The 225,398-nt window shown below is 49.7% G+C and overlaps 7 protein-coding genes, 3 long non-coding RNA genes and 1 other non-coding gene across 19 annotated transcripts; 5 read left to right on the top strand and 6 right to left on the bottom strand.

Annotated features, from left to right (window-relative positions):
• Positions 1-15,623: 15,623 nt before the first annotated feature.
• Trnaa-cgc (transfer RNA alanine (anticodon CGC)) lies at positions 15,624-15,697 on the top strand. The gene has a single exon. It is a non-coding gene; the product is annotated as a tRNA-Ala (tRNA).
• A 10,620-nt stretch (positions 15,698-26,317) lies between these two features.
• On the bottom strand, positions 26,318-30,814 carry LOC144367052 (uncharacterized). The gene is made up of 2 exons (XR_013426260.1): positions 30,507-30,814; positions 26,318-27,118 (listed from the first exon to the last, which is right to left on the bottom strand). It is a non-coding gene; the product is annotated as an uncharacterized LOC144367052 (long non-coding RNA).
• Positions 30,815-49,678: 18,864 nt separating this feature from the next.
• Positions 49,679-59,867, top strand: Zfand2a (zinc finger AN1-type containing 2A). The gene is made up of 7 exons (XM_005339834.5): positions 49,679-49,933; positions 51,240-51,325; positions 52,072-52,166; positions 54,624-54,755; positions 57,613-57,740; positions 58,467-58,529; positions 58,791-59,867. The coding sequence occupies exons 2-7, from the start codon at positions 51,271-51,273 to the stop codon at positions 58,804-58,806; spliced, it is 489 nt and encodes a 162-aa protein (XP_005339891.1). The 5' UTR covers positions 49,679-49,933; positions 51,240-51,270; the 3' UTR covers positions 58,807-59,867.
• An 18,741-nt stretch (positions 59,868-78,608) lies between these two features.
• LOC120887522 (uncharacterized) lies at positions 78,609-80,672 on the bottom strand. The gene is made up of 2 exons (XR_005730804.2): positions 80,586-80,672; positions 78,609-78,779 (listed from the first exon to the last, which is right to left on the bottom strand). It is a non-coding gene; the product is annotated as an uncharacterized LOC120887522 (long non-coding RNA).
• A 122-nt stretch (positions 80,673-80,794) lies between these two features.
• Chlsn (cholesin) lies at positions 80,795-198,896 on the top strand. Of its 7 annotated transcripts, none has more exons than XM_040278297.2 (6): positions 80,795-80,882; positions 88,855-88,984; positions 189,073-189,156; positions 192,920-193,113; positions 196,666-196,747; positions 198,188-198,896. In XM_040278297.2, exons 2-6 carry the CDS (start codon positions 88,856-88,858, stop codon positions 198,365-198,367), a joined length of 669 nt encoding a protein of 222 aa, XP_040134231.1. In that variant the 5' UTR covers positions 80,795-80,882; position 88,855; the 3' UTR covers positions 198,368-198,896. The 7 variants fall into 7 exon arrangements, with proteins under 7 accessions (XP_040134231.1, XP_077879683.1, XP_077879685.1 ...); XM_078023557.1 differs by having other exon boundaries at positions 80,795-80,902; XM_078023558.1 differs by having other exon boundaries at positions 80,799-80,892.
• Positions 119,488-124,391, bottom strand: Gper1 (G protein-coupled estrogen receptor 1). The gene is made up of 2 exons (XM_005339831.5): positions 123,880-124,391; positions 119,488-121,820 (listed from the first exon to the last, which is right to left on the bottom strand). The coding sequence occupies exon 2, from the start codon at positions 121,448-121,450 to the stop codon at positions 120,323-120,325; it is 1,128 nt and encodes a 375-aa protein (XP_005339888.1). The 5' UTR covers positions 121,451-121,820; positions 123,880-124,391; the 3' UTR covers positions 119,488-120,322.
• LOC120887583 (uncharacterized) lies at positions 130,426-141,031 on the bottom strand. The gene is made up of 2 exons (XM_040278298.2): positions 140,619-141,031; positions 130,426-132,522 (listed from the first exon to the last, which is right to left on the bottom strand). Exon 2 carries the CDS (start codon positions 132,500-132,502, stop codon positions 131,531-131,533), a length of 972 nt encoding a protein of 323 aa, XP_040134232.1. The 5' UTR covers positions 132,503-132,522; positions 140,619-141,031; the 3' UTR covers positions 130,426-131,530.
• On the bottom strand, positions 154,800-170,446 carry Gpr146 (G protein-coupled receptor 146). 3 transcript variants are annotated; one of them, XM_005339832.4, is made up of 3 exons: positions 170,288-170,446; positions 159,769-159,849; positions 154,800-157,443 (listed from the first exon to the last, which is right to left on the bottom strand). In XM_005339832.4, exon 3 carries the CDS (start codon positions 157,416-157,418, stop codon positions 156,414-156,416), a length of 1,005 nt encoding a protein of 334 aa, XP_005339889.1. In that variant the 5' UTR covers positions 157,419-157,443; positions 159,769-159,849; positions 170,288-170,446; the 3' UTR covers positions 154,800-156,413. The 3 variants fall into 3 exon arrangements, with proteins under 3 accessions (XP_005339889.1, XP_021575489.1, XP_077879682.1); XM_021719814.3 differs by lacking the exon at positions 170,288-170,446 and adding an exon at positions 160,133-162,308; XM_078023556.1 differs by lacking the exon at positions 159,769-159,849 and having other exon boundaries at positions 170,288-170,407.
• On the top strand, positions 180,648-185,348 carry LOC144367415 (uncharacterized). The gene is made up of 2 exons (XR_013426773.1): positions 180,648-184,024; positions 184,638-185,348. It is a non-coding gene; the product is annotated as an uncharacterized LOC144367415 (long non-coding RNA).
• Positions 198,897-198,922: 26 nt separating the features above from the next.
• Positions 198,923-209,833, bottom strand: Cyp2w1 (cytochrome P450 family 2 subfamily W member 1). The gene is made up of 8 exons (XM_040278289.2): positions 209,624-209,833; positions 208,127-208,289; positions 207,497-207,870; positions 206,087-206,254; positions 205,751-205,889; positions 205,485-205,669; positions 205,030-205,171; positions 198,923-204,877 (listed from the first exon to the last, which is right to left on the bottom strand). Exons 1-8 carry the CDS (start codon positions 209,795-209,797, stop codon positions 204,690-204,692), a joined length of 1,533 nt encoding a protein of 510 aa, XP_040134223.2. The 5' UTR covers positions 209,798-209,833; the 3' UTR covers positions 198,923-204,689.
• Positions 209,834-215,622: 5,789 nt separating this feature from the next.
• Cox19 (cytochrome c oxidase assembly factor COX19) lies at positions 215,623-223,072 on the top strand. The gene is made up of 4 exons (XM_078023563.1): positions 215,623-215,781; positions 217,341-217,456; positions 222,271-222,393; positions 222,619-223,072. The coding sequence occupies exons 1-3, from the start codon at positions 215,700-215,702 to the stop codon at positions 222,349-222,351; spliced, it is 279 nt and encodes a 92-aa protein (XP_077879689.1). The 5' UTR covers positions 215,623-215,699; the 3' UTR covers positions 222,352-222,393; positions 222,619-223,072.
• The last annotated feature ends 2,326 nt before the right edge of the window (positions 223,073-225,398 follow it).

Genomic DNA, 225,398 nt, shown 5'->3' with positions numbered 1-225,398 from the left:
ATGTGACACACACACACTCTGGTCACAGCAAAGCTTCACACAAGAGCCCTGCCTAGGCCGTCCTGGCTCCTGGCAGTGCCAGCACAGGGCTGCACAAGTTCCTGTTAAACCATCATTTCTATTAGTTGAAGTTAACAGGCATAATCTTGTTTCCAGATATTTATCCACGTTCGGAGGGCTGTAGTTACATGTTTGAAGTTAGGGGGGAAAAGTGAAAGATCTAAGCAGCCATTCTAAAAATACATTAACAGTTTCCAAAATCTATATCGCTGCTTAATTAAATATGTTATCCTGTTTATAGGATCTGTGGCTAATTATTTAGAGTCATTTAATCTACTCAATTTGCACGTTAATTAAACAGCATCGGTTTGCAGCGCGGCCGGGCAGGCTGGGAGGGAGGCAGCGCCGCCTGGCGGGGATCCCGCTCCGATGCGCGCGGGCTGCGGTCCCGCTGACCCGGCCTCTGATCGGGCGAGTGTCCACGAACCGCGGACCTAGGGTGATTCAAAGGTGGTCGGTCCTGGCTGGTGGAGACTGATGGCGTTGGGCCGCGAGAGGGGCTGCGTTGCCACGAGGAAACCTTCCCAGGCTATCCTGCAGAGAAATTTGGGGTCGCCTGGTCCAGCAGATCAGAATTCGACTGTTAATTTGTGGGCAGGGGGATCCATCCATCCACTTATGCATCCATCCATTCACCCACGCGGTGAATGGATCCACCCACCCATGCATCCATCCACTGATCCATCCATCCTCCCCAGGCTCAGGGAGACAGTGGCGCAGAGCAAGTGGAGAATTGGGGCGCAGGTCCGGGACTGGGGAGGGCCGCGATGGCGGGTGCTGCAGGCGTGCTCCCCAGCAGCGAGCCGCCGCGTCCAGCCCTGCTCCCCGGCCTGGGGCGAGGGGCCCACGGCTGGGCCTGGTTAACTGGAAAATGATGAAGCCGCGCCCCGCCCCCGCACTCGCGGCCTAATTGTTTTCGCTGCCTGTCCCATCTGTCCCTCTCCGCCCGTGTGTGTTTTGGCTTTTGTTTGGCTGCCCTGTGCTCACACCCTCTTTCAAAGACCACTTCTGTCGCCCTTCACCGATCTCTTCTGCCCCATTAACCCATCGGCACGAGGCCCGGGCAACAAAGGCCCGGGGGTCGGGCCGGCGCGCGAGCGCCCCTCATTGTCCGAGCAGACTCCGCTGCGTGGTCCCGCGGCCCGACGGGGCGGGAAGGAGCCGGCTGGACGCGGACCGGGGCGGCCCTCGCGGCCGAGCATTCTGCCTGCGAAGGCGGCCCTTGGCAGGGGCCAGCACGGCAGCTGCAGCCGGGAAAACTAATCCGCTCGGCCTCCCGCTTTGTCCCTCCCTGGACGTGGCACCAGCGCGCAGAAAGCAGGCTGTGGGAGGAGAAAGGCAGCCCACCTCGAGGCCTGTAAACAAAGACCAATAACCTGCGACTCAGCCGGTCTGCCTTGTCTCCTCACGTTCCTCCCGGGAAATGCTGACCAGGGGGAGCGTTCTTACTCTGGTGGGGGCGCTGGCTGGCATCAGGCCAGGAGCCCCGGGGCAAGGAGAAGTGTCCACCAAGAGCTCCCAGCAGCCAGGATGCTCCCCACCCACCACCATGGGGAAGGCTGAGGCAACCCCAGTGCTCCTTGGGGCCGCTGCTTCTGGGGTCCGGGAGAAGCACTGGAACCGGCTAAGGCCGAAGGACCCCAGGTCTTAAGCGTGTGCTGCTGCTGGGGTCTCTGCAATGTGGAGGGTTTCTCTTCCTTCTGCAGGAGCATCATTCTCCCAGAGCTCCCTGTTCTGATCAGTGAGGCCAGAGGAAAGGGGACCATAGCAGGAAGGCTATCCCATATGTAGCCAGAAGGTCACCTTTCTCTAACTGTGGGGCTGAGGACTGCAAAGAGGGACAGAAATACGGTCCAGTCATGTTGAGCCGCACATGCACGTTGACAAGCTGAGTGGTCTTGAAAGGGCTCAAGAGGAGCCCTCTTTTTTCACCTAGACTCTACCCATTTTTATTTTTCCTCCTGGCACTCTGCAGAGCCATCCTGGAAGACACTGGGTCTGCACCCCTTGTGTGAAGGATGGGGAAGCCGCCAGTCCAGGCTGAGTGAAAAGTTTCCACTTTCTACTTTGCCTGATAATCTCATTTTTAAAAGTCATCAAGTATTTTAAATTAAGAGATTGCATGACGAGGGGGAAGCCCTGCAGAGTAATAGTGGCCAAATGATATTGGTATGTTGTGTGCATGCACAAATATGTAACAACAGATCCCAATGTGAGGCACAACTATAATACACCAGCTTTTTTAAAAAGAGAAAGAGTGATTGCAAGAACAAGAAAAGACAAATTAAGAGTGTTTAAGTTCTCCTCCCACTAGTGTTCCCAAGCAGGAACATTCAATGCATGCCTGGTTCCCTCCCTCCCATGTCCCCATGTTGGTGTCGGTGAACCTCAGGTCTAACTCTGGAGAGTTTCACCATTTCCTGCTGCTGACCATGAAAGCAGGACCCAATATTCTTTGGGGAGGGTCTAATGGGTTCCTAAGCGCATAGGGGAAAATGGGGGTACTCCTTTGACTTCATCCTTTTGAATGAGGCCCAGTTCACATTTCAATATTGCTCCTGCAGGATTTTTATAAGACAGTTTTACAACTTATTGGAAGTCTACATCCTTTGTCTGCTTGAGATCTACCTTAAAATATTGACCCCAGGCTGGACCTTGGAGATCTTTGGCCTCAGGATCTTGGACAAGTGTTTAGGCAGAAGCAATACAGGAATGTGAACTTCAAGTGCAACCAGCAGGACTCATGGCCACTTCAGTGAGTCCTCCACTGCAGGCCAAAGACACAGTCTCAAGAGTCCTAATAAGACCAGCAACAGGAAGCCCTGGTAATTTTAAAATAACAACTTTATTGAGACATTGTTGACACCATCAAATTCATCCTTTTGAAGTGTGCACAATGTGGTGATTCTTTTTTAGCACATCCCAGACTTGTGCAACTGTTACCACTCTCCACTTCCGGAACATTTTCTTCACCCCTAAAAGAAACCTGGTACCCATTAGCAGTCACTCCCCATTCCTATCCCCTCCCCCCCAGCCCCTGGCAACCACTAATCCACTTTCCGTCTCCATGGATTAGGCAAGGATAATTTTGCAAAAAAGAGATTCTACCAGTCTGGAAAGGAGTATATAAATGAGGAATGGGGCGGGGGTGGGGTGGAGGATGAGGGTAAAAACACTTTCTCCTGCGGATCAGCACGCTCCTTATGGAACACGGAGGGAAGATACCATTTGAGGGCCAGAAGGGAAGAGGCTTCGAGGAAAAGCGCAATGTCCATTTACCCTCGGCCAGGGCCATATGTTTTCGCCATCAGCATTCTTTCTTTTCCCCAGAGTGTACAGACATGCCCTTAAAATCGCCTCTGGCCCCTTCTATTGGCACCGTGGCTCCCGGCAAGGCAGAAACCACAACTGTCCTTTCTGTTCAGTACCTCTGGTTTAGATCAAAACTTCCAGGGCTGGCTTGGCACTGGTGGCTCTTGGAAGGTCCCTCATGTCCACTTCGATGTCCCTTCTCTCCAATCTTGAGGAGCCAATTTGGTCATCTGATGGCTTTGTTTGTTTTGATACTTTGCTTAGAATGATTTGGTTTTTAATGCATTTAAGAGGTTGCTGGAACATAATTCCTTTATATATAATTCCTCAGCTCAGAAAATACCATTTTCTTTTCCCTGACCAGCAAAAAAAAAAAAAAAAAAAATCTAAAGTTAGCTTATTTCAACACCAAATTTTGTCTTCCCCTTGTCCTTTACAAGCCCAAACTTCAGCAATCACAGCATCAGGCTTCTAATGAGTATTTTCTTGATTTATAGCCGAAATGAGCAGTTATCTGCTAATAACCTCTGAGTCTGAAATTAGAAGGGATAGAGAAAATAAACCAAATTGCAAAGATCAGCTCTGTTAAATAAAGTCATTGTGCAAAGACATATAACAACATTTTCATGCATCAGATCAACGACACAATGGGCTCGTCATCGGAGGTCGTAATTATTTAATACTACTTAGCAGCCTCGGAGCGCTTGCCCTATGAACGTTTAATGGACATTTGTTAATTAATTCTCAGCAGAGCCCTTCCAAATGCTTAGATGCAGAGAAACTGAGGCAGGGGTGAAGGGTGTCGGAATGCAAGAGCTACATAAGAAACGCCTGTCCCCTTGATGACTGAGGCCACCTCTCATCAGTCCCCTCCCGCTTGGGGACTTTGGGCATCCAGGGGCTGCTAAATTGCTCTGAAGCAATTCATAAACAAAGGCATTGTTAAAGGAATTATGTTCCTGCAGCCTTCGACTGTGCTACCCGGCCAGAGGCCAGTTATGTTCCACCTGCCAGGAGAGAAACAAGACATTTAAGACAGCCCAAAGTAACTTCATGTTAAAGAACACGAGCAGGATGTGTCCCACTGTGGCAGGAGCACAGAGTGGGCAGCAAGCTCCCAGGAGAAATCACATACTTGTTGGAGTCAGAGCCTCTATTGGATGACCACCGAGGCTACTGTGGCCACAGGCTTCTTAGGGCACCTGGCCACCCCAGCCACCAGGGATGCCTCCAAGCCCCCACAGGAGCCTGGCAGCCTGCTTGTGGCTTCTTGTTGTTCTCATTCCGAGGCACAAGCAACTGGACTGGAGGAGTAGAGCAGGGGTGGGGTAGGGGGGTGCTGGGAAATAGGACCTCCTTGTGCCCTTCAGCTTTGCCACCCAGATTGTCAGCCCAGACAGCAGAGGGGAAGAGGTGGCCCTAGAAGTCCTCTTCTGGCCCATTTCCAGAACCCCTTCACTACTGGAGGGGTGGGCATGGCTGCCCAATGCTGGGACATACCACTAAGAGCATCCAGAACGGGTCACACACAAGGCTGGGGAACCCACTTAATTCCTGAGACCATGGGGAATAGGAAGAAGGTTCCCTGCAGGACCAAGAGGTCAGAGCCAGCCAGAGCTCCACCAGTTTAACCATCCGGGTGTCCAGAGAAGAAGCCCTCGAAGGCCCCCAGAGAAGTGATTTCAGGATCCAGGGGTGCAGTGTGTTCCTGAGTGGTGGCTGACCTGTGCCTCCTCACAAGGCTGTGTCCCTGCTGAAAAGCCCTCCTGCACTTACATCAAGGGAGCCACCTATAAAAGTGGGTAGGGAGCATGGCCCCTGGCTTGTTCCCATGTGGATATTGGCCCAAGGCAGCAGCCCAGAGCAGGCCAGCCCTCCTCTTACTGTGAGGAACTTCATCGACCATTAATTTATTATTTTGTTCTGTCCATGTAGGACACCCTGAAACAGACTGATGGGAGAAGAAGCTTCCAGTACAGTTCTCAGTGATGGAGAGAAAGAATTTTCATGGGCATTGGTGTTTTGCCCAGTGGCATTGCTGTCTCCTCTCCCGTGTCATAGTCAGCACAACAGTGTCCCACAGGGCTCTGGAAAGCCAACAGGACAACAGCAGCCCACATCTGGAGGCCCGTCCCTGGTACCTAGGCCTTTCCTCCTTGGAGGAGAATGTCCTTCCGTGCTCCCTGTTCCCCAGATCTGCAGCAGCACACCACATACATAATACTGTTTACTTCATATTTCACTTTAAAATCTGCTTTAAATAGAATCCCTTTTTAATTGAGTCTCATCCTAATACAAAATCTCTGAGATCACAGGTCTGATGTGCTTGCTGTATTTTCTAATGAATTTTGAAATAAATACAATCACCAAATAAAAAAATGCTGTGTTGGGGGTGGAGCTCCGTGGTAAAGCACTTGCCTGGCATGTGTGAGGCCCTGGGTTCCATCCCAGCACCACCAAAAATAAATAAATAAATAAATAAAATAAGTTAAGTTAAAATTTTAAAAATGCTGGCTTGAGCCAGGTGCAATGGTGCACACCTGTAATCCTAGCAGCTTTGGAGGCTGAAACAGGAGAATCGCTAGTTCAAAGCCAGCCTCAGCAATTTAGGGAGGCCCTAGCAACTTAGTGAGACCCAGTCTCTAAATTAAATATTAAAAAGGGCTGGGGATGTGGATCCATGGTTATGTGCCCTGGGTTCAATTCCTGGTACAAAAAAAAAAAAAATTCTGGCTTTTGTGCAGGATGTTGACTGTGCCTGCACTATTAGTACATGGTCCCATGCCTAGGAAAGCCGAGGCCAGATGGTTTGCAGCCAGAACCGCTTTTTGCGCAGGGGAGCAGGGCCTGCAAGGAGGAGCACAGGCCAGTCCTCAGTGTGGAGCCATCCAATCTGTCTGAGCCCAGTGCTCTCCTCTCTAGGAGAGGCCAGCTGGCTGTGAGAATAGCGTGCAGGCTGGGGAGAACAGGTCTAAAGGAAGGGACCGGTGGTTTCCATCCAATTATTGGGCTTCTCTAGGGCTTCAAGATTCCTTCAGTTCAGAAGCAGGCAGAACACCTTGAGCTGTGAGAACACCTTGCACAAAGGGACAAATTCTGTGGGATTCCACCTGGGAGGTCCCTAGAGGAGCAGATTCCTAGCATGGTGGGTGCCAGGGGTTGGGGAGGGATGGGAAGTCAGTGTTTCAGTTTGGGGAGATGAGAAAGTTCTGGAGGCGGTGGGTGGTGATGATTGCACAGTACTGTGACTGTGCTTCGTGCCACCAAGCTGTGCACTTCAACATGGTTGAGATGGTGGATTTCCTGTGACATGAATCTTACCATAATTAAGAAAGACACATTATAAGAGGGATGCACAGACTGGCTGTGGGGACCCTGGGGATTCAGGTCACTAAGGTTTCCACTTGGTTGGAATTTTCCATAGTAATTTTTTTTTTTTTTTTGGTACCAGGGATTGAACTCAGGGGCACTCGGCCACTGAGCCCCATCCCCAGCCCTATTTTGAATTTTATTCAGAGACAGGATCTCCCTGAGTTGCTTAGAGCCTTGCTTTGGCTGAGGCTGGCTTTGAACTTGCGACCCTCCTGCATCAGCCTCCCCGGCTGTGGGGATGACAGGAGAGCACAACCCAGCCTGGCTCCATAATAATTTTTTAAAGATTTCTCACACACGGGCAGCTGATATTCACTCTCTGCAGAAGAGGGAGAGTGACCATCAGTGGAGGATCTCCATGGTGCAGTTCAGGGTGGAGCAGCCCTGGGAAGAGGAGACTGCTGACAGTCCCCCAGGGTCCACACTGTTCCTTGTGTCCTCAGGGCTGTGATCTCAGCCAGCTGTCCTTCCCCTGTGCCCCCCACAAACCCCAGGAGGCTGAAGAAGCAGGTGGTCAGGGTGGGGGCGTGTGGGGATGTGGGATGTCCGTGCACAGGGCTCCTGCGTTCCTCAGCCTGACCGCAGGGAGTCAGGACAGGACCTTGGTGGTGGTTCCTACTCCCAGGGCTCCCTCTGGAGGCAACAATGGCCTTCAGATCACAGCCCCCACTTCAGTTCCCTACATTCCCAGCAGAACTTCTGATAAAGTTTTAAGTTCTTTTCAATCCTATGTTTGGCATTTAGGGAAGAAAGCCGCCTACATTAAAAACCACTAGAAATGTCTTTCTCTTCTCTATTACTTCCATTTACCGCTTCCCTCACCTTCTTAAAGACTGTGATTTGCAGAATTTGGTGGTGAGGGCCTGTCATCCCAGTGGCTTGGGAGGCTGAGGTAGGAGGATCACAAATTCGAGGCAGCCTCAGCAATTTAGCAAGGTCCTAGGCAACTGAGTGAGATCATGTCTCAAAATAAAAATTTTTTTAAAAGGCTGAGGATGTGGCTCAGTGCCTCTGGATTTAATGCCCAGTACCAAAAAAAAAAAAAAAAGAGAGAGAGAGAGAGAGATTTTCTGCCAGAGGCCGTGGAGAACATCTACACTGAGTAGATCTTGGTGGAACTTTGAGCCCTGACATGAGAAGGTTTTTGGAAGCCCAACAAGGGTGTGCATGGAAGAGTCCATGTCACAAGAAAGGTCTGCATCTACTTGACATATCTCACATGGGGCATCTTCCCACCCCAGGAGCAGCTCATCAGCCCTGGAGAGGGTGGGTGTGACACCCAGCCCCAGGCAAGTGGCTTTCGATGTTCTTTCCAGGATTAGTGCTTCCTTTGTCCCCCAGGGTTCTGTCACAGTCTTGGAAAGAAAATCCAATCAGAGAAATCCCATTTAGGCCACTCAGAGAGTAGATGCTGACGACCACTCTGCCTGTGCTGGGAAACAGGTGGCCCTTCAGTGTCCATGAAATCCTCTCCCTGGCCTCTGGGAATATTTTATGTTTCTGACACTTGGCAATGATGGTTGTCTGCAAAGCTTTCTTTCTTTCTTTCTTTTTTTCTTTGCAGCACCTAAAAATATCCGAATAATTAAGCTGGTGCAGTGGCACGCGCCTGTAATCCCAGTGGCTTGGGAGGCTGAGGCAGGAGGATCGCTGGTTCAAAGCCAGCCTCAGCAAAAGCAAGACACTAAGCAACTCAGTGAGACCCTGTCTCTAAATAAAATGCAAAATAGCGCTGGGGATGTGGCTCAGTGGTTGAGTGCTCCTGAGTTCAATCCCCAGTACTCTCCGCCCCCCACCAAAAAGAAAAAAAAAAAGAGTAATTAAAAATAATCCACTAAACTAATATTATAGGTTCAAGAAAATTTTTGATGCGAAGCACGAACAGGAGAAATGCACTAGGAGGCTAGCCTCTCACCTGGAGGCTGGAGAAGCTGAGCAGAGACTGTGTCCCTTTGTTCGAGCTCCGTGGTCCCTGCCCTCCGTTGTTTTATTAATTTTTTTTATCTACAATTCTAAACTTCTTTTGCATTTATTAGAACAATAGGGAAGCTTATTGAGGTTGTATTTTTATTAAAATTTCTATTAACTTTTGCTATCAGTGCAGTTGTGGATTAATTAATTTTTACTACTTTTCTAAAGCAAAAAAATATTAGAGCTGATCCCAAATTACTTCAAACCTGAAACAAGCCAAGTCAGAAAAGAGCAGTTTGGCAAGAGTGACTCAGATTTCGAGCAAGTTTTTGATTAGAGGGGAGGAAGTTGTCAGGGTCGGACCTTGGGAGAGGAGAAAATTTTTCCATCCATCTAGAATGTTCTGTGACATTCTGCGGGGAAAATTCTATACTTGCTAATTCTCATAAATGAATACATATGGAGTTAAACTTTAGATTTAGTTTTTTTTTGGGGGGGGGCAGGGTGTATATAGTTCTATGAGATTTTAAATCGAGGTAAAATTCCCATAATATCACATTTCCTGTTGATGGCATTATTCCGTCCATGATCTTTTGCGTCTGGATACCCTAGAAGGACAGTATTAATGACCCTGATGTTTGTTTGTTTTGGTACCGGGGATTGAGCCCAGGGGCACTTAACCACTGAGCCACATCCCAGACAGTTTTTATATTTTATTTTGAGATGGTGTCTCGCTAAGTTGCTTAGGGTCTCAATAAGTTGCAGAGGCTGACTTTGAACTTTCGATCCTCCTGCCACAGCCTCCCGAGTGGCTGAGATCACAGGAATGTGCCACCACACCTGGCATGACCTGGTTTTTGCAAAGGAAGAGGGAGCTGGTGGTGGGAGTGGGAGTGGGACCTAAGTTGGCCTTCCTTCCTTCAAACCCATTAACCAGAGGGGGAGACAAGCACTGTCCCCAGGAGGGAGAACAGAGTCAACCACAGTGTCTTTCCCTCTAGGAGACAGGGCTCAGAGACACAAACAGGCTTCCCCTTCAATTTTTCATCCTCGTTGGGGAATTCCCCATTGGAAGGGTGATCCTGGTCCAAGCCAGATTTCCTGAATACGGCTGGTTGTCTTGGGCTGTGTGCCCACCCTGGCTTCTTGCTGTAGTTTGTAGCTGACCCTGCAGCCCATCACCTGACTTTTTTTTTTTTTGTACCAGCAACTGAACCCAGGGGTGCTTAACCACTGAGCTCCATCCCAGCCTGTTTTTGTATTTTATTTAGTGACAGAGTCTTGCTGAGTTGCTTAGGGCCTCGCTAAGTTGCTAAAGCTGATTTCGAACTCGAGATCCTCCTGCCTCAGCCTCCTGAGCGGCTGGGATTACAGGCATGAGCCACTGCATCCGGCTTATCACCTGACTCTTCCCTTCAAAGATGACGCTGGGGGGGGGGTGAATCTGCATCAGAGCCTAGGCCCCTCTGGAGCCAGGAAGATGGCCCTGTGACTGTGTCCAGGGCCTGTGTGGGTCGGGCACACAACTGCACACATGATTTTGAGAAAGGATTTCACTTCCTTCTTGAAAAAAAGCTCCCCCAAGAGGAATTGAAATAAAGATAACCAGGCACGAGTCATCTGAGCAAGTCAGGGCCTGCAAGAACAGGGAAAGCACCACACTGACCAGCCCAGTCCTGAGCATGGTCAGGAGGTGGGGAGAGAGAGAGAGAGAGAGAGAGAGAGAGAGAGAGAGAGAGAGAGAGAGAGAAAGCCTAGGGTACAAAGGAAACCCGGCATTGACCCTCCGCTCCAGCTCAGCCTCACAGGCCTCCTTCCCGCTAGGCAGAGCAGCTCCTGAGAGGAGTGTGGCCCTCCGCACAGGCACATCTGGCGCCCAGGTGTGTGGGTTCTGCCTGGCAGCCGGCCAGCAGGGAGGAGACCCTCTCCTGGCTTCCGCTGACCTCCCTGCGCTCAGCCCTACCCACGAACAATCTGCAGCTATTGTCCCAGGAGATGGAGCAAACTGGCAAAGCCACTCACAGGAGTGTTTGTTCCCTGCCCTTTCTCCACCTACCCTCCTTTGCTGGGGTCTGGGAGACCCACTGGCCAGCAGAAAGGGACAGGGGGGCCTCCGCGTTGACATCCCCTACCTGCATCTGAACAAAGGACGTATCTGGGGTCCCCAGAGGTGGTGCCCAATAGAAGGGGCAGCTTCTTGGGAATTTGTGAAGGCACTTTGGGAGCCTTCCCCTGCTGCCCAGTGGAGACCCTGCCTCCTGGAGCCTCAGGCTGGGACCTGCTCACGGTGCTGCTGGCCACTGTCACAGCCATGACGACATCCTGCCCTCTGAATCCTCAGAGGGTAAATCTGTTCCCGGCCACTGGGACCGAGTGGTGCAGTTCAGAAAAGGCTCTCGCATACCTACCGCCTTTGTATTTTCTTTCTCATTCGAGAGAAAGCCACCCCGAGAAGCTTCGTGGCTAGTTCACTAATGGCAGAGTCCAGACCTCAGCCCGCCTTGGAAAGAGCTGCTCCTGGGGGCGGAGGTAAGCTGGAGCCCGTGACCACCAGGAAGCCCCGGGCAATGATTTGTCTGTCAAAGCTCGGGAGCATAATGCAGTTATCCAAATAAGTGCTGGCTCATAGGCACGGCACCAAAAATAAATTAGGACGGGCCCAGAAGAAACAGACTGGCTGCCAACTGAAAATACAGGTGGCCTCCAAGGGCCTCTGTAAATGGGTCCTGTTTGTTTTCAGGAGGGTCTCAAAGGGAGGCTTTTTTTTTTTTTTTTGGAGTAGAATTCTGGGTGTTTGTTCCTGATATTTCTTGAAAACAAATTAAAACAACGAGTGACCGCTGTGCCCCTGCAGGGAGCCGGTGGCCGCAGGGATTGTGCTTTCAGAACCGGGAAGGGAAGAAGAGAGGGAGACCAGGGGATTCCCAGGGACTCCTGTGTGGGACCACCATGGGACAGGCAGAGAGAGAGAGGGGACAGGGAAGTGGATGAAGACCTGATCATGGGGCCACCTGGGAAGGCCGAGACCCACACACCAACGAGAGGGGCAGAGGCCAGGCCAGCAGAGCGCAGGGCTGAGCAGAACCGGCCCAGGGAGGACGCCCTTAAATTCAGGAGAGGTAAGTCCCAGGCAGGGTTCATAAAGAGCAGCCCACCGCGAAAATCAGAAGTTATCACAAGCAGGGCCGTGACCTTGCCAGCTGCCAGAGAGGAAATAGCTTCAACCTCCAACCTTGGAACTTTCTGGAATTTTTTTTTCTGTCTTTTTTTTTTTTTTCAATCTGCAGAACCCACGGATATGGAGGGCCAACTGTATCAACATGGAACCTCTTACGCCCCGCTGAGCTATCTGAAGGTGAAATAAATATTGGACAGACCCTTCTCAACAGGAACATTTACCCAGACTGATGGCGAACAACCCGTAAGAACATTCCAGAAGAGATGCAAGATGCATGAAATGCTGGTGAGAATTAGAGAAATAATAAAAAAGAAAAAGCTAAGTGTGGGTAAACTTCAATAAGCACTGACTAAACAAATGCTATGTCCTTTTCCAGCTAAAACCAAATTCTGTTGGGCATGGGGGCCACATGCCTATATATTCCCAGGAGCTCCAGAGGCTTGGGCAGAAGGATCATGAGTTCGAAACCAGCCTCAGAAATTTAGCGAGGCCCTAAGCAACTCAGTGAGACCTGACTTTAAATAAAATACAAAGAAAGGCTGGGGATGTGTCTCAGTGGCTAAGCGCTCCTGAGTCCAATTCCTAGTACCAAAATAAATAAATATTAACATTGTAAATAAATAAATACAACCAAGTTCTGTGATTATCAGGTACAACAGGTTTCCCAAATGTCAGATGTCATCACCCACTGCCACTGCAGAACCCAGGCCACTTCTTGCTTGTGTTTCTTTAAACATTTGGCTTCATTCTATTATTTTATTTATGTATTTATGTATGTATTTTGTACCCCAGGGTCTAGACTCTACCACTGAACCAAACCCAAATCATTATTATTATTATCATTACTATTTTGGGGTATGGGGATTGAACTCAGGGGCACTCGGCCACTGAGCCACATCCCCAGCCCTTTTGCGCATTTTATTTAGAGACAGGGTCTCACTGAGTTGCTTAGCACCTTGCTTTTGCTGAGGCTGGCTTTGAACTCACAATCCTCCTGCCTCAGCCTCCAGAGCTGCTGGGATTACAGGCGTGAAGCACTGTGCCCAAACAAATCATTATTTTATTTTTTTTCTAGGATTGGCGATTAAAACCAGGCATGATTTTTCACTAATCTACATCCCCAGCCCTTTTTATTTTTTTTTATTTTGACACAAGGTCTTGCTAAGTTGCTGAGGCTGACCTCGAACTTTTGATCCTTCTGCCTCAGCCTCCCCATAAATCATCATTTAAAAAAAATACTTATTCTTAAGTTTTAGGTGGACACAATATCTTTATTTTACATTTATGTGGTGCTGAGGATCGAACCCAGTGCCTCGTGCATGCTAGGTGAGCACGCTTCCACTGAGCCACAACCGCAGCCCCTAAATCATCATTTTAAATGAGCACAGGCAACCAGAACCCTCAGGCCCCACCCAGCCTGGCTGATCACAGTCAGGACTCAGGAGCTCCTGATGACAGGGACTGATTTTTAGAGCTTTGCCAAGGTCAATGCCAAACCTGTCACACAGCCCAGAAATACATCCTGTCCCGGACCACAAGCAGTAACTTTCTCTGTGGAACATGAGTTAGAATGGACTGCATTGTTCTCTGATATCCTTCACCACCCAAGCACACACGTACACACGCATGCACACACCTACACAACACACACACACACACACACACACACACACACACACACACACACACACACGTGCTCGGTTCTGGCTTAGCCCAGCGGCTGCCAAGCAGGGTTATGTTGATGTACAGTTTCTGTCCAGGGCCTCGGCCCAACCGGCCCTGTCAGTCAAGGCCAGGGAAAGTCAACACACCCCTCTCCCCAGGGCCTTGGGCCAACCTGATGCTATTTACCTCATGTTTACATTTATGATTTGGAAGGTCAGAGAAAATTACTTGACAAGTCTGAACTTTGTTTTTTGTTTTTTGGGGGGTTTTTTTGTACCAAGGATTGAACCATGGTGCTTAACCTCTGAGCCACATCCCCAGTACATTTTAGTTTTTATTTTGAGTCAGGGTCTCACCAAGTTGCTAAGGACCTCAGTAATTTGCTGAGGCTGACCTCGAACTTGTGATCCTTCTGCCTCAGCCTCCCGAGCTGCTAGGATTGCAGGTGTGCACCACCATGCCCAGTCAACAAGTCTGAATATGAAGGAAATTTTTTTAACATCCAGTCAGCCTAAATCGCTATCAGATTCTTATCCCCTACTCTTCCCTCCGACGTTATCATCGGAGTTCCTGAGCATGGCTAAACTCTGAGTCTGGCAGGTTCTTCACACATCCGCTCTTTGCTACTGTAACTTCCACACATTCCGTGACCCTCTCAGCCCCTGTGGGTGTCAAGAATACACCTTCCAACCTTGGAGAGAATATATTGCTGCCCCCTTTCGGCTAAAAGCGATTCCACTTCTTTTTGTGGTACAATCCCCTTTGCACAAATATGTCTGATGTGAATTTTCACATATTAATTAACCGCATTCACTGGTCTGTCAAGACAACACTCAGGAAATGAAGGCCGCTTTCCTTTGATCACCGCCTGGTATAAACTCTCTACTGTTCCAGAAATTCATGTTAATGTCGTTCTATCCCTTTTTTTTTTTTTTCCAGTGATGAAAATAAGAACACCGAGGCCCTCCATTGTAACTGTATTCTGCGCAATGCTAGTGTGGCATTCTGCGGGGAGGAGGGGAGAGAGAAAGAATTCCTTAGCTTCCAGAAGCCAGAGAGTGCTGCCAAGCTGCCCCAGAGCACACACCACTGGAGTGAGAAGGGCCGGCAGAGTCTGATGGGATCAGGGTTGTTGAAAGAGTCTGCAAGGAGCCAGACGCAGTGGCGAATGATGTCATCTCAGTGGCTCAGGAGGCTGAGGCAGGAGGATCACGAGTTCAAAGCCAGCCTCACTCAGCAACTTAGCGAGGCCTTAAGCAACTCCGTGAGACCTTGTCTCTAAATAAAAATATTAAGAGGGCTGAGGATGTGGCTCAGGGGGTAAGCACCCGGGGGTTCAATCCCCAGTTCCAGAAAAAAAAAAAAAAAAGAGCTTTTGAGGAGAATCCTCGAGGCAGACCAAACTGCCAGCCACAGACAGGAATGAATGTGGACCGGCCTCACACCTCTGCTCCTCAAGCCTCCCTCTTTCACTCTTGTACCTGTAGAGATGCACCTGGACAGGGAGTTGCATAGCCATTCCCAGAAAAGAGACCCCCAACATCTATTGTAGACGCAAATGCTGCTCACAGCTCTGCAGAGAAGCGCTCCTGGTCTTTGTTTAAATGACGTTGAAGAATGATCATGAAAAGCAGCAAAACAAAACTTCTCTGAAGAGCGCCGTTCTCCTTGCGCGGGTGCCCCTGTGCGGCTGGAGTTGTGAAGCTCCCCAGAGCGGGAGATTGGCAGGTTGGGAGCCCTGCCCGACGGCCCCACTTCGCATCTTTACCTTAATTGCTTCCCTGAGCATATGTATCTGGAGCACTGTATCAACAACAACCCAAAACAACAGGAGGGAGACGCACTTTTTACAGGGAATTCTGTGGCAAGTGGGAAACTCGCCAGCCACACTCCAGAAGCTGCGCCCAGCCTTCCCCAGGGCTCGAGGCCAAGTAGAAGCCTGGGAATGGGTGGGCTGGGGCCCCCGGTGCTCTGCTGCAAGTCAGGGAGCTGCCACCCACTCACCTCTATGAGGGGGAGGACACACGGTACAGTGTGTGGGGCCAGGGGGCTTCATCTGAGCTGCATTCATCTGAGGACAGTCTTAGTAAATGAGGAATTTAGAGGAAAATAAATCTTTTGTGGCTGGGGATGTAGCTCAGCTGGTAGAGTGCTTGCCTCGCATGCACAAGGCCCTGGGTTCAATCCCCAGCACCACAATAAATAAATAAATCCTTTGACCCTAACCTCACTTTATAAACACTACTTTTCTTTTTTTGGGGGTGGGGGGGATCTCGGGATGGAACTCGGGGATGCTTAACCATGGAGCCACATCTCCAGCCCTTTTTTGTATTTTATTTAGAGACAGGGTCTCACTGAGATGCTTAGTGCCTCACTTTTGCTGAGGTTGGCTTGGAACTTTCAACCCTCCTGCCTCAGCCTCCAGAGCCACTAGAATCACAGGAATGCACCACTGGTGCCCAGCTAAAAATGCTACTTTCTTTCATAAGAAATCATGATGTTACATGAGTCTACACAGTCTGTAGGGGGTGGCCTCCGTGGCAGATGCCTTGTACATGGCTCCCACGTAAGGCGTGAGCTGCTGTTACTCCATAAATATTTATGGGTAACTGTAATCCTCCCTCATTACAAGGATTTCTGTGCTCACTTTACAACGGTGTTGATGCTCTGTTAGGTTAGAAGTCATATCTCCTATGTGTGTTCCTGACCCTCAAGAAAACCTGCTACTGTCCCCCTTTTTGTGGATGAAGAGCAGAGTTACATTGGGGGGGGCTGTGGAAATGGTAGGCCCAACCAGTCTCACTGCCTGACCTGCAATCTGGTACCCATTAAAAGTATCTGGGGGACCTTTGTTTGTTGGTGAGATTTTCCCAAGAAAGTTTGAGATTCCTGGCTCTACCCCAATTGGCCCCAAATCTAGGATGGTGGGTTCAACTGAGCTGTTATATAGTCTCCCTCCACCTTGAAAGGAATTAATGCATGCACTTGAATTTTAGCCATTTTTTCTTAAACATCATTCGTGTACATTCTCTTCTTTGCTAGCTGCGAGTCTTTGCTATATTTTTCTTTTATTGATTTGAGAATCGCTGGTTTAATGGTTAATTTAATGACTATTGACTGCTTAGGGGAAACAGGTTGGTGCTTCCGATCACGTGAAACTTACATTTTAGGGGGAGACAGAAAGTAAAAATAGTCACTTAGAATAGGGAGTCCTGGTTCAAAAAGGAAAGTGCAGATCTCAGATGTGGGGTGGTAAGAGCAGGACCGGCTGGGGAGTGATCTTTGCTCTGACGTGTCTGTGCCACAAGGAAGCATCCCCAGGAGACGTGCTTGGCAGGACACCACCTGGCAGCAGATGTGGGAGAGAGGAAGGAAGGAAGAGTTCTGTCCCTGAAGTGCACACGAGAAACTGTGTGTGTGACTTTTTGCCCCATCCCCACCCTGCAATGCCTCCTCCATGTATTCCTCAGCCCCAGGAGGAAGCAGCCTTGGGAGAAGAGGGATCCGGGGAAACATCAACCAAAGCCCTCTGGAGCACGTGGAGAGGGGAACTTGACCCACTGCTGGGCCTGGAGCCACTTCTACAATTGAAAAAGGTGCTGTGGGCTGCAGGTCAGGTCACGGTCCTTCTGGATGGTTCTGGATTGGCTCAGTAGGCACCATGGACAAGATGCCCTGGGCAAGTGCCCCGGTGACTTCGAGCCTGGTGGAGTACTTGTGAAGAGCTGATAAAATGAAGCATTTGGGGCTCAGGAGCCAGGCAGCAGGGAGCACGGAGAAGACATAGGAACCATTGTTATTAGCTAAGCATCAGCTCCCCAACCAGACACACCTCTCCCCAAAAATGTACCGACATACAGAGCACCCCCTAGGCCCAGCACTTTTATCCAAGAGGATGCAGGTGGGCACAGTGGCCCACACAGCGGCTTGGGAGGCTGAAGGAGGAGGATTGCAAGTTCAAAGCCAGACTCCGCAATTTAGCAAGGCCCTGGGCAACTCAGTGAGACTCTGTCTCTAAATAAAATACAAAAAGGGCTGGGAGGTGGCTCAGTGGTTAAGCACTTCTGGGTTCAATCCCCAGTAGCCTCCCCAAAAAAATTGCAATCAAATGTGTCCTGAGATGGAACCAGGAACTTCAGGCTGCCATGAGACCTGAGAAGCCCAGCCACCCAGGGCCTCGCAGGGAGAGCCCCCTATCCTCTGGACAGAGAGGAACAACTGCTGCCCAGCACATCTGCTCATTCAACAAATGCTTCCAGGGTTCTATTTGCTTTTATCACATTCTCTATGTTTCCTAAACCCAGATTACTGGAAATAACTACATAACCACATAAAGGTCTTCTCAGTGATCTCATTCATATATATATATATATATATATATATATATTTTTTTTTTTTTACGGCCAATCTGGTTGCTGAAATAAATTTCTAAATCATATGATCATGACATGATTTCTAAATTCAAAACCCCCTGCCGACCCGCACAGGATTGCTGGTCCTCCCTGGCACAGCCGCACACGGGGTGCAGCAGGATTGCTCCGGAGGTGAAGCGCGCCTGGAGCGCTGAGAGCATCCGACTGCTGGGTGCCGCTCTGCAGAGCAGAGGCCAACGGCTAGCAAACAGTGCCACCCCATGGCACCCAGCTCCGAACTATTCGCATGCAGGCTCTGCAAAGTCCGAGCATCCTGGGAGAGTCAGAGCAAAGGAGTCCTCTGGATCTTGCAGACAGTGGAGCCCAGGGTACAGAGCTGCTGCTCTGAGTGACAAACCAAGCCAGACAGCATGGGCCTGAGGAGACCAACACACTCCTGGATGCTTCGGGCCCAAGACCTCAGCCCAGCCTTGGCAGATGGGAGTGGGCAGCTGTGTCACCCATGAGGCAGGGACACAGTCGAGTCAGGATTCAAGTTCAAGTGTGTCTGACACCAGAGGCCACTTCTGACACCAGGGAACAGAGAGGACCCTTGGATAGTGAGAGGCAAATGGGAAGGGCCACTGAACACAGAGAGAACACCACCTTGGACTGTGCTGTGTGTCTGGAGGGTGTCAGGGATTGGTGACTCGTGCGTGGCTCACTGGAGTCTGATGCGGGCTTTGCCCTAGGCGCTGGCTGTCCTGGCCACTGGAAGGAACCTGGCTTCCCTTGGCCCAAGGGGAGCTGGGCTCCCGCGGGTGACACTGGGTTGCTCCGGGTTGCCTCACCCCTGTGCCAACAATTCCCTGCCTGAAACTCCCTCGTCTACCGCGCCCAGGTCGGTCCTGTTTTTCTGTTTAGACTCTGACCGGCATAAAGCCACTAGCAAGTTTCCAACGGGCAAATGATGTCATCGTATTTCTGTTTTTGAAGGAAATAGCCCTGGCTGCTATGCCGAAGGATTTTACTAGGGTAAAGGTAGAAGCAGGACGTTCAATCAGAAAGCTTCTATATGGTCCTCGAGACAGAGGGGTGTCCTGGACAGAGGGGCTGTGGTGACACAGAGCAGACCGACTTGGGGGACATTGGGAAGCAGCGATGGGTGGAATGAGGTGCTAGAGAGGAAAATGGAGGAGTCGGCCCCTGGGTGCTGGCCAGAGCAGCTGGGCAAAGGAGGAGGAGCCACTTTCAAGAGGGGAGAAGCAGGAACTTGGCTTTGGAGACGTCTATTCCTGAATGTCCAGGACTGCAGAGCTACTGATGCTCAAAGCAGGGGGAAGCAGGAGGCATCCTTTCCAATTTTGTCTGGGACTCAAACAGATCCCTTCTGAAAGACCCTTCTGAGTTTTTATGGGGACAATCTGTTCTTTTCAGAACGCTGGCCTCGAAGCCACCACCGTGGGAACAAGGCCGAGATGTGCGTTCACGGTCGGCCAGTTGACTCTCAGGTTTGTTCAGGTGGCAGAGACTTTGGAAGCCACAGTCATCTTGTTGAACGCTTAGCACTACCGTGGGTGTATTTTATTCTCTTATGAATAAATTATCCCAGGAACAATTTGCATATGGTTCTCCGCCCTTGGAAAACATAGCAGTTGAAGAAGAAAACACATGTGGCCAGACAGAGAGGAATTTCCTAAACCTATCTGCGAAGTCCAACGTGCAGGCTGAGATGTGTGAGGCACGACTGGGATGGTGGGCAGAGCTGGGTGGGTGGGGGACTGACACTGAATGTCCTCACATTCTCACCACAATCACCGAAAACACTGTAGAGGAAAAAACCTAGCCGATACCCCGCCCCTGCTGATCTGTGCAAGCTTGTTTTCTCTGGAAATCTTTCTCCTGCCTTGTTTGGGAGCACCTTGGTCCCCTGGGCACCAGGTTCCTCCTGGATCACCGAGAGCCACCATCTATTTGGACACCACCAAGGACAGGCAAAGGGCAGTGGGTGATAGCACAGGCAACCTCTTCCCTGGGAGAAACTCTGACCTTCTTCTAGACCAAAGAGGGAGAAGTCCCTGCCTGTGGCTTAGGAGGTGTGTCCTGATGACTCCCAGGGTGACCCGGAGGCACTGCTGCTCAGATTTCTATTCAAAGCAATTTATTCACAGGCATCAGTGTGATATGGCTGAAGAGGTCCCCGCCAAGCCTCTGGGTGCTTCCATCAGGGCCCTTCCCAAATGCTTGGCCAAGGCTCCTCAATGGCTCAGGGGGCTTCTCCTAGAAGTTGTGAGAATCCATAAAAGCACTCCTTGCAACAGTGTTATCTGGTAAATAGGTGCATTAAGAAACTGTCCAGAAATAACTTTTTTTTTTTTTTTTTTTTGGTACCAGTGATTGAGCTCAGGAGCATTTTACTGCCGAGTCCATGAGTCGCTTCCTCAACCCTTTTTAGTTTTCATTTTGAGACAGGTTCTCCATAAGTTACTTAGAGCCTCCCTGAGTTGCTGAGGCTGGCCTTGAATTTGCAATCCTCCTGCCTCAGCCTCCCAAATTGTTGGGATTACACACCCAGCCAGAAATAACTTTTTGAGGCCCCTGTGGTCATTCTTCTTCTTGCAAAAGAGAAGTTTTATGCCCCAGTTTCACCACAAGAAATCAAGTCATGCAGGGCGGTGACATTACCCCACTGACAGGTCTTATGATGTGCCTGGGAAGCAATTAAGTTTCTTGATCCATTTTCCTCCAGAATGCTGTGCTCATTGACAAAAAATATAGCAATACCCTCCAGAAGAGCAGGATTCTGAAACCAGCTGTCGGAAAATCCATTAGGAGTAACAGTTCATCAGGGTTGGCGTAGCCACACGCAATAGTGCTAAGAAATTTTATTTTTTTCAACTAGGCCGTGGAGAAGTATTTGTATAATATTATGTGGAAAATGGGAATCAAAACAGAATGTTGCACTCATTACATATTTTTTTGTTGTTGTTGTTGGTTTGTTTGGTTTGGTTTGGTTCCGAGGATTGAACCCAGGGGCACTTTACCACTGAGTTACATCCTCAGCCCTTTTGACTTTATTTTTATTTTGAGACAGGGTCTTGCCAAGTTGCTTAGGGCTTTGCTAAGTTGCCGATACTGACCTCAAACATGATCCTCTTGCCTCCAGAGTTGCTGGCACACGTGGTTTTTATAAAGGCAAAGAAATACTCCAAGGTGCTAACTGTGGGTTTCTTCAGACTGGAGACCATGAGCACTTTTTATTATTTATTTTATTTTTTTTTTAATTCTTCCTTCTGTGAATCTGCACCTTCTGCTCGATCTGCAATTGGCACCTTGGGGTCATGAGCCAGGGCTCTGTCAAAACTCCCCCTCCCCCAAGCACACATGCATGTGCTCGCAGAAGGGACGTTCTAGCCAAGATACCAAACCAGGAGACAGAAGACACTGCTGAGACCTAGCTTGGCCATGTTTTTTTGGATGACAAGTGCCTCATGGGTGATGTCCCATCCCTCATTTGTCAACAAAAGGCCTGAAGCTCAGAGGAGCCAGAACATTGGCTCCTTTGCTGAAGGTGAAAGTTCCAAGTGGACAGAGCCCTCGGATGTACCTACAGGATCCAGGCCACTTCCCGGGGGGCTGTATTGAGTCCAGCCAGGTCCCCGGGATACAATCATGGGCAAGGACAAGCCCTGCACTCGTGGAGCTGAGTTGTGGGAAAGACAGACAATGATCCCAGCAACACAAGAGCCAAAGCTGAACACGCCCCGCCAGTGGCCTGGGGTCTCAGAAGCAGAGCCCAGTCGCAGACTCTCACCAGCCCTCCCTCGGGAGGACACAGCTCTCACCTGCGCTAACGCAGCAGCAAATGCAAACCCATCAAATGAAAGGCCCAAGACAACTTAGCAATAGCGAAGCTGTTGGTGCTGCAAAGGGCTCCCCCGGCGGGCCCTGCCATCCCAGCGGAACTGACTGCACAACTGGTGCCCAGGAGGCACATTCTCAGCTCTTGAGTCAGCTCCAGTACCTGGACCTGGGGACAGCTGTGTAGAGGCGCCCAGCACCCAACCGTCCACCAAGAGCAGAGCCCAGAGGGTCTCGGCCTCCAACCTACCTGGGATGGTCAGTCAATGTGGGCGCCCGAGGCAGCTGGCCTTGGAAGAGATGATTTTTTTTTCCTGCTTTTAAAGACATAAGCCCACAGGGTGCGGAGGCTGAGGCCAGCCTCAGCAATTGAGTGAGGTCCTAAGCAACTGAGTGAGACCGCTTTTAATTTAAAGGGCTGGGGAGACGGCTCAGTGGCTAAATGCTCCTGGGTGCCATCCTTGGTACCTAAATAAATAAATAAACTTAATTAAATAAGTAAATTTAATTAAAAATGAAAAGTTAGACCATCGTGGAGAATTAAAGAGCCATACTTAATCCTAAATAGCCATCCACCCAGACCCCAGGCACCCAGCCCTTGGTTCCCCAACAGCAGCGTCTTGAAAGAAAATAGCCCCGCACAGCCTGACGAAGACACTGGAACCGTCCCCCGGTCTCATTCAGATCCCTCTTGCTTCATGCCTGTTTGGATGTGTGACAAGCCTATAGATTGTGGCACATGCGTCCTCACACTCTCACCTGTGTGAACAGAGACTCGGTCTCTGAAAGGAACCCCTGCCCGGACCCCAACTCCCTAACCCCAGCCCACACTCATCAGTTCTCTTGCTATTACTTTGTCATTTCAAGAATGTGGCACAAATGGGATCACATGATGCGCAACCCCTTAGGACTAGCTCCTTTCCACCCGGCGATTCTCTGGGGATTCATCCAAGTTGTTGTGTATCAACTGTTCCTCTTTATTGCTCAACAGTGTGTGGTCTCATGAGACTTTAAGAGAAGAGAGTGTCGGGCCGCGGTGGCGCACGCCTGTCATCCCAGTGGCTCGGGAGGCTGAGGCAGGAGGATCGCGAGTTCAAAGCCAGCCTCAGCAACCATGAGACGCTAAGCAACTCAGTGAGACCCTGTCTCTAAATAAAATACAAAATAGGGCTGGGGATGGGGCTCAGAGGTCAAGTGCCCCTGAGTTCGATCCCTGGTACGCACCCCCCACCAAAAAAGGTAACTTGTCACTTTTCAGATGAAGGGAGGATTTCCCCTGCAGAAATCCATATAGCACACAAACGAAAACAAACTCTTGCGTATCTCTAGCTCTTAAAAATCCTATAGGATTATACGCTTTTTTTGTGTCTTTCTTGAGAAACGAACTTAATCCTGAGCATGCAAAACTTTGGCAAAACTTATCACCTTTTATTTTATTGCAATTAAATAATCTCCCCCAATACACTAAAAGTTATAGAAGTCGTCTTTATTATTTCTCTTTAAAGTTATTTATGCGCAGGATGTAACTTACATCTTATTTCTATTTTATTTTCTTTTCCCCTTGGCTAAAAGGCTGCCCGTTCGTCTCTTATATTGGCTTGTTTTTTTATTGTGCTACCGCTGTAATATATAGTCTTTATTTTATGAGTTTACACCTTGTATTAAATTATGTTCATATAAGACTTGCAAGAAAAATAGCTTTTCAGCTTACTTGGGAATTTGAGAGACTTAATTTTGGAAGCTTGATTCTCAAGAAGGAAATCAATCTGAAAGTACGGTGTCAGAGAAAGACAGCTGTTTGTGAGGGTGCTCACATCTGTCCTGGGGACCCCCTTTTTTTCTGTGACAGTTAAGGACACAAGAAGACACTTTTCAGGAGACATAGTTGCCAGGGGCAGAGACCCAGGGAAGGGCTATTGCTGTAGGGACCCTCTGGAGGGACGGGTACCCCCATGGCCAGCTGTCGGGTCTGTGTCATGCTCTAGGCAGATTCACTCCTAGTCTTGATGCTGCCCCGCCCCCACCTGGGGACGTGAGTTCAGATTCTGATGACCAGCTCTGCCCCACTCTGGATGCAGGACAAGGCTCAGTCTCTTCCCCATCTGTGGGGCCCCTGCCCATGGCCTCCAGCTCACAGGCTGGCGGGTGACTCAAGCTGGTCAGTGTGCCAGGGGTTCGGGGAGGATGGGGAGAGTCAAGGCCATAGGGGGTCCATGCAGAAAATTCCCTTTGGTCAGGCTGAAGGGTCCATGCCACGGCAGGTCACCTGTAAACATCACCACAGTGAGAGGGTTGGTCATCTCAGGTGCCTAGCAGGCACGGACACTGAGCCGGAAGAGAGCTACATACCGTAAATGACAGCTCCTGAGGCCCATGTCCCTCGACTGCTGTTCAACAACCAGAATGCAAGGTCCGGAGAGCAGGAGGTCTGTGGCTCACTCCTGGACCCTAGGACAGGCCTTCTCTGTCATGCATTCTCCATTCACACTGCTGACTGAGTGGATAGTGTTGCACGGAATAGTACCATGCAACCCCGAAACAGCACTCTGGGTATATGCTTGAGAGAAGTGTGCACAAAGGTCCACCAGATGGGGGTTTTCAGAGCCTGGTATTCCTAACAGATGGGAGTACTCAGAGCGCAGTATTCCAAATAGTCAAGAGTGCTCAGAGCACAGTTCTCTAAACAGACAGGAGTGCTCAGAGCACAGTACTCTAAACAGACAGGAGTGCTCAGAGCACAGTACTCTAAACAGACATGAGTGCTCAGAGCATAGTATTCCAAACAGACAGGAGTGCTCAGAGCATGGTTTTCCAAATAGTCACAAGTGGAAGTAACCTGGTGCCATCAACATCAGGGACAGGTGAGCTGTGAAGAGTACACACGTGAAATACTGCTTCAGGATGAAAAAGTAAGTGTGTGGCACAGCCACAAGGTGACCCTCAAAGCAAGAAAGCAAGACATTGAGCAGAGGGACTCAGACACATCAAAGTTCACACCGGAGAAGTTCAGAAGCCCAGGGCAGGCTGTGCAAATTTATGGTGACAGAAGCCAGGAGTGTGGTTCTCATGGTAAGTGACATCACTAGACTGGGACCTGGAAAAGCCTACTGGGGTCCTGCAAATGCTCCACATGACACGGGATGGGACCTCACAGGTGCACACATGCATCAAAATTCCCTAAGCTGTATGTGTAGGATTTGTGTACTTCACTGTATATAATAAGCCTAAATTTCAAAAAGTCCTGTGTTTTAGGGGCCTAACACAGGGTAATTTCTAGAGCCATGAAGACATACTTTTCTGTGTGTGTGTGTGTGTGTGTGTGTGTGTGTGTGTGTGTGTGTGTGCGCGCGCGCGCGAGCACACGAGCTCCAGGGATTGAACCCAGGGCCTTGCGCATGTTAAGTAAACACTCCACCACTGAGCTATAGCCCTGACTCTTTAAAATTTCATTTTGAGACAGAGTCTTGCTAAATTATCCAATCTGGCCTCAAACTTGCGATCCTTCTGCCTCAGCCTCCCCAGCAGCTGGGATTGCAGGTGTGCACCGCTGGTCCTTGCAGTAAACATTTTCTTTATCCTACAAAAGAAGTAGGAACCTCCCAAAACTCTTCCTTAGCATTTCCTTAGACGTTCTTGTTTGATGGGGTCTTGGGGTGAGGGCCCGAGTGTCGGCTCACAGCCTGTGAGCAGTGACTGGGCCATTCCTTATCTGCTTCTTCACAGGTGGGCAGTGGGCGTGGACTGCAGAGGCATCAGGCACCGTAGGCTCCTGCAGGGCTGTCCCAGAGGACCTGACTCAGTGCCCAGACCCCTGCTGATGTGCAGGGGCAGTGGTGGCCCATGGGGAAGCCTGGCTTACAGGGCATGCCAGGCAGAAGCCGATGCTCAGCACCCCCAGGGAGAACCCACGCTGGAGAAGTACTTTTGAGGCTAAAAGGAAGGCAATTGGAAAAATTGCACACAATAGAGCTTCCTGAAAAGAGAATGGCAGCATGCCCGGGGAACTTCCTTATTTCCATAAGCAGTGGACACAGTGAATCACACTCTATGTCACAATGCTACATATGGGCTAGATCAAAGAGCCAGAGGTTGAGCAGAACATGCATTGATCAGATAGAGACTGAGCTTCACAGGCATCACACCCTATGTTTGCTGGCTTTACTGAAGTAGTCTGTATTAAAGCTACTTCTAGTCCCTTGACTGATGCATGGATAGCAAACATGGTCCATCCACACAAAGGAATATTGTTCAGCCATAAAAAGCAACAAAGCACTGGCATATGCTGCAACATGGACTGACCTTGGAAACATCATATTTTGCAAAAGTGGAAGGTCACAGGAGGCCATGTATAGTATGAATCTATTTAGTGAAATGTGCAGAATTATAAAAAAGAAAAAAAAATGGAGACAGAAAGTAGTTGCCGGAGTGGCAGAGGGTGAGGGGCATAGTTGCTGACTGGGTGCAGGGTCTCCTTCTAGGGAGATGAAAATGTTTGAAACCAGGTAGAGGTAAGAGTTGAATAGCGTTGTGAATGAACTAAATACCACAAGATGGTTTTATTTTGTTGGTACTCAGGATTGAACCTAGGGACACATAACCACCAAGCCACATGTCCAGCCCTTTTTATTTTATTTTTTTATTTTGAGACAGAGTCTTGGTAAGTTGTTTAGGGCCTTCCTAAATTGTTTAGGCTGGTCTCGAACTTGTGATCCTCCTGCCTCAGCCTCTCCATCCACTGGGATTACAGGTGTGCACCACTGCACTCAATTGAACAGTGGACCTTCCAATGGTGAATTTTATGTTATGTGAATTCCATCTCCATTGAAAAATCTGTTTTATAAAGATCTTTACCGTGTTCACTCATCCATTCATGATGTCCTGAATTCACTCATCCTTCCATCAAGGCTTAGTTTTCAGTGCCAGGCACATGTCAGGAACTGATCCACAGAGGAATCGAGAGCCATGTGGTTCGTGTTCTGGAAAAGTCTACATTCAGCATGGGGGTCTCAATGGGTCCAGGTCTCTAATATAGATGCTTAGGTCCCTGTGCAGGGATCTGAGTCAGGAGGCTGAGACCGGCTCAGCGTCTGGATTTTTAAAACACTCACAGTCATTCTGGTGACCAGCTAGGACCAGCCCTTGAGTAAGTGTTCGAGCCAACCTCAAGCTCATCAGAGACTTGCAGATGAAGGCAAGTCCCTGAACTTTCTGGGTGGGAACCCGCAGAGCACAATTTGGTTTCCCTGCCCACCTGAGCTCTGGTCTGTCCATTTAAATTGGTGTATTGTTGGCCTCTGGCCACTAGGTGGCAGGAGTAAAATGGGTTTGACTTGCCGTTGCGTGGACCAATAGAGAACTCGCTCCATTTTCCTGTGCTTCCAGGGCAGATGCAGATGGAAAATCCAGCCTTAGAAAGAGAAAAGGACTGATGAAGTCTCTGGGGGGAATTTGCAGTTTAGTCCCTAGGATTCATTCAGGAAGCCTGGCGCCCGCCCCCCCCCCCCCCCCCCCCCGTGTGCCAGAAACATTTCTGAAACAGTTTGTGTGCTGGGAGCCTTGGATTCTGGACAAGTTCATACAGGAGGCGGAGCCTGAGCAGAGATGGACAGGATGGTGTGCAGGACCAAAAGGGAGAGCTGCTCCCCGGGCCTGGCCTGCACAGTTGTGTTCTGACAGGCAGGAAAGTGATTTATTTCCCAACTTAAGCAAACTTGCTCAGGTTGGTAGGAGACCCGTCTCAAATTCTTTTTTTTTTTTTTTTTGGTGCTGGGGATTGAACTAGGGGTGCTTAACCATGAGCCACATCCCCAACCCTTTTAAATATTTTATTTAGAGACAGGGTCTCGCTGAGTTCCTTTGGGCCTCACTAAGTTGCTGGAGCTGGCTTTTGAACTCAGGATCCTCCTGCCTCAGCCTCCTGAGCGCTGGGGATTACAGGCGTGCACCACAGTGCCCCATAGTCTCAAATTCTTATAAGAAACACGCTCAACTGTCCAAACTTAAAGAATGGACTAAGAGAGACTACGTAAGGTAGAGCAAAAAATGAGGCTTTGCTGACCATCTCGCAAGATTTATGCATCTGGGGGAGTGGATATCCATCAGCATTTTATACCCTGGAGTTCAAGGTCCCTCCCCAGTTTCTCATGGAGTGCACAATCTTCCAATGTTGCCTTCGTTTTACTGTCTCCTATTGGGTTATTGAAAGAAATATGCCTTTAGTTGCCCCACCTCCCTTTGTTCTCTTGGGCTGGGAGGGTCTCTTTGGGACTGAGTGCACTTTGCACATGTGAAGTTGATCTCTGTTGGTTAGGCCACCTGTCCCCCCACCATCTGTTTTATAAAGATCTTTACCGTGTTCACTCACCCATTCATCTTGCAAGATTCATCTTGACCTGTTTGTCAAGGGGTTGTGAATTTTTCCCACTCTGGTATTACCTGCTTGGAATGTTCTACTCTGCTCTCTCTTCCTGCTGCTTTTCCCAAGTAATTATACCTTGAAGGCTAGATACTATATTCTAAAAGTGGACCACTGGGCTTTCTTTCTCCCTCTCTGACCAGACTCTCTGAGTGCAGTTTCACGCTTTAGTCAAATGCATTCATTCATTCTGGAGATACTTATGATTCATAGTAGCATTTTTCATATCAGCCAAAACACACACACACACACACACACACACACACACACCACACACACACACACACACACACACACACACAAAACCCAATGTCCATCATGGATGAAGGGATAAATAAAATGTGTCACACACACATCAAGGAATACTATTCAGCAGGAAAAAGAAATGGAGCACCACAGGTGCACACAGAAGAACCTTGAAAATGTCACCAAGTGAAAGAAGCCAGTCATAAAAGATCATGTACATGTATGAATCTGTAGAGACAAAAGCAGATTAGTGCTTATCTAGGGTGAGGACACTCAGCTGGGATGACTGCTAATGGGTAGGGTGTTTTTTTATTTTGCTTTAGTACTGGGGATTGAACCCAGGGGTGCATAACCACTGAGCCACATCCCCAGCCCTATTTCTTATTTTATTTAGAGAAAGGGTCTCACTGAGTTGCTTAGTGCCCCGCTGAGGCTGAGGCTGTCTTTGAATTTGCCATCCTCCCATCTCAGCCTCCTGAGCCACTGGGACTATGGGCATGCCCCACTGTGCCTGGCTCCCAGCCATTTTTTGTATTTTTGTTTTTAGAGACAGGGTCTCACTGAGTTGCTTAGGGCTTTGCTAAGTTGCTGAGGCTGGCTTTGAACTCGTTATCCTCCTGCCTTGGCCTTCTGAGCAGGAGGTGCTCAGGGGTGCACCACCACACCTGGGCCATGGTGTTTCTTTTTGCAGTAATAAAAATGTTGTAGAATCAGATAGTGGTGACAGTCACATGACTTGTGAGTGGGCTAAAAACCACTGAACTATACACTTGCAGTATGTGAACTACCTATCAATAAAGCTGTTATGAACAAATATCTATTGGCATCTCCACGTGTGTGTTCATAGGCAGTGGATTTAGCTAGCTGTAAGCAAGACAATAATCCTAGTCCCACAGTCTAGTGGGACCCAGATTCAGTAAAGAAAGAGATGTAAGGGGAAGAGGTAGAGCATTCAACTGTGAGAACTATTGGAGATAAAAACAGAGACAAAGATTATTGATTCCAGGCTGGCCGTCTGAGGAGGGCTGGCCTCCCTGAGGAGACAGCTGGAAGGCTGGGAGGGGTGGCCAGACGGAGGACCCCTGCAAGGACAGGCTTCCAGGTGGAGGCCATGACACACACACAGGTAAAGGCGGGTGCTCAGTCGAGGAGCACAGTCCGCCTTGAAAGTGGTGTCATCTCTGACTCTAGCTGTGCCTTGCTGGTGTACAGAAAGGCAACCCACTGGCTCCAGTGTGCAATCGTGTAGGAAAGGCACCTGGCTTGCATGGTGACCTTGGGTCCTGCAACCTTGCTGCAAGCTCTTTTTAGTTCCAAGAGGTTTTTCTCCCCCCAGGGTGGGGGTCGTGAATTCTTTGAGATTTTGTTTCCTAATCTGAGTACATTTTTTTTCCCCTTTTCCTATCTTATTGCATTGGCCTAGGAGTGGTAAGCGGCCCATCATCCTCTTCTTGTTCCTGATCACGGTGCCCCAGCCCTCCAATCCTAACAGCTGGAAGCTGACTGATGCTCACTGGAGACCGGGACTCCTATTGGATGGAGTGGGGAGGATACTTGCTGACTCTGCCCTGACTCTCTGACCAAGGGACATGACCACCTGCTGAGTGTTTGATTCCTCCAACCCAGAGCCTTATTAACTATCCCCACTCACCCCAGGCCCACAATCCTGCCTCCTTCCACCTCACCCCTGCCTGTGGGGGATCTTCATGAACTCTCCACAGAGGCTACCATCAAGCACACATGGCCTGGTCCATGTAGTGACACTCACCAGTCGTCCCACCCAAGGACCTCCCTAGACCAGATGCTCCTGAGGGCTTATGGTTTATAAGGGATCTGCAAAATTGGCCGTCCTTCATGGATGGAAGCCCTTACTCTCCAGTTAAAGGAAAGGCAGGGAGGGTCATTTTATCCATGTAGGAGCCTCTGACACTGCCCAGAGTTCCTGTTTGACTCAGTATTCACTTGGCACATGCTAACCTGTGGCCACACCTCTCCCTGTGCAAGAGAGAGCGTGGCATGGGAGTGACCAGTGAATCATCCTCACTTTGGTACCAGTGTTTTGCGGAGGGTGCTGTGAGAAGACACGGTGCTCTGGGAATAGACATTTCTTCCCACATCTTTCTCCACTTCTTACCTGCAGGATAAATCTCTCCAGAGAACATTCTGGAATTCTTCACCGATGTCGGCCACACAAAGCATGCTCGTTGTCCGTCATAGATATAATATCTTTGGAAATCTCCACCCAGCACGACTTACGGGCCTGTTTCTTCTCATAAATCTAGGCTGCCTGTCTCAGATCACATTCTGCTTTTCAAGCAATTTTACAGCTAAATCCTCCCACATCATTTGTGATAGTTGCTTCACAAAGACATTAAGCTAACTGTGATCTTTACGGAATTATGCGGCATTTATCACTTTCCTGTTTTTAGAATCCTTATCCTCTTCTAGTGGAGTTCTAAAAATATCAGTTAAGCCACCAACTAATTTCTAATCCTTTGCCTCTGTTACTATTGACAGATGGGCAGTTCATCTCTTAGCCTTTGTCCTTGCCTGATTAAGCAATTATTATCTTTTCCTGACAATTTGGCTGTTGACAGTGTGACCGTGTCTGGCTGGAACTCCAGGCCAAAAGGGATTCTTGCCTAACAGGCCGGAGACCCGCCCAGCCATCAAAAGCCCTGAGGTATCTGCATTTTCCAACCCTCTCTTGTTCTCTCTTTGCAAAGAAACCAACAAAAAGTAAAATATAGAATATTATTAAATTCTCCATCAATCAGTGCATGGTGTGGTGCAAAGTTGCGCCTCCCAATTTTGCGACTGGCTGAGGAAGTGGACACGCTGGTACAGTGCTCAGAACCCCCGCAAGATAGAGGCACTCACCATGCTTCCTGATGCGTCCCTCTGCCTTGGTCACAGGGTGCCTCATCACCTGAGGTTACACCCTTTCTCCCAGAAGCCTGTCAGGATGCAACACCCAGCCCCTTGGCCTAACTTTCGCAAAGGGACATACTGTCCTCGGGGCTCCTGGTCTGCATGCTGATGCAATCAGATTGCACTCCACTGTCCCCACTGCCCAGACCTGCTTCCCACAAGGCCTTGTCACAAACACACACCTCAAAAAGCCCCGTGCCTGCAACTCTCCATCTCAGGGAACCAGTGACAACAGTTGGTACCAAGCATGGCCCCGGGAAGTGAACTCCTGAATGAGGCCTTGGAGCGGGGTCATCTGCCATCTGGCCGTGATAATAGACTGAGCTCCGCTGACCCCAGCACGTGTATGAAACAATTGTTAAAGCTTCTAATGCTCCCTGCTTCGGTGCTGAGCATGGAGCTACGGTCATCAGTATGGTCAACCTCTAGACAAACAGGTCAGTGGAACAAAAGCGAGAGCCCAGAATAGACCCGCACGAACGCAATCAACTGATCTTTGACAAAGGAGCAAAGGCAATTTAAGGCAGGGGCGGAGAACCGTCTTTACAACAAATGATGCACATAGGCCAGGAATAAATCTAAACACAAAGCTTCCACCTTTCACAAGAAACGGGACCTATGAGAGAAAAGATGGGTACTTTCAAAGGACCTCAGACACCAGAGAAGATACACAGATGGCAAATAGCAGAGGAAAAGAAGCTTGGCACCATGTGTCACTAAGGCATTGGGAGTCAGAACACAGAGATGCTACGGGGTGATTATTAGAATGAATGGAATCCAGCTGGGCACGGTGGCACAGGCCTGTAATCCCAGCGACCCGGGAGGCTGACGCAGGAGGATAGCAAGCTGGAGACCAACCGAGCGAGCCCGAGGCAACTCAGAGAGACCTTCTTTCAAAATATAAAATAAAAAGGTCTGAGGATGTGGCTCAGTGGTAGAGTGCCCCTGGGTTCGATCCCCAGTAAACGCCCCCCACACATACACACACATAAGAATGACTGGAATCCTGAACAATGCCAGAAACTGGTGAGGATGTGATTCCACGGGACTCTGGTGCTGGTGGAGATGCAGGCTATGCAGCCACTCCGGAGAATGGTTGAGTGGTTTCTTATAGAACTAAGCACAGGCTCACAGTGGGATCTGGCAGTGGAACCCCTAGGCACTTACTCAGAATGAGTTGAAAACATAGGAGGCTGGGCCTGCAGCTCAGTGGTAAAGTGTTGCCTATCATGTGTGAGGCCCTGAGTTCAATCCCCAGCAGAGAAGGAGGAAGAGGAGGGGGTGGAAGAGAAGGAGAGGGAGGAGGAAGAGGAGGAGGAGGAGGAGAAAAGAAGAATGAGAGAGAGAGAGAGAGAGAGAGAGAGAGAGAGAGAGAGAGAGAGAGAGAGAGAGAAGAAATCATTTGACAAACATGGAATTAACTAGGACATTCTTCAGTAGCATGATGAATGGAAGTACACTGTGCCACATTCAGACAATGTGATATTATCCAAAAATTAAAATAAATGAGCAGGGGCTGGGGATATATAGCTCAGTTGTTAGAGTGCTTGCCTCACGTGCACAAGACCCTGGGTTCAATCCCCAGCACTATCAAAACAACCTACCTTTAGGGGCTGGGGCTGGGGCTCAGTGGCAGAGCACTTGCCTAGCATGTGTGAGGCACTAGGTTTGATCCTTAGCATCACATAAAAATGAAACAAATAAAATAAAGGCATCTGTCCATCTACAACTACAAAACAAAAATTTAAAAATAAATGAGCTATCCAGCCATGAAAAGACGTGTAGAAATCTTATGTGCACCTGGGTAATGTAGTAAATGCCTGTAGTCCTAGCTCCTCAGGTGGCTGAGGCAGGAGCATTGCTTGAACCCAGGAGTTTGAGGCCAGTCTGGGCAATGTGGCCAGACTCCATCTCAAAAACAAATCCACAAACAGAAAAGAAGAAAGAGAAATCCTCAATGCACATTTCTCAGTGCAAGAAGCAAATCTGAAAATGGTACATAGGATGGATGATTCCAACCACATGACATAGGAAAAGGTAAAACTATGGAGAAGATGGAAAGATCAGTGGTTGGGGATCCTGGGGAGATGATGGCCAGCGTCCCATTAAGGGGTCCTTCTTCCTGCCCAGGATCATCCAAACCACCCTAAAACATACAATCTCAAATAATTAGTAAATAACAAAGCACAAATACTCAGAAATATATTTACAGAAGGCAAAGCTCCTGATAGCTCTAGTTCACATGGGTTCTGGAGCTTGACAAAGACAAAATGGCTCTGGGGGTTTATTTAAGGCGGTACATCGAAGGCAGGGATAAGGTTTCAAGGGCAGAGTCTTGCTTTGCGAGTCTTGCAGTCAGCAGGTTGATTGACATCTTGGCAGGTCACACCCATCTCAGGTGCTCTGTGGGCCACGACAGAGCCGGATAGAGATTCACGTTGTCCTTGGGCAATTGACCAGAGGAAATGTCCACTGGCCATTCCCAGACACCAGATATCTCTATCCACGAGGCTTCCATGGGCGGTGACCCCCAGGCAGCCCACGGACAGCTCCTGACAGTTGAGGGGTGGGCAGAGAGATGAAAGCTGAAGTGCAAAGGATTTTGAGGGAAGTGAGATCATTCTACACGATACTGCAGTGCTAGATAGGTGACGTCACGCACATGTCACAGCCCACTTAAAGGGACGAGAGTGAGCCTCAACATGAACAGTGGAAGGCAGGACCACTGTATCACCACTGTAACCACACCACCCCACCCCCAGACAGGATGGAACAAGAGGAGGGGGGAACCGCTCTGTGTTATCTGCTTAAGCCTTCAGTCAACCCTAAATTGTTCTGGAAAATAAAATCTATTCATTTTGAAAAGCATCTTTAATGATGGCAAACTGGGCCGGGGTGGAGTTCTAGTAGAAGGAATCCTATCAGCAGTAGAAGGAATCCTATCAGCTAACACAATGTCTCTAGCTCTAGAGAGCCGGGGGAAATCCTAGTCACAAAGACCCTGGAACTGGGCGTGGCTGTTGCTGGGCTCTGTGGATGCATGGGAAGAAGATAATGAAGGTCAACCAATGATCAATTTAAGAGGAGGTGCGAACACCATAGAATTTCTCTGGCTGCCCAGGAAGAGACTCAATTTCTTGTGACTGAAGGGCAGCAAGAACACAGGGTCAGGCCCAGGACTTAATGATAAAGACAGAGGAGCCCAGAAAAGGTTGAATTCTCAGCCTCAGCTGGTCTCCTGTGCCAAGGTCAGGGCCCTGACTGGGAAGGAGTGGGACTTTAAAACTTGAGTTGGAGACAGCTAGGTTAATGCACACAAAAAAATCTTTGGACCCCAGGCCCATGGATATTCTGGGAATCCAGAAGCAATCTGCTCCTCCCTTCTCACTATCTGGTCAATAACTAGGCTCAAATCACAACCTAACCGCAGTCAAGGAAGGGCTGGGCTGGCTAGGGAAGAGAAAGATCATCCCCCGAGGGAGCTGGGAGACCTAGCCAAGTTATGGCACCAGGATCTGGGGCCCAGAGCACGCTGCACTAAAAGCAGAATAGCAAACGAGCCAGGCGTGGTGGTAATCCCAGGAGCTTGGGAGGCTGAGGGGGATTGAAAGTTGGAGGCCAGCCTCAGCAACTCAGGGAAGCCCTAAGCAACTTATCAAAACCCTGTCTTACAATTAAAAGGGCTGAGGATGTAGTTCAGTGGTAAAGCACCCCTGGGTTCAATTCCTCGTACAAAATAAAATAAAGATAACTGTCACGAGAACCCATGGTTCCTGGACCTTTCCTACAGCAAAATGCTCCCCCTCAGGCCACCCTGCATCAAGGAAAGGAGATTTTTCCAGACATTTCAAGCACTGTTGGACATAGAGTCCAGGTCTGCGCTCATATCTGGGGATCAAAAGCCTCATCAAAGCCTCACTCTGTCCAGTGGATTGTGTGGTTTCAACCAGTGGCCATTTTCTTAAATATGTAATCGGGGACAGGTTTGGTGCTTGGGAGAAGCTTGATGCTGGTTCCTTGCTGTGTAGGGCACTACCATGGTGGAAAAGGCCATGAAGTAGCCTTTGAAACTGCAGCACCTGCCTCCACCATCCTGGTTCCAAGAGAACAACAAACCCTTCCCTGGGAGATCAGCGGCGATTGCTGCTACCCTTAAGGATCTCAAGTACAAGGACGTAGGGGTGGTCCCCATCGTACCCTTATTGAAATAATTTGTTCTGGCTCCACAGAAGCAAGACCAATTGGAAATATGATAGTGAACAGGGCAGACCTAGCCAGATAGAAGCTCTGACGCAGATGCTCTTCTCTAGAGCAGATTCTTGCAGCTCAGGTACACAGTGCTGGCCCATCAAGTTGCCAGAACGTTCCTCTCCACCCCTTTCTGCAAGGTGCTCAGAGCTGTTCACAGTCACAGGGGAGGAAGACAGGTGCATTCAGAGTTTTACTGCAAGGTGGTGTTCACTTCCCCAGTTTTTAAACAAAATATTTATATTTTTAGTTGTAGGTGGACACAATAACCTTTATTTTATTTTTATGTGGTGCTGAAGATTGAACCCAGGGCCTCGTGCATGCTAGGTGAGCACTCTAACACTGAGCCACAAGCCCAGCCCCCCACTTCCCCACTTGTAAAATAGGGAGGAACCAGGAACATCTGGACATTGTTGCAGAACATCACACTGGTCCACTGTATCGAAGACACACTGTTGCTAGGAACAGAAAAGCAAGATGTGGCAAGTACATCGAAGGCTCTGCTGAAATACATGCTCTCCAGAGGGTGGGAGAGGAACCCTGTGAAGATTCAGAGACCCACCATGCTGGAGAGACTTTTGGGGATTGTTTGGTCTTGGGCACCTCAGGGTCCAGAGGCAGCACATATTGTTCTTGGGAGCAATGCTTATTTCCATGTACTTAGTGACACCAAAGGCTGCCATCTTTGAGTGGGGCCACGGCAGGACGGTCTGCACAGATGCAGGTTGTGGTGCCTGCAGCCATCACAGTTGAGTGGCAGCCTTCAGAACTGGTCTTCAGGGAAAAGACCTTCTATAGACAACAGCCCCTTATATTCACAACAGCCCCCTTGGAAGAATCATTGTAGATGCCCAGGATTCTAGAACGAGATCCGTCTGGCCCCACCCCCTGGACATCCGAGCAGAGAACCTCCCAACAGCTCTGGGAATGCTAATTGGCCCTGGCAAAGACAAGACAGAGGAGTGTCTGGCCACAGGACACGAAGTGACCATGCAGCTTACAGTTTCCTTCATGAGTGGATTCCTGCTGGACCCATTCCAGCAGGTGATGGGTCAGGTGGCTCCACAGTCACCCATCCCAAGGTGGAGAGGCTGCATCTGGGACAGCGTCCAGCAGGCTGTCGTGGTGGGTACCTGCTACCTGGGGACACCAGCACCTCTCCCAGTCACGTTACCAGCATGTGTCACTGCCTGATAGTGCCTACCACAGAGGACACCCAAAGTGACCAGGAAGCTGGGATGCTGCCCACTCCAGAGCTGGCACAATGAGCAGCACTGACATGGAGCAAGAGCGAGGCTGTGTGGGACCAAGAGGCAGAGTTAAGCAAGCCACCGCTGCTGCCCCAGGTCCAGCCTCCTGCAGCAAGACCAGCGCCGAGTCCCCAGCTCAGCATCCATCCCTCTCGGAAGGACCAATGACTGAAGGACCTCTGGAGAGATCCTCCTGACGGAGTCAACATGTACTAGGAGCGACTCTGCTTTCCTGCTGGAAAAGAAGCTGGCACCTCTGTTGGAGGGACATGGCAGCAGCTTTGAGCCTTAGACCAGAGTCCTGTGTGACCCCTCTTTAGAGGAGAAGCTTTCTTTACGACCAAGGGGTGGCAGTGGGCTGGGGACATGTTATGGAAGGCACTGGCCAGCAGGAACAGGGGACTAGCTCCTTAGAGACACAAGCTTGTCTTGGCCCTGGCAGAGAGAGAGATGGGACATAGGACCATCTGATCTTGGGACATAAAGAAAGAAGCTTGTAGCTGGTACTCTGGGAAACTGAGGGAATTTGGCATGCCCTAGGCTTGAGTCAGTGACGACTGAGTGGTAGATATTATTGAATAACTCTGTTCAAACTCTCGGGGCAAAAGGATACCATATCACTAGACTGGTCAGCGGCCCATAAGTCCTGGAATATCCAAGACTAACCAAGCACAGTAATAGAAGTGAGGCTGTTTTAAGAAGAGTTTTGCTAAATAGAAGAAGTGGTGATCTTCTAGACGCAGCAGGACTATACGTGGGTGTCAAGGGATGCTGGAAGTTCAGGGTGGCTAACTAGAGTCAATGGGGGTAGTTGTGACCTCCCAGAACCACTTGGGTCCTTCCTGCTCTGCATCAGGGGATTCTTCCTTAAAGCACTAGTGAGTCTGTAATCAGAACTCCAGCCTGCCCCATGCTAGTGTGTGGGAGAGCGGCATGCCTGCTGAGGTGTCCAGAAATGCTGCATTTCGTTGTAGTTCAGTTTTCAGGAAGCACAGGGGCAGATGGGAAAACAGGAGAGAGCAATCAGTGAGGACTTGGGCTCGGATTCACATGCATCCATTTCTCTTTTACTCTATCTATCTATCCATCCATCCAGGAGCACTCTACCACTGAGTTACATCCCCAGTCCTTTTTATTTTTTATTAAGGCAGGGTCTTCCTAAGTTGCCCAGGCTGGCCTTGAACCTGTGATCCTCTTGCCCTGCCTCCTGAGCACCTGGGATTACAGGTGAACCCACTGCTCCCGACTCTGCGTAGCTGTGGGTGGTATGTTGAGTGCAGATCAGTCAGTTTCCTAGGGCAGGCTAACATGGTCTGGGCTGTTGGCTCTAGTTCTGGGGCAGAATGTCTCTATCCATCAGATTCAAACTCACCCTGTCGTGTGTGAACAAGCTGCTTGCCAACCAAGGCTGTTCAGGCACTAATTTCTGGCCGGAGCCTGGAAGTGAGGCAGGAGACTCAGGCTGTGGGGTCAGGAAAATCTGAGAGGGGAGTTCGTGGATCATGCTGCCCAGCACATCCTCCAAGCCTTCACTGGGGCAGATGGAGCTTCCATTTACTCTCCGACCAAGATGGCCTGCAACTGGCTACCTAGAGGGGGAATTGTAAGCTGAGTGCAGGGCCCCTCCAGGCCACTGGGTCTGGCCACTGAGCAGGGGCCAGTCTCCAGGCCTGATTCTGATGTGACCTCTCCCAGCCTTTGTTGCTGTCATCCTCCCTGAGGATGATCACCTCAGGGACAGGAGCAGGTGCAACACCAGGCAAACCTCACTTTTCTTTCCATCGCCTCTCCTGACTTCAAAGCTTATTTTTCTGTTTGCACCAGAATTCATTTCCTTTTTCACAGCGATTGAGAATTTAAAAGGTAGTAGCTTTAAATGGCGTGTTCCATTCCTGAACCTCACAGAGGAAAGTCTCCTGTTCATCTAAAAGGAGCAACACGCTGCCTCCAAAAGGATGCTTAAAATATTAGTGGCACAAAATCTAGTAATAGAACATTAGTGCTTAAGAAAGCTCTTATTTGGAAGGTCGAGGCATTTCTGTACAAAAACAAGCAATTATGATCTCATACCCTCATGTTCACGACAGCATCCACAACAGCCTAGACATGCAAGCAACCATGTATCCACCAAGGATGAGTGAGTAAACAAAATATGACCTATGTACAATGGAGTATTACTCAACCTTCAAAAAGAATGAAATCTATGGGTGCAGTGGTGCACGCCTGTAATCCCAGGGACTCAGGAGACTGAGGCAGGAGGATCGTGAATTTAAAGGCAGCCTTAGCAATTTAGTAAGGCCCTAAGCAACTCAGTTAGACTCTGTCTCAAAATAAAATATAACAAAGAGCTGGGGATGTGGCTCAGTGGTAAAGCGCCCCTGAGTTCAATCCCTGTTACCAAAAACTAAAGAAAAGAAAAAGAAAAAAAAAAGGAAGGAAATCTTGTCACATCATAAAATATGAATGAAAACCTCAAAGACAGTATGCTAAGTGAAATAAACAAGTCACAAAGAAACAAACGCAGCATGATTTCACTCATGTGAGGTGTCTCGTTAGTTCACAACTTTGAGAAACAGAGCAGATTGGTCTTTATCAGGGGCTGGTGGGAGGGGCAATGTGGAGTCACTTAATGGAGCCAGAGTTTTAGTTTTGCAAGATTAAAAAGGTCAAAGAATCCTGTTGTCCAACATATCATTAACACCTTGAGCTGTTGTTTTTAAAAAATTTTTTGTTTTTTGTTTTCTTGGCACTGGGAATTAAACCCCGATAAGCTTTTATAACTAAGCCACATCACCAGCCCTTTTTATTTTTTATTTTGAGACAGGGTATCACTAAGTTGCTTAAGGCCTCACTAAGTTGCTGAGGCTGGCTTTGAACTTGCAATCTTCCTACCTCAGCCTCCTGAGTCACTGGGATCACAGGCATGAGCCTATATAAATTTCATGGCTTATCAAGTGACCAACAGTTGTACACGGAGTTGCTTTCCTGACATGGTATTATTATTATTATTATTATTTTTTACATTCTCAATAATGCTCTAGGAGTCAGAGAGTTTCACTCCTCCCACCCCCAGCTAATCAGTCTCATGACTTGGCACCACACATAAACACACATATAGTCGTCCTCTTTAGCCAGAGTTTCCATTTCCAAAGTTCTACTCACCTGAGGTCCACAGAAGTCCAAAAATATTGAATGGAAAATTCCAGAAATAAAAAAATTCACAAGTGTTAAGCGTTGCATACTGACTCCCCAGCAAATAAAAATAAATAAATAAAAAACAAGAACAAAAACAAAATGGCATCATGTTTGGGGTAGCATGGTGAATTCTCTTCCTGTCCACTCCATCCTGCCCAGGACGTGACCTTCGTCTAGCACATCTGTACACCGCCGCCCCCCCCCACAGCAGTCGCTGCGTAGCCATCTTAGTTTATTTACTGCATGGTATATTATGATGCTTGTGTTGGAAATTACCCTAATTTTACTTATTAAAACCTAACAGTCATGATGCTGGTAATTCAATAAGTCAAAGAGAAATCATAAAGTGCTTCCTTTAAGTGAAATGGTGAGCTGGGCACTGTGGCACACACATGTAATCCCAGAGACTCCAGAGGCTGAGGTAGGAGCATCACAAGTTCAAGGCCATCCTGGGCAATTTAGCAAAATCCTGTCTCAAAAAAAGGGGCTGGGGGCTGGGAAGGTATCTCAGTGGTAGAGCATCCCTGGGTTCAATCCCCAGGATCAGAAGAAGAAGAAGAAGAAAGAAAAGAAGATGAATATATATTTTTCTGAGAAGCAAACATTGGTCACATCTTTTCTAAGTACAGAAAGGACATATTAGCCAACAAATTTATTGTGGACAGCCATGTTTCAATATAAGCTATTGAGAGATGGTGAGCACATTTGCCTGTTATTGCAGCATATTGTTATAATTGTTCTATCTTATTATTTGCTATTACTGGTATCTCTTCTGGTGCCTCATTTATGAATTAAGCTTTATCACATACACGGGGGGGGGGGGGGAAACATGTTTAGGGTTGGCATTACCCCTGGTTTCAGGCATCCGCTGGGGGTCCTGGAACATATCCCTAAGGGTAAGGGGACTCCTGACCTCCATGTGCTCAGTCATAGAACAAATTGGCCTTTCCACTGGGTGACAAGTTAGGGCAGAGTGCGGTGACATTCTTCACCAAGTTTGCATTAGCTCAATCCAGCTAAAACCAGTACTTTCTAATGACAGTAGTCTGGTCTCCAGGGCTTATTTATGCCCCCCCCGGGGGAGCTGAGTAACTGCCAATTATTACTGAAGCAGAGTAGGTAAAGAACTTAAGCGTGTTTTATGCCTTTACCCTGAAGGAGGACATCAGGCAAATGGGAAGGGATGGGCCCCGGTGAGCAGGACGTTCAATCTCAAGGTGTTGTGTACCCAGCTCACGAAGGCTGAATCCCGCCAACGCCGGTCCCTGGCTTCACAGGGTTAGGAAGGCGCAGCGCTGTCACAGGGCTCTGCTCCCAAAGCGACGGAGGCATAATTACTCATTTACCTTTTTCGTGCCTGTTTTTATTGAGCTCCATTCTCCTCGTTCCTGGATCTGTTTACATCTTGTAAAAGCTACATTGCTGGGTTCTTTCCGCACCTACTTAGTCGTCCTGCCATCCTCTGTCCTCATCCCTCCTTGGACTTAACAGGAATGGATCTCCATCCCAGGGGTTCTAATGACTGTGCTGAGCCAACTGATGGGAGGCGCTTGGCATGCCGTGCCAACCACGAAGGATGTGCTACCCAGGCAGCACTGCGCTATTGAGCTCTCTGGGTTCCCAGAGAGAAGACAGGAGTTAAGCATGGCGAGGGAGGGCCCAGGGCAGGCAAGAGGTCTGACAGGACGGCTGCTGAGCAGGATGGGGGGTGTGTTGAGTCACATGAATCCAAGTGACCTCATCACCCGACCTCGTGACCTGGATCTGCTAACAGGCCCTTAGACAGAGGAACTCTGGATGGAGAAAAGGACGAAGAACTGGATGCAGTCCAACTCTCCATTGCTGACAGTGACAGCCCTCATATGTTTCAGGCCTCTCCAGGGGTGGCTGCACACAGAGGGCAGCAGTCATGTCACCCTGTCAAACTCCATGCTTGTGGTGCTCTGTTGCTTCACACTCACAGCCTGTGGGCAAAGGTTTTCAGCAGGTCCTGGGCTGCCCTCTCTGGAGGAGCATAAAAGGCCTAGAGATATTGGATGGGAAGGGCTTGGCTCTCATGGAAGCCCAGGAAGGACTGGGCACAGCCCACGTGGTTTCCAGGCCCTTGGTCCACTTGCTCATCTAAAGGAAGCGGCACAGGTGCTGGGCATGGTGATGCATGCCTGCGGTCCCTGCTGGCTACTCAGGAGGCTGAGGCAGGAGGATTGCTTGAGCCCAAGAGTTCAAGTGCCCCTAGGCAGCACAGAGAGACCCATCTCAAAAACAAAACAAAACAAAAGTAGTACAGGATGACAGATTCTGTTATTCTTCAGCTAAACTCAGAGCCCTTAGGACCAAATTCCTAACTGAATCCTAGGGAGACGGGAAAGCACCTCTTTGTGACACCCCTCCCTGCCACAGTTGGTTTGATCTCATGCTTCAGCAGCAAGATTGCCAGCGGCTGCTAAAAGTGGACCAGTGTCCTGTGAGTGCCACTGTGCTCACAGGACAGAGTCTTTTCACTGATCTGCTGGACATCCAGGTGGACCCTGGCGCGTGGAAGACATAGCACTGGCCTCCCTAAGCAAGGGTGTCTTCTGCCTGACAGAGTCCAAGTGCTGGCCAGCTGAGCGCTTGCCAAGAGCTACAGAGGAATTAGAGAAGCTGCTGTCAAGCACTGGGCTTTGCCTCTGCTCGGCCAGCAGTGGACAGCTGAGGAGGGGGGAGGAGCTGGGGGAGGAGAGCAGAGCAACTAAAAGGAGTCTGTTGCTCCTTTCTGCCTGTGACCCAGACACCCACTGGCACTGGCCAGGGCCTGCTAATTTATTGCCACAATTAGCGTCTGCTTTTGTAGTTACAGTCATTGGCAGAGAGGACACGAGAGTCCTTTCCAAAGCCCAGTCAAGGGAGCCACCATGCTGTGGGATGAGGGCTGGCAGGGGCTGCTGCCTAGGAGGTCTGCACCTGCCTCCTGCTGCCCTCCCTTTTGGGCACAAGCTCACTCCTCCCCTTCCAGCAGAACTCTCTAGATCTAACCATAGTGCTTTTGGAACAGCCAAACCAACCTGGTTCTGGCTGGCCTGGGGTTTGACTCTCGGCAGCGGAAAGAGGATTCGTGGGCCAGAGAGAACACGGTGTGTGTAAGCAATCCTGAGATGAATGAGTCACTCAGAGAAACCCGAGGATGGGACCCTTCATTTGAAAGTCAGACTCTAGAAAAAACTGTTGGGCATTTCATTTCCCTCAAAGACTAATGCTAGTGCTCACAGCAGGGGTGCTGACCAGCCAACCTTGGCCGGCTCACTGCAGAGTCTGGAAATCTTTGGAGGACCCCCATCCTCTCTATGTTGCTGACTACTCATCCTGCCCCACACACTTCCTGGGAGCAGCTTCCCCAGCTACACCAGAAACATGTCTTCCTTCCTGCAGATCTCTTCTGTCAGCTGTCTCCCAAACCCTCCCACCTGAGCTAGGCACTGCTTTGATCTAAGCTGCCTTATTTATTTTTCTTCAACATACATGTTCTCATTCTCCAGGCCTCTTAGAAGCTATGATCCTTTGCTCCCCCCACTCAGCCCAGCATTCAGCAAAGTGCCTTGCTTGAAGCAGGTATTCCCCAAGACTTGCAAACCTCATGGAACTGCCTCCCAGAGCCCAGAGGGCAAGGTGCACCTGAAGACTGTGGAGTGAGCGCCACCATTAGGTGTGGCAGCCAGAGGTAATAAGTCCTTCTCCTCTGGGCGGGAGGCATGAGAATCGATTCTCTCTCAATTTCAAACTAATATTGGTGGAGAAAAGAAACGATGTTGCAACCCTAGCCAATATGCATAGATTAAAATAATGAACACTCCTAGCAGCCAACCAGTGGGAGTTATTCCACGAAAACTCTGCTGCTGCATCAGAATGGAGCTACCGGGGCCCAGGGCTTCAATATTTAATGTAGACATTGGAAGGGTAGCAGAGGGGCCTGGCCGGGAACACACATGGAGTCACTGGGAAATGGGATGAATATTACTTATTCAGAACCCACCCGGGATCCAAAACAAAGTTGGGAACAAACTGAGGACTTCACATTGTGATTCTTTATCCCATGTCCTCAGGGAGGGGCGCTTGGAATCCTGAAGCCGGGACCAGCAGAGCTCAGAAGAGAAACGCATTGGAAACCAAGAATGACATTTTTTGTTTTGTTTTGTTTGGGTTCAGGGCTGGGGATGCAACCCAGGGACTTGCACATACTAGGCAAGCACTAGACCACTGAGCTACACCCCAGCCCTTTTAAATTCTTTATTTTGAGACAAGGTCTCACTAAATTTTGAAGCTGGCTTTGAACTTGTGATCCTTCTCCTCCAAGCAGCTGGGATTTCAGGCTTGCACCCCCATGCCCAGCTAAGAATGATATTTTTGATGTGTCAATGTTGTAAATCATATAGTGTGAGTATAATCAGTTGGTGGAAAAGGGCTAATTGCTTCCCAAGCCATGGCAAGAGTATCTGCCTGTCACTTACAAAGGCAAAAGGGGTGGCCACAAATATCCCAAGTTGGTCCAAAATGAGTTTCTATTTCTCCCAATAAATGCAGCACAGAGATTTAAATTTAAAACAAAGTGTCATTTCCTACCTTCCCATTTCAAGTAATCATCCACACATCAACCACACGGATCACACTCTGCATGTCAACAGTTCTGTGAACCAAGAGGTTTGCAGCCGCCTCACTGGGGTTTAAAGTTTCAGGTGAATGCTGACAGCTCACAGCGTGCTTTCATGTCTACTTAGAAAAGTATGAAAGAAAATCAGGAAGAATCCAATCTCATGCCCATTATGCCATTTGTCGCCCTGGCTGCTCTACTCTAAGACAACAGCTGGGTGTGTTTTCAACCACAGGCCTTAAAAATAAGTAAAAATGATGTTTTCTCACAGACAAAGGCCACTACACTGTTCACCTGTTCACATCAAAATCATCTGAGATTGACAGAAGGCGAGACCTCACTTCCTCTGATGACAGAATCTTTGAAAATTAAGAATCCAACAGAGGTGCCACACTGCTAACTAGACTGGATTTTTTGGATTTTCTAGTTTTTCCACTCAGGTGCCTTTACTGCCAAGCTCCTAGATAGCCCTACATGTCCCCTGCTTGTCCTCAATTGTCACTGACCCCTGAGATATACCAGACACAGCTCAGTCTGCAAGGGACCAAGTGTCTTTTCTGGAGGCCTCTGACTCTGACCACCTATGGGGCCAGAGGTTCTCTTGGGCAGAGAGCATTTGGATCTGTCTCATAGATCAGGGAGCCAGGTGCACATGGAAAGCGTGTGATACCTGAGGGTAAAGGAAATCCACACACAGTCTCAACTGCTTGGAGTCAATAAAGGAATTCTTCCAAGGGAGGTTAAAAAACTCCTTGTGAAGGTTAGTGTCTTTACCACATTCTCAATGCCGGATCATTTTTCTCTTTTTTCATTCTGTGTTTGCATTTTAAGTTACAAGCAGAAATCTGTACGGACAATCATTCGCAACAGACAGACACAGATCCTGCATTGCTGGGAACCCGAGAGGCATTAAACAAAGGGTTTTCTAAGACAGGTCTTTTCTGACAATATTTAGAAAGATATTGAAGTAGAAGTCCTTGCACTGGCTTATTATCAAAAGATGGAGTGAGCACGTGTCATGTGACCCAGATCCTGCCATAAAAGGGGTCCCATATGCTGGATAACATCACAGCACAAAATTAAGAGATGGAAGAAGAGTATGCTAGGTCATCTCTGTTCTGTTCAGCTGCTTCCCACTCGCTTGGGAACCTGGGCAGTTTATTTTTTATTCCACGGGGCTTACTTACAAACATATCATGAGGCAAATCATACTCTGCATCTCCTGTAGTTTATCTTATAATTACTTTCTGGAATTAAAAACTCTAGCTGTCTTTGTGTTTATGAAATATTTATGCTCTGCATCACATGTCTGGGGCAATCCAGAGTTTGATTTCTGTTGGCAGTTTTTATTCCAAGTATCACGTCCCCCTTAGTGACTGTCAGATTCACTGCGCTGGAGCCCAGGACTGTAGCGGAGGAACGCATCCAGCAGAAAACCAAGGACTTCTACAGCCCACTCGCCCAGCAGGAAGCAAGACTCTGTTCATTAGGAAGCAAGTGCTTCAGGAAGGATTCCAGGAGGAACATGGAGCTGAGCAGTTTATGGTCTCCCTACCTTCATTATGAGCTATAATCTGCAAGCACATAGGCAGTCACTCAGAATTTAAAGTGACATACTGCTTCATTTTGAGGCTGCCTGAGACACTTCTGGTTTTATTGTTCTCCCCCAAGTCCTTATGGTAAAGCCCTGATGCCACCTATTTTTGCCACTTAAAGTACATCAGCATCATATACACTTATTGTCCTCAGGGGCCTTATAGTCTAATTCCAAGAAAGTGTCACCAAGACAGAGCAGATGCCATGACCCAGAATGAAAGGAACACATTCCACCATTTACCCCTCCTTCAGCCTAATCTGACCTTGACTGCTACACTATGTGGTTAATCATTTTTCGTGTTCAACAAGTATTGCCAGTCCTCCCCTTCTGGGCACACACTAGGACCAGGACCATGTGCCATTGGCCATTGAGCTGTGAGTAGAAGCTCCCCGAGCAGCGTTTCCACCATCCCAGGCACTGGAGGGAGGCACGAGCAGAGTTGAGCAAGAACAGAGCGTGGGCATTTCCAGCCAAGGAATCTTTGATGCTGGGATCACACAGAGTAACCCAGCCCGTCCCGGGCACTACAGCACTAAGGAAATGACTTTCCCTGAAGTCATAAAAACCTTCTGGCCAAACGTCTTAAAGGGTTTTCAGTTCTCCTCTCTCATGATTAGCAGAGTATTGCCCACTTTGGTCACTTACCTGCTGGTCCCCCCCTGGACAGTCACTCGCCTCCTTTCCTCCTCTCTTAGGATTCTCTTCTGTCTCCTCTTCCTCCCACCCTCCCCTGCAGGCGTCCTCAGGCTCAGTTCTGACTGTCTTAATCTCTTTCTGGAGACTTCATCTGTTGTTTTGGTTTTAAAGATTATTCCAATTCTAGTTCTGTGTCTTTCCTATTCTTACAACTTAAATCCAACATGGCCTTAGACAGACCTACATCATCTTGTTAACATGGCCCGCGATCACCCCCCTAGCCTTGCCAGTTCTGTTCTCCAAGCTTGAAGCTAGGTTTCCCCCGTTTTCTGTCCCGCATGCCCCACAGACGAGAAGTTCTGCTGACTTGTTTCCTAACTGCTCCCTGAACCCCTGCCCCACCTTCCACCTCCACCTCACTGGTTCCCTCAGCAACATGGACTACATTAACAGTCAGCTCCTCCAAACCTGCCCCCAAACATCCTGCAATTCACTCTGATTTCTCTCCCTAAACATCAGTCTTATAGACCAAGTTATTGAACAATCTGTCTCCAAAACCAATCAATCAAATGAGCTCAGACTTCTCTGCTTCACATTCTAGGTCTCAACTTTATCTAGGTATCTTGATCTCAAAATTTGCACTTTATTTTTTAATCTTTTTATCTCTCCATCCCTGAACTGCCAACTCACTACTGATATAGACAACTATATTTTGTTATTCTAGCATTCCTGTCCCTCTTCCTCCCTTCCCCCATCTGCAGCTCCCTCCTTCATCTGTCAGTGGCACTATACTTCAGAGCACTACCTCCTCGCTGTATTATGTGATTCTGGCAGGGCCAACATCAGTGTCCACATCAAATGCACTGAAGAGTACTGTGACATTACATCCTTTCTCAGGAGAGTCCCAGTTTATGTCTATTGTTCCACCCAAAGCATCAATGGCATCCAATTTTCATTCTTGAAGTGTTTGAGATAGACTCCTGAGTAGTCACCCCAAACATGACTCAAGAAAACCATAAAAGAGTCCCTTGTGGACTTGACACAGACTTTGGGGTAGACGCTCAGAGGCAAGGATACCAAAGGACCTCACTGAAGTTCTTGGATCCAAGTGCATCTGAAATTTAGGAGCCAGTAAAGCTGAAATAACCTTTCTTCACTACACATTAAGAATCCTTCTGACTGCAAATACTAGAAACCACCACCCTGGATGCCTTGGACAACATGAACATGTTTATCTCCTGTTAAAGAGGCAACCACCGTTGTTTAGCACTCAACAATGTCATCAGCAACCTAGGTCCTTCCTTCCTGCTCTGCCACATTAGCAACTTGATTTGGCTCTAGCTTAGTCAGCCCTCAGATCAGCAAGAGAGTGAGAAACTGTTGTGAGAAACCAGCTTATACCTCAAGGCCTGTCCTAAGGAAAGGTGCGTGACCCTTGTCCTGGGAAAAACCCACAGAGCACTCCTAACACATAACCATCCTGCTGAGTTGTTTATCTGCAAATAACAGGAGATCTGCAGCGCCAGGTGTCCCTGACTCAGGCTAGGTGAAGTCCCATAGCAACCCCCTAGCAAGCACCAATCAGCATGAGACAGGGAAAATACCTGGGATGCCAGATGACCTCCAGTAGTCAATGGTGGTTAACATGTTGGGAAACCATGTAGTTTAGCATGTACACCCCTCATGGCCTAAACCAATCAGTTCAAAGGAATCCCCCTCTTGTACTAACCAATCACTGCTCCTCAACTTGTTCCCACCAGTGAATGTGCTAATCAAGGTTGAGTTGTTTGATTTTCCCGAGGTATGGAATGATTTGCTGTGTGATGTTGTGACACATAGAGTATCCCCCCAAAACTTATAAAATCTCACTGAACAAAGGACCAGGACTCACTCCCTGGAACTGCTGAGTCAGAACGGTTATGAGTCCAGGCTCCAGCTTGTAATAAAGACTCTTGTGTGCTTACATCGGATTGGGCTCCTGGAGGTCTATTGGGGTCCCACGAATCTGGCATTACAAGAGCTAAAATTTTCAAGTGCCATTACAAGAGCTAAAATTTTCAAGAGAGCCATGTCCTGATGGGTATTATTTTTAAGAAGGAAATCTCTTTCCAGAAGCCTTGTGCCACAAAGACAGGACCACATGTTCCCAAGATGCTGGTCATGAGCCCACTGCTAATCAATCAACCATTTTTGTTAAATGAGATGTCCTTCAACACATACAGTGTTAACCATGGGCTCAGGGAGACATGATTCTGTATTTCCTAGGAATATTGCTGAGTCATTCCTCAGCTCTTCTGTTTGCTGGGTCTTTACAGAATGCAATTTCTAAGAAGGAACCATATCTATACATCTATACAAACACACAGATCTATGTATATACATATCTATATACCTATATATATGTGTGCATATATATATAGAGGTATTTGTCGAGGGGACAGGGTACAATGTAGGAAGCGCGGGGACATGCTGAAATCCGGACTCCAGGCGGGCCTGCGCCGTTTCCAGCTTGCTACCCCAGAATTCGGTGTCACTGCCAAGAGCATGCCTGCTGGAAACGGAGGCTTAGGCCCTCCGAAGACCTGACGCTGGGGTCCAGCGTCCTGAACCCAGCTCCCCGAGACCATCCTGGCCACCGCCCGCAACTAGGCCCCAGACCCAGCAGCGCCCGCCGCCTCACGGTGACTCAGCCACGCACCGCTAGACGCTGCGAGGCTGTTCGAGAAGGAAGGCGGAGGGCGGGGAGTGCGTGGGCCAATGGGGTTGCCCCGATGCCGCTGACGTCGTCGTAGCGTGGCGGGATTGGCTGGCCTGCGAATGACGTCGTCGGGGCGCGCCGGGAACGCCCGGACTGGGCGTCTCACGGACGCGGCAGCTGCGGATAAATGGACCTGATTGTGGGGTGCGGCGATGTTGTTCTCCGGGTGGAAGCCGATGGGCCTTGGGCACCCTGGAGTGTTTCCCGGTGTCATCCTTCTTGCTACCTTGATCCACCTGGCTGGCCACGGACAACGTCACCGTTTTTCTGTCTCCGCCATCACCTACTGGCCTCAACTGCCTTGGTCCCCAACGAGATCCAGGTACCGGGATGGGCCAGTGAGGGGTCGGGACCTGCCCGGGGTACATGGGGGGCTGGCCCGGAGCCCGAGTGGGGTTCGTAAACCAACTCTCCAGCGGTGCTTGCGTTTCCTTGTTGTCAGCCCCAGCCAGTAGGAACAAGGCTTCACTATCACAGCACAGTGATTCCCCACCTTCCAGGCATCCTCACACCAGTGCAGTGGTCAAAAATAAATCATTTTGCAAACCAGATCGGGTTCTGGTCACGAGTCTGAATAACGGCAACAAAAAATCCTGGGACACCTGGTCTGTGTTCACCGTGTCAAGCCCATCCTTAAAAGATGAGCATAATCAACACGAATCTGCCCTTGGGAACTGTAGTGGTTTGGGAAAGGGAGAGTAGAGGGCGTTTCACCTAGACAGGAGCTGGCAAGAGTGTTAGAGATAACCCTTTAGAGGATATGGCATTTTAAACAGAGGTCCCAAAGGGCTGAGCAGGGACAAGAACCTTCCAGGCACAGGACATCTTAAGAGGGGACTCCAGAAGAGTGGAGAGAGCTGATGGTAAAATCTGGAAGAATATCCTGGTAATTTGAATTCGCGGAGGGACAAGAGCTGTGAGAAGTTGGGTGGATGTAGGTCATGGAAGCATCCTGTGGACCCCTATGTAGACTTAAGTCCTCTCTCCAGTGCAGCAACTTCATTGGTTATCTACCCGTTTTTCATGGTGAGTTAAGCGCTGGCACCTCTCCCTAATCAACTCTGGGCTAGTTATGTCATTAAGGAATAAGCTTAAAGTAAAACTCAATGCATCAGGGAGAGAGAGAGAGACAAGGGACAGAGTTAAATCTTCTCTGGATAGTGTACTCAGCTAATGTGATTTAGCACCTGGTAACAGAGTTTTGTTTATGTCAACAAGTATATTCAGTAAGTGAAATTGTGACTTAAAGTCTACCAAGACTGTAATTTTCTTCGCAGTTGTGTGAATTGAACATGAGAAGCTCTTTTCAGCATGAATTGAAAGGTGGTTTAGTGAAAACCCAAAGTCTGAGGAGCTTCATAAACTAGGGTTTAAAAGGACTAAAAAGCACCCTATCTCTGCTCATGGAGTTGGTTCTGAGGCTGGTATTGGTGCTAAAACTCCAGTTTTTCTTTTGGCTGAAAGTCAACAAGAATTTGTGATACTTCAGTCTTGTGCAAGGGCCCAGGATGACTTGGACATTTAGTGCTCCCTAAGAGGATGTCTGTTTGCTTTTAGTAGCTGACGTTATAAATCCTGGAGATTAACTCAAAGCCTTCATTTCCTCTCCTAATTTCTGATTCTCTTAGGTGATTGACTGCATTTTTAACACTTTTCATAATGGAGTTTCCTGATTTGGGGAAGCATTGTTCAGAAAAGACTTGCAAGCAACTAGGTAAGCACTTTTAAGAGCTTATTTTTTAATAGAAAATGGTATTTTGTTGGCTGTTTTGTGTGTCTTGTTTTGTTTCTTGAGATGGGGGTCTTGCTTTGTTGCCCAGACTGGCCTCATACTTGCCATCCTCTGCCTCAGTCTTGCAAATAGCTGGAATTACAGGTGTGCCCCATGGCCCCTCTTGATTACCTGATAATTCTTTATGGCCTATCAGTATTGGAACTCTAGCAAGGTGTAGGTTCTATTCAACATTATTACTGAGTACCTTCATATGCCAGCATCAAGCGGATATAAGTTTACTGCTAAAATAACTGTGATGCCCTGGATGAGGCTGCGCATGCCTGCAATTTCAGTGGCTCAGGGGGTTGAAGCAGGAAGGTCACAAGTTCAAAGCCAGCCTCAGCAACTTAGTGAGACCCCGATTTAAAATAAAACTCAAAAAAGGACTAGGGATGTGGCTCGGTGGTTAAGTATCCCTGGGTTTAATCTCTGGTACCAAAAAATAAAATAATAGTGATGCCGCTTGAAATGGGATCTCTCTTAAAAGAGCCTGATAGATCCTTAAATGTCATTTGATGTTGTTAAATGCAAAACCCTAAAGTTGTTTTCTCACATATGATAGCTTATAGATATATTTATCTCATAGGCACGAAACACTTAGTGTAGGTAAGTATTTGCTTAGTATGAGCTTTAATTATTTTGTTCTAATCCTTAGAAGTCTTTACCGTTTTGTTTATATTTTTTAGATTTTCTTCCACTAAAGTGTGATGCATGTAACCAAGACTTCTGTAAAGATCATTTTACCTATGCTGGCCATAAGTGTCCTTTTGCATTCAAGAAGGTAATTCGTCACACTCTGTTCAGAAGGTTCTAATCTGTACTGTCTAAAGCTTCACTGTCCACTATAGCAGACACTAGCTACAGGTGGCCACTTAAGGAAAATTAAATAAAGTTTAAAATCAGTCAACTGCACCAGCCATATTTCAAGTGTTCAGTGACCACATGTGGCCTGTGACCTCTGTATTGAACAGCACAGGTAAGGAGTGTTTCCACTATAACAGAAAGTTCTGCTGGACAGTACAGCTCTAAAGTTTCTGAGATTTTATTTTGTAGGACTTTTGGAATCAAATTGTTGTGGCTGTGAACCACAGACCATAAATAAGGTTAAAATAAATGTAAGGATAGTGTTTGTCTAGGCATTGGGTAGGTTTGCAAATCAGGAGATAAATTGATTAGCAATCAACCCAGTGCCCCCTCAAGGTAGGAGGACTCGGCTTTTAAAGGAGGAAGAGGGAGAGTGAGATGAGGTGAAATAACCTGTTGTGAATAATTTCCATTTAGCCCTACTGGCTACACAAGTTGTTTGGAATAGATTTAGATAGATAGATGCTGAATCTTTTTGTGCATAAAGTTTTACTAGATTGGTTGCAAGCGGGTCATTAGTAGGTGATAAGTCTTTTGGGATAGTTGGAATGTCAGTAGGAGCCCTGTGGTTGGAAGCCATCACATCTGTCTTGAAAGCACGTTCTTCCCATATGGTGTCTTTTGTTGTGCCCGGGAGGCAGACTGCAGTGTTCTATCTGATCTTGGAGGCTGCAGGGAAACTTTCCTCCCTCTTGGCCCAGCTGCAGCTGCCTTAACTTTTATACACACAACCTCACTTTCAGAGCTCACTTTTCACCATAAAGTACGTGGTTCCTTTGATCCATTGCACCAAGAGAACACAGCTGTGTCTTTATGGGCATAGGGGCTGTTTCAGAGCTTGACGTGCAGTCTAATCAGGAAGGTGTGAAAGGTGCTTATTCATCTGGGCTCCTGTAGCCTTTTTATATTTTTAGGTGTTTCAAATAGTACATGATAGAAACTCACAGTCATCTGTGGGCTTCGGACTTCTGAGTTTGGCTTTTCAGGTGGTTTCCAGCCTGTGGTCACTTTGTTTCTGGGTGGTTAACAGTTGGTTTCAGTGAACTCTACCACTTCACCCTGGTGGCAGATGGAGTGTGGGTAACTTGGAATCACATGCTTTGAACAGGATTGGCCCCTCCGCCCCCTCTGGGTCATCAAGGCATGTGGGAGAGTGACTCACCTCCTGTGTTTACCAGGCCCTGATGACTAGACCAGCTATCCTGTTCATGTGTCAACTGGGTCTTCCCAGGTCCCCCTATGGGAGGAGTCTGCCTGACAGTCACCTGGTAATGCCAGCAGACTTGCCAACTGAGGAACACCTGAGACTTTCAGCTCCACCCACAGACTGCAAGCTCCGCAGTTTTGATTACTGCCACCTGTCTGATGTAACAGCCACCTCATTTTTCTTATGATCCATTCCCTCAACTCCTGTCCTGGTCAGGGTTTTTTGTTTTTTTGGTATTGGGGATTTAACACACGAGTGCTTTACCATTGAGCCACACATCCTCAGCTCTTTTTATTTATTTGTTAATTTTTTTGGTACTGGGGTTTGAACCCAGGGCTGCTTAACCAAGGAGTCACTTCCCCAGCCCGAAGTTGCTCAGAGCCTTGCTAAGTTGGTGAGACTGGCTTTGAACTTGTGATCCTCCTGTTTCAACCTCCTAGGCTGCTGGGATACAAGTGTGTCACCACACCCAATTGCTCTTTTTATTTATTTTTAGATGGGTTCTCACTAAATTGCTGAGGCTGGCCTCCAACTTGGGATCCTCCTGCCTTGGTCTCCTGAGTCACTGAGATTACAGACATGCACCACCATGCCTGACCTAGCTTAGGGTTTTAACCATCCTGGGCAATCAACTTCTGAATGCATCCCTCCAGAGCTCTTGGTGCCTTGGGCTTGTGGTGATTATGGGTCGAGCATCCTGCTTCAGTGTGTGTCCTCTCTGTTCTGACGAGGATATGTAAAGCCAAGTGGGAAGACTTTACAAAGGATCACAGAAGGGGTGTGCACTTGAAGTGAGCTGGAGGACCTTTTGCTTAGTGTTTTCTCCTATCATCTCTGCTCTGAAGATGTAGGGCAGGTCCTCTCACCAGGACATGCTGGACACACAGCCTTGCTGTCCTGAGACCTCATTTGATCTCCCCAGCTTCCTTCCCTGATCCTCTTACTCAGAGAGGATTCTTTCCCCAGTTGGTTGATAGTCCTTTGTTTGGATTCTACTTGTCTCCCCAGGAGGCAGCTGGCCCTCTGGCTCCAGGGCTGCCTGTTAACCTGCTGTCCAGCAGTGCCCGGTTCTCAGGAGTGGTCAGGATGCCAGTTTGTGTGCTCTGCTTGTGCTTCACCTTTTCCTTGTGTGGATCTCAGATGTCATCTCACATTCTTTATCTTTAGGATGTCAAGGTCCCTGTATGTCCACTTTGCAATGTCCCCATCCCTGTAAAAAGGGGAGAGATACCAGATGTGGTGGTGGGAGAGCACATTGACAAAGACTGTGCCTATCATCCTGGGAAGAAGAAAGAGAAGGTAAGGACAAGTTGGTCAGTCTGTGACCTGAGAATGTTGGTTTTTCCTTAGGGGGAAGATCAGTTTTCCAACTGTGAAAAATTAGTCCTCATGATTTATGTGCAAAATAAATTCCTTAGTGATAAATGATTGTTTTCTTGTGTTGTGAATGCCCTGAGTTTTGAGTTATGGAAATAGTTCCTAAACACAAGAGCTTCTAGGTTAGAGCCTTCTTCACTTACAGGAATAAACTAGAGTTTCTGATGAGGAGTTAATGAGTAGAACCACTCAGTTAATGCAATTAATGCACATTTATTTTCTAAGCTCCTAGGAGCAGGTAAAAGGTTATAAAATTCAGACATGCAGTGTTTTAATTGTTTACAGTGTTGGGGATGAAACCTAGGACTTTGCACCTGCAAGGCAAGCTTTATACACTGAGTCATGTCCCCAGCTCTAGACATTGTGTTCTTGGTTTGGTAGCATCAGTATTTTATTGAAGCTGTTTATCTGCTCCCTAGGGAAAGTGTGTGGGAATGACGGCAGCCTTGTTCCCCGGGCAGGTGTTCACGCTTAGCAGGTCCTGCTTGCTTATTTGTGCTAACTGCTTTTTCTGCTCATGACTGTTCCACCCGGACCTGTCTTGCTTGCTCTTATCTGTTATCTGTGTACTGCATTGTGTACTGAGGATGTAGCCCTTATCTGCTCTTCTCTCATTTGTGCACACATTTCCTTCTGGCTCTGTCCTCCCAGTGCAGTTGGAGATACTTGGGTGGCATCTAGGCCTCTGTTAATTGGACGACGACAGCCCTGAGAGCCCACATGCTGAGCTTTTCCCCTCCCTGACCCTCTGGGGGCCAGTTTCCACCCTCACCCAGTTTTTCCCCAGCATCTTGAAGGATCTTCTCTATGCTGGGTACAGAGTGGACCCTCCCACTGGAAACTCCATCCCCATGGTTCTGGAATGTTCTTTTGGTCTCTGGTTTCCATTCTCTCCTTTCTTCTGTCTGTATTCCTGGTACTTTGGCGCAGGAGCCCTGATAGGTTCCTCCTGTTGGATCTGTCCTTAGACTGTGCTTCCTTACCTGCCCTTTCTGCGTGTCACAGTAAGTGTTCTCAAGTGTGTGCTCTGGAGCAGGCTGCTCAGAAAGTGCAGAATGGACTCAGCCTTCACCTTGGGTCATCTTCCTGGTCCACTCCCTCAGGAAGCCCCTGAGGTCCAAGTCTTTCAGTTTTTCTTTGAGCTAATGGGATTCCCCAGCGGTGTCCCTCGAGTTGCCTGGAGGATGTGCTCATGGCCTCCAGAGTCCTAGGAGCCAAGTGGAAAGAGCAGCCCAGAGGTCTGAGTGGCACCTCAACCTACTATTGCTCTCCCCTCCTTCCCTGTCCTCCTCCCCATGCTGCACTCCCCAGGCCCCCAGCCCCTTTCAACCCTCGTCTGTGGGAGAGGTCGTGGGGTCTGCTTGTAAACAGGCCCGCAGCCACTGTGTTGTGGTCCCACTGCCCCAGTTCCTGGGGTTTTGTCCCATGAGTAGGTTTCTCTGTAGTCTCCTTCTAGCTGACAGCTGATCTTTTCTTCCTGCCAAGTCTGTCACTACTCTTCTGTGTGTGCTTTAGCTTCTAAAATCTTACATCTGTTTTCTTTTTCTTCTTTGCTCTTGTGGGTTTATCCCTTTCCAAAAACCTCTCTGTCAATTCTCTAGTATTTCAGGAAGGGCAGAACCAACCTCTGTAGGGATCCGCTCCTTCGCCAGGGAGGGGGTGAAGAGGCTGGCTTCATCAAGCCTTCTCCAGGCTGCCTGACCCCTGGACTGCAGGCCCCTCCCCAGTCTGGGCTGGCTGGCTGTGTACCTTTCCTCCCCGGGAGGCTCATTCAGGTGGTTTTCATGCACCTGCTTTCTTGGGGGCATGGCCCCACCCTGTTTTGCTGTTCTCCAAATAAGTATTTTCTTCTAGGTGTGTCTTCTAGGGAATTGGCATTTGTCTCACTTTAATCGATTTCTAGGTATAGACCCTGATTTGTAGTTAACAACTGTGTAAAACGGTACATTTCACTAAATACCTCACAATTACACGATCATAAGTAAATGTAAAGCCCTTTAGCTCTTACTGTTTTCAATTTTTAACACAAAGAAATGGAATTTGCATTCCTTTGTCTTCACACAAAACCCTGTGTATGGAAGCAGAAGCATGTTGCGCCCCGTTCCTCGCCTAGTCAGTCCCCTGTGGCTGTGCACCCACTGCAGGCCCCATCTCCACCCCACCAACGTCTCCCAAATCGGGAGAGGAGCTCCTCTCATTCCGGGCTCAGCTCAGAATTACTCCCCCCCCCCCAGTCTCCCCCGCCCATCCTGTACTGGCTCGGCTGTGCCTGCCTTTGCAGATGGGGCTTTTACAGGTGCTTGCTGCATGGCCCTCAAGCTGCCTGCCTGCCCCTCTTTACCAGAGGCTGCTCTCAGGCTGCTGGAATCCTCCCCTTCAGTTATCTTCTTAATTCACAGGCAGTCAAAAGTATCAACACTTGTCCCTCCTTTAAAAATAAACACAGTGATCAGTAGGTGTGGAGGATATAGGCATTCCACCCTGGCCCCTTGTTGGGGACAGCCTCTGCTGACCCAGTGCTTCCAAGAACAGTTGCTTGGCCTCCTTTCCTCCTTTGGTCTTTTCTTCCTAGTCTTCTGGGGACAGCTTCTGGCCATCTTCACCTGATCCCCAATTTTGCCAATTCCTTAATCTATGTTTGTCTTTCCACCTGACACTAAGGTGTCTCCCTAGGACCTGGATGTCTTCATCCACGAGGCCGAGACCTGTTTCTAGTTGAGTGCATGGTGCTGCTGGGGGCTATTGAAGCCTTGCTCACAAATGTGCTTTTCTCTCCCAGGTCTTCACGTACCGATGCTCAAAAGAAGGATGTAAAAAGAAGGAGATGCTGTCGCTGGCTTGTGCGCAGTGCCAAGGCAGCTTCTGCATCCAGCACAGACACCCGCTGGACCACAGCTGCAAAGCCAGGTGAGGAGAGGCACCTGGGCGTGACAGGAGGAAAACCAGCTTGAACCCTGGGGTGAAGTGGGGGACAAGTTGCTGAGCTGAAGCATCCATTGTACACTTGGGGGCTGTGATAAAATTGGATCCTGAGTTAAAGTAGGAAGCTAGCTACATTAGTTTCTTGTGACTTTTGTAACAAAGTACGAATACCCCGTGGCCTCAAAAATAGGAGTTTATTCTTTTCACCTGTCTAGAGGCTGGAAGGCCAAAATAGAGATGGGCAGGCGGGCTCTGGCTGAGGGCGGAGGGCTGATCTGTTCCAGGCCTCCCCCAGCTTCTCTTGATTTGCCACAGTCTCTGGTGAGCCTAGATATGGGGATGCATCACTGAGATCTCTGTCTTCCCAGGGTGTTCCCCTGTGAGCAACTGGGTCCCGTCTTCCACTTTTTGTGAGGAAGTCATGTGGACCCACTCTTTCAGCCTCTCCTGAACTTGCTCACTTTGTGAAGACCCTGTCTCTGAATGAGGTCACATTCTGAGGCCCCAGGGGTTAGGGCTTCAGCAGGTGTTTGGGGGACACTGTTCACCCCATAGTGCTAGCACCTTTCTCCACAGCAGCCTTGGGCCGCACTTGCTGTTGAATGAAAGGGGAGTGTTGTTGCTTTCCGTTGCGCTCCAGTGCTCCCCGTGTTGTCCATGCCTGAGTCTGGTGAATGAGAAGGGCTGAACACGTGTCTCACCTCTCCCTAGGTGCTCAGCAATCAGCGCTTCTGAGTCTAAGCCGTCCTCTACTTGGCTAACCCAGCGACTCAGGTCAGTATGTTTATCTTGGGTGTGGTTCTATGTCAAATAGTTGTAGTACAACTACAGCCAGCCCTGTGACCTGGCATGCTTCCCCAGGAAGGTGAACTTGAGTCCTAAGTTATAAGCACAGTCCCTTCTAGGTCACAGCAGGCCATAGCATAACTGCTTCTGGGACATCTTACTTGGGATCCAAGACTCTTTTGAAAGATCAGCCACTTTGAGGTAATTAGGAGGCAATTAAAATAGTCGGTTCTTTCTGTTCTCTTCTAGGTGGAAAACAAAATGACAACACGACAGTAACTGGTGTTGGCGCTGCACCTGAAATCATTCCATGTACAGTTAACTTTGCAGATGACTAATGTACCTGTATCTTTTTACTTCCCAGGACAAGCAGTCAAACTTTATTAAACATTTCCAATAGAGCATTTAAATTGTTTGGCAAAATAAACAATCAGAGAGATTGATGCTCCAAGGCAGGTTATGTCACCACAGCAACAAAATTTGGTGACTTCAAAAGCAAGATCTGAGTAAGCTGTATTGTATGGGCAGTGAAATGGTTCAAGATCCAGTCTTTTGAAAGTTTCCAGCATGTAAACGACAGACAGCTGACCATAGTTCTGGGTCTTGCCGGTGTGGCTTCTGTAAAGTGGTGTCTATCTGAACCTAGGAAGCAGGATGCATTATTAAGGGTCCTTGTCCAGGCTGGCCCTCAGTCCATGAGAGAATGTATCAGGGCCGGACTGGTCTTGAGGGAGGGCATGCTGTCTGCCACAGCTGACTTCTTAAACCAGATGACAGCTAGCCTGTGAGACGGCTTATTTGTACCTGGGTTTGCTGTCAACTGCAAGAAGAAAGTCATAAAATGCTAGCAGTATCTGGTGTTGAAGTGATAGAAACTTCCAGAAGCAATTTAAAACCATGATAGCAGGCAGAGGGCTTCTTTGAGTACTGGAGATTATAGGGGCTAGTTTTATGATTTTGAGGCGGAAGGAGCTAAAACTTTTAAGTTTAAGAACCGCCCAGTTCAGTTATTAGAAAACCTTGATGTATGTTGCGTATGTGAACCAATTTTGTAACTGCAGATTTGGCTGGGGGTGCAGGGTAGGGGTTTAATGCACAGTCTTGCACATGCTAAGCATGTGCTGTAGAATTAAGTCTTGTGAAATCTAAATACAAATCACTGTTGAAAACTCAATGTTCACATTAAGGTGTATCCAGATTGAGAACCAAAGCACACCAGGATTTGAAGACAATATTAAAATGTAACTGTAATTTAAAAAACATTGTTTACATGTTGAAGTGATGTCTTAGGTATGATTGATTAATAAAACATGAAGATTAATTTCATCTGTTTCTGATTTGTTTGAGGCTACTTTAAATTTAAAAACTTAGGTAGGTGGCTTGTGTTACACTGTCATTGGACAGTGCTATTCCTGAGCATCCAAACTAAAGGACAAAACATTACAGGTACAAGAACGGGGACACAGAGACAAACCCACATAAATACGGTTATGTCATACTAGACAAAGGTGCCAGAAACATTCACTGGAGAAAAGATAGCCTGTCCAACAAATGGTGCTGGCAAAACTGGAAATCCATATGTAGTAAGATGAAAGTAAACCTCTCTCTCTCACCCTCACAAAAATCAATTCAAAGTGGATCAAAGACTCGGGCACTAGAACAGAGACCCTGTGCCTAATAGAAGAAGAAGTAGGCCTGAATCTTCACCATGTCAGCCTAGGATCTGACTTCCTTAATAAGACTCCTAAAGTGCACAAGTAAAATCAAGAATTAATAAATGGGATGGATTCAAATTAAAATGCCGCTTCTCAGTAAGGAAAACAAAGTGAGGAGAGAGAGCCTACAGATTGGGAGAAAATCTTTACCACATGCACCTCCGATAAAGCATTAATCTCTAGCTTATATAAAGAACTCAAAAAACTTAACACCCAAAAAAACCAAAAAATAAAAACAAAAAAACAAATAACCAACAAGGTTAAATGGGCTAAGGTACTGAGCAGACACTTCACAGAAGAAATATGATTAATCAACAAATACATGAAAAATTGTTCAACACTCTAGCAATTAGAGAAATGCAAATCAAAACTAAGATTTCATTTCACTCCTGCCAGAATGGCAATCATCAAGAATATAGGCAATGATAAATGTTGGCGAGGATGTGGTGAAAAAGGTCATACACTGCTGGTGGGACTGCAAGTTGGTGTAACCGCTATGGAAAGCAAAATGGAGATTCCTCAGAAAATTGGGAATGGAACCACCATTTGACCCAGCTATCCCACTCCTTGGTTTATACCTAAAGGACTTAAAATCAGCATACTATAGTGACACAGCCACATCAATGTTTATAGCAGCTCAATTCACAATAGCTAGACTATGGAACCAACCTAGGTGTCCCTCAATAGATGAATTTTAAAGAAAATGTGGTGTATATGCTCAATGGAATATTACTCAGCTTTAAATAAGAATAAAATTATGGCATTTGCCAGTAAATGGTTGGAGTTGGAGAATATCATGCTAAGCAAAATAAGCCAATCCCACAAAACCAAAGGCCAAATGTTTTCTCTAATATGTGGATGCTAATTCACAATAAGGCGGGGGTCACTAGGGAAGAATAGTGTTACCTTAGATTAGGTAGAGGGAAGTGATGGGAGAGGAGGGGATGTGGGGATAGGAAAGACAGTAGAATGAAACAGACATTATTACTGTATGTATATATGTGACTACATGACCAATATGATTCTGCAACATGTACACTCAGAAAAATGGAAATTATAGCCCATCTATGTATGATATATCAAAGTGCATAAATGCATTCTACTGTCATGTATAACTAATTAAAACAAATTTTAAAAATTAAAAAACATTACAGGTACAGCATCCTATTCTAAAATCTGAAGTGCTCCAAAATTCAGAGTGTTTTGGAGGTTGAACTCAGGGGAACTCGACCACTGAGCCATATCCCCAACCCTATTTTGTATTTTATTTAGAGACAGGGTCTCACTGAGTTGCTTAGCAATTTGCCATTGCTGGGCCTGGCTTTGAACTCAAGATACTCCTCTCTCAGCCTCCCAAGCTCCTGGAATTACAGGTGTGTGCCACTGCTCCCAGCATAAATCCAGAGCTTTTTGAAGGCCAACATGACACTGCAAAAGGAATGTTCTACATGTGACCTCATATGACAGGTTACAATTGAAACAGGCACCAAAAATATTGTATAAAATTACCTTCAGGCTGGGTGTAGCTCAGTGGTAGAGCACTTGTCTAGCATGTAAGGTCCTGCACTTAATCCCCAACACCTCAGAGAAAAGTTTTAAAAATTTAGTCCTGTGTATAAAGTGTATATGAAATGTGAATGGATTTTTGTGTTTAGACTTGGGTCCCCTCCCCTAACTACCTGATTTATGTATATGCAAATATCGAAAGAGCCCAAAACATTTCTGGCCCTGTGAGTTTCAAATACGGGACACTTAACCTGTGCCAGTGTTTTATCAGGAGAGACTGTGAATTTAGTAATCTGTGGGGTTTTTCATCTTCAGGTTTGATTGGAACATTCTAGTGGGACATTGAGCTTTCTGCTGAGAAGCTCAAACTATTTCATATTTTTCCTTGACTACTATTCATAGATAACGCAGCTCAAAAGGGCTTCAGTTAGGAACATGAAAGTTTCCTGCTCCTCAGTCACACACCCTGGACCTAAGTCTTCATGTCTTATTTTGTTTTGTTTTAATATTTTTTAGTTGTTGATGTACGTTTATTTTTTATTTATTTTTATGTGGTGCTGAGGATTGAACTCAGTGCCTCACACATGCCAGGCAAGCGCTCTGCCGCTCAGTCACAACTCCAGCCCCTTCATGTCTTGTTAATCCAGAGGTTTCTGTGCATTTGCAAGAACACGTCTGTAAACATCAAGGTCGTGGCCTGCCTGAAGTGCGGCCCACTTTCTCCTCTGACTCCAGCATGGCGTCACCCTGCTGCACTAGTAGGTCTCACCCAAGCTGTGTACAGTACTCCAGGGCATTGGCTGTGTTTCCATCTCTCTGCCCATTACTGCGAGGTGCACTGTGGTCTCCTAGTTGCCACTGCTGGGCTGAAGGGGATGACCATTTTAAATTTTGATGCAACTGTCAAGTTGCTGTGCAAAAGGTCACACTTCCTCTCTGTCAATTTTCCCACACCCTCATCAACTGTGTGGTTACTGGTTTAGTTTTTCCCACTTGGGTGAAAACATGGCAATAACATAATTTTAATAAGTGTATTTTTGGTAAAGGAAGCCAGGCATCTTCCTAGTGGTTGCCCTTTGGCAGCATAGCAAGGGTTGGTTGGCACTGTTGTAGGGACAGACGAGGTAAGGCACCGAAAACAGCAGGAAACAGTTTATTTGGCTGTAGCCAGGCTCAGAGGACACAGCTTTGGCTGTAATCAATCAATCCCCTGAACCCCAAGTTCAGGTAGTTTCAGAATTTTATACCCAGTATGTAAGGGGAGGAGCTCAGAAGTTCATAGTCTGCACAAGTTCACATAAAGCAGCTTTTTTCTTTCACTATTTTGAGCAAGTTAACCCTTCAAAGATAACACCTGAGAAGAGGAGAGCTTCTTCTCCCCTTTCTTTCCTCCCGCTGCCAGCTGTTACCATGGAGCCCAATTGGGAACCTCTCTTAGAAATGTAGACATCTGGGGCTGGGGATGTGGCTCAAGCGGTAGCGCGCTCGCCTGGCATGAGTGCGGCCCGGGTTCGATCCTCAGCACCACAAACAAACGAAGATCCGCCGAGAACTAAGAAAAAATAAATAAATGTTAAAATTCTCTCTCTCTCTCTGTCCCCCTCTCTCTCTCACTCTCTCTTTAAAAAAAAAAAAAAAAAGAAAAAAGAAATGTAGACATCTCTGTGAAGCCCAGCTCAAGGCCAGAGGCCTTGTTTACACATTTCTACAAACTACTCTACTGGATAAATGTTTGTGAAAAACTAGTAAGAGGGTGTCCAGCACCTGGAGTGCTGATTTCTTCCAGGCTCGTGGCCAAGTAAAATAGGGCAACATGAAAATAGGAAGCTTATCTACATTGAACTCTTTTGTAGAGACTCTTTTGCTTATAGTCTTAAGATCAATTATGGCGAAGATTTCTGGAGAAGCTTAGTTAAGATATTTTTATTTTGGAGAAGGAGGGGCCTACAGCATGTGCCCAGGAAGAGGGGGCCCAGGTGGGTTTACTTTTGATAGAAAATGCTCAGATCAGTAGTAGAGTGTGGAGAACTGTTCTTTAGTGTTAAAGGTTTTCATGCACTTCTGAGTTAATCCTCAGCAGCTCGGTGCTAGGTCCCAGCCTGGGGGTAGGAGGGATCCACTTTCCTTAGGGTCAGGGGTGCTTCAGTGGAGTGCTTGAGGACCCCTGGGTGATGGAAGGTGGAATTGCAAAACTTGGGGTTAAGCCACATCGTGGACCTGATTCTGTACCTGCACATGGTAGCCAGTGGTTTGGCTCATGAGTGGCGCTAGGTTGGTTAGATGCCACTGGATGACCTGTGTGTGTCATTTAATAAGCTTCTCCAGAGTGGCCTGGGCACCCACAGAGCCCGTTGAGGAGCACAGTTGGGATATCCAACTGAACCAAAGCTGCACTAGTGACACAGTCCATCAGTTCATGTGGCTTGGCCAGAGTCATTGCCATATGCCCATCAGCTGCAGCCCTCCTGTAAAGATGACCTTTGAGCTGTCAACCTCCTTTTGCAGGGACAATTTTGGATCTAAAATAAAGGCAGGTGTGCAATAAGCAGGTGCATAAGCTGAATGCTTTCTCTTGTTGGTGGGACACGTTTTCAAGTGCTTCACATCTTCAATCTTAACCATCTACCTACAGCAAGCAGAAAGCAAGCGTGGGAAGTGACATCTCTCTCTGCCTCAGCTCTTTCCTCTTTCTCTAGAGCTGAGCCTTGGCATGGCATATCTAGTCTATCCCTAGGTAGGAATCAAGGCCACGTTGCCTGGTATCCAGGGTCTAGGGGACAGCCAAGATGCTGGTATACGGCTGCAGTATCAAACCTTTTCACCAGATGTCACCAAAAGGCCCTGTGAGGAATTGTGAACAATGTCACAGGAAGAACAGCCTCACAGCCCAACAGTCCTGGCTTAGCGCTGTGGGTTGGCAGTGTGGAAGGGGCATTTTAAATTAACTTTCTGAATCTGTTCTTTGCAATAAGCCCTAGACCCAACTTGGTTCTGAAATGGGTCAGTGACTGAAATATTCTTTGTTTTCAAGCTTGAGAGTCAGGATCTTTGATGTTCAGTTTTGCAAATGTCTCGAGAGTAGCAAGTGAGAGGGAAGCTAGCCTGACTCAGCTTGGCCCCTGTGCACTTTTCCTGGGTAAATATTATTTTATTTTCATTTTTTTGCTTTTTTTTTTTTGGTAGTAGGGTTTGAACTCAGGGGCACTTTACCACTGAGCTATATCCTCAGTTCTTTTTACTTTTAATTTTTGAGACAGGGCCTCACTAATTTGCTGAGGCTGTCCTTGAATTTATAATCCTCCTGCCTCAGCCTCCTGAGTTGCTGAGATTACAGGCATGGTCACCATTTCCTGAAACTTATAACCACAGTTTCTTACACAAGGGAATAAAATGAGTGAGAAAGAGCTTAGGCCCTGGCATTAGTTAAATGTTGGTTAAAGAGCTCATTTACTGTTTGCTTTTCACTTCTGTGTTCTTGTTCTTTTAATTTTTCCTGCCTATTGTCAGGATACAGGGGGTGGGGGAAGGGCTCTGCTAACATCTACTTGTAGAGGGCTCCACACACATGCCTGACCTACAATGGAGTGTTTTCTCAATGTATTAAAAGCTAAGATTGCCAAGTGTAGTAGTGCACACCTGTAATCCCAGTGAACCAGGAGGCTAAAGCAGGAGGATCACAAGTTCAAGGCCAGCCCCAGTAACTCAGTGAGGTCCTGAGCAATTTAGAGAGAAGGACTAAAAAATAAAAAGGGCTGGGGATGTGGCTCAGTGGTTGAGCACCCCTGGGCTTAATCCCCAGCACCAATCAACCAACAAAACAAAAACAACTTAAGACTTTCAGGCACTGTGGTGCACACCTGTAATCCCAGCCACTTGGGAGGCTGAGGCAGGAGGATTGCAAGCCTGGGAAACTCAGGGGTAAAGCACCCTGGGCTCAATGCCCAGGACCAAGGAAAAGAGAACTGAAAGGTTACTGTAGCAGTCTGGTGGGATGCTTGTGGGAGTCTAAGGAAAAAATAAGACGGTTTTCCTTGGTTACTGGGTGCTGGTGCTCATGCGGGGCTGCCTTGTGGAATCACCTGTGTGTGGCCATTTTCCTGTCATGGGGCAACAGCTTGCTTCCTTACCTGGCCCTGAGCTGCCTTGGCTTAACACATTCCTCCCAGAATGATACCATTATATATAAAACTGCATCTTCCATGACTGAAGAAATGATTTTGTGATAATGAATAGTAACAAGTCAAAAATTTCACAAACTCTCATTTTGAACATCATAACTACATCCATAGCCATGTTGTATGGTTTACAGTAATGGAAACAGGTGCCAGCTTCCCCTGGGTAAGTCTGAAGGAGGGCTACAAGCCCTCAGGGTGATTGTGGGAACCTGGGAGGAAATTTTATGCTTGTGAGCATTTTACCCTCTTGAAAATCAAAAGCAAAATGAGCCTTACAAAATGATCTCATCTTAAGATGATTGTTCTGTCTGCTTTGTGGGGCATAGGAGAGGTTAGAAGGGTGAAAATGGAAATGAGACCCTTATGCTATCAGAGACCAGTTAGAGGTTAGGGGGCCTGGAGGAGGCAGGTAGTAGGAGAGATGGAGATGAGCAAGCTCATTTGAGATCTTCCAGTGTTACTTCAACAGGACGTGCAGAGGGGAGGGCTGAGGACAGTGCCCAGCTCCTCCTGCAGCCACGTGCTGGGATGTTGAGTTGGAGCGTTTGTTGGATGACTGTATAGAGGAGCCCAGTGGCAGGTGGACTTATAAGTCATGAATTGAGGGGAAGAATCTAGGTTGGAGGTAGAACTCAGAAGTCGTTAGCACTGAGATCAGAAGCCAAAGAAACATGAAGTCAAGGAGAGAGGTGAGAGGAAGGGGCAGACAGGTGGCCAGAGAAGGAAACAGTAGTACTGGACCCAAGATGGAGCTCTAGGGAATATTAGCATTGAGAGAAAGGGAAAAGGAGAGCTTAGCATCCCAGATGCCGGTGACGGTGTTCAACGAAGTAAAAGCGAGCAATACTTCCTTAAGATCATTACATGTATGTACCTCCCCAAATAATCAAGGATGTGGTGAGGTGATAGGGCATAAAATCCACACTGAAACCAATAGCCTTCATTCCCATCATCAACCAGAGGATATAATGGAAGAGAAAATCCCATTGACAGCTTCAATTAAGTACTTGGGGATAAACAAGGCCAGACTTATCCTGGATTAAAAACTTTGACACACTCCAAAGACTGAAATGTGGATGCAGATGCCAACCAATGGGAAGATGGGCCTGTTCTTGGAAGAGTCAGCATCATGAAGATATCTGTTTTCTCTAAATTAATGTAGGCAAACGATCCTGGTAAGCATACCAGCAAGCTTTTTCCTGGTAACTTAATACTTAAGTGCATTTGGAAAACTAAACATGAAAGAATGCAGAGGCATACTAAGAGAAGCTCTACAAGGAATTAGCCCTCTTCGGTATCCCATCACATGACAAGGTTTAACTGAAATGGTATCCTGCTGGCCCATGAATAGACAGAAGAGAATAGAAGAGAAAATTCAAAAAACTGACTCAAGCACGTATAGAAACAGAATGTGATAAGAGTTGTATCCAAATCACTAGACAAAGATGAATTTTTTTTTAAAAATTGGTTTTGGGATAACTGGACAGCCCATTAGAAAAATGAAATTGGATCTGGGCTGCAGATCCACCTACACCGACCTGTGTGGGACCCAGGCCCAGGGTAGGTCTGAGTCTGCCACCCCCTTTCCTCAACACCTGGGAGCCCAGGTCTAACCCACTTTCGTCTTGGGACACTGTAGGCATCGCCATAGCCTCCCCCACGCAATAGCCTCTACCTTTTGACAACAGACAGGGCCTAGAAGCAGCTGCATCTTGGAGCAGGCATCCCAAAGACAGTGTAAGGCCCACCATTTCAGCCTCATCTCTGAAAGACATTGCATACATCTTGAGGCACTGCTCTCTTGAAATACGTCCACTATTGCCGCTACCACCTTTAGTTGCAGTAGCATATATCCAGGGACATCTGCAGGGTCTGGAAGCACAACATCAAGGTGAGGTACAGGTAATCTGCACAGATACTACAAGATTATAGGGTAGAAACTGTAATATCTCAGATCCACACTGCAAGAAAGGAAGACACATAGACAACATGAAAAAAACAGGGAGGAAATTACCTCAAACAAACCAGGATGCTGCAATAACAGAACCCATGGACAGCGAAGTTGATGAAATACCAGAGAAGGAGTTCAGAAAGTTCATAATTAAAAAGATCTGTGAGGGGCTTCGGCTATGGCTCAGGAGGGGTAGAGCGCTCGCCTAGCACATGTGAGGTGCTGGGTTTGATCCTCAGCACCACATTAAAAAAATAGATAAAATAAAGATATTGTATCCAACAACAATTTAAAAAAATTTTTAAATAAAAATAAAATGATCTGTGAATTAAAGAATGACCTAAATGAGCAAATATATGCAAAAATTGATCACTCCAACAAAGAGATAAGAGAGCAAATACAGTAGCAAAAGATTACTTTAAGAGAGAGAGACTCTGAAAAAAAAACAAAGCCAATCAGAAATCCTTGAAATCAAGGAAACAATAAACCAAATAAAAAACTCAATAGAAAGCATCACCAACAGACTAGATCACTTGGAAGGAAAAAACGTCAGATAATAAAGACAAAGTATACAATCTGGAAAATAAAGTTGACCACACAGTGAAGATAGTAAGAAACCATGAACAGAACATCCAAGACTTATGGGACAGCATCAAAAAAACAAATCTAAGAGTTCTTGGGATAGAGGAAGGCAGAGGTTTTCAAACCAAAGGAATTCACAATCTCTTCAATGAGATAATATCAGAAAATTTCCCAAGCATGAAGAACGAATTGGAAAACCAAATACAAGAGGCTTACAAGACACCAAATGTATAAAATTACAATAGACCTAAACCAAGTCACATTATAATGAAAATGCTCAGCATAAAGAATAAGGATAGAGGGGCTGGGATTGTGGTTCAGCAGGAGAGCACTTGCCTTGCACGTGTGAGACCCTGGGTTCAATTCTCAGCACCACATAAAAATAAATAAGGGAAATAAAAGATATTGTGTTGAACTAGACTAAGAAATAAATATTTAAAAAAGAATATGGACAGAATCTTAAAGGCTGCAAAATAGAGGAATCAGATCACATATGGGGGAGACCAATTTGTATCTCAGCAGATTTTTTTCAACCCAAACCCTCAAAGCCAGGAGATCATGGAACAACATATACCAAGCTCTGAAAATGGATGTCAACCAAGAATCTTATATCCAGCAAAATTAAGCTTTAGATTTGATAATGAAATAAAAACCTTCCATGATAAACAAAAGTTAAAAGAATTTACAACTAGAAAGCCTGCACTACAGAACATCCTCTGCAAAATATTTCATGAAGAGGAAATGAAAACAATGATGAAAATCAGCAGAGGGAGGGATTACACAAGGGAAAAACTAATCAAGGAGAAATCAAGTCAAGTTAAATACGAAAATAGACAAAAATGGCCGGAAATACAAATCATGTCTCATTAATAACCCTGAATGTTAATGGCCTAAACTCACCAATCAAAAGACATACACTAGCAGATTGGATCAAAACAACAATAAAAAAGACCCAACAATATGCTGCCTCCAAGAGACTCATCTCATAAGAAAAGACGTCCACAGACTGAAGCTGAAAATTTGGAAAAAATCATACCTCTCACATGGGCTGCGGAAGCAAATAGGAGTTTCCATCCTCATATCAAATAAAGTAGACTTCAAGCTAAAGTTAATCAATAGGGATAAAGAAGGACCCTACATATTGCCCAAGAGAACCATACACCAACAAGACATAACAATTATAAATATATATGCCCCAAACAATGGAGCATCTACGTTCATCAAACAAACTCCTCTCAAGTTCAAGAGTCAAATACACCACAACACAATAATTCTGGGTGACTTGAACACAGCTCTTTCACCACTGGATACATCTTCCAAACAAAAGCTCAAAAAAGAAACTATAGAACTCAATAATATAATCAATAACTTAGACTTAACTGACATATAGAATATTTCATCCTTCAATGAGCAAATACACATTCTTCTCAGCAGCATATGGATCTTTCTCTAAAATAGATTATATATTATGCCACAAAGCAAGTATCTCTACAAAAAAGTAGAGATACTACCCTGAATTCTATCAGATCATAATGGAATAAACTAGAAAACAATGATAAAATAAAAAATAGAAGCTACTCCAACACCTGGAGACTAAATAATATGCTACTGAATGAACAATGGGTTGCAAAAGACATCAAGGAGGAGATTTAAAAATTCTTAGAAGTAAATGAGAACACTGATACAACATATTGAAATCTTTGGGACACTATAAAAGCAGTGCTAAGAGGAAAGTTCAGTGCATTGAATTTATTCCTTAAAAGAAGAAAAAGTCAATGAATAAGTGACCTAACATTACATCTCAAAGCCCTAGAAAAAGACAAACAAACCAACACCAAAATTAGTAGAAGACAGAAAATAATTAAAATCAGAGCTGAAATCAATGAAACTGAAACAAAAGAAACAATTGAAAAAATTGACAAACCAAAAAGTTGGTTCTTCAAAAAAAATAAATAAAATTGACATGCTAACGAAGAGAAGGAAAGAGGAAACTCAAATTACTAACATATGTGATGAAAAAGGAAATATCACACCAGACACTACAGAAATACAGAAGATAATTAGAAATTATTTTGAAAACTTGTACCCCAATAAAATAGAAAATATCAAAGGCATTGAAAATTTTCTAGAATCACATGATTTGTCCAAACTGAATCAGAATGATATACACAATTTAAACAGATCAATTTCAAGTGATGAAATAGAAGACACCATCAGAAGCCTACCAACCAAGAAAAGCCCAAGACCAAATGGATACACAGCTGAATTCTACAAGACCTTTAATGAAGAACTAATACCAACACTCCTCAAATTTATTTTGTGAGATAGAAAAAAAAGGAAGCACTTCCAAATTCATTCTATGAGGCCAGTATCACCCTGATTCCAAAACCAGGCAAAGGCACACCAAAGAAAAAAAAACTTCAGACCAATATCTCTAATGAACATAGATGCAAAAATTCTCAACAAAATTCTGGCAAATCAAATACAAAAATATATCCAAAAGATAGTGCACCTTGAGCAAGTGGGATTCATCCCAGGAATGCAAGGTTGGTTCAATGTACAGAAATCAATAAACGTAATTCATCACATCAATAGACTTAAAGATAAATATCATATGATCATCTCAGTAGATGCAGAAAAAGCATTCAACAAAATACAGCACCCCTTCATGTTCAAAACACTAGAAAAACTAGGAATAACAGGAACATATCTCAACATCCTAGAAGCTATCTATGCTAGACCCCAGGCCAACATCATTCTAAATGGAGAAAAATTGAAAGCATTCCCTCTAAAAACTGGAACAAGACAGGGATGCCCTCTTTCAACCACTTCTATTTAACATAGTTCTTGAAACACTGGCCAGAGCAATTAGACGAAAGAAATCAAAGGGATATGGATAGGAAAAGAAGAACTCAAATTAGCACTATTTTCTGATGATATGATTCTATACCTAAAAGACACAAAAAATTCCACCAGAAAACTTCTAGAACTAATAAATGAATTCAGCAAAGTAGCAGGATATAAAATCAACATCCATAAATCAAAGGCATTTCTGTATATCAGGGACAAATCCTCTGAGAGGGAAATGAGGAAAACTACCCCATTTACAATAGCCTCAAAAAAAAAAAAAACCCTTGGGAATCAACAAAAGAGGTGAAAGACCTCTACAATGAAAACTATAGAACACTAAAGAAAGAAATTAAAGAAGACCTTAGAAGATGGAAAGATCTACATTGCTCTTGGATAGGCAGAATTAATATTGTCAAAATGACCACACTACCAAAGCACTGTACAGATTTAATGCAATTCCAATCAAAATCCTGATGGCATTCCTCATAGAAATAGAAAAAGAAGTCATGAAATTCATCTGGAAAAATAAGAGACCCAGAATAGCTAAAGCAATCCTTAGCAAGAAGAGTGAAATAGGTGGCATCACTATACCAGACCTTAAACTATACTACAGAACAATAGTAAACAGCATGGTATTGGCACCAAAATAGACTAGTAGACCAATGGTATAGAATAGAGGACACAGAGACTAACCCACATAGCTACAATTATCTTATATTAGACAAAGGCTCCAAAAACATACATTGAAGAAAAGATAGCCTCTTCAACAAATGGTGCTGGGAAAACTGGAAATCCATATGCAACAAAATGAGATTAAACACCTATCTCTCACCATGCACAAAACTCAACTCAAGTGGATCAAGGACCTAGGAATTAAACCAGAGACCCTGCACCTAATAGAAGAAAAAGTAGGCCCTAATCTTCATCATGTTGGATTAGGTCTTGACTTCCTTTATAAGAGTCCTATAGCAGAAGAATTAAAACCAAGAATCAATAAATGGGATGGATTAAAACTAAAAAGCTTCTTCTCCGCAAAAGAAACAATCAGTGAGGTGAATATAGAGTCTACACTTAGGAAGCAAATTTTTGCCACATGCACATCAGACAGAGCACTAATCTCTAGGATATATAAAGGACTTAAAAATTTTAACACCAAAAAAAAACCCCCAAATAACCCAATCAATAAATGGGCCAAGAAACTTAACAGACATTTTTCAGAAGATGATGTACAATCAACAAATATATGGAAAAATGTTCATCATCTCTAACAATTAGAGAAATGCAAATCAAAACTGCTCTAAGATTTTATCTCACTCCAGTCAGAATGGCAGTTTTTTTTTTTTTTTTTTTTGGTGGCTCTGGGGATTGAACCCAGGGCCTTGTGCATGTGAGGTAAGCACTCTACCAACTGAGCTATGTTCTCAGCCCCAGAATGGCAGCTATTAAGAATACAAACAACAGGGCTGAGGAGGTGGCTCAAGCGGTAACGTGCTTGCCTGGCATGCGTGGGACACTGGATTCAATCCTCAGCACCACATAAAAAATAAAGATATTGTGTCCACTGAAAACTAAAAAGTAAATATTAAAAAAAAGAATACAAACAACAATAAGTGTTAGTGAGGATGTGGAGGAAAAGGCACACTCATACATTGCTGGTGGGACTGCAAATTGGTGCAGCCAATATAGAAAGCAGTATGGAGATTCCTTGGAAATCTGGGAATGGAACCACCATTTGACCCAGCTATCCCTCTCCTTGGTCTTTACCCAAAGGACTTAAAAACAGCATACTGCAGGGACACAGCCACATCAATGTTTATAGCAGCACAATTCACAATAGCTAAATTGTGGAGCCAAACTAGATGCCCTTCAATTGATGAATGAATAATGAAAATGTGGTATATATATACACAATGGAATATTACTCAGCATTAAAAGAGAATAAAATCATGGCATTTGCAGGTAAATGGATGGAGTTGGAGAATATAACGCTAAGTGAAGTTAGCAAATCCCCAAAAAACAAATGCCAAATGTTTTTCTCTGATATAAGGAGGCTGATTCATAGTGGGGTTGGAGAGGAACACGGGTGGATTAGATGAATTCTAGATAGAGCAAAGGGGAGGGAGGGGAATGGAAGCGGCGTGGTAGCAAAGACAGTGAAATGAAATGGACATCATTACCCTAAGTACATGTATGAAGTCACAAATGATGTGTACAACCAGAGATACGAAAATTTGTGCTCTATATGTGTAATATGAATCGTAACGCATTTTACTGTCACACATAACAAGTAAGAATTTTAAAAAATTGGATCTGGGCCTTATCTCACACCCAGGAAAGGACTCAGATCAGAGACCTGAATGTGAACGGTGAATCTCAACAAGTGTTAGGCATGAGTCTCTCCATGACCTGGGTTTGGGGATGTTCTTGCAACAAGAGAAGTTTGGTAAGTTAAACTGCAGAGGTGACAAAGGACACTTGTAAGGCAGAGAACATCACACACAAAGTCGGGGGACAGTGAAAAACCAGGATGTGTCGCAGCCTACACACATATTTCTCATGTGTGAAGAACTCTAGTATTGCAGGGGAAGATCAGAAACCTGAGAGGAAGGGGAATGACAGCTAGGAATGGAAGAGTTTCAACGGTGCCTTTGTGTCTGTAAAGGGATGGTCACCTCCTCTCATCATAGGAGAGATATAAATCGTTGCCACACGGAGATGCCATTTCTCAGATTAGCAAAAATCCCAATTTGGACAATGGTCTCTTTGGGGAAGGCTGAGGGGCAGCGGTCCTCCACACATTGCTGGATGAACCTGGCGAGAACTTGGGGAACTAGGATGTATGCAGCAACCCCACTTCTAGCAATCTACCCTGAAGCCATGCCACCAATATGAAAGTACGTGAGCAGGATTATTCAGTATACAATTATTTTAGCTGCAGAATTGGAGAGGAGCTAAATGCTCACAGAACAGAGCGTGATGATGTGTACCATATCAAAGCCACACGGAGTACCATAAGCTGTCAGAAAGAATGAAGAGTCTGTGTGAGGGGGGACTTCCAGAACAAGGAAAGGAGCTTGGTGCAGAAAATGTGTAGGATGTTGCCTTTTATGTGAGAAAAAAAAGGGAGTGTAAATATTCATTTACCTGTTTATCATTGTTAGAAAAGCACAAGACAAACAAGTGAAATTGGTTACCTTTGGGTTGGGGTGGGTGGGATTGAGACACCCGGATGGGGAGGAAATGACACTTCTCTGAGTCTAACATTTTAGACAGTTGTAACTTTTGGAGTCCTGTTATTTTATAGATTCAATAAAAGTGAATCAACAAGGATGGTGGGGCGGGAGGAACACTAAATTGAAGACAGAAATGAACAGACTGGTTCTTTTTTTTTTCCCCCTTTGGTATCAGGTATTGAACCCAGTGGTGCTTAAGCCCTGAGCCACATCCCTAGCACTTTTTATATTTTATTTAGAGACAGGGTCTCGCCAAGCTGCTCAGGACCTAGCTAAGTTGATGAGGCTGGCTTTGAACCTATGATTCTCCTGCCTCAGCCTCCTGAACCACTGGGATTATAGGCATGTGCCACCACACCTGGCCAGACTAGTTCTCCCCGGCAAACATAACCACATTAAAGGGGGAGAGACAGACTTTTTCCTGTCTCTGGTGTTGGGGATCAAACCCAGGGCCTGTGCATGCTGGGAACTGTTGTACCACGGTGCTAACCCCCAACCCAGACTTTTATTACGGTAAATACATGACATAAAATGCGCCAGTTTGGGGGCTGCGGTGGTGGCTCAATGGTAGAGCAGTTGTCTAGCATGTGCGAGGTGCTGGGTTCAATCCTCAGCATCACATAAAAATAAATCAACAAAATAAAGGTATTGTGTTCAACTATAACTAAAAAAAATTAAAAATTCACTACTTTAGAAAAATGTTTCAAAACTTTCTTTTGTTCATTTGTTTTTAATGTGGTGCTAAGGATTGAACCAGGGCCTCACATGTGCTAGGCAAGTGCTCTGCCCCTAAACTATAGCCTCAGTCCAAATTCACCAGCTTTTAATATTTATTTATTTATTTTTGGTACTAGGGATTGAACCCAGGGGCCTTAACCACTGGGCCACATCCCAGCCCTTTTTAATATTTTATTTAGAGTCAGGGTCTCACTGAGTTGTTCAGGGCCTTGCTAAATTGCTGAGGCTGGCTTTGACTCACCATCCTCCAGCCTCAGCCTCCCAATCTGCTCAACATTTTAACCATCTTTTTTTTCTTTATTACATATTTTAATTTTGATCTTTGGTATACTAAACATTCAAATAGCCCTGCAAGTTTTATTACCAAAAAAAAAAAATCACCCCACCTTTGTCCTTTCACCCATTTCCTTTCCTTGGAGGCAGTTTGTACCTCTAAATAGCACAATTATTAGCTACTTCACGAATTACAGTTTTAGGCATGTCTATTAATTTTCTGCAAAGGAAATGGAAACTTGATCTCTTCCTTGCATCTCTCTTGGAAACTCTCCCCTTTCCCCGCACCTGCTCCATTTTCCCAAAGGGAAATAAGCTGTATTCACATTATTTTGGCCATAGAATTGAGCAATTGTAGCAATACCATGTTTCCTTTTCCTTTACAACATTTTTATTTTCCTTAGAACCAATACCTTTTAAAAATATTTTTGATTTTTTAGTTGTAGTTGGACATAATTCCTTTATTCCATTTATTTATTTTTAGGTGGTGCTGAGGATGGAACCCAGGGCCTTGCTAGGTGAGCGCTCTACCACTGAGCCACAACCCCAGCCCAGAACAAATACCTTTTTATTTCTGTTTTGCTTAGTTGTTTTACATTCACAACATTTTCTCTTCCAAACTCTCCAACATTAACTAAATCACCAGTTGGAGGTGCCCAAAGGATCATGTGGCTCCTCGTGGCCAAGGCACGTGCTGGGGATGTGCCTACTGAATCATGTGGCTGAAGCAGATGCAGAGGGGATGCCCCTGAGGATCACGTGGCTGAGGTGAGTGCTGTTGTTTCAAGTCCTCTCATTACAGCTGTGGTGCTGGCGACATCTGCTCCAACAGATCAGCACAGCTTTGTGATTATTGATCTGTTCCTATCAAAATAGAACAAAAAACCATTTGCACCCAAGTGGGAGGCACAGAGGATCGCGTCTGCTGCCATGTCTAGGGGCTGTGTCAACTCTCCTGCTCCCCATCACAGAGTTTAAATGATCCACGGTATAGATGACATCATGCTCAACAGATCTGGTGATGAGCAGGTGGCAAGTACTCTGGGTGCATAGGTAGGACACTCATGTCCAGGGGAGGAAGATATGAAGCCCTGAGCTCCAGGGGTTGGATGTAGGAGTGAAGTTTCAGAGATCTGGAATATCCCCCATATGTCCCAGGACCAAGTGATCACACTTCCGCCAGGATCCAGCAGGCTCTCATATGGCCCCTGGTGATGCCCACCTCCTGGTTTTCCTGCTCCTAGAGAATCCCCTCTGAGTGTAAGATGACGTCATGGACAGAATATGGCAGAAGCCATGGGAAGTCACTTCTGAGATTAGTTTGCCAAGAGGAAGTCCACGCATCTTTGTGTCCCTCTTTCTTACTGTCTCTGGACGTCTTTGTGTCCCTCTTTCTTACTGTCTCTGGACGAAGCCAACCGGCATGTCATCAACTGCCTGGTGAAGAAGCCACATAGCAAGGAATTGAGGGAGGCCAACTGCCACAGGGGTGTGACCTTTGAGGAATGACTCTTTCCAGTATTCACTTGAGTGAACTTGGGAGGGGATGGTCCCAGACAATCCTTCAGATGAAAGCACAGCCTGATAGATACCCTATTCAGCTCGTGGTACCACAAGCCAAGAGGCAGAAGCACACAGCTAAGCCATGCCCATGCTCCTGACCCAAGAGACTGAGAAATACGAGTGTTCTTTTAAGATGCTAAATTTTGGGTTCATTTGTTATGTAGAAATAAAATATAAATATGATCTTCCAACACTAAGAGTTCTGCCTTTCCTTGGACCCTTTGGATTTTTTTTGAAAGTTTTTTAGATGTATATGGACACAGTACGTTTATTTATTTATTTATTTTTATGTGGCGCTGAGAATTGAACCCAGTGCCTCGCTCATGCTAGGCAACCACTCTACTGAGCCACAGTCCCAGCCCGGACCCTTTAGATTTTGGAGGCTGCTTATCATATTTAATATGGCCACAACCCAGGTATTGAGTAATTGGAAGTCTGATTTTGAGTTTTGACTGGGTCTCCTGGTAAGAGAAGGCTCTGTAGCAGGTGGGGTTTATAGTATCAACTATCTCGAACTTGGACTGTATAACTTGGAAGATCCAAGATGCCAGAGAGGTATGTGGGGGATAAGACTGTGGAATCTTTGGCAAACCCCAATAAGAGTCACAGAACAGTCCCCTGAGTTCTGGAGTAAAGCCAAACCTTCTCCTGCAGAAGATCCCAAACCACTGAGGATGCTCCATGTGCCCCCCTACAATACTGACCACTGGACGTCACCTTAACACATGACTGGAACTATCATGATCTATGACATGATACTGCCAGATGAGTAGGTCAGCAACATAGTTTTTCTTGGCTTTCTATCGTGATGTCTTGTTGCACAGATAGCTATTTTCTATGGAGCTGGACAGAATATATAAGCAAATATAATTTGAGGCCCAAGAGACTGTCTTCTAGAATTCACCATTTCGTCCCTCAACTGTCTAGTGGCAATGATTCCTGAATCCTTCCAATGCAATTTCAACACTGAGGTGAATTTGAAGTGGAGGACCCGTGAGGTCGGTTTACTTCTAGTTCACAGTCACTCTCACCGTGTAGCTTTCCTGGCTCTCAATCTGAAGATAGGGCATTGAACTCTGGGCCTGCAGCCCACAAAACTGTCAGAATTCCTGCTCAGATATCCAGGCTTTCTGCTGTCTTTTCCAGAACCGGCTGTACCCTAAGTGAAAATTGCCCTAAATGTCAGGCCAACTGCTTTGAGATTCTTTTTTCTTTTGTTTATTAGCCTCATAATATTTTACTGCTCAATTAGCGCTCAGATGCTATAAAACAGAATTTCTTTTTTTTTTATTGATGTCCCATATGGGAATGAAACCAGAATCTTTTTTTTTCTGTGCTGTTCCACTAAGCTATATCCCTGTCCCAGAATCTTTTTTAAAAAATGGCTATATTTGGATCAGTTTTTAACTGTGCTCAGTGAAAAGCTGAAATGCATTGCCTACCCATACATTCCCAGAGCTAAATAAGCAAAAACAACTGTGTTTTCATATATTCATATTTTATTACATATTACTTGTATGGGTGAATGTTTCCTTTCGCTGGAGTAGTGCAATCACTCTTGGGAGCCAGTTGGAGCTGTTTGAAAACTGAATCTCCAACCTGCTGATTCCTGTGGTTCGGCAAGTCTGACTATGTGCCTTGTAGACACTCTCCTATATGCACACAAGGGAGACAAACCAGGTATTTATTATAATTTACTCATAAGCTAATCAGCAAAGCAAGTGACACCAGAGAGCACTAACTTGTGCTAGCACCCCAAGTCCCCTGGATTCCACATTTCTTCTGGTACATATTACATCCCTCTAAGCTCATCTTAAAAGTTGGCTGACAAGCTATCACCCTCTCCTCCCATGGCAAAAGCGTCTAGCTTATTATTTCTAAAAGCTGAAACTTGGTACACCAGGTGTCTGTCACCAGAAGAGGTGCCAGGAATTCCCAGAGGGGGTCCTAAACTTAGGATGAGTGGAGTTTTGTTTTTTTTTTTTAAATATTTAGGGCTGGGGGTGTGGCTCAAGCGGTAGCCACTTGCCTGGCATGCGTGGGGTGCTGGGTTCGATCCTCAGCACCACATAAAAATAAAATAAAGATGTTGTGTCCACCCAAAACTAAAAAATAAATATTAAAAAATTCTCTCTCAAAAAAATATTTATTTAGTTGTAGATAAACACACAGTATCTTTATTTATTTTTATGTGGTGCTGAGGATCCAACCCAGTGCCTCACATATGCAAGGCAAGCGCTTTACTACTGAGCTACAACCCCAGCCCCAAGAGTGGAGTTCTTGACATAGGTGATAGGAAAGAATTTCAGCATGCATCAAAGTCACAGATGTCACAGGAAAGCAAGGAGCTGAAACTCTAAATCCTGGTTCTTGTTTTCCTATAAAAGAAAATTTAAAATCAGACACCAAAAGTCATGCAAGATTATATTATTATTATAAGTGAAAGTAAAAGCAAAACGAGGCTTAAGCCAGAGAGCTCTCATCTCTCTCTCTCTCTCTCCCCACCCCTCTCTTCTCTTTCTCTGCATTTCACTGCTCATTGCTATAGCTACTTCCCAACTGAGATTTATTTTAAAAAGTAAAGATGCATTCAAGGGAGAATGTGGACCCTCTCAAGAGACAGAGACACTTTTGAGGTTCAAAGAAACTTGGTGAGGGGTGAGGGTGGGAAGGTAAGGATGATATCATTCTGATGATCACAAGGTGGTTTATGGTGTCTGGTCGTTCACATGGTATCATTATCCGATCAGTGGATAATGTTGATAATCCCCTAAATTATAGGTTTCTTAAAATGTTGTATCTCTTCTTTGCTTGTTCTAGTCATTATGTGAACTAATGAACAGTGTCCAAGGTAATTTTCACAACTGGGTGAATTTCCAATAACTCTTTTAAGATTTACAGATTTCCCCAAAATTTGGGAGTGACAGATCTAGAAGAAGTAATTTGGGGAGTGACGGGACTGAAAAAGTACTTGGAATTTAAGATTAAAATTATATTTCCGTGTCCTTCCTTTCACTTCTTCTTTTTTTTTTATTTTTTTTTTATTTTTATTTTTTTAGTGGAGGGTGGGCATACTGAGGATTGAACCCAGGGTGCTCTACCACTGAGCTATACTCCCAGCCCGCTTTATTTTCAGACAAAGTGTTGATAAATGACTGCAGCTGGCTTGGAACTTGCATATTCCTGCCTCCGCCTCCTAAATCGCTGGGATTACTGACCTATTCCTTTTATTTGTTCTAACCTATTTCGTATCTACTCCCTGTAGGTCTGCGTCTACCTGCACGCAGTGGAGCGGAACGCACTCCATCTGTGCGCAATGCCTAACTTGCTGCGTTTGAAGATGGTACACGGTGTCATGGCAGCATTCCCTATTCTTTGTTTTTACTTTTTAACACATGTACTTCTGCACCCGAGATTTAAGAACTCAGCAAAAATCTGGATGCCCACAGTTAGCTCACCAGCTCCAACTCTGAACAGAAAGCGGCACCCGAGAGCCTGCACGTGTCGGCAAGAGGGCGAGTTGCTATGGCAACTCGCGCTCCCGCAGCAACTAGGGCTCAGCGAGATGACGCCACCATTCCGCGCCCGGGGAGGCACCGCCCCCGTGAGGCCGCCGCTTGTCATTGGCCGGCTAGAAGACCGAGGCAGGCTTTACCCAATGGGAAGCGCCGAGTCGCTGAAGGCGGGACAGGCGTGTACCTGAGGCGCGGGGCCGGCCGGAAGCTGGCATTGGCGTTGCTGCAGGGCGCGTGCAGGTGGGCGCAGGTGGGCACAGGTAAACGCGCGGGGCTGCTTCTGGGTGCCTGTGATCTGGGCCGCGCTGGAGATCCTCTCCCCGTGCGCTGTCCTCTCCACGTGGATTTGCGGAAGGCTTGGCGGGCGGGCGCTCGCGAGCGGAGGACGCGCTGGAACTGGGCTTCAGCCTTTCTTGCCCAGTGTTTGCGGATTGGAGCTTTAAGAACCCCTGTTGAGGCTCTTCGGCGCTTCTATCATAAGCATGCATTGCATTTCCTTCTGTCATCCATCCATTCATTTTAAAAAACGTACCGTGTTCTTCGTGTGTGTCGAAACTGCTGAAACAGCAGTTAACAAAACAGACCAACCTCGATCTGGTGAACTAAGTTCTAGGGAGAAGAGAGACATGAGAAAGATCACGTACCAGGTGGTGATATGTAACCACGGAGAAAAGTTACGACAGGGAGATGGAGAGTGGAGGGGCGAAGCAGGTTAAGGAATGAGACACCTTGGTAGCTTGAAGAACGTCCAGGTAGTGGAAATGTCAGGTGCAGGGGGACCAGCAAGGAGCCCCGTGTGCCCAGGGCCAAGCGAAGAAAAGAGAAAGAAGGAGTTGTGGTGGAGGCAGTTTGATCATGTGGGACCCTGTGTTCTCAGGGAGGACTTTGGCTTGTGGTGGGAAGTTTTCAGTCAGAGGTGAGATATAATCTCAGTTAGGTGTTTAAAATCGTTCTGGATGGGAAACCAGCTGGAGGGGCAAGGGCAGAACTGAGAATTGTAGTAGGCCATGAGAGAGTAAAATTTTGGATACTTTTGAGCCAATAGGGCTTAGTGGTGGTTGGATGAGTGTGTGAGGAAGCAAGAGGAGTTGTAGGTGGCACCGAGGTTGTAGCTTCAGCTAAAATCTGGATTTCATTAGATGGTGTTTATCAAGAGGACACACACCTTGGGAAGATCGGTTTGTGGAGGATATCGGGAGCTTTGAGTATCATGGGTGAGTCTTGAGTGTGCAGGGGAGATGTTGAAGTGTATGTGTAGTTATATGAGTGAGTTGGCAGTGTAATACAGGGAGAGAGCCCAGAAGAAGCCTCCAGTTGGACAAGGCTTGAAGCCATCATCATCTAACAGGTATTTAGAGTCACATGGCTGAGCGAGATAGCAGAGAAAGTAAGGAAGCCCAGAGCCCAGAACCTTCAGAGTTCAAGATCAGGGCCATTAAGAAACAGCAAAGCGTGCTGTCTCTGCTGGAAAAGAAGAACATGCATGCCAAGAGAGGGCAGGGAGCAACTGACACATGCTGCTGAATATCAACAATGAGCCTGAGCCACATGGGTGTCATTGTGGTAAAGGAGCTGGGGAGAGGGTGCAAGAGAGGACCAGAGTTCCTGGGAAATGCAGTGTGCATTGAAGGGCCAGTGGAGAGGAGAGCGTGATAAGATAGGGGAGGTTGTAATTGGTGTAGTAGAAGGGAAGAGCTAATGATGCAGGAGAGGGGACAGTTGCTTAAAGTGCTGCCTTGACAGGCAAGGGGGAGAGGACTCAACTCACCTAAAGGGTTGGCCTAATAAGAACATGGGCATGCTGGCTGGATGGGTGATGTGGTGGGAGCTTGTGGAAGTTCCCAAAGATTTTTTCTGTGTTCTCAGTGATCAGAAACTAGGTCTACACTGAGAATAGAGAAGATGTTGGAGGTGTGAGATTAGGAGAGGCGAAGGAAGGAGTCAGTCTGGAGAGAGGTCGGTGGAGTAGGGAGGTGTTCAGTCACTGTGCAGCACTGACCATCCCCTTGAGCTTAGAGCTTCTGAATTTAAACTGAGACTGGTCAGCCTGAGTCTGTGGGCTCTCCGGCTGTGTGGAGTTGCAGGCTTAGAGTACACTGGCAGGCGGAGTAGGTCCCAGAGGTGGGGTTTTGCATGAAGAGAGAGAGCCACAAGGGAGTGTATGGGAGTGATTTACTGAGACACCATGGAAATTACATTGTGGAGGCGAGACAGATGGGTGAAGGACATTGAAATGTAGTAGGGTCGGTGGATTGCAGATCTTGGTGAGGTTGAAAGATTATTGGATTCCAGGGTGCCAGCTGGAAAGATAGGAGGTGGAATTGGTCATGGATGCTTGGCATTAGGATGGTGGTGGGCTTGTAGTGACTGCAGTAGTATAGTAGTGTTCAGATAGGGAGGCAACAGAGCAGTGTTCATGGGCAGAATAGCAGAGGCCAGGAGGCCACTAATCTAAGCAGGCAGTTTAGAGCATGGCCTAGGCATGGGTCAGAGCAGAGCCACAATCCAGGGGTGGGGGCCGCCCTTCTGTGGGCTCAGGGTGGGCCTTTGCCTGGTAGTTTGGAGGTCTCCTCTAGAACCTGTCCCGACCACATCAGATCATCACCAACTGAGATGTCTCCCGTGTCATCTGGGTCTGTGGGTGGTATTTTCAGGTTTAATAAAAGTGTGCCTGGTGTTTGCCTATAGGCTGATTTATCTCATCAGGGTCCTGTGAGATGCTTTTCCACCTGGGGACTGTAGCTTTGCCTGCTTGAGCCGTCTTGATCACTGGCAGTGTGCCTTGGCAGGCAGGTCTGGTCGTCCTGTGCTTGTTCAATCTGGCCCATCTGCTTTGTACTGGTGGAATCCTTCAATTGCTTAATTGAAGCTTTTGGGCTGTGTCTTAAAACAATTTCTTTTCTTTTGCTTTTATTGTAGAAATTACAGAAGAGCATATGAAAACAATAAACATTCTTATAATCTGAATCTATTTTAGTATATTTCCTTTTAGTTTTTTTCCCTTTGTGCACATTTGTCTATAATTTTTCTTACAAAACGAGTCATATTGTATTCCATAGATTTATATCTGATTTTCAGTTTATTGTATTATGAGCACTTACCCACGTGACGGATGTTCCTTGAGATCACAGTTGTTAATGGTTTCTTTGGAATATTCCTTTGCACGGAGGAGTCATTCATTTCCCCGGCCTGCTACTGTTGGACAATTATGGTGTTTTCAATTTTTTAATATTAGAGATAGTGTTGCCATTATCGTGTATGTACATATAAATCTCTGTCCATGATTATTTCATTAGGATGAATTCTTAGCAGTGGAATTACTGGGCCAAAGCACTTGATAAATGTTATAAAATTACCTTTTAGAAAGGATGTACTAATTTGTCCTCCTATTAGCAGGGCATGATAATGTCCTTTTTCCTATTCTCTGACCAATACTGTACAGTATAATTTAAAAACAAATCTTTTTTGAAAATAATTGATTTTTGTTTGTTTTTATTTGGTACTGGGGGTTGAACTCAGAGGTTCTCTACCACTGGACTACAGCCCCAGCCCTTTTTATTTTATTTTTTTGGTACTTTGGATTAAACCCATGGACACTCAACCACTGAGCCACATCCCCAGCCCATTTTATTTTTTATTTTGAGATAGGGTCTTGCTAACTTGCTTATGGCTCGCTAAGTTGCTGATGCTGGCCTGAAACTTGCAATCTTGCCTCAGCCTCCCGAGTCACTGGGATTACGGGCATATGCCACCACACCCAGCTAAAATCAATATTTTTTAACCTTCAAATTAGCTGTCATATATGCATGTAACTGAAGACTGACATGGTGCTAGATGACTTGTAGACTGAAATAATTTGTCTCCCCCCATTCATGCTCCTTAAAGGCAAGAACAGTTTAATCTTGCAGCTGTTTCTACTGTTTCTACTTCCGTGTTTCTAAATAATATGCTTGTGATGTGGTTATTGGCCAATTTCAGACATTCTCTATTGATTTTCTATTCTGATGGGCAGATGTGCCTGTTTCCGCATTGCATGCCAGCTGCATGGGTCACAGGAGTGAGTGGGCTGGTGTGTGTAGAGCATGTTGGGCCAGGGCCTGGCTTTGGTGAGGTCTCTTAATGCTAATTCCATAAAGTGGTAGTTAGGGTTAGCTTCCTTAATATCCTTGACCCCTCAGAATCCTCCCAACCACCAGAAGGGAAATCTTGGGTTTTCATTGATCTACAGAAATTAATTCAGGCACTGGGAATGGCAATGATCAAGGGCCATGGTGGCAGGCTACTCTGCTGTCCTGTAGCCGTGAGCTCAGCCTTGGCCACTAACAGCTCACTTAAAAGACACAAGGAGGCGTCTACTTGCATTTCCCCCCATTTATATCTTTCTTATTTTTTAAACAGTACTTGAACATTTATAATTTTTTTAGTTGTAGTTGGACATAATACCTTTATTTATTTATTTTTATGTGGTGTGAGGATCGAACCCAGTGCCTCACATGTGCTAGGTGAGCGCTCTACTGCTGAGCCGCAACCCTAGCCCCTTGAACATTGTATTTTTAAGTTTTTGGTAATTTGAGAGAGAATATAGTTTGTTTTTGTTTTTGTTTTTTTAGTGTATTCATGGGGTTGTGCAACCATCGCCAAAATCTAACTTTAGAACATTTTCCTCCTCCCAGAAGACACCCTGTCCCCACTAGCAGTCACTGCCACTTCTCTCATAGCCTGAGTAGCCACTAGCCTTTTCTGTCTCTGCTTTGCTTATCCTGAGTTCTTCATGCAGGTTGAATCGTGCAATATGTGGTCTTTCGTATCTGGCTCCTTTCGCTTAGCATCAGGTTTTAAGGTGACACATTTTGTAGGTGTATCAGTATTCACTTTTTTATGGCTGAATAATATTCCACCCTGAATACCTATAGTTTATCTACTCATCCATTTGATGGGCATTTAGGTTGTTCCCACCTTTGGCTGTTATGAGTAATATTGCTAGGAACGATAGAATACAAACTTTAATGTGGAGTTGTTTATTTCTTTTGGATATGCACCTATGACTGGAATTGCTGAGTCAAATGGTAATTGCATGTTTTTAATTTTTTGAGGAACTGCCAGACTGTTTTCCAAAGTGACTCTGTCACTTACACAAGCAGTGAATGAGAGCTTCAGTTTTTCTACATTCTTACCAATGTTTACTATTGTGTCATTTCTTTTTCTCACTCATTATTTTATGGTGCTGGGATGGAACCCAGCACCCCGCACCTGCTAGGGAACCACTCTACATTGAGCCATCGCAATCTGTCTTTTTTTTTTTTTTTTTTTTTTACTATAGGCAACTTAGTGAATGTGAAGTGGTATCTCTTTTTTTTGTTGTTGTTTTTAATATTTTTTTAGTTGTCGATGTACTTTTATTTATTTATCTATCTATCTATTTATTTATTTGTATGTGGTGCTGAGGATGGAACCCAGTGCCTCACACATACTAGGCAGGTGCTCTGCCACTGAGCACAATCTTATTTGCATTTCCTAAGTGAAGCATCTTTTCAGGTCTTCAATGTGTACTAAAAAACCTTTGGAGGGGGCTATCAGGGATTGAACTCAGGGGCACTTGGCCACTGAGCCACATACCCAGCCCTATTTTGTGTTTTTATTTAGGGCAGGGTCTTATTGAGTTGCTTAGTGCCTCGCTTTTATTGAGGCTGGCTTTGCATTTGCAATCCTCCTGCCTCAGCCTCCTGAGCCGCTGGGATTACAGGTGTGAGCCACTGTGCCCAGCTTATTTGCCTTTTATTACTGAGTTGTAAGAGTTCTTCATATATTCTGGATTCAGGTGTCTTGTGAGATGTGTGATTTACAAATGCTCTCTCTCTCCGACTGCAAGTTGTCTTTTTTACTTTCTTGCTGGCATCATTTTTGCAGCACAAAAGTTGTAAATTTTGTTGTAGTCCAATTTATGTACTTTTTTCTTTTTGCTACTTATGTTACAGAGAAACTATTGCCTCGTCTAAGTCCTAAAGATGTATTTCTATGTTTTCTTCCAAGAATTTTGTTTTAGTTCTTACATTTATGTTTTTGGTCCATTTTGAGTTTATTTTTGTGCGTGGTGTGAGGTAGGGCTTCAGAGTCATTGTTTCCTGTGTGGCTGTCTAGTTGTCACAGTCCTATTTGTTGAAGAGATCGTTCTTTGAATGCCTGGCCACCCTTGTTGAAAATCAGTTGCCCAAAAATGAAAAATATTTTCTAGAAGAAACATTCAGTGTCAGAGTTATGAGTTATCTCTTAGAACTGTTAAAGAGATCACTCTATAATATGGAAAAATCTTTTTCTTCTTTTTAGCAAATAGACTTAGTGATTAAAGTTTTTAATGATAACTTACGGAATGAATATAGATTTAACTTTTATAGTAACTGGTGTATAAATATTTGCTGAACTTCTTTCTCTAACAAGGTAATGGGCTGGCGCCATCCTTTGTGTTTTCAGTGTCCTTATGTCAACAGTCTCTCATTCTTTCAAGATATCTTATTACACAGTTAATTGAAATTTGTAGCCTCTGGCTTCAAATACTTTTTAAAGATAAGGCTTAATTAAGGAATATGGAGCCTGGAATTTTCTGACTCCAGAATAGTAATATTCTTTCAGTGTGCTGTCATCAGTGACAGACCCAAATGGGAGCGGAGATCCTTGGTGCTGGCTCCCCTTGTGTCCCAGCTCCACCTTATGCTCCCCTGGCTTACTCTCACATAGAGTGGTATTTGGCCCCCAAACTGGTCTTGGTCTCTGGGGACACACGCTACTTCTGGCCCTTTTTATTATGATCATCCTCTTTCTTTTGTGGATCTGGGGATTGAGCCCAGGGCCTTGCACAGCAAGGCCAGTGCTCTACACGGAGCTGTGCTTCCAGGCCCATCATCCTGTTTACATGGTCACCTTCCCATGACACCCACCCCTTTTGCATACCAGTTCTCAATTTTTTTTTGGGAGAGGGCGGGTATTGGAGATTGAACCCAGAGTCTCTCGACCACTGAGCCACATCCCCAGCCATATTTCATGTTTTTTATTTAGAGACAGGGTCTCACTGAGTTGCTTAGCACCTTGCTTTTGCTGAGGCTGGCTTTGAACTCGTGATCCTCCTGTCTCAGCCTCTTAAGCCTCTGGGATTACAAGCGTGCACTAGTGCCTGGCTGGTTCTCAGCATTTAACATAGTATGTATTTGGCTCCCCCATAAGAATGGGAGTTCCATGTGGGTAGGTGTTTTGGGCTGCTAGTTTCTACTTCTCCCTCCTGGAGGTAGTCTGGTTTCCACTTCAGGTCCCAGTAGCAGCCGTCGTCTTCCTGCAAGGTCCAGGGTTACTTCCTCCTTCCCCTCCGAAGCTTCCAGGCTCCGGCAACCTCAGCCATTGCTCTTGGTTCTCTCATCACATAATCCCACGGAGGGAATTGGTTTTACAGTTCATGGACTCCTGTTCTTGTACAGGAGTAACTAGCTGCTGTGCCTGAGGAAATAGACCATGAAGGCACATCTCTCCTCCCACATCCCATATTTCTTGTGTAAGTCCTTATGACTGGCCTGGTCGGAGGAGATGTCCCAGGCTCCTGGTGATCCTTGAGTCCTTCCCCCTGTGGGTAGTCAGGTGCCTGGGGTAGGGTGGGTGACTCATCCATGGCCTGTGTAGGAATATGAGTTAGTCCAGAATTGTAGAAAATAAAAATAATCCAGATTTTTAAGGGAAGCAAATTTTCAGCATTGGAAAATTGTGATCTTGTTACTAAAAAATGGTATTTCTCATAATTTTAAGAGCTTTATATTCATGTGAGGTCAGAAATATGGAATATGATGGGGCTTGGACTATAACTCAGTGGTAGAGTGCTTGCCTAGCATGTGTGAGGCACTGGGTTTCATCCTCAGCACCACATAACAAACAAATAAATAAATAAATAAATAAATAAAAGATTGCCATTAAAAAAATAGAATATGTAATGTGTGCATGATGCAGCTACGCTAAGTAAAAACACCCAGAAAATAGAAAGGAAGTGTGCCAAAATGTTAAATTGGTGATGAACTAGGAGTTTGACTTTTTTTTTTTTTTTACTTTTGTATACTATATTTCATGAAATACCTTTGTAGTCTATTAGTAGGAAAGTCTCCCCCCTTTGTTTAAAAATATTATATGGCAGAAGCCCCTTTTTCCCTATGGATTTAGCAGTGTGCTTTCTCCAAAGCAGGATGGCAAAACAGAAAAGAAAAGGTCCCGAAGTGACAGCGAAAAAGAGCAAAAAAGTAAAGAAGGCATCTGCAGAAGAGAGACCTCAGGCACTTGAAACCACAGCAGACAACGAAGAAGCCAGCCCCAAGGTAAGGCCACCCGACCTCTGTGGAGCAGAGGACAGACACACAGGCTACATATGGACACACCCAGCGCCTGCTGAGAGCAGGTACAGTGTTAGGTTGGAGCACTGTTCCTGCCTCGCTTGGGCCGCCTTCTTTGTTGGCTCCTGTGTGAGGCCCCTGTTTACAGCAACTGTGGTAGACTAGATTGGCCACACAGGGCCCAGGGAGCGATCCTTGAGTCCTTCCTGTGGGTAGTCAGGTGCCTGGGGTAGGGTGGATGACTCGTCCATAGCCTGTGTAGGAATATGAGTTAGTCCAAGAATTGTAGAAAATAAAAATAATCCAAATTTTTAAGGGAAGCAAATTTTCACTATTGGAACATTGTGAGCTTGTCACTAAAAAATGGTAATTCTCCTAATTTTAAGAGCTTTACATTCATGTGAGGTCAGAAAAATGGAATATGGGGCTGGGATTGTAACTGGGGACCTGCAGCTGGGCTGGGGATGTGCGCTCAGAGAACGGGGCTTCCCCTGCAGAAAGGGCGATTGCTCCTCACCTTGACAATAGGTGGCAGGACCTGGGGAGCTCTGTTTAAAAACATGCACTAAAAATGTTCTTACCTGGCACTAATACCAGCAGAGAGTTTGAAAATCAGCTATTAACATCACTGTTTGAATTGCATGCCATAGATTCTAAATGACTGGGGTTTTAAATACCACTCAAGACCAGGCAGGAACAATCTCCTAATGCATTTCTATTCTTCATCCCAAAATCTTGTCTACCACAAAAATATGCTTATATCTATAAATTTTGAAAAATCTAAAATTTTTGTTTCTGCTAAGTTCTGAGTATTGAAATTTTCCTTCTACATTGGGCTCTCTTTATAATTAGTAGTATGCATTGATCAAAATAGCATAACATCACAAATTTTGTCAAGTCAGTCAACGTAAAATATAGACTGGTTAGGCACGCATCACATAATCACATGGCAGGACTTTTCAGAGTTTTGCCCTTGGTTCATGTATCTTGGTGAATTTCATGTTTGAGTGAGACAGGGTTTAATGTTGTTTCTCCCCCCCTCCCCATTTCTCGTTTCTGGATATAAATAATTAAATGGGAATAGAAGTTTGTTCTAGCAGTGTTGCTTAATTCATTGAACTGAGACCATTAAGTGATTTTTTTTTGAATATTTATTTTTTTAGGTGTAGATGAACACAACACAATGCCCTTATTTTTTTTATGTGGTGCTGAGGTTCGAACCCAGGTCCCGCCTGCGCTAGGCAAGCGCTCTACCGCTGAGCCACAATCCCAGCCCTTTTTTTTTTTTTGGTATCAGGGATTGAACCCAGGGGTACTTAACCAATGAGCCATATCCACAGCCCTTTTTTATATTTTATTTAGAGACAGAGTATCACCAAGTTGCTTTGGGCCTTGCTAAGTTGCTGAGGCTGGCTTTGAACTCACTATTCTACCTCAACCTCCTGAGATGCTGGCATTACAGGTGTGCGCCACTGCATCCTGGCCTCATTGAATGATTTTTTAGGAGCATATTTTATGTCTGTGCATGTGTGTGTGTATTTATATTTTGGTGCTGGGGATTGAACTGGGGCCTCGTGCATACTGGGCACACACTCCACCACTAAGCTACACCCCCAGTCCACAAAATATATTTTAAATATCAACCATTACATGACAACTTGATTAGGCTCTTCAGTTTTTGGAAGGAAGACTTGGACCTGCCTGACTAGTACAAGGATTTGTTCCCTTTTGCAGCATGGCGCCATATTATCAGTCTGTCTTTGTGAGGTGCCCCAGAGACTCCTATTTCCTGGGGTGGTGCGCCAAGATATGATTCCGGGTGGCAGGTATCCTTTCCTTTATGAAATGAGAGAAGGATAGTAGGAAGGCAGATCCCACCTGACTCCTTAACTTACACCTGGTTTAGACATTTTGCAGTCTTCAGCAAGCCTGCATGGACACCTGGCCTGGCTGGGGTGGGGGGCGGGGGTCTTGATGTCCTCAGGGTTGGGCTGCAGCATGCATTCAGGCAGTTCCGAGCTTTTGAGAGATGTGTAAATAACATGCACAACGTGTCTGGTAGCAGCACGGACTCTGTAGGGCAGGATGGATGGGACAGGCACAGTGTGCCAGGAGTAGGTCACCACAACCTGAGTGGTGGGGACACTCCAGACCCAGGACCCCTGTCTTGACCTGGGTTCTCTTTGGCTGTGTCTTACTGACTGGGCTCCTCTACAGCAGGTGATTTAATTCCTGTTCCTCTGGCTTCCTGTCTCCTGCTGAGGTTGGTTCTTTGTGGTTTCCAGGTTCCAGGTGGAAACAGGTTTCCTGGAGCTCACTTGGGGTCCTACCTGCTACAGAGCCTTGGTCCTTCCTGATGACACTGCTCTGCTCTTTTGAGGCTCCTTCTGTTTTCTTAAAATGAGCTCCAGGCCATCACCTTAGAGGTTTTGTGTTGTAGAACTTCTGGCTGTCCTTTGTTAATGAACCTGTATGCAGGCTACTGGCCACTGGCGGACCCATAGTAGCTCAGCTTAAGGTTAAAATTCCTGCATTATCGGGGAGTGATAGACATCTTTTTGTTTAAGTCCAAATAATATTTTAAAGAATGTGATTTCTTTTCTTTGTGGTGCCGGGAATGACTCAGGGCCTTGCACATGCCAGACAATGGCTCTACACTGAGCTACATCCCCAGCTGTCATTGTTTTTTTATCATTATAAAGTATATGTTGATTAAAAGAAATTTGGAAAACAAGAAAGAAGAAAGCATTTGGGGTGTGTTTCTTGCTAGTCTGGTTTGGTTTATAACATGGAGTTACTGATAAATTTGTGTGCTGTGTTCAGTTTTCTGGCTACAGGTTTTGAGTTAGTTTCAGGTTCACCAGGAGCAGCGGGTTGTCCTGCTGGCCTTTGTTGGGGGGCTGCTGGCCTGGGAGAGGCAGTCACTGACCAGCAGAGGTCGACAGCCACACTCCCCAAGGATGCCTGTGAGCCCAAGGGCTAGTTCCTTTGCTGCGGTGGCTTCTCAGTTTGGTCTTTGTGATTCTGAGTAGGGGCTTGGAGGCTTACACCCCGAGATCCTCTTCTTGTATTTCCAGAAGTCAGTATCCCAAAAAAATGGGGACTCTCCTTAAAAATCCACATTGGTCTCTGTTGATAAAAATATTTCTTTACTCACTCTTCTTGTTCTCCTGGTAAATTATTAAAAGGAGGCATCAGACGTATATTTTAGAGAAAAAAAAATATGGAAAGCTGAACCTAACTGTTGAAGAATGGCAGGTCGTGAGGCCTGGAAAGCGCCATTGTGCATTACTGGGGAGCTGGTGGAAAAGTACTGCACTGGCCGCCTCCCTGTCCCCCAGTACTTCCAAGAGAGCCTCTGGGATCTGCGGTGGAGAAGGGAGAGGCCTCTGTTGTCCTTGAGCTGCTGTGTTGTCTCCCAGAGATGTCCATCTGGGGAGCTCCCTGGGCCCTGCGCAGCCATTTCCCACAGTTTGAGCACTCCATGCTTACGCCAGGACAGTTGAAGTGTCCCCAAGTGCTAGAAACTTCATCGCCCCTTGGGGAATGGTTTCCATGGAGCTTGAGTTCCGATTCAGGCCTGTGGGCTCAGCTCGAGGGCTGCCTGGGGCTGCATCTCTGCTGGCCCTTGGTTTGGCGTCAGGCTCCTCAGCCCCAGGCTTCCTTGCTCAGCTCACTATCTAGAGGCCCTGGCAGGCCTGCAGCACCGGAGAAGCGGGTGGTTTGTGATGTCCCTGGTCAAGAGCACAGATGCTCCAAAACACCTTGCCCCTCGTCTTGGTAGCTGAGTTCCCATGGACTGGGTGCCTGCAGCTTCCCTCTTCCTCAATTCTGCTGGGCAGTGGATTCATGGGGCTGGGGCTGGCGTACAGGACTCTGCTCTTCCTGGAGGGTGTCTTGGGGCAGTGGAGTCTCAGTTTACCTGTCTGCCGTGGAGAGCCCTTCCACTACGCCTGACCCCTGGAGTTCTCCCGCAGTTACTTTAACCCTTCCAGATCTGGTTTTCTGCTGCAATCGGCCAGTGTGTGGGGGTTGAGTTTTAGATGACTTAGGTCTTCAGAAGGATGGCTCCAAGTACCAGGCTGGGGGGCAAGCCTGCTCTGTGCACTTGAACTGGCTGAACTGGAAGGAGCCGTGGCGTGATTTGGCAGATCCTTGCCCTCCTGTCTCCCTCCCTCTTCTCCTCTTTCCTCTCCTTGTTCCCCTCCTTTCTTGCCTTTTCTCCTACCCGTATCCTTCTATCCTTCCTTTCCTCACCCCCTTCCCTCACCTCCTTTCTGATCCCTCCAGGAGAGAAGCTGGGCATTCTGTTTCTGTCCTAGACACTGAGACATCTGAAGGGGAGACAGTGTAAACAGGACTGTCGTGCCAAAGCCAACCACACGTCTGCAGGTTTAGAGGGTGGTGCCGCGGCTGCTGTAAATACACCTCTGGCTGCCAACATTTTGTAGGCGAGCTGGGAGGAGGGCTCTAGCTGAGGCCTGTCATTGATAGGTATCCTTGTGTTTGCCAAGTACTTTTCTTTGGAGATAGTCTCACTGTGCTGCCCAGTCTGGCCTTGAACTTGAGAACACCCCGGCCCCTTAGCCTGCTGTGTAACTGGGATTACAGATGTGCCACCACACCCAGTTGGTGTGAGCATGTGCAGAGGCCTTGCAGTGTTGGCTTCTCAGCAGCTCTGAGGTGACCAGGGCCAAGGTGGGGGAGTTGTGCTGGTTGGCAGAGTGGGCCACCTGCAGAGTCCACCTGCTAGCTGGTGACAGAGGAGACACACCGTTGAGCTTCCTTCCCGCCACTGATTGTCCTCACTCATGGTGGTTCAGGGTGCTAACTGGTGAAACTCCATGAATGTCACCAATGCTTCCTGGCATCTGCCTTCATACTGAGTATTGGAGACCTGAATGGGGAGAGCAGCTCAGATATGGGGTGCGTACGTCCACATCGGGAACAGCAGGCAGGAGTGCACAGTAGGGTTACTCCTGGAAGGGGTCAGTTGTGTTCTTCTTTCAGGATGTGTGTGTAGTTGGAAGCCAGTTGGCGTCCAGGTCCCGTGTGTTTCCAGGGTCTCCATTGGAACCTGCCCAGTAGACTCTAGATTGAGGCTGGCTGCGTTTAGAAGGAAAGAGCTGCTCAGTTGGGACTGCTCTGTGGCTCTTTTGTAATCTTGAACATAAGTCAGATAGAATCACCCAGGCAGTAAGCCTGCAGGTTTTTACAGAACCATCAAGATGTGGTAGTGAACTCCATGGCCTAGAGAATTTGCTCAGAGCCAAAATCCTTCACACCAATGGCATTTGGCCTCAAGGATTGTTAGTGTTCCTCGTTGCCCCCTTGGGGCGAGTAGTTGGAGTCTTTACAGACAGCTTCCTGGAGCCTGAGTTGCTTGCTTTCTTTTTTTTTTTTTTAAGAAAGAGTGAGAGAGAGTGAGGAAGAGTGAGAGAGAATTTTAATATTTCTTAGTTTTTCGGCAGACACAACATTTGTTGGTATGTGGTGCTGAGGATCGAACCCGGGCCGCACGCATGCCAGGCGAGCGCGCTACCGCTTGAGCCACATCCCCAGCCCAGCCACATCCCCAGCCCGCTGAGTTGCTTTCTTTTGGAATTCCGTCCTGCCCCCATTACTTTGTGACTACTGGATCCTAGGTTGGAATTACAAGTTGGTAGACTTGTAGGCTAAAGTGACTTACAGATGGATTAGTGATCTCACCTGGGGAACTGAGACCCAGAGAACACAGCGACCCTGAGAGCCTTAGTGGTTTCTGGAGGCCATTAGTCCAGGAGGAGGTCAGATCTCTCTGCTCAGTCACCTCATGACAGTGCCTTCTGGGTCTTGTATTTTTCTGGCTGAGTACCACTGCACTGCATGGAGTTGCAGATTTGTTTACCTCTTGACCAGATTTTGGACTGTGAGTCATTTCCAGTCCTGGCTGTTCTGAACACGTTGTGGCTATCTCTGTAAGTCCTCCTGTGTGTTCATTTCTCCCATGAATCCCAGGACTGCAGTTGCCATACCGTGTGATAAGCATGTGTGTGATTTTCTGAATCACTGCTTGTCCGGTCCACAGCCCACTTGGGCCAGGGCAAGGGGATAGGTTGCTGAGAGGCCAAAGTGCCTGAAGCCAGTGTGCAAGACATGGGAAAGCTTACAAGAGATGAGTGACTACTCCAAGAAGAGTTCAGTGGTGACAGGCTGAGCCAGTAGCACTCTGTCCCATGACTTTGCTCCAGGAAAAAGAGCCCCTCCATCCCTCCCAGTGCTGTGGGAGGACACACACCCTTTCCACAGGATTTTAAAGGTTGATTGGCAGAATCTTAATTTGCTTAGTTCCATGTGTGGCCAGTGAGCCAAGGAGCCACTACTGTGGTGCGTGCGCAGGCAAGCGCTCCTGCAGACGGTGCCGTCAGCCTGTCTTAGTTCTTAGACTTCTGGAGAAAAGACAGGGTTCTGCCTTATCCAGGAACCCTGGCCTACCCTGCCCTCCTTGTTCCTTTGACTTGGAGCAGCTCCAGGCACCAAGAGGCACTTCAGGAGCGTGGCATTCTTTTCTTGTCCCTGTCTTTAAGGATGGTGCACTACTAAGCTGGTCTCCAGAGCTCCTGTGCTCTGCTTCCCCCAGCAGCGTGTGCAGGTGCCTTGGCTCTGCATGTTTATCAGCACTTGTTATTGTTAGTATTTTAAATTTTGGCCACTGGATGAAGTCATGGGGGGAGAGAGAGAGAGAGACAGACAGACAGACACAGACAGAGAGAGAGATTGATTCTTATTTTTTATCCCCCTAGTCCTGGGGATTGAACTACTGAGCTACATCTCCAGCCCTTTTTATTCTTTTGAGAAGAGGTCTGCTGACTTGCCCAGACTGACCTTGAACTTGTGATCCTCCTGAAGCAGTTTCCTGAACCTTTCTGATTACAGGTGGGTGCCACTGCACCCGGCCTGTGTGTGTTTTTTAAAAGCAACTTCGTGAGGTATAATTGACATAGTAAACTGCACTTACTTCAAGTGTACAGTTTCTCTTTGTGGTTTTAACTTGTCCCAGGCTCAGTGGGTCCTTTAGATCATTCAGGGTACAAATCAAACACGACTAGCAAAGAAAGGGTTACTAGGAGTTACTTATTACACTGATTCACAGAGCAAGGTGGCTGCCCCATAGGCAGAATGGCAAGGAGGTCAAAGCTTAAGCATGTTTATATATATATATATATATATATATATACATGCTTTGGGGGCTAGAAATTGACATCTTCACATGCTGTGTTGCAGTCTCTCATTGTGCCTATGCCCGGAAATATGTCTAAAATTGTGTTAGGTCTCCCCGCCTGGGCATCTGTTTGAGCATGTAAATGTAGATAAATGAGTGCATTCGTTAGTGAGAGGTTGTGGTCATATCTCCTTGCCACTTTGATGCCTTAGAGGATGGACTAGTCTGGGAATGTCCTCTGCCATTCACCTCAGGCTTAGAGCAGGAGGTCCTTTTCTTTCAGTAGTCACCGACTTAAACTGAACCTGTGCTCCTGCTCCATTTTACCTGACCAACCATGATCGTCGATGAACATCTTCACTTGTTTCTACCATTTATAAATTATCTTTGGTGAAGTATCTGTTTAGTTGTCTTGGCCATTTTTGTTGGTTTTCTCATTATTGAGTTTGGGGAGTTTGTTGTATATTCTGTATACAAGGCCTCTATCAGAATTTTTGTTTTGTAAATACATTTTTTTCTCCCTCTGTAGCTGGGGTTTTCATTTTTCTCAACAGTGGCTTTTGAAGAGCAGACATTTTAAATTTTGGAAAAGTCCAGCTTGTTAATTTTTCTTTTGTGATTCATTCTTTGGTCAGCACACTATTTTGGTTGGGCACGCCCTGGAGATGTTTCCAAGTCAGTGCGTGTACATCTGCCTACTTGGTCCTGCTCACACCTAACATTGCACACTGTTCCACTGTGTGAGTGTGCCACATTTGATCATCCAGGCATCCATGGGTAGACCTTTGGGCTTCTGTCCATTTTTTTTGGTTATCAGCCCCTCTGGTGGATGTGAGTGATGTCTCTTTGTGGTTTTGATTTTCATTTCCTTGTTAATTTATAATGTTGAATATCTTTTAATGTGCTTCTTGGCCATTTGTGTATTTTTTTTTGGAGAAATATCTATTCAGATATTTGCCCATTTGCTCCCTGGGTTCTTTGTCTTTTTATTGTTCATTTGGAAGATCTTTCTTAAAGCTTCTCTTTGTTGTGAGCCTTTTTCTCTTTCTGCTTATATATATGTTGTGAATCTTTCATCCATACTGTTTACTTAATGAGATGTTTTCTAAAGGAAGTAGTCATGTATCCTTTTTGTGGTAATTCCATTTTTTAAAGTTCTGGTCACCAAGAGATTTGGTTTATAGTTCTTTTTGTGTGTGCAGCGGCGGTGGGGGCGGGGAGTACCCAGGATTGAACTCAGGGGCACGTGACCACTGAGCCTATTTTGTATTTTATTTAGAGACAGGGTCTCACTGAGTTGCTTAGGACCTCGCTAAGTTCCTGAGGCTGGCTTTGGACTCACGATCCTCCTGCCTCAGCCTCTTGAGCTGCTGGGATTATAGGCATGCGCCATCGTGCCTGGCTGAGAATTGGTTTATATTTCTGAAAATTAGGATGGAAATTATTGATGGTTTAACTCGTCAGGGGCTGTTGAAATGGACTAAATCCCTAGAATCTGAAAGGGTCTGATTTAGCAGGGAGGCTGTGGTGGTCAAGTGTGTGAGCCCCTGCCCTGGGCTCTGGCTCTCCCCCTTATTGTATTGATCTCTTTCTTTGAGTATCCACCTTCTATCTGGTGGGTCTTTGGGGTTTCCTACCTCTAGGTTTTTATAAATAGTGTTCCTAAGAACATTTGGGTTTCAGTTTTCCCTTAGATTCCTGCTTTGGTTCCTCTGGCTGTATTCCTAGGAGTATAATCTGCCAGATCATATGCAAGTTCTGCATTTAACTTTTTGAGGAACTGCCAAAGTGTTTTCCAGGCAGCTGCCTGATTTCACACTCCCCGCACCACTGAGGACGCTGGGTCACACTTCTCTGGTCCTCAGCAGCAGTGCTGTTGCCCAGCCTCATCCTAGCCTTCCTAGAAGGTATGCGGTGGGTCTCGCGTGGCTCTGATTCACATTTCCCCAGTGGCCAATGTGTTGAGCATTATTTTCATGTGCTCTTTGGTCGTTTGAAGAAATGAATATTTTCTTTGCCCATTTTAATGTTTTGATCTGTCTCTATTATGGAGTTGTGAGGGTTCTTTATAAATTCTAAAGATTCAGCCTGGCACGGCACTCTCCTGTAACTCCAGCAACTTGGGAGGCTGAGGCAGGAAAATCAGAGATTTGAGGCCTGCCTCAGCAACTTAGTGAGACCCTGTCTCAAAATAGAAGTGCCACTGGGTTACAGCTCCAGTACCTAAATAAACAAGATCCTTTTGCAGATAGAAGACCTGTAAACGTTTTCTCCTGTTCTGTGGGTTGTCTTTTCACTTTCTTGCTGATACTGTTTCAAGCACCAAAGTTTTTGATTTTCATGGCATGTAGTCTGTTTTTTTCTTTTGTTGCCTGTACTTTGATGACACATCTACAAAACGATTGCCAGGGGGCCAATGTTGCAGAGTGGAGCCGCAAATCCCAGACTTGCTGGTGTGACTCCCTTTCCTAAGCTGAGCTCCTTGGCTATTTTGGGTGTCCTTGGCCTGGGGTTGCAACTAATGCTGGACAAGCCAGATCGTATGCTGGATTTCTTGTTTTGGTTTAGTTGCATTCTGAAAGAAGCATTTATGTTGTCCTCTGGCTCTTGATGACAGGATAGAAGGGAGAAAGGTGACATTGACAGTATCTATAGGGAACACAGCACAGGTTTCTTTTGTCTGCTATTTGTACATCGAGATCAAAGACCCGTGATGGTAAAGCCTGCTCTGTAAGGAGCTGCAGTGCTGCTGTTGCCCAGAGTAGAGGACTCTGGGGGTTTGGCTTCGAGTCCCGTCCTTCCTGCCAGTTCCAGCACTGTATGTCCCCCTCTGGGGCAGTGTCTTTCTGACCAACACCTTTCTGAAACCCTCTCTGTGGCCTGAGCAACCTTTTCATTTCTCTTCTTTCTATTTTTTCACATTCTCCATGTTAGCCCCGTAGCCTGACTCTTCTCCAGTGGCAACACTTAGCAGTAGTTCACCCGGATCAAGTTAGGACATTTTAGCTTGTTCAGCAAAAGTGTGTTAAAAATTGGGCTTTTATGCTGCTAGAAATGGCGTAATTATTTGATATTGCATTAACTTATGTTTTTATATGTAATCAGTTATGCAACTGTTAATTGCTTTTCCCCCCCCAGTAGCTTTCAATTACTTGCTTAAAGAGTTCTTTTGTTTTGAAGGATGGTAAATACAGCAAGCTTGTTATTGTGGGGTGTTGGGTTGGCATTAGGGAGCTTTAGGATGACTGTTTATAGTGACACTGGCTCTGGTAACAAAACCTTTAGCAAAACTGCAGCTCTGTGAGGTTCTGCTGATGCCAAGCAGAGTTGTACTACTTTCGGTGTCACTCATTGTCTGGGTCTGCAGTCCCGTCAGTCACTGGAGAGGGATAGTCTCACAAAGTATAAGAAAACCCGGCCATGGGTTTGTTCTGACCTGGAAGGTCATTAGTGGGTTTCCCCAGTTTCTTCTTGATGCATTCAACAGCCGACAGCTTGGATTGCCACATGAAGATAAGCTAAAGCTTGATGGATATTGATGGATTTTAAGTTCCTGTAAGGCTCAGGGTGACTGCATCCGGGGCAGTTCCCCTTCTCAGTGTGTGACTGGAAAGCACTTGGTGTAAATCAACATCCAAACGTGATTAAAAATAAACTGTGCGCCCCGCCCCCCCCCCAAACACACCCCCAAGCGCTCTTCCTGAGAACCCAGCAGACATTTATGGTAAAGTCAGACACATCTTTTTGGATCTGTGCCTCAGAGGATGAGCGTTTTTGAAGAAACAAGAGACTTTAAACTATTTCTTCCAAAGCCTCAGCTTTTAACTCTTCTTGGTATGCTTTTGTGTACTACATGCAGTGTGTGTGAAAACAGAGACACTCTAGGTGTTCCATGCAGGGAGAGCCTTGCACTGGGGGTGGTGCTGGCCTGGTTGCTGGGGTTGCTGGGGGCTGCAGGGACATGGTGGGCCCTGCTTGGAGGGGCAGCTCTCCTGGCAGACATTCCACATGGGGACCTTGGGCTTGGGTCCCCTTGCCCATATTTCTGAGTCCAGCCTGCCCCTAGCAGGGCCTGGCAGTCCTCATTCTTTGTCAGCTCTGATGCTTTGTGAAGTGATCGGCTTTTCTGTCTCGGTCACATTTTTAGTGACTAGTCCTGCCCACTGAGAGTGAAGTCCAATCGGGATCTCTTATTTCTATACAGGGCCATCTAGGAAATCTTTTAGGCCCTTAGCTCTGCCACGGTGCTCAAAAGCAACCTAAATGTGCAAACGATTGGGTGGCCGTGACCATTTGGGAGTGTGTCTGCCACAGTAGGCTGTCAGGTGGGACTTGCCGTTCCCTTGTCCAGTCTTCTGGCCTACCAAAGCCAGAAACGAAGACTTTGGTGTCCAGCCTTACCCAGCCTCCACCCTCAGCCTGGGTTCCTGCCCGTGTGCAGGGGCTCTCCCTGAGGGCTCTAGCTGTCCAGGTGCCGGATCTTTTAGAGTTCTGAGTCTCTCCAGTGTGGAAAGCCAGAGGCTGCACTTTGAGGAAAGGGGGCAAGGCCCTAATGTGGGCTGGTGGCTCTGACAATCTGGCTGTGCTCCCTGGGAAGGTTGACAGAACTCTGGGCTTGTTATGGGAAGTAACGAGGGCTGTGTGTCATGGCTGTAGCAGGAAAGGTTGCCATGGGTACCACCCCAGGGAGGGCCGAGTGGGCTCAAACATGGCATCTGTGGGCAGCAGAGACATCTGCTTTCAACAGCATCACATGCACAAGGATGGGAGGTTGAGCACCAAGAACTTGGTGCCACTGTGTGTTTCCCCTACTCCCGAGATTGGACATCCCTCCATTCTCTCCCAGGAGATGGGCCAGAGTCAGATGTCCCTACCCTCTCAGCCTCCCCTTTTCTGTTCTCTTGGGGAGGCTGCTGACTGATGTGGTGGCAGTTCACTGGGTTAAGCAGACACTTACCTGGGAAAAAAATGAACCCTGCCCAGGTCCCAGAGGAACCTCGTTGAGGTCTAAAGGCTGCTGGCACTGGAGGATGAGAACTCGTGCTGGTTTGCCCTGGCAACTCAGCCTCCATGTCCCTGAGCCACCAAGAGAAGAGCAGACTAGCGGATAGTGGTGGCTGTGCCATGTGTCCTACAGCCATCTTGGAGGACTGTCCTTCTCAGGATGAGTCAGGACTGGCACTTGGGAGCAGAAGCGACAGGACTTGAGATGAGGCATCTCTGGGACAGCCCAACCTAGCTCAGGAGTAATGCACTCCCCCGTGTGTGGACAGGAGGGCTGTTTCTAGGGATGCGGGGAAGGTTCCTGTGGCCCTGGAGGTGAAGGAGGCAGCCTCTGGGCTCCTTCCTGCTTTCATTCCATCTATCCTGCGCCCTCAGGGGTGTGGCGCTCTGTCGGCACAAATAGAATCTCCAGCACGATAGAAGTGGCTGGCTCACCAGCTCCTTGTCCCAAACACCTTCCAGACACCTATGCCTGCAGAAGGAGGGGACACCACACTCCCCGGGAAGCTCCTGCCTAGTGGAGCAGGAACAGCAGCCTGTGTACAATCAATGTGGGAGCATCAGGATCGTGCTACTGGGGTTCACCTTTATCTTCCCTGAAAGAAATGCATTTTTAAAATACTTGTAGATTCGAAGTAAGTTGCAAAACAACGCATCGGGAGGTCCTTCCTGCACTTGAGGTTCCTCCAGTGATAATTAATTCCTTGTGTCATCCACCATGGTGTCAAAGCCAGGACACAGCAGTACAGTCTGCAGAGCTTACTCTGACATCTGTGTGTGCGCTTGTGCGATTGCGCAGTGGTATCACAGGTGTGAATTTCTATGACTACTACAGTCAAGATACAGAACTAGATCCCTCGAAAGCCCTTTACTCACCCACTGAGGGAAGGACATTTGGGTTAGTCTAGATTTTTGCTTTTGAGAATAGAGCTGCTATAAATATTCACGATCATGTTTTAAATTCTCTGGGGCACAAGCCCAAGGCTGTAATTGCTGGATCATTTTGTACAGGCCTGTTTAATTTTTTAAAAAACTGCCAATCTCTGTTCTAGAGCAGCTGTTCTGTTTTGCATCCCCCGTCTGAACAGAGAGGAGTTTCTCTGCCCTTGCGTGTGTCTCCGTGTTTGGGTTTTAGCCATTCTCGCCATGGTGCTCACATTTGTGAGAGGACAGCTGACTGTCCAGGGAGTCAGTGGAGGCAGAATGAGGACTCTTTGCTTTTCTCGGGTTTGGTGACACATGCTATTGGCTTTATCAATTCTAGAAACTGCTGATGGCCTGGTAGGGAGGATTTTCCTGGCTTCATGTTGAGGCCTCCTGCTTTGTTCGTGGGTGGCCTGTCCACCCTGCCTGCATGTGACATCCTGCTTCTCTCTAGAAGCTTTTCAGCGGTGGCTGTCCCGTGCATAAGGCACCATTCAGAGTGTCTGGTGGAGGTGGCCCTGGGGTCTGTTAGGCCAGCTCTCCCGCATGCTTTGACTTCTGCACATGCAGGTGTACCTCTCAGTCTCTGAGATGTGTTTTCTCAGTCTGTTGGTCAGGTCTGAAGAATTGTGGAAGACCTGGAGGCCGGACAGCTTTCCTTGCTGCCATGGAAATCTGGCGGTTCTCCTTCTGGGCCAAAGAAAACAGGATCCACTTCCCTCACCCCCAGAGTCCAGCTGCGCCACGGTGATATCTGCTCTTGAACTGCTGCTGCGGTCAGCTGAGGAGACGCTTGTGAGCGTTGCTTCCTTTTGGCCAACAGAAAATAACTCAGCAAAATGTAATTTTAGAAAGTAATGGTTGTTGTTTTTCCTGAGTTATACATGATCAATGTTAAAAAAATTAGAAAATAAAAGTGTGCAGGAGAAACCAGAAAGACTGGTTCCGCCCTGAGGTAGTGCTGTGATGAACATCCTGGAGCATGTCCTTCTCAGAATTTTTACAGTGGGCATGTGAGTGCCCAGCTTCTGGCCCAGGTAGTGCAGTGGTGAGTGTCTGGAGCATGTCCTGTTCAGCACTGTTTCAGTGGACGTATGAGAGTGCTCATTAGGCACTCCCCCACCCCAGTCCAACCCCAGGCAGCATAGAGAGAGGTTTTTCTTGTTTCCCAGAGTGACAGCAGGAAAGCGATTGTTTTCATTTGGGTTTCTTTGATTACTTCCATGAGTGGACATTTTCCATATTCATATTGGTCATTTGTTTTTCTTTTGTGAGTTGCCTATAGTTTTTTATTTATTTATTTTTTTAAAAGTTCTATTGTAAAGCTCATTCCTTCCATGTTTGAAAACATCCTTTTTATGCTCAGGGATCTAGTTGTCTGGTGCGTTTCACATGTTTGTCCAGTTGAGTTACTTTTATTCATGGCTTTTGCCCTGCCCACAGCGCCCTGTGCCTGCTCCTGGTCGATGTGCAGAGACTGCCCCCTCCCAGGAGTAGCTCACTGCAGGCCTGTCCCACGCCTGGTGGAGATGCTAGGCCTATCCCTCTTTCCCTTTTGGGAGTCAGTTGGGGGACTCAGAGAATTCTTGGCTGCCTAGGAAACCACGCCTTCCCTGTGAAGGGCCACCTCTGGCTGTTAGCCTTGGATATTGAGCCCAGCAAGGCACGCAGGCAAGGGACCCTTCCTGCTGCTTTAAGGCCCATCTGTCCTTTATAAGCCACACCCTGAATACCAGAGTCCTGTTCCATCCCTTGTAGTGGGAAGTTTCTCCTTGCTGGCCAGGCAAGCGCTCACCCCTGGGCCAGGTTCCTGTCCTCCTCCTGGTGGGGACAGCTCTGGCTCACTCTTCATGGTGCTGTGGGTTCTTAAATTTCTAGGGTCTTCGAAGGTGTTGGAGCTGGAGGCACTCCTGTGTGGGAAGTCCATCCAGTGCTGCTTCTCAGCGGAAGTCCTTCACAGGCAGAGTGTTTGGCTCAGTGCTTGAGCTTTCTTTGTTTCCTAGGATTTTTGCCTGCCCCCTTGGCCTCGTGGTGGGTTCATTTCACTGTGGACAGAGGAGCTGGGAGGGATGTCGGGCACTTGCCCTGTTGTGTTGTTTTCCTGTGACTCACTTTGCCCCATCATGCTGTGGAGCCATGTGTGCTGAGGCACATTCTCAGGCACTTGGGACTTCCCTCACAGGAAGCCACAGAGGCAAGCAGCTGCCTGGAAGACAGAGGTGACTTTGCTAGCATCTCCACCAAAAGTTGGAACTCAGTGCAAATGTGCAACTTGAATGGGATCAAGAAGCCGATTTTGATTTAGAGCCTGGTCTAAGAGAGGCCAGCAGCCTCTACTTGACTCTACTAAGGCTCTGGAGATTGCAGCATGGTGACTATGGCAGTCGCTCATACCTCTCAATTCTTACACCTGGAAACCATGCTCATTCTAGGCGAGGTTGTCATAGGATTGGTCCTGAACTGGGGGTCCAGTGTGTTCTGCTGTAATGTGTAAGAGATGAGCTAGAAACATCCTTTGTGGAAACCAACAGGCCAGGCTGCAGAGCCATATGTGTAGGCTGGATTTCTGGGGATGTTTAGGCTCATGATGGCCAGCCTGCTGGGACCAGGATCACTTGGAGAGTCGCACTTCAAGAATTTTCCACTGCAGCAAAGCACAGTCCATGGCAGGAAGAGAGCAGTCATGAAAGCCCGCAGGTAAAGTGGATGACAGAATTCACAAGGGCTGCAAGTCAGAGCATCTGAGAAACTTTAAATATGTTTAAAATACTGGGAGAACTAAAGGAAAGCCCTCAATGAGCAGTGCTTAGGTAGAATTGAAAAGGACTTAAAGTGAAATCCTGAAAGTAACGTGCGGTTACAGAAACCAAGTAGAGTATAGCAGACTAGACGTGGCTAAAGAGAGCATCAGAAGTTGGAAGGCATCTGTAAGGAAGAGATAGAGATTGTGAAAGAGAAGGTAGGAGAGATGAAAATTGGAATAAAAGATGTAACATTCAATAGGACAGATTGGAGAGAATGCAAGCAGGATAGTGTCTCAAGAAAAACTTCCTTCCTGAGATGTGGGAAGTTGATGAAAGACTGTCAAAGAAAGATCCAGTTCCAGACAGAATAAATAAAACAAAGTCACACATAGACACATAGAATGAAGGAGCAGAGCATCAAAAAGAAAGAGTGAAACTTCTAAGAGCTGCCAAGAAGGAGAGGCTGACCAGCTGGGAGGGCATGTGAGGGGGCCAGCTACCCGCGGCTCAGCAGTGATGGGTCTTGTGGACCCACCTGGGCCACCATGCTCTGGGGCAGGATGCTGCTTCCAAATAAAAGGGGTGGCAGGGGCAGGGAAGGAGGCCCGCTTCCTTAGAAAGGGGATGCCCAGTGTGGGGGCGCATTGGTTTCTATGAGGCATTTCTACCAGTCATGAAAGGTGAGGTGGTGCTTATCTGACCCCCGTGGAAATGGGTGTGGTGGGAGAAAGACCATTTCAATGATGAGAGCAGTTTCCAGACCTTTCCCGGTGTCTGGAAGTTTTGAACTACGGCTGTGTTTCTCATGTTCTTTTTCTTAGTGGAAAACTGAACCAAAGTAAAAGAAGATTAAAAAAACAAAATAAAATCTCTGCTTTTTTTCCCCATGAGAATTATATAGAGCCCATTAGGGAAATACAGAAGGCCAGGAATTGAGCACCTGGCATCGGTCTTTTACCAGTGGTGAGGTGGCAGGGAGCCTCCTGCAGGGCAGCTGCTCACCTCAGCCCCCAGGGCCTGATGCAAGGACACACAGGCTTTGGCAGAAGAAAGGTCTTCCCTTTTTGCCACTCCTGGAGTCCAAGGAAGAAGCTGCCAACAAAGTGTCATATTAGTGCATTTGTGGGGAGAGCACCTCGTTTTCATCAGATTGTTTAAGAGCTTAAAGGCCCTTCCAGGGGCTCCATCCCCTTCATTCTGAGTTTTCCAAGTGCCTTCTGGTTTATGGACAGTTGCAGCGTCAGGGAGAACAGCTGAGCTGGGTGCAGCCCCCAGCTTCCCTGGGCTGGACTGAGGGAGTAGAGCTCTGCAGAGTCCCTGGTGCCTTGTGTTCAGCTCTTGGAGAACTGTCATTTTCTTTGCTCTCTGTGGATGGCACTGTGTTTCATGACCCATGAAATGCCATGTGCCTGTGAGAGACCACTGCTGGGCTCCTTCCCTTTCCTAGCAGGCTGCTGAGTTGCCGCCAGAATGATGGTAGAATAAATGAAGTTGCAGAACCAGAGTAAACTGTCCTTTTTCTGGATGGATGTACCCTATTCTCAAGGGACATGGGCCTTCTCTACTCTGTCCTTGGCTCTTTCCCCAGCTAGTCTCTTCAAAGCCCAGGGATGGAGAGTGGTTGGAGCTCCCTCCCCAGAACTGCCCAGAACCTCCCAGCTCCCTTCTGGGCAGAGCTCACATGCACAGGTGGGGGACTGGCCCGGAGTGGGCAGTGGGGTGCACTTCTCACTCAGTTCAGTTCCAACTCGGATTCGCCTCCCAGGTGGCAGGCATCTGCTTTTCCTCCGTCTGCTCTCCCGGGCACACGTGATGGTTGGCTTTCTCTTTATTATTTGCTCCCTTGGGACAGCCACCCTTCCCCGCTGGAGAAGCTGGATGAAGGGAGGGATTACTGCTAATTTGGATCCTGCATCAGTTGACCATATGGAGCTGGGGACAGAATCTTGGGTCCCTCCCAGGAGAGGAGTCCACTCTAATTCCTGTTCTCACTGTACCCATGCCTCATAAGCCTTGTCTTTCCTGCCTCATCCTAAACCTGACCACATCAGCTCCCTCGTCTTTACACAGACCGTACTTGTTCCCCCAGCCTTCTTCCGGTGTTGCTTACAGCGGCTGAGCGCCCTTCTGTGAGCCGCAGACCGTGCACTAGGAGCTGGGAATCTCACCTCCCGCCACTCTCTGCTGCACCCACACAGCCCTGGGGCGGCCCTGCCCGCTTCCCCCACACCTGCTCTCCTTCACTTCCTGCCACATTATTCTCACTGACCATCGCTCAGTCCCAACCCCTGTGTGGTTCCTGGAGCACAGTGAACACTCCAGAATAGTTCTGGACAGACTCATTTTGGGGGTTTTGTTCTGGCCCGTGGTCTGGATGGCCCCCTGCAGCAGGCACCCCTTTGAAGTAGGAATGAGGGTCTCAGCTACTCTGACTGGAGGTGGCAGTGCCAGTCACATCCAGGGATGGTGGAACACTGTTTCAAATAAAGTACACATTGCACATGCCTGGAAGTGCTTTGCTCCTCCTGTTTACTCAAAAACAACATCAAAGTAATTTTTAAAGAAAGAGTTAGAAAGGACAGCATATCCCCAGTCTGCCTCTCAATGCTCGGCTCCTTCCCCCTTTTCCTTTTATGTAGATACATCTTCCTGACACACTTAAACTCAATATGGATTCATTTTATAGGTGTTTGTTTTTAACGTCTTTCTTTTCTTGAGGTTGGGTCTCTTTGTGTTGCCCAGGCTGACCTTGAATTTGACTCAAGTGATGCTTCCATCTTTGCCTCTGGAGTAACGCAGAACGTGCAAGGCATCGTAACCTGCTTAACCTCATTTTTAATGTAATTTTTTTAAACAAACTCGCCCCCGCTTAAAAAAATACTCTTTGTAGAAATTTAAAAAACATGAATAAGCTTAGAGAAAAAAATGTTTGGTACATGTTAGCATGTTTGTAACTTTTTCTTTCGTATTTTTATAGTGTGTCTGGCCTTCAGGTTCTACACAGGGCCTTGTCACGTGTCATGCTAATGACTGGCGAACAGATTCTTGTGGTTTTACCTTTCTATATCTAAGGCTGATCCATGATTTGAATGGCCAAAGTGCCATCAGGCCACATGGGCTAACACTCTGTCCTATGATGTCCCAAAGGACTTGTGGTTTCCTGATCCTGTGGCCACTTTGGTGGCCAGGGCTGGGGTCCTCAGCCTGGGTGTTAGGAAGCCTGTCCACATCTGGCAGAATGGACCTCACCAGGGTCTCCTGACCAATATCCATTTCCATGTTCTGCTTTTCCTCTTTTTGGCTCCTTTTTATAAAATATTTTTAGACATAGATGGACACATTTATTTATCTATTTACTGATTTATGTGGTACTGAGAATTGAACCCAGTGCCTCACACATGCTAGGCAGGCGCTCTACCACTGAGCCACCACCCCAACCCATCTTTTTGGCTCTTGATGGGGCATGCCATGTAGTCATAGCCTTGAAATTGGAGATCATAGTATAAATTTGATATTTTAACTTTAGCAGTATTTTGTTCCTGGGATTCGAGAGCTCATTTGTGATATGTACATGTTCCTTCCCAAGTAATTTTGCCCTGGGAAAAAGTGCTGTGATTCTTTTTCCTTTATTATGACTGTTGAACATTTTGCTTCCATAGATTGTACATATTAATAAAATGAAAAACGCACACGGGTGAGCTTCCCGTTTTGGTCTTGTCTTTGCTGACAGACATTGTTTTCATTTCCTGGCTGCTCAGGGGAAGCCTGAGTTTGCTGGTCTTGGTGAGGTGCGCTGACGACACATTTGTTCAGGGAAGCTCACTTCATGATAGGAGTTGTATTAGCCACTGGCTGATTAGACAGTGTGCTCAAGGACATTCTTAAGTTTGGATCTAAAATACCAGAATGGATGGATTAGGCTGCATATTTGCACAATCATTTCAAAATTATTCTTGTAATGGCATGGAAAGATTTCCCAGGGTGGAGTATTCGCAGCTGGGAAAACAGTTGTCGCTTTGAAGACATTTTCCCAGGCACAGAGCTTGCATCTCCTGCTGTTAGGAGCATGGGCAGGGTCTGGATTGACTGGCTGCTCCCGGATCCTTGCACTGGGCAGGGCAGCTTCACAGTGTCTGTGGGAGCACCCTTGTACCGACTGGGAGAAGGACGGTGCTTCCCTTTGCCCCAGTGCCATCTGAATGCCATTGAGGAGATGCAGTATCAGAATATATGTGAGCCCTTGGAGGCCATCAGCTTCTCTGGCCAATGAGCTTTCTTTTGTGTGCATCAGTATTTTTTTTTTTCAAAGGTTTATTTTATTTTTATTTTTTGAGAGAGAGAAAATTTTAATATTTATTTTTTAGTTTTTGGCGGATACACATCTTTGTTTGTATGTGGTGCTGAGGATCGAACCCGGGCCGTACGCATGCCAGGCGAGTGTGCTACCGCTTGATCCACATCCCCAGCCCTGCATCAGTATTTTTAAAGGTTGGTAAATAAGGTTCGAAGCTGAGGCTTGGCCTTGGTGCTGACAGTCAGGTTTGGCCCAGTAGTGCTGTACCTGCCTCCCCAGGCCTGTTGTGGGCCTAACAGCCCTGCCCATGCTCAGGTCAGTATAGCAGTCCCCTGAGTTAGGCCCTGTGGCCCACCTAGAAGGGTGTGAGTATAATCGGCCCAAGTGTGTTCCGCCAACCTTTGGGTGCTGTATCCATAGCTGGGGCAGATGCTAGGTGGGGTTGGTCATCAGGTGACACTGATACTCAAAACATGGTGCTTTCAGTAGGGCAGAAGTTTAACTTTAAAGTTCAGGGTCAGGGCTTCCCTGCGCCATGGCTATGCAGGGGCCTGCTCCTTCCCTCGGACTGTTCTGCCACCACCTAGAGCCCATCGGAGCCCACTCTCATGCTGTTTGCAGGTGGGGGCAATCCCCTTCACTCCTGTGTCCCTCCTGTAAAGTGGGGACAGCTGCAGGCCCGTGTCAGTATCAGGCAGATCCCATGAGGCAGAGCGTGTGGGAGGCAGAACACAGCACTTGCATACGGTGGGTCCCAGGTGAAGATGTGGTCTGAATTTCTTGCCTCTTGGGTTCCGTACCAGGAAGCCAGGCTTTGTCAGCTGTCTTACCTGCAGCTGTCTAGCAACACAGTGACCTTTGGTAGTTGGAGTGGAAGTAAAGGAGTGTTTGTGATGACAGCCTGTTCACCACAGAGACCCTAGACTACAGTGTGCCGTTCCAGCCTCCACTGCACTGATGGCGCCTGATTCTTTAAATCAGTACGGTGAGTTGTGCCTTCTGTGTGTGGCTCTTTTCATAACTGCACCTGACAGAAGTCTTTAGCACAGGGATAAAGTTCCCACACGGGCCCAATGTGACCCCTTTCCTTTGCCTGCAGTTCAGTGCTGTTCTCTTCATCCTAAGTGAGGAGAGGCTGTGTGATGGTGAACTTAAGTGGGCTAGGTTCACAGAGCACCGTGCCTGTGGACTAGGAAGGAGTTCTAGAATGAGTCTCATTGGCAGCCATGGAAGCATTGTTCCGGTGGCCTGTAGTATTTATACCTTTTTGCCTGGGAAGATGTGTCATCCAGCCCCCAGAAAGGAGGTCCCAAGTTGACCAGGACAGGCCTGTGGGTGACACATGTTGGGTGTGCGTGCAGACGTCCAGTGCTCTTGGTCCTCCCGCACAGTACTCTGATTCTGCCTGGTCGTGGCTGTGCACTCTTCCGGCCTGAACGGGCTGTGTCCTGCTCTGTGAGGTCCCTGCCTCTGAAGCCCAGCACTGCTGTCCTTGAGTGCTTCTGCATCCTCGAGCTGCTTGTTGTGTCCGGATGTGGCAGCTCCTGTCCAGGTTCCCTCTGGTGACCATGTCGCCAGCATGTCTGAAGAGGGACTGTGGGTTTGTGACTAGGGAGGGAGGTTAGAGATGTTTCCATGCATCTCTAAATTGAGTTTCCCTGCAGTGCGTATTTGGTAAGAGATCTAATATGTGGCATTTTCTTTCTTCCTGTCCCTGAACACTTCCTCCAGACAAGTGCAGCCACAAGTCCCACACTGTCAGTTTATCCAGACAAGCAGTTTGAAAAGGAGCTGTGCCGAGACTTGCACAGCCTTGTGGAACTGTGTTTCTAGGAAGATAGAACTGTGTTCAAGATGGCAAACCAGGGAAATTGCCTTCCCTGGCACAGGGCCGAGCGGGCCAGGCACAGGGCACCTCCTCCTGCTAGGAGCCTCGTAGCCGGCACAGCTTGCCCTGTAATGGTCTGCAGGGGGCGGCAGGTGGTCTCCTTGGGATAAACTAGTTGTAGAAAACTCAGTCTTGATTTGCTTTTACAGCTATGAGTTACCCATTACAGGTAGATTAAACTTAAAGGGTTTTAAGGGAAGATTATTTACCTTGGAGTGGAGGGTGAGGGGGAAGCCCACGACATTTGGGGGGCTAAGCTGCCTTGGAGGGATGTTGGTAGGAAGTCTCAGTCCCTGGGTGCCACTGTGGTAGAGGCTTCCTAGGGGACTGTGGGGGGGGCTGTAGAGTATGAGTAACACGAGAGGAGGAACCGGCCACAGGGCCAGCCACACTCTCTAAGTTGCTGAGGGCTCCTGATATCCCTAGGCATGGGCTGGTGTGGAGTTAAGGGAGGTCACCAGGAGCCTGGTCTCTTCCCCTTTTCCTTTGTTGGCAAATGACTTTTGCTGTTCACTGGTTTACACATGCCTCTCTTTCCTCAGTCAAGTTCACCTGCTTCAGGGAGGTTTTCTTCTCCAGATGGCTCTGACTTAGCAGTTGTGATTCAGCAGGGCTTTATTTATGCTGCAGACGGGTATGATATAACATAGGCTTTCCTTCTCCCCCTACTTTACTGTAAAATGCACAAATAGAAGAGTGTGTACGTGTACCACTTCCACGAAGTGCCCCCCAGGCTGAGACGGGAGGCTGTGCTGTCTCTTCCCGGCCATGTCCTTGCTTTCCCCAGGGTTTATTTCCAATGCGTGCATCCCAGAAATACATTTGGCTTTGCTTGTATTTGAGCTTTATGTGGATGGAGATGTTTTGTTTTGTTTTTTTGGTACCAGAAATTGAACTCAGGGGCACATGACCACTGAGCCACATCCCCAGCTCTATTTTGTATTTTATTTAGAGACAGGGTCTCACTAAATTGCTTAGCATCTTGCTTTTGCTGAGGCTGGCTTTGAACTCGTGATCCTTCCTGCCTCAGCCTCCCTAGCTGCTGGGATTACAGGTGTGTGCCACCCTGCCTGGCAATGTAGATGTATTATGCATTTTTTTCTTTTGTATTTTACTGCTTTGGCTACATTTTGTATTAGGCATGCTGTTGTGTCTAGCTCTGAATTGTTCATTTTTATTGGTATGTGAGTATACCATAGTTTATCTGTTTTTCTATTCATCTGAATATTTTTAATCTTTGGTAGTTATAAGCAATGTTGCGAAGAATGATCATGTATATCCTATCAGACAGGTATATGGACTCCTCTCAGGGACATACCTAGGGTGGGATCATAGTGTTAGGGCTGTGAATCTTTATCTCTACTACATAAAACAACTGAGTTATCTAACGCAGAATATAATGGCTAGAAGAACAAATGCGTAGATGGAAATCCGGATGTGTCTCAGCCAGGCCTTTCAACTCACAAAGGAAGTCAAGGGTTGTCCAGGGCTGAGCTGGTTGGAGCGCTCAACTGGGGTTGGTCTGCTTTCAGCCTCTTTATGGGTACTGGTAGGATCTGATTCCTATAAGGTTATTATACTGAGGGCTGCAGGTCCTTGCTGGCCCTTGACCAGGGTTGCCCTCAGTTCTTCCACATGGACCTCTCCTTGGGGAGCTCCCAGTTGGCAACTGACTTCATCAGAGGGGGAGAGGGGAGAATGCAAAGATAAAAGTCCCAATCTCATAAGTGATGTCCTATCCCCCTTGCCGAATTGTTTTCTAGTGGCATTTTGCCTGGGGCGGGGATAGAGGCAGGTCATTGGGAGCCTCACTGAAGCAGTCAGCACACATCCCTGTGTTCCCTGAAGCTGGTCATGCCAGTTAACACCTCAGCAGCAACAGATGAAAGTGCATGCCTTGCTGTTGCCTTGGCAACATGGGATGGCCAGGCTTTTATAATCTTATGCATGCGAGTAGCAGTCATCATGGGCGGGTTGGTGCGACTGTGTGTGTGAGCGTATGTGCCTGTACATATCTCTGAATGTGCATGTTGTGTGCACACCTGTCTGCATTTGTGCTTGTCTCTGTGGGCATGTGTGCATGCGTTTTTCTGTGTGTGTGTGTGTGTGTGCGCCTTTGTGTGTCTGGGTGCATGCATGTGTGTGTACATGTATGCTGACTGAGAAAAGTTGATAGGGCCTAGTGTCATCTGTATCTGAGCTGGTGTTCCTGCGAATGCAGTGTGTTCTGGGCGCCACAGTGAGGGTGCTGTTGTAAGCACATACTCCGGGTCCCTAGATACTCCCCTCCACTGTCCAGCTTGCTTCTGGAGGTTGTCCTGTGTTCCAGAGGTCCTTTCAGGTTGACATGCCTTTAAGATGTTGATCAGTGTGTGTTGCCCACCCAGTAGGTGATAGCTGGCCTGCCCAGCCAGAGGCTAGTCTGTGGAACTCTCTGGAAGGTGTCTGGCCTTGGGGGTTTGTTTTAGCCAGTGCAGCTTGAGCTCCTGAGGGTAGCTCAGGAGGAGGAGGAGAAGCGGGCTATGTTGGTTCTCCTCATTCCTGGAAAATGACTGCTTTTGAGTCAACAAAGAAGGACACTGTGTTCATTCCCAAGAATGTCCCATGTGAATGAGGTCCACCTCCTTCTTTTGCTGTCACTTCCCTGAGGTGATGTGATGCCCCCTGGGGATATGGCCCTTACCTCTGCTTGGTTAATGCTATGAGGAGGTGTGTGGCCCAGAAGACCAGCTGTGGCTGCCATGTATCCATTGAGCAGGTGCTTGCCGAAGGCCCCAGTGCAGGTTGTGTTGGGGATTTCACAGGAGCTTGCACTCTCCTTCCTCAGGGCGCTGAGGTTGCAGTGGGGAAGGCAGATGCTCAGGTGGGAATCGGCGCAGGAGGCTGGAGGTAGCCAGAATGTTAGGCAACATCCTGCAGGGGAGGAGGAAGGAACAGCAACTTTGCTATGAAGCCACCCACTCGATTGTATTTTCTCCCTGGAGAGGCTGCGTATCAGCCTGTGTGCTCAGCAGAGCCAGCCGCTGGGCCTGGAGCTGGGCCTGGAGCTCCAGGACCCAACAGCTGATTTTTTGCGATAAGTTTTGGATTAACTCCACCCCAGTATAAAGGCTTAGAAACACAGGCAGGCTTGGTGCACTTTTGTGTTCTGTGTCCCTTTGACTCTTAAAACCCTTATTGGCAGATGGGACCCCACCCACTTAAGCAGGGCAGCAGTCAGATGAGCTCAACACTGACGTCTTCCTACACACAGCCTGGGTGCACGAGGAAGGCGAGGCTGTGGTTGTGAGCAGACATATGCGCCTGTTTGAGTGTCAGCTCCGGACTATCCTGGGTACCCTGGTAGACTGCTCAGCTTGTGCTGCTCAGAAGTGGTACCATGGCTGGCTGGGCAGCCCTCGAGCAGCCTTGGTGGCCATCCCTCAGCTGTGGAGGGGCCTGCCTAGAACCCACTGGGCCTGGGGCCCATCCAGCTGTGCTGGGACCTTTGCCCTCACTTCTGTGTGCTACCTAGCCTTCTGCCCAGAGCTCATTCCTGGAGGACTTGCTGATTGATTGTAGGCTGGCAGCTTTCCTTTTAGGGGCCATGGTCTTTGCCTATGAGGGAGACGAACTTGGAAAACATATTTTTCTGTGACAACTCCAAGTAGAACCCAGGAGTCTGAGGACACTGTGGAGAGTGAGCGTCCTGGGACATAATGGCTGTTCTTGATGACCCTCTCCCTCCCTCTCTCTCCCCTCCCTTAGTTCCCCTGCAAGGCGGACTCGCTGGCTCCCCCACCCTCCCAATAGTCCGGAAGGCAAAGCGCATTAAATCTGTAACAGGCGGAACTTCCCCAAGCCTCTGTTGATCATTTGCAGGAAGATGGAGCCGGAAACCCCCAAGGTCCCAGTTTCTTCTGTGATCTGACCAGGGAGTAAGCACTTGTGTGTGTCCATGTGTCTGTTCGCCTTGGGTCTTTACTGTTCCCAGGGATGCTGGTCACAACTGTGATCTACAGGGTGGCAGTGCTAAAATCTAAAGCCTTGTTTTTAGATTTCTGAGCACATCACTGGTGAAAGTGTCTAAGTAATTGAAATGATATTGTTGACTCCTTTCTGTCCTTGGTCACTCCTGAAGTGTGCACCTACGGAGGCTGCGGGGCCAGTCTGTGCAGGTCCCCTAGGACAGTGCCCAGCAGGAGGGAGAACTGTGCATAGCCATTGTCTGAGATTCTGGAGAATGATTAACTACATTACATTCAGCTTTAAATTTTACCAAAGTTCTTTTTCTCTATTTTTAATTATCAAAATAGACCCCAGCTTGCCACTGTGGAAAAGAACATAAAGCTTGAATCACTAGCAGTAAGTGAGGAGAGAAAACTAGGAGTTTTACAGTAAATGCTAGCAGGCAGCTCCTGGGACTCCAGAGGGGTGCTGGGCATCTCCCTGTGTGGGGTATGAATGAGAATGAGAATGAGAAGCAATTAGGGAACATTGACTTTTGGGACATACCTTCACACCATGAACTCACCCTCTAAAGGGTCACAGCTAAAATGGACATCCACCTCCACAGCCGTGTTGGAGCACCTTCTCCGTCCTCAAGGGCAGCTCTGGGCTCCCTTGCAATCTCCTTTCCCCTCTGTGGCCCTGGCAGCCCCTTCCTGCCCCTGGATTTGCCCACTCTGGATACTTCGTATAAGAGGAATTACACAAATGTGGGCTTCTGTGTCTGGCTTCTTTCGCAGTAGGTTTTCTAGGTTTGCCCGCATTATTTTGTCCCCTGACCCCGTGATATCCCCAGAATGCTTTCCCCTCCTTGTGGTGGATCATCTCATCTAGAGTCTTCATCGAGTGTAATTGTCCCCTCTCTCTTCTCCTGACTTTAGAAGAATTGTTCACGCTTATCTCTTTTTTTAATATTTATTTTTTGTTGGACACCATACCTTTATTCCATTCATTTTTTTTATGTGGCGCTGAGGATTGAACCCAGGGGCCCACCCATGCCAGGTGAGCGTTCTACCGCAGAGCCACAGTCCCAGCCCCTCCAAGCTTATCTCTTATGACATTTTCATTTTTTGTGAATTGGCTTCTTTTCATCATTTTGGGTTTTTCTAGTATTTACTCCTGATTAGACTCAGTATGTACCCTTAGATTAGGACATTAGAGACATTTTGTCCTTCTCAGGGTGTCCCAGCTGGGCTTTTTCCTCTTGGTGATGTTCATGTTACCACTCCGTGAAGGGCTGTCCCATCTCTGCTGTGTAGTGACTTTCCCTTGCTTTAATGAGCAGTCTGTGGGAGCTCTGCAAATACCCCACTGCTCCTGGAGTGCCTCCTTTGGGGGTTCTTGGCCTGTTCCAGTCTCACAGTAAAAGCTGCAAAGGGAGGAGTCCGTCCCCCGGCCCCTCCTCTGCCCCTACCCCCCAGCAGTCCCTCCTCAATTATAGGCCATTTTTTTTCTATAACCAAAAATTCCCACATTTTTCACAAACTCTATTTATTATTATCTTTTTATATGTTGCTTATTTAAATTATGTTTGTTTGCCTGTTTATTATTAGAATGGGCTCAGGATTCTTTTTAGTAGTTTCTAATTATTATTAACTTTTTTGGGGGGTACTGGAGATTGAACCTAGGGATGCTTCACCACTGAGCCACAGCCACAACCCTTTTTTATATTTTTTTTAGAGACAAGGACTTGCTGAGTTTCTTAGGGCCTTGCTAAGTTGCTGAGGCTGGCTTTGAACTCATAACCCTTCTGTCTTAGCCTCCCAAGTCGCTGGGATTACAGGCATGCACCACTGTGCTCAACTTTTATTAAGTCTTCTTAATCCTCCTAGCTCAGATTTTTCCGGATTTGGCCAGTGGGAATCCTTTGGGCCATCTCCTATGTCCTCTGGTTATGATTTTTACATTCTCGCACCTGGAGAGTCTCACAAATGGAGATCCACCTGCTTTGCTGCATTCCCATGGGGTTCTTGAGTCCCCCTCTGCTTCCTGTGTGCTTCTGCCTCCCTTGTCCTGCGAGAACTCTGTCTTCAGGAGCATCAGCACATTTCCCCTTGTGCTCACTCACAAAGCAGCTCCACGCTGTGTGCCACGATGCAGAGAAGAGCCTATTGAGAGGCTCCCTCAGCCCTCCTCCCCACCCTTCCTCCAGGACTGAAGGTGTGCCAGGGAGGTGTAATAGATGGCATGCCACCATTTCTCACCAGGCCTGGGAGCTGGGAAGGACAAGGTCATGGTCAAGAGTTAATTGTTGCACACAAAGAAAGTGATGGACTCCTGGTCAGTGCTCATCAGGTGTTTTCCACGTGCTTATAGCTGTGGACTCTCCAGCCCGTCCCAGGGTTTAAACTACATTATTGTGCGGGAGAGTTGGGTTACCAGGAAGCAACAAAGCGATTAAAACGCCTTGATTTTATCTTGTGGTGTTCCTGCCCCAAATAATCAAGTTAGCCTCAGCTCTCAGACAGATGACTTGAGAAGGGCTGGGCGGGGTGTGCAGAACCCTGCGGGGCTTCTGACCTCTCCTCTGCCCATCACACAGACGCAGAGGAGACTTCAGGGGCACCAGGCCCAGCCTCTGGCTCTGGAGGGTCCCATTTCATTAGGGAAGCCCTCTGCCTTGTGCTCACCCTTGTAGCTATCCATCCCACTGACTCTCAGCAGTTCTGCCAGTTTCTCAGCTGGGGAAGTGTGCTTCGAGTGTTGGCACAGGAGCTGCGCTATAGCCTCATGTGGCCCTTGCCCATAGCAGACCTGCTTGAGGAGACCTGGTCATCAGGAGTCTATTTAGAGTCCCCCCGGGAGCTCTCCCTCCTGCCTTCCCTGAACTTGCTGGAGATGAAGCTGCAAAGGAGAGGGCTCAGCCTTAGGTGACGCCAGGGTGCCCAGGGCTCTCCGGCTCTGCACTTGCCACACTGAGTACTTTTGCTTTTAGCATCAGGGTTGCCGCTTGCTGCAGAGAAAGGATCATGGCTTTGGAGAGACTGAGGTTCGGTTCCTGGCTGCACCATTTCCTGTCTAAGGATTTGAGGGTCATAGATTCTCACTCTTATTCCTTGAGTCTTCCCACCCCACCCATCAGAGCTAAGAGTGAGTGTTGGGTCTCTGTGACTGTGTTTGGGGCTTCTGTGCACCAATTTTCAAGCTGGGATAAGGGGTGAATGGCTGTGGTGCCTTGCTCAGTGGTAGGCACCAGCGCTGTCTCCTTCTTGTAGTCTGGATTGGGTTTGGATTGTTACCAACACTGAGTAGAGCTGGGGAACTCAGATCACACACTCGCCTTATAAAAGCAACATCCTGTCAAGAGTTTGCAGTGCTGGTTCTTAGGCACCACTGTTAGTGGTGCCCTGTGTGCCCTGGAGGAGCGCCATGTGGGCTCAAAACATGGGGTATGAAAACGTCTCGGGACCTTGTTCCTCTAGCACAGGGACCTCACTTGTGGTGTTTGCACCCTCTGCAGGTGCCAGCTCAAGGGACGGCTTGGCCTCCTGTAGAGGTTGTCTGCCTATTGCTAGACCCCTTGATTTGTGGGGACAGTCCTGGAAGAGGTCTGCTGTGTCCTGCTCATGTGGGATTTGGAGTGCTGGAGATGCCACTGTTTGGGGTCTCAGTCTGGGACAAATAGTCTCCTCTTTGGAGGAGTGTTGCTTCCTGGTGACGAGCACAGAGAATCTAGGCCCTGCAGGCTGTTGGAGCCAGGCCTGCCGCACCCATCCATGCACAGATTGTGTCCCACAGTGTGCCAAGGGGAGTTCTCTTGGGTGCTCTGTGTGATTTTTTTTTTTTTTTAACTGGGTCACCTTTTACCTTAAATATATGTTATCAGAAATAAAAAGTAGTACCATAGTTTAAATGGTACTGACATGCAAATTATTGAGACAAAGTGGTCTTTTTCTTTGTTAACCATATTACCTTGTGTTCTTTGGGAGGCCTGAGCTCCTGAGGGGCCTCTGGATGTGGGCAGAGAATGGAGGAGAACCTGGCACAGCTTTATCTGGTGACAGAACAGGACAGGGAGTCCTCCCAGTTGGCCCCTCGAGTGCTCTGAATGCCTGCCAACCCGGGGTGCATCTCACAGCCGAGAGCCTTCTCGACACTGGACAAGTCTGCTTATGCAGATGCCTAGACAAGGCTGAGCTCTGCCTTCTGTGTTGGTAATAAGATGCACTTGGTGCCTGGAGACGATGCAGCGTGCATGTCAGACTGCAGCATCTGGACATCCCGAGAAGGCCAGGAGGTGTCCAGCTGGCAGGGTCTGGACGTTGGCCTTACGGGAGAGCTCTTCAGGTGGGACCTGAGTTTGCAAAACCGTGGGCTGTGGCTCTTTCTGAGAGCCCCCTCCCCCAGCCCTGTCTCACACTACTTTGAGAACTGCTTAGAGCATTTCAGAGAATCAACGCATAATATTTTATTGACATACACTGAACATTATCAGCAATAGTTAGATTTGTTTTTAAATATATTTTATTGGGAACTGCTAAAGTTGCCATCATCTTTGTTCTCACTATTATTTTGTAGAGACAGATTTTTCAACCATACACGCCAGAGTATTTCTCCGTGTATCCCATTAACTGCACGCAGTTCTCGTGGTCTCATCCCACATTCACATAATTGCAAGTCTGTTGTAAACAAATGCATGTCTAAACACATCTCCGAGCAGGTATTTCATTAAATGAGACCCTTTCTAGCTCCATGCAGGTCTCTCGGGTGTTAGGAGCGGGAGCCGGGGGCAGGCATGAGTGCAGCATTCCTAGAGATGAAGGATGCTCAGGTGTGTACAGGACACTTTTTTCTTTTCCCCTTTGACTCAGGGTGGACTAGTTTGCATGTGCACAGTGAGTTGCATATCTCAGACATCAGATCCAGTTTAGGTCTGTTGAGCAGATTCTGTCTCCAGACTTCCTTTTCCCCCTGGGTTTCAGGTGTGCTGTGGATTTATCTGTAACTAAGATGCTTCACCCAGAAGGCCTCCCGCCTTTTGGCTTTTGGTCAATGGCAGAATCACTTTCCACTGGGGAAATAGTACAGTAGAGAGAGCTGAGTGATAAGCTGGTTCTGGTGTCCTTGGAGGTCAGGGTCACATGACCTATGGTCGTGAGCACTGGGATGGGTGCAAGTCTGTGAGCAGGATGAAATCAGGAAGGGCTGGAGCGAGGTTCCCCAGCAACCCAGACGGGGCGACCCTCGTGAGGCACTGACCTGTGCCTCCGGCCCACCTTGCCCTGGGTGTGTACAGTCCTTGTGACTAGTGCCACAGCTGGGTCCCTGCCGGGGAGGCCTGTCACACAGCACTGCTGAACTTGACATCCGACTGCTCAGTGCTGTCCGGAATGACTGCCTTCAAGGCGGCGTGGCAGAAGCGGTTCAGAGCTGGCAGGTTTGTCTTCTGCTCCACGTACAGCCTCAGTTTGTCCCTGAAGGTCTCCCCGAGGAAACTGTAGATGAGGGGGTTCAGACAGCTGTTGGAGAAAGCTGCGAGGTTGACAATGTGGCCGGTCAGGGGGTAGGCATGGCGGAAGGACTGTTTGCAGGGAGCAGCCCCCGGCTGGGTGCGCTGCAGGAGGTGGACGCTGATGAAGACGTTTTCCGGCAGCCAGCAGATGAAGAAGACCAGGACCACGGCGAAGATCATGCGGAGCGCTTTCTGCCTCCGGGGGCGCAGGCCTCGGTGCTTGTGGGCTTTGATAAGGACACGGACGATGAGGGAGTAGCAGAGCCCGATGATGGCGAAGGGAATGATGAACCCCAGGGTGACCTCCAGCCACTGCACCTCCCTGACGTCCGCAAAGCAGAAGCAGACCTCCTCCGTGTGCTGCAGGTGGACTGCCGTGAAGGGCACCAGGGTGGCCGAGACGGAGGCCATCCAGATGAGACCGCAGCTCAGCCTGGCATGGTGCTTCGTTCGGAAGAGACTGGAGCGCATGGCTTTTGCCAGTGCGATGTACCTGTCAAAGCTCATCCAGGTGAGGAAGAAGACACTGCTGTACATGTTGATCTGCAGGAAGAGAGACATGAAGGTGCAGAGCACGGCAATGTCATAGTACTGCTCGTCCAGGTTGAATACCTCGATCAGAGAGTCGGCCACCAGGATGAGGTCTGCAGCCGCCAGGTTGATGAAGTACAGGTCGGGGATCGTCATCTTCTCACGGAAACTGATGTTCACCACCAGGATCAGAATGTTCCCCACAAAACCAATGGGAAACAGGAAGATGGTGTAAAGACAGGAGAGAAAGAGGCCAATGACATACTGCTGGTGCTCAGAGAGGTCCCCCGTCTGGTTCACCAGGGCAGTGCCTTGTAGCGGAAGAGACAGGTTGAGTTCTGGGGAGGTGCTGTTGGAGTCTGCCAGCTGTGTGGTACGTGGGTAAATCTCCATGCCAAAAGTGTGGGCTGGAGAGGTCACATCCATGTTGCCACTGTGCTGTCTTCAGCATTTGCCAGAAGGGTCACAGAAATCAGTTTGCAGCGGTGGCTCCATCTTTAGAGAGAGAGATGATTCTCTCTGCAGAGAGATGGACATTTGGGTTTGACAGCTGTAGAAAGTTGAATGCACAGGTGCAGTTGGTCTGCAGCAGAAGCCGGCTCGTGGCTAGTGGGGCGCTTGGCACTCTGGTCGGCGGAGCTGGCTCATGGCTGGAAGACGCTGTACACACTTACCATCTGGACACCAAGGAGAGGCATACAGGACAGGACAGAGCTGAGGTGTCGTAGGTCACAGAGCAGTAGAGAGAGGCCAGAACTCTAGGTTTCGTTGTCTTGGGGAGATGGTTGTCCCTGAGCTGAAGGAGAAGAAATAAATGTGGAAAACGTCCTGTCTCTTCCCCAGGGGTTCCCATGCTTGCCTGGTTTAAATTGGAGACGGGCCATGAGTCATCCCCAGATGCAGTGAGTGGGTCACAGGCAGATAGCAGGCTCATGAAGTAGTGTGGGTACTGAGTATGGGAATCTTAGGAAAACTACCATTTGTTGGGACAGGAAATAAAATTCATTTCAGCAGCTGTTGGAAGGAGAAATAACATGGGAAGGGAAAAACCCAGCTTTTTTTTTTCTTTTTCTTTTTTCCCTCTGAAAGGTAATGGACCCAGAAAACCTAGTGGAATCTGAGCAAAGTCTTTTCTCTTGCAATAAAATAGGCAAAAGAAATCCAGCTTTTTTTTTTTTTTTTTTTGTAATGCTACTACTAACTTGAGTGCCAGAAATGAAACTATTTTCTGTAATATAGAATGAAAGAGAATAAGGAATAAAAATGGTCATTGTTTAAGAAATAATGTTAGCTGGGTGTAGTCCCAGCTACTCAGACTGAGGAAGGAGAATCGCTTGAGCCCAGGAGTTTGAGGCCAGACTGTGACACAGGACACCCTGTCCCCAGGGAGGGAGGGAGGGAAGGAGGAAGGATGAAAATGTTATTCAGTTATTTGTAAAATGTTATTTAACCAATTATGTAAAGCCCAGTTTATTTTTGTAATGCTGTTTTAGCATAGAAACTGGGTAAAGACGGGGACGTGGAGGTGCCACAGGGTTTCCTGTGGCTTACTTGACTCCTGTGCCCCTGAAGTTCTCTGGAGCAACCAGGGTTTTCAGCTGGCACATTGGCAACGTCTGGAGACGCCTGGAAATGTGGAGGTGTCCCAGCTGGGGCGGGGGAGCATCTAGCTGTTGGAGGCCAGGGATGCTGCTGAGCATCCAACAGTGCACAGGACAGCCCCCTCCCCAGCAAAAGATTTCCGGCCTGAGCGTCAGTGTCTGAGGGCGAGAAGCCTGGAGTCAACTGACCTGCCTCAGGAAGATGGTTTGGGTTGTTTTTCTTTTGGAGTTTTGTTTCATTCTTTGAGGTCATTGGGCATCATTTTGAAGTGTTGCAAGACCAGACTAGAGATTTACTGACCTATCTTGTGAAAATACTGCTAAGAAAAAAGGAAAATAAGGAAGAACAGATCTCTGCCTTGGCGCAGATATGAATCTGAGGGTGTTCAATAACCGTTGCCGAGCGGGGGTTGATGGATTGCTTGTATTGGTTATTTTACATTCTTTATTCATCTTTAATAAGTAGTACCAATTTGAGCAGTGTAAATGTCACTGTTCTGAGATTCCATCTGTAATATTGAAAGCCTCTGGATTTAATTTCTTTTTAAAAACTGCCCAGGGCACTAGTTCTGTTCTTTGAATGTGGAAATTCTGGCAGGTATCAGACTGCAGTTGGAGAGGGCAGTTTAAAGGTGAGCAGAACCTTGACATAGATGCCTTCTCTTCCCTACACTATTGAGTAAACTCTAGGGAACAGGTTAAAGTAAGCCCTTTGTTTCTTTTCCATGTAAATGGAGTCTTTCATCCTTGACCAACGCTGCTATTATATAATGGTCTACAGAGAAGATACAGGAATTTGCTATGAAATTTACAGCATCCTTATTAAAGTTGGCTATGAACTGAAAATCTAAAAGTGGGTACTAAATAGTTCTGTATCGTTTTGTTTCAAGTTTTTCCTGCTTGTCCAGATCTGGGAAAACGACACTACACTTCTTCAGCTCTGTTACCCTTATCTTTACATGGGGGCATCGGCCCACCATGACTTTCTGAGTTGACAGTAGTGACCATAGTACCAAGTTACCAGGAGAGCCTCGAAACAAGGCACATCTGGCTTGGACCCCGGGCTCGCTGCGTATGGTCACGCCCAGGTGTCTCCTCTGGAGGGTGGAAGCTGGTGCTACTCCTTGGAAGGTACAGTGGTATGGACATGCCTCCTGCTGTCCCCTCACAGGACTGTGACCTCGTTTGACCCTAGCAGCTAGTGTGCAGTACCACCCAGACCCCAAAACCCACAGGCGGGGGTGCAAGTCTTACCTGAGCTGCTTGGGTTCTCTTGCATCCCTCGGGGGTTTGCTGGAGGCACACTTGGTACTTGCCTGCAGTAGTGGGATCCTGGACTTGCAAGGAATCAGTGGGAGAGAAAAAGAGAAGACCCCTCCAGGGAGGCCTGGCGGGAAGGTTCCCCAGGAAGCTCTTGAACCAGCTCCTGTGGCTGTCTGAGGCGCAGTCTGGTCCCCTTGGCACTGGGCCGGCTTTATAGGCTTCCCAGGGCTGCTCACTGGGCTCTGGCCGCTCCCTTGAAGGCCAGCATTAACCCTTTTTTTGCTGGCCTTTTTCCCCCACACTCTAACAATGAACACAGCCCCACTAAGCATGGTTTTATGGAAGTTTCCAGTGTGACTGGTTTTCTTCACCCAGTGACACCTTTTTTTCTTTCTCTCTCTTTTTTTTTTAGTTTGAAGGGATTATAATAGATATTATGATCATTTGTTGAAACAAGCAACAGTATTCTTTCTTCTTTTAGCAGCTTACTGGCTTTAAAACTAAACACTGAATTTCAAAAGTTAACATAGTAATAAGCATGTGAATAATACATAGAGAATTTATGACTTCACCAAGACATTTGTGGGAAGAAATTTAAACACAAGAAGTAGCAGGTATTTGGTAAGAAATCGGTAAAACAGGTGGCTTTCTGCTCTAATCATTGACCACCCTTCTCTCCTCTGCTGCTTGGGAGCCGTCTGGGGCATGGATGCCTGATCAGGTCTTCCCTACCATCACTCCCGCTCCCAAAGTCCTAGTGACCGAATGGCTGTGTATCTGGCTGCCATCTCTGACTTCCCACCTCCTATTGTTGGAGTTTGTCCTCAATTTTGGAGGAAGATTGGCCATGCAGCTCCAGAGCAGAGACCAGTACCAGGCACTGTCCAAGGCTCTTGGGTACCACAGGCCTGAGCTGCCCTGGCTCATAAATTACATTTTAGGTGATCTTATTTATGCTTCCTTCTTAGTGTCTTTTTATCTTTTGATTTTTTTTGGAGCTGTGAACTTGAACACTGAGTGACCTTTTATGCACTGAACAACAAGGTGGCTGTGGTTGAGGGTAAGTGGGAGCCAGCGCATCCTCCTCCCTCAGTGCTGCCACAGGCTTGGAGAGGCAGGCACCCTTGCAGGTGGGACCCTGACAGTGCCATGCACCTCCGTGAATGTGGGCCCGGCCACTTGCTGCCCCGTGAGCTTTCTCTTCTCTATAGAGCCTGTTGAAAATGCACTTCAAGGTGTTCCGTATGATGCTGACTTAAAATCTTACAGATATCTTGGGAAATGTATGCATATTTTAAAACAGAGGACCGTCTTAAAATTTTTGTGGAAAAATACTAATCCTCTGGTGAAGAACTGTAGAAATTCGGACTCTTAATATGTTAACTTTTAAAAATTTGAATGGCATGATAAAATAAAGAGCTGATTGGCTCTCCATCTTTTGACCAGCTGCAAAGTCAAGATGATTTCAACATTAAGAATGCCCACGACACCATTTTGAAAGAAACAAGTCATGAGAAAGTGCAGCTTCCTCTTGAATTAAATAAATAAAATAAAACCTAAACCTCGAAATAGCCGAGGCATGCCACTTAAAAATAGCCACTCCCTGCTCTTGCAAACCCATGGCTCAGGGCTCAGGGCTTGGCCACTTGCTGGAGTTGTAAGAGGCTTCTGGCTCCTTGTAGTCCTGAGGCTGCCACTTTGCAAGTCCTGGTGGGTTTGCTGCAGGTGGTCAAGGGCCTGACTCTGAGCTCATGCTTGAGGTGGAGAATGGGCAGCTGAATTGTGACGTAGCCATCTTGCTTGAAGCCCAGCCTCTCCATTAAAGTACAGGCACAGTCACCCAACTAACTAGTTCAGGGACAGGGCCCAGAGGGCAGGCATTTCAGTCCCAGGGCTCCTACTTGACATTTGCATGGAGAGGGGTGGGTGGGAGCTGTGGAAGTTTCTGGAAAGTCTGAAGAGCTGCTGTCATTTTTAAGTCTGACATTAGATGAGGCTTCCTGGTGCTGTCTGCACATGGTGCTCTGCGTGTGCTGTCTAGGGAGCCCTCCTTTGTATCTGGGGCTGGCTCTGGCCTCCATTTACTGATGGATAGAGCTCAGAGAAGCAGTGTGAGTGGCCTCGCAGGGAGGACAGGCCAGTGTGCCATGTCCGCCTCCTTCTTGCCTTGTGGAGTTGACGTTCTTGTGGGTTTTTCAGTTTCTGTTCATCTGGGATAGGATAGTGTGAATGGAGGGAACTTAACAGGGAATCCAATAAGGTCAGATGGCATCTAGTTAAATTTGGGAGCAGCTAATACTGGCTAATGCATAGAGAACAAACGCCAGTCAAATAAGATAGTTTCTCACTTCAGAAGCCCTCATAGGAGCCTGGACAGGGAGCAGGTGTGGAATAGTCTGGACACTTCGTGGTAACCAGGGTCCTGCTCCTTCCTATGACAATGGATATCCCTTGGGCAAGACTTAGTGGCACAGTCCGAGCAAGCCCACGTTCAGCGTTGCCGGCCCCCCACTCTTGGTTCTCCTCTCTGGCAGTGCTTGGGCCTTTGTGGTGCTAGGCTGCTGGGTGACCTAAGCCTCAGGGGTCATTCATAAGGTGGGGGCGTGTGGGGTTATTTATGGAGCTGAGTGCCTCTCCAAAACACCCTCAGCAGTTATTCATCTCCCAGCCCTCCCAGCCTTCCCAGCCGCTATCTTTCAGAGACAGTGACCTCATTAGGAACCCAGGTGTGCCCCAGGCACAGTGGCCATGCCTGTGAGAGGCTGAGATGGGGGGATCACAAATTTAAGACGTGCCTAGGAAACTTACACCCTGTCTCTAAATAAAATAAAAAAGGGCTGGGGATGTAGTTTAGCAGCAGAGTGCCCCTAGGTTCAGTCTCCAGTCCTGTAAAACACACAAACAGAACCCCAGGTGTGGGGAGTCATTTGACTGAGATGAATCCTCCCAAGATTGCTTTGCTATTCTTTTTGTTCTGTTGTGCAGTGCGGGGACACAGCCCAGGGCCCCCTGCATGTTCGGCAAGCTTTCTACCACTGAATTATGTCCTCAGAGCTTTTGATTATATTTTAAGACAGGATCTCCCTAAATGGACCAGGTTGGCCTTGAATTTGCAATCCTCCTGCTTCATCCTCCTGAATTGCTGGGATTACAGGCCTTTGCCACCGAGCCTGGCTCAGCTTTTCTACTTTGAGCACTAACTGGGGAGATAGCACCTTATTCAGAAAGGTCTGTGGGTTTGCTTGCTTGAATCTGTTTCCTGCTGAGACATCAAGCCACTTGAATGAGGAATTTTAATCCATGCTGGAAAACAGCACAGAGCTCAGAGAAATTCACCCCAGGGTGTTTCCATTCCTGCTAGGTAGATACCTCATGAAGAATATCCCTGCATTTTCTCTAAGGACCCAAACAGGGGCAGCAGCAGGAAGACCCTTGCAGGGTACTGATGACTCTTCCCACCTCAGGGGGACACAAGTACTTCTGAAGTTTAATACTCATGACATTCGGAAGCAGTGAACCAGTGCTAGTGGCCCCCATTTACCAGTCAAGGGTTTACATAGGCTATGATTTAGTGAGTGGCAGACAGGATGTAGGCTCTCCTAGTTCAGTTTTCGGCACCCTGTGCCATTTACTCCCTATCAGGAAATTCAGACTGCCCACGACATCCTGCCTCATCCTCATCCCAGGAAGACGGTGTTGGCAAGAGGCATCGTAAACCCTTAAATTACCCTCCTTTCTTCAGAATCACCCAGGTCAATGTCCTGTGGCATGGTCTGTTGAATCTAGAAACTGAGACAGGCTCGGGGGTGTGCCTTCCCCTAGACAGTCTTGGTGCCCTGGTCCTGGCCCAGTTTGGTGTATGTGGCTGTGAGATCCTGGATGCACGCTGTGGCACAGACACTGTTTTTACCATAAGGCTGTTTCCTAGAGAAAGTCAAGAGTGGCAGTCTATCTTTCAGCCTTTCCCAGCTTGAGACAGGATTTACAGTGCTCAGAGTTGTCATGGCTCAAGCCCTGCACACGCCATCTGCCCTCAGCCCTGGAGTAGGGGCCAGTCCAGACGGCGACACAGTGCTGGCGTTCTGGACAGCTGTGCTCCTCTGCATGGCTACTGGGAGTGTTCTGGGCATTTCCTCTAATTCTTTGAGAGTTATGGCAACCAGGACTGCATGTAGAAGACATGCACTTCTGTCACAGAAGTGCAGACAGATGACGTCCCCTGTGTCCTACTGCGAGAGTGCTGTCAACCTGCAGGGAGCATGCTTATGGGGCAGATTCTAGAAAGAGTGGGTGGTGAGCTGGGTACTTATTCCACCTCCACCTCCTGCAACCACTCAGCTGTGTTTTTCAGAGAGCCCCGAGAAGCCCAGGTGCCACAGCAGCTTCTCCCCAAACCCATGATTTTCTACTATGCAATCAAGATTTCATGCGTCTTGCTTTGGATGAGAGTGTACCTTCACTGCTAGAATCACACTCTGAGATGCTTTCTTGATTTTCTGTTGGCTCTAGGTCTTTGTCTTGGCCTTGGATATGGAAAGCTCTTTGTTCTCAGAATATGTCCAGACAGTTATGGGATGAGGGGCAAGTGGCCCAGTGCTGTGGCAGAAGGCCAGAGTCCCAGCAGACCAACCTGTCTCTCTAGGGCCTACCTAGGTCCTTGGGTCCTGTGGTTCCCTGTGGATAGGCCCTTGGTGTGGTCCAGGGTCCCTTGCTGCTTCTACCCTTGGGCCCCCTGCCCCTCCATCAAAGCAGAACCTCTTTAAATGTTTCAAAGTTTGGCCCCCTTATAAGGGGTTTCTTTTTCTTTTTCTTTCTTTTTTTTGTTTTTAAAGAGTAGGATTCTACTGTTTGAGAACCACCAATGCACATTTTTGCAGTTGGGTTTCTAAAATCACTCCCTTGGCTGAAATGCTTAGGAAGTTGGTGTTGCTGGGAGTTCGGGGCTTGTCCTGTGTCTCTCCTGCCTTATTCCTGGGATCAGCTATTTCTCCAGGACACTTGAGCACATGGGAGCTTTTAATTATCTCAACTGGTTCTAAACCAACAAGCCGTTGCCATCTATTCTTGCAGGACATTTATTTGTAAATTACCTTAAGAGTTTCTACTCTGATCACGAGTAAGGTGAAGGAACCTGACATGAGCCACTGTCAACTGGGTAAATTATAGAAGCAGCCTTTTTCAGACATGGGACAGCAGGCAGTGCAGCTTAGACCCCGGCCAGGCCAGGCTCCATGCTTATCCAGCTTCCTATCTGAGGCAGCCTGTGGTCAGGGGCACAGGTTGAGGATCCAAGCAGAGCAGGATGAACTGGCTAAGTTGAGGGGACAGAGACTAAGTTTCTGGAGGCTGATGGAGCAGGAATTGCAGGATACAGTACTGGAAGAGGAGGGTGTCTCATGGAGAGAAGGTCCCCCAAATCTGAATGCAGTCTGCTGGAATCTATGGCTGAGTCGTGTGTACATAGAGTAGATGCTGAAGGCCAGTCTAACAGCTGAAGCTGCAACAAGCCAGAGAACTCCAGAGCTTCCAGAGGGATGATTGATATTCTCATTTTCTCTAGCCAGAGTACAGGGCCATTTATGTGCTAGTCCATTTTCCATTACTATAATGAAACACCTGAGGTTGAGTACTTTATGAAGAAAAGAGATTAATTTAGCTCAGTTTTGGAGGCTGAAATTCCAAAGTCAGACCCCACCATTGACTAAGCCTCTGGTGATTCCCCTCAACCAGTCACATCACAATGGATGGCATCATGGTGGGAGTGTGTGCAAGGGAGGGGAGATCACATGGCAAGTCAGGAAGCCAGAGAGACCAGTAAGGGGCTGAGATAACTTTCCAACCCTCAAAGGTCCCACCCCCCAGTATCCTACACTGAGGACCGAGTCTCCAACACATGCACCCTCAGGGACACACTTAAACATAGCAGTAGAGACCCAAAGAGGGCACACCTTAGCTTTCAGGCTAAATTTGCACTGAAGACTCCCGTGGTCCTGGTTGACAAAACTAGGAAATAACTCTCAAAAGAATCGTGATCATCTGCCAGTAATAAACTGCGTACCAAAATAAACTTCAGCACTATTTAGAGAAAGACAAGATTCAAACATTCAACAAGGAGAACTCAGTGTCCAGCGTCAAATAAACAAAGAGCCAGGCATGGTGGCACATGCCTATAATCCCAGTAACTTGGGAGGCTGAGGCAGGTGGATCACAAGTTGGAGGCCAGCCTCACCAACTTGGTAAGACCCTGTCTCAAACTAAAAAATGAGGATGTGGTTCAGTGGTAGAGTGCTCCTGGGTTCCATCCCCAGTACTGCGGGGAGGGAGGGAGTGGACTATGGGAAGAGTACATTGAGCTCTGGTCCTTTCTCCTTGCCTCTTCGTCCCAGGTGGGAAAGAATGCTCTTCCCTCCTGCTTCCAGTTTTGCTTGTAACCCCCGTGAACAGGCTGCAAGCTGACCTCACTCTGGTACCCAGGCCACATTAAGGGTATCAGGAGTATAAACAAGGGAACAAAGGAGGAGAAATAGAAGGCAAGACTTAAGCACTGAGAAATTTTAATATTGTGTCCCAGAAGCTACTCAGCTGCATAAGATACAAATCCTTTTTCTTCTAAAGAAATCATGCAGATATGTAAACACTGAGAAAAAACCCCACAGACCCGCTTTTGTTCTTTGGTTCACAGACTAACATTAAATTATTCATTAAAATCAAAGGTATAGATTTCATAAAACCAGAGAGAATTCCAGCAAGAATGAAGGATGTCAACCTGAAGTAAGACAAACATCTCTGCCTTGTGTTTCTGTATTTTGTGGGTTACCAGTCCCTGTGCAGATAGCAGGTGGAACCCCTGGGACTCTCCCCTGGCCTACCAGACCCGCTGGACCTAGGCAGCCCTTAGGTTCCAAGGAGCAGGACAGCTCAACATCATGATGTAAAGCAGTTGTCCTGGTGTTTCAGCTTGAGGGGATACTCCCAGAGCTTCCGCGGTGATGGCAGTTTTAAAACTAACCTTTTTTGTTCTTGGCAAGATTTCTGTTGCTCAGACTTCCTGGCAGTGTTGAAAGCTGACCACAGCAATGATTCGGACCAGATCATAATATGACTGTAAAGTTATTTGAAAAATACTTTTATTTTTAAGATTCCCATTTTGTCTTTTGGTTGGGGTAGAGAAAGATGCCAACCAGCTGGGGTTGTGGCTCAGTGGTAGGTGCTCGCCTAGCATGCATGAGGCACTGGGTTCCATCCTCAGCACCACATAAAAAAATAAAAATAAAGATTAAAAAAAAAAAAGATGCCAACCAGTAGACAAACATTGCTTAGTCCCCATCACAGAGCACTTCAGCCAGATGGAGATGCGTCTGTGGCCAGTCTCCACGCTCACGTCACTGTGTCCTCGATGTGCAGGGTCCCTTGAGTTGTGATTGTTGGCGTGGGTCAAGAAACCATGGTGCCTCTGCATAGATGGAGTTGAATGCCAGAGTGCTCATTTTTAGTAAGCACTCTCGCAACACTTGTGTCATCCCCACTGGCTCTTCCCAGGAGGGCCTATTTCAGCAAACGGGTATTTTAAACACCAAGAAGGCTCTGCTGCTTTCCCTGTGGCTCATGCCAGAAGGCAGGATCAGGCAGCCCCTGTCCTGTTCTAGGAGACGCTGTTGTTGGTGCCTCCTCTTCTGCACCTCTGTGTGAGGTGCCCTAGGGCGTCCAGCAGCATGAGCTTGCAGGGCTTGTGGAAGACCAGGGTAAACAGGGAGTTCACACAGCTCTCCCCAGACAGGACCAGTTCTGCCAGGTTCATGAGCAGCTCATCCCGCGGGGAGCCTATGTCCCTCTGCATCTTCCGCCTGGCCCGTTGGAGGAGCACTGTGCTGGAGAAGAGTCGGCAGGCAAACATGTTCAGAGTGATGGCCAGTACCACCCAGCGTGCAGAGGCGGTGTCCCTCCGGGTGAGAGCTGTCCGCCAGGCTGGTTTAGCAGAGAGCAGGAGGAGGAGAACCAGCTTGAGAACGAGGGCAAGCCCAAAGCCCAGGCTGAACTTAACAATTTCATACTCAGGCCAGGCCGTCAGGGGGTCCGCCTGGCACAGGGTGGTTTGGTGCAGCTCTCTGGATGTACCCAGCAGGGATACCACAACCAGAGAGCTGCAGACAGCGCAGCCCCAAATGGCAGCCAGGCCTGCCAGAGGCCTCCAGGTGCCCTGGGCCCCTGTGAGCAGGTAGCTCGAGGAACCCGGCAATAGAAACAGGACAAGCATGGCCACCTGCAGGTACTGGGCATTGAAATAGCACATATTGGAGAAGAAGGAGAGGACCCCACAGTGCAGGTTGGTTGTGAGTATGTAGTCAGGCCTGCTGGCAGCATTGAGTGACAGCAGTGTCACCAGGATACTTGTGACCGTGAGGCCTGAGAGCAGCATATCCAGGGCCACCAGCTTGCCATGGTTTCGAATGAAAGTGATCAGGTTGAAGAGCCCCGTCACCAAGCTCAGAGGTACAAGCAGAGCAACATACACATGCATGCACCTGGAGATGACACTTTGTGCAGCAATGACATCTTCCACTGCTGGGGACACATGGCTTGGGTACCGAATCCAGGACATATTGTGGGAGTCCATTTGGGGGGCAGCTGTTGGACCTGTAATAGAAGCACATGCCGGACAGTCATGGGGCTGGCCTGAGAGGGGTGAGCACTTCTGAGGGGATGGCGTTCCCAGAGAGCGCCTGCCTCCAGCCTGCCAGGGAGGCCAGCTTGCTCACAAGGAAGGAGTTTGGGGTAAGTGGGTGCAGGCTTGGGGGCTCTAGCAAGCGTCCTTCATGGAGCCCACAGAGCCAGGGCCAGTGCTGTGGTGCGAAGGTAGGGAGCGAAGACCCCGCCCCTATCTTTCTGAGCACCCCTTCTGCCACCCTCTCCCCTGCCCAGAGAACCTCATCACTTGTAGGCTAAAAGGCTTCTTTGAGTGTGATCGCCTTCTCCTGGGATGAGTGACTCAGCACGTGCCCCTGTGAGCCGACTCTTGGCAGCAGTGGCTGTCTCCCCAGAGGGGTGCTCAGTCAGTGGCTTCTGGGGAGTAGAGTTTGAAGAGTGCCAATTTTGAGTGGCCCAGTGCTCCTGCTTATTTTGGTCCTGGCTCCGCATGTCCAGGGAACAGCCCAGAATGTGCTTTGCTCAGAGGCAGGACAGGCCTTGACACTTAAGAGTCTGGCTTTGGGCCCCTGAGAAATTCTGAGAAATCCAGAGAAATCCTAGCCAATTCCTACCACCATTAGGGGCCTCTTACCACTCAACACAGACACCAGGGACTCAAGGGGTGGCATGTTTTGGATGCTGTCTACCTGGGGATTGCCAGCCTCTGCCCTTTCACCCGGAGTGGCTTTATTACAGCAAGCTATAAATTCCTGGGTTTCCGGCTTTAAATAACCTCTATGAGCCCATCTTTAGTGACTGAGATTATTTGGTTTCCACACATATGTCCCCTCTCTCCTTTTAAATTTTAACTAAATAGCAGATGAGGCTGGGAGATAGCATTGCTGTTCACTGACAGGAAATTGAGAACAATAAAATTGGAAGCATAATGGGCCAGTGTGACCCAGCCAGGTTTGTTTTCTCTGAGGACGGTTGGCTTGTCTGGGTGGATTCGACCACACTTAAGCGGGTGCGTTCCTGTGTGTCCAAGCATGTCTTGCCGTGGGCCCCGGGCTAGCAGGTGCCCACATTGCAGCACAGATCACAGACACGGCTCACGGGTTGAGTGGATGTGAACGGCCTCTTTCCCCCACTATGGCCAACTAGCAGAAGAGTTTGCTGTGTGCATGGAGGTGTTCACCGCACAAGTCAGAGGATCTTTGCATACATAGATCTGTCACTGGCTTCCCACTACTGTCACTGATACCCTTCTGTACACATACACTTGTCTGTCTCATGGGTCTGGCAGCTGTATAATGTCCAGTCGATTGGACAGGAGCCTTCAGGATCTTTGAACCAAACTCGGACAGAACTCGGTGTTGCCCTCTCTGGGAAAGTATGAGGTCCACAGTGTGCTGTGTCCTGAGTTGTAACCAGTCCCCTCTCAACCCGCCATGCACCTGTGTTTCCTGGTCAGTGTCAGGACCGCCCACCCCACTGCCCCTGCTCTGTAGTCCCTCCTCCTGCAGCTCGGCTCTATCCAGGCTGAGTGCCTTCTACCTCCACAGCCTTGTAGAGTTGCCAGTCTAAACATTTGATGGCTCCTCTGGGGTCAGAATTCTAGAACGACTGTTTATCCTGCCAGGGACTCACTGGGCTTCTCATGTTGGTGGCCTAGTGACTTTGTCATGTCTTCAGATATCTCCTCTTCCTTCCTCTCCCCTTTCCTTCTCGACTCGGACCAAATGCGCTGGATTTTGACCAAGGACTTTCCTCAGGCCTGTCTTTCAGGCCATGGTATTTCTCTCTATCTATGGCTAATTGGCTACTAAAACCATCCTCCTAGTTTTAAATTTTAATTTTTGTGTTTCTTATTAGAAGAGGTTCTTTTGTGATTTTTAAAAAATGTGACATTTTTAAAACGGTTCCCATTATATTACCCCTTTCTTATAGGTATTTTCAAACTTATCTTTCAGTTTCTATCTCTGATTATCTCTGAACAGGAGCATTGAGTGTCATACTTGAACACTTATATTTAGAAATAATTTGCAAATCAGAGTGACTTGCTCTGGAGCATATCTGTTTTGGCTTCTGTGAGATGCCTGGGGGCTCCCAAGTGCTGGGGAGCACAGAGGGACTGGCTGGGCCCTGTGTGGCCATCTACTCTGGCTGTGCACAAGAGTCTTTTTTCTTTTTGAACTGACATTCAGTATGTAGCGAAGCCCGTCATCACCAGAACTGGAGCCCAGGGAAAGGCCCCTCGCTCTGTTGATGCGCCTTGCAGGTCTGAGCTTCTGGGCCGGACCTGCCTCTTTCTGCCAGACACTCTCCCACCTCAGCTACCTTGTTCATTTTAGCCACAGGAGTACCCCTGCTCCTCAGCACAGTGTGGGCTTGACTTCGTTGTGCTTTGGTGTTTGGGCACCCTGGTGGCACCTCCATTGGCCAACTTTCATCCCACAGGCCTGCAGGGGCCACGTGAGTCACCCATTCCCTGGGTGTGTGTGTGGCTCTTCAGATGGAAAGCTGGCAGTGGATTGTGATATTTTCCATCTGCCAGTGCTTAAGGACCCAAGTGGTGTGCAAATTAAGACTCACGACCAGACTGGGAGGAAGCTATTTGCAATGATCATCTCAACAGGCGAAATGGCAAGAAGGCTTCCGCACACTGACCGCAGGCCAGGAGACAGATTTGTAGTCCAGACGTCCAACCTCTGCATCTGGTCAGTGCCTTGTGGACAGTGCCATGTGGGCGGTGTTGTGGCCTGTGGATGTCACTGTCACGTGCCATCCTGGTTCATGGCAGTCAGCTCTGCTCTGATTTGTCCAGGCCCCGGTTCCCAGCCTGCTGAACAAGGGAAGGGTAGTGTCTGCACTGGCCCTGCGCCTCCTGGAGGGTGCTCTGGACCCCTAGGAGGGGCCTCAGGCAGCTGAGAGCCACTGCGGCGGTATCTTCCTGCCTTCCCCATGTGGGACCTTGGTGTTCTGGCTTCACTGCAGCATATTGTGGAGGGTCACCTTGATGCATGGGAATCTGTCTTGGCTGTGCAGTGGGCACCAGAGCACCCACTTCCAGGGCTGGGACATAGAAGGAAAGAAAGGCCACTTGAGAGCCCTCCGGGGGTAGTGCCTGATGCTGACAGCTGGGTTTGCCAAGTCCTGCTCCGGTGGTGTTTCCACCAGTGTTGGGTCTTGTGCTTTTGCTTAGAGTTCCTTGAGGACATGGTGGAATTTCTTGTGCACATGCCGTGGAGACCCTGGCGGGCCCACTTCCATCCTCCTTCCCGAGCTCTGTAGCATGGGGTCCTCCCAGTGATAGCTGAAGCTCTGCTGGGTCAAGTCCTGCTGAGGCCTGACTGGTGAGGAGTACCAGGTGCCTTCAACTCTGTCCCCAGTTCTGTGAGCACCACGCCTTCCTCCCTGTATCCTGCCTGGGTGCTTACTCCCTTGGATCCTGGTGGCCCTGGACCATGTACCCCAAGGTGGCAGGGCTGAGCTCCCCCGGGCAGCCTGAGGCACGCCCTGCCAGATATGGTGACTCCCATGTCTGCTCAGTGAGGCCACCTTGCTCTTTGACTTTTCCTTTTTGAGTGAAGACAGTAAAACAGAAACATGGGGGCATTTTTCCTGAAGCATCCACAATTCCATCCTTGCCATACAACCTCCTGGCTTCATTGTGTCCTGGGCTGCTCTTTGGCCTCGGCAGTCTCGCTCCCCTTGCTCCACCCTCACCTTCCCGCCCCCACTAAAAGGGACAAGCAAGATGGAGAGAGCAAGAGATAGTGGGGCTGTGTCTGCACACCCGGCCAGCTCAGGCTCCAGGAGTGCAGGCCCAGCTGCCCCTGCCCTCCCAGCACATGCGAGACGCGCTTCATGACTGCTGTCACTTAGACCTCAGTTTCCACAGAAGGTAGGTGCATCTGGAGTCCCTCCACTTTCCAGACTGACACATGATGGCATCGTGTGGCACCTTCAGGCCCCGCCCTCTCCCTTGTGTGATGCACATGAGGGGCCTCCATGATGTTGGGCGCCAGTGATCACTCCTTTCTGTGGCTGTGCAGCCTCAGTAGAATTAGACTGGGTCACCAGTGGCTGTCATAAGGCTGCGTTAAAAGTGCACAAATAGGTTCTTTTTTTTTTTTTAACCTTTATTTTATTTATTTAATTTTATGTGGTGCTGAGGATCAGACCAGCGCCTCGCACGTGTTAGGTGAGCACTCTACCCCTGAGCCCCAGCCCCACAAATAGGTTCTTAAGAGAGCATGTGCTTGCTTTCTTCTGGGGCCCACCTCAGGTCAGTGTGAGGTTACAGGGTCTTCCGAGGTGGCTGCGCCATCTCCCAAGGTGGCTACACCACCCCACATTCCTGCTGGAATCTATACTTTTAAAAAAGCACAGGTTTTTAATTGAGCCCCCAAAATTCCCTAGAAGGGGGACCTGTACTCCACAGCATCAAGTCTCAGGCCAAGAATCAGGGGCTCTGGAACCCTCCCTCACCCCTACAGAAGGGCTTTGGCATCCCCGGGTCCCTGGGGAGCTACTTGCACTCCCAGGCCTGTCCGTGGGTGTGCCGTGCTCCCAGCAGCGCTTGGCTGCTGTGCTCCTTGCACAGCCGTCAGGGTGTTCCTGGAGGTGAGCATGTACACCCCAGGGTTGGAAAGTAGGAGGTGAGGCCACCCCCATCCCAAGAATGGGCACTAGAGTTTCCTAAAGGGCCCATGCAGGGAAGCAGGGTACTCTTTCCTTCTACACATGTGCTCCTCCAGGGGACATCAGGGTGTCCCTTGCCTGCCTCAGGTACTGTGTTTTCTCGTGCCTCTCCATGGCATCTGTTGTAGGTGCCAGAGTTCACATCTGTTGTGAGTTCTGCCAGTTCCATCTCCACACAGTTTATTGAGTGTTTTCATGCTTCCTAGTTTATATTGTCATTATTAATGGCTAATTGTAATTGTGCTGTGACAATTAATTACTAAGCCTTTCTGCTCTGTGGACATTAAGCTCTCTCTGAACTTTTGCTCTTACTGATCCATTCCAGCCTGTACTTGCTTTTACAAATTGCTGGGAAAGGCTCACAGGTTTTTTTTCTGTGCAAAAACAGGATTAGCTAGTGAGGTCAGTAGTCTCCTGTGTGGTTCGTGGGCCCTGTATACAGGCAGCACACAATGAAATGGCCTTGGCGTTGCCTGGCCGGGGTACAGGGCCATATGAGATCTGTCTCTATGGTCCCATTGGTCTCAGATTTGAATCTTTTGGGAATTGTAGTTTTCTTGTTTTTCCTCCTACCAGCTGAGGATACTGAGGGCCTGTGAAAGTGTGTCTCTGTTATTGGAATGGTGGAGGTGGGTCAGGAGCCAGGTTCCGAGATAGAGCACAGAAAAAGCTTGAACTGCCTTTGCAGAGAGGCCCCTCTTGTGAAACTCTGCCCCTGCGCTCTGCGGACCCCACGAGCCTCCTCCTGCGGCACCTCCTCCCTCCACAGGGCTTGGCTATATTAGCGCCTTCTGGTCCAAACATTCCAGTCTCTGGTCCTCCAGCCTGGAACTGACCCCTGATGACTCACTGTGTCTGTTGCATACATGGTCTGAGGTCCTGCACAACCAGCCTCTGGCTGGCTTTGAATAGAGGTGCAGTCTCAGAGAGGGTCTTGAACTAATATCTGGGGGCCTGTGGGGGGTCAGCTGAAGGCTGCCAGTTCTTAATCCCCAGCCCCCAGGTCTGGACAAGTGGTGAAGGAAACTCGGATGGCTCCCCTCTGTCCTGCCTCCTCCACCCTCATGGTCCTGTGGCTGTGCAGTTCCAGGAATTATTTGAGCCTCTATTTTAGGTATTGGGGAAAATGACCTCATTGAAGGATAGGCATAAAAGGTTTCCATTTTCCTTTTCTTGACTCTTCCAAAGAAAACACATGTGCCTTCTGTGTCTCACACATAGACACATGCACACACACGAAACACACAGCATACACCAACATGCAGACTCCTACACATGGTGCTCACACGCTTCTAGGAGATTTGGAACTGGTCCTGTGTGCCATGGACATCCAGACTGTCAGCAGTGCCCTGGCTGATCTATCCGTCTCCTGGACAGAGGACCTGAGGGTACACAGTGCTCCTGCAGGGTGTGGCCCAGCATTACCATGGACAGACCACATTGTTGGACACCTGAGTCCCCTCCTTCAAGAAATCCTAACACACATCCCTCCTCGGCAGGGGGATGTTCAAGAATGAAGCTACAGGGAGCTCTTTGCTTTATTCAAGTCCTATTTTTCCAAACACCCTTCCTCCACGAGAAACATTCCTATACCCTGACCATCCGGGGTACAGATTAGACAGATGAGCAAGCAGGAAAGGGTGGAGAATTGGGTCTAGAGGCAACACTTGTGCCCCTTTGAAGACCTGTGGGCCCCATCTGTGCCGCATGCTGTTTTGCCGCGACTCCTCCGGGGGCAGGCATGTGAGCTCCCGGGCTCCTGTTTACTCAGACCCTGCAAGCTGGAGCTGATGTCATTTCTGTCATCGTGGATGTGTGTGGCAAGGCCACCAGGAACCCTGAGGTCAGACAGCTTAAGCTGCCCGCTTAGAGTGTTAGAACCTATGCGGGGCTCGGGGTTTGGGTAGGAGTCAGCCTGTGTGGTGGCAGGCTGGAGTGCGGCAGGGCTGTAACTGGTGAAGAAGGAGGGCCACTCTTTTAGCCAGAGAGAAGGTGTTTGGTATTATGGCCTGTCGTTGGCTTCCCGGTGGCCTCTGTGACCCTGGCCCATGTTGGCTTTATGGGATCCTGCCCCGCTGCTGAGCGGAGCACCTTGATCCAGCCCTGAGGACCCGGCTGCCCTGACCCTTTCCTTCTCTTGCTGCACAGCATGGCATCTCAGGTCCTCATGCCTTAACAGGAACTCCAAGGGAAGGCATCCCAGAAGCCTGGCCTGGATTGCAGGGCATGAGGGTGTTCACAAGAGCCTGGGCAGCCCTCCCTTTATGCGAGTTCCTGTGTCCTGAGTGCTTTCACAGGGCCATTTGTGGACCCCTCCCAGCAGCCTGCCCTCTGCTGCTCAGGTCTTCCGCCGCAGATCTGCCGGCTTCCTCTGACCGGCCGTTCACTCAGCAGGCCTCAGTGGAGCCTGCCTGAGCCAGGGATGGGAGCACCTGGAGGCACCTGGCCAGCCAGAGCCTGTAGGTAAGCCCCAGCAGAGGGACCCGGGAGGGGCAGCTGCATGAGTGTGCACTCAGCCCAGCACCCTCCAGCCCAGCACCCTACCCGGAAGTGCCCGAGGCTCTCCTTCCCATCAGCCACCTTTCAAAGAGCAGACGCTGCCGGGGTCCCAGAAAGCCAGCAGTGCCATTGCTTGTTGCCTCAGGGGTGACCAGTGGGTTTGAATGCCACGGCCATGGTCCCAGCCAGTTGACAAGCCCAGGAATGCATTATGAAGTATCACCAGAGCACCCTTGTGGAGCTCTTATGAAGTGAGATGAACCTGCACTGAGCCCTGGGGGCAGGCACGTGTGCAGGAGCCTCACACTGAACCCCTGTCTGGGCACCAAGCCCGCCGCGGGGCTGCGAACCCTGCCTCCTGGCTCCCCCAGGGGTTCCCTCCCAAGCTCTGTCTGCCACCTGCCTCTGGGTGGCTCCTGCCCCCACCGTGCCACAGCCAAAAGAATGCTCCATTTTCAGATTTCATGTGCCACGAAAACTTGATCCAGATGTGCCTCCTGTCAACTTTGAATTTCGTCAGTTCAGCCCCTTCCCAGTGAAAACCCAGCAGTAGTAATTATCTGGCAGCTTCATCAACCCTTTCTGACCCTCCGTGAACCTTTCCCCACCTCCATTTTCAGGAGGCGACTAGAGTCACTCTTGCCTTTTTCTTAATAAAGAAGTGGGCAGCCTGCTCAGTCATTCCTAGTGCCAAAGGCTAGGAAAATGGTCGTGTTCCCTTTTTTTTTTTTAATGGAATCAACCTGTAGCATAAAGACACTTCGGTTTTTAGAAAGAAACTTCCCATCTCTGTGAACTGGCTCCGGCCCCCAGCCAGCCTCGATGACCTTCCGGGTAAGTCAGAGGCGGGGGCCGGTGGACGGCATTGTGCTTCCCAGAGAAATGAACAGAGTGCTCACCTGGTCGAGGCTCCTGGCGCCCCTCGGGGACGTGAACCGAGGATGTGAATCGGAGCTCCTCAGGAGCGAGACTCCCTCTGTCTTGCTTTCCCTTCAGTTGCTCTGTGCTCACTGAGAACAGTCAGGCACAGAAACTCACAGCTTCTTAGGAAAAGAGGAATTGGCTGCGAGTCACCAAAACCACACACACTGTATTTTAAGCAGCGTATGGTTTGGCCGTGTGACCCAGAAAAAATTCAAACCAACCTATGTCAGACGCAGCTCAGTGTGGAGACAGGAGAAGTGACGTTGCACTGTGCTGTTCAGAGTTTCCAGGGCCTTCCTCTAGACACGCTGGCCCCTCAGGGACACTCCCTCCCAAAGAGTAGCAACGTTCATAACTTTAAATAGGAGCTAAAACCCCACCCAGATGGAGAAAGTGCTCAGAGCCAGCAGAGCTTCCTTCGGCCCCACCCAGATCGGGGTCTCCGCCATCTCTACTGACAGCCGGGTGACCTGGGACAGTGGATGCTTCATCCTGGATGCCAGGTGACCCAAGACCTAACTGCAGAGTTGGGGGGCCACTGGCACCCAAAACTTCACTCAGGGGCTGCATGGAAGCGGGCTGTGCCAGGACATGCGCCAGAAAGCACGTCACGGGGTGTTCCCCAGCGCCCTCTCCGCCTGGCCTTGCTGAGGAAGCTGCGGAGCTGGCAGAGAGGAATCCTGGGCAGAGGCCCCACATCTGAAGGGAGAGAGGCCTAATCACACAGAGGTGAAGAGCTTGGGCATGCTTTGGAGAGCCAGCTCCCTCCTCTGGCTTTTCCTCAGGCCGCCCTGTTGGGAATTTAAGGTACACATAGTCTTCCTGTCCTTCCCCCTTGGTGCTCCTGTCCCTCCCCTCTTTTGTTTTTGTATCAGAGATTGAACCTGGGGCACTTAACCGCAGAGCCACATCCTCAGCCCCGCCCCTTTTGTATTTTATTTAGACAGGTCTCACCAAGTTGCTGGGGGCCTCACTAAATTGCTGAGGCTGACTCTGAACTTGTAGCCCTCCTGCTCAGCCTTCCAAGCCAATGGGATTACCGCACCCAGCTCCTACCTCTCTTTGAAGGTTGTTCCATTTTAGGGGACCCTCAGGGACTATTTAGGCTGCACCCAGCTTGTTGGGGGTCACTGGCCACATCCATAGGAAACCTGCAGGATCTGCAAGAGGGCAGTGCTGCCCCAGAGCCCGGAGCTTTCCTGGTGTGCTCACTGTGGCACTGCCCCTCACTTCCCTTAGCCTCCTGAATTTGACAGGAAACCTGTCTGGACCCTTGGTCCAGGCCGATCCGTGGCCAGAGTAGTCCCTGGCTATCAGTCCTGAGGGTGATGAGTACTGGCTGCCCCAGGGACCAAAGGGTCTTTTCCAGGCACGCAGATGTGGTGCTATGGAGCTCTAGTGTTTGGAATGTTGTGAGGAGGACCTCTGCAGTGGTTCTCCTGCTGTCGCTGCAGAGGTTGTCTGCCCTTCAGGGCTGTCACCAGGCCCTCTGGCACCTACTGCCCACCTGCCGTGTGTTAGCCCTGAGGTGAAGGCAGCTTGTCCAATGGGTCACAGTGCATGTCAGCCTCTGGTAGGTACCTGGCCCCAAGCACGGGGTGGGGTGCAGACCCACCAAGAGCCACTGAGCACCCAGTTTTAGCTGAGAGTGACGACTGGTGTTTCGCATGTGACCCTACGTCTGTTTGTGTGGTCACTGCTCTAGCTTTCTTGGTGGCTTTCAATAGTTCCACAAACCCACATTCTACCCCAGCCTGCAGAATGGTCCCTGACTCCCAGCCTGTGTTCCGGCCCCTGAGTAAGTGATCCTTGGGGAATGGGCCTCTGCCCCACCCATCATGAAGGGCTCTCAGGAATGTGAGACTGCTGTGAGGATCCCTAAATGAGGGTGGCTGGGGTCTCTAGAAACAGCAAGTGCTGGGAGTCAGGGGCCAGTCATTCCTCCCGTGGGTCTCCTTACCCTGCTGGTGCCTGGGCTTCCCCACAGTGGGCTGAGCAGGGCATGGAAGTGGGGTGGGGAGCCCTGGGGTCTGGCCTGGTCACCCGCTTGCCAATGCCCTTTGGTAAACCAGCCCCCACACCTTCCTGGCCTTGGTTTCCCCTCTGTAAAGAAGGGAACAAACTCCTGTCCTGAAGCCTGCTTCTTGTCCTCTGGATGTCATACCCTGTCCCTGGCTGAAGGGATGAAATCTATGCTGTCATCCCCTCCAGGAACCCATCCTTTGGCCTGTCATGGGCAGTGCTTGGTGTCACCACTGCCAGGGACCAATGAACAGGCCCGGGCAGGAGCCCTGTGGGGACAGGCCCCGCCCCAGGTAGTGGCCACCCCTGTGGAGGCACGGCCAGCTTTGCCCCAGTGTTTGTTGTCCACAGACTTCTGTGAAGTGTGGGTTTCCCTAGAAAGGACATCCTGTCTCCCAGTTCCAGGAGCTTAGGCCCTGGGGCCTCACCCAGGCCTGGCAGAGCAGATGGGCTTTTCCTCAGGGACATTTGGCCTGTGGGAGGGCTCTGAGCTCCTGGAAGACTGAATACCACTGGCCCAGTGCACTGTCCTCACCTGGCCCATGGTGCGTAATTGGGCTGAATAAACTGGGTGTGGCCTGGCACCTGTGTTCATGCCTGGGGCTGTTAGCAGTGGGGGCGCTGGCTTGAACAGTTGCTCTGACTGGGAGTTAGGAATTCAGGATGACAGGGCCCCTGGACCGTGTGTTTGTGGCCCTTTACTCTTAGGGCCCACCACACAGGAGCCCTCGAAGCTAAGTGCAGGATCAAGGTAAGCAAAGATTGTTCTTTGGGAACACCCTTTGAGGGGGTAAAAAGACACTGCATACAGGAAATAAGCAGAAGGGCAGTAAGTGAGGGTGTGGCTTCCTTCCCTGACACCCCGAGGAGCACCGACCCTATGTCATCTGGGTGGACACTCAGCCGGCAAGGCACACTTCGTCCCCTCTTTTGCTCCTTTCCATGTTTCAGGTACTCTGTAAGAACAGACTGGTTCCTGACCTGTCCCATCTTCACATGCGGTTCCAGGAAGGCCCTCCTCCCACCCAAGGTCTTGCACATGAATGTCCGCAGCAGTACCTTTCCCACAGCCAAACGGAGTGTGCAACCACATGCCCCATCCAGGGAGTGGGTCAACCGTGTAGTCCATCCACACATAAAGGAATGACATTCACAACCCTTGAGCTGTGTGCTCAGCGAGAAGCTAGACACAAAACCAGGTGTTGTATTAGAATTCCACGGAAACCCAGGAGAGGCGCATCATGGGGATAGAAAGCTCGGGAGTGGCTACCATGGGCTGGGGCCAGTTGCATTTTGTATCACTTTGTATAATAACAATAATTGTCTTTTTATTTCTCTTGACTTTTGACATAGGCATCCTTGAATTTTTTAAAAACACAATTTAGTTATTTTTAACAAATTCATAGGATTTGCAGCCATCACCAGAATATAGAAACACCTTTATCACCTTTGAAAAGACCCTTCCTGCCCATTGCTGTCTCTTGTCCCCACCCAGCCTTTGGCCACCTCTGATGTGCTGTCAGAGCCACATGCTAGTCCTGTTCTTGGCCTCCCTTTTGATTTTCTAGTTGATCCAAGGCTCCTCCCAACCATTTTTCACCCCAAAGCTGCTGCGGTGTTGGCCATCTTCCAGCGTTTGCCATGTCCATGTCCTTGACAGAGCCCCCCTCACGGGTCTTCCCAGCTCCACCATGAATCAGGTGCATGCTCTGGTCCTTAGTGGTCAGCTGGGACTCTTGCAATGGGCAGCAGCCCCAGGCTCACCTGCCTCGGGCTGCCCCAGCTGCCATTCTCACTGAACAAATGCAGCTCTGCTGACTGTGCAGCCTGGGTCCCCCTCAGAGCCCTGGACTGGTTGCTCTTGTCCTTGCTCAGCCTTTCTAGATGTCACCCCAACAATCCTCTGAGGATTTCAGCACGACAGGAGGAGGTGAAGTTGTCCAGGGATGCCTTGCTCAGTCCCACAGCCCTTCTGGGCCACCGCCAGGGCTTTTGGCCCTTATTCCAGTCATTGCCATACCCACAGGAAATGCTGGGAGAAAAGAGGAGTGCCCTTTTGCTGGGCACTGAGTCTTAGATCCAGCCCTGACAGCCACCAGGGTGTTTTGCTTTGCAGGTGTGTGGCCATCATCCCTGACATGCTGGTCCTGGGACCCTGGGGTGGGACAGTTCATCCTAGTGGAAGCAAAGCTGCAACCTGCGGCCCCTGTGCCCATGGCCCTGGGGCCAAGCTTGCCACATGGCTTCCTCTGAGGTGGCACCTGTTGAGGCTCAGATGCCCAAGGAATGGATGGGTCCTTGGATAAATATTCTTCTGAGGGGATATCTTGGGGTCCTCCTATCTCCTCTATTGTTTGCTCAAAGTCAGTAGCTACTCCCCCATGTGGTGCTTCAGATTGGCAGCACTGCCAGAGCCACTCGCGTGGCATGCCACCCTGTTTGAAGGGTCTTTATTGCAGATGGGGAAATTGAGGTTTGAAGGCAGGGCAGCCCATCAGAGAAGGCTGAACTAGTCACCTGACGGGCTGGGCCAGCTTCCGGGCAGGAAGGAGGGACTAAGTCCTCATGGGGGCAGGTGACAAGCTTGTTGACATGGAACCTAGAGAAGGGGCTGGGTTCAGGAAAATAGCACAGTGGAAACGCCCTCGACAGGCCACTTTGAAGGGCACTGCTTTCTTCTTTTAATGGAACTGCTGCTTAGGAGAGAACCGCATACCTACAGGGTAGGAATGACCCAGAACAGAGGTGGGCCAGGGACACCCTAAGATGCTCGATGGCAAGGGTGCCAGTGCTACCATGACAGGCTGAGTGTGGCATGCACTGCATCTCTGTGGAATCGGGGCTGGCACATGAGGGGCATGCTCCTAGGGGCATCTGGAAGCTATACGGCTGCCTGTCTCGGGGCAGAAGAGTAACAGGGAATGGGGGCAGGTCCTGTTCAAAAGCATCCTTGGGTGAGTTTGTCCATCGTTATACTTAATTTATTCTGAAAGTCAAAGAAAGTGGAGTTGAAGACATTCCTGTTCTTGGACGGCAGTGTGTGTTGAGAAAACCTATAAAGGGAATTAGTCCTTCATGATGACCAGACGGGTCTTTCCTGTCCTGCCCAATTCTGGTTGGGAGGAGCAGGGTGGGCAGTCAGGGAACTCTTGTGGGTCCTGGTACAGACTGTAAGGAGACATGCTGATAGCTGCATGCCCACATTGGATGTGCTTTTTGAAAGACAAAAGGTACCAGGAAGAAACAGAAAACTTGACAAGTCCCATAACAACTCATGAGATAGAATTTGTAATTACACTTCTACGAGGAAGGGCCACCAGGCGCTCTGGCTTCATGGTGTAGTGAACCCAGGGTCTAGGGAGAAGTAACAAGGGTTTCTTCCTAATCGTGCATCACCACAGAGGTGGGACCCACTAGTCTTTCCTTGATTGGACTGCTGGAGCACCCAGGAGCAGCGCTTGACTCAAGGGTGTGAAGGGATGGCAGGAGCGCCCACGTCTGGACTGTGATTGAGTGGTGGCAGGTACTATGCTCTGGCAGCCTGTTTCCAAGCTGGGACTTGGTGTAAAATAATACAGGCCTGCCATGGCCAGGCCCTACCTCTGCAGGTGGCTGAGCTGGGTCTGTCCCACAGAGCTATAGACCCTGAGGTGGGGGGGCACTTTCACTGCATCATGTCGGGCTGGAGGCTCGTTCGTGGTGGCAGCTCATCTTTGCTGGTGATGCCGGGATCACCTCTGGTGATGTGCGATACACTGAAGTTTCCTCCCCGATAATTAGAATCCTGCAAGAAAGCACCCACTTGACCCTCTCACCTGGTGGCTTCAGCCTCTCTTTACTGTCTTTTTAGTGCTGGGATTCAGCCCAGGCTCTCATGCTTACTAGGCAGGTGCTGCCAAGCTACCTTAGCTTCTGGTGGCCAGTCTCTAAGAAGTTTTCATTTGGACCAGGTGTGGTGGCACACACTTGTAATCCCAGTGGCTTGGGAGGCTAAGGCAGGAGAATCTCAAGTTCAAAGCCAGCCTCAGCAATTTAGTTAGGCCCTAAGCAACTTAGCAAGACCCTGTCTCAAAATAAAATATAAAAAGGGCTGGGGGTGTGACTCAGTGGTTAAGTGCCCCTGGGTTCAATACCCGGTACCAAAAAAAAATGGTGTGCTTCCTGCTGTCATTGTCACTCTCCTCTCTTTCATCTCTCTTCTGCCTGCTTTGGTGGATGTCACTAGATTCATTGGCAATTTTTGTTGGTTTTGCTTTTAGTTCAGGTTGTTATTCTGTTTCACTCTTCTTAAATGTCCCAGATGTGCCCAGTGGGAGCCCCTCCAGCCAGCTCCTGACTCTTGTAGACACAGCCCCCGTGGTCCTCTAGCTCCATCTTGCTTCCCTCACAAGGTACTTCGAGCCCACTGTGGATAAGCCATTTCTCCACAGAGCCCTGGTTCTCTCTGGGAAACGTGTAAATTGATATACTCAGACCCTTGGGGTGGCCCAGCTGACTATTCTGTCATGGGACAGGGCCAGGACAGAGTGTCTCCCATTCTGACACCCTACCATTCATTCTTGCCTCTTTTTTGGTAAAAAGTTTTTGCAAAAATAACTGTATTATTTTATAACTTTTTATCTGCCTTTCTAATCATAGCCTAATATGTCCCTGATGTATTATTGTGCTAAATGTTTGATTTGAATTGGATACCATAAATTTCAGTGTGAAGGCACCATGTACCCTGCTCCTGTGTGGCTCTGGTTATTTCTAGATGCTTTGCTCTGTGATGCTGGTGACCCAGAGCTACCCTGGGTCGCTTCCGTGTGTATCATAGCTCCTTATGGATGGAGCTGTCCTGTGCTGCTAAATTTGTGCTTTTGTAAAAGCAGGATTTTCTGTCTTGCGAGAGCTGTGTGCCTTCTGGCCAAGTGTCTGCAGGAGGAACTTCTGCTTTAGCTATCAGACAGACATGCTGTCGTCCAAGAGGAGAGCCCTAGACCCATGGGATTGGCAGTCCGAGGAGGTCTCTCCTCTCCCCAGCTCCCTGTAGCTCATGTACCTGGCTTGAGGCCCAAGAGCTAGTTTGTCCAGGGTCACTTAGCAGAGCCAGGTCACCCCAGACTTGCTGATTCTGGGCCAAGTGCCGAGGAGTAAGCATAGTGAGGGGGAATCTGAGGATATAACAGGCAACTGCACTTAGACATTCTCATGCTAAGAAGCCATTGGAACCTTGAGAATAGAACCTATAAAGGTAAGGGCAGCAGGCACTTAAGACACTGTGGTGGAAGTGTTGTGAGGCAGGGCCTTTACCCTTGTCCCCAGTATCTGCTGCAGTGTCCGGACCATGGCAGGTATAGCTTACCATAGTAGTCATTCTGTCTGTGAGGAGCAAGGAACCTGGCCACCTGGGGCATCCCACAGCCCTCGCTGCTGTGCACATCAGCCTCTGCATAGATGGGGGCTCAGGACAGTGCACTAGCCTCCAGAGTCCTGAGGCCCATTGTCTAGAAGGCTCTGAGCAGACCCTGAGAAGTGAAGGTCCGCCGATGGCCACTGGATGGAGCTCTGAAAGCGATAAGCAAGAGGGCAGCCAGAGAGCCAGCCCCTCCCCCACTCCCTTCCCTCCTCTAGTCTTGCTCTGAGACAGTCCCCTGGACACAGGTGGCCTTCACCACCAATAGAAGTAATGGCTGGTGATGGAGTTCCTTCTGCCAGGACTCTGGGGAAAGAAAGGGCCCCTTGGGCCGGCCAGCACCCCTCCTGAGAACACTGTTGCATCCTGGCTCCTTGACCCTCAGCACAGCCTTGATGTGGCATTTTTGGGCAAAGACAGGCCCTGATCACCTAACCCCTAATCTGCGAAGAAGTGTGAACGGTGTTGTGTAGGAGCCCCATTTAACACTTTGCAAGCTCGCTGTTGGTATTATTTCTGTACTTTCGTGAAATCACTTAGAAGTTTCACATTTTGCCACGTGAAACCATGTCTGTGCGTGTCCTGGACGGGGTGGATTCTGATGGAGGCGGTAGGTTTTCTGGGCTGGGTGCCTGCATTCACCACCTGGCTGGATTGTTCGGAAATACTTAACCTGGTACACCACACTCTTCATTCTTTGTTGACTGGGTTGGCATAAAAGCATTGTGGGGAATTGGATTGGGTCACTTTACTCTGTCCACCTGATTTCTTTGGCTGCAAAACTGTCAAAAGCATCTTTTCTGGGGTGGCCAGGTTTCTCTTGATCAGTGCTAACTCTGGTCCTGCTGCCTCTTGCCCTCCCTACAGGGTTGGCCAGGCTCCCCCACCTGTGGCTCTGGTGACCCTGACAAGTGCAGGTTCGCCAATGGCCACTGGGTGGAGCTCTGAAAGCAAGCCTGCCCCGGGAACCATTTCATGCTGGAAAAGCGCTGTGAACCGCATCCTTCTGCTCATAGCTTAAAGCCTACAGCACTTTGAACTTCATAGCATTTTGTCTTTGGCATCTGTTCCCTGGGCTTTTGTGATGTCAGTCTCAGGGCCCCGGGGAGTCTCGGAGGCCTCGTGAAACACTGAGGTACAGTCCCCACGTGGTCAAGTTCGGCTGTCTCCACCATCCAGGCCACTAAGGTGCAGTCATTCCAGAAGGTCCTCACAGTTCCTGGGGCTACCTCCCCTGCTCTGGAATCACGAGGTGGGCTGCCTTGCACGGGTGTCTGGCTGTTGGGATTCTGGGCGTCAGCAGTCTTCCTTTTCGTCTCTGAGCAGCACAGGCCTTGTCTGTCTCCTTGCCTGTTGATGGACAGGTGGGCCATCTCCAGGTCAGGCTCTTACAAACAAACCTGCTGTGAAAGCACAGGTGTGTGTGACATCTGCTTTTGCAGCTGGAACATGACTGCAAGCCTAGTTCTCTAAGTGACTGTTGAATGGCTGTCATTTTACAGCCCTCCCACTTTTCTAAGTCACAGCCCTCCCACTTTTCTAAGTCACAGCCCTCCCACTTTTCTAAGTCGCAGCCCTGGTGTAGGTCACATGGGAGGAGGTGGCAGTGGCCAGGCGGGACTGTGAAGTTTCTTAGACTGAGGTCAGAAGGGAAGGGACCCCAAGGACCTGAGGTGCTCTAGAGAGAGGGCTCGGTGATTGGAAAAGTTTGGGGAATGAATAACATCTTCCTTCTGGGAATTTTAAATGTGCGTGATAAGAATCCCTGTTCTACAGAAGTGAACCCAGTGAAGCCCGTGTGCCCTGTTTCTGTGCCCCCTTCCCAGACGCCCCCAGCATCCACGTGGGCTCTGCACCCTAGCAGCACAGCAGCAGGGGCTTCTTCACTTGCTGCGGGGCCCGTGGTGAGTCCTTCACCCACTTCAGCCTCCCTGGGGAGGTTATTGGGCATCTGTTGGAGTCTCTGCTGGTCCTACAGCTTTTGGCCCAGGGGTCCCTGGGATTTTCAGTTACTCTTAAGCCCAGAGCAGGAGGAGTCCCTGAGCTGCCCTGGTGCGGGTGGGCCCAAGGTGTCTTCAGGGCTGTGGTATAGCCTGGCCTGGACTCCGCTGGCTGGTCCTTTCGGGAAGTCTACTTAGCTCTGGGCTTCCTCTCGCCTCTGTATGAGGACAGGACAGTACACTGTTCTCAGATGCCAGGAGAGGCTTGAGGGACAGCCAGGCCCTGGTTGGCCTTCCTCCTTCCAGCACCTGCAGCTTCTCTGCACTCAGCACTGGCCTGGGCAGTTCTCACCATGCCAAGGGTCCCCCCACGGCCCTCAGGGCAGTCATGGCTTGCCCAGAGCTGGTGGTTCTGTTTGCCTTAGCAAATGGGGCTTGCTCATGTCCACCCTGGGGTCTCATTGTGCTTGTTCCTGCAGTGCTGGGGTTGAAACCCTGGTCCTTGTGCATGCCAGGCAAGGACTCTGAGCCACCCCCACCCCCTGGTTCATTCTGTGAAGACCTGTTCTGTGACTTTTGAAGACTCAGCCCTTCCCCTTGACACAGCAGCCCTCAGGACCCAGAAGTCACTCCAGCAGTCCCCCACCAGGTGCTGTGGTGTCCTTGCTCTCACAGCACCCCAGCACCCCACAAGATACTTTATGTTAACCTTTTAAGTGTAAGGAGGAAGGAGAGGGTTTCCCTGAGAAATGGCTCCCTGTCCACGTTCATCAAGTGCTTCCAGGCACCTGGCTGCTGCTAAGTGCTGTTTAGGAAGTCCCTATCTGTTCTAACCTCCCACTTCACAGCAGAGAAACAACCCCAGGGCCGAGAGCTTGCCTCGGGCACATAGGGATCCAGGCTGTGGGCTGGGCTAGGCCTGCAGCTGCCATGTACAAGCTGCTGGGGCCCACGGGAGAGGTGTCCCTTGTGGGGGCAGCAGCAATTTCAGCGTCTTCACATCATGTTAGATCATGCAGGGAACTTTGCCAGATGGTAGACGTCAGTGCCTGGGACAGTCAGAGCATCAAGGCTGGCACCTGCTTCATATTACGAAAATCAGAAAGGGTGAGCTGCCACTGGGCTTGGTTCCCATGACCCTCCTGAGCTTCCTGATATCACAGTGCCCCTTGGAGACTTTTGTGACCCCTATATCTTCCCTACCTTGCAGCAGCCCTTTTTAATCTCTTCCAGTAACCTTATTCTTGGTGAGGAGGTGTGTGTGTGTGTGTGTGTGTGTGTGTGTGTGTGTGTGTGTGTGTGTACGCGCTGCCTAGACTGAAGGTCTTGGAGTGTTTGTGGTAAATTATTGAGATGATTCTGTCCCCTTAAGTGCTGCTATTTTAGTGTGGTTGACACACCCCACCACCACCCTATCTCTGGAGGAAAGAACAGATGGTTTTCTGCGGTGCTGGTCTTCATATGGTGCTGCAGAAGTCTTCCTAACATCACATCATGTCAGAGGCCTGGTCCTGTGTTGACAGGGAGACTGAGTAGAAGCCACACTAAGAGCCTGTGACCAGGGCTCATGTCCAGGATAAATCAAGGATTTGCTCCAATGGGTTAGAAACATGGACAGATCCCCCCAAAGAGGTGCTGCTGCTGCATGAGAGAGAAGGTGCAGATGGCCTCGACCTCACTGTAGTGCACATACTGTTCTGGGGGACAGAAAATACAGATAAAGAGCACTACAGGGAGCAAGAATGTGCAGCGGCTGAGCTCTGGAGTGACGTGCGGTGCCAGTTGGCAGTCAGCCTGTTCCTGAGGAATGTGCCCCAGAGGGCTTGCTGTGGGCCCTGAGAGTTGCGTACAGAGCACCCTCCTGGAGGCAGCTCCGCCACAGTTGGCTGAGGTGGGAAATGGCCAAATGTCCACCACAGCAGAGAGGAAGAATCAGTTGTGATCTGCTGAACTGAGAGCCTGGGGTAGCAGTGAAAACGAGTGGAAAGGCCAGAGGCAGAGTCAGGGGCGCATAATATAGAAGCAGACTGATGAAGAAGACCAAAGTAGGGACTGGCATCAAAGTTGAGACCCAGGTCCCCTGGCCAGACGAGCAGTGCAGCCCAGCCCTTGCCTGGTTCTCAGGTACTGCCCTTCTGTACCCCATGGCTCGGCTATTTGGGGGAAAGCACCTTATTGAAGCCCAGGCTGCCACCATGTGGCTTTGTCAGGACTTTGTTCCTTTCTTAACCAAGCGGACTTACAGGGACTGGAGTTGGACTCGTGTGTTGTCATTGTCAGATGCAGGGTCAGAAGCTCTGAGGAGGGGCAGAGGCAGACAGGTGAGGAGCTTGCTCTGGCCAGGTAGTCTAGATCTGTTTGCTGACCTCGGGCTGCTGTTGTGGCTCAGTGGTAGAGCGCATGCCCAGCACAAGTGAGGCGCTGGATTCGATCCTCCGCACCACATAAAAATAAATAAAATAAAAGCATTGTGTATATCCATCTACAACTATAAAAAAAAAAAAAAAGGAACATGACCTTCCATGTGCTTAGGTGATTACCTCAGCCCTAAGTGCATGTCACATAGCAATTGGTCAGCAGTAAGTACCCAGTGATGGTGGATTCACATGGCCACTTCTGTGACTTTTTAAAGAGCTGGACACATCCCTAGAAATTCACATTTTAAAAATTCAGAAGTTAGGTTATTAATAAGGTTTATGTGGTTAATGGTCTTCAATTGTATGGGGTTCTCTTCTTCCATATATTTTTTGAACATTTTAGTTTTTTTAAAACAAATTTTTTATTGTAGATGAACACAATACCTTTATTTTATTTTTTAATTTTTATGTGGTGCTGCAGTTCAAACCCAGTGCCTCTCATGTGCTAGTTGAGCCACAACCCCAGCCCCCAATTTTATTTTACTTATTTATTTATTTACTTACTTATTAGGTACTAGGGATTGAACCGAGGGGTGCTTCACCACTGAGCCACATCCCCAGCCTTTTTATCTTTCATTTTGAGACAGGGTCTCTCTAAGTTTCCCAGATTGGCCTTGAACTTATGATCCTCCTGCCTTAGCCTCCCGAGGAGCTAGGGTTTCAGGTATATGCCACCATGCCTGGCCCAGTTTTTCATCTTCACAGAGCACCAATCAAATGAGTACAGCCCTGAGAGTGGAGGCAACAAATTAGAAATGAGAAGTCCCCCAAATCTTACAGCTGGCTTTAAATTCAAGAATTTGACATGCAGCTTAACTTCTTAATTTACTCCTGGTTTATTTTTTACCAAGTGCTTTTTATGAAAGAACAAGTGTTTGTTGTCTTCTTGATGTATCTGCCACAATTAGCAATAGGTCCAGTTTCCTGTAATGCATTGCATAACCTTTGTGATGGAAATCCAAGATTAAACTCACTTTTTGGTACCCTAAGTAATAAAACATGGCAGGCCTTGTGGTTTGATAAATTAATAATTAAATAATTAAGATAATTAATTTTAAATTATAATGTCAATAAATGTTGATGGCTAAGTTAATGGCCCTCAAATATAATTTTGAAAACCCCATGTCCTGGTGTCTTCAGATTCATGAGGAAATAGAGGACTGAGCTCATAATCCACCTTGGCTTTTTTCACCTAGCTCCTTATTCTCCTCTGAGTAGCTCAAATTCCTTTCGCTTCCTTTTTTTTTTTTTTTTGGCAACATGGCGGAATTGGAAATCTAACATGCTGGGAGTCAGAGAGACCTAAGGCCCCTCTGGCTCCTCCAGAATGAATTTCAGCACAGGAGCACAGATGAGTAGGTACCTGTGGAAAAGTGGGCCGAGCAGCACTCTGGCGTTAGCCACGGAGGCTGGGGCCAGGCGGGAGAGTAGGAGGCAGCAAAGGAGCAGGGGCTAAGGCCAGAGCGGGGGTTGGGTAGAGGAGATATCACCCCGTGAAGGGGCTCAGTCTGTGGGTGTCCCTTGCCCTATGTGTACCTCTGCCAAGAGATCTGACTTGGCTGCTGGATGTTCACTGGATCCATCTCAGCAGGGTGGGTGTGGCTGAAATTGATGCCAGTCGTGGGGCCCAGGGTCCTCTACACCCCCCAGAACTTGGCCACTTTGCACCCAAAGCCACTGATAAATTGGAAAGAAAAAAATGTGATTTGGGGTCCCTCCCTGCTTTGGGGAAGAGCAGTTGGATGGAGGAAGTCCAAGTGGGCAGAGGCTCTGCCTCTTCAGGTCTGTGCTGAGTGGGGGTCTGCCCCTTGGCAGGTATAGAAAGCATAAGCAAGGAAGAGGGTCTCTTACACCAGGACACCACCTCACCAGGAGCCCTCTCCATCTGGATCCTGTTTCTCCAGCTACCTGGAGCAGGCTGTCCTTAGCTTGACCTTGGGCCCTGAGTCTACTCATCCCAAGTCAGACATTTCCACAGTGGCCAGAGCCCCACCTGCAGGTCAGGCCAGGCAAGTATCTATTGGGTTAGGGTCATTTCTTCAGCAAACGTCAAGGTCAGTGGAGGGTTGGGTCTGGGTGGTGAGTCAGGCTGGGAAGGGATGGAGTGCTGACTGCTGTGCCCAAGAAGGGAGGGACAGTTAGGCTTGTGACCTTGAAGGCTTGACCGAGACCCCAGCATACCTTAAAATGAAAATTTCAGTTAGAAGCAACACAGACAAGTGTCCTCCACTTCAGCCTTGAGGTTTATGAATAAGGAACTAGGCCCTCAGAGCTCACCAAGCACCTCACAGCCACTGGGGGCAGACAAAGCTGAGCATCCAGTGTATTTCCATGATTCTTTTTTTTTTTTTAATATTTATTTTTAGTTGTAATTGGACACAATGCCATTTATTTATTTATTTGTTTGTTTGTTTATTTATTTAATGGGGTGCTGAGGACCGAACCCAGGGCCTCACACACGCTGGGTGGGTGCTCTACCACTGAGCTACCACCCCAGCCCTTTCCGTGATTCTTCACAAGGCAAACTAACTCGAGCAGGTCCCAATTTGAGGAGATGTACTTTGTGTGTAATAAATAAAAGTAAGCAGCTACCTCTCAGCTGAATTTCCCTTCAGACCAGAGCAGGCGCTTGAGGCCCACGCACGAAGGCCATGCAGTACAGCCCGGCGCTATGGCCTTTGGGCAGGTGTTCCCAGGTAGACAGAGAGAATGCAGGGGCTAGCACAGCACCCCACATCATGCCAGTGTTTCTACAGAAGTAGGGGTGGTCAGGACAGCTCCACCACCCTGCACCCCTACAAGGAATCACCTGAGGGAAACTGTCCTGTTTGCAGAGCCTCCTGGGTTTTAGATTTGGGGATTAGGTGGCCGTGGGCCTGTAATTGCAGCCTAGAGAACTGGAATCGGGGCACATGGAGGATGCAGTGGAGGTTCTTCCCACACCCACGTTTTAAAGTAGATGTCTAGTAAGTATGAAGTCAAAAGGTCCACTGAGGTTGACGGCGCGTGACTGGCCGGGCTGCAGACACCTCTAGGCTTGGCCTGGGGGGGCGGACGCCTCACCTGCATTGCCCCATGGCTGACATTCCTGTGCAGCTCTGCCCGAAGCAGACTAATCAGGGCCACTTTACAGTCTCTGATCACTGTGGGGAGCCCAGCTTCATGCCCTTCTGTGCCTTGCTGGCATTTCTACTGGTGCCCAGATCTCTGCCTCAGGAAGGCCCGTCAGCTTTGCTGTTGTGAGAAATCCTAATAGTGTTTTCTTCCTTCAGTTTATATTTCATTTTGTGCACACTTTGGGGAGTTGATTGGAAGGACAGATCTATCCTGAAAACACTAAGCTGCTGTTATCGGTGGGGGCAGGGGCATCAGGCAGCCCAGCCCTCCTGACTTGTCCCTGTTCAAACCAGCCACATCTGACACCTTCAGTGACTCCTGCGCAGCCTCAGTGTGCCTGGCAGGCGTCCTGAGTGCCGTCCTTGTGCCGAGTGTCTGCATTTCCTTGCATTGTTTCCTTCTTCTTGATAACTTGGCATTTTCTATGAAACATCTTTATATAAAAAGGGAGGTGTGTGAACCCTGCCTTCGGGTTCTCATCACATTTGAGAAAAGCCCGATGTCAAGGCTGCAGGTCAGCTGAGTGAGGACATGACCTGCATCTTCAGGACAGGTGCACAAGGTCGGAAGGCCAAGAAGTTAGCTGAGAGGCGCCTGTTCTTCACACAGGGCCCCTGTTGCTTTCCACAGCATGGCCTTGGCCCAGGGTTGGTCTTTTTGAGAAAAACCCCCTGTGCCATTCCTGCGTTAGTGCATCTCTTTCTGGGGAAGAAAGTGCCCGGCATTCCAGGTAACAAAGTGCTGTGCATTCAGTTGAACTTCAGTTTCCTCTGAGCAGCTCATCTCCCAGGCTGAGAGAGCAGGGAGGGAGGAAGTGGAGCCTCCCAAGTGTCCGTGGCTGGCTCTGGGCCCCAGGACTGGGCCTGGGGTACCCTCTTCCTAGGCCTGCGCCATCACCTGCTGTACTCCTGCGGGGTCCAGCGAGCAGCGCCGCTGCCCACAGTGCATTTTCTTTATCAGCCGCCGGAGTTTGGTGGGAAAGTTTTTGTTGATGTAGCGGTAGAGAAGTGGTGTCACCGAGCTGCTCACGAAGGCCAAGAACTTGGATAAATCCTTAGCAAAGTGCAGGATCCCCAGGTAGTGCCCATCCACAGGCCTCCCTCGTGAGACCAGTACCATGTGCCCCAGGAGGCTCAGATAGTATGGCGTCCAGAGCCCAAACTGCGTGCACACAGTGGCTACCAGAAGCCTGTGCACGGAGGGGTCCAACCTGCCTGCTTCCTGGTCCAGAGGCGTGTCTTCCTTCCGGATCCGTGAGATGAGCACCAGTGCATACAGCACAGCCAGGCCCGGCACTATGTAGCCAATGAGCACCAGGAGGGTATCTGCAGCCTCTGTGTTCTGCATCTTAGCACACTCCGTGATCCGGGAGGACACATGGCTGCAGATGTAGAAGAGCAGGGAGGAGAAGCTGGTCAGCAGTGCCCCACCCCAGACAAAGCCACACACGTGCCGCGTGTTGTAGACGCTGGCCATGTAGGTGCGCGGCAGGGCCCGCTCAATGTAGTAATCGAGGCTGAGCAGGGCAGTGGAGTACATGGTTACCAGGGAGGCCACATTGAACAGGATCAGCAGAGTCACATGGGCCTCACTGCTGAGGCTCCACAGTGCCCACCTGGAGTAGGGGGAACCCAGCAGGTGCACGGGGGCCAGGGCCGTGAGCACCAGGCCCGCAACAGCCATGTTCACGAAGTACACGTCCGGCATGGTCATGCTGCTCTTGTTGCTCAGGTTGGCCAGCACCAGCAGGGCATTGTAGCCCAGGCCAACGGGGACACCCGCCACCAGATGGAGCAGCGAGAGGACCCACAGCCCTAGGCGCAGATCCTGGCACAGCTGCTCCTCGCCCTGACCCGTGCCATTGAGCAGGCCGCAGCTCCACATGGCAGCCTCACCAGGCTCTGCGTCTCTGTGGAGAAAAAGGACACTCAGTCACTCCCTGTCCCCTTGTTCAGCACCACCAGACTGCTGAGCCAGGAAGAAACTGCCCTCTGTGTGTATTCTATGAAAACCGGTCCCAAGCTGGGCTGCTGTGTCCCATCTCTACAGCAATGCCAGTGGGTGCGGTGAGGCTGCCGAACCCTGCTTTTCTGAAGGAAATGGCGTCCTGGGTGACACATGATGTGACAGAAACTGCTCCACGTATTCTCCTGCGTCCTAAGCCACAGCTGAGCATGGGTTCCTCTCCACCTGCGGAGAGCTACTACCACTTCCTGGCTCGGGGGGTAGGGGGACTCTTCAGGGTTAGAATCCACAGGACTCTGGGCACCTGGCAGTGCTGGGGCACCCCAGCCAAGTCCTGCACGACAGGCTGCCTCACAGGGCTTCCCACCTCATGTAACTGAGTGTGATGAGTATCTGCCACGAGCTAGGGTAGGAAACATAGTCTGTCCCCTGCTAGGATGTGAACACACACGCCCACCCGTGTATACCTGCTGAGCAGGAGCATCACATTAGCAAGCGCACAAGCACACGAGTAGAAGGACAGTGCATGCAGGCAGGACAGGAATGTGCCACGTGAGTGGAGCTGAGGGGGCGCCGTGAGGAACAAGAGCCCCACAAGGGTCACTACTGGAGAAAGTGCATGGTGTACCCTGGAGCCCCAAGGGAGCTCTGGTCGACTTCTCAGAGCTCACAGCCTTCCCATTGCACCATCATGAGGCACAGCTGAACTCTCTGTTGGGTGTCCAGGACTGCAATCCTCAGGTTTGAGGGGTGCCTTTGGGAGTCAGCCTGGGGATTCCCTCTATCAGGACGCCCCAGCCTAGGGCCTGGCCCCTTGGAGCAATGCAGAGCCTGGGGACATAGCAAGTCTTGTAATCCAACAAGAAACTGGCAAGTAGAGGCATAATATAAACAGAACTCTCTGCTGTCCTAAGGACAGATGCCCTCGAGAGAAACTTTACCTTTGGAATGTAGTTTGGCCCAACCAGACTCCTGTTCTGGGAATAGAAAAGCGTCTCAGGCAGACACAGAAAGCAAACATCGCCGTTTCCCAGAGTGCAGGGACAAAGCGAGGAAGCCAGGCTGCCGGTGTTGGCACTGGTCCCGCCCGCTGTGGGCCCCGCCAGGAGGAAGCTCTGTGACCGCGTGACAAGCTGTTCCCCACTCGCCCCACAAGTCCTGCAGGCATGCATCAATTGTCCCTGGCTCTCCACTGCTTCACTGGGTCATGGTAGCAAGCGGGGAGGGACCCGCCACCCCAAAGCTCACACCAGACAGGTGGGCCACAGCAGCCACCACTGACAGCCTCATGCAGTCCCCCAGCATGGGTTCTCCTGCTCCCTGGGTTGTCCCCCACACCGCCTCAGCTGTCCTTGTCCCAGAGTCAGGTGATCAGAATTGGGCTGAGCAGGAGTTCCTGTTCAGAAGCAGGGCCACAGTCCTCAGGTGCAGATGTGTGTAGGCAGGTCACAGTCCTACCAGTGCCCCCTGCCTCTGGGACAGTGAGCACTGGATGGAGCCAGGTGCCCAGGGCTGGGTGCATGCAAGGCAGCCTTGTCCCCCCCACCCCCCCCCAGGACAAGTGTGTGCTCCAATTCTCCATGTGGACCAATTACTGCTCACTCTCAGACTGCAGTGTCTTCACCAAACCACCCTGGCCAGCACCTCAGGGACTGGTCCACTTGTGGGATATTGCTATCTGGTCTGACTGAGCGGCTGCCCCTTTTCTCTTTCCCCCCAAATGCCTGATGGCCAGTGTCCATGATTAAATGCTGCCTTCAGGTACATATGGTTCTTCCAGGCTCCTGCGCACTGCATCCGGCTGTCGCTGGAGGCTAAGCAGCAGCCCATATCCTCTGGCCCATGGCTGTGAATCCCCCATGAAATGCACATTCAGTGGCCACTGCTAGTGGGTGTCAGTGGACAGCTTCTCCACCCACTAGCATCCAGGTCTTGCCTGGTCACCAGCCCATAGCCACATGCCCACCAGCCTGACTTCACGTGGCATACAAGAACCCAAGATGTCCCTGTGATCAGAGGCTATATAGACTGCAGGTCTCTCTGCCAAGGAAGGGCCCTCCACACTATGTTGGGCACTGTGTCCCCCAGCTTATTTACAAGTGAGCCTTGGAGCTGCGCACCATATTCATCTGATAGGCCTGGTCAAGTGCCAAGGTCCCTTTCCCTCTAGTACAATGTCCCTGTCCCTACCTTGCTACTCACTGTGCCACAGCTTCCCTTGCCCCCATCCAGCTCTTGGCCCCCAGCAGTGCCAACCATCGGCTCTTACCTTTATCTCGTGTCCCGCATTCCTTGGTGGCGTGGATTCCAGACACCGGCGGCACGCAGCATGGCAAGGCCGAGGCAGCTACTGCAAACCAGAAGGACCTGTTATGTCTCTGGAAGCCCCACTGCCGCCTCCTCAGTGGCCAGGCGGCGTGGGCCTGCGGGTGTGTGTGTGTGAGGGCCTGCCACACGCTCGTGCCCGTGGAGGCCACTGCTTGTTTTCTTCTAATAAATTACTCACAAAGTTTCTGCCTCCCTTGGCAGCCACAGCAGCCCCTCCCTATCTCTGTTTACAGCTGGTTTTAAGAAATGAGAGGTGGCCCTTGGATGGGTCAGCGCTCCTGGAGCAAGCGTTCAGCTCCTCTCACCCGGCTTGGTAGACATCCAGGCTCCCGGGGCTGGCCGGGTTTGTGTGGAGGCTGTGGTGGCACTTCCCCTAGCCCTGCAGAGTGTCCTGTGCCGGGGCTGGAGCAGGGCTGGCAGAGTTGGGTCCAGGGTCCTGCTACACAGCATGGTTGAGAAACTCAGTTCTGAGTTCCCTCTTCCCTTGAGGAAATAAACTGAACAGACATTTGTCTGTAGAAACTAAGGACAAAATAGTTGGACCTCACTGAGACTCTACCATAGAGAGACTTTGGCTGCTTTCATTTCAGACCCAGGCACACAGAGAGCTCTTTGAAGGGCCAGGGCAGGCCCAGAATCTAAAGCATGGGGTGGAGGGGCTGCGCCTGCAGCACACGCCCTCCCAGACACCCCAGCCTGCGTGGGTGGTTATCAGTGGGGATTAAAGAGGAACAGCCCAGAGGGGGAGGAGGCCGCCTGAGGTTCACCTGTCACGGGCTGTGCCTGGCTGGTCTGTTCCCTGCTGTGCCCTCCCTGGAGTTGAGTGGGGACAGGGGCTGCCTGGAGCGCTAATACCTGCCACCAGATTAGTGGAGCAGGAGGAGAAGGGAGCCTGTCGGGCCGTTGCATGGAACAAGCCTGTTTAGAATCTCTTGGGCATTTGTGTGCTGGCATGATCTGGCCCTTGGTTAGAGAGCAGCACCATGTGGAGTGTGTGTTTGCACTGGCTGGGACATGTAGGAGACAGTGGCCTCTCCGTGTTAGGTATGAGCAGCTTCTAAGTGTGTAAGAATTTATAACTTTATAGGCTAGAGGTAGCTTCTATATATAGTTTTCTTCCATGTCAATTATAAGGATGTTTTGCTTCAAATGAAGGTTATAAGCCCAAAGGTATCTATTTTTATCCATGTTCAGTCCATCTAAAAATGACATTCTTTTTGTTTTGACATGACCTCCCAAGAAGCAGCTCCCCCTACCAGGCTGTTGGAGCAAAGTGACAAGTTCCATCCCAGGCCGGCACTGTCTACAACAGGGACATGTAGAAAGAGGAGGCAGCTGGAGAGGGTGGGTGGGCACTACCACAGCCTTGGAGGCCAGCCCCCAGTCAGAGATGGAGAGTGACAATCTGCCATTTCCTCTGTGGCATTCAGAACACGGGTCTCTGGAAACTCAGTGGCGCTAGCGTGAGCTCTTCACCGGCAAGCTGTGGGCCGCAGCTGGGGGATGGACAAGATGAGATGCCGCGCCACAGAAGCACCACTGCCTCTGCATTTGGTAGAAGAACTGTGACCCTTGGGGCTCGGGGAGACAAGTCAGGAAGTGTTCCTATCTCTCCTAATCACAGGGTGATGAGTGACATACTTCCTCCCATTATCACGTAGGGCTCCAGGGTGCCTGTCCCATTCAGGCAGTTGCCATACCATCTCCCCTGCCCATGCTCTGCCTGTGTTCCAGCAAGGTCTGTAGTCCAGGCTGGATGTGCCCACCATGCCACAGAGGGACACTGGCCCTGAAGGGCAGAGCTATCGGACTTACTGGCCTTTCGCGGTTCCTGTTCCCTGGCTGTTTGGGGAGGAAGGATGTCCTGCAGCTGGGGAACACGAGAAGGTTTCCACCCTGCAGCACAGGCCTCAGGACCTGGGCTGGGCTGCCCTTCGCTTAGCCAGGCCTCTAAGAACTCACTTCATGAGAACCTGTAGCCAGAACCAGGTGCTGGGAGATGGGGGACAGGGGAGAAATCCCCCCCAGTGGTCTCCTCAGAAGTGGACTCATCCCTGAGGGACTGAAGTCTGAGTTTGCTGTGACAGGAGGTTCTGGTGAGGCCCCTGGCTAAAAAGAGATGTGGGCGAGAGCAGAGAGGCTCGTCCCTGAGCCCATGCTGGGGCCCTTCTCTTAGCCTGGCCGAGGCCCGAGGCGCAGAGCACTCCTGGCACTCGCTCACATTCCGCCCATCTTCATTTGGAGAGCTGCCTGCCAGATGGCAGGATTAATATCAGCTTCCAGGCCCTGCCACCTGCTGCCATTCCCTTGCCCACAGGGCCCAGGTCAGCAGGACCCCAGTAAGCCTGACATTCTCGGACCAGAAGAGTGTGTCCCCACATCCCTGAGGCCCCAGTCACAAAGCGCTGCTCGCCCAGCTCCCGCAGGCCCCAGCTAATAGCCTCACATTTCTGGAGTCTTCGGAGTGGCTGTGCTGCCTCCTGCTGGAGCCCTCCCACCCACCCTGTCCAGCGGCCTCCCCATTGCTGTCCTCCTACCAGGCCTTGCTCCTGTCACCAGCTGGTTTGTCCACCTTCCTTCCATTCCTGTCACCAGCCTCTCCCACCCCTGAAACCCTCCCCCACATTTCCTGCAGGACCTGCCATACTCCCTGTTCCCACCCAGGTCCCACACCAGTGCCCACACCTCTCGGATCAGCACTGGGACCTACACTTCTCAGGCTAGGCCCCGGGCCAGGCCCTAACCCTGTCTCCCATCCCCTTTCCCCTGTAACTCCCCTGGTGTCCCTCCCCTAGCCTCTGCCTGGTAGCTGCTTGCCTCTGCTGACCGTGGCCCATGTGGCTGAGCCCCACCGCAGACGCCAGCCCTCGCACTTCAGCGGGACCTTGGTTCTCCCCCTCCTATGCGACCTCTGCCTGGCTGAGGGCCCGGTCGACCCCCAGGTGGCTTTTCTGACGGTTTGAAGCTCCAGTGTGACGAGTAAACAGTCCCCAGTCATGCTCTGACCCCAAGTGCGACTTCCTTAGAAGGCTGCCCTAGAGGACATGCAGCAAGCCTGATCCCTCTGCTTCCCCTGCTGTCCCTCCCACAGACCTCCAGCCTTTGGGATCCTGGTTGAAATGGTGCCAAGGTCACTTCCCTTCTCTGTGACAAGCCAGGATGTGGCAGGTCAAGCTGGCTCAAGGAGGCCGCACTGGCATGGCAGGTGCATTGCCAAGTTCCTACTCATGAACTAGCTGTCCTTCCGCCTGGAACCCCCCAGAGCCCCTGGAAGGACCAAGTGACAGCCCACCCCCGACTAGGAGCAGGGGGAATGTAGGGCCCATGCATGGACCTTGGGCTGTCCTCAGTGTCCCAGTTACAGTCATGTTACTGTCTCCCTGAAGAGAATTCATTAACTATATGAATGTGACACACATGCCCTCTTTCTTTTTTGTCCTTTTAATTATATGCATAAAAAAGAAAGTGTGCATTCCATGAGGCCAGGGCCAGGCCTCATGTGAGTGAATACAGAGGTCTAAGGTTCCAGCCAGTGGGCCTAGCAGAGAACAGGAGAAGGAAATGGGAGGCCAGCCTCACTGTAGCAGAGGGGACAGAGCCCAAACAAACTGGCCCATGAAACTACTTCCATAGCAACAGTATGCACTTCCATGGGCATCATAGGGAGCTGCAGTCAGAAGAGACAACTGGAACTGAGGTGCCTACAGGAGGCCACCCTGCGCTTCCTGGCCAGGAAGCTGTTTTTCTTTACACATGTGTTGAAAAGGTGCTGAGACTTCTGTCCATGCACTAGGTGGGGTGCTGGGCAAAGCCCAGCGGGAATCCCAGTGGCCTGCAAAAGCAACCCCCCCCCCGCCCCCCGCCATAGAGGAGAGCTTGATTGGGTAGCACAGCCAGAGGGTCAGGGTTGCAAAAGTTACCCAGGCAGAAGTCCACAACCCACTTGTGGCTCTGTGCATTCCTGTCCAGCCTCTCTGCTGGCTTCTGGGTGACCTCAGGCTGACCTGTTGATCGTGCTTTCTGAGCCCGGCAGACTGGCATGATAATGAGGCAGGCCTAATTATTCACTGTGGTGGACTGATCAGGCCGTTGGGCACAGAGGTTGCGGCTCCCCTCTGAGTATACTAGGGTCTCCAGAGAATGCACCCTTTGGGGCTCCTTGTCCCTTCTGGTCTGAGGACTTGGCTGTTTCTGTAGCCTCTCTTTCTGGCCCCTCAGATGTGGTCTGGTGTCTCCTGCTGGACAACAGCTGATTGTTGGAGCCCTGGGTGGGGGGAAAGCTGGAGCTCCTTCCCACAGGGCCTGCTAGCTCCAGTTACTGCAGGAAGGTGCCCCCACCTACCCTCCAGCCCCAGTGGGTTCCCCTTGGCCTTCCCCTCGGCATCCCTCCTCCTGAGCTACTGTAAAGCTCTTGAAAAAGAAAATCCAGGGGCTGGGGATGTGGCTCAAGCGGTAGCGCGCTCGCCTGGCATGCGTGCGGCCCGGGTTCGATCCTCAGCACCACATACCAACAAAGATGTTGTGTCCGCCGAGAACTAAAAAATAAATATTAAAATTCTCTCTCACTCTCTCTCCTCTCTCACTCTCTCTTTAAAAAAAAAAAAAAAAAAAAAAGAAAATCCAGGAAAGTCTGACTCTGGGGCCTGTTGGGACTGGCAGGGTGGTATCAATGGTGAGAGCAGAGCCCTCCTGCCGGCCGAAGCAACCCTTCCAACTGCTCCCTCTTGGGCCTCAATCTGTGTTAATGCCTGCCCAGGGTGGGTGGCTTTCTGCTCACTCCAGTTTCTTCTAAATTTCTAACTGCAGCCCCTCCAGCATGCCAACCTCTCCAAAAGGTACTGTTGGGCAGCCTTGAGGCATCTGGCTGGTGCACTCCATAGCACCAAGTCTGCCAGGTGAGAAGTCCCTGATCAAAGATGGGCACAGGCAGGCCTGGCGGAAAACAGCCTGCAGAACACCAAGTCCACTGCATAGCACCACCTGCAGCACCTGTGCTGACCAGCGAGTCCACATGCTGGCTGGTCTGGAAGGTCTGGGGCCCTGGCAACGTGAGTACGTGGTTGATCACTGCCACCAGACCTGGCTGATGGAATGGGACAGAGATAGGGACCCTTGAACAGTAGCTGCCATCCCCAGCTAGGGCTTCTTGCCCAGACAGCTGGGGCTACTGAGCAAGGTCCTTAAAACAAGGTACCACCAGCCCAAAACTTGGTGGCAGACACTGGCTGACAGTAGGAGGACTGGCCCGGTCCTTGTTCATCCCATGCTCTGTGAGGGAGCATGAAACAGGGACTCTAACAGACGGTGCTGGCTGAGTGAAAGCTTTTGCCCTGCAGTGTGCAGAGAGTTACTGGGTCCCCCCTGGGACCCAGCAAGGGACCCCTGTTGCCTACAAGAACAAATATACTTAATCCTAACATTATCATGGGGATTTCCCTAAATGGGAAACTGAGGCACAAAGTTAAAGGGAGTGTACCTTCATTCTTTTCTGCTCATAATTTAAACATCTCGAGGGTGTGTGTGCCTCTGAGTGGGCCACAGAGGGTCCATATGGGGCTTCTCTACCCAGCACTCTTATCTCTGCTGAGGCCATTAGACAGCTCTGCAGTGACCTGCTTGCTCTTAATAGTTAAGGGGAACTGCACCCACATTGCTCAGGACCCCAGACCCACCAGCAGCCAGCGTATGGACCCACTAATCAGCACAGTTGCTGCAGGGTGGGACTGTGCGGAGAGACTCAAGTTAGAGACAGCATGAACTGGCACAGAGGATTTTAAGGGAAACTCCACCCCCCCAAGTGTCCCTGTGAAGGAAGTACTTGGGATTTCAGGCTGGGGGATGGAGCTGTCGGGATTTGCATACCAGTCTTTCTGCTTATAAGCTGTGAAACTTTGGCTACCTCTATGCCTCATTTTTCTCACATTTAGAAAAAATCCTCATGAGTTTGTAAGAGAATTAAATACACCCATTCTCCCTGCAGAAAGGTGTCCTGCATCTGCTGACCCTAGGCTGGACCTGGTGGTAAGAGGACTTGGCTTTGGATATTTAGTCTCCTCCCCAGCTCTCATTAGAGGCAGAGGAAGCCAGTCTGTGACCTTTCACTTAGAATCTTTGATAACCGACACATTGGAAAGAGAAAACCATAGCAAAGGTAGAAATGACAACAACATGAGCCCAAGTGACAACCATGTGTAAGCACCATGAGGGGGTGGGTGGAGCCACCAGGGTGAATGCAAGAGGAAAGAATCCAGAACTCACACTGTGGGGACCTGGCTTACTGCAGCCGCACACACTGTCACATGGCAGAGGCTTTGCAAACATGGGAGTCTCTGTGCTCTGAGTTTGGGCTTGGTAATGACACAAAATGGTGTGCTTCCTGATGTTGCTCTGGTATTAAACTCCTGTGTAAATATTCGTTTCTCTGGTATTTACCTGCTTTCCAAGGGACGGGGATCTGGGGAGAAGAGCAGGATTCAAGGGTCTCGGTTCTTTTCTGCTCATAGCTTAAAACATCTTGAAGCCCTCCATGCCTTTGGTGAGCTGCAGAGGTCCACGTGGGGCCACTCCAAACAGTAGACATTCCTAGCTCCCCTGAGGCTACAGGGAGGCACTGCAGTGACTCCACTTGCATTCACAGGAGACAAGGATGAGGCCACATTCAGGCTAGCTGTGAGAAGCTGTTAGGATTAAGTATATCTGTTCTTGAAGGTGAGATGTTGACATCTTTCTTCCTGTGCTTGTTTAAAAAGAGCCCATATGGTATAAACCAGCTTAATAGTGAATGTACTGGAGCAACAGAATGACCAGGGCTGAGTAAATAGTGATCCCCACTGGCAATGAATGGCCAGGAGTGGCTCTGAGGCAAGAGCCCCTGGAGGGGACCAACTGTGAGTGACATCGAGTTAGCAGAACAAAACCCCACAGGGGAACCTCCCTGCTTCTAGGTAGCTGAACTAGCGTCACTAATACCCTGTCATTTCATTTCTTTTAATCAGGAAATTGTGTTCTCTGTTTGTTAAGGACTCATTAAAACCACAGCCTGCCACTCCCACACTGATGAAGTCCCACTAAATCTCAGGACATCCTTTTTCATTGTTTGAGGTCCATGCCAGGGTGCCCTCCCTTGCTTCCCCTGTTCACCCCACCCTAATTCTGGATCCCAGCACCTCCTTGGCCACTATCTCCCCTTGTCCTCAGTCATTCATGCTGAATTAAGACTGTCTGCATAACCATCTCTCTTTGCTACCAATGCAGAGCCTTTGCAGGTAGGGGAAGTGTCTCTGTATTGCCCCAGCAGCCTGGCCCAAGGTCCAGATTAGAAAGGATAGCAACCAGGTGGGGTTGCAGTGCCCCTGTTACAGGACAGTGGTCTTGTCTGTTTTGACTCCTCAGAGAGTTAGATTTCCCTGCAAATAGATTTACAAGGCCTGGGAATTGCGTGCTGAGAGGGTTAGCGGGAACCAGTAGGCACGCAGCTCTGGTTGTGTCTGTTAGGAAAGAGACTTGTTGTGCACAAGACTCTCAACTTTGAGTGAATGTTCTGGAGCAATAGTGTGCTCTGAAAATGACTCCTAGATGTTGATTTCCTTTTGTGATAATTGGCAGGGGCCCTGGCAACAATGAATACGCAGCTCTAGAGGCCAGATGCTCAGGGAAGACTGATGTTGTCCTAGGTTTTTTTCCAATGTGGAGAGCTGTACTGATTCTTGTCACACTGTGTCTTCCTGGGGTGTGACAAGAAAGCTTCATTATATAGATGGGTGTTCTATTTTTGTAGCCTTTTGCTCTTTATAGTTCTGACTGTGGAGTAGTGAGAGTGAACCAAGCAACCTGGCTTAGAGGCATAAACAAAAGGGCTTGCTCTCCTTCTCCATGGGAAACAATGAGCACGTTGCTGGCTCCAGGGGACTCTGGGGGGACTGAGACCAAGCATCCTTGGCCAGGGAGCAAGCTGGGTGCCTATGCAAGGGACCTGGGCTTTGTTCCCTGGAAGATGGGATACACGTTCTTTGTCATTGGAGTACTAGTTCTTTGGACTTTCCTGTTCCCAAACTAACTTGGTTTGAGGCCCATGCCCTCTCCAGCTACACCAGACCAGGGAAAAACCAACCAAACATAAAAGGCTTTCTCAGAAATTTAAGAACCAGACTGAGAACAGATAAAGTCTCCCCTTTCAGACTCTGGGCAGGTGTGGCACCCCTTCTGGCTCCCTGATCACCCCAGCTTTTAGCAAGGTGTGGTTCTACCTGCAGGGAAGGACTGGGAGCCAGAGATCTTATCCAGCCTTGGTGGTTATTTTTACTTGTCGCATTTGGTCTAAAAGTAACAGCTGCTTGCTTAGTTTGCTCTGGTTCTAATTAAGTTGGGGGAAACTCTTGGCCATGCTCTTGTATGGAAGAGACCCAGGCTGGACCTTTGGTGTGTCACTCTGTCTCTGCTTTGTTTGCATGTGGAAGCTCCTGGACTTGCTCCTGAGTGACTAAATTCTGCTCCTTGGCAGCATCTATTTTAACATCTCATGTTAAAGAAAAAACTTAGTTTCCCTAAGCAATTCCTTAAGACCCTGTCTCTAAATAAAATACAAAAAAAGGGCTGGAGATGGGGCTCAGTGGGTAAGCTCCTCTGGTTTCAATCCCTGGTACCAAAAAAGAAAAAACCATTTTACCCTCTAAACTGAGCCCTCTCATTCTTTGATAGTGGGCAGTGTTTTGGGATGATGGGCCCTTTGAGAACCCATAGACAGGTGCAACTTCAGGCTGCCCAGCCAGACCAGTGGGTTATGAAAACTCAGCTTTCATCTTAGGGAGTTGAGAAGGCAGCAGGAAATAACTGGGATACACTTTTCTCTAAACACTATTTAGAGAAAGCAGTATCCTTTGATTGTCATGTGCACTTACACAGTGGACCTGAGGCTCTGGGTGGTAACACCCCAATTCAAAAGCACGGCCTTGATATACATGATTCAACAGTGTGGTTGGGTCATTAAAGGCCAGGTGAGGTTACAGTTTCAAGATTCCAGAGATATCTTCTCCAAAGAATTCCTCCCCCTGCCTAGTGACCAGCATGTCCCTCTTCCTACCTGTAAATTACACAAGCATATTCCCCAGATAAATTTTGCAAGCATGTCATTTGTTCGCTGTTAAATAGATATGTCTGTCTTGACATCCTAACCTAAATCTTACGTGTATTCACAGTAGGTGGATGTTTATTACCTTTTCCCATCAACCTACTAGGGGTCATGAGTTACAGGGACACCAGTTCACCTTTGACATTTATATTCTGCCCTGAATCTGTGGTCCTATCTCCTTGGGATGTTCCTATAGTTATGAGGGCAGCCGGACTATAATTGGATGCATATGAGGCCCAGGCAGTGGGCTTCCTGTGAAAAGGTGCATATGAACTACTCCTAAGTCCACTTGTCTTTAGAGGCCATCTTCATTCAGGAAGACACTGGAGGTAGGATCTGGACCTTACAGTAGTAAGGAGCCACACAGCAGGCCCTGAACAATGAAACTGTATATTGGGTGCCTCTTTTAACTTGGTTGCTCCAGTTAGGAGATAGAGTATCTGGTCATCATTATGCATGAGTAGCCTAGTGACATAGTCAGAACCATTTTATTCACACAAATTTGCAGGGGCCTTTGAACATACTGAAGATATGAAGGGAAGTGGGAAGTACATATCAAGCTGCTCAGGATAGAAGCTGGTTATTTAAAGTGGGATGGAGATCTTGAATAAGTATGTTTCCATAGAAAAAAAGGCCAAAGGTGATAAATGTTGGTGCAGACAGCAAATTTAAAATTATCCTCAGGTTAGCATGCACAGTAAAGACGACTCTACACATTAGGAAATTCAGGGGAACGACTGGGTTAAAGAACTGATTTACTATGTTTATAAAAGTAACTCAATGTTCGTTTCTGATCGCTAGTATTAAGGCGGCTGGAGAGCACTGCCTTCCATTGAGGCTCTGAAGTGCCCTTCTATGCCCTATCAACTATCGGGGACAACTGACACTTCATCTCCTATCACCAAGCAGACATGGTTCCAAAGTGTACTAAAAAGCTTAAACATTAGAGGGGACGAAAGAGATAACCATAGTGCCCCATGAGAACAGATAAGTACCCTGCCGGACGTGTGAAGGTCCAGTGGCGGTACTAGGCGCCTACGTGGGCAGCAGTTCTGGCCGCCGGTCAGCAGGTTAATGACCTCGTGCCCGGCCCCTGGCTGTCCGTCCCCTGGCTGTCGGCCCCTGGCTGTCCGTCCCCAGTGCTCAGCGCGGCTCAGTGGCAGTCCCCTCCCAGCAAGCGGACAGGGTCCCGGCAGCGAGACGTAGAAGCCGTGAGTCCAAGCTGGGCACCAGCCCGCGGAGCCGGCGCAGTTCAGGGTTCGCTCCCCGCGACCGAGACCCGGAGCCTGCCTTACCGATCCGAACCGAGGCCCCGCTCCCGCGCCCCACTCACCCGCTTGCTGGGCAACGGCCCGCGCACTGGCCGCTGGCAGGCTGGCAGCTCCGGACCCGAAGAGCAGCGCGGCTCGCGGCGCGCACGCCGTCCCGGCCCTGTGTACACACGTGACCGTCAGCCCCGCCCCGAGCCCGGCCCTGCCTCCTGGCCCCTAGCAGCGCAGCAGCGAACCCGCCTCCCCGCCCCCAGTAGCTGCGCCGGGGCCCCTCTCCTGCCCTCCCCCGCGTCCCCGGCACTGCCGAGGCCCCGCCCCCAGCAGAGCTGCCCGGGCTCTGTCCGGTTCTCCCGCTAGTGAAGTAGGGGGCGATCCGCGCGCGTTGGCGGTGCACGCGAGACTCTCCCAGAGACGCAAACTGACGGCCTGTTCTGAGAAATTCCTGGAGACCTCTCTTGGTGCCCACTCAGTTCCTTTTAAAAGGTATTTTTGCCCAGATTTGCTGAGTCATAAGATGCGCTAATCGGCAGGGAACAGACCCCGCCACCCTCTGAAGGAAATGAGTCAGTTGCAATCTGTCCCTTCCAGGTACACACGCCCCTCTTTCCCAGAGTTTGCTAGTTCCAAATTCATCCATTACTTCCCGGATTTAGGAGTTTCTTGATACACTGAGCTGGTCACTGGAAAGCCTTTTAAAGAGACAGCACCTCCTTTGAAGCCTGAGCTACTGTTAAATGTTGGAAAAGTTGAAAAAATACATTATGATGAAATGGAGAAAAATTTTAAGTGCATTTGCGAATATGTGAAACTGAACACCACTGTTATGCATAACAATAATGCACTAGAAATAACTGTATGAATTTTTAAAAGTAAAATAGATGAAAACAATCTCCAAGCCTTAAAAAAAAAATACACATTCATTTACTTGGCTGTAATTTTTGTAGTGAATTGTACCATAGCAGCATGTTCTGGTCCAAGATGTAAAAGGATTTCTTTTAAAAAATCAAAGCCTACAAGTTGAAGATTTTGAGGTAGACTTGCTATGTCGCCAGGGGTTGAATGGAACACATAATGGGAAAAGCCACAAGGCTGGTCCAGTATTTAAACCTGAGCACCTTATTTGGCCAAGGTCAGCAGGGGAGGCTGAGGTCTGCTTGAGGTTTAGGAGCAGAAAGGCATTTCCCAAACATAAACCCCATACCAGGCTCTATAGCAGGAACCACATTTGCCCCAGAGCACTAGGTGCTGCTCTTGCCAAGATCAGTTAAAATTACCTATCAGTGACACCTGTGGCTCGTTTTGAGTCAGCTTTTGTTCTCGGCCTCAGACAACCTTTTGAGGTACATAGTTCTACATTTTATCAAATCTAAGATACCACTAATGTTATATGCACCATTATTTTATGGATTACTTTTTTAAAAAATCCCCATCCTGCCAGTTAAATTCTGACACACTGTCAATTTTAAGAAGCATCATGGTTTTTGAGATGCTGAGAGAGAAAATGTGCCTTAGCATTGATGGAATACAGTATTATTGTCATCCTCATTTTACATTTAATTGAGGACACTCAAACAACTTGCCCAAGTTCATGCAACAGGTAATGGAGCCAGGGTTGAGCCCAGGTGGTCTTTGGCATTCAGGATGGGCTTGAGACCTGGAGTCCTTCTAGCAATCTGCCCAAGAATAGCCTTGTTATTTCCAGTGTATAAACAGCCTGAGGCCTTTGGAGTCCTGGTCAGAAACCGGGCTGTATTGCCCATCCCTGGAATGCCATAGGATGTGGCTGGGTAAGTGTGCAGCTGGCGAGTGCCGCAGGTTACTTGGGCCAAGCCTCCCACAGGCTGCCTTGTCTGTGACACCGGCAAACCAGCCAGGGATGGGAGCAGAAAGTCAGCAGTGGACTAGGGAAATCTTCAAAGTATGCCCCTTCCAGCTGAGCCCAGGAAAGCACCTTCCAACCAGGACAGAAATATTCCAGAGGCCAGCAGCCTTCACTGCAGCTGGCAGTGCCCCCCACTGCAGGCCAGTTTCCACAGGAGACTTGTCCTCAGGGACAAGGACAGAGATGGGTTTAGGAAGTGTGTCTGGACCTGACTCTTGGTTCCAGCTGCATCCTACCCTGCCTATGGCCTCCTCTCTCCATTATCTCCTGGTCTGTGAGCCAGAGAGGACCTCTGCTTCCCAGCAGGCCAGGACCCCAAGGGATACTCTCATTGATGGCCAGGCTTGGTGGCAAAGGGAAGTGAAGCTGTCTCCAGCCCAGGGCATCTGGGGTTCTCTAGGTCCCACCTGCCAGATGCTCCCTGTGCACTAGCTCCAATGGATCCACAAGGGTCACCTTCACCTACATGAGCTCACCCTGTCCCTCATAGCCACTCTACTTCCGCAAGTAGTAGGAATCAGTTTAGCTGAAAGTCATGCCAAGAAGGGAAAAGGCACAGGTTAGTGGACACTGCATGTGCTAATGAGAAACACCAGGGCTGGGGCTGCCCATTGTGCAGCCTGAATCTTGTACTAAGAGAAGGCTGGGGCCTTGGATGCCATCGTCAGTGCTGGGGAAAACAGCTGCTTGGAAAACTGCTCCTGTCTGCAGTGTCAGTTGGGGTGAGAGGGATGTGGCATGGGGGCGTTGTACAGATTTGTATCTCTTGGTGGGGATGATCTCACTGAATCGTGGGTTAGCCCCAGGATTTTACTGAACTTCCTTGGGTCGCCAGCTGTTAAACCCCGTTGCCTTTTGCATCTAAGAGATAGAATTGATGACAGCACCAACAGTTCCCTAGCCCCTTGCCCTTTGCTGTTCTCCAAGGTTGGAGGGTGAGTCAGGCTTCCCAGAGAACACATTGCTCAGGGTTCAGGTTTCCCTGCTTTCCCTAAAACAACCTGGGCACCCTCCACTGCACTTCCTCTCACACATGCAGATGGCAGTGTGATTCTGTCCACTGAGGTAGAATTCCCAGTAGCTACCTCACTCAGAGAGGTCAGGCTCACCAGAGATGCACAAGTTCCTAGACCAAGGCAGAGGGAGACAGTGCATGCCCTTCGAGGCAGAGTCAGGGTGCTTTGATATGACCCATCACCAGGGTATCTTGCACCCACCAGGGGAGGCTCTATCGGCTCTCTTTGGCAGGAAGGGAAACCCTGACTTTGGAGGATCCCCTTGCTCCCGCTAGGACCTGCTTGGAAAGAAGCCCACACACTCTACTTCTGTGCATGAAGATCAAAGAAGGAGCAAGAGAGCATGTGCTTCCTGGTGCACAGAACACCACGCAGATCCCAGCATAGCCCTGGGATGCCCAAGTTCTTGGTTCTGTGACCTGAAAACTAGCCACTGGGTAGGAGCTGAGGGTGGGCTGCCATGCCTGACCTGGCAGCAGGGAGCTTACTTCCCCTTCCAGATATGTGGGTAAACCCCAAGCCCAGCCAACGGATGGACAGGTGGCCAGAGCCATCCTGTGGGCTGTCCTGGCACTTAATGTCCTTATGTGCTTCCAAAGCCGGTGCCTTGGTGGCTAGTTTACACCACCACCACCACCACCACCACCCCCAACCCCGTGATTCAACGGACACATCACAGCCAGTCCTGAAGAGGAAGATAGAAGATTACTGGGAAACTAGAGTTTTTATTCTAGGGGTATCTTTTATCCTTCCAGACCTTTAGTCAAAATTAAAAACAGAATGCCTGAAGTGCTTCCTTCCTGGGGGTCCACGAGGGGAGAGCTACGAGCACCTTCCTGGTACTGCACCTGCTCATCTTCAAGCCTGCCCTCCCTGCCCATTAAGACGTGGGCTGCTGGCCCTGGCCCTGGCCCAGGAGCCCAGACCTCTGACACTAGAAGGGCAGCTGTCTCCACTGGTGGCCTAGACCAGCAGGTGCAGAAGAGGGCTTCTGCCATGTGCTTTGTCCAGAGAGGCCTTCAGATGGCATTGCAACTGGGACTTACAGAGAATGGTGAGGTTTTTGTCCTCCCACTCCCTCTTCTCCTTTTTGTACTGGGGGTTGAACTCAGGGCACTCTACCACTGAGCCACATCCCTAGCCCTTTTAATTTTAGACAGAATCTCACTAAGTTGCCCAGGCTGGTATCAAACATGGGATCCTCTTGCCTCAGCCTCCCAAGTTGCTAGGATTATGGGCATGTGCCACTGTACTCAGCTCTTTTATCATTTTTGAAAGTTATAGATTCTCAGGAGGTTAGAAAAATAGCAGAGTCGTCCCTGTTCCCTTCACCCACCTTCCCAGTGGCTCAGTCTTAACACAGCTCTAGCTCATTTTCTACACCAGGATCTTGTCACTACACTGTGTGCGCTCTGGGCTCTTCATCCTTGTGCAGGCTCCCATTGGCTCCAGGAGTGCGGGTGCAGGGCCACCTAGCACCACAGATCTTCTCGACCACACTGTTCAGCTGTGGCCACCTGCCTCATGGCAGCCCTCATCTGCTCCCCATCTCTGTATTGTGTCACCCCGAGAATGTCTTACGCCTTAGGAATGGAATCAGAGTGTGGCCTTTGAGACTGACTTTCTTATGACTTTACATATAATGCCCTGAGGTCGCCCAGCTGCTGTGGTCTCAGCAGTTGTTCCTTCCTGTTGCTAAGTAAAACCCCTGGTGTGGAGGTGCCATGTTTTAACCACTCATCAACTGAAGGTCATTTTTTTGTTGTATCCTTTTTGGTTGCTACAAATAAAGCTGCCATAAGCAATTATGTCCTGGATTTTGTGTGGACATTAAGTTTTCGTTTCCTCATTGCTGCATGATCTGGTATTTCATGTTAGATTTTAATAATTGCTGAGCTGTTTTGCTGGTCGCTGTGTCCCTTTATATTTCTACCAGCAGTAGATGTGAGGTCCGGTCTCCCACATCTTCGTGTTGTCAAATGTCGTACTTGTTTTGAAAGCTTGCGGCAGTATCTCTGTGGGGTCAGTCTTTGCTTGTCCCTTATGGCTGTGATGTTGAATTCCGTTCTGTCTGCTTATGTGCCATCTGAATGTCCTCTTCAGAGAAATGTCTTTTTCTCATTTTCTACTTGTTTACATATTCTAGACAGGAGACTCCTGCTACGATACAGTTTCTAAAAATTCTGTCCCCCTATATAGCTTGTCTTTGATATCCTTTTGAGTTCTTTTGCAGAGCAAAAGATTCTTCAATTTTGGTGAGGTCTGGATGTTTTGACTTTTAAATTTTATGGATCTGTTTTTGGTGTCCCTTGAAGACCTCTTGGCTAAATCTCCAGTCCTGAAGATTTCCCCCTATGTTCTCTTAGAAAAGTCTTAGTTTAATATTTGAGTTTAATTTATAACCCATTCAAGGTCATTTTTGTGAAGCTTAGGGTTTATTCAAAATATCTTTTTTTCAGAACACTTGTAGGTTTGCACAAAACTCAGTGGAAAGGACCATGTTTCCCATATCCTCCTGTCCCTGCACACGCATGGCTTTCCCATTATCAGTGCCCCTACAGCAGCAGCGGTATATCTCTTCTGGACAGCAAGACATCCCTGACACATCTTGTCACTCAGAATCTGTCATTTGCATTGGGGTTCACTTGGTTTCGTGCCTTCTGTGGATGTAAAACATGTATCTGCCATGGTAGTATCACACAGAATGGTTTCACAGCCCTGAGAATACTCAGTCCTCTACCTGTCTATTCATCCCTCCCTCCCTCAACCCCTGATCCTTTTATTGTTGATAACTTACCTTTTCCCAAATGTCATATTGTTGAAGTTATACAGTCGTTTCAGGTTGGCTTCTTTGACTTAGCAACATGCATGTAAGATCTTGCCTGGCTTTCCATGGCTTGATAGCCCATTTCTTTTTAGTGCTGAATAATAGTACACTGTATGGTTATACCGCTGTTTATTTATTCACCTATTAAGAGAGACTTTGGTTGCTTCTGAGTTTGGGTAATTATGAGTAAGGCTGTTATAAACATGCATATGCAGGATTTTGTGTGGACATAAGTTTTCATCTCCTTTGGGTAAATACCAAGGAACACAATTGTGGGATTGCACAGTAAGAATATGTTTAGTTTGTAAGGAACTGCCAAACTCTCCTGCACCATTTTGCATTCCACCAGCAAAGAATGAGAGTTCCTTTTATTCTACATCCTCACCACCATTTGGAGTATCAGAGTTTTTAAGTTGTGAAGCAGCATCTCGTTGTTTCAGTTTGTAATTCCATAATGACATTCGGCATTGAGCATCTTTTCATGTGCTCATTTGCCATTTGTTCCTCTTCTTTGGCTCAAGGTTTCTTTCTTTGCCCTGGGATGTCCTGTTGTTCTAGCATCATTTGTTGAAAACACTCCCTTCTTCCACTAGTTGCTTTTACAACCTTTATCAAAAAATCAAATCTCTGCTAGACACTATGGAGCAGGCAACTTCAGAGGCTCAGGCAGGAGGAGTAAGGCAAGTTCAAAGCCAACCTGGGCAATTTAGTGAGACCCTGTCTCTAAACATAAAATACAAAATATGGCTAGAGATGTGGCTCAGTGCCCCTGAGTTCAATCCCTGGTACCAAAAATATAAATAAATAAAATAACAATAATTAAATGAGGAAGAATCAGCGTCTTTAATCTGTTATCTGGTATTCCATAAACACAGTGTGGTCTCTCCATTTATTAGATATTTAAAAATCTCCGTCAGTGTCTTGTGATTTTCCATCCAACATTCTTAAGTGTTTGTTAATCCACAACTACGCGTTTCATTTGTGTGGAGCGGTACCAAGTAGTGTTGTGATTAACCTCCAGGTGCTTGATGCTGCTATGTGGAAATACAGACTTCCGTCCATCGTTCTTATTCCTGCACAAGACAGCTTGCAATGCTTTTCCTTCATTTTTTCTAGAAAAGATTTGTAGACTTGATATTAATTCTCCTTTTAAGTGTTCAATAGAATGGCGAAGACGTTTCTAGCCTGTGAGACGGACAAGGTCACCAGCTCCTGGGGGCCCACCAGTTTCTCTGAGGGGTATCACCCAGAGTCTTAAGAGTGTACAGACTGAGGTGACACTGAAGGGGCCTTTGAAGAGGTGCTGCACATGTGTCAGGATCCTTGCCTTGTCTGGTTAATGACTCACTCTTGGATTTCTTAAAAGTGTTTCTTGCCACTCTCCACCTCCACAAATGCCTTGTCATGGACCATCTGACTTTGTGACTTTCTCACCCACTCTGAGGAGGAGGGGGCTGCTGGGCCAGAGGCACAAGGCTCTAGGGCCTGAGGTCCTCAGTTTTTGTGAGGTGGAGGATACCCCATGCTGCCAAATGGGGTGCCGTTGATGACAGGAGCCTGGCGAGGCTGCACTTTTCTGCTTCCTCCTGCTGGGGTGACAGCAGACCACCCACTGGGGGTTTCCCACCATACCCCCAGGCTTCATCCTAGGGACACAGTTTCCAAGCATGCAGGGTGGTTGGGAAGTGAAGTGACACAGCCTTGCGTGCACGAGCAGGTCGACAGGTCCAGCTGTGGCGCACCACCAAACCCTGCTTGTTCCCGGGGTTTTACAAGCTCCTCTGGGAGGTGACAGGCAGGGAAATGGGGCATGCTGCTCAGACAGGCATTTTGGTTAATCAAAAGAATGTGTCAGAGTTGGTCTTCCTGAATAGCTGGATAATCTGCATAGTCTTTGGTAGGGGTGCCTGGGTCCTGGTTTTAAAGGCTCATTTTTTTTTGCATTTATGCGCTTTAATATATCATACGTATATGGAATATGATTTCTCATTTTTCTGAGTGTACATGTTGCAGAATCATATTGGTCAGTCACATACATATACGTACAGTAATAATGTCTGTTTCATTTTACGATCTTTCCTATCCCCACATCCCCTCCCCCTTTTCTCCCATCAATTCCCTCTACCTAATCTAAGGTAATGCTATTCTACCCTAGTGCCCCCCGCCTTATTGTGAATTAGCATCTGCATATTAGAGAAAACATCTGGCCTTTGGTTTTGTGGGATTGACTTATTTCGCTTAGCATAATATTCTCCAACTCCAACCATTTACGGGCAAATGCCATATAGTTTCACTCTTCTTTAATGCTGAGTAATAGTCCATTGAGTATGTATATCACATTTTCTTTATCCATTCATCTATTGAGGGACACCTAGGTTGGTTCCATAGTCTAGCTATTATGAATTGAGCTGCTATAAACATTGATGTGGCTGTGTCACTATAGTAGGTATAAACCAAGGAGTGGGATAGCTGGGTCAAATGGTGGTTCCATTCCCAGTTTTTGGAGGAATCTCCATATTGCTTTCCATAGTAGTTACACCAATTTGCAGTCCCACCAGCAGTATAGGAGTGTGCCTTTTTCACCGCATCCTCTACAACATTTATTGTTGTAAAGGCTCATTCTTACTTCCTGGTGGCCAAGCTGCTACGACCACCCTTGGCACACCCTCCCGCACCACCACACCCCACCTCTGGTGCTCTGTGTTCCTCTTCAGCATTTTGGTGCTTGCTGTCTCCAGATGTCCACATGGCTGTGCTACTGGGGTCTCTTTCAGTGCAACCTGCAGTGCTAATTCAGATTTACATCCTCCCAGCCTTTTGAACTGCAGAACAGAAGCCTATGCTTCCTTCTATTCCTTTCCCACTTCATTTTTCTTGGTATCATAGCCTCAATCTTCTATCTAGGTGGGCAGGTATTTTCATCTGTTTCCCACAGTAGTTAGCACATAGGACAGTATCCCAAGGTGTAGGGTGTACTGTCCTACGGTACCTGGCATACAGCACTTTGGAGAGCACTGGTATATACAGCTTGCCTCACAGATATGTGGAGAGCATGTGCATGCCCATCTCGTGTGCCCTAGTCAGTGCCCCTGCCCCAGGCTGCTGAGGCTAAACCCTACTGCTAAACCAGCTTCCCCCCTTCCTGCTCTCTTTGTTGAGTCCCCAAAGCAGCCTGTTGAGTAGGAAGGGCACACGGGGAAGAGGAAACCTGGCCAGAAGCTCCTGTGCTGGCAGGTGGCTGCCTTGGTCAGAGGGCTTACGCTGGAAATGCACCAGCAGGTCAGCACTAGGTCTTTTAGGACCCAGAAGACCCAGAATTGAATCCATTCCCTGAAATTAATGTTTTAAAACATCAGTTTCCTTATCTGTAAAATAATACTGATGTCAACAGCAAGGTTTTAGTCCTCACCCTCCCTCTACCTTTGTCCATCCAGATCTGGCTGGGCCTTTGTAGTCCAGCAGGTATGCCTGACTGAGCAAGCCTCAAGCCTTTGTGTGTGGACCAGCCCTCAGGTTCTGGTGAAATGGCCAAGGGGGGAAAAAAAACTAGAAAGTGCAGTATTGGCTCAGGCACCATGGAGATCCCTATCAAGTATGGAGGCTGGGACACTTATACCCCTGGCTTTGCACAACGAGTGCAGGAAAGAACCTTCTAGAACAGGCATCAGCAGCCAAAGCACAACATGTACTAGAACACCTGGCTTCTGCTTTTTGCTGTAGGGGTTGGGTGACAGGCCACCCCTCCATCTGGAGAGGGATCTGGGCCCCCTTCTCCCCTCTTCTCCTCAAGTACTTATTGTTAAGTCCTCCCAAGGTGGATCTGGCAGGCACTTGGTCCTCCAAGTGTGGCTGCGATTTCCTGGGACCATAAAATTGACCTGCTGTCTTGATATTAGGGGTTGTTGTTTGCCTGGTGAAGAAAATGCAGCGTGCCTCCCAGTGCCAGGAGTGTTTATTGAACGCCATGTTGCCAGGCATATCAGCAGTGCGAGCTTCTGTGCAAGACCCTCTGAAAGGCTCTTTGGTATTGTGAGGGCGGGCACTCATAAGGAAGCCCAGCCCCAGCTGGGGGCCAAGGTGCAGAAGAGCAGTGGTGGGGCTGTGGGCCCCGCTGACAGTGCTCCAGGAAGGGGAGCGTAGGCGCAGGAGAGCCTGGGAGGTGAGAGGACTTGCAAGATGATGGTCAATCAGTGCTAGGGGGTGGGAGGACCACGATGGGTGGCTTCCTGCCCTGTAGTGGGAGCCATGGGACCCTGAGCCCCAGTGCTCCGGTGAGCAGAGCTGGAAATGTAGTTTGAGTGTGTGGGAGGAGCACAGCATTCGCCCGCCGCCCATTTTCCCACAGAACAGCGCCTGATGGCCATGGCAGTGACCGCAGCCTTGACAGTACCTGCTCCCCTACCTCTTTGGTGCCGGACCCGCCCCAGCCTCGCCTGCAGCCGCGCTCCACGTGCAGCAGCGACGGCCCCGCCCACGGGGGGCCCACCCTCACGCCGAGAGAGCGCGCTCTTGCGTCACTGCCCAGCCGGCTGGATCTGGTTCCAGCCGAGCCCGGCGGCCTGACATGCGCAGTGTGCTGGCGCTGCGGCGGGCTGCGGGACGGGCCGCAGGCGCGGCGGGCGCGGTCCTGGCCGTCCTGGCGGTCCGTGCTGACGACGCCCGCCGGCCTGGGACCCGGAGGTCAGTGCGCCGGGCCGGGGAGGGAGCGGGCGGGTCCTGTCCTGGTTTCCCGCCCCGCCCCGCGGCGACAGGTGCCCAGCGACCCCGGGGCGGGGCAGCGGCGCGGGCCCAGCCGCGCGCAAGACCTGGCTTCTCGGAGGGGCAGGTCCGCGGGACAGGGCGAGGATGGTGCCAACCGTGCCCTGGGCGCCCAGCCCTGCCGACCCTCGCTGGGCCCTGCCTCGGGCAAATCGAGTTTTCACCGACCCCGCGGTATATTCGTTGGTTTGCTTTTGAAATTATTTGGCCATGAAAAACTTATTTAATTGGCAGTGTGCTTTTTCTAATTCACCGTGTACACCTAGAATTTCTTGCGGAGTAAACTCTAACCCATAAAGAACTTTTAAGTGAAAATTGCAGTTGACAGTGAAATTGTTGTAGGATGAACTTTACAGTCATTTAATGAAGAACTTAGTTATTTGATTCTGCTGTGACTCACTTTGGAGCCAGTAGCATGTTTTGTTTTATTTTACCAGAGCTCAAGCATTTTTGCAGGCCCTCCAACAGCTTGGGGTGCTGGTACCCAGTGTCTGCAGAGCCCACAGGGCAAGAGGCCCCCTCCCCAGCTTCCCCCTTTTAAAGTTTGGGCTGAAGGTGGAAAGTGCGCCCCCCCCCCCCCCCCCGTGAGAACATAGTTCTGGTGTTTTCAGTTAGTACTCAAAAATCAGTCACTCTTTTTAACATCACGGGAAGAATAGAGCCAGAGACTGTGAGGTTTAAACAGGAAGACCGTATTGAAAATCTTGTGCAAAGTTGATTCCCCCCCCCCTTTTCAGTCACTTCTCTCCCTCAGATAAGATGGAGACCTCGTGCTCTCTGCAGCTGCACCCTGGAGCCAGAGATGCAGCTGTGAGTTGGGTGACTCTGCACTTTTGCAGTTGGTTTTTTAGATATTAAGAATCTGGGTTGCGCTGAAATGGCAATATCTGCACCAACAAATTAGAAACAACTGTCAGCTAATTTCTTGCAAGTTGTTGAGAAACATGTTTTCTGTGTGTTAAATGTTACTTGAAACTCACTCCCATGCTTAGCATTTTGCCCAGCTTTGCCTTTGCTAACTACCATCCTGCCAGATTTGCAATCCAGTTTAAAAACAAAATACAGCCTTGGATTCCTAGTCAGTCATATTTTTCCACAGATAAAATGAAGGAAGATCAGGATTTTAATAGCTAGGATGGAAATAAGCTTGGCCAGGGAGTTGCAGAGTAAAACAACCTTCTAGTAACAAACACTCAGAAGCATTTCTGTGTGTGTTATCTTTGCCTTCCATTCCCAGTGATCACTTGCCCTAAAAGCCATACCTGTGACATTCCACATGGGCTGTCTGTATGCTGGGTTCATCTGAGTTCCAAGCTGCATGGGCTCAGTAGTAACAAATGTCCAGTCTTATGCACCATTAGATGGCATCCTTATGCCTAGAATCTAATTAGAGCCCCCAGGCAGCCCTGCATGTGGGTAAACACAGCTGTTATACCAAAGGGGAGCCTGAGCCAAGGGGCATGTTCATCTTCCTGAAGGCTTCACTGAGGACTGTCAGCAGAGATGAAGGGCCTGGGCCTCTGGGATCTGGAGAAACAGGAAGGTATATCTGGCATCAAGCGACTCAGTTCAGGTCCCTGTTTCAGACTTGTTAGCCACCTCCCTGAGTGGTGGTCATGATGCCTCTATTGCAAGTTGTGGAGTGCTGTGGACCGAAGGGGCTGTGGGTTTCCCCAGCCAAGGTCAGGAAGGAGCCCCTGGTCCCAACAGTGTTTTGTGCCGGTCGCTGGGCAGTGGGAGGCTGTGGGGGAGAGGCCGGAGCAGCTCTTTCAGGGCTCTTCCTGGTCTTAAAAAGTCTTTCTTCGGACCTGGAGTCAGAGCCAGGTTCTAGCTGAAACCCAACAAATGAGAAGTCCCACCCTTAGCTCCCCCGGGGGCCAGTGTAGTCTCTGCAGAGATGGAAGTTCTGCCAGATGTAGGCAGTCATGTGGACTTGTCACCAACTTGGTTCCTCCTGTACTGGAAATGTTTCCAATTAAATACGTGGTGGCGAGGTCAGGCTGCATCTTCTAGTCCTGCTCTCTGCCTTGCATTGTGTTCTGTGACCTCGGTGTAGGCAGAAAGCTGTGTCCCTAGGCCTCTTGGCAGCTGTCGACACTTCCTGGGGCGTGTGGCCCCTCAACAGAGGCCTCCCTTCGCCTCCTCTGACCTGTGCTATCTCCTCCCCTAGGCTTATGTCAGCTGGGGCTCCACACCCTTCCCCTTGGCCTCCCACTCCCACACCTACTGCATCCTCCTGGTCTCAGGAGTAGCCTCATGTTTGTCTCTCCTTCCCTGTCAGGGGTTTTAGGCAGCAGGGATTGGTTCTCATTTGTTCCTGAAGCACCCAACATGGGCCCTCCTGAGCCGCCCTCCCTCCCCTGGTGGTTGCAGCCTGTGGTGCTCAGATAGGGAGCCCCAGGCTTCTCTGGCTTCGGGCCAGGGCACTGGTATCAGCTGCAGCAGAAGGCCAACTGGGACTGATCCTTTGGCTTGTGAGGCAAAGGAACAAAGGCCCTTTGCCTTCTTGGACTGACCCCATGTGCCTGCCAGCAGTACCTCCACCCCTTCCCCCACCACTCCCTACACATCAGGGTCTCCCTGTCCTTTGTGCTTATGTCTGTCTGTCCTCCACTGAGGAGTGAGCTCCTAGGCACAGCTGAGTATGCCGTGACATTGGACAGATGGATAAAAGCCTGTGAAATGGTAGAGCATGGACTAAATAAGAACAGCGATTTGCAAACTCTGAGGACCTTGTGTCTATAAGCCTGATCTGTGTGGACCCAGGACTGTCAGCCTTGGTTTCCTTCTTGAGCAGGAACAATGTCTCGTGTTGGAGGTTCCTCTATCTTCAGACTGGGAAACTGAAAGACCTAGTGCAGAGCTGATGGCATCAGTTGGCCGGTGCCTCTTGCCCCTTTTCCTAACATCTAGCAAACTTTGCCTCACACCACAGATTTCTAATTCTGGGTTAAAAGAAGAGCAAGAATGAAGATTTAAGTGTTCTCTCAGCACCAACCAGCGAAAGCCCTTGCAGCTGCCATGTCTCACCCCAGGGTTGTTTTCTGGTGCATTCTGGTGTTGCCAACCAATGTGGGCTGCTGATGTGTGCAGCTGAACGTGGATTAAGATGCCGTGGGAGAGCTCTGCGTGGCTGAGCCCACTCCCGTGCGTGAGGCCTTTGTTCTGAGGCTGCCGCCTCTGCAGGACACAAGTAAGGAGTTGGTTTTCAGTTCTGGCTGGGACACAGGTCCCACAATCCACCAAGGCCACAGAATTCTAAAAGAAAGTCTGCCGGGGCCCTGTCCTCGCCCCGCCTCTGGCTTGCACTGTGATGGTAGGTGAGGCCTCACCCCTTGAAACCTTGTTTCCTTCTCTAGAACCAGGAGTGGGGCCCTGCCGGGGTTTGGGGGTCTGAAACCATGACATTGAATTTCTGGGAAAATGGTCTGAAGTCTTTCATCATATTCTCTGAGGTCCAGTTGGGATAAGGCTGAAGACTGATAAATTAGGATGGGCGAAGCATGGTGTGCACAGGAGGCCATCCTAGGAAGAGGTCCCACGGAAGTCCCTGTCTGGAGGGACTTCCCAAGACCATTGTATGGAGAGCTGGGACTCTGTCCTAACCTTTAGTGAGAGTGTCAGGTCAGGAAGTTTTAGCCTGGATAGAATAAATGTGTGTCTCTACTAACCTCCAGGTGACACGATGTCTCCTGCCATGGCTGAAGTAGATAGCCGTGACCTGGGCAAGACTGACCTGGAAAGTGCCAATACAGGAGCTTTCATTTCTTCTCGCAACCAGGGACATCTCACTGTCCTCAGCTCCACTTTCCTCTGCTTGGTCTTGTCACTTGATGCATTAGTGAAGATATGTATCACTGGGGCTCTGATCTGTTTTCACATCCTGCTGCTGAGTTCAGTTTGTATTTTGTATCCCTGTGCGTCTGCAGATTCCACTCTACGCATTTAGAAACATCATTCTGAGAAGGGGTCACTAGGTCAGTGTCACCCTGTGATCACAGCTGAGCTCTGGCAAGAGAGCCACCTCAGCCCAAAAGCTTCCCTGGCCCCCTCAGCACTGAGCTGGACCGAGTGGCCGCCTTCCCTGTCCTCCAGGAGCTCACGTATGCCTGCCTGTGAGCGCCTCGACGACAGAGCCGGCGTCCGCCTCAGCACCTGCATGGCCAGTGCCTGCGAGACTCAAGGCTGCTTGTCCTGAACCCCGCGCCACCTGTCAGACGGCAGCTTCCTGGATGGTTGACGCTCAGGTCTTCTCGTGTTATTCCAGTTTTAAACAAGATGTCTCAGAAGAGAGGAAGTTTATTGTCCCATTTGTGCCACAGCAAGAAAGGAACCAAATGCTAATCACGTCCTGGGCTAGTCAAGTATTGTGTTGGGGAGAAAAAGAGTTAGCCTCAAAGAATTTAGTGATTTTTGTATTCATGTAATAACTGCAGCTGTACCACCTGTGTGCGTCTCGTCACTGCAAAGACCTGCTGCCCGCTCTGTCTCTGGTGGGACCCTGGGTGTGGCCTTGTACTTATCTGTGGATGTTACCCTGGGCGGATCCTGGCAGGGGCACTCACAGTGTCCCTGGATTACCTCTCACATCTGCCTTGGCTTTTTATAATTGTCTCAATAAAGACAAATCTTAAATGCTCCTTCTTTTGTTCTCCTTGTTTTTCAGGAAAGGAGAAAAAAATGCTACTGTGAATTACCCTCTTATATTTTAACATTTGCAGTAAAAAAAATCTGATTAAGGGGGCTGGGGTTGTGGCTCAGAGGTAGAGTGCTTGCCTACCATGCATGAGGCACTGGGTTTGATCCTCACCACCCCATGAAAATAAAGATACTGTGTCCACCAATACTAAAAAATATTATTTTAAAAATCTGATTAAGGTCTACAGACTGGGCACATTCTCAAAGTGTTAAGGGTGCGGACAGTTAAATGAGCACGTCTTGAGTGTGGACTTGGGCTGGGTCTGAGGAGGTGGGAGGAAGAGGCTTCATGGTCTGGAAGCACGCAGGCGGGCAGGAGACAAGCTTCTTTCTTGTAGACCTGAGTCTGTCGCCAGATGACAGCTTATCAAGAGGACATCCAGCAGCCTCAGCCTGTGTAGGGCTCACGTTCTTCCCTCCCAAAGTTGCTGTCACTTGGTCACTCCTCACAATGCTTAAGTGTTCTCAGTGGCTGTTAAGCAGGTACAATGACTAGGGACCTAGGTCCTAGATGAGAGCAAGGCCTGTGTACCTGGCCTCTGTCCTATGTGGCCGAAGCTCTGTATCTCTGGGACTTTGTCCTCATGCGTCAACTATCTAAGTGGCCTCTTTGTCTCTCTGCTCCTCACAGGTGCAGGGAAGGGGAGGGTCACATGGCCAGAATCCATATGCACACCCAGCCTTGTCCCAGGGAAAGGTGCACCCTTGAGTGCATGTGCTTGGTGGTGAGGTGGGGCTGGAGAGATGGATCACACCCTACAGAGCTTAGTCAAAGCCACACAAGGGCAGCTAGACGGCTGTCCACGCCACACCAGGTCTACTTTCTGACTCTTGGTTTAGTGTTCCTTAAGCCAGCACTGCTGAGGCTCGGTCACACCACACGGTGAATAGGCTTCTGGAGAAGAACGGCTCTTATGGCGCTGTGTGGTCTTCTCGCCACCGAGCTCTTCCTTAGCCTAGTCTGTTCAAGAGCGGGCGTCACCTGCCTCTTGGTCCCCAGCTCTGCGTATCAGGGTCCTACAGAAAGTTTGACGTTCCCTGAGAGGTTCTAGAGCCCTGACTTCTCTCCCTTTCTCTCTCCCTCACAGGTGTGGGGACCTCACGGAGTGGGTCACCCAAGGGCCATGCATGCCTGCCCCCAGGTCTCTCCCCATATAATCTCTAGGAGGTGGTCGGCAGGCAGCAGTGAGGTGACCAGTGGGGAGGGAGCACTGGTGTCCTGCATGGAGCATGGGGCTGCACAGAAGTGGTTGCAGTAAAAGTCTTTGATTTAATGTGCCTCTGGGCTTTTCCCAAGTCCACTGTCTGCCCAGCTGAGACCTGCAGACCTGACAGCCCTGCAGACTGGGCAGGAGGAGATGCCTGCCCCTTTGCAACTTCCTCTTCTGTGTGTCAGCCAGATCCCAGTTGTTCAGGACTCCAGTGGATCGGGAGGGACACTCGTGGTGGAGTGGCAGGCAGGCAAGTGTCTGTTGGACTCCAGGTCAGGGCCCACGGAGGTCCTGAGGGAGGTGCCCCTGTCCCAGAATGCCTCCTAGCAGGGCTGCGTTTTGTCCTGCACTCAGCTCTTCTTTCTCCTTACTTGTGAAGCCCAAGGAAATCTGGCAAAGGCAGAAGGTACAGACCACAACTGGAGAGAGATGGTCCTAGATGCAAGGCATGGCTCAGCTCTGCTACATCCTGGCACAGCTCTCTGTGCTCCCATGAGCAGTGGACATGACCACTCAGCAGCTGGAGGAAGCAGGCTGGGGTGGGCTCATCTTGCCTGCCAGCCAGCCTCCCTGGATCCCTGGATTGCTGAGTCAGTCTTCCTGATCTGCTCTGATCCATTCAGTCCTCAGCAATCCCCTTCTCTCAGGAAGGTACTGGATCACACTTCTCTGGACCCCAGGAGCAAGTGCCTCCTCCCACAGGAAAGAAGCACAGACATGCAGGGTGGGCCACTGAGTCTTATACACAGGGCTGCCTTATAGGAGGCCCTCATCTGCCTTGGCCAGGCTATGGGACACAATGGAGTGAAGCCAGGGTCAGCAGGCACTGAAACCGAATCAGAAATGTGTGCCGTACACATCAGTTTCAAAGATTTTGCATGGGAAGAGGATGCAAAGTTCTACTGTAACCTCTCATGCTCATTCTGTTGGCACCCACCGTGATCCTGTGGGGCCACACCACTACAGGTCTTAGGCTCATGCTGTCTGACTTGGGTGTCCCTGCTATGGCCAAACCCACAAGTCCCACAGCCTACACTAGGAGCAAGTGTTCTGCTAGGGCATTACCCCAGAGCAGAGGTGGTGGCGTGGGGTGCTTTTGTGAGTGCACTGTGTGACACATGTGGGCTGGTGTGTGCTAGGTCAGAGCTTGGGAGGGTTCCGGCCACAATGAAGAGTCTTCATCCACATCCATCTGAGTTCTAGGCCTCTGGCTCCTTCTGGAGCTGCATATTCTGAAAATAAAGCATGCCAGACGGGAGTGAGGGGACCTTGCTCTGTGCGCAGAGGTGAACGTAGGTCATTGAGGCACATGAGACTCTTTGAGCCCTGGACACAGTCCCTGGAGCTGCTTCCACCCTGCTGGTAGGTGCTGGTGAGAAGGAGAAGTCCCAGCCCCTGGCCACTAAAGCCAGCACTGCCACATCAATTAGGTGTGCACCTTGGTTTCCACACTGGGAGTGTTCCCTGGCAGTAGAAATGCTGTAAGCCCTGCTTCCAGTGAATTAAGAATCATACAAGGTTAGGGCACTTGTCCCAGACCCCCTCTGCAGCTGGCATGTGGTTGGCGCATTCTCTACTGCCCTCCGTAATTCCAAGAATGCTTCACTCAGTGGGCGCTCAGAAACCCTAGGCCTTGATGCCCAGGGCAGCAGCCATCTCCCTGCACACCTGCTTGGTGGCGCTAGGCTGGACAGCTCCTGCATTTGCAGACAGGCAGTGTCACAGGCTGGGGCTGGTGGTTCCCAACCTCCAACTGTGCAGGCGAGACGACTTCTTCACTCTTGGGAGCTCCAGGAAACAATGGGCCCTTTTTCTGCCTGCCAGGTTACTCTGCCTCCAGACACAGGAAGCTTCTGTTGATCACATGAAGCCCAAGTGTGGGGCCAGAGGCCCTGGCAGGACACCTAAGGCCAAGGCATGCTGGCCTACAGGCTGGACCTGGAGCACCCAGCTCTGTGTGTGACCCCCTACCCCACGCCGACCTTAAGGCTTCTGAGTGGTCAGAAAATTTCATCCAGGGCTCCTGACACCCTCGATTGATTAAGTGTGCAAACAAATAATAAGGCCACGCCTTTGTGGTAGACAATACCCATGTCACAGCTGTGCATCATGCTGGTGCTTGCTGCCACATTCCACACCATAACTCCAGAGGGAGAAAGTGCTGGTGTCTTTCATGTGGCTGAAAGCCCAAACCCTGGGGCATCCACCTCAAAGACAGCCCCCAGGGCACCCTCACCTAGGAGCCGGGCTGGGCGGGTCAAGTCCTGTCACAGCAACAATCCTTGTAGTTGCTGCTCCCAGAGAGCGAGGTTTCCAGAGAAGGGAGTTAAGATGTTTGTGGAACAGGCAGACAGCACAGTGTCCTACTTGAGTGGGTATGAACTGAACTTTGGAGACCGGGTTTCTGTGGCCATGGTGGTCTGGAGTGGTAGTTGTGACTCTTTATCACCCTTAGAGCCAATCCTGCCTGCTGTTCCCATCACCCCACATTTCTAGCCTGCAGTTCAGAAGGGGGAGGAATGGAGTTCCTCCTATAGAGGTAGGTTCTATGGGATCCTTGGAGCCTGTCCTCAAATCCACGGCCCAAAGGGGGCCCAGGAAAGGGAAGTGGCATATCTGTTGGGAGCTCACCTGTCTTCCTTTGGGCTACCTGTTGCACGCTTTGACAAAATAAGCTGAGGCAAAAGCACCCTGACCCCTGCAGGCTTGCTGCAGCTCAGTGCTGAGCCTTTACAGAGACCAGGGAGCTGCCCTCGCCTCCTTAGCAGATAGCAAAGCCACTTGGGCCACAATCTGCAAGGCCCAGGGCCTGTTCCAGCCCCACCCAGCCTGGGCCCTTGCGTTTCCGGGGCTCCTGGAATAGGCCACAGCAGACACAAGTCTTGGTTCCCCCAAGAACATGCAGGAGGTGAGGTTGGCCAGAGGGCCTGGGCAGCCAGATCAGAGTTGGGCTCCCTGTTTGAGACAGGAGTGTGGATCTTCCGGTCTCTGTCAGCCGACAGGTGGACATGGCAACCTCACCTATGAGATCTTAAACTGCATGTGGATCATGACTCAGCACAGAGCAGCAAATTGTCAGAACACTGATATCTCTGGCCCCAACCCTGCCAACTTCATCTCTAGGAAGATCAACTTCCACACGCCTGTGTGTGACTCTCTCACTCTGGAACCTACAAGTATCATCACAGCAGAGGGACCAGAGGGAACCAGCCCTTTAGTACATCTGACCTGAGAACACTCACCTGGCTGTGACTAAAAGAGGCCCAGGAGCCCCAGGAGGAAGAGAATTCCCCTGGGTACACCTGGTGGCATAGTGCTGTGGGGTGACCCCAGTTTGCCACATGTAAAGTGGACAGTGAACAGTGGGCTGGGACCACAGGCATGCTTAGAGCAATAGCTCTGGTTCACCTGGCAGTCTGCCTACCTGGGGAGGGCCTCCTGCCACACCACATGCCCCGCTAGGCAACATCAGGGTGAGACAGGCCAGGAGCACAACCTGGTACCCCCAAATCCCAAAGGGCAGAGCCCTGGGCTGGCAGTGTCATGCAGCTGGGGTGGTGCAGCCTGTGTGCACACTCAGCAGTCGTCTGACCACGGCATTGGGGGGGTTCACTCCTCCCCAAAAGATCCCCTCACAGAACGCCTGCTCCAGACACCCTGAATCTGCTAGACCTGTAGGAGACTGTTGCTGAGATTTTGATTTTTACTTCATTTCTGTGTTTCATCATATCTAGGATACCTGTGTAATAGTATCAAGGTAGGTGGTCCCGACAAAGGGGTGTTACAGGCCCAGGTGCAGATTCAGGCAGTGGGTGCCTACTTTCATTAAGGACACTATTGTGCCCTTGTGGCTTCAACCCAGAACTGCTCACCCCATGGAGAAGATCCTGGCCTATGGGGTGGACTCAGGCAGCATTGAGCCCACTCCTGGGGGTAGGCAGGATGCCTAAAGAAGTCTCTAGTGAGTCACAGGACCAGGTTTGGCCTTCTTAGGTCCTTTCTTTACTCCAGGAGGCCAGTCTCCAGAAGGGACCCTCGGGGACCTCATTGGATACTTGCCTTCCCTTTACTGACTGGCGTTAACCTAAGCCAGTTAAAACCTTAGAACCGCCTTAAGTGAAGTCGATGCATATGGTAGTGGTAGGTTAACGCTGCTATTTCTAATGAGGACCTCCTTTAGAAAGTTGTCAGACCACGGCAGCTGGGGAAAACTCGTTCCAGATTGGGGAGGTGTGTAAGTGCCTGTCCCCGGGCACGGTGGCCCCCAAGTCTGGTGGGTGTGTCTGTGCCTCCAGCTGCTGAGAATGGCAGAGCCTTTGGTGGAGGAGGACAGCTGAAGCCAGGCCTGTCTCTGCCTCCACCCTGGGAACGTTGCATGACAGCAGGTAGAGTGTGTTGCCTCTCTGGCCCAGGGGTCGGGGTCTCAGATCTGTGCTGGCCTCCTCAGACAGTTGACATGCGGATGGGTCTTTGGCATCATAATATGCCCTATTTAATTGGAATTGGCAATTGGCGGCCTTCACAGTTTAGGAGATTATAAATGTAAATCTCAAGTTTCCGGCTTCTCAGAAGTCCATGGTCTGGGCCTGCATCCAGGCGTGGGCACCTGGCTCACTCCTTGGCTCTCCCAGTGGCTGCATTCAGTGAGGCTCTCCAAGGAATAGCTTCTCTCCATGAGGCACATAGCTTTCTCAGGACAGGACCTGGGTACTGGGCACTGTGCGCATCGGGTTGCTGGCAGCCAAAAGTACAGTGGGTTTTAAAGAAACTGTTATTGGAACTTCCAGAATTGTGGGCTTCAGACACAACATGGTCTGAGTGCTGGACATTCAGGAAACTGAGGGATAAACGGCTAGAACCCTGCAGTCCCTCATACCGTCCTGTGGAACGGCCCCTGGCCTTGGTCTCCGCTCAGCCTTTGCAGTAGGGAAACTGCCCACATGCAGAGCCCTGGAAGTCCTCAGGAAGCAGACAGACATCTCCTTGTAGGACTGACCCCTCTGACCCTCTTGTCTGCATTCTGCACCAACCAGGGTCAGGGTCAGAGGCCAAGGCACTGGGCTTAGGATGAAGCTGTCATGTGCAGAGGCAATTGCTTCCACCTCTCCCCACCCTTCACAGTCCTCCCCAGCCTGCCAGCCTCCCTCAGGGTCAATGCTAATAGACCCCAGGCCTGCTGTCCACCCCCTCCCCCACAACAGCCCTGTGGTTCAACTGGGTGGACTTTTGCCCTAGTGGTGCGGTGTGGCCTGCTTGGCCATGGGGGCAAAGGCCGGGCCTGCACTGGGTACCAACTGTTTGCTGCTTTTTTGGTGCCAGATTTTCTGTGGCATTTGCCCAGTCAGCCCTCCTGGCCTGAGAAATCGTTTCTGATCTCAGAGTTGGTCAGAGGCTGTCCTGTGAGAGCCAAAAGGCCAGGTTCTGAGGGGCCCAGCTTGCCCTCTAGGCTCCTTTTCTTGCCCCTCAGCTCACAGAAACCTGTCCTCAGGCGCCCTGCCCTCAGATCCCATGACCACTGACCAGCCCATGCAGGACAGAGAAGCCTCGGCCACAGGCCCCTCCTCTCAGCTGGGCCTGCTGTGTGTGGGAGTTGCCAGCCCCTCTTTGAACAGAGAGGGAGCTACAGAGAGACCTGTTCTTGTTTTAGCAGATTCATGGTGTCCTGGTCTGTGAGGGGACCTGACAAGGAGGAGGAAGCCCCTATTCTGTTCTGGGTCCTGTTCTTTTTGTCTTGGAGGCAGGGGCTCTGAGAAACTGTGTGCATGGGGGGTTCGCCCTTCTGGAAGGCATCCTGGTGGGCACCCTGTGCCCTTTCTGGTCTCCTGGTCTAGGTCAGTAAACACCAGTGTCCTGGATTTTCATGAAGGACAAAGTGGGTCACGGCTGCTGGCTTTATTAGCCCCTCTGCCCTGGCCAGAGTTGCTCAGCTGCCACTTGGTGCTTCATTTCCCGTTGTTTTCTGTTTGCTGCTTCTTGGCCCAAGATGGCCAGGAATCGTTGCTGCAGAATGCCCGAGCTTGGTCAGAGACTCCCTGTGGGGTCTTCACTGGGAGGACCCCTTACTTAGCAAGACTGGTGCCAGGCAGCTGCAGGTGTTGGGCTGCTGCCCTCTGGTGGTTGCCTGTGGTGACAACATGTAAGCCTTCTCCCTAAGAAGCCCAGCTCTGCCATGGAGTGAGAGGGCCGGGTCCTGCCCTGCCAGGGCCTGGGAGGACAAGGCTCTGCAACAGGTCAATCAGGGAGGTGCTGTGGTCACTTCATTCTGACACACCAGCTCTGACAGGACTGTCTTTGACTTTCAGGGAGAGGCAGCAAGTAGGGTACAGGCCCCAGGCCCCGAGCTGTCACCAGAGGAAAGGAGGGTCCTGGAAAGGAAGCTGAAGAAAGAACGGAAAAAGGAAGAGAAGAAGCGACTGAGGGAGGCGGGCAGTGCCACAGCCCAGACCCCACCAGCCAGGCGCTCAGGTGCAGAGCTGGCCCTGGACTACCTCCGCGGGTAAGAGCTGCACATGCTCCCACCAAGGGTCTGCTGGCACCGCGGTCACAGATCTCTGTGTCCCCCTTTGCTTACACAATACCCTCAACCTCTGCAACCCCAGACTGGACCTCGGGATGGGAGGTCTCCCTGAGGCCTATGGTGGCCTCCTTCAAAAGCCCTGTCTCCAGGGGGTCTGGCCTTGCTCAGAGACAGCATGTGGGTGAGAGTGCTGGGCTGGAGAGAAGTGGCCTTCTGCTGAATGCCAGTCAGGTGCCTCCCCCGTGCCCTTCCCTGCCTGCTTCACATAAGCCTGGGGCAGCCACATACCCAAGAGTCAGGGCCCTGGGAACCTCCCTGTCGTGGTGCTCTCCCAACCCCACCCTTGGCCAGGGGCACAGCACAGGGCTGACCTTGGCTCAGGTCCTCATAGTTTCTCCTGTGGACTTTCCAACTATCCCCCCCAGCCACAGTTTTGGTTCCTTAAATGAACCCTCCTTTACCCATGCCAGAGGGGCTTTCCCATATGCAGCCTGATCACATAACCCCATCTGAGCGTCCCTGCATGTCCAATTGGGGGTGCTGCCCATGGCCATGGTCCCTCCATCTCATCCCCAGTAACTGGGCTCCTCCTGACCCTACTGCAACCACCTGTGCACGTGTGCCCCTGCTTCCTGCTCTGGGCGGTAGGGGAAGAAGCACTGACATGTGATATGATGTGGGTGATGCTGTGTCACAGTGCAGACACGGGTTGCCTTTCTTCCCGAGTGGAGTATTCAGGGCAGACCCAGGCACAGACAGGAGTGTGACAGTGGCAGCGGGGACAGAGAGCAAGGATGCTATCATTTGGTGGGTGCAGGTGCTAGCTGGGAAGATGAAAGCCGGTAGGTGGTGGACAGTGGTGGACAGTGGTGGCCGCACAACAGTATAAAGGTACTTAGAGCCTCTGAACTATGCCCTGCATCACCCCACAGCTGGTTTGACATGGGGGAAACCAAGGTGACAGGTAGCTGGGTGCCAGCCTGACAGAAGACAGAGGGGTAGTCAGAGTGGGTATCTAAGCACGTACTTCTGGGGTGGACGTGCCCAGTCCTGATGGCTGCGCTGCTCACCATCCTGTGAAGAGCGACCGCTTCCCCACGGTCACTAGCAGGGTCCTTTTTCATTTTTCAAGCTTCCCCTATTGCTAGTGTTATATAGAGTGACAGGGTTGGGTGCCAGTGGCATCCATGCAAGCATATCCTCTCAGATCAGAGCTGGATTCCTACAACGTCACCCAGAGTGGGTGGGGGCACCTTGTGGGGTGGACCTGCCCCTGAATGGGTGGGAAGACAGTCCCTGACTACACTGTCTCAGTGGTGGAAAGGAGACAGGGTAAGATGGCAGTCACTGTGGCACCTGTGGAGTGCTGGTAACCAGGGGCCCCTCTCAGACCCCATCTCCCTGTGAGCATGGATGCAGTCACACTAACATTGGCAGGGCCACAGAGGCAGTGTTCTCTCCCCTGTGGTCTCCTCTTGTGGGATCCGGCTGTCCGGTTGGGGTGGGACCTCAGGAATGCAGGATCTGCAACTCTGGGGCGTGGGTCTGGGGCCCACTGTGCCCTCCAGCTGCTTGGTCTTTCTGCTCCCAATGTCCCCATACCTGCCAGCAGTCAGCAGCCACTCAAAAGGCCATCACGGGGTGGGGGGCAGGCCTAGGGCCACTGGTTAGGTTCCTGGTCCAGAGGACACAAGGAGCTTTGGCTGCATTTGGATCCAGGCCTTCACCACAGGGAAGTCACAGGCTAGAACAAACTGGGGGAGGTGGTAACCTGTTCTGGGAATCCGCTCAATGACTGAGTGTGCGTGAGGGGCTTACGTGGGAACCAACCCCTGGTCTGTGGGCAGTCGAGGGACTGAAAGCACCACATAGTGGCTTGAATCAGGAAGGGGTATTGTATGGGAAGACACCTGCAATGGGCCCCAGAGAACTCAGAACAGCCGGTACCAGACCCAGGGCTGAGGCCCAGACCTCGTGGGATGGGGTTCATGGGTGCTGTTCCAGGGAGGTCTCCCTGGGGACATGGTGCTGAGAACCCTGAGCTCCCCCTCAGAGGACCCAGAGAGAAATACACCCTGATGTCTCTCCCCCTCCTACTTCCTACTGTGTCTGACAAAGGAGATGTTTCCAAAGGGCCCACTCCGTTTCCACAGAGCAGGTGGTAGAGGGAGGGGCTTTGGGCTGATAGACAGCAAAGGCACCTGGCACAGAGCCTGAGGGGTCTATCTCCAACCCTCACTCCTAAATGTCCCCTTTCCAAGAGGGCAAGTCAGCTTCCTATGGGGACATGCGAGCTTGCCTTCACCAAGCAGGTAGCATCCGAGACCCAGCCTTCTCTTGACTCTGCACGGAGTCCCTAGGTTCCAAGAAGGTAAGCTGATGTGGCAAGCTTTGCCCCAGGTCCATGTGTGAAGCAGGACAGAGCTGTGGTGTTCCCACCCAGAGCCCCAGCAGCTGGCAGGATCTGCCAGCCTTCAGGCCAGTGAGGCTCGAGGCCCAAGCCCTCCCCACTGTGCCCTCCAGCTGGAGTACTGCAGCCCTGTCGTCTTCTTCCCCTCCATCTTTCTGTCACAGCCACCTGTATTCCTGTGTCTCAGCCTCAGGCCTGAAGACTGCTGTCCATGGCAGTGGCTTTGCCCTTGCCTTACCCAGGATTCACTCTGCAGTCCCTTCCCAGCGTGCGGGTCTCACATCTGAGAGCCTGGCCTGCCGTCCTGGCCCAACTGCTCTTTGTCCTCTTCTGCCCCCACAGCCCTAACAGCACTTAGGGGCCAGGTCAGTTTAGGCACCACCAAGCTGCTGTCGCAAAGACCAAGCACTGTGAAGCCCTGGGATAGGACATCTCTGTGCCTGTCCTGACAACTGAGCAGCCCAGACTGGCATGGCAGCCCTCCTTCTCCCTCTCTGTCTGCACATTGTGAGGCCCACAGGCTGTCCCAGCCCCACCTGTCCTGGCCCAGCCTCCACTGACCTGCCTAGACACAGGGAAACCTAGCTGTCCTACTCATCAGAGGAGGAAGGGCCGCCAGGGCTTGGCAATCCGGTGCAAGAGAAGCTTTTTTCCTAAATATTTTTTTAGTTGTCAATGGACCTTTATTTTATTTATTGATACACGGTGTTGAGACTCGAACCCAGTGCCTCACACATGCTAGGCAAGTGCTCTGCCACTGAGCCCCAGCCACAGCCTGCAAGAGGAGCTTTTTGAAGAAGCCTGAGCTCAGGAAGTTCAGAATGCTCACTTTATGGTTGAGAGGTCACAGATGAGTGGGACTGAAAGAAATGGCCGCAAGCCATCCAGCCTTTATATCCTGTTACAATGTGGGAACCCCAGGTTTTCCAAGGGGCCCCACAGCCTGCTGAGCTGGCACATCTTCCTGACCAGGACTCTCGCCACCATGCTGCCCCCAGCAGATTCAGCTCCTCACCTCAGAGAGGGGCTGTACAAAGCCCCGGGATACCACAGCTTCAGCCCTTAGCACAGGAGGGGCTTGGCCAGTCCGTACTCTGAGATGCTTGTCTCGATTTCCTCAGGTGGGCCCAAAAGCATAAGAATTGGAAATTCCAGAAGACGAGGCAGACGTGGCTCCTGCTGCACATGTACGACAGCGACAAGGTCTGTGCACACCCCAGGGGAAGGGTCTCCCAGGTGGCAGGCCTGTGCAGAGGTCACAAGCTGCAAGACTGTCCTGATGGTCCCATGGGGAGCCCAGCCTTCCCCCCACCTACATTTAAAGCAGAATGACTCGTGCCCCTGCCAGAACCCTGGCTCCAGCCTTGAGGGCCCAGGCAAACCTGCACCCTGTGGAGGCCCCTGCCGTGTGTGCAGGGCACAGGTGCACACTTCTTTTCAGAGCCGATTTGATTTCCTGGAGGGAGATGGGATCTAGACACTCAACCCCAAGCCGGGAAGGGGTCTGAGCCTGGCCCAGCCCCTACAGGCCACAGTCATGTAGCCTCCACACTCCCGCGGGCACCCAGGGGCATTCCTTCCACACCAGCACCCTTGAGTTTCCTGTACACCGTTCCAGGCATCTCAGGAGCGCTGTATGTGTTAGGGTGCAGGGGACACCTGTGTCTGCAGACAGACCAGGTGAGGGCCATGCCTGTCTCACCTATGTCCCCATCTCAGCCAGGACATCCAGGCACAGATCTGTGGCTGCCATGGTGGGTGTGCATTGGTTTCACTGATCTTGAAATGGAACAAATTCAGAGGACATTCATTTCCCCCACAAAGTGGCAGGTCACAGAGATAAATATCCACACTCTCTCCCAAGAATGTTATAGTTCCAGCTCTTATAGCACCAGTTGCTTAGGTTGCATCTGTCTGTCATAAAGAAGGTCTCCAACTTTGTGCCTTTGCTTGTGGGTGGGTGCCTAGCATCCTCTGCCACCACTGGAAGACTATTTCCCCGCCATGAATTGGCACCTGTTGAAAATAAATTGGTGGGAGGTTGGTTTCTGTGCTCTGTTCTATTCTGTTGATCTATGTGCCTGTACTTATGCCAGTACCTTGCTGTCTGGAAGATCAGGAAGCCACACATATTGGTGACAGCTGCTCCTTTAGAGATGACAACACAGTATCCTGGAGCCAGGGCCCAGCCAGGCCTGCAGTGCACCCTGCCTTCTGTGTCCTCAGACCCCAGACTGTTTGAGCTTTTCTTCTTGAGTCTGCTGAGCTCTGTCAGGCCTGTCTTCCATCCCCCAGACTACTGTGAATGTCACTGCCTCACCCATTCCATTCTTTATCCTAGCAAATCTATTTCTTTAAAACTTGCTGGTTTGGTGGCATTCAAGAGGGCATGATGGTGCTAGCCTCTAAATCTAGGAGCACCTGAGGCTGGTGAAGGAAATGGCTGAGGCAGGGAAGGTGGCCCTCTCTTCCTGTGTGCCTGGACTCTTGTCCTCGGCAGGGCAGGAACACCATAGCTAGAGGGCCCTTCACATGGCCCTGCGGGGGCCCAGGTAGAAAAACACTGTGTGCCCATCTTCTGCTGCTCAGGTCTCTGTGTCACCTTGCTCTGGCCCTGACCCTCTCCTCTTCTCCCCCCGCCAGGTTCCCGACGAGCACTTCTCCACCCTCCTGGCCTACCTGGAGGGGCTGAAGGGCAGGGCCCGGGAGCTGACGGTCCAGAAGGCGGAAGCCCTGATTCAGGAGCTGGACGAAGCGGGCTCGGAGGCCGCCCTGCTGGAGAAGGCCCAGCGCCTCCGACAGGTGCTGCAGCTGCTGTCCTAGTGCAGGGATGGAGTGGCACTCGGCTGCCCTGGGCTCTTCAAGACACACTGAGGGTCTTCATTGGTCCAAAAGGAGAAAAGAGGGTCATGAGTAGGTCAAGCCACTTAGAGCTGGGCTTCTGGGCACCAGACCCTTGGAAGGACCCCTGGACCCTCCTTCTGAACTCCTGACCTGCCTTGACCAGGGACTGGTTTCATGGGTGACCAGGTCTATGTACCTTCAGAACAGCATGATCTCCGTGAAAAAACCCTGGGACACCAGCTCCAGCCCCAAGTGGCCCCAAAACCCAGATATCTATTTTTCTACCAGGGGTATTTAAGAACTGGCCCTCCCCACCAGCTGTGCTTCCTCAGTGTTTGGGGTGTTGGTCCCCAAGTCAATCCCTGCACCTTCCATCTGACAGCCCTTCCAGCGTGGGCCTCACCTCCTTGTGTGGCCTCCAGCCTGGCTTCAGGGAAACCCTTGGGGGCAGCTGTCTGGAGCCTGTGCCTGTGCTGCCCCATTTTCAATAAAAATCAGCCTGTCCTCACTCTGTGGTAGAGGTTGTGGAGGGCTGTCCGGGTAGGCATGCTTCAGCCGTCACTTCTATCTTCAGCAGGAGCTTCTCAGGACAGCATCCCTGCTCTCAGGTTGCCTTTTCCAGGTATCGTAGTGACCATCCTGGCCAGGACATACCCCTGCACAGCAGAACGGGGGTTCCCACCCCTGACTGTCCAGTCACATGGGATGTGCAGGAGCTGGGCAGTCAGGGAGAAGCTGCTGTTGGGGAGGAGAGCCGCCAGGGCCAGGAGGGCTGGGGCTGAATCCAGGCTACCTGCAGAAGACCTCAGGGCCCAAGAGTGGCCCCAGTGGTTCCCAGCCTCTTCAGCCAATGGGAGTGGCACCAGATCTTGCCTCGGTCACCTTCTCAGGCCTCAGCTGCCACCCAAGAGGGTGTCCTTAAATATACCTATGGCCCTTGCACATGCCTTTAATAAAAATGGAGTGCAGTCCCCCCTCTGAACAATCAGTATCCCCCTGGAGCCAGCCACTGCAGGACTCCTGAGGCAGATAGAGGACACAGCCCTACCTGGTGCTCTTGGGACATGTATCCAGCCACAGGGGCAAGCTACCTGTGAGTGCTCCAAACTCACCCTTCAAGCCACTCCAGCTACACAAGGAGACAAAAGTGAGTTGTTCCCCAGGCCTGGTGACTGATTCTGGTCACCAGCGCTTGGGTCAGAAGTGAAGCACCGTGTACGTGCACACCTGTGGGCAGTGGGACATGCGGTGGCCTTGCTAGGGGCAGCCCCCACAGAAGCACAGCCCTTCCTCCCAAGGCCAGTCATAGCCTGTGGCCATTCCTAGCCTTGGCGAGCCTGTCATGCAGACCCCTCGTCACCTGTCACCACAGATCCCCTAGACTCTTGGATTAGAGGAGACCCATGGGTCTCACCGCCAGGGTCTCGCCTGCTTGCAGTCTGGGGCTCCTTGCTGCTCCCCAGGCAGTGTGTGGCCCTGGCTCTGCTCCTCCACCATGGAGATGCTCATCATACAGCATGCCCACAGATCCTGACCCATGTGGTAGCCACTGACCCACAGTGGCCCTTGGGAACAGCATGTGAGGAGTCCTGGGCCTTATGCCATTGGATGGAGTCACAAACAGACCGTTCTCCCCCACCCCCACCCCCCATGGATCTATGATCCGCCTGCTGGCACCTCAGCCCTGCAGAGCAGCTGCCTGCAGCCCAGGGTAACGACACATGTGCCGTTGGGTGCAGCTCCACTGTTGCCAAACTTTGAGGCGTCTTAGGTTAGTACACCAAGAAGTAGGTAGGCAGCAATAAAGACCCACAAGGTACAAAGAAGGACAGGTTGTTTTAAAAATCAGGGTTGATAGATCAAGAACAGCTCTTGGTTTTCTGGCAAGCCAAGTTAGAAAGGGAAATGTGAAGAAGACTCACTGTCTGTGGAAACCGGTGTTGGAGACCTGGGCCCACTTGACTTCAACACCAGCATTCCCCTGTCACCTGCTGGAGAAGGGCACTGTGCCTGTCTCCACAGCATCTCTGGCAGAATGTGCAGAGGGAGATGATCAAGAGATCACTTGGGACCAAGGCAGCTCCTTGAGGAGTCCCTTGATGCCACTCAGAGGTGCCACTCTCTGATGAGACCCCAGGGGGGGACCAGAATGTCAAGATTGAGCTGCGATGGGCTGGGGCTGTAGCTCAGTGGTAGAGCACATGTGAGGCACTGGGTTCAATCCCCAGCACCACATAAAAAATTTTTTTTAATTAAAAAAAATAGATGGGCTGTGAGTCCTTGCCTTGCCTACAGCTCACAGGGATAAGTTGCATCTGGAAACCTCAAGTGATGGCTATCTCCCCCTCTGCCCCTGCAAACTGGAAGTATTCCCAGTGTCCATTGCGCAGGAACTGGACAAAGTGACACTTAACATCACAAAGGAAGAACTGTGGACACAAACAAGGAAGTGCCACCAGAGTCCACTCATGAGGTCCCAGGAGCTGCTCACTAACAGAGCAAAATGTACTGATGGAGCTGATCCAAAGGGCCAATGGGGCTCCAGGTGGAGCACTGTGTCCTGACGGAGATGTCCTGACGGAGATGGCCTCACATGCCTGTGGGCAGACCTTACGCCTAACATGCATAATTCCTCACTAAAGTTGATTTTAATAAACTAGTGTTCCCCAGGACACCTCTAGGACAGACACACCTTGAGGAGAAAGGTCACAAAGACACATCTGCAGGACAAAGCCTGCTGGCAGCATGAGGTGACAGTGTTTGTTTCCTCCTAAGGTTCCTCTTTAGCCGTGTGTGCACGTCTTGACCAACCAGAAACCACTGTTCAAAAGTCAGAATGGTGTTGGGAGCCATGGTGCGCAGGTGGGCTGGCACAGGAACTCTGGGTGAGGGGCAGGCGCTGACTGGGGTGGTGGGACCTTCATGGATCCACTGGGGCACCTGAGGAGGTAGCTTTTGTCCGCTGTTTCTTGAAGGATCTGTGTTGGGTCTGTCTTGCGCTCTTCTTCCTGGAACATTGCCTGCTGTGTATTTCTCTTTTCCTGATTGTCCCTCTCTGACTTGTCTGATGTGGCAGGCTGGGCTTCTGCTGTCCTCCTGCTCTGCACTGGTGCTGGCCCCCACACCCTCCTCCTGGTGGCACAAGTTTTCTGGCAGCTCCTGGGCACAGGCATTGCCTGGTCACCATCCCCTGCCTCCCAGCTGAGCGCAAGTCACACTCCAACCTCGGTTTCCGTATCTGTCCGCAGGGACCTCATAACCTCTCATACCCTCCTCATTTTCGCCCGGGGGCGGGGGGGGTGGTCATCACAGATGATAAAGTAAAGAACCTTCACACTGAGTAGTAATTAAGGTTAGAATCCTCTGGAATGCTCCTACATGGCATCTTGCCCAGCAGAGCAGGGATTCACCCACCTGCTTCCAAGCCACTTGCCCAGTTCCCGGCCTCCTGGGGCAGGTGTGAGCAGCATCACCCCAGGGTGCAGCAATGGGCAATAGTGGACAGCTCTCCCACCCAGAATCCAGCACATGCTGTAATTTTGCCTCATGCTGGAGATGGGCTTCTCCAGGCTGCAACTGGCCCTCGGACTCTGGGTGATGATCTCACGACCCCGTCACCTGTGTCTTGAGTGTCGGCTAAATCTCCCCAATGCTGGGAAGAAGGGGCCAGCATTACCCCAGATAGTCCTTGGGCCAGCTGAAGTTGAGGTCAGGTGAGATTAGTTTGCTCTGTGGAAAAGCTCCCCCTTGGTGCTGGGACAGGTGGGGTGCCCACCCAGATGGCCGTTCTTTCTGCTCTCAACCTTTAAATGACAGGTTCCAAACGTGAGAACAGAGGAGCAGATACTCATATGCCTGTCGCCTAACTCTTCCCCAGAAACACGTGACTGGATGTAGCCAAGCTCCCCTCACCTCCTTGACCCACTCTTTCACGTGACCACAGTGTCAGCACCTTGTCCCTGCAAGCCTCTGTTGCAGTGACCTTCCCACAGTTATTGGGAACTTGCTGTCCCCGCTCTGGGGACTGGAAATATGTCATGCTGCTCGTGTGGGCCAGCCGCTCTCCCAATCTCGGGGCGCTACTCCATGGCAGGAAGGCTACAGTTCCTTTTCTTTCTCTAGGAGGGGCCACCTTTCATGCATGTGAAGTCCCTGGACCAGGGACCCTATCCCACTCAACTGACTGGCCCGCATTGTCACAACCCTGAGTAAGCAGTGCTCCCCCAATCCTTGTGGCTGGGTGCCTGCCTTGCTCAGAAGGTCCCCCTTTGCTATTTGTGTGTCATCCACATCCCCAACTGGGCCTCCACTCACTCAGCAGCTGGTTCCTCTGTCCTCTACCAAGGTTATGGTCAAGGCGTGGGGCAGAGAGATTTGGCAGATGAGTGGGGATCAGAAGGACCCTAAGAAAGGTTCCTGGAGGTAGCAATTAGCTTGGAAGCTGTCCCCCTTCCCTTGCTAGCCCTCTGACTCTGGAGCCACCATGCTGACAAGAAGACCAACCCCCTTCCTCTTGTCACAGCGAGCCTTGAGTGTCCCCACCTGCAGCCCACCAGGCTCCCAGGACAATGGCCTGAATCGAGGCGGGTTTGAAGAAGGCTTGCCAGGTACAAAGCAGGACCCAGCTAAGGCTGGACCCCAAGACGGTGCACCACATGCGAGTGTCCATAGTGGCCTCTGTGGAGAAGCCCCGCCTCTGGAAGGCCTGGGAGCCATCAAGGGCAGGTGGGGGGCAATCTCGGCTTTCCTGCACCCCAGTTGTGTACCCCCGAGCCGACCGCTTCAATGGTGAAGGGAGGCTCCCCCAACGATCCCACAAATGAGCTGAGAATCAGGCAGAAGCACCGAAGCCTCCAGTCCAGCCCATATAGCCTGGAGACCTGAGAGACAGGTAGCCCTGTGGGCAGTGTGGTAACACCCAACCTGAGGCCCTGCCCCGGACCTGGGTGCATCATGAGAGAAGGGAAGCTTCTTGTGCTTCGCGCATGTCAGGGTGTGGGTCTCCCTTTCTGCACCAGGATCCCGTGAGGTTGGCAGACAGCAGGTCAGGGTCAGCAGCCTCCTGAAACGGCCTTGAACCACACCTGCCAACACAGCCTGACCTGGATGGTGGCTGCCTTGAGTGGCCCACCTCCCCTGAGGCGTCTCAGGGCTGCCCCTCCCTGTCCAGAGCATGGCTGTGGGAGTGCTCAAGGGCTTGCCTGGGACCTCCATTCCTCCACGTGCTGCCTATGCCCAGCCCTGGGGGAGATCAGCAGAGTGACCCTCTTGGGGTTAGGGGCCTCCCCTCCTCAGCAGCCTCTCCATTCCCTGTGGACACCCTGGTTTGGGGTTGGCCCCTGGACTCTCAGCATCTCCACCCACCTCCCTCAAAGTTCAGTGGTCCTGCAGTTGTGGTGACCCATTTCACCAGTGAGTAAACTGAGGCACAGGGTGGGAGGGATTTGTTCCAGAACCCCAGGCGTTGGGACAGACATGAAGCCTTGGCCCCAGTGCCCATCTCAGGCTAAGTGTGAGCTGGCCTCTAAGGAGTATGCACTTGGCTCGGACTGGGGGCTGGAGGCAGCAACTAGTGACATTCAGAGGACTCTGGGCATGGCTCTCAGGTGCACCAAGAATGAGGTAGGTCATGGGACTCCTGGACTAAGACCAATCTCTGGGTAGACGTCACCCCTGAGCCTAGGCATCACCCTGTATTTCCCTATACCCCAAAACTGTACATGCCTGGTGGACACTGGTCCCGGTAGGGAACTGGATAGGTAGGGAATAGATCAGAGGGACATACTAGGGGTGACTGCAGAAAAGGCACCAGAGGACATGAGCCCCCTACAGGTAGTGGAGGTAAGGAATGAGGAAGAAAGGCAGGGAGGGGTGTCCTGCTGCCCTGGGAGCAAGAGTGGAGGAGGGATCCATGTTTGTGTGCAATCCTGGGAGGGAGCCCAGGGCTTCAAAGGCACAGACTTGGGCGGGGTCAGGCTGTTTGACTATGGAGGGGTGCTTCTGTCCCCGTGGTATTCAGATGAGGTTGTTACCAGCCCATACTGGACAGGACAGCCCCACCCACCATGGACAGGTCTGTGGCATGGAAGCCATGTGGTGGCTGCGGTCAAGGTGGGGCCCAGAGAGATGCCTGGCACTGTGTGCTGGACATTGTCATGGCTGGCACAGAGACCACCATGGAGTGGGAGTGGGGCTTGGCACTGTGCCTGCCACTCACCCTCAGAAACGCTGCCCCCTACCCCTGCCATCCACATTAGAGGCCCGGGAAGGGCAGCCCCTGGGAGTTTCCCAGTGGAAGCTCCTAGGGCCAGGGCACTGCCCGCAGGGTGTGGGCACGGGGCCGCATGGTGAAGGCTGGGGCAGGAGTGGCGTCCAGGGCAGTGGGGCTGATGCCAGATGGAGGCAGCAGGCGGTAGCGCTGGAGGAGGCCAGCGAACAACAGGAAGAGCTCCATCCTAGCCAGGCTCTCCCCCACGCAGACTCGGCGGCCTGTGAGGGTAAGGGAGACACCAAGTGGGTGCCAGGCCTGCTCCCAGAGGGGGTGTCCCTGTGGGGGTGCTGGGGAGCGTGCCCTGAGGGCCAGAGACCAGGCATCTCAGAGGGGCTTGTCGCCTGTGGGCCTCTGGCCCCAGCCCTGGTACCTGTAGAGAAGGGCAGGAAGGCGGCCCGCTTCACGAAGTGCCCATCCGCATCCAGGAAGTGGCCAGGGTTGAACTGGTCTGGGGTCTCCCACTGTGTCTTGTCCAGGAGCACTGAAGTCAGCAAGGGAATCACAGGTGTGCCCTGTGGGGGCCAAGAGGAGGACCCCAGAGCAGGAAGATGGGATGAGGGGCCTCTGAGGAGGTTTCCCTGAGGATGAGGCTCCTACTGACCCCACCTAGCTGACCCTCGGGACACAGAGGAGGACCCTGATCCCCAGGCTCTGGTGTCCCAGGCAGGAGGTGCTGTGAGGTTGGGGTGACCCTTTCCTTGTTCCAATGGGGGAATCCCTGTGCTGTCAAGCACCAGCCCCAAGACTTGGCATCTCAGAGTCCAGCGATCCTGACCAACCCTGAGCAATAGGGAAGGAGAGAATGAGGCCCAGCTGGGCCCCCACCTTGGGGAGCAGGTAGCCACCCAGCTGAGTGTCAGCTGCTGTGCAGCGGGGCACGTGGGGCAGGAGCGTGATGTACCGCTGGACCTCATGCAGCACTGCATTGGTGTAGGGCAGTACCCTTTGGTCCTCAGGCCGAGGCAGCCTCCCAGGGCCCAGTACATGGCCCAGCTCCTCCTGCACACGGCCTGTACCGGAAAGTGGTACCATGTCTGAGGAAGACCCCATCACCTTGCCCTGGGGGTACCCAGCCACATGCGAGGCCTCACCTTGCACGCCTGGGTATTTGGCCATCAGCAGGATGGCCCACTGCAGTGTGGCGGAGGTGGTCTCTGTGCCAGCCATGACCATGTCCAGCACACAGGCCACAGCGTTGTCCTCTGCAAAGAGCCCCTCTTGGTCATCCCCCTGTGAGGCAGTATGGGCAGAGCTTGAGGTCTTGGAGTCTGTCCACCCCAGCCCCAAGCCCAGGACAGAAAAATGAACACACAATCACCACCTCCAGTGCCCCAAACCAGGCACTAGGGATGTCCCATTTCATGCCTCCCCAGCCCCAGTCCTGGGGTCCACTGGGACTCCCCACAGGCCTCCTGGTTTTCCCCTACCTGGCCCTGCTGGATCAGAGCATCCACATAGCTCCGCACAGGGCCACCCTGGGGCGTGGGGGAGGCCTGCAGGAGAGTCCTCAGGATGACACGCACTTCCTCGATCTTGCGCAGGACAGGCCGGTGCAGCTGGAGCAGGGTCCCCAACCAGGGGTAGATGTTGAACAACTGGGACAGAGGGCAGGGTGGTGGGGTGGGGCCAGGCACAGCCACCTGGTCCCCACGGAAGGAGCCCGTCCATCCAGCAGCAAGGGTGTCCCCATCCAGGGCTTCAAAGGTGCTGAGGTATGTGCCGCCCATGGCCACAAGAGGGCGGCTGGCTGGAGGCCCGCCGCCCTACTGGGGGTCCGGGGACTCGGGAAACCTCAGTCGCAAGCATGGAGCCATCTGACAGTAACACACCTGGTGGCTTTATGCAAACAGGCTGCCTGTGACCATGCCCCCTTCCACCTGCTAAAGTGAGGAGAAAGGAAGAGGGGGCATTTGCTGCTGCAGATTATCACCCACTCTGGGAGTTGCACAGAGGTGGAATCTGAGGAGCCAGGGCGTCCCCCACCAACAGGTGGATGCCAGCTGCCGTCCAGCTTACCCTCGGACACTTGCTCTCCCAGGACACCAGCAATCGTGGGCAGAAACTCCTCAAGGCGCTCCAAGGTAAGAATCAGGAACAGGTAAGAAGGGCCATGGGACTGCCCCACAGAGCCCCATTGGGAGGGACTCCAGGGGAGGGCTCTGGAGTTGGGCGGGTTGGCCTGGTGCCCCTAAGAACAGGACAGCCTCACTCTGACTACAGTGGGTCACGGGCTGCAAAGTTTGAGGACCAGCCCCAGGCATTGCCGTGCTGTCCCACCTCACCTCCTGGGACCTCATGCCAGGGACAGCAGAGTGACAAAGAACACCTGCCGCCAAGTCCTGCTGTCAATCCCACAAGCAGCACACCTGGTGTCTAGGCTTCAGCTAACTCACAGTTAGAAGGACGTGTGGAATCTGTAGACTTTGGAAAAGAATGACGCGTATCCCCATGATGTCAGAGAACGGATTTTGTGGTTTCTGTAATGTGGTGAAGGACCTGGGCTGCACCCACGTCTCTGGGTCCTACCCACCTGAGGGAGGAGTGTCTGGCCCCACTCCTCACCTTGGAGCAGGTGTGACTGTGACTGATGGGGCACTGGAAGAAAATGAGGGTCCCCTGCTCCAGACCTACTATTTCCCACGGAGCACAGAGGCTGGTCTGCGGGCGTGCAGCCAGGGGGTCACCAAGGGGGTACAGACTCAAGCTCTCGACCCAAGTCCAGGCTCCTTTCGCTGACGGTTGGGGTGAAGGATGATGCTGGACACCCCCAGTCCTACTCTCCCCAGGGTCTACCCTACCTCCAAGGGCTCAGCTCCCATGAGGCAGCGACCTCTCACCTGCAGGCTGGGGGACCCCAGGAGAACCATGACCTCATCAATGAGACCCAGCAGGGACACAAACATGGTGTCCTGGTAGTCAAACCGCTGGCCGAAGAGGAGTGCGAAGGTGATGTTGGAGGGAGCCCAGCCCAGCAGGGCCAGAGGGAAAGGCCGGCCTGCAGGGGAGACGGGCCTCAGGCAGGCAGGGGACCCCAGGGAGAGGTGTCCCAGCCCCTGCTCACCTCCATAGCTATCCAGCTGTCCCATGAGACACGCCAGCTCCTGCAGCACCTTGTCGGCCATGGGCGCCTGCCCCACGCCCAGGCTATGCAGTACACGCACTGTGAATTGGCGGGCAGCCCTCCAGCGCGCCCCAGAGGAGAAGAAGATGCCTGTGGGCAGATGCGGAGATGCTGTGTGGCCGTCACCCTGCCCTACAGGGTAGGCAGGAGCAGGTGGGGCCACCTGGGTCAGCAGGGCCTGGCAGAGGGGTCTCGGTTCCACCCTCCTGTTCTCTGGGGGTTGGCCAGGGTTAGCAGGCCCCCTCTTGGCCTGTGATGGGAAGACCCTAAGGGCTCCTGTTCCCCTGGCCCAGCACCAGCCCAAAGGTCAGTCCCCACCTTCTACGGCAGAGGACCACACACCTACCCCCGCCTTGCTGGATGAGCTGAAAGATGGGGATGGGGGGCCGATCCGCCAGCTCCTGCCCGGTGCCCACCAGGGCCTCCCTCACAGCCTCATAGCCGGACAGCACCACAGTCTTCTGGCAGCCCAGGTGGACGGTGAACATTGGCCCATAGCGCTTGGAGAGCTGGTGGGGGCAGCAGGGGTCAGGTGGGCAGCCCCTACCCACCAGGCCCTCTGGGGTCCACTTGGGCAGAGCACTGCTGGGTGGAGGAACTGGGGAAGACTCTGCAGGGCGTAGCGGGCATGCAGGGCCATTTTGGGGGACCCATAGAACCATCCCCAGTCTACTGGGGTGCTGCCTTTTGGTGCTGGGAATGACTTTCACGGGTTTTCTTTTCAGCAGGAATCCCAGAGGCCCTCAAGACCCACGACCAGGCTGCAGGTGGCCTGGGACTGCACAGGCAGCAGGCTAGACAATCCCTCCAGGCTGTGGCCCTCTTTGGACTTTAGCTTGGTCAGTGGCATCCCCCAACCTGCACCAAAGGAGGGACAGAAGCAGCATCCAGGGGACAGCTGGTCAGTTCTGACTCTGACCTTCACTGGCTGAACAAGGACAGAGAACAGCTCACATCCAGGCTGCCCCCGAGCCTTTTCCATCACGCTCCTCCCCTCTGTCCTTATGGCATATCTGCCCAGGAAGGTGTCATCTCCCCCTTTTTAAGCACAGGACACTGAGGTTCAGGAGCAGGAGGTGATCTGCCTTTGGCCACTCATGTCTGAGGATGGAGCTGAGCCTGCTGTCCTGCCCAGCACCAATCTAGGGCCTGAGCCCCTGAGCCTGGTGCCCAGGGCCAGGTGGGGCCCAGGTGTCCTGCCCTAGGGAAGGTGTGACAAGGCCAGTTCAGCCCAGGGCTGCAGCCCTCTGCTGCCTGCCCACCTGCAGTCCTGGAGAGGCCATCTGGGGGACTCTGGAGACAGAAGCCCCTTGTAAGGAGAACTCTTAGGAACTGCAATGGGGCAAGGGATGGGGGCTGGTCTGGTGAGGGCTTTGGGAACTAAATGGAAGGGGCTGCTTTTGGGTTGTGGGGACAAGGTGCCAGCCCATGCAGGGGACAGGGCTGGTCAGCCCTTATAGGGCAGATCCGGGCTCTGTGTCTCCCTGAGTCAGCCTGCCCACAGCTGCAAGGCAGGACAGCCAGCCTTCAACTTGGCTAGCTCTTCAAGGAGGAGCCACACCTAGGGGGCATCCCACCCGCACCAACCTTGACCTTCCTGAAAGTGCTTCCCAAAGGCTGCCTCCTGCAGGAGCTCTCCCTGCCCGCGAACCCTGGGCAGCTTCCCTGTGGGGTGGGTGGCTCTCTCTTCCCAAGATCAGGGTAGGGGCACTCCTCTTGCCTCCCAGTGGGCCCAGCACCATGCTGAATGGATGGTGTAATCTGGGTTTGGCTTTCTCAGGGACAGGCCTGGGACATGGCCACCATCTGGCTGAGGGAGTTGAGCAGGGCTACCCAGGCCTACCTCCATCAGTGACCGGTCCTGTTGCGAAACACTCAGCAAGTGCAGGTTCCCCAGGAGCGGCAGCGGGCGAGGCCCGGGGGGCCATCGCAGGGCTGGGGAGGGGCTGCGGGCAGAGGCACGGAGCAGCCCCCAGAGGCCCAAGAGGACCAGGAGCCCCAAGAGCAGCAGGGCCATGTGGACAGCGGGAGGCAGGGCCCCAGTTCCCCTCTGGGCCCCATCTGCCCGTGCCTTATAGCCTCCCTCCCAGAGGGCGTGCCAGCACCCCACCCGCCCCACCACCCCGAGAATGTGGAACAAGCAGTTTGCAGGGGACAGCCCCAGCAGGAGGCTTAAAGCTACAGCTGCGTGGAATGCAGGTTGAGTGTGTGACAGGGGCCCAGGGGTGGCTGGGAGCCCAGGAGGCCATGGGACTGTCTGGGATCAGGCATCCGAGATCTCTACACCCCAAGAACTTGCCCCAGGGTCCAGGCACTCGGGCTGTTGTATCCCTGCCTCTGGGGCTGCCAGCCTTCCTTGGTCTCCCCATCAGAATGGGGCTCTCAGGGCTCCAGGGCCTGGGCCTGCCTCTGAGGGGAGGATCCACCCCCAACCGCCCCCAGCTCTGAGTTTCCCTCAGCAGGACCCTGGGGAGAGGCAGGTTCCTGGGTGTCTTCTGACACCATCTGTCTCCTATCAATGTCCAGGGAGGGCTGACAGTGTGCAGCCCCTGGGGACCACCCACGAGGGGCCTCAAATGCCAGGGCCTTCGGAGCCTCAGATTCATGCCGGGGCTGCTCCTCCCACCACAGCCTGTTCCTGTGGGGGTTCTGCAGGGGTGACACTGAGGGATGGGGCAGGGAACGCAGTTCACCCAGAGGGCCACCCTGCAGGCAGCACTGTGATAGGTGTCCCAATGTTTTCCGCTAAACCCTGATGGCAGAGCCTGGAGAGGAGGCACTGCTTTGGGAATGAGCTGTGAGGGGCGGGTGGCTCTTGGCACCAGAAGTGGCTGGGCCTGCTTCACACCACCTGCCCTGACACGAGGCAGCCCTGTCGCTGCCAGCAGGGGCCCCTCCATGAGGCCCATCTCCCAGAATGTCATCCACGCCCTGCACAAACCACAGAGCCATGGCAGCCAAGGCCCTTACCCTCTCAGGTATTGTCCCCCTTTGATAGGCTGTGAAAGGAAAGTCCCAGCCTTGGTGGCACACCTCCTGAGACGGGGCACTCACCACCTCCATCCCCTGTACAGTGAGAGATACGGAGGGAAGCATGTTTGTCCCACCTTCTGGAGCTCTGGGGCATTCTGCTGAGCCCCTGGTACCAAGGTCACTACAGGGTGTCCAGGCTGGGGAGTCCTATCTGCCCAGGGAAGTCCATTTAATTCAAGAAGCACTTTTTTTTTTTTTTGTACCAGGAATGGAACCCAGAGCCTTCAAACACTGAGCCACATCCCCAGCACTTTTTATTTTTTATTTTGAGACAAGGTTTTGCTAAGTTGCTGAGGCTGAATTTGAACTTGCAATCCTCCTGCCTCAGCCTCCCAAGCTGCTGGGATTACAGGCATGCGCCACCAAGCCAAGCTAAGAAGTATTTATTGAGTGCCTGTTATGTGCCAGTTTCTACCAGGGGCTAGGGCTACAGAAATTGGCATAGGGACCCAAAAGTTCCACTAGGCTCTCACAGCCCTGTGGACTATGGTCATGTAAGAGTTTGCCGCCAAAAATGCCTCTAGGGCTGGTGGGGACACCGTGAAGGCAAGAAGGCCAGGGGATGCTTTGGAAAGGATGTGGTGTCTGGGCTGCAGCTGCCGAACTGGGATGGCCCAACTTGCAGACACCTCGGACCTGAGCTTGAGGTGGGGTGAAGAGAGCTGGGAAGGTCCAGAGCAGGTCAGGAAAAGACTTTCAGGGAGCTCAGTGCCAGGGACCCCCGGGAAAGCACAAGCCCCACACTCACAGCTGGGAAACCTCCTGTAGCCACCGCAGCAAAGAATCAGAGCAGTTTACTCTGCAGTTCCAGGGCCAAGAGTCTGAGGTCCAGCACCTACAGGGTGGCTCCTTGTGAACATTCTAAGGGACAATCTGTTTTTTTTTTTTTTTTTTTTTGGTACTTGGGATTGAACTCAGGGGCACTCGACCACTGAGCCTCATCCCCAGCCCTATTTTATATTTTATTTAGAGACAGAGTCTCACTGAATTGCTAAGTACCTCACTTTTGCTGAGGCTGGTTTTGAACTTGCGATCTTCCTGTCTCAGCCTCCCAAGCCACTGGGATTTCAGGCTTGTGCCACTGTGCCTGGCGACAATCTGTTCTTTGTCCCCAGCTTCTGGTGTGGTTCACACCTGGGGCTCACGCGTGCCTCCCTCAGCTCCGCCTCCTCTCCCATGCCTCCTCCCTGTGTCTTCTCTTTTTCTGTCTGACACTTTGGATTTAGGGTCCACCCTAATACCAAGGGATCCTCACCTCAGTTACCTCTGCAAAGACCCTGTTTCCAGATAAGGGAAACATGTTTCGTAGGCCACAATTCAACCTGCTGGAACATGGCTCCCCTAGGTATGCACATATCCGTGTGTCTCTTGTCCATTTAATCTGCAGTACGCACACCCCAGGCAGTCAGGACCATAGGAGGGACTTCGTGAAAGGAAGCCCCTCCCCCTGGGCCACTTGCTTCTGCCCCACTTGTACCTCGTCTCCCATGTACCCTTCCAGAGACACAGTGGCACCTGGTCTCATTTATGCCTCTTTTAAAAATTAGCTTTATTAACAAACAAGGACCGTGTGTTTAAAGCATACAGTATGAGTGACACATGTCCACACCCATGAAGCCATCACCACTGCCAAGACAGTGAACATCCCATCATCCCCCAAACCCTTCAAGCCCTGTCTGCCTCCCTCCATTTCTTGCTTGCCATTTTGTATTTTTAGCATGACTGTGTACCCTGACAAGACAGGGCTTCCTCTCACAGTTGCCTGGTCCAGGGCACGGCAGGTACCAGCATTCTAAGTTCAGCCTTGGGCCATCAGAGAACGTCCTAGTAGAACATGGGTACAGCTCCTCTGTGTACACCTGCTAGGATGCTGCAGTGTCAGCTTGCAGTGGCATCACTGGGCCAGAGGGATTTTCCTTTTTGATTCCAGTGGACATTCCCCACACTGACTGCAGATTTTTCTGATCAGACTTGATCAGGACCATCAGATCCCAATCTTGAGTTGTGTCGTGGCCTGGTTGAATGAAGGTTCAGGCCACACCTGGTCCTGCCACCAGAGGTGGGGCTGGTGGGTTTACCACAGGGGTCAGGAGCCAGACAGAATGGGTTCCAAGCTCATTCCCTCCACTTGCTAGCCATGGCGACGGCAGCATCCAAAGAGCCACACAGGTGCTCCCAACCACACAGCCTCCATATAATACAAGTTTGCCTTCCTCCCATTAAGAGAAGGGGCCTGGGTTTCCCTGCCCTTGAATCTGGAGGGCACTCCTGACCATGATGGAAGCAGACCTGCAGGGCTGCCAAAGCTAGATCACAAAAGAGATTGCAGTTTCCACCTGTTTCTCTGGACTGCTTGCTCTCAGGCCCAGCCGCCATGCTGTGAGGGGGCCCAAGCAGAATAGCTCAGGTGGAGGGAGCCGACTGGTGTGATTTAGTCAAGTGGAAAGGGCTATTTTCTGGGTAATAAAAGCTTCTATTGTTCGAAGCCCTGGAACCTTATTAATGAATAACCCAGTATGCAGTCCCTGCATGGTCACACTCCCACCCAACGACCTGTGCCCACTCATCAGCAGCCAGAATGTACCTTCTGCAGTAGCCCATTCCAGCTGATACCATGTGGTGCTGTCTCCACCAAGACCTGTCCAGACTGCAAGTTCCTGAGCAAAGCAAATCGTTGCTATTTCCTATCATTAAATTTGGGGCCACGTGTTACAAAGAAGTAGGTAATCCACATGCTGGCTCCATAATCTTTTTGTTTGTTTTGCAGGGATGGGGGTCGAACCCAGGGGCACTGTACCACCAAGCTACACCCCCAGACTTTTTCCAAATTTTAGTTTGGGATAGAGTCTCCCTAAGTTCCCAGTCTGGTCTCAAACTTGCAATCCTCCTGCCTCAGCCTCCCTTGACTCTATAGTGTTAAAGGAGGGATTTGACCCCTTTGAGTTCATTCTCTCTCTGTGTATGAGGTGACAAGGGTAACATCATCCTAACTATATTCACTCAAAACGATCGATTGAGCACCTATCTGTGCCAGGTATTGGTCTAGTTACTGGGGATCTCATGTGAAAAGTGCCTTGTGTGAAAATAACACAATAGAGTTCAGAAAGGTTAGCTCTTTCCCCACTTTTCCTCTCTGTGAACTGCAAATAAAAATTTCTACCAGTTAAAGATCTCATATAAAACAATAATCATTTGCGAGGAGACAGTCAATTAAAAGCTGGCCTCTGCTACGTCCCTAGTTCCTCAGTGCTGCCAGACAGAGGCTGTGGCAACCTCAGGGGAGGGGGCTGTCCTTTACTGCTAAGTGGTGTGATCTAGTCAAGTGGAAAGGGCTATTTGCTGGGTAATAAAAGCTTCTATTGTTCGCAGCCCTGGAACCTTATTAATGAATAACCCAGTGTGCAGTCCCTGGTTTCAGCCATGTAAAATGGTTGTTTATGTGACAAGAACAAGGTGCAATTTTTCCTTTTGTAGTTTTAAGTGGGCCCAGAGCCCCAGAGCCTCTGGCAACTGAAATGGGCTTCCTAAAGTGTGGGACTTCCCTGGGTCCTTGCAATGAGGTCTCCTCTGCTGGGTGTTCACGAACATTCAGGGTTGTCTCTGGGCAAAGAGGTGAATCCAGACTGGAACACAGGAGTCCAGTGGTGTGTTGTGTTGGGGGCAGGTGTGCAGGGAACAGCAAGCGGAATGCTGGAAGGCTCCAGAGAGGTGATCCAGTCAAGCTAAAGGAGGGGCAAGCTCAGGGTTTGCTGGCCGGGCGCCTCTCTGAAACCCCTCTGGGAAGCTGCTGAAGTCAGCTTCTCCATCCAACAGTAGAAGCAGCTGTGATGTTGTGTCCCTTCAGAGCACTGGGGTAAGAAAGCTCATCCAGAGGGGCCAGCTGTGAGCTCTGTGTTGCTTCCTGCCAGGCCTGGCATGTGGTTGGTGTGCAGTCATTGTTAATGGGTGGATGGGAGAAGAGATGGAAGTCGCAGCTCAGGCAGAATCTGGAATGGCCAGTAATCTATCTCCTTCATCATGCAGCTGAGGAACGTTGACATGCAGAGGATAGGTGGTCCCCAGGTTCAGAGCTGGGCAAAGGCTCTGCAGGTGAGCACCAAGGCCTCCAAAGCCCTTTTTCCTCTTGTTATTGTTTCTATAACAACAGTTCTATGCAAATGCCAGAGGCTTCACTTTTGTTCCAACAGAATATTCCCCCAATATTTCTAGCCCCCAATACCTAAGAATGTCAATTTTCTTTTTTTTTTTTTAATTGGGTTGTTGCAGATATATTCAGTTAAGATGAAGTCATTAGGATGATCCCTAACTCAACATTAGCAGGTATCCTTATAAAGAGGCAATCTGGACACCCAGGGAGAAGGCCAAATGAAGTGGGGGCAGGGGGGGGGTGCTACTTCTACCAGCCAAGGAACACCAAGAGTTGGCAGCACACCCCAGTGCCTGGGTCTGAGTCTCCCTAGAGCCGGCAGAAGGGACAGCCCAGCCCAATTTGATCTCAGACTTCTGGCCTCCTGAACCACAGAAGACTTCTGACTTTTAAGCCTCTGTGTGTGGTACCGTGTTATGGCAGGAAGCTAGTGCACACTCCCTCATGTGATGCATTTCTTGCCATGATTAGGCCCTCTGCTCAGATGGGAAAAACGACTGGAACGTGACAGGCAGCCGCCCAGGCTTCGGCTGGAGCTTCCGGAGTTGAGGGAAGGAGGCTGGAACCAGAAGCTGGACCTGGGGCCTTGCCCCGGGACGTGGTGGGGGCGGGGCCTTGCCACGGGGCGGGGCGGACCCGGAGCTCGATGCGCTCGGCGCTCCCAGAGGCTTGCTCGGTCCTCGGCTGGCAGCCCTGCGCACGCCGCCCATCCCGCTCCCTGAAATCCGGCACCGCCGTCATGTCGACCGCCATGAACTTCGGGGCCAAGAGCTTCCAGCCGCGGCCACCGGACAAGGGAAGCTTCCCTCTGGATCACTTTGGTGAGGGTGGGAGTCGGCGGGCGGCATCATCGTGGCTCGCGAGTGTAGCGGCGGAGCCTTGGGGAGGGGAGGGTCCGAGGAAGGGGAGGTCCTAGGAGCGGGGTGGGTCCGAGGGGAGGACCCTGGGAGGATCCTATCTGAGACCGGTGTCCCAGGGGGAGGGTCTGAGGAGGGGGCGGGTACTAGAAGGGGAGGATCTTGGGGCGGGTCCTGAGGGAGGGGCGGGTCCTAGGGGTAGGTCTAGGGGAGAGGCTGGGCCAGAGGGTGTTCCGGAGTCCTGGTCAGCTAGCCCTGGTCAGCTAGTGCTGGTCAGCTCAGGGCTGTGTTCCGGGCTCCAGTGTCAGGGATCCTGGGTATGATTCCCATAGCCAGCAGTGCTCCAGGCCCGTCCCAGGCTGCTGGACTGGACCTGCCCTGATCCTCTTTGGGGGCTGACAGAGAAACAGGCTGGGGGACCCTGTGAACTGAAGGTCCCCATGGGGGCCTGGACTCTCCTGGTGAGAGCTTACTGGGACTATGGCTCTAATGTGACAGGGATAGTACACCGACTCCGCGAAACAGAATTAAGTTCTTTTATATATATATTAGCTTTTTAAAATTTTTTTTTGGTGTAAATGGACACAACACAATGCCTTTATTTTTATGTGGTGCTGAGGATCGAACCCAGTGCCTCACACTTGCAAGGCAAGTGCTCTGCCACTGAGCTACAGCCCCAGCCCCCTATAGCCCCAGCCCCCAAACAGGATTCAGTTTTAATCTTCCTCTTGCTTTTACTCAAAAGTGTGGTGCCAGAACATGAGCAACTGTTATTAGTGGTAAAAGTGCCAGTTATTTTTATTTTTTGGGGGGGGAGGGTTACTGGGGCTTGAACTCAGGGGCACCCAACCACTGAGCTACATCCCCAGCCCTATTTTGTATTTTATTTAGAGACAAGGTCTCACTGAGTTGCTTAGTGCCTCACTTTTGCTGAGTTGGCTTTGAAGTTGTGCTCCTTTTGTCTTAGCCTCCAGAGCTACTGGAACTATAGGCGTGTGCCACCAAGCCCAGCCTAGATTCTTGTTTCTTTCTTTAAAAAAAAAAAAAAAAATATATATATATATATATATATGCTGTTGATAGACCTTTATTTTATTTATTTGTATGTAGTACTGCGAATCGAACCCAGTGCCTCCCACAAGCCAGGCAAGTGCGCTACCACTGAGCCGTAGCCTCAGCCCTAGATTATTGTTTCTTCCCAAATATTTTGTTGTGAATTTTTCCAAAACACAGTGAAGTTAAAAGAACTCTTACCATAAACTCCCCTGTCCCACTATCTTGATTCTGCCCTTAACATTTTACTGCACTTGGTTTTGTCTTTTGAGTGTCATTTTCCATGTTTCTGAAGAAATCAAGGTTTGTTTTTGTTTTCCCTGTGCTGGGGATGTAGCCCGGGGCCTCACGCCCGCTGGTCCCTATGAGGGAAACAAGTTTTGAAAAGGACAGTGATGCCACTCTAAGGCTGCTGTGTTGGCAACTCATGTTTTCACTGTGAAAAGAAGACATTTTCCTTATCCTTCTAGGCGAATGTAAAAGCTTTAAAGAGAAATTCATGAAGTGTCTCCGTGACAATCATTTTGAAAATGCTTTGTGCAGAAATGAATCAAAAGAATATTTAGAGTGCAGGATGGAAAGGCAAGTAAAAGCTCACTATTATGACTTCTACTCCCACTTCTCCAGCCAAAGCTGTTTTCTTCCCTAAAAAGCCATTATTCAGCCTGGGAGTTCAACTTGTGTATTTCAGAACTATAGGGCGTTTGCTAGTGTAATTGAAGCTTATCACATGAGATTGTACTAGAAGCTGTTTGGCAATCCTGGGAACCGTTTCTTGAGTGACAGCATTACCCATGATTGCATTCCTCAGAGCATTTTCTTTCCAAACTTGGGTGCTACTGACCTGTCATTAAGGTTTTAGAGTCATACATCATAAAATGCTGAGTCAAAAGATTTGAAGATTGTGCAGGTACACAGTTTATTTCTTTCACATTCTCAGACTATAAAAATATGCATTGTGTCATTTTGTTCCACTTAAAGCTGTTTGGAATGTGACAGGAAGACAATAGACTATTGAAAAAATGATGAAAGATGGATGATTCTTCTATCTTAACTAGAATTCACCATCGTTCACTTTTAAACAAAAACAAAACATTTCTAACTGTGACCTGTGAAGCTTTTACTTAAAGTAAGAGCTATTTTAATCCTTAATGTGACAAAACATGTAACATATAATTATATGATCATGGTGGGAGTTTTCATTTTTTGCTTTTTTGAGGCCACAGTCAGCTCCCTAAGGAATTTAATGTTCAGACAGGTGATACCGCCAGTTATGGATGACGAGTTCTGCTCCCTCACATGTTGAAGTTTGAACATTAGAGAAGCACACCGAGGCAAGCATATAAAGCAAAGTTTATTTAAAAAGGGGTAACATAGACTTCTCCCAGGACAGAGAAGGGGACCACAGCTGGCATCCTGGTATCCCCAGAAGTGAGGGTGTTCTGCCTTTTTAAGGTCTTAGGCTCCCTTTGTTCTCCTGCTCTTTCCCTATCTCTCCTTCCTGCGTGTGTGACTAGCCCCTGGAATGCTGGGTGGGATGGCCCAAAGGTGGGAAACAGGTGGACTGAAGGGGGAAGGACAGGATGGAGCAGCCCTGGACACATTAATTAATAACCTTATAGTTCTCTGTAGGGAGGGGCAATTCCTGGGACAGGTTACCTTGGTTAGAGCTGGGGCAGGTTCTTGATAAGGGTGGAGAAAGGGCTGTCAAGAAATTAACATTTCAATCCCTCAGGGGACAGTCTCTACTTCCCAGTTTCACTTAAAATTGTCTTCCTTGATATGATCTGACTTGATTTACCTATCTATACTGACTGCTGTCTAATTCTGGCTTCACAGTTTGACATCAGTGGTCTACTTAAGCCCTCTTTTCAGTTTGAGCAACAAACTTTGAACACTTCCTCAAGGTTCAGATGTGTGCCTTCAGTGTGGACCTTTGGGACTGTAAGGGTGATGGGCTTTGGCATTGTGGACCTCCTGTGAGGCCCTTGTCCTGCCTTCATTGGTGTTTCTTGGGCTCACAGGGACTTGAATGTCCCAGGGCCACACTAAATCCAGCTCCTGCCACCTCTAAATTGCACATGGGTTGGAACCACATCTTTGAATATCTTAAGCCGATAGATCTTTAGGAGGCTAGAACTGAGAATTTCTTCTTGGTGCTGCCAAGCTTTCGAGAAGAGTGATCTCTGCCTGTGCCTGGGGTGTAAGCAGGTCTAGATATGCTGGAGAAAGTTAGCAAATAAGATGAGCATTCCATGGGCTGTCCACAGAGCTGGGCCCAGGCCACAGCTGCTCCTACCTGGAGTTTCTTCAGAGGATATGGTGGATGTGGGAGCCGGAAAGGTGTCTGGCCTCCCTGATGAAGGCTACCAGGCAGGTCTGGGAAGAGGAAGTCTCACTTTCCCTGTGTGTCCTGGGCTGAGCTGCAGGCAGCTGCCCGCATCTGCACCTGTGCTGCACTCAGTGCTGCTTGGATGCAGCCAGTGAGGATAGCAGGAGAAAGGACATGGTGCCACAACGTTCAGTGGTTTCACTGACTGGCCAGGTGACATTGAGGCAAGTGTGCAGCTGTGTATGTTTTGTTTTGCTGAGTTATTTCAACTGGATAATTGTGGCTGGTTGGTTGTTCATGAAAATCATCAAACATCATAAAAGATAGTCAAGGTTGGCCTACCCAGACTCAGGTCAGGATATCACACACCTGCTGCTGGCCCATGTAAAACATGAGCATGCATGTGTGCACGTACACACACACCCACACTTTTAACCATTTACTTTCTTCCTTCCTTTTTTCTGTGCTAAAATCCCAAACCCTCTTTTATCTCTACTTATTTTCACATGCATCTTTTCAGAAAATGGTTCTCAGTAGAGTTTTTAAAGTTCTCATGCTTGGGCTGTTTCAGCACGAGGGAAAAGTAGGTATCTGTCTTGGAGGACCATATTTTCTCCTAGAAAAAAAGTCAAAATTGGGGTTACATTGGCGAAGACTAATACATAATAATCTAAGATCTCAAACCTCTGTAGTAATTTAAAAGTTCAGGTCCTGTCTTAGGGACATCAGGGTCATATACATGACCTGATGGAGCATCTTCGCTCTTACCATCCACCCTGAGATGGGACCATGGGGCCTCTGGCCTGGAAAGTGAAGGAGCACTTGGTATGACTTGGGGACCATCAGCGTTGCTGCCATTATTACCCTCAAGAACAAGAAGTATGGGACTGTAGTTGTGGCTCAGTGGTGGAGTGCTTGCCTTGCACACGTGAGGCACTGGTTTCGATCCTCAGCATTACATAAAATTAAATAAATAAAGTTATGTGTCCATCTACAACTAAAACAGCTTTAAAAAGAACAATAAATCTATAAATATCCCACTGCACTGAATCATGAAGTTAAATACCTGTGAAATGATGGCACTGTTATAAACAGGACTAATTTTGCTTTTTATGAAGATTCCAGAGTGATTCTTGGCGGGTATGTGAGTGGCTCAGTCCTTAAACAATGACTAGGAAATGGGAAAAATTTGTAGCTGATTCACTTAGGCTAAAGAGAGCTCTGAAACCGTTCTTGTAGCCGTAGGACTTGCTGAAAGCCATGGGGCTGGCTTCCACGAGGACTGTGGGCATCTCTGGCTCGTGGTCTTTCCTCCTTGCTCCTTCTTCCTCTTGAACATCAGTGGCAGCAACAGGGCAAGCACCGCTACACTTGCTTCAGGTGGTCCCTGTAACAGATACCATGGGCAGGCGGCCGGAACCACCTGTGGTCCCGAGTAGTATAGGTTGAAGTCTGGCGTGAGTCTCTGGTTCTGGAGTCAAGGTGCCAACAGGCCTGGTTCCTGCTGGAGGCTCCTGCCCTGTCCAGCTGCTAGAATCACCTGTATTCCTGGGCTTGGAGCCCCTTCCTCCATCCTCATAGCCAGCTGTGGTGCATCTCTGATCCTTTTGCCATTTCCTTCCTGGGCAAAGCCAGGAATGGTTCTCCAGTTCTAAGGATTCAGGTGATTCGATGCATCCACCTACATAACACAAGATACTCTCATCTCAAAACCTGATGATTAGCAGCCAGATTCCCCTTCCCCAGGTGAGATAGCATTCTCCAGGCTCCAATAATTGACATGTGCACATCTTGGAGGTCATTATTCTATTGGCCAGGCAAAGTCTAATAGGTGGGTGTGAAGAGCTGTTGGCCAGATGTGTTCTTTACCGAGATGTAGTGAAAATTTGTTATTGTTTGCCTAACATGGAGTCTAGAAATAGCTTGTGAATTCCATGTTATAGAATTGTACTAAATGGAAACATACAGTTCTGAGGACATCTTGAATGAAAGGGGTGGGCCCAGGTTTTGTTGGCCTGGCGCCATTACTGGTTCGTGGGGCGAGGCTCTGATGGGAACAGACACCTGGCTTTACTTCTTGCTGTCCTGCTCAATGGGCAAGTTTCAACACTTTAATCCTTTGAGGGGCAAAAACACCTTTGATTTTTCAAATATGAAAAGCACAGGTGGGGCACCAGGAGAGACTAACACAGTCCTTGAGGTGTTTTCTCCCACTGTGCTCTGAGCCCCTCCCTTCTCCCTGCTCTCTGAGCCCTCCCTCCACCCCATTCTGAGCCCTTCTCCCCTGCCCTCTGAGCCTGCCCAAGGCAGGGGAGGTGGGAGGCCCAGCAAGGGCTGCACAGTGCCCAGTGTTGGGAGTTGACTTTAATGGTTTGGGCTTCTACCAGCACAGGAGGAGGCTGACACCCAGTGGTTATAGGGGGGATGCTGGCTGCCTGGGGTCTGACAGATGGGTCTAGTAGCTGGCCTTGGTCTTTTGCTGGTGGGGCCAGGCCCTGACTGTGTAGGACTGAGAGGAGCAAAATAGAGCCCACACTTCACATATTAAATATTTTAAAGCTAATAAATTATTAAGTAGTGTGTTCCATTCTCCTGCCTCATCAGATACGCCTTCATGATGACCTGGAGGCCAGGTGTGAAGAGGTCCTGCACCTGCACATGTCTGTCCCAGAGTGCTGTGGCTCTGGAGCTGGGCTCCTCAGCCCTTGTTCACCTCCTCCCTCGGGGGCTTCACACACCTGTGTGGACACCTGTTGATGGCCAACCTCTGTCCACACCCTCAACAGCTTCCTCTTCTGAATTGTGAGGTGGTGCATGCTTCCCCCAGGAAGGCAGGCCACAGAGGCCCTCAAAGTGTCTGAAAGCAGACATGGAGGCTTTGGGTGGGCACCACCCTCTGGGGAGGGTACAGGCAGAGGGGCCCATCAGACAATACTGCTCTGTCTCTAAGACATAGAATGAGGTCCCAGGAACCCCCCAGGAATGGCTGTTGTGACAGAGCAGTGTGTGGTGGGCCTGGGTAGACCTTGCTCTTGCACCTGACAGCTTCCGTTTTTTCTTTTAGGCAGCTGATGGCACAGGAACCATTGGAAAAACTTGGATTTGGTGACTTGATAGATGGAAAATCAGAGGCAAAAAATAAATCTTAATGAGAAGATGACCAGTGGGCTGCGTCCAAGAGGCGCTCTGAGGTGAGCACAGGCCCTTCTGCTCGAGGCCCTCACCTGCCCACGTGGTCCTCAGCAGCAGGCCTTCAGGATGTAGCCAGGTGGAGGTGCCTTGCTTGTGGGGATGACTTGTGGAGGACTCACCTATCTCCTGGAGCACCCCAAATCATTTTCAAAAATTTCTGTTTCTTTTAGAGCCTCATTTACCTTTTATAAGATGCTTTTATCTTTAAATCTTGTGTATCACAGGGTCCCAGGAGGCTCCTGGTAGAGACGACCTGCGGAATGCCACCCTCACGCTGCAGTGCTCTGGGTAGCGCTCCTTACTGATGCGCCAAGTGTGCAGATTCCAGTCCCTGACACACACATTCTGTCCGGAAATGACTTCCTTGGCAAGGCATTGCCCTGTTTTGTGCTCCTGCACAGGCATGCCAGTGCATCTCCTTTTTTTCCCCCAATAAAACTAGAATATAAAATAGGAAGTGAGAAATAATTTGGCTTTTTGACATATTTGGCTTCTTGATTTTTTTGTTTATACCTTGCACCAAGTATCTTCATAACCAAAGTTTTGTTTTCTAGTTAGTATTAGGGTATATTAAAAACTAGACATTTAATTTCAGTAACTTATTGTACTGCTGAAGAATAAAATATCAATCCATTTGTAGTGAGACTATAAATAATAAAATATCTCATTTCATTTGTAGTTAGAGTGGGTTTTTTTCTATTTTTTTATCCTATTATTACACCCCACTTCTTTCACTGCCAATACTTGCTCAGAATCCCTGGGTGCATCCCAGTAGTGGTGCCCTGGTGTCAACTGAGTTCTTTAAGTAGTGCTTACAATGGTGGCTCTCGGCCCAGGTGTCTTTCTTTTTCTTTTTTTAGTACTGAGGATTGAACTTGTTGGTGCTTAACCACTGAGCCACATCCCCAGCCCTTTTTATATTTTATTTAGAGACGGGGTCTTACTGAGTTCCTTAGGGCCTTGCTGAGTTGCTGAAGCTGGCTTTGAACTCATGATTGTCCGCCTCAGCCTCCTGAGTCCTGAAATTACAGGTGTGTGCCACCACGCCCCCGCTCTTGGGTCTTTTTCAGAATTGCCTGTGGGTTGCTTAACATCACAGGTATTCTGCTGTATGCCAGAGTTCAAGGCCACCAACAAATGCTCATGTACATCTGGGCCTGTTTGCGCTCAGACCTGCCCCTCTTCGCAGTACCGTTGGGAAGGGCTGGCCCTGCAGACTACCTTCCTTGGCTCCTGGGAAGTGTGTGGAGGACAGTAAGAGGAGGTTTGGGGGGAAGAGAACCAGGGCATGACCCTCTGGTGGCAAACCTTCCCCAGGCCCGCCAGGAAGGGCAGACAAGCCTGCCAGTTGTAAGCCCTGAGAATGGGCCCCTCTGCACCGTGGGCCTGTGAGGGGTGGAGGCTTTCAGCTCATCCCCAGTTCTCTGCGTTTAAGGCCTTGAGTTTTCTGTGCCATGGTGAGCCCTTTCTCTGTTAGACATCCCAAACAACCTTGCGGGAGGGGATGTTTCTTGGGCTGGGTTCATTTCCACATGCCCACTGAGCATGGTTATCACGTGCAACTGCTCCTGTCTGCAGCCTGTTTAGCATTTGATCTCTGTCATATTCAGTGTGCTGCAGAGTTGGGGCTTATTATTTTACTTTAAAAGTCTTAAGCCAAACTGAGCCATTCTTAAGTATTTTTTTTTTATTATTATTATTATTAATTTTTTGGGTAGTGAGGATTGAACCCAGGGGTGCTTAACCACTGAGCCACATCTCTAGCCCTTTTTATTTTTTATTCTGAGAGAGGGTCTCATTAAGTTGCTTAGGGCCTTATCAAGTACTTAAACTGGCCTCGAACTTGCAAGCCTCCTGCCTCATCCTCTGGGATTACAGGAGTGCACCATCATGCCCAGCTCTAAGTCTATGTGTACAGTGTGCACATTGCAGCACATTTTGCAATTGCAAAGCATTAAACAACCCAAACTCCCTTCTGTGCCAGATACTGTATGAACTGCGACCTCCATGCAGCAGAGCACTGCGCCAGCAATGGAGGAGGACAGGCTGAGCTGATGTGATGAGTGGTGCCACATCCTAATAAGCAGGGAAACGCAGAGCCACAAGAGCACCTGTTGAACATTACAGAGAAGGGACACGGGAAGCCATAGGATTATTCACTTATTTGTACAAAAAAAAAAAAAAATCAGAAGGATAAACCAGAAACTAAATGGCACCCACTAGGCAGAGAAGCCTTGGGAATGAGGCCTCTCAGCACCTATGTTCTGCCTGAACTGTGCTCAAAACACACGAACCAGGATGTGGGGAGCCACTGATGGCAGAGATGGCTCTAGGCTGGGTTACTTTGGAAGACATTTTAACCAAAGCTAACTAGAAAGATCTTTAGGTAGTGAGCTCATTTTCCACATGGACCATGATTCTGGCCCCATTTATTCTAAGATGGAAAATTAGAACAGCACTGTAGATGATGAGAACCCGCTCTGTTGAACTCCTAGCTTTCTAATGTAAAGACAGCTAGATGTAGAAATTGGGGGGGGGGGGCAGTGCACAGGCGGTGTGAGCAAGCGAGTGTCCTAGCCCTTGTATGTGGAAGGCCTAGGGCCATGACACCCAACCCCAGGTCTGGGTTCTACCATTCTCTCACAAGAGGAACCAGGATCTTCGTGGAGGCTAAGGCCAGGGCGGGGGAAGTCAAGATGAGCTCAGTATATCTGCCAGGAAGTAAGGAATTACTGAACAAGTGCCCAGCTTGCTGAAAGGAGTTAGGAGGCAGTAATGGAGCTCCCACTGGCCAAACCTGAGATGAACTGAGGAAGAAAATAAATAATGATGGTGCTGGGCTACAGCTACAACGGAGGAAATAATTGAATAAATATGCCAGTGGTAGGAGGGACAGCTCTTCCTTGTGAATTCTGACTAGTATGGAAGAATTGATGGGAACAAGGTATCATGTGTGACAAACACTACAGTGATAATGGCTGCAGACAGGAACCGTCAGTAGACA

The sequence above is a fragment of the Ictidomys tridecemlineatus genome, chromosome 10 (assembly GCF_052094955.1).
Source record: "Ictidomys tridecemlineatus isolate mIctTri1 chromosome 10, mIctTri1.hap1, whole genome shotgun sequence".
Classification (NCBI taxonomy): Eukaryota; Metazoa; Chordata; class Mammalia; order Rodentia; family Sciuridae; genus Ictidomys; species Ictidomys tridecemlineatus.
Note: the sequence above shows the minus strand (reverse complement) of the source record. Positions and strands in the feature narration are given on the sequence as shown.

What these genes read in the sequence shown, in the direction of transcription:
- LOC120887583 (XM_040278298.2), bottom strand. Translation starts at nt 132,502, where the DNA reads ATGGACTCCCACAATATGTCCTGGATTCGGTACCCAAGCCATGTGTCC.
- Zfand2a (XM_005339834.5), top strand. Translation starts at nt 51,271, where the DNA reads ATGGAGTTTCCTGATTTGGGGAAGCATTGTTCAGAAAAGACTTGCAAG. An exon ending in AAAGACTTGCAAGCAACTAG is followed by an intron (nt 51,326 to 52,071) that starts GTAAGCACTTTT and finishes TATATTTTTTAG; the next exon opens with ATTTTCTTCCACTAAAGTGT. An exon ending in CTGGGAAGAAGAAAGAGAAG is followed by an intron (nt 54,756 to 57,612) that starts GTAAGGACAAGT and finishes TTTCTCTCCCAG; the next exon opens with GTCTTCACGTACCGATGCTC.
- Cox19 (XM_078023563.1), top strand. Translation starts at nt 215,700, where the DNA reads ATGTCGACCGCCATGAACTTCGGGGCCAAGAGCTTCCAGCCGCGGCCA. An exon ending in CTTCCCTCTGGATCACTTTG is followed by an intron (nt 215,782 to 217,340) that starts GTGAGGGTGGGA and finishes TTATCCTTCTAG; the next exon opens with GCGAATGTAAAAGCTTTAAA. An exon ending in AGTGCAGGATGGAAAGGCAA is followed by an intron (nt 217,457 to 222,270) that starts GTAAAAGCTCAC and finishes TCTTTTAGGCAG; the next exon opens with CTGATGGCACAGGAACCATT.
- Gpr146 (XM_005339832.4), bottom strand. Translation starts at nt 157,418, where the DNA reads ATGTGGAGCTGCGGCCTGCTCAATGGCACGGGTCAGGGCGAGGAGCAG.
- Cyp2w1 (XM_040278289.2), bottom strand. Translation starts at nt 209,797, where the DNA reads ATGGCCCTGCTGCTCTTGGGGCTCCTGGTCCTCTTGGGCCTCTGGGGG. An exon ending in AGGACCGGTCACTGATGGAG is followed by an intron (nt 208,290 to 209,623) that starts GTAGGCCTGGGT and finishes TGCCCCCACCAG; the next exon opens with CTCTCCAAGCGCTATGGGCC. An exon ending in CTCTGATCCAGCAGGGCCAG is followed by an intron (nt 205,890 to 206,086) that starts GTAGGGGAAAAC and finishes ACTGCCTCACAG; the next exon opens with GGGGATGACCAAGAGGGGCT.
- Gper1 (XM_005339831.5), bottom strand. Translation starts at nt 121,450, where the DNA reads ATGGATGTGACCTCTCCAGCCCACACTTTTGGCATGGAGATTTACCCA.
- Chlsn (XM_040278297.2), top strand. Translation starts at nt 88,856, where the DNA reads ATGGCAAAACAGAAAAGAAAAGGTCCCGAAGTGACAGCGAAAAAGAGC. An exon ending in GCCCTGGACTACCTCCGCGG is followed by an intron (nt 193,114 to 196,665) that starts GTAAGAGCTGCA and finishes CGATTTCCTCAG; the next exon opens with GTGGGCCCAAAAGCATAAGA. An exon ending in ACATGTACGACAGCGACAAG is followed by an intron (nt 196,748 to 198,187) that starts GTCTGTGCACAC and finishes TCCCCCCGCCAG; the next exon opens with GTTCCCGACGAGCACTTCTC.